The sequence below is a fragment of the Megalops cyprinoides genome, chromosome 2 (assembly GCF_013368585.1).
Source record: "Megalops cyprinoides isolate fMegCyp1 chromosome 2, fMegCyp1.pri, whole genome shotgun sequence".
In the NCBI taxonomy this organism is placed as follows: domain Eukaryota; kingdom Metazoa; phylum Chordata; class Actinopteri; order Elopiformes; family Megalopidae; genus Megalops; species Megalops cyprinoides.
In genome coordinates, this window is record NC_050584.1 from 19303835 (window position 1) to 19592192 (window position 288358).

At 40.8% G+C, this 288358-nt stretch overlaps 9 protein-coding genes across 12 annotated transcripts; 5 read left to right on the forward strand and 4 right to left on the reverse strand.

Moving 5' to 3' along the window:
• The first annotated feature begins 13454 nt into the window (after positions 1-13454).
• Positions 13455-21281, forward strand: LOC118772565 (delta-type opioid receptor-like). The gene is made up of 4 exons (XM_036521007.1): positions 13455-13616; positions 13953-14213; positions 19863-20215; positions 20650-21281. The coding sequence occupies exons 2-4, from the start codon at positions 13975-13977 to the stop codon at positions 21174-21176; spliced, it is 1119 nt and encodes a 372-aa protein (XP_036376900.1). The 5' UTR covers positions 13455-13616; positions 13953-13974; the 3' UTR covers positions 21177-21281.
• Positions 21282-31232: 9951 nt separating this feature from the next.
• On the forward strand, positions 31233-38510 carry chmp5b (charged multivesicular body protein 5b). Its single transcript, XM_036521817.1, has 8 exons — positions 31233-31449; positions 33193-33297; positions 33619-33665; positions 35289-35382; positions 35639-35710; positions 35927-36035; positions 36167-36282; positions 38128-38510. Exons 1-8 carry the CDS (start codon positions 31381-31383, stop codon positions 38176-38178), a joined length of 663 nt encoding a protein of 220 aa, XP_036377710.1. The 5' UTR covers positions 31233-31380; the 3' UTR covers positions 38179-38510.
• Positions 38511-38633: 123 nt separating this feature from the next.
• fastkd3 (FAST kinase domains 3) lies at positions 38634-42782 on the reverse strand. Its single transcript, XM_036521816.1, has 7 exons — positions 42714-42782; positions 40572-42065; positions 40370-40455; positions 40033-40207; positions 39606-39675; positions 39304-39418; positions 38634-39087 (listed from the first exon to the last, which is right to left on the reverse strand). Exons 2-7 carry the CDS (start codon positions 42028-42030, stop codon positions 38989-38991), a joined length of 2004 nt encoding a protein of 667 aa, XP_036377709.1. The 5' UTR covers positions 42031-42065; positions 42714-42782; the 3' UTR covers positions 38634-38988.
• A 1269-nt stretch (positions 42783-44051) lies between these two features.
• On the reverse strand, positions 44052-51050 carry myl12.1 (myosin, light chain 12, genome duplicate 1). Its single transcript, XM_036520952.1, has 4 exons — positions 50957-51050; positions 48088-48293; positions 46043-46204; positions 44052-44644 (listed from the first exon to the last, which is right to left on the reverse strand). The coding sequence occupies exons 2-4, from the start codon at positions 48269-48271 to the stop codon at positions 44472-44474; spliced, it is 519 nt and encodes a 172-aa protein (XP_036376845.1). The 5' UTR covers positions 48272-48293; positions 50957-51050; the 3' UTR covers positions 44052-44471.
• Positions 51051-59250: 8200 nt separating this feature from the next.
• Positions 59251-100616, forward strand: LOC118772543 (M-protein, striated muscle-like). Its single transcript, XM_036520961.1, has 37 exons — positions 59251-59391; positions 60300-60513; positions 64733-64867; positions 65106-65280; positions 67119-67276; positions 69459-69551; positions 70488-70576; positions 71112-71156; positions 72487-72648; positions 73042-73203; positions 76499-76640; positions 77466-77665; positions 77767-77823; positions 77953-78077; positions 79057-79240; positions 79423-79597; positions 80066-80187; positions 87163-87359; positions 87599-87725; positions 88417-88601; positions 88779-88893; positions 89544-89700; positions 90069-90175; positions 90472-90516; positions 90692-90828; positions 91280-91424; positions 92325-92384; positions 92542-92609; positions 93243-93356; positions 94315-94402; positions 94951-94989; positions 95565-95670; positions 96721-96884; positions 97991-98027; positions 98472-98494; positions 98794-98849; positions 99034-100616. The coding sequence occupies exons 2-37, from the start codon at positions 60368-60370 to the stop codon at positions 99304-99306; spliced, it is 4413 nt and encodes a 1470-aa protein (XP_036376854.1). The 5' UTR covers positions 59251-59391; positions 60300-60367; the 3' UTR covers positions 99307-100616.
• A 6030-nt stretch (positions 100617-106646) lies between these two features.
• On the forward strand, positions 106647-138995 carry lpin2 (lipin 2). Of its 3 annotated transcripts, none has more exons than XM_036520659.1 (20): positions 106647-106895; positions 122628-122828; positions 126134-126229; positions 127250-127539; positions 127631-127738; positions 128000-128126; positions 128316-128664; positions 129346-129445; positions 129703-129890; positions 130019-130112; positions 130220-130289; positions 130413-130505; positions 131231-131307; positions 132044-132173; positions 132809-132957; positions 133909-133995; positions 136682-136834; positions 137049-137163; positions 138048-138151; positions 138794-138995. In XM_036520659.1, the coding sequence occupies exons 2-20, from the start codon at positions 122637-122639 to the stop codon at positions 138936-138938; spliced, it is 2667 nt and encodes an 888-aa protein (XP_036376552.1). In that variant the 5' UTR covers positions 106647-106895; positions 122628-122636; the 3' UTR covers positions 138939-138995. The 3 variants fall into 3 exon arrangements, with proteins under 3 accessions (XP_036376552.1, XP_036376551.1, XP_036376553.1); XM_036520658.1 differs by lacking the exon at positions 106647-106895 and adding an exon at positions 113139-113378; XM_036520660.1 differs by lacking the exon at positions 106647-106895 and adding an exon at positions 117449-117516.
• Positions 138996-142343: 3348 nt separating this feature from the next.
• Positions 142344-157624, reverse strand: LOC118772985 (EMILIN-2-like). Of its 2 annotated transcripts, none has more exons than XM_036521698.1 (9): positions 157356-157624; positions 156804-156929; positions 153764-153951; positions 150962-152902; positions 144342-144662; positions 143900-143947; positions 143707-143757; positions 143296-143430; positions 142344-142743 (listed from the first exon to the last, which is right to left on the reverse strand). In XM_036521698.1, exons 1-9 carry the CDS (start codon positions 157505-157507, stop codon positions 142406-142408), a joined length of 3300 nt encoding a protein of 1099 aa, XP_036377591.1. In that variant the 5' UTR covers positions 157508-157624; the 3' UTR covers positions 142344-142405. The 2 variants fall into 2 exon arrangements, with proteins under 2 accessions (XP_036377591.1, XP_036377590.1); XM_036521697.1 differs by having other exon boundaries at positions 143296-143433.
• Positions 157625-160147: 2523 nt separating this feature from the next.
• Positions 160148-192701, reverse strand: smchd1 (structural maintenance of chromosomes flexible hinge domain containing 1). Its single transcript, XM_036521197.1, has 48 exons — positions 192275-192701; positions 189959-190034; positions 188850-189008; positions 188641-188723; positions 188421-188554; positions 187893-188007; positions 186882-187001; positions 186236-186402; positions 185594-185684; positions 184575-184785; positions 184364-184481; positions 184097-184280; positions 183477-183674; positions 183179-183292; positions 182422-182528; positions 181746-181828; positions 181229-181342; positions 180676-180753; positions 180346-180465; positions 179879-180023; positions 179046-179145; positions 178527-178599; positions 177034-177173; positions 175068-175202; positions 174559-174786; positions 174158-174306; positions 173734-173822; positions 173373-173491; positions 172793-172954; positions 172344-172472; positions 171383-171462; positions 171021-171178; positions 170273-170388; positions 169909-169970; positions 168643-168730; positions 168215-168346; positions 167744-167896; positions 167512-167644; positions 167213-167332; positions 166937-167022; positions 166622-166744; positions 164864-165045; positions 164337-164446; positions 163799-163869; positions 162735-162909; positions 160875-161033; positions 160441-160555; positions 160148-160246 (listed from the first exon to the last, which is right to left on the reverse strand). The coding sequence occupies exons 1-48, from the start codon at positions 192476-192478 to the stop codon at positions 160195-160197; spliced, it is 6060 nt and encodes a 2019-aa protein (XP_036377090.1). The 5' UTR covers positions 192479-192701; the 3' UTR covers positions 160148-160194.
• A 1509-nt stretch (positions 192702-194210) lies between these two features.
• mettl4 (methyltransferase like 4) lies at positions 194211-205115 on the forward strand. Its single transcript, XM_036522191.1, has 8 exons — positions 194211-194921; positions 196620-196685; positions 196797-197160; positions 197980-198049; positions 198608-198782; positions 199276-199382; positions 199496-199587; positions 204439-205115. Exons 1-8 carry the CDS (start codon positions 194622-194624, stop codon positions 204645-204647), a joined length of 1383 nt encoding a protein of 460 aa, XP_036378084.1. The 5' UTR covers positions 194211-194621; the 3' UTR covers positions 204648-205115.
• Positions 205116-288358: the final 83243 nt, after the last annotated feature.

Below are 288358 nucleotides of genomic sequence, written 5' to 3' on the forward strand. Positions count from 1 at the left end.
GCCTCTGTTTATGGAATATTCACAAGATATTAAAAGGTTACCCCAGAGTCATGGTATCCATTTTCTACATTATTTTTGTTATTTTACACCAATCCTATCCTTGCAATATAAGTCATGATCACTGCTCAGTAAACCAGTAATTGTAATAAATTTGGGTGAAACTACATGCCTTCTGTGCATACTTTTCCTGTATCATTATCCCAGTCTGCTGGTCTCCCACTCGGGGTGTGCACTGAGACTGTGACAAAAGGAGTCAATGGGGATTTACGTAGGGATTACAACCTGCCAGTGCTGGCAAGCGATCACCTCGCAAGTCCAGAGCAACATAGAGTCATAAATTAGTTTTTTTTTTTCAATGTGACAGATTAGCGTCCTCTCGAGACACCTGGCTTCTCTTCTCAGATCAGTCTGTCTACAGTTTTTCATGCTATACAGGACAGAAAATGACTCTTTCTGATTCATTCTCAATGTGAAATTCAAGCACGTTTCTGACTCAATAAATTATACTTCATAATTCGTCTCATGTATGTGTCCATTATTTCATTCATACATGTATGCGTACATATATTCACATGAATTCATAAGGGGGACAAACACTAGATACTTTATTTCTAGCCATAAACATAAACCAACTTAACATATATGAAAATTATGAGAACACAGTGGTGGTAACAGTGGATGAATGAACCGGACATTCTTCACTGTTTCTGCTGTCATTGCTGCAGTCAGTGACTTCTTGCAATGAAAGCCAGAGCAGCCAGGGGTGCATAATGATCATATTTATGAAATTATTATGAAGGGCAACCAGCTGGATTTCTACCACTCATACTAATGAAAGACTCCAATTCTGAAAATGTTTAACTTCACACCCCATGATAAGTCCTAAATAGACATCGGGTGAAAGCTACACGTGCTGTTCTTTTATGGTTGTCTTGAAATAAGAATGCATGGCTATTTTTAAAGGTATTTCTCAGTAAAGGAAACAAAATTTTTACCTGACCCTTGCTTTGTTTCTTAATATTTTTCTTCTTATTTCAAGGTTATTCTTTTCCAATGAAGTCATTTTTCTTAAAAGGGGAAAAAAAATGGATTTGTGATTGTTTTCGCTAATGGATGTTACGTTCTAAAAGAATCTTAAAACACCTTTTAAAAATTGTTTCATTATTTACTGATTGATTTATTTTGCAGTGCAGTGGTAGCAGAGCTCTTAGGTCTTGAATGTTTATTCTAAATATTGTGTTGCAAACTAAGGTATTTTAGAAGTATTCGTTATTTTGTCTAACCATGTTTATTGAAAGGTACGTTTTATAATGTCATTGTTAAATTATTAAATTTAAGTAATTATTTTTCATCTTTTCTGCCTAATTCTTGAACTTCAACTTTCTTTAGCTTCAGTTCTTCAACTTTTTTGTTATTTTAATAGATTACCAAATGGGTGTGTAAGTTTAAAAAATGTATAATAAAATTTCCCAATATATGACAGAACTTAGAGTACATGCCCACTTTGTTCCCCTGTATAATTGTGTTTATCGGTTTGCACAAATGACAAAACAAGCTACACCATGCGAGTAGTGCTGATAACCTTTAAGCTAAATAGATAAATTTCATTTTTATACGTGTTGCATTCATACATGTTTGCCACAAAAAAAAAAAAAAACCCGATCATGCCCCTTGTACTGGTCACTCTTTCCCTCCGTTAGCATAAATCTGTCAAACCACCAGAAGAACCAAATACCAAATATTCCAGGACTCGGGTCGAGTAACGATTCTGTTCCAAAACAGTTCTGAGAGTAAAAAGCCTGCAATGTTTGCACAATATATTTCTTAACCATAATACCATACTGCTGCACCACAGATGCAAACAGCATGTCCCAAAGGAATTGAAGATGGCTTACCTTTTTGCAAATTATTGCTTTGTAAAGTTTGATTTTTACATCAGCAATTCCAATTTAAAAACCGTGCTTGGGGGCATGACAACACGACCCTGTCCAGGATTCAAATTTTGAAGTCCCACATGTAGAACATACACACAGGTAGCACAGGAGACCTATTAGAAGAAGCAGAGAGGAGAGGAGAGCAGAGAAAGAGCTTTGGAGTAGCAGGGGGATAATATGGAAACATGCCAAGATGGTATGTGGGTACCCAGCATTATACAGGAGAGCTGGAAAGAGTTAATGGACCTGACAACCTCAGTACACAAACAAATTAGACTGAAGCAGCTGATCTATCATGTGAGATTTGGATCTCTTTGATGAAAATGGCGTCTTAGAAATGGTGGTGGTGCTTGTAATGAGATCATGACGAAGGTGGAAGTTCTTCAATTTCTTAATGACAAAATAACGATGTATGATCATTCCAAATAAAGTTGGAGATTCTGCACCAAATTTCTGTATATGTGATTATATTCTTTGTTAGATTCAGTTTTCACAGTTGTAATAAGAAATGGATACATTATCCAGGAGGACTGAAACGTGGGGCTCGACAGAATAAAGATCTTGAACTGTATTATATGTGCCGTTTCATCTCTTTAGCTCACTCAATATTTATATTCTTAAACTTAGTGAGAACCATGTGCAACAGACTAGTATGAGCAGTTCTGGAATGCTCTAAGTGTTGTCTGATGTGATTTGTTTGTTTTGATGGTTATTTTTGCAAAACGTATGGATTTTGTTGTTCCTCATACCTATCATATCTAAAATGTGGAATGTGGAATGTGCAGTAAAATGCTGTTTGGATAAAAGCACTCATATAACACAGGTCTGGCAGTGTGGTGTAGCTGTAAGGAGCAGAACTCGTAACTGAAAGGTTGCTGGTTCAGTTCCCTGGTGGGGCACTGCTGTTCCACCTTTGGGCAAAGTACTTCACTCAGAATGGCCTCAGTAAAATATCCAGCTGTGTAAATTGGTAACATGTAAAAAAAAAATTGTGACCTGCATAAGTCACTTTGGATAAGAGCATCTGCTAAATGCCAATAATGTAATATAACACATGGAGGAGCTGTAGAACAGGTCAAATGAAGACACAAACAACAGACCTTCACCTTCTGTTGTGTCACTGCCACATTCTCAACTTGTAACTTGATTTGGTTTTGAGTAAAAAAAAGCTGTAAGGGTAGTCAGTGGCTATAAACAATGATTTATTCACAGCAGCTCAAAACACAGTTTAACACAAAGTCAGACAAGCTTGAGAAAACAAAAGCAAAATGCAAGTACATGAATTCTTCACTCGCTGTTCTGTCTGAAATGGAAACATGATCTTTTTTTATTTTGTACCATTTGATTTTGTTTAGTTTTCTCATCTGTTTTTCTAAGGGAGTGGTAAAGGCACAGAAGATTTATGTGAATACATAGGAAGGCTGCAGAATAAGTTCTGAACTCATAACTGTAAGGAATTGACAAATGTGTTTTCACACAGTATGTTTAGTTCATTTCAATGACCACCAAAATTATGATTTATAACTATAAATGTGATGATAAAATAAAACACACTTGTTTAACTTTATTGCTTGAAGGTTATTACAAAGTGCCTGAGTCCTCATTTGCATTTTTTTTCTCCAGCTGTGAATGGGTTTTGTGATATTTGTGAAGAGCAGACAGAGATTATTTCAATTTTATACGTCTAATATACTCATGTTATTCATGTTCTTTGCAGGGAACAAGACTTGACTGCTTTCAGTCAAGCAATTGGCAAAGAGCAAATTCTAACAGAGGGGAATGAGTCATGAGGCCTTGACACAAAATGTCATTTCTCCTTCACTAAGTTTGCTCAGTGTTAACTAAAGCCTCAACACTATGTTCTTCTTATTAAGACCTGCACTGACATATATATTACTGGACCAGGCATCAGGGCTATTGCAGCTGGTCCAGCCCACAGTTAGTTAGTTTGAGCAGCATTTCCCCAGCATCACTGTACTACCCTGCATCAATGGAAGCAAAGCCCAGTCCATTGATAGATTGGAAAACCACTGACATTCCCTGCCTTGCTATTGTTGAATGGAAAGCCACCGCCCATAGCCTACCAAAGCCCAGCAATGGCCAATCCCACTGGACTGACGGACATTTTCATTTATCAACCTTCAGGTGTTTCTGTTGGTTTGTTAGCTTCCTTTTCTATTGTTATCCAGGACTGTCATTCTATCATATCCTGCTTTTTTCTGAAGCCAGATCACTTCATATATCCTACAAACCAGTCAACAGTATTTTCTCTTAATTCAACAGAAGAGTATGCATTCATCAGGAATGTCCTGAATGAATATTCTTATATGACATAAGCAAACATACAATAACCAAGACTGTAAATGAGGCTGTACACTGCTTAGTGTCCAAGCCCCGTTTTCTCAGCTTGCCTGTCCAATCACGTTAAACTGGATTATTCTGCCATCAAATGCAATTTCCACTACATGTTTGCAAGGGATCCATTTCATCACTCCGCTCAAGCATTGTGGTTTCTTTGAGCGATGAAATCAATGCAGCAGGGCAAGACGCTGTTTCTCGAGCGCAAAAAGCAACCAGGAGGCTATTTTGGAGAGGATTACTTGGAAAGCAGACTGGAATTGGGGGGTTTGTATTACCAATGTTTAAAAGAATTTAATGGATCTCAGTGGATGAGCACTCTTAACACAGGACAGCAAATGTCAGTGCTGAACTGTTGCGGCTTATCACATCATACCTCTTGCTGTTCAGATTTTGTTCATACTACAAACATCTTTAACATTCAAATAAGCATATAATTCTCGAGCCATTAAAATGAGAACATTATCCACTGGTACCAATTCCATTTTAAGAGTGGTAACAATATTTATATTGGTTATGTGTAATCATTGAATATTTATTGCCACTTACTTTACATAATGGACAGTGGATATATACCGTTATAACTGGATGAATTAGAACAGGGTGCATAGCATAATCAAATGACCAGCAATCGGCTCTCAGAAGACAACACTTTTTTTCCAGAGGGTGAACTAGCCATTGTGCTGAAGTTCTTAGTGAATCACAGCAATAATGTTTCTGTGTTACAGTCAATTTACAATGATGAATTCAGTGTTATATTGGTTTCTGTCTATAGTGCCTTGAATAGGCCTCCGTGGACTTCATAGCACACAAAACAGTGGATTTCAGCAAAGACCTTGAACACATGTTTTGGAAGGATGTGGTTGATTATCTGATTATGTAATCAGGGGATTTAATTGAGAGAAAGAGCTAGCAATTACCTCACAGTCAGCAGCTAGTTTCTTGTGGGAGTCATCAAAAAGCTCTAAACTAAAATGATATGTTTAGGGATTACACATATTGTTGTCTTGTGTTTCTGTTTTACACTGTCTGGTCTCTCTGTTCTCTCTTTTTTTGTTGCTCAGCGCGCCAGGTCTTTATGGAACCCAGGGATCTCGAATCAACAGCTTTGCTTTCTATTCTTGCCATAGTTGCTAGGAGACTGCAACTCAATCGAACACGTTTCAAGTCATGGCAATGACCAACAAATCTGTCAGGTAAGGCCACCATCATGCCCTAACACTGTCCTATTTTAACTCCATGATAAATTAACATGATTATGCTCGGCATCAACACTGATATAACAGAACATCAGACTGAAGATTATATATAAAAAAAACATTACAGGTTATGTTTTTGTGTAGGTTACATGGCTATTCTCTTTGAGTAAATATAATTAGCTTCCATCTAGCTAAAACTAGTAAATGTATTCATATGACATGTAATTACACATTGTTCCAAATGAACTGCTGGCGAATGTAAAAAAAATCCCTGATAAAATCAGGAATAACATGATATCTACAGCAGAGATGATTCACATACAGTACTCTAATGAAATATTTTAGGTCTTGTTGTTTTATTGTGATCTGACAGAATATAAATACTGTTGTCAAAAATTTGTTCATTTGCAGCAAAAATCATAAATACATGAAACACATTTTGTTACATTGTGTTTTTGATTTTTAGCAGAAAGAGAAAAGCTAAAGCCTCGTGAAAAATATAGCACAAGGTCTTCGTCCTTATCATATGTGAGCAAAATATCCATCTTAGAATGGTCACTGTCCTAAGCCTTTCATCTGTGAGTGTATGTGGATGCATTTACAACCATTTATAGGCCTTCCTAATTATACCACTCACGAAAATAGACAGGTATGGTGCTTATTTGTACCCATTAGCTTCCAGGGTGAAAGAGCTATGATTAGAGCAAAATCCTCTAGGGAGGTATGACCAGTAATAGGATGCAAGCATTTGGCCGGGGTGGGTCTGAGAACTGAAAAACCCCAGAAGAATATCTCATGGCTTCTGAAACCAGGAGAGTATGAGCCATTTGTAACTGCAGCAGCTTTAAAGCCAGATGGAATTTGAACACCATAATACACATCATAAATCCATTCCTAATAGTAGGTTCACGCTGGGGTTAAACCAATAATGTTATTGTCAGTTGCTGCTGTTGTTACCAGTCAGACAGCTTTTGTTTGACGTAATATTTTGGGTTATGGGAGCTCTGTGTATGAAAGGCGTAATAACACTTTCCACTAAACCATTAAAACATATTTACACTTCCAGATAAGGGAAATGGTAGTACCATATGGCAAAAAATCCTGAGAAAAATGTGACATTTATTTAGATTGAGTAAACAGGTCATACAGCCATACCACTTTGTAGGCAGCAGCAGCTAAGCTTGGTCTGGCCTGGTCAATATTTTGATAGGGGATTTCTTAAGAAAATAAGGTTGCTGTGGGAAAAAGTATAGGTCAGGCAGCAGGGGGAGCTCTTCCTTCTGGAACCAATACTGAAAATAAACACAGTCCAAGCAATGGAGACTTAGAGGTGTTAGCTTTTGGATGAGACATTAGTCCAAGGATGAGATCCCTAACAGCTGTTAAAATCCAAGAGGATTCAGAGTAAAAGACATCAGTGTAATGCCATCCTGGCCACGTTCCACTTTGGCTTTATCAAATCACCCCCACAGCTGACTTGGCAGTATAATTCTTGCCCCTTTTCCCCCTAGCGGGTTGTTACATAATGGTGGGGGACGGCTGGGTTATGCCCATGTGTGAAGTGCTTTCATATCCTCCAATTCAAGTTGTAATATTAATCCATTTGTATCATTCATAACATGCAACTACACAGGGGCCGGTGAATCTAAAGTGAGATCTGCTGTTTACTGTGGAAATCACACTGGAGTCCATCTGGCGTGGATTGCTGCCACTCCATCCTCAATCATTCATGCATCGCCGCAATGAGCTGGATATGTTTACTCTGGTCCAATATTGAAGTCTATGATATCACATCAAGCACGACGACGGCCTCTTCCTTTTTGAGTTAATACGAAAAATATCTGTGCTTACTGTATGACTATCCAGTATGAGTACTCAGCGTGATGTCCGTGTTACTGCTTGTTGACAAGAACAGATCATTCAATCAGCACACAGGACACTTCACAGCTAGAGCCTTATTGACATCTAAATCACAATTTATATACAGATTGATTTTCTCAGTATATAATTATACTGTTATTTGAGGGTCAATGAATCATTGTAAATATAATTCCAACAATTTCTGCAACACTCATGATCTGTCTTGAACCCCCTTAGGAGATATGAGATACTGAAAATTATTTGAAGGAATTAGTTTAATCTAAAATCAAATTTGAAGTGGATAAGTGAGATCAGTTCGCCAGACAACTAGTCTGGAACCTTCAAAAATAAATGAATATAAAAATAATTTTAAAAAGTTTTCAGTGAAGTTTTCACTGCTGATAAAATCATCGCTAAATATGATTCAAATACAAATCCATTTGGGATAAATGTGGATTGGGAATATAGATCTTTCTTCTGAATTAGTGAGTGTTCAATTTGTTTGCCAGGGTTTTCCCAGTCTGTTGTCTCTTTTGTTTGTTCAATCTATAAACAAAAAAAAAAATGGGTGTGACACAAAGACATGTTTCTTTTGTGTTCCCTGTACTTACAGCAAATGTCAATCCTCCATGCAATTCTTAGCACACATTACAATGTAATTTTAAACATTCTGGTATGAAGATGCCATAATAGGCCACCCTGAGTCATCAGTACCTTGAAGTGAAAAAAAAAACATATCCTTTCATAAAATGTACCCCTAAATTATTACTATGTAGTCATTAGTAAATTGAATCTGTAATTTACTGTAGTAAATCTTCAAAGTAGTAAAAACTTTGAAAACACAGGTAGTGATTTGAAAATAGCAGGTTTTGTGACTAATACTTAATATATGCATCAGAAATTTGTAAACATCAGAAAATGCTCTATATTATCTTGGCTCCTCATTTAATCTGATACCATAGGGGGCTTAAAACACATTATTCTATTGTTGTCTTCTGGAGTTCTCCTGACAAAATGTGATCAATCCATTCTGCTGTGGTTGAGCAGAATGCACTGTATGGTCAATAAAGATGAGATCCCTACAATTTGTGCAGCCCTTCCAAATATCGACCGCATATTAAAAGATATGAATGACCTTGTTTGAAAGACCTCTAGTAACAAGTAATGTATATTCTGAGAGACAAACCAGTCCTGTTCAATGTCAGCAGGAATTTGTTTGGCATTTTAGGATCCCATTATCAAATATCTGTCGCAATACATAAATCAACATAAATATAGTTGGCACTATCATTCGTTTCCATATTTCACATCCACATTGGGATTGACAGAATTTGTGATGGCGGAGACAAGATAAGGTTTTTCAGAAGACTGAAAACTTGTCATTGGTCTCAAACCTTCCCATGAGGTTCATTTTTTTCACAGTCATCCCCAGAGATTTCTGAAGCAAATGATTACATGAAAAGTTGTCCAACTGGGAAACAGAGAAACCACAAAAAACTAATAACCACAGTGACCATTAGTTAGAGTGTAAAAAAGACCAACATATCATCCTAGAACTGTATGCTGATTTGTTCAATTTCACATTATTCTGTGATGAGCCTTTTTGTCCCCCTTGTGATTTTACCTCAGATGAAATAGCTTGATGTTACAAGGTAGAAAATCTATTTTATCCCCTTCAAAATCCGGGAAATAGGAGCTTCACCAACACTAAAACAGATACGACATGCCTTTTTATGCTTCTGCAGTGAAAATAGTGTACTGAAATAATGGTGCAGGGCAGCTACGTTTTCAACATAGAGATGGTTTTTGTTCACCCCTGGGCTGATTACGTCCAGCTGGGGAGTCAAAATTGTCATTAGCTCGAAGGGTAGCACCACGTTATTGAAATCTAGACTGCTGAAACTAACCGTGCTTGTGCTACGTCTTGCTTCTATCAGCACTTAAGTTACCACTCCTTAACTAAGACAGTGCTTGCAAAGGGTTTTGTACATGCATTTTTCCCTTCAGTAAATATAAACAGAGCCGTGACCTGTAAACAGTGATACTGTTTGCCCACTTCCTGGATAAACACACCACTACTGTGGAGGACCTGTGACGACACAAGTGCACTACACTGATTTAGCAGATGCTTTTATACAGAGCAACTTACATAGGTTACAGTTTTCATGTTATCTATTTATACAGCTGGATATTTACTGAGATAACTCTGGGTTAAGTACCTTGCCCAAGTGTACAACGGCAGTTCCCTAGCAGAGAACTGAACCAGAAACCTTTCAGTTATGAGCCCAGTTCCTGGCCACTATGCTACACTGCCACCCAAGTAGTGAGTGGAGGTATCTGGGCTGAACTGCCCATCACTGTTAATAAATAATGAACAATGAAAATATGTTCTGAGAATATGTTCTGATCATATGGTCTTCTTTTCCATTCACTTTTCCTTTTTACTTCTCATGTTCATTTTTGTTTAAAATCACAAGCCATTCATATTAAATCCACCTCCAAACACTGTGTACTCAGTGAAAAGACATCATATATAACAAATACATCAGTTATTGCTCTAGACATACATTGTGTATGTTGTTTATATAGCATGTGCAAGTGTATTCAATGATGCATGGAGTACAAGTGACAATTATTAATCAACCTGTAATATATTAGTTATATATTTTAAGACCTCATTTTATAATCATGTTTTATTCATGATATATTAATCAATAAACAATATTAATCACCCAAGTTTTTCAGTTAATCAGCGCCTGTGTGTTACAGGTTACTTTGTAAATGCCTCTGGACTTTGAAAAAATGGCTATAATTAACTAAACTGAGTATCCGGTAATCAAAGTTTTAAAGAGAGTAAATGAGGCAGTTTAATTACAGTATTCAGTAAGACTTCTGTGACATAATGTCCCATCATTTATTCAGGACCTGTTAAAAGTATTGAAACTTTGCATCAGTCATATGGCATGGAATTTCAAATCCACAATATCCTCAAAAAGTATGTTCAAAAGATATAGTTGTATATTTTATAAATACAATGCAAAAGTATACAAATGTCATATTTGCATTAAAAGAGCCATCCTGATTTGAAAGGAGTAGTTTTCAGCCATAAAAAAACATTATTGTACATGGTTATGTAAATGTTTCCCATGTGGCTCTGACTTCAGATGCAGAATTGCAGAATTTCACAATATTAATCTGTACCACTCAAAATACAATTACAAATATGCAATTAAAAAGTAGAGTGTTGTAAATGTCACTCTACTAGCTCTGGGATATGGGATATATTCTCTGGAAAAGATATCCCATATCAGCTATTAATAATATCCCATTTAAGCAGCTGATAATTGTCTCATCCGAATAATTCAATCATTTAAATGCGCCATCTGTCTGAGGTTCACTTGTACATGAGGGGAAAAGCATAGTTGTAAGAATATCAGAGTAGTTCAAATATTTTCAGCATCAAAAGAACACATAATCACATGACAGCTTGAAGTGAACATGACCTCCATTAGATATTCCTCCAAATGGTATGTTGAGAATAAACATTTTCATCGTAATATTACATCAATCAATGCATGTCCCAAAAATGACAAAAACAGGCGACTTTCTATTCAACTACTACGGATCCCTATTGTTGTTCCGAAGAACTACAACATGTACGGTCTCACCATCTCACCATTGATGGGCTACAGAATGACTGCTACATGTCCTCTAACACACCACCCACCATTACCAATAACACCCCCCCTCCCCCAACACACACTCACACACACACACACGCACATAAATGTAAACTTGTGTGAACTGTGCGCTCGTAGAGAATTAGTCATATGTGGTTTAAACACTAATAGAGAACACTGGTTCAGAATTATTCTTATACCAATGCCTACTAAACATTCCACTTGCAAAAATCAAGCTATTTGCTACTAAGTATCAATTATACATGGTATACAGCAGTGGGTTCATTCAAAAACAAGGCACTGAGTGCAGTGGAACACAATACGTGAAAAAAAATCTTCAGAATTTAATAGTTTGTATGGTAATTACCATAGCACCTAATACATAATATATGATAAGAAGAGAGTTGTCTACTTCAGCTAATTAAAAGGATTTGATTCTTATAATCAGAGTGCACAGTATTGAATTCATGCAATTCATTACTCACACCAATATTTTATATTCCCTTATTCAATAAATCCACTTCAGTCATTGTCTCAAACATGTGGTATATTTGTCCACCATGAAGTAAATTCTACATTATTGTTGCCAGTCCTGAACTGATACCTCTCTTCAGAGGAGTGCCAGAAAAAATATCAAAGAAATACAAGGCAAAGAGTCTTAGGCATTTTCCATATAAAAGTATGTACTTTTACATGGAAAATGTCTAAGACTCATTGCTTTGTATTTCTGAGTATCATTATCAAACACATACAACTATGCTGGGAGCCGATTGTGGGACTAGTTGCAAGTTTTAATCAATACTTTATCTCTGTATGTATGTATGTGTGTATGCATGTATGTAGTAACCAATGTCAGTTCAATCCATCTCTCCCACTGTTATGTCAAATCCACTGAGGGAAAGGAAACTCTGGATCTCAGATTATAATATGCATAAGTCCTTTATATATGAAAGTCTCTTTCTCACAGCATCTTATTATCAGCTGTAAGCAATGACAGCACTGGACTCAAGAAACTTTAAAGATACATAGAAAGGATAGCAGGTGCTCGTCATAACTGGATGACTCAGGGGTTTTGTTTGATTTGATTTGGGCATTACTAGGTGATCACAACTGACTTCTGAGGAAAGCATCAGGTGTATTGGTAGCAGAGCAGTGTCAGTAAAGTCATATGTATACACATTTGGTTAACTGTGTTCAATGGGCATATCCCACTGTATCAGAAGCAGGTAGAATCTTGGCCTTGGGCTGATATCATCATACAAGAGTTAAAATATTGTAATATGTTCCCTCCCCATCTGATACAGGTTTGGTATGAGACAAGTTGAAATGAAAACCTGGTGAGAAGTGGGCAATGTTCATTTTATTCATGTCTATTTCTATTTGTAGATATCAGAGGATTGCGGAGTATACTAGCTAAGCGTCATACTATTTTTGCTTTATCAGAATTTTTACTCAAGCCATTTTGCTGCCCTTAGTTGCACCCAGATTCATGTACTAAATAATTTGCAACAGACAAAACATGAATCATATCTGATGATTTTCCCTAAATTAATTGCTTTTGACTTTTCATTAGCTCTCTGTGCCGATTACCCATAATTAGAGGAAAGAGCTCAAAGATCTTTGGCATCCTGGGGGCAGAAGGATGCCTTCAAATGCAATTCAGTGTATTCGTCGTGAAACCCACTGCATTAATAATGCCCACCTGAAATGGCAGTCTCTCTGAAGTACTGTATGCACTGGTTTATATATTAATGAGTTTTGTTCAGTGTCCCCTTGTTGTGCAGCCTCTTTCTCAATGAATGAAATTTAATCAGAGTTAGGCACCTCTTAACCTGGAATGCAATTGACATGGACAATGGAGAATCTTACTGGTTTATGCAGCCTGAACTCAAGTCAAGCTCCTCATTAACCCTTTTAAATAGTTATATTGTCCATTAATTATGCAGGAGCAACACTGGATTTCATATTGTAAGTGTGTGCATTCATTTCTGTGAGTATGTGTGTCCTCATTTACAAATTGTAATTAAATTGTCAGCATTAAATCAGTAAAAGCCTTCTCAATTATTAACCAACAAGACTGATAATTGAAAACATTGATACTTGAATGTGTAGAACACAAAAGTTTGTTTTATTCATTGTTTGTTGTCACAACCTATATATGATACATCTCTTCGTATCAAAATATGACCTCGTTTTGTGAGTTCAACAATTTATTTCAATTCATTTTTAGGTAATATAAATTAATGATTTTGACTTGGATTAGCCTATATGTTGGCCTATAGCCTAACGTTATATCCCAGGCCTTGTGTGAATGCCGGTGAGTTATTGTCACCACTCTGATGTCATATTGGCTGTGAGAGCTCGTGGGGGAGTGAGCGGTACAGCCCGTGCTGTGCCGTGGTACTGCGAGTCGCGGCGTTGCAGAGTAACCAGTCCGTTTCATACCGCGATCAACAAAGTTTGCAACTGTATTTTCTGCAAGCAAAGAACGACTGCATCAAGCATCATCATTATTTTAGAACTTGAAGGTTTTGCCTTTGAAAAGGAGAACGGAAACTAACCAGAGTGAGATACCAACTGTATCGGTAGGTAGCCAGCTGTGTTTGCATATGTTTATTTAGGATGCACAGAGTCTACACATTTAGGAAATTTAATATATAGAAAATACTGAGCGAAGAAATATTACTATGTTGATTTTCAAAAAAGCAAATCTAACATTTTGATGCAAACAAAGAAAAGCAGTGATAAAGATCTAAGATCTAAATTAAAGATCTAAAATCTTTAAATACTTGTCAGTATTGTACCATCTGTGTACTGTGGTCATTATTAAACCTCGTGTGCAGTGTAAATATTTGTGCAACTTACTTCTCAGAAAGCCGATCTGTGCTAACGTACTTTGTTTCCCCCCGTTTTGTTCTTAGTTTTTCCAAAGATTCCCGAACAATGGACAGCAATTTGGTGGAAATATTCAAGGAAGACAAGTGCCTCTCTGCCGTTTCCGAGGAGTGTTTCTCTAATTCCACTTGGCAGCCCAGTTATCCTGACATATATAATTTCACACCCAATGGAAGTTGGGCGAACGAACCCATGTCACCCATCATTCCCATCATCACTGCAGTTTATTCCGTGGTGTTTGTGGTGGGGTTAGTGGGCAACTGCCTTGTCATGTATGTTATCATCAGGTAAGAGACGTTTGTTATTCAAAGATAAAACGCTGTGTCAGTCATTTTCTAATAGGCGTGTGTTCAAGTTGCATGTCACCGCCAAAGGAGGATCAAAAGGGTTAAATAATTTGTGTTTTATCTTTAATTGTGTGAATACAGCGGTTTACATGTACAACAAAACAGTAAAAAAATAAAGCGTTTAAGTTGCCTTTTTCTAATTATATGTTTCAGGGGTATTTTCAGTGCGTGTGGGCCACCCAGTGGCTGGTCTGGAAAGCCGTAAAGTGGCAGACATTTGGGCCAGTTGTCTGAATTAACTAGCCATTCAAAATTTATACGTCTCAGTGGGTTAAGCATATCAGCATTGAACGTCTTTCTAATGGAAGTTGACCATATTGAAGGAAACATGTAAAATGTATTGCTAAATATCAAAGCAGGAGTTTGTAGAACATAGTGAAAGGAGAGTTGTATGTGTATGTCATCACAATAAACCACGATTTGGATTGTAGTTCTCTGCCTAATATGTTCTAATGTTTTTCAACTTCTGCAAGGGGTGGCTACAAGAATATATATATCATACAGGTCTTCAAGCTGTTTGTGTGATCATCTGAAACAGACATCTGAATGTGCCAGCAGAATGGGAAACATACTTGAATAAAGAAATTTTGAGAATAAGAAAAGGATGGGTATTGCTGATCTGTCTAGTGCAGGCACTGAACGCTTGAAGCTATGCTCTACTAGGTGATATATCACACTGTTACTGACACCTGATGCTCTATAGGTAGATCTATGATCTCTGATGCTGTACTACTTGGTGTGTTGTATTGTTGCTGATGTCTGAAGCTTTTTCCCCTGTTATTGACGGTAGGCGAGATACATGTATCACGTGTCTTCCATTGCACCAAATGTGTGCATAATGATCATTTCCATGCAAAATGACTACTACTACCCCTCATGCTATTTATAATACCTCATAATTATAAATATTTTTAATAGAGCCCTAGGCACCATTTTATGGTACACTGTACAAGTTGGATTTATTGCTACCATCTTTTTATGTACTGGTAGTGTTTTTCAGGTTTTTTTTTCAGCTTTTGGTTGACATGGAACTCTGGTCTGCTTTGAATGCACATTAACTGCCAATCGTAAAGGAGCTTGGATATGTGCATTTTATATATGCGCTGTGATTTATGATTCATTACCTGTTCTCACTGATTGATTAATCCATACAAACTAACCATGTACTGCTTACAGCTATTGATTATCCATACCTACATTCCAATTGACTATAGAGAAGCCTGCATCTCCATCTACATCAACCTGAAATGTATGATGCAGTGTCCTAGCCCATGAGCCTGCAAGTCCATTTGCCAAGTTCGCCAGTCCTGCAGATTGTGTTTCCACAAATCATCAATGACTGGGTGGCCAGAAATTTTACTGGCCAGAAGAATTTTACTGAAAGAATCTTTTTGCCTGAGAAATTTCAGTGAACAAATGCCTAGATAGATGTAATTTGTAGGCATAGAATCTCATGCTGTTTGAAAGTCTTACATTTTTACATATGCTACAATCGAACAATTCTTTATGATGATCTACAAATCTGAGCACTAGAAGTTACTCAGTTCACATTAAGCATGAACTTTCTCATGAATGAATTGTCACTTGAGGACATGCATTATAATCAGATGGTCTTGTATAGTTTTGAAAACCTTTGCTCCATGAGACCAGAGATTCCCTATCAAGGCGACTGCATATGACACAGTGGAAAGGTACTCTAGGATAATCCACCTTGACTTCATCTTATCTTCTCATAAGGGTCAAGTCTGTAAACTGAAATTATACACGCAGAAAAGAACAGGTTTAATAATAAACACCCTGCCCGGTGCATTTAATTATACTTGTGGGAAATTATCGAGATGTTGGCTTCACCACAGTAGCTGAGTGACTTTGCTCTTAAGAAATTCTTCAATTCTTGAGTGCTGTGAAAAAATGTGTGATTTTCAGATAATTAAGATGTGCTTGTGTTGAATCATATTATGAATCATATGGTACCTCGGTTTATATACCAGTATGATGTCACGTTCAGTAAACATGGATACTGTTTCAGTATCTTGATGTTGAAAGGATTACACAGTGTAATTGGTAACATTTTACTAGCCTGGTTTTGGGTGTTGTCTAAATATGACCATGGCACAAAAGTTGTGATGTGTATTAGGAAATCGTGATTGGCCTCATGTTTACTCATATGTGTAGGCTACTGTTATTGTTCTGCTCATTTATTCATCATTCAGTGTGATGGCTGTAGCCAATTGAGTAATGTTTTTATAAAAGCCTATGTACCCAGCCTCAATATCACTGAAATGCACTCTCCATTTTTTTGTTTGTGTTGAGCAGCAGATAAGCACTTTGTAAATTGATAGTGTCAGAATAGGGCCTGTAGAGCAGTAGTCTTCCTATTCCACCATAACAGCACATGGAGTCCATTCCAAAAACATTTACAACTTCAAGTGGTTCCACTCGGGCAAAAATGACAGTGCATAAAAGCCTTTTTAAAGGAAGATTGTGGAGTACAGGGAATAGGAGCATCATGCAGAAGGATGAAAATATCATAAGATTAGAACGACAGGTATCTGCAGGAAGTGTCATTTCCACATATCAGGCTTTAAAGCTTTCAAAACCCGTGTCTCATGGTATGGTTCCGTATAATATTTATACAAGTGTTAACATTACAACTTTACCAGGGGTAGTAAGTAATCTATCTGTACAGTGATGTCAGTCATACGTTATAATTAAGACCCTGTCTGCATATTGCCACAACCCATAATTTGGATGAATGGGTAAAACTTAATGTTTAAGTATTTAATTGGAACAATTTACCTTAATTTCGAAATTTAATCAACTTACCCAGGCATAAAAATTCAGACATTAAAAAAAATGGATTGCCAGCTGAATAGCTAGTAACTTTCTATTTGTTTTTTTTAGCTAGCTACGTAGAGTTACTGAACAAAGTGAATATTGCTAATTATTTATATGATGAAGCTGTCTGATAACCCCCTCAATACAAATTCCACTGTAATTTTTTTCTTATTCTTTGAATAAATGTATAATCCTATTCATCTTGATGATTTACACTGTCCTATGTTGCAAACCTCCCTATATTTACATCCAGCTGAGATGTGAAAAAATATAAAGTGAATTTTAAAAAAAGATGTTTTTGGTGCAATTAAGGACTGTTACTGCAGTCTTCCTTTGCCACTTGCACCTCAAATTGTATGTACTTTCTTGACAATCAAGGAGGTGTGCTAGGAACATCAGTTGCGTTGGAACTATTACATAAAATAACATTGGGCCTGAAGTAAATTGAGCTGGTTTGGAGAACTAGTTTATGATCACAGCAGTGGCTTATTATGTATGTTCCTAATTTGGAAGGGTACCAAATTTTCCATCCATTCCATAAATTTCCATAAACAGATGTCATCATTTTCAAAATGTGTTTAACCCATTAAATCCCAATGAGAAAACAGTTTAACGTGCAAATTCTGTTGGCCTCAAATCAAAATGACTCTACCTGTGTGAATCCTCTAAACACATACACAATAGTTTACATGCATTTTGTTTCCATGAAATTCATTACTTTGAATGTCTGTTGCAAATTAATATTTACTCAATGCATTTCCAAGATTTAATGTGAAGAAACATTGACATTAAATATAACAAAGGAAGGTCATTCTAGAGTAATCTACAGTGAGCAACGTTTCTCCATAAGTTTTGTACGGACATTTGAATACAAGGCATCATTACTGAACGTTAATAGGGAGTTCTAGGTTTAGTCTAAAGTATCACACCTTCTCTGGCAAAAAAATAAGTTGTAGGGTTACACCCAGCATTTAAGAAATGGAAGCTCTCAGTTGAATGTGCTATTAGAGTCTGGTTCAACACCTGGAAATGAACATACCAGTTATGTATATTTAATTTGGTCTGACTCATGAGCAGCCTGTCAAGGAGACATTAAACTAGAAGTGATCATCATAATGAAGGCTAGGGTTGAGTACAAATGAAGGATTGGCTATGGTGATATCAATGTTGTGTCATCTGTGTAACCATACAGTTAGAAAGTAGATGCTGGAATTACACATGTATGTAACCTAGATCAGTGGTCATCCACCAAGCTTCTAACCTTTTCTGAATGATATCATAATGTGTCCTACAGGAGGATATTGCTTGCAAATCAGAGATTTACGACGGCACTTGTATACCTTCCAAAGCTATGCTGTGAGTGCTACAAGGTGGTCAATTGTTATTTTTTGTGCAAGCGTTATGATCTAATAAGGTTCTAAAACCATTGTAGCAAATTCATTTTTTAAATTTATACACAGGATCTCAATGTTCTTGGATATGTAGAAATGGTTATTTAAAGAAACAACTGAAAATAAAGCAGGAGTCACATTATATGAGATCATAAACCAGGGGAAAATGATAAAAGCATCATTGTGCCTATACCAATTACAGGAGGGGGTTTAAGCTCTCACATATCAAACCCTAGGCGGCTCATTTGTCAAGACTCAGGACTCAGTCTACATGCCTGTCCCTGCTGAACAGAATTTCAACACTTGTGAATATCCATGAGCAGGCAGGTACTGAATATAGTTTGATCCTGAACAATTGCCAGTTAGTTAGGACATTTCTATACATCTCAGTAATGATGTGACTGAAGACCAAACATGTAGCAGACTCACTGCTCATCAATATTCATGAACACCTGCTTTCTCTGGAATTTGTTAGGGGGAACAATGCATGCAGGATTAAAACTTTCAAAGTACTGAGTCAGATGTCTGGTTATGTTGTAAACGGCCTCTTATTAGGTTTTGTGATGAATTGTCATATTTTGTCTAGATCCAAGACAGGTAGAAAAACTGCCTCATCTGTTATTTTATATTTTGTCATTTTTGGTTGTAAAAACCCAGTAACTTTACATTATCAAACCCTGCGGTATTACAAGGAGAGCAATGTTGTACATAGTGTATTGTTCTTGTGGTACCTAGTTAGGAAAGGTGTATTTTAATCTTTCTTTCCATTTTAGGGGTCCCGTTGCACTTAATCAATGATGACCATAAGTGATGACAGTTCCCTTGTATATAGAGAAACACCTTGTTAGGACAAATACCAAGGTTATGAGGTCTTTCAGAAGACAGGATTCACTGGAGTGACCAACTTACTTTGTTTTATATCTGAACTGTTTTCTTCGATTTTGTCAGTTATGTGCTGAAAACATCTTTCTTTACAATGTGTCTGTAGTGGCCTAATGTCCTCTTACTTCAATACCAGCCTGAAGAACTTCACTAATTTACTGATCATTAAAATCTCCGTTACAAACCATTAGTGTGCAATTTCAATAGCTAAGACTGTATTCCTGTTTATGTGGCCTATGAAAGAACACTATGTTTAATGCTCCCATTAAATGTTAGCTGTGGTAATTCTATCATGTCGACAAATCCAATTATGAATGAATGGTCACGTGAGAGAGCTACAATTTCTAATCCAGTAAACATGCTCATCACCAATTTCAGAACAATGACTTAATCACATTTGTATGTGTTCACAGTGTTCACTAAGGCAGCTGTCTTATGTGTGTACATTTTTTAATCTATGGGATTGTTGCCCCTCTAGATACACAAAGATGAAGACTGCCACCAATATCTACATCTTCAATCTTGCTTTGGCAGATGCTCTGGTCACCACCACCATGCCTTTCCAGAGCACAGATTACTTGCTCAATTCATGGCCTTTCGGAGAGGTGGTTTGCAAGGTGTTCATCTCCATCGATTACTACAACATGTTTACCAGCATCTTCACGCTGACCATGATGAGTGTCGACCGCTACATTGCAGTCTGCCACCCCGTCAAGGCTCTCGATTTCCGCACTCCTATAAAAGCCAAGATTATTAATGTCTGTATCTGGATTCTATCTTCTGCCGCTGGTATACCAGCTTTGATCCTTGGAAGCACTCAGACTAACAATGGTGAGTGGCTAACTGACACAGATCCTTTCTCATGTCATCTTGTATTCCTCTGAAATTGGATTGTGTGACCATTAAGTGATCTTTTGTCATGATGACTGGTATTAGCTCCAGGTAAAACCAGATAAATTGCAGGAAATCACATTTTCAGTTCTGTTTGAAGATAGATCCCTTGATTGGATGTGAATTGCAAGAAGATTGCTCAGGCAATATATCAGTATTCAGGAGAATAACGAAACTGCAGCATGGCCTATAATTTTGAGTGAGGGAGAGCATGTTAGAGTTAGAATCTGTTCAGGATTCCTTTTATGACTGTTCTAAATACACAGTTCATGAGACTGCTTCAGATTCACACAAGGTAAAGGGGTTTTTGCATCACATTTTCTCTGTGAAGGAACGAGGCATCATCATTCGTGATTTATCACTTCTTTTCACAGGCACCACAGAATGTGCCTTGCAGTTCCCAGACCCCTACATCTACTGGGACACCCTGATGAAGATCTGTGTGTTCATTTTCGCCTTCATCGTGCCCGTCCTCATCATCACGGTGTGCTACACTCTGATGATCTTGCGACTGAAGAGTGTCCGGCTGCTCTCGGGCTCCAGGGAGAAGGACCGCAACCTGCGCCGTATCACCAAGCTGGTCCTGGTGGTGGTGGCCGTCTTCGTGGTGTGCTGGACCCCCATACATATTTTCATTCTGGTCAAGGCCCTCACGGATGTCCCTGAGACCACCGCCGTCATGGGAGCCTACTTCTTCTGTGTGGCCCTGGGCTACACCAACAGCAGCCTCAACCCCATCCTCTACGCTTTCCTGGATGAGAACTTTAAAAGGTGCTTCAAGGACTTTTGCCTCCCTTCAAAGCTAAAGGCAGACAGACAGGGCACCAGCAGAGCCAGGAGTACCATTCGTGAGCCTGCCCATCCACAAGGGAATCCCGACGGAACTAGCAAGCCAGTATGACTAGCAGTGGAGCTCTCCTCCTTTTCCCCCCAAGGAAGAGAGGATTCAAATGACCTTGGCTTAACCCAAGTCACATCAGCAGTCTGAACATGACAAGATGTTGAAACGCCACACAGTGCACTCTACTCATTGAATCACCAGTAACAGAATCTATGGTTTTTATGTTTACAATCATCAAAAGGTATTGGGACAAACCAATGCAAACCATTTTTCGCATGTTCTGTTTTCATAAATCATCCAGTTGTGATAATCAAACGACATTAAACAAATGTGATTCTTATAAAGGGATGGTATTGTATATAAAGTCTGAATCCATGAAGGTTCAAATGATGAAAATATCATATGCGTGAATCAAAATCACTTCTGGTGAGAGATTATTTTCTGCATTAATTTAGCATTATAGAACTGGAGAATTCACTTGATTTTCAAGTTTACAAACTTGTATGAGGATTTTTAATTTGAATGACACCAGTTAAATTTGATATTCTTTTTAATTATTAACTTGTAATATAATACTTAAACGTTATTCTGGCAAAATGTTTCATTTTATTTTGGCATCAAACTGCTAAAAATTGAGTATGCCTTTTCTAAACTATCCTTTCATTTTCAAAAAAAAAAAAAAAAAAGTCGGCTTTATAGAGTTTTTACAGGATACCTCTTACCTTGCCCAATAAACATCTAACCAGACATAGGACAAAAATCTTGCATTGCAGCAGTAATTTAAGTTAAATCTTTCTTTCAGTATGCACTGTATAGAAGGAGTTCCCCAAATGACTTTTATCAACATGTATATGTACTTCCCTGTGATATTTGAAATAGTGAACACTGTAACACCGTCTGTTTAGGGTTAAACAGGAGAAGACTAGCTACCAGCATGTTGTTGTTCATGCCTTATAGTATACTAAATATTGCAATTCATGCACCTCTGAAGGAATAATTATTTAGATGTACGAATGTACATCTAAGATAATGTTCTTTACATTTTAAAATATGCTTTAGAAAATCAGACACCATAGAAAGGGCTTATTTGGTCAGCAGGTAGTGTGATATAACTCTTGTAATTGATATACAGTGTTTTGAGGCATTGTTAAATGGAAGGGCATATATTTTGATGCAAGTCGGTCTTAAATAGCAGCACTGGTTTCTCATCAGTTTAGTTCATATGCATTTTATTACCTTTAAAAGCAGTAGTGGCACATGGCTTCATTGTCTCAAAACTTCATAACGTCAGTAGTGTTCTCATCCACAATCACACCTTCAGGCATTATACTGCTGTAAAAATAACATGATCTTAAAGGTTTATTGAATCTTGACCAAAGTTGTAGGTGTAGATTAATGGATTCTTTTGTTTATTTGTCATTTTTTACTGTAAATATCGTGGATAATATCACACCTCTGATGTGGCATTCTTCAACGTAAAATGCTGCTCTGTCATTATTTAAAAAAGAAAGTGTCTGCAATTTTTTTTTTGTTTAATGTGAATCTACTACATTTATGAATTAGATCTATGGAGACACTATAGGACGCTATATGGACCATACCATATTGCCAGTAACATCATGACAAGTGAGCAATTTACACATGAAATTGTAAATATTATATATAATTACATGACTGCTTATAGGTATGAACAAGTAATTTCAGATCATGAGGACAATGTAATTAATCGTGATTGTTGTAATTATTACATTTCATTACAGTCAAACATTTTTCTGAAATTCTTTTCTTTCTCTAACTCGAAGCCTATCCCGTGTTTCTTCCCAACCCTAACCCAATGTTCAACATATCCAATGACAACTATTAACGCAATTACAAATTACAAGCCTTATTACAAGGTGTTCAATCTGTAATTGCAGAGCAGATGCAAAGAACCTACTTATTTAATGAATGTGTAGGTATACACAGTAAGTAAACTGGTTACTTAATATTAAGCCATACAGTATCAGTCAAATATTTGGACACTTTTATTCTTTATTTTTACTATTTCACCCATTTTAGAATAAAGTAAAGACATCAAAACTATGAAATAACACAAAAGGAATTATGCAGTGACCAAAAAAGTGTTAAACAAATTAAAACTATTTTATATTTTAGATTCTTCAAAGTAGCCTAAAAATATTTAAATTAATATAGTACTAAAGAAATTCATGTATAGGTATCAATTTCACTATTTAAAGATGTCTAAGAAACAAATTTCAAACATTTAAGCATCTTTAGATTAAAATGTCTTTGAATGCATGTTTCTCATCTTAATCTTAATTAGGTGTCCAAACTTTTGACTGGAGCAGTATGTGTTGATGCAGGGACACCAGTGGCATGATTTTCTATTTGAAGATATAGGTAAAATTCTTCTCCAGGTCTCCAGTGGGGAAATTTTCATACTTTTACCCAATACATAAGTGTTAATGTCATACCAGCTATGTGTACAGTATGTCAACATCTGTGTTCCTACAATGAAAGTATGTCTGTATTCTTAAATTATGAAAACACAGTTTCATTACTATAACTAAATGTTCATTTTAAATTGCTGGTGCTAAACATATTTGTCTGATAGCTCATACTTCAAAAGTTGCCATAGTAGCCTCAAATATATTTATCTTTAGATTCAGCCTGGTTTGTGTGTTGATAGCTTTGCAACTGACACAATCTGCTCATTGACATGGTTTCATGATCTATGGAACATCTAACATCTCTGATATTAAGAGCATTTTCTTTTGAATACTGATGTTCAAAATACTCAGGGATCATACTATATACTTGGGCATACATAAATAAACATTTCACCTTTTAGAAAACATCACACCTTCGGCTGACACTTCAATGGGAGAACATTAATAAAAGATCTAATTTTACTTTTGTTAAGGTGAGCAACTTTGCAATGTTTTTCATTTCCTATTCTTCAAAGGCCATAAGTGCCCTTTAATGTCCAGGATTCAGTGCATCTCTAGCTGGTGTTTATAAATGAATAGCTCAGTCAAAATGAATTGCCAGTGGGAACAGGAGTCCTTCTAGAATATAAGTGAACCAGACTGTTAGGCAAAGTCATCTAAGATCACGACTGAGTTTGACTCCCAAGTGAAATAGCTGGTTGGTGTCACTGCACTGCGCTAGGACAGGTTTCAGTTCAGTTATTAAAGATGTAAATGTGATAAGGGCACAAAAACAGGTCAGCAGCCTCTCTAATCAGAAAGTGCACTTGCCTGTGCTGTGTATAGTGCGTGTATGCGAATCCTGGACTTGAATGTTTAATTGAAATTTGGCAGAGGGCTTAAGATCAGCTCTGACTGGAATTGTTTTATAGTCCAGTCAGGCTGATAATTATAATATCATTATTTTTGAAAGTTGTGGTGTGTTTTAGATCCTCACAGCTCACATTTAGATATATCGTTATTCAAATAAATCAATAACAGAAAAACACATGAGGTTATAGGTCATCTGAGACTGTTTTTCATGAATTGATCTTGCATGTTAACAGGTGTATATGATATCCATGCTACAGGAAAAAAAGTATACAAAACATTATACATTTATAATAGTACAAACATATGTTAGTAGTACCAACGCTGCAACTGAAATGTTCATTATTTTACAATGAGGAAACGTGGTCCAAGAAACAAAAGCTTTGTTCAACCAAGAAACAAAATTTAAAAAAGGGGGTTTGATCACAGCTCACGTTTTCATTAACAATTTTGTTAATAAACAAAATCTTTAATGTCAAGTGTGTAATGACTGCTGCTCAAAATATGTTAGAATGTTATTGTATATAGCATGTACATTGCAGTAAAACAACTTATATAGAGTTCATGAACAAATAATATTATCCAGGTCACATGACCTTGACTGTAAACTGAAAGAAATGTGACAAAACTATTTGTAAATGCTTAAATTTCCACTGCTTATACATATGAATGTAAATGATTAAACCAATGATAGTATTTTTTCCTCACACCACAGAAAAAAGATGCTTTGAAATCTTATACATTCTTCTCATGGTTACCAGTATGGCCACTTTCTGTGAGATCGTTTTATATTCTGCCCATCAGAGAGTGCACAAAGACAGTGAAGATGTCTTGCCTTTTGATTATTTATAGTAGAGAAAACTCATACAAGAGACTTTATTTTGCCTAATGGGTGGAGACTTAGATACTCTTGTGTCAGAAACAGACATATGGTATGTTAAAGAATGACATATTGATCATTTTAATTATGAGATTTTAAAATGTTCTGCATTGTGTCATATCATCATATTTTACTTTAGGATACCTTTTTTCAAATCCATCTTTTTTCTGTTGGAGAGTTGCATTTTCTTTATAAAGCATTTTCAACAATTTCATCTGATAAAAATCAGATAAACATGTAGACTACACATTAAAATGTTTTAACATGACTTTAAAAATGAAAATGTGTATATTTGTTTATAGTGGGCATCAGTATGTACTGTTCAATCTTTGGAATAATATACTCTGGCTTTGTATGAAATGTGAAAGAATTCGGTGACCTGCAGTAGAACAGCAGTCTAATTTCTACTCATTGTACATAACAGTATCCTGTGATGTGAACTATATTTTGTTGTGAAATCTGCTGTGTAATTTATTATTAAAGTAAGTGTGCAGTGATAGAAGTGTGGATAGAAATTCTCAGTGTTTTACAGCTCAGAAAATATCTACATATCAAAATGTAGCTAGGTTGTTGTGAAAATACAGACAGTCCCTGGTTCAACTGAAGAATGCAATTCAGGTTACCCTTGTCTGAACCAGATGATCCAGAAATAAATATGCCCTGAAGGATAAAATAAATATCTTTTTTCCAGCTCCCCATCATGGGTTCTCTGAATGAAAGCAAGCTAAAATAAGGCAGAAAGAAATGAAAGAAATGAAAAGAAAAACTTTGTCGCCTTTTCAAAAATTTGCTTTTAATTTTCAACCCTCTCACTGGCTTTTTTATTTTTATATTTTTGCAAATGCTGTGTACATGGATCAATGTAAACTGGGCTGTTCTGAGACGGGGACTGTCTGCATTTTATAGAGATTATGATTTATATCAAACTGCACAAGAGAATTTACCTAAAATTATGACTACATAATTCTATTCAATTAATGGTTTGTTTAGAGAAGTAATAAAAGAAGAAAATGTGGTAAGAATTACGTTTTATTTGAAAACTATAGCACTTTTTATCTAATATTCATGGGTAAATAAATTGCACATGACCAAGGACAGTGTTGGTAGTAAGGACATTGACACACAATTTCTTCTACAACCAGAATGAAACTAAATTTTCAATAGCTGCATTGGTTACATAGCTAGAAGCATAAATAATATAAATCTCAGCTGAGTACTTACCAGCCAGCAAAATGGCATGCACAATATTAAGCTATTGCTTCAAATGTCAATACCTGATGAAAATTTCAAAACAAACTGGAGGATTAAAAGAAAATTGTTTTGCTTGTATTGCCCATAATAAACATCATTTCAATAGCAGTTATGTTCTGTGTTTTTATCCCTATTGCTGTTAACATAATTTGGCCACATTGTACAGTGTTAAATAAAAAGGTAGATACCTGGAGTTTACATTTAGACTCAAATTAGCATTTGAATTTTGGTGCAAGAAGACATACATCAAGGTAAACATCAGATGCACTTGTGCTTTTTTAAGATCAAGGAACCGTAAGTCATCCATTATGGTGATGTCTGAATCTTCCATTTAGGAATGAAAATGCAATTCTCAAAATTGTATGTAAGTTCTAAGATTCATTTAAGTGCCCCGCTTACACATGCCTATCTCCACATCATTGTTTGAAAAAAAAATTACTCCCATCTCTTGCTGTTCAAAGATGCATGTCTGTTTGTGATTTTGCTAGTGCTTTTATGTGATATCCTAGGCCAATCAGAGATAAGTACCATTTTAAAAAAAGAGAAAAGCAACTTGTTTGTGCATTCATGCATCCATGTATGACATTCATGTCAATATATCAAATAGAAGGTCATAAAAGGAAGAGAGGTCCCATGGTTTTGAGAGTGCATATGGTATATGCCGCTAAATGAACTGTTTAACTTTCTGATTTCTTTTATTGTGTTCATGATATGCAAATTCTGTGCTCTGCTTACACATATCCTCTCAGACCTTGTGGACAAAATTGCATTTTAATGGAAGTCATTTTAATGGAAGTTCCATAACTTAGGAATTCAGGAGGACAGGAAATTCCTATACCTACCCTCCCAAAAACAATCCAGACCAGCAAATTGATGTACATGTTGCTGAGATGACAGTAATAGCTTCTGTCAGTTATGTGAGAAACCGGTAACATTAGGGTAGCAGAATGCTTTCAGTGGTGACACCACCCCATAAGACTAGGGACGAATTGTCTTTAGCTCAGCTGGTAACTACGTTGGCCATTAGTGTCAATCATGCACTGAAAAAAGGGTTTCCGATATCACTTGCAGAGTGCTGCACCTCTTTCATGTGCACTACACATATAAACCACCTACGAACCTCACCTTCCCAATGCATCAGTCGTCTGCGTGATCCCATCTCCTGCCCTCTCTCTGCTTTTTCTTCCTCTCCTCCTACCTGCAGGTCACTGCAGTATTACCTGGCTTTGCCCCTCTTCAGGTTTCCGCTGTCTTCACCCTATGGCCAGAACCCGCCCTTTCTCCTCCAGAATGTCCAAAGGGGGGTCTCTCAACACCATCCTGGAGCCATGATGAGCTGCTTGCCTCCCTGGAGGACTGGACTCCACATCAAGCCAAAGATCCCAGGAGACCTGCTTCCCACTCATTTTATGCTGTACCTTTTTCTAATAAATACCCTTAAATGGACTAACGCTGATGTACAACAACCTAAGAAATGCAATTTACAATTACCAAGAGTCGTTACCCATAGTGCATTAGCTTTTTTCTAGGCTTTTCTATGATTGTCTTAGTTGAAAAATGGCATTATAAATGTATAAGCATGCATTTCATGCGCTAATGTTTTGCAAATTGAATGATTTGCTGTAACAACAATTATACTGATTCAAATTATATTTGAAATATATAACCAACCACAAATCAGGGTATACATTCAGTGACCACTTTATTAGGTACACCTGTACACCTGCTCATTGATGCAAATATCAAATCAGCCAATCATCTGGCAGCAACTCAATGCATAAAATCACAAAGAAATAGTCAAGAGGTTCAGTTGCTGTTATACCAAACATCAGAATGGGTAGGAAATCTGATTCAACTGAGTCTGACCGTGAGATGATTGTTGGTGCCAGACGGGGTGGTTTGAGTATCTCAGAAACTGCTGATCTCCTGGGATTTTCACGCATAACAGTCTCTAGAGTGTATAGAGAATGGTGTGAAAAACAAAAAACATCCAGCGAGCGGCAGTTCTGTTAGCGAAAACACCTTGTTAATGACAGAGGTCAGAGGAGAATGGCCAGACTGATCCAAGCTGATAGGAAGGCGACAGTGACCCAAATAACCACACGTTACAACAGTGCTTTGCAGAAAAGCATTTCTGAACATACAACACATCGAACATTGAGGTGGATGGGCTACGGCAGCAGAAGACCCCTTCGGGTACCACTCCTGTCAGCTAAGAACAGGAAACTGAGGCTACAGTGGGCACAGGCTCACCAAAACTGGACGGTAGACGATTGGAAAAACATTGCCGAAATCGACAAATCTCGATTTCTGCTGTGACGTGCAGATGCTAGGGTCAGAATTTGGCGTAAACAACATGAATCCATGGATCCATCCTGCCTTGTGTCAATGGTTCAGGCCGGAGGTGATGGTGTAATGGTGTGGGGAACATTTTCTTAGGGCACATTAGGCACCTTAATACCAATTGAGCATCATTTAAATGCCACAGCCTACCTGGGTATTGTTGCTGACCATGTGCATCCCTTTATGATCATGGTCTACACATCTTCTAATGGCTACTTCCAGCAGGATAACACGCCATGCCACAAAGCACACATCATCTCAACTGGTTCCAGAAACATGACAATGAGTTCAGTGTACTCCAATTGCCTCCACAGTCACCAGATCTTAATCCAATAGAGCACGCTTTGGATGTGGAGGAACGGGACATTCACAGCATGAATGTGCAGCCGACAAATCTGCAGCAACTGCGTGAAGCTATCATGTCAGCATGGAGCAGAATCTCTAAGGAATGTTGCCAGCACCTTGTTGAATCCATGCCATGAAGAATTCAGGCTGTTCTGGGGACAAAGGGGGGTCCCGGAGTGGTCATTGAGTGTATATTGCGATAACAACATTAAACATTGGCTTGTTTTTCTGCAATAAAGTGTTTCATTATGTGTGTGGTGTGTGAGTAAGCATGTCCATATGTGGAGTTTTGCATGGGTGTGCATTTTTAGACGCATTTATACTTGTATTTGAGTAATCAATTTGAGGGTCTTCTTGAAGAGTTTTTGTAACCATAGCAACAATTAAGTGCAGAAGGAAATTGTACAAGGTCACTTGCAGTATGTGGTAAATGCACTTAAAAGTACTTGTGAAGGCACTTGTGAAGTGGAAATAAGCAAAATTGGGGGAAAGCTGTGCATAATACTATGCACAGATGTAGAATAATGTCAAACACAGTATCTTCATTAATTTTTTTAACATATACAAATACAAATTTGTCATTGAATTGAAAGCTTATAACATGCAATATGATCTTAACAGACTGAAGATGAAATAAATATGTGTGCCTGAACTGTTATACTCTGTGTGAACATAAACCATGCATGAACATACATGTTAGATTCATGCTTAGTATTTTCTTTCATGTGCATGGATGGCTTAAATTACTTGCATGCTTTCTTCACATTACAAATATTATGTCTACACATTTAAATATTTATTCAGCTCAAATTTTCTTCTTAAATTAACATCAATACTGATATGTATATTCACATAACATATGTATGTATTTTGTGAAGCACGCTTACAGACAGTGGCACATTCACAGCTAAAACACAAAGAAATATTACTCCCCCTTCAGGAGAAAGATGTGCTACTGCTATTACTTTTTCAGTATTACTTTCTGCCATGTTGGACCAACATATCAAGGACCAACAGCACTTTATAATGGTTGAATTAATTGAATTGTTGAATTATTTGAACAACTTCCAAATACTGTCCTACAAATTACAACATCCCAACATGTTCAGGAAAGCTTCAGTCAAATACAGTTTTGGCATACAGTTTCTGTCCTGTACTATAATTCATATATGGTATACATGCTACATGAGTGTTCTTCTCTGGTCTTGGAATGTCCATACATTTCATTTATACAGGTGGGTACATAATATATAATATACATAATATCTAGCTTTTGAAAACTCACATTCTAGTGGGACACTTCTTGAATATATCCCAACTGGCCTGTAGCAAGAAACATCTTTCAGTGAATTTCACCTGAATCTTATGAATAGTTTGAATGCAAGCCCCCTCCCCCAACATCCACCCAATCTCTCTCTCAATCTCTCTCTCTCACACACACACACACACACACACACGTGCACATGCACAGGCACGTTTCATTACATTCAACTATCTACTTATTCACTTACGTTTTAGTGTTTTACTTGTTGATTTGTTTGTCTTGAATTTCATATGATGTGTCTTGGCAATGAAAATGTTAATATTCCGCACAGAGAATGAAGTTCAGTAAGTTCCATTGAAAGAGTGGGGTGTGGCGGACAATACAGCTGGTGACTCAGGATGTACCTGCATAGCTCATTGTTAGAAAATACGTTGCTTCAGCCGATTTGGAACTTCCATGTACTAACGTCCATGGATAGTACAACATCAGGGCTGTTTTGTCAGGCTGGGAGGTGATCAGCGGACATGGGTTTTATGATGTGACCACGAAAGTGACAAAACCATACTTATGATTTGGTTGCCCTATCAAGCTGTAATAAAAAGTGATCAAAACTGTAGCGCACGCTTCATGTCAGACTGGCCTCACTCGGAAAAGACGGCTCAGGTTTTGACTAGTTGCCATTTAAACCACGTGATCAAATAATGTACCAATAGTATCATTCTTGACGTCATTCTTGTTGTTCCGGGTGCTTTCACAGCTAGCTGGGTACAGCTGCTAACCTAGTGGGCCTTTGAGCCAGAAAAAGTTATTTATCCATCGTTACTTACCACAGAGGAATAAAATTAATCGATACTTTTGTGATTTTCAGTGTGTAGAGACAGAATGAATCGCATTTTTGGTCGGGGTAAACCTAAAGCGCCACCACCAAACCTCACGGACTGCATAGGCAATGTAAGTGTCGAAGGAATCGCTTTGAAACATTGTTTAGCTAAGCAAACTATAAAGTATCAAAATATACGGGTCAGACTAGGTATTTGTACGGAAAAGTCCAGTGTGACGGTGACTTAAGACTGACTGGACAGGTTGTTGTTTTATTCTTTTCTGTGGGTGGTCTAGTTAGCTAAGTTAGTTAGCTAGCTACATTTTACGACAGACGAACTGCAGTAGCTTGGATTAGCTAGATGCATAGCAATGCATGTCATGTGAGCAGATTTGATCATGACTACGGTGTTATTTGAATAGCTGTTTTGTTCCCTTTGTGGTAAGGTAGCCTGAAGACAAAGATATATCAGTAGCTAGACTAACTAATTAGCTCGCTGTCAGGATTTTTTGTTCTCTGTAAGTTACGACACCCTGCCAACAGGGATATTTTTAGACTTATTAGCTAGCCAGTGTTAGCTATCACGTCACATCTCTCTGCGAGCGGTGATGTGTGAAGCATGGTGCAGAGAATTTCTGTCATAACGGAGTAATATGGCGAGGAACTGGTTTTATTTGTCAGCTGCCTCCCTAAGGCAGGGAGTTGGTTCATTTTTAGAGTTAGCTAGCTGTTGCCGAGCGTCCAAATAGTACTACTCGTCTGCTTCTCCTTACTTGACGTTAAGTTTCATAGTGCTTCTGAGTTCTGGATACACTACCAGTCACAGTAAAAGAATGGGAATATACGTATCTACGGAGCATTTAATTGAAACATAGGTAGACACAGAAGCACAGAACTGAGTTTTGTAAACGTTTTTGAGATAAAGGAAATTCTGCTTGATCCTATTACGCTTCAGACGTACTCCCTCTGTTTTATTCCGTCCATGGTGAACATTTACATTTACATTTATTTATTTAGCAGACGCTTTTATCCAAAGCGACTTACAAAAGTGCATACAGTAGGTACAGCAACAGTACGGGGACAGGATGTGTACAGTTCCACAATGAGACAGTTCTCAGCTGAGAGCAAGGTCTGTTTGAGGACGCAGTACTATCAGATTTGTACAATTACAGCCTAAAGGGCAACTAATACGATACACTTTCAAACGGCAAACTTCAACAACTTCAAACGGCACAATGAGCGTCAGGGTAAAGGCGGCAACAAGAGAAATTTAAAAGCACAATTTAAAAAGCACAGCAATTTACGACAGCACTGATGGGCGGGGGGGGGGGGGGGGGGGGGGGGGGGGGGGCAGCAATTGTGTGCTGGGTCAGTCCAGGTAGAGTCTGAAGAGGTGCGTCTTCAGGCCCGATCTGAAGGACTGGGGTGAAGAAGCTGTCCGTAGCGAGACCGGGAGTTCGTTCCACCACTGGGGAGCGATGTAGGCGAAACGCCGATGTCTGGCAGAACGAGCACCTCCTGCCTTGACCATGCAGGGAGCAAGGCGTCCAGTTGCTGCTGAGCGCAGGGGTCGGGCTGGTGTGTAGGGCTGGATGAGTTCTTGGAGGTAGGCAGGGTCTGTCCTGTTGACTGCAGAGAAGGCGAGGGTCAGGGTCTTGAATCTGATCCTGGCAGCGACAGGAAGCCAGTGGAGGGATTTCAGCAGGGGAGTAACATGGGAGAATTTGGGGAGGTTGAAGATCAGTCGGGCAGCTGCATTCTGGATGAGCTGGAGAGGGTGGGTGGGTGAACGCAGGCAAGAGGGAGGGTGGGTGAACGCAGGCAACAGCGTTGGGCTGCTCTGACTTTCCTTCTCCCTCTGTTCATCTTCCAAGGTTGACTCAAGGGCGGAATCTATTGATAAAAAGATTGCCAGACTGGATGCAGAACTGATGAAATACAAGGATCAGATGAAAAAGATGAGAGAAGGCCCTTCAAAAGTAAGTGTCTGGCTGTGAGGTGACAGCCATTAAAACAGAAAGCCACAACCTACAACCTTGTGTTTTTTTTCCTAACTGGCATCTTAAACTTATGTCACACATATTTTAAATCTAGGCAGTACTTCATTTAAAGCAACACATACATGCCTCTATTTCCTTACCCACTGAGTGCTTGCACAGACATTATTCATATGAATTATTAATTCATCAATTCATAATTGGTTGGTTGGTTGGTTGTTTTATCAGCAAAGTGCATGTGATAATAAGGGCCAAGTTCTTCATGTCAGTAAAGATGCTGATGTTGACTTTCTTGTTCACCAGAACATGGTTAAACAGAAGGCAATGAGGGTGCTGAAGCAAAAGAGAATGTAAGTAATTTGTACAGTTATCAGTTTGCCTCCGAGGTATGCCAAACACAACGAACACACTCAACAGGCCGCTTTATAGAATAAATCATTTTTTATAGTTGAATTTAAGGCTAAGTCAAATTTTTTCTGCCTCTCTGTATCAGACATATCCACTTAACAGAGATGATCAGGTCATGTATATTGAAGTCCTGAAAATGAGCCATTTATATATAGATTTAGAAGCCGAAGATGTCTGGACTAGCAGTTCTATTAATTAATGTGAAGTAGCTAAGGAAGATCCATGGGCAGTGTATAAAGTAGATCACTAATTCTAATTTTCAGCTCTTTTGTAATGATGTATCTACCGTTAGCTTTGAATGAATACAACTGCAACTCCAGGTATCTATGAAAATTAGTACAGCTTGGTTCAGTATGGATGGATGAATCAACATTTTAGTTATTTTGTCCTAACTAGGTAATATGCAGACCATGAATTTTCCAGTTCCAGAAGAGTTTTTTGTATGTTTTTTATACATCTCAATAGGGCTGCAACTAACGACTTTTTTGATATTCAAATAATGTATTGATTATTGAAACAAATAATCGACTATTTGGATTATTAATCGCAGTTACTCAGTGGCTCTTATTTATCTACTGGCTTTTAAATTTAGCTTGATGTTGTTTTAGGCATATGGTAACTAACAGTAAAGTCAATAAAGATGAGAACTTCATTCAAAAATACTTCTTTTAATGAATGGTTACTAGGACTAATTCAGTGAGGGCAGTTGTTTGCTGGGGAGTACAAGTCTGCTTCCTTTGAAGAAGGCCATCCATGGTAGCATTACGAGATCCAACAAACCCATAACTCGTTCGAATTAATTCGAATGCAACCCACATTGGGCACACACGCATAGACAGGAGTTGTAGAAATCTTTCGCGATTTAGAAAGTATCAAATTCTCCGGTGTTCTCTAAACTTGTGCACTCGGCAGCAACACTATCTCCAGCCGTAAACGTCGCCATGACAACTCTGCAACATTTAAGCAGAGAATTTCTTTGAAGGTCTTTGGCCGTGAAGGTGTTGCCATCTCTGTTCACTCCAGTAAAGCAACGTAGCTTAGGCTACATGTCTGAGCATTCCGAGTCAGCACGAAAAACACACGCGATGACGTCACCAACTAATCGACAATTAAATTCATTGGCAGCTAATTTGGTCATTGGTTTTAGTCGACTGCATCGATTATTCATTGCACCCCTACATGTCAAATTGCCTTACTGCCTCTCGAATAGAAGTTTGTCTTTCTGGAAAGCGCAGGTCATTACAGTTTGCTTCACATGATTGTGGAATTCAACTTGAGCCAAGGGGAATTTTTCTAGTGTGTATTTTGCTTGGTTGATTTTTTTTTCTGGGTCTTTTTTCTGGGAAAATACATGACTGATTTCTGTGCTCAGTGTGTCCAAACCGCCTAATATTATTGGAGACAGAAAGGCTGCTAACATCATCCACTTGGCATGCAGTGACCCATAAGTAACATAAATAACATTAGAGAAAACATATCTGTGAACAGCGATACACTATTTGTACATGAGTATACAAATTTAGCATAAAGTGGTTATCCAACTGTGTATATGTTTTGGTTTGCAGGTATGAGGGCCAGAGAGATAACCTTGCACAGCAGTCTTTTAACATGGAACAAGCAAACTACACAATCCAGACGCTGAAGGACACAAAGACAACAGTAAGGACTGCCCTGTGTTGTATTGTGTAACAAACGTATCTATGAAGTTATTTTCGTGTCTTTTTAACGCAAGCATAAAAGACAGTTTTGAGAGCAAATTTCTCAAATTTCTCTCATTTCCTGCTGATATACAGATGAATTTGTTGATTTGCTGTTGTGGTCATGTGGGGAACCATCAAATGGTGCTTTCTTCACTTATCTTTGGTATTTAGCTGTAGGTATCCCTCCCTAATGTGTGTGGTGTATTTGTTTTCAGGTTGAAGCTATGAAAATTGGAGCCAAGGAAATGAAAAAGGCCTACAAAAATGTGAAAATAGATCAGATTGAGGTAATTTTTTTTCTTAACAACATCCAAATTATGTCATCACTTGCAAATGCATTAACCCTCATGTATCTGGAGGGATGGTGTGCTTCAAGCTTGATGCTGCTAAGATGTTTGCCTTCCTTATGTGTGTAATTGTCTGTTTTTGGGGGACGGGGGATAATGAATTGAGTTATAGTGATGATGAGGAGACTTGAGCTGTGTGTTGTCTGACTGCCCCAGGACTTGCAAGATCAGCTGGAGGACATGATGGAGGATGCCAATGAGGTACAGGAGGCCCTGAGCCGCAGCTATGGAACTCCTGACATCGATGAGGACGACTTGGAAGCTGGTGAGTACAATGTCACAGTTTATGTGGTCATAGCTGTGATGCTGTGTGTGTGTGATTATGTCCCTGTCTCAGAACGTGTGTGAAATTATCCTGGCTCTGACTGTTTGTTTGTCCTGTGGCTGCGGACTCAGAGCTGGATGCCCTTGGAGATGAGCTGCTGTTGGACGATGACAGCTCCTACCTGGATGAGGCTTCTTCTGCACCTGCCATTCCAGAAGGACTCCCTGGCGAAAGCAAGACAAACAAGGTACAGACCGTACCTGCCAGTATTTATATTAATTTACCTGTGACCACTGTGTTATCTGTCGTCATAGCCTATTTTTGTATTTTGCTGAGGGGTGTTTGTAATTAAATGTAATTTTTAATGGATTAAAGTATACAGTATACATACAGTGACAAATTACTTATTAATAGCATTGTATGCTCAGAAACAAATAGGTTGGGAATATAATCACACACACACACACACACACACACAGGGGGCAGACAAAATAAAGGAAACACCAAATGAAAGAGTTTTGCATGAACTCAATCACAATTAAAAAAAGAAAGTACCCATTTCATATTAATGTCAGCACTAATTACCAATATATTTCTGCTACAAAACAGATTTTACAGCAGCGTGAGTTTCTAAAGCAACATGAGAGATCTGACAGATTTTGAAAGATATCGGCCGGCATATACTAAGCAAGGAAAAACTATCGGGAGGGAGGAAAAGTGGTCACAAGCTCACCTACATGGATAGATAGTTGCTAAAAAAAAAAAAACACAAAACGTTTGCCTCAAAAATTACCACAGAACTAAATGCATACCTCTGTGACACAGCATCAACAAAAAGTGTATGTTGTCAGCTGCACAAAGCTGATATTTATGGTAGGGCTACCATTTATAAATAGCTTGTAACCAAGAGCAACGTGTAACAGTGCACAACCAAGTACAACGAGCAAATACCTGGACTTCTGAATAGTGGATGAAACTAATATGGTTAAGTGAGTCATCTTTTGCTCTTTTTTAAACATCTGGACAGGTTTACATTTAGCTAAAGCTAAAGAAACTGTTGAAGCTGTTAAACATGGTAGTGGATCTGATTTGGTATGGGCAGCCATCTTGTGAGAATCACACGATTATTACTCTGCTAGGTAGAATGACATCCAAGGAATATAAAGTCATTTTAGGCGACCAGGCACCCTGTAGTATAAACGTTTCCTTATGATGTTCTTGTATTCCCTGCCCCCTTATGAAACCGCTGATGAATGGATTCAACAGTGGTTTCAAAAACACCAGGTTGATGTAAAACACTCTCTATGGTCTCTCCAATCACAATATCTAAACGTCATTGAACCTTTATAAAAATATTTCCACACCCTCCATTTCTCAAAGAACTGGAGGCTTTCTGTCTTGAAGAATGGCCCCACTAGAAACAATTTAAAACTTGTATAGCAGCATTCCAATACGGCTGAAGTTGTTCTGAAGGCAAAGGGTGGCCAAGCTCCTTATTAGTTAACAAATATTCATATGTGAGTTGGTGTTTCCATTATTTTCTCTACCTTCTGTGTGAAAATAATATAAATAATTATTTTTAATTATAAGAGTACAACAAGAGGTGGTGCTGTTGATCCTTGCAAGTGAACTGAAAAAATGCAGACACCTTATGGCACTCCCTGTGCTGGCTGAAGGACTGGGTTACACTGTTTGCAGTTTCTACATAATTATTTTTTACACATTGGTAGAATATTCCTTTCTGCATCTGCAGACTTATTGGAGACATACTTCTGCCCAAAGAGTAAACACTCAAAAAATGAGTGGGCTGCTCATATTTTTTGAATTCATATGCATATGCGAATGGGCAAAATATGGTTATCATATATATAGTGATCATTAGACACTCCCCCAATATCAAAAATCATATCACATATCTGAATAAGGAGTTGGGACCCACCCAAATCCAGGTACTCCTGTTTTTAAATTCAGAATGAGAGCAAGTTGAATAATTAAAGTACTTCTGAATAAGAAATTTTGTGTGTAAACTCTCTCAGGACCAAGTTGCATATATATTTTTTTTTTTACATTTACACATTATTTTGTTTTTCAGGACGGTGTTCTTGTGGATGAGTTTGGCCTGCCTCAGATTCCTGCTACATGAGAAGCAAGACAAAAATCAAAAAGCAGCACTCCAAAAACACTTTTCTATGTAATATAGCATTTATATAATCCATTTAGAAATTTTGCCTGTAAATTCAATCATGTCAATCCATCTGAAACTGTATGGCAGCATATCAGAGTAGTCTCAGTTCACACTTTGATTGCTACTACCGTGCAACCATGTGGTTTTGTAACTTATTTTGTTACTGCTGTTCTGTTGAACTTGAACAGAACAAACCTCTTGAGCTAGATGATGAAGCTACAGATAATTTCTTTAACTGGTTGATTTAATTCAGTGAGATGTTTAGCCCGTTTGAATTTAATTAAAATGTAAAGAAAGCACGTTGATACTTATGATTTTAGATATCATACTCCTTTAATGTACTCATTTTCCAGAATCATACTCAAAGACTATGTATCGAAGACATGTACCCAAAGCACTTTATAATAGTTCAGATATTTGTAATGACCTATCATAAAGATGCCATAAGAGGGTGTATCCTGTCATTTCATTAACTCAAATATGCAATAACTTACAGTTGTGCAAACAGCAAAATAGATACTTATTCTGTAAAGCTGCTATTGCATTCTGTGAACTGCACTGGAAGACTGAATCTCAAGTAAAAATATCCAAATTGAGACACCAGCCTCCGAATGTTATTATATGTTAAAATTATATATACACTTAAGACTGCAAATATGACAAATACAAGTCTAAGTGCAAGCCAAGCCGCTGTTCAAAGCAAATGTTGCTCAAAGGGGGCTTTGCTGTTTTACTGAGCACACTGTTACAGCTCTCCATTGTGGGTAGTCACCAGCTGAGCCTGTAACTGTGTGGGAAGATCTTCTTGTGCAAGTATTCCACCGTCTCTGCTTGACTCTGCAGCTTCTCAAACTCATAAAATGGAATCTGCAGAACAAATGACAACTTTCTTAGTACAGAGATTAAAACGGCAGAATTAATGGTTTCGCCCCCCAGAGACCGACCAACCAACCACCAGACTAAATACTACGAATACTTAGAATGAGAGCCAGTGTTTCGCTACCAGCAGAAGGAATGCCCAGTATCCAGCGGCTAAAGCACCTGCCAGCTGATGGGACTAACGCTGCAGCATTCAGCACTTACCTGCACAACTTCGTAACCCAGCAACCGGAGGTGCCTCTGCTTGATTGACTCTTTGCCCAGCAGCTGTCTTGTGTTCACAGAGAATCTCTTTGGACCATCAATGCACAGAGCTATCCTGCAAATCGCATTAAGTCCACTTCAGTGCAGTTTCCGTTACTCATGACAGCCATGAATTTATGTTTGCATTGTCAGTTTTTTATATTGCCCATTTGATGAATGTTCTAAGATAGTCTAAATGATCATTGCAAAGAAATGGGTTCATTGACTGGGTACACTGAATCTGTCTCTCGATTGAACTTTACCTCCTGTAGACATCATCAACATGGCTGGCAGGCAATACATATCCCTCTTCATCAAGCTTTATTTCCACATCTGTAAGAAAAACATCCAGACAACAATACAGCTGTCAATCACACTACAACCAATAAACATCTAGCTCATCCAACTTGTACGTTGAATCATTAATGACTGGTCTAGCTGCAGAAGGTACTGTATGTTCATTCAGAGCTTTCACAATTGTGGTAGCAGCAATGCAAAATTCTCCACACAAATGTATTTTCTAGACAATGCAATCCATGACAATGCAAAATGCATTAATATGACGGATGATCAGGATTTTGTAGAAGGGTCAGCTTTCACAGAGACAGCAGTGATTTTCTAACCGCATTACCCTCAGCTATTTGTGATTTAATGACCATCCACACGTGCGGCCCCAGTTGGTGTTTTTACCCAGAGTGTAGCAGTATGGAGTTAGGACACGGGACGCAAAGTATGCACGGGCCCCTAGAAGGTCAACCAGGCCTGTTTTCACAAAGTTGTAGAGGTGTTCATCTACTGGGGTCTCTAGGGATCGTCCAGGTCCGAGGAAGGATTTTACACGGTACTTGGGAAGGAGGCTGGGGCCCTGAAAAGAAACATTACTGCTGTTTAACTGAGATTGCGTTAAATGTAGTTTTAAAAAAAAAAAAATTCTAATTCAGAGGAGGAATAGCAACGAGCCCTGAAAATCCCACTGAACTTTTGAATTTAAAGAGGTCTTCGGGAAATAAAAATCTTGGAGACTTACCTCATAAAAGGGACACTCGAGCTTCACAGTCATGTAAAGTTGTGTTAATTGTGCCAGTATGATCTTGTCAATGCCTGTGCCTTTTGCTGAAACAAAGCCCAAAAGAGTTGTGAAACATTTATATTCTCAACAAATATGGCATTTCGATCACACAATCCAAGAAAGGGTTCTTCATACAGGAAATGATGCAAGATCATCTTACCTTGAAGCTGCTGGAGGAAATACGGACTGAAGACTTTGGCCACAAAATTAACAGGGAACCTCTCGACGAGGGTGCAGGAGTGGAGCAGGTTGAGCAGCGTGCGGGGCTGAAACTGGGAGAAACGGGTGTGCAAGATGATCTCCACCTTGCGGAACACTTCCCCAGCATTAGGCGGCAAGTATCCCAGTTTCCCAAAAGGCATGATCTGCCTGGCAATCTGGCTGGTGCTGTAGTCGTCAGCCCTATAGACAAAGCTCTCGGCCACCGCATCGAAAACAGGCGGAGAAAGAATGTTCCGCCGGCCTAGGTACTGCATCACCTTGGTGACAGTTTCTGGGTGTGTAGTGAAAGCCACCTTGGGGACGTGCCTTTCCATTGCCTCGACGAAGTATTGGTCACTGTGACCAAAGTGCATGAGCGCCCCCAGTACGAGCGTCAGTTCGTCATCCGAGAAGTGGGGCACATGCCTGACTGCCTGCTTGCTAAGGCTGATAACCAGTGGCATAGCCTGGGTCTGGTTCAGGATCACCAGGGCATTCAGCACGCTGCTGACAGAGGTCGGATCCAGACGGGAGGTGACGGAGACGGCGTGGGTGTTCATGGAGTTCAAGAGGTCCTGGTATCGTCCGTCCTCCCCGACCCCAGCCTGCAGCATGCCATATACGCGGGTCAGCTCCTGCAGACTCCACTCCCTGGGCTCACATGCCTGAACCTGCTCCATCACCTGTTGCAGCATACCGCAGCCAGGGCCTTCTAGGGCAAGGAGTGCCTCTGCCAGGATACACAGGTTCCCCAAGGTCATGTGCCCCCTGTCCAGCCGCTCCTGGCTCTCAGAGACCAGCCGCACCATCAGCGTGCTCCAGGGGTCCACGTACAGCCGCGTGCAGGCCAGCAGAGCCGACACCAGCCCTGCATCCGTCAGCCTCGTGGAGTCGTGCTCTAGCTGGAAACAGACGGCCTTAATGATGTCCTTATCTAGAACCCCCGGGTCTTTCAGCCCGCTCACCGCCTGCTCCAGATCCGCCACGCGGTGGAGCGCCGCGGCCGCCATCGTGTCAGACATCGCGTCCGCTGACCGCAGCAGCCGGAGCACCTGCTTTGAAGCGGTGCATCCGCGGAGGCGTTCCTCGAACGCCCGCTCGTCCGACGCGGCGGGCCGGTCAAGCAGGCTGAGCTGGAACGTGTGTGTGGCGTCCCTGTGGACCCAGACGGACCCCGGACTGAAATTCAGAGGATCCCTGACTATGGTAGTCAGGCTCATCCTGCTGCAGCTGTACGGGAGTCGGCGGCAGCCCTGGCGCACTGTGCAGCGTCTGGAGCCGGTCCAGAGGCACGAAAGGCACACCGGCTCACATCTTTGCGTGCTGAGCTGCGAGAGACATGCAGCCCCGTGAAGAGAACCCAGCCGCTGCCCAGTGAGGGCCAGGCTCTGAATCCTCCTCATAACTCTGAAAGCCATATCTCCACCGGCAGCCTCATTGGAATATAAAGAGCCTGTTACGGAGACAAGACAGAAGTTAACGCATAGCTCTTAAAGCAAGTGAGTGAGTTCTCCTGCCATGAAAATCCGGTAGACTTGAGGAATTTGTGGTGGATCACAGAAACAGCTCGGTTTTCAGCAATTTCAGGAGACTAAAAGCCTGTTTCAAACATTTAATCTGTCTATCAACGCTGTTCTGTTAACGTACAACGTTAGTGAAGCTCAAACTGTGATGATAAAAATTACTGACCACTTTACGCAAATATATGCATTCACTTCTTTCTACCATACTACTTGAACTACAAGTTATGGATACAAGACTAGATTCTTAATTATGATAATAAAAAACAATTAAACTGAGCTAAGCTTTTAACTAGCCACCCAGCTTGCCTGCACTACTGCAGTCCGCACAACGCAGTTTGTATAATTACATGAGTGACTTTGCCCTTGTGTAGCTAGCTACCCTGATAAACGGAAGTTAATGTTACATATGCAACTGGCTCGCTAACTTGACAGCAACACGCACATAAACCGAAGTGAAACAAAACGTGTATCCTTTGGTTTCGGAATTTTACAATCGTACATATTGCCACGCTGCCTGTACAAAAGAAAACAGCACAATACGTCACGAATGAAAGCAAAAATTATCAGAAGCGCCTCACCTTTTCAGAAGCTCACTGGATGCCGACATGCTTGAACGATGCCGGTCTGATGTGTGATTCCATAACCAGTCCAATGACAAATATTACCACTTCCGAGTTCATGCTGACGCAGAGGTCGATGACGTATAGAGAGGAAGAGGAGGCGGTATTTTTCAGTCAACGAACACTCAACGCTGTGTACTTCTATTGGCTGGATTTCCTGTAATGCTTTTGAAGTATGGGTTTAACCGCTGGGTTTAAACACCGATTAAGTGTATACTTACTGTAAAAGTAGTGGCTCAGATAGATTAGTGGTTAAATCAAGGGTTTAACAACTGATATATTTGTTAGAGTACTTTTTCAGTAAGTACACTTGCCTGTGATTTGTAAGTTGAGGTATGCTTCAGGCATGCTGTCCCACACTAAAATTTGGCGGATAGCATGCCATAATAAACAACTTTAAAATAACATATTTTCATTTCCTGATTAGGACTGGGTGTATTTGATTCGTTGCTGATGTAGTTAGCGTGCTAACTACACTTGGCTGCTTTGCGATGTTTTTTTGCGCTCGACAAAACGGCGTTCATGACCGTTCTCGTTATAGGTATTTTTATATTCGCGTTTAACATTTTTTTCCTTTTGGTGGGTTGAAGGAGGCACATGTAGCGTCCTGTGACAACCACATGAGACGCCAAGCCTCTACCCTGTGAGAAGATGTAAATGTGTGAGTGATTTCTGAGTGATGATCTCAGCTCTGATCTGACAGCTGAGACTACTTGCATTCGGCTTCTTTCGATCTGAGCCTTGGACCAAGTGTGACTTCAGCAACTGATCACTACGGGAAATCGTTACCGCGTACTGTATAAAACCTGCGCTTTTAACATCATCAGCGTTGTGTTACTAATCACTTCACCTACATTTTAAGGTCTTTAGTTACGCATTGTCTTAGGGTGGTTACATGCAATACATGTTACACGCGCGCTGAGCTCATTTAATTACCGTTTCAACAATGGCATATTACGACAAACTCTTGTATCATGTTAATCATTGTATGTATGCCCTTCATACATGTTTGCCGTTCACGTCGTTATTTACTTATTTTTAGAAGGATCCCACCATTTGCCTTGCAAAAGTCCTGCCGCTGTTCCTGAAGATCCAGTCACGACATGCCTACATGAGCCGAAAAGAATGCGGCAAGCCTGTGAAAGCTCCATGTTGTGACATGACAGCATACCAGTCTTTTCAGAGCTAAATACAGATCACAGCTTCAGTCAGTCTGCAGTCTAGATTATGCATACGGGTGCTACTGTTGTGTGTACTCTTCAACCATTAAAAAAAAAAGACAGAGGAGAAAAACAATCAGGAGTTGATAAAGAACTTTAATTCAAAAGTTTAAATTTATTACAAAATGTAAAAATCCAGCTAAGTCAGGCCATTAGTTTAACAAAGGCTTCTTTTCCAGAGTCATATTTCTCTCTCTTCCACATTTTGAACATTTTTGTTTTATAACAGAGAAACCACACCCCTCTTTGTTATTGCAGTTTAACCTGCAGTTTGTGACTGATGTGCAAATCTTCCACAGGTGAAATGTAGAAGTTTTAAAAATATGGTGAAACAACCTTTAGTTGTTTTGTTCTGCCTTATTTTGAGTGGCCCTGTGCTTAAGCTAAAGCATACAACAAGATGTCCTAACCTGGTAAAAAGACAAACAGGATGTATGATATGAACAAAGATATTTGCATATATGGTTGTTGTTGGTTTTTTTTTTACAGTAGGTGTCTAATCGTCTTTGTCCTTGGCTCCGTGCTTCAGGATGCGTGTGAACTCCACGTAGTTGAAGTTGCTCTTTTTGTCTATGGGAGCCTCTCTGAAGAGCTCGTCCACTTCCTCATCTGTGAATCTGTCACCCATGGTGGTAAGGAGCTCCCTCAGGTAGTCCTCGTGGATGAATCCTGCAGAATGTTAAATGATTCCTGCATGTTACACAGAGTCCCTGAATTGCAATACACACGGCACATCAGAAAATTATTTGCTTTACTGGTGCCAAGTCAATTCAAAGAGGCACAGCACCTTTGTTTTAAGTAAACCTGTTACTTCATACACAATTGTAAAGTGAACAAGGACCAGATACTCATTTATTTTCCCTACAACTGAACAGAATTTAACCACATAGCTAAAGGCAAAAAGCAGAAGCACTGTAAATTAGGAATATTCAGGTTTAAGTAAAATTTTGCTCTAATATTTTTCTTAACAGTGATCACAGTTCCGCAGCAAGTAATATAGACTGTCCAGCCACAAATTAGTTTGTTGTAGTAATATCATCTATTTAGTTTATGAAATTACATTTTATTGCCATTATCAGACCAAGGTTAACAGAAAAGCAGGACATTGGAGCACCCATTTATAACTGCCCAGCACTGTCAACAGCAATCGCAGCAGCAACTCACATTGTAGCCAGTAAGCAGGATTTGGTAGTTTATTTTGGTATTTGGTAAATGTGAATGATATGGCTTCACAGACATACTGGAACTCACATCTGAACCTGTGGTTTCACATCTCCAAACCATGTCGTATGTTTTGTCTGTAAAGAGTACTGGGCTGCAGAAAGGATCAGCAAAACACTTAAGGGCCAACTCCCCAGGCATCAACAATCTCACTCCTACAATCCTCTGAGCAACAACCATGCAGTGTCAGGTAGCACTCTCCTACAGCCCTTACCACATGAAGAATCTTGACAGGCATATTGCTGACTGCCTGTTACCGAACAATGTGGTTCATGTGAATCTGCACTTGATTGATGTCTTCTGAGCACGACAACTTAGCATGCTTCTGGGTATATGACAACAGTTCATAGTTTCATAATTTTGTTCAAAATGTCTGACAAATATTTGGTATGATGGTGCAAATGCAGACACATGATCGCTCCACTGCAACAGCTGCAACTTGACAGCAGTTGACACAACACTACAAATATAATATATATTTAACAGAAATATAATATGTAATATAAATACAATATATATTAACTAACCTTCCTTCTGTGTAGAACTTTTTTTTTTTTGCTGTTTCAATGAGACAACTTAAATAAGATTTGCCTGTCTACAGCAGATTACCTTTTTAACTTACATTTTACTTGCTTTTTACTTTGACTTTACATTGCATGTAATGCTTCATTTCATATAATTTAATTACAGCAAAAAGATTAAATAACTGTCGTTCTAAGAAAGGGACGGGAGATTTTAGGACTCATATCCAATATTTTTGTTTAGACTGTGTGTGAAACGCGCAAAGATCATTATTGCAATTACCAGTATAAAGGTATTTAGAACATGGTCGACTGGTGGACATACCTGTTCCTTCTTCATCAAAGCAAGCGAAGGCATTTCTGATGACGTCCTCCGGATCTGTGCCATTGAGTTTCTCTCCGAACATGGTGAGGAACATGGTGAAGTTGATGGGGCCGGGGGCCTCTGTCATCATGGCCTCCAGGTATTCATCTGTGGGGTTCTTCCCTGGGAACCGCATTCAGATAGAGAGACTCATGTAAACACACACTGACAAAAAACTGGTATTTACCACTTCACATATATTTACTGTTACTGGGTACATAGGTGAACTTCATTTTTAATTTCATGTCTTTTTCCTTTTGTACCAGAGAAAGGTATTCAACACACCCATTTCAAATGTTCACCATCATCCAGTTAATATTAGACAGTAAAACCAATTCAAACAATTCACTTACAACATGATAAATAAAATAATTCATATTATCTTGTCTCTTAAAATGTAGCAAGTTTACCTTATCAACAGCATGACACATAGTAACTATCACTGCAGGCTCAACAGAAATAAGGAACAGATCACAAAATTAGGTTTCTCCCCTCTCTTGAAAGTCTAAGAGCCCTCTCAACCTGCAGCCTTGGCTCACTGCAAAAGCAAGAACAGTGCTAATATCTTAGAGGTGACTTTTTTTTTTTCACACAGGCTATCTTGCCTCTCCCTTTCCGTGTCTACCAAGTGCATGCTCTTCATACCAGAAATGCTGCCAACTCCCCTCTAAAATAACTTGTCCCAAATACTTGAATGGAATGAATATTAACCAGGTAGGCATTGTCCTACCTCACCTGAAATAAGGAGGGAGGGGTCCACAGACTGGCACAATTCCACATAGCACTACGCTTAGTTCTGGACACATCATTGGAAAACATTATTACCAAACTTCTTCACCTGCTTATTTTGTTTCTGAGGAGAACACACTGATCCCAAATGTGTCACCAGTTACTTTTGGGACTGATTCCATTTTTAGCTTGTGAAGCCCGTAATGAAAAATGCATACTTGCCTATTTTTCAATTGTGTTGTTAAATCATTAATCCTGATTGGGTATCCTAACATCTGTTATTATACCTAAATTATAATAGGCATTTTATATCCTAAGTTTAACACATTATGACATCACAAAAATGTTTGACCAGGCTTCATGTTACAAAAAAGCACATAATGTTATCAGTAACAGTACAGTAGCAGATAAGTACAGTTATGAATAAATCAAAAGAAAACTAAACAAATTCTGTGTGGCCCACTTATTTTCCTGATTGAACAGAATAATAAAATAAAAAGAACTGTATCTTTAAGAGAAAACGTTAATAACACCCCTGCATGGGTGCCACGCCTTTATGAAGCAGATGCATGAAGCAAACACCTTACATAACATAGTCTTCCCTGTCTGCAGGCTGGACTGTACCCTCTGCAGAAAGCACACAAGGCGGAGTACTCTTAGTCATGACCTAGCAAGAAATGGAAGGCACCCGAGCCCCGCTGCCTCCAGCTGCAAACCAGACCAGCCTAGATCTGTTTACAACACTGAGCTGCTTTTCACAAACTTGCCCCTACAAAAGAATGCTTCAAATGTGACACAAGGCTTTCATCAACTGTTTTCCACATTCGCAGTAAACTGCCATGGGTATTAATGGGAGCAAGACTTTTCTTACATTCACTTCTATCTTAATGATTTGCTTTTACTTAAAACTACATTTCACAATGCCCGGAGCGAGTTCACAGGTTGTCAAGGCGAGTTGAATATAATATGCAACTGGTAATCTCAAAAACCCAGGGTAACAAGGGGGCATGAAAAAAGAGGCATGAAAAAAACTTATCTGAATCCTGAATCAGTCTTGCATGTAGTAATGTGAAGGCATCAGAAGAAAATTCCCCCCGAGGGGCTGGTGACTCCCAAGTTTCATTCCAGCCCAGGTACTAATGACATTACTGAAATCCTTATTTGGAAGTCCTCTAGGCTCTAAAGCAGATGCTAATTAGAATTTGAAACCTGTACAACTCCTGTCCCTGCAGAGATTTTTTTCCCTGCCCTTGCCCCAGTTTGAGTCCTTGACTTACCCAGTGAGGCCAGCATGTCGTGTAGGTCCTCTTTGTCGACAAAGCCATCCCGATTCTGGTCAATCATGTTGAAGGCCTCCTTGAACTCCTGAATCTGAGACTGGTCGAACATGGCGAAGACATTTGAGGTGGCGCGCTGGGGGCGCTTTTTGGTGGTCTTTCCCTTAGCCCTTTTGCTTGACATTTTGATGGCTTGTTTTTTTAACCTGATTGAGAGAGAAAAATAGGTTTATTGAAGAAACTATACCCGAGCATGAACATTAATGTTATCTGTTATACTCAAGGTAATGCAACACGTAACATGAGTGATCATAAAAAGAGAGATTCAATGTCACATTCTTTTCTGGGTTTCTAGTGTCTCTCAGCTACGGCTCTGTATGGTGACAATTTTTATTTTAATCGGCTGACACAACAGCCTACGTGTTTGGCTCATGCCCACCTCCCAGAAAACCCCACGAAACTGAGGTATCACCCTCAGCAAACACTAGAACCTCTTCCTTTACCACAGACACCAGCCTTAACTGCTATCTAAAACTGTTCTCTGAAAAATAATAACTTCTTTACTGAACACACATCTAACTGGAGCTTGAAATTAGTTGAAAATTAAACCAACATATCCAGGTACTTAAATAATCCCAGGAAAACATAAGCGAGATCTACCAAGGACAGATCAAGTGGGCCAATATGGCCGATTTATAAATACACCATTTTCAGGCCTCCTTGGCTTTATTTCCTCAAACAGCCACCACCATTGTCTTTTCATCTTTATTTGACCTGAGTTTACAGACAGTGCCAGTCCTATATAAATGTTGTGTTTTACTAACAATTTCTACAAGAAAAGCTAGCTACTACACAGTCAAAATCCTGCTGTATTATTTACTAATAGCAAGACATATGGCTGTGTCGTAGCTAGTTTTTCTTTATTCCAAGTACTGTGGCTTTACACCTTTTTTTTTTACAATAGTATTCAAAGAAGACAGCTGCTGCAGAAAGTGGCATAAGTTGAGTGGATCATGCCATGAATAAAAATAGTATTTGACCAGTCAAGACTGGCTAGCCTTGGCAACTGCAAATCCAATGTGGCAATAATACCCAAGAGAGGTGTCACCCATATCACTATAAAAGGCAATCTTAGCACGCTTTATAGGTCGTTCGAGCTGCTTCTTTCACTCAGTATAGGAAAAATTACTGATGTGAGAACAGTGCTTTTTCCAGGGATGACAGTCTGACAATGCTTGATCACTGTGGCAAGATAGCATGTCACATTCCCCCCCCCCGTTTTGTGACCATGCACAAAGCCACCAGTGGTGAAGATCTGCTGTGTTTTGGCAACTTCAGAATAAGAACCTTTGAAGGCAACTAGACATTATGCCTTTGTTCCAGCCACACTCATTTCTATTCTTTATGTGGTCTCTACATGCCTACTGCCACCACAACCTCATTGTTGCGATTTGCTGGAAAGATATTACTGCTGTTTATAATAGAGTGCTTTCATTGTGATCTGTAATTGAAATATGACTAAATAATATTTATTATTCTATAGAAAAATTACACAATTCACTCAGAAACAGTAGCACAGTAACAAAGTAAAGAAGAAATTAACCTTATTGTACATGTAAGTATTCTACTACCCATGGAGATTTGTATACAATATGGAAAAAAATTCCAATCTATTGCTACCCCAGATATCTGGCTGAAACACAACAAAACTCCTCCCTTTACGAAATCAAAAGAAAAGAGAAAACAGTCTTGTTAGAAATCTACTCAAAGAAAACGCGTTAGCTAGCTGGCTGTGTAATGTGTAAAAACGGAGCCATACTCGGTTTGTGGGATAGCTTTGACTCTGATAAACTCATATGTCATTTAAAGGAACACTAATTATTTTATTAGCTAAGACTATTTCCAAACTGCAAGACAAAACGTATTCTACAGTACTAGGTTAATTAACTACGCATTCATGTATGATTGCTCCAACATACGGAATGGGTCGTATCTGATGTAGCTAACTTAGGCTGCAATTTAACTTTCGCATATTAGTTATCTGATCAGCAACTGTACCAATTAGCTAAAACATCGAGACCAAAACAGCCAGCTCCCGCGATGAAAAAATGAATAACCAGACAATTACCGTGACACCCCAAAACATGGTGTCACTGCAAAACTGACACAATTATTAACTATCTAACCTGCTGACAGCTGACTGCACAACAGCCCAGGATAGCCAGTTCATAGCTGGTTTCAATAAGGATGCAGCCGCCAAATGGCGTTAACTATGATGACATGTAGATCCTAAGCTACACTGCAAGCTACCACAAAATTATCAGTACAAGCAGGCCTACATGATACTAAATTACTTCATAAGCACCTTTTATTAGCCGCCAGAAAGACAGATGAACTCGGGAAAAAGCTGAGGAAAATCTAAAAATCTAGTTAAGCTGCTTGTATATATTCTTTGACCTTATTCTTTTGGTTAGCTATGTGCAAACGTTAGGTAATGTGGCAAACTGGCTAAAGCTATCTAGCCAGCTTGCTAACTAGAACATAAACGACAGTTCGTTAATTAAAATTAATGTTAAATGCAACCTCCACCTACAATAAACCAAGACCAACACTAATCGTGGTCAAACACTAAACAAATACGATTATATATGTGGTTAAACCTCACAGATTTTCCGTACCCTTCTGGACCTTATTAGCCAACGTCTGATACTATCTAGTAGGTTGACTAGCTATCAAACTGAATGAAGCCATGCGCCTGCGACGTTTTTTGCAATGTTCATACAACTGCGCGCATGCCGGCTGAAGACCATGTGCTAGTTAGCTATATTTTGAGAATAAAGGAAGAATTTTATAAATAAGAAAATCGTACCTTTCACCCCAACAGACGACTGCCTTAGTGAAACACTGATGATCTTTGACGCTTCACCACCGCCCAAACTTCCTGATAATCACAGGGGTTCCGCACAGGAAATCTGGACTGTACCATATTTAGAACTTTGGGGGATGTCTTACAATGACAGTCGGGTGTATAGATGTGAATAATACGTTATGATCCCAGTCTATAAGTGCATTCCATCTATTTTAAATCATGTATTAATATGTTTAAATATAAATTACACTGGGTTTATAAATATTCGTTATTAAGCAAAAGTATGCATTGTTTTATTGCATTTTGAAAAATAACACCCCTTGCAGTGTCTACATAGTTTAATCTTGCATTTTCTAACTTGCCCACACTTACGTATTGTGAAAAATATCCTTTTAGGGTAGTAATGTTCTTACTTCCTGTTTTATCGGGGAAAGTGTGTGATGACTAGTAGTAACTGTGAGTAGTATTAATATCCGACTGGCAATCCCATTCCCAGTAAGTGGGAAATAGAGATGGACTATGTCCGTTTTTATATGTTTTTTTTTTTTTTTGAGTCGACTTCAGAAGCTATTGATGATAATATTTTTTTTATTCGTATAAAATAAGCCAACCAAACAACCAAAGAGTTTATTATCAGAGAAGTTAAAAATTACACCACGACTCTTAGTAAAAATGTTATACTGCGAAAGCTTGTAGAATCAGGTGGCCCCTGTAGGTATGTGGCTTTATTAGATTGCATCGCAAATTGGTTTGTTGTTGATGTTTACCCACCCGCCGCATAAACTAGGGATGGGCATGAGTGTTCGAGGAGGCCGCTTGAAGTCATAATTGCTCGGCACTAACATACTACACCTAGGCACGAAATATGCTTATTAAGTGGGTCAGCTAATAAAAGTTGTTAGCGAGATTAAAAAAAAAAAAGTAGCAACGTTAAAGTAACTGAACAGAAAGATACAAAGAAGATGTGTCAGCTAAGGTCGGCAAGTTAATTCACTGAAGCCTGTGTACTGATCACAACAATATAACCTGACTATGCAACTGTCATCATCTAAATGTTCTAATTCTCTCATATGAGCAGCTGTTACTTTGTCATGTGTGTCATTTCCAGGGAGTGGAGTGAATACTGGGGCATATAATTAGATGGTGAAGGAAGGTTGTGTTTGGTCTATGGTAACCCCCTTTGGGGCATGGGGAGAACAGTTGGTACCCTCTGGAAAGGAAGGGAAGCATTACACTGGCAATTCTAAGCAAGAGGCCTGTGCGGAATACATGACTCATTGACTAAAATGGGCCATAGCAATACCCCTATGTGTTAGCAGTGGCTCCACTGCATCCAATGAAAACTAGAGAAGAGTGTCTTTATTGTGTACAGTGAGATGAATTTGACAAATGCATCCTGTGTGTTTTAACCAGTAGACCACTGTCATTTGTAATTAACTGGTGTCTCAGGAGTTGAAAGAAATGTTGACTTAATCTATGTCAAGTCGGTCTTATGGCTCCCTCAAACTGGATGAAGGAGCCATACGAACAACAGTTTGTTCGTATGTAAATGTAGACCAGCGAGTAAACAATTACAGCAACATAATATCTACCTTTGCATTTTGTCATTTAGCAGATACTCATTTCCAGAGCAACTTCCAATGTGAATTTCAATGAGAAAATCTATCCATTTGAATTTCCACATTTTTAATGTAATTATGACATGCCATTTACAATGCGGCAAATATAATTTACTTCAATTAAGATATTTATTTATTTTTATTTAACCTTTATTTAACCAGGAAAAAACCCATTGAGATATAACGTCTCTTTTGCAAGGGTAACCTGGCCAAGAGGACAGCAGGGAACATTAAAACAATTACATGACATTACATTACAAGTAAGACATTACAGCAACATAACATCAACTAACCGGTCCAGACTATAGGAAACATTTACACTCCTCCTGCACAGCATTGTGAAGCAAATATTTAAACTCACCGAGGGGCACTAATACGTCTAAATGTAGCATACTTTGTAGACTATTCCATGATACACTATATGGACAAAAGTATTCGGACACCTGACTATTACACCAGCAGGGACTGTAATGACATTGTATTCAAATACATATACTTTAATATGGAGTTGGTCCCCCTTTTGCAGTTATAACAGCTTCCACTCTTCTTGGAAGGCTTTCCACAAGATTTTGGAGTGTTTCTGTGGGAATTTGTGCCCATCCATTCTGTAGAGCATTTATGAGGTCAGGCACTGATGTTGGACGAGAAGGCCTGGCTCGCAATCTCCATTCCAGTTCATCCCAAAGGTGCTCGATGGGGTTGAGGTCAGGGCTCTGTGTGGGCCAGTCAAGTTCTTCCACACCGAACTCATCAAACCAGGTCTTTATAGTCCTTGCTTTGTGCACTGGGGCACAGTGGAATAGAAAAGGGCCTTCCCCAAACTGTTGCCACAAAGTTGGAAGCATAGCATTGTCCAAAATGTCTTGGTATGCTGAAGCATTAAGATTGCCCTTCACTGGAGATAAGGGGCCTAGCCCAAACCCTGAAAAACAGCCCCATACCATTATCCCTCCTCCACCAAACTTCACAGGTGGCACAATGCAGTCAGGCAGGTAATGTTCGCCTGGCATCCGCCAAACCCAGACTCGCCCATCTGACTGCCAAACAGAGAAGCGTGATTCGTCACTCCACAGAACACGTTTCCACTGCTCCACAGTCCAGTGCTTTACACCACTCCATCTGACGCTTGGCATTGGACTTGGTGATGTGAGGCTTGCATGCAGCTGCTCGGCCATGGAAACCCATTCCATGAAGCTCCCACCGCACAGTTTTTGTGCTTACATTAATGCCAGTGGAAGTTCGGAACTCTTCAGCTATGGAATCAGCAGAGCGTTGGTGACTTTTATGCACCATAGCAGTCGTTGACCCCGCTCTGTGATTTTACGTGGTCTTCCGCTTTGTGGCTGAGTTGCTGTTGTTCCTAAATGCTTCCACTTTCTAATAATATCACTTACAGTTGACCGTGGAATATCCAGCAGGGATGAAATTTCACTAACCCTCTTATTGCAAAGGTGGCATCCTATCACAGTACCACGCTTGAAATCACTGAGCTCTTCAGAACGACCCATTTTGTATCACAAATGTTTGCAAACGGAGACTGTATGGCTAGGTGCTTGATTTTATACACCTGTGGCAACGGGTCTGATTGAAACACTTGAATTCAATAATTAACAGGTGTGGCCAAATACTTTTGTCCATATAGTGTATGCTCTGGGGCTAGCTGTGTGATTTCTAAGGTTTGGAATAGTAAACCAATGAGGGTAAGTAGTTATGCCAGGGACCAGAGGGAGGGCACAGTCATAGCATGCAAAAGAAAATGAGTTATGCCCCAAATGTAAGGGCTATGTAATGTAAGGGCTGTAATCTGCTAATTTAGGTTACAGGAGGAGGGGGAGGACTTATGGGTATGGGAGATCTAAACTGGCCCCACTTTGCATTGGTCATAATGCCTTTTACATCTTATAGTGAAGCACAATATTCATGAGGTGGAGAATACTGAGTGCAAGCCTTGCTTGATGGGTGAGGCATTTTCCAGCAATGTGGTTTTGCTGCATGTCTTCTTCCATTTCCAGTTTAACATAGTGGAGTGTGTTTTCCAGCCAGACATAACTCAATACTAATGTTTACATGCATACATCTTATTGATATATTTACATACATACACATACCATATCTTAAAGGTATATTGTGCACTACTTTAAAGATATCTATGAGAGGAATATTCTAAAAAGTTTTTCATGCTGGAACTAACAATTATGAACTAAAGCTGCTTTACAATTCAGTATGGTTGTATAGTGAATACAAAACTGAGAGATTATACTCCACATTCTCCAAGGTTGATTATGCTATAAGTTTCACAGCATCTTGTTCAAACCAGTTGAAAACTGAATGGTAAAAGCAACTAATTGGTTTGTTGTTAATAAATGAATCTTATAATAATTGTATACTTTATTGATCCCCCATGGGGAAATTCATCCTCTGCATTTGATCCATCCTACACACACCAGGAGCCCACCAGGGGCATACACACACCAGCAGGGATCACACACACATACCAGGAGCTAGGAGCAGTGGGCAGCCACAGTGCAGTGCCCGGGGACCAACTCCAGTTCTTTTGCCAGTGCCTTGGTCAAGGGCACTGCCAGGTGTATTAACCCTAAACGTCATTCTCAATCTATATGCATAGCCTGTCTGCATGTTACTATCTGATTCTGGACATTTTCAGTCTTTGCATGTATATGTGTATTTTTCAGCCTTCCTTACAAATGATGTTTGCCATTTCAGGACAAACTTTAAAAGATGCAGTATTAATGATAGAACTGCTGTTCTACTTTGAAATAACACATATTTATCTGACCACCAGGGGATGCTAGAGACCACAGTTCCTGCAGTAGATATATTTTTTTTACAGCAACAGCTGTTGATTGGTATCCATATGTCTGTATTTTTGAACGGTCAATGTCTTGTTGCAAGATAAACTGTTAATTTCTTTCCATGTTTGCGCTATCGGGAGAGAGGTATTTCATTACACATACAGATTTAATCGTTCTCTGGTGTACTGACCTCTGTATATTTTCACCTCAGGGCAAAGACATGAAGCATGATGTCTGACACACAGCTCCTCTCCCTACATCCCCTTCTTTTATTACCCAAGTAAGTGTGTTGGCCAGCATGTAGGCAACAATCAAGGGTGAACACCTCAAGAGAATGATAGCACACCATGTCGCTTTATATTTGCAAATTTACTATTGTAGTATTTCCTTTCTTTCTCATTGTAGTGTCTCCTTCAGTGGCCAAGATTACAAAAAAAAAAATCTTTAATAGCTAACACCATTCATATTGAGCCAGGCCTTCTCTAGCCTAGATTTTGGATGGACATTTGTAACCACAAAGAAATTTATTTACAAAATATATACATACCTACCCAAAAATATCTCACAATTTTATGTATTTTTATTTCCTTTTCTGTTCCCTTTTTCGTAGACTGAATGGGTGGAACAGCTGCAGTGTTCAATTTAGCCACTAGAGGGTGGTCCAGAACAATCACAGATGATGGAATGTGATAGTAGTCTTATCATAGGCATAAATGAGCCACTCACAAAAAGGCTATGTTTCATTAAAGAAAAGCGTTTGGTTTCAACTGCAGGCAGTCAAATATTTGTTGTCTTGTAGTTATTAATTATTGATGAAGAGTAGTCTTAAGAGAACATGTTAACAATCAAGATTGTTGACATGTTTATCAATAATGCTGTGAAGTCTATGGATAGCAATAACTTCCATCCACTTTCAAATGCAAATGAGAAATATATCTTATACATATCCAGCATCTGTCCTTTCCCCCCCTGTGTGATACTTAAAAATGTAACTGCGTCATTTTCATCAAATGGCAACAATCTCTCTCACATAGGGCAGCTTTAGTCAGCACTGAGCCTTCAATGTCACTGTAATTGCTGGAAGACATTCCTTCAAATCTAGGCAAGATCCTTAAGGAGTATTGGCTTACAGCAGCCTCTCAGAGGAGGAGCACGATAGATTTCAGTAGTTGGCCCTCCGCAGCCTGGCTGCTGTGTTCCCTGTGATGGACAGAAGACAGATGTGCCTGAAATCTGGGGTCTGGACCACCTGAGCCGCCCCAACCAGACTGTTGTTCTGTGACGCAAGTGTCCCACACGGGTGATCATTTCATGAAAGGCACCGGAAACATGCCCAACCTGCAGCCTCTCCCTGTACGAGCCAGGAGCGTGGCAGCTTCATAGCAGTTTGACAGGGAAGGGTTTTATGGCTTGCTGTTGCTCATGCCCATCAACTGCTATGGAAACTATTCTCCTCTGTCCATCCACTCGTTAAGGACAGACTAGAAAAGCGAAAGAGGGAAACAGTAGCTCTATACTTCCAAACACGTTTCTCACTCATACAAGCTCATTCGATCTTACTTCATCTCAGGTCCTCAAAGAAGTACTAGCTCTGTGAGAGAGTCTCAGCTTAGCAGAGTGTGAAACGTAATTGATTGTCTGCGCCACTGCTGAACAGCTCCGCTGCTAGGTGTATTCTGCTAAAGATAGGATAAGGTGTTCACAGTTACAATGACACTAGGAGGGCGAACTAGGCCCTACCCTCTTCCAAATGGTGACGTAACATACTCTAATGTAATTTCTTAAATAGTTCCCATCAGGTTTGTGTAGTGCTTGGTGAGCAGAGTTTGGTCAAGACTTGTTGTTGAGTGTTGTATTGAGGGTGTGCAGGTCAACAGCAAGACTCGGGGGAAACAGGCATGACAGGCTGGATATTGGCGACAAAGGATGGGAGCAATTGTGAGTGTTAAAATAGAACCCGGTGGCATTCACCCGCCCCTCTAATTTATTGTGGAGTGTGATGGGATGAAGTCATTAGCCCTTCATGTTATCACATTCCCAGCTTGAGGGGCACTTGTACACAGTGCTGAAGTGGCGCCGACGACTTTTCGAGGAAATCGGAATTCACAGGAGGGCTGATTGACAGACTGTTTGGTAATTGAAGATTATCCCGAGATTAATGAGATCCCTAGACCTTTATGATTAAACCCATTGACTAACTAAACAATTTTCTTTGATGTTCAGTCAAGCACAGAAAATGCCATTTCTATTGAATGCATCAGACTGTAAGCCCTTTGTTGTTGTTATCCAGCGCACCATGTTAAGCTAAATGTATTTTTAAAAGAAAGAAGTTATGGCAGAAATTTTGTAAAATTGTATTATAAAAATAATAAAAGAGTAAGCATAACATCCCACTGAAAAAGTGGACTACTGTTTAAAATAGATGTTAAATCCCAAAATCATTAAAGTTAGCCTTTTCATCATCAATTTAATAATTACTGTGCTGAATGAAGATCAGAAATGGACTGTTGCTTGACAGCCAGTAATGAAAGGCTGAATTTTCAGTGTTTCCAAGGTGCCTCTCGCTCCACACTACACCTTGTCCCTGTGGCACTACTTCAGTTATGTCTGCACTGTTATAGCTATACCTTGAAACTAAGCAACTTTCATGACCACACTGCTTAAATAGATACATGCTACTGAATGTCACGTGCGAGGCCTCAAGGGCTGCAGTACGTTGTGTATGTCTCAAACCCAGCTGCCAATGCAGTAAAATGACAATAAAGTGACTCACGTGTAGGCCTAGTGCTTCCCTCTGCATTGAGAGGTGTTTTTTGTATGTGACACAAGTAACAATAGCATTGCTAAAGTTAGTGACAGGCACAGCTGAAGCCCAAGGCTCACGAATACCTTGTACAGGCAACAATAGCCTAATGGCACAGATAGCCTAAACCACAGGAACTGTAACATGGGTCTAGGTCCAGTAGGCTACATTAGTAAGGTCTCTACAGCCATCTGAAGTGTATGCTGTATTAATATATGTGTTAAAATCCAGATCCCTATGATTCATGAATGTAGTTAATGAATGTATTTATGGACTGGCCAGATACATACCCCTGTGGTTAAACTCTGTTCTGATAATAAAGTCTGTAGGGTCATCTGGGACAAAAAGAATTGCTCTCAGGTTAAAGCCATGGATGGAAAAACCCAGGGGGGTTTTGCAGCTGGACTGCCATTGTACATCAGAGAAGCATCCTATATCATAATTTGTTTGAGCGTAATCTGAATATATTCTCATAAATTGCAATATATTCTCCCCAATACCTTAGCTGGAGATTTTATAAAACTATGACACTGTTGATTAGAGTAAAATCAAGAAATGAAGAATTTTCGTTCACACCAAATACGTAATACCTGATAATGATGTGTGTGTGTGTGTGTGTGTGTGTGTGTGTGTGTGTGTGTGTGTGTTTGTGCACGCCTGTGATTGCATTGCATTAGGTTCCAGTTACAGCACATAGTATTCCCAGATGAATCCCACGAGCATGTTCCTAATTGAAATTCTCCTAACGAACCTGTTTAAACGAAGATTTATAAACCAATGGATATCTTAAAGCTTCCGCTTCCAAAATCGTTGATAGTCATCTCTTTACCCAGATTAACACAATTAGCATAACAAACTATTTGCTGCACGTGAAATAACTATAATTAAGATGTCTCTGGGATAGTGTGCAGTACATCGGCATGGTAGGCTACCCTGTAGGTGGTTGAAGTGGAGGGCTAAGATAGCGTTCCCCCTGCTCGTTGGCTATATTTAACGGGCTCCGTGGCCATAAAAGGTCGTGCCTGTGGCTTCGACATTCCGCTCAGTGCCAACATTATTTTTGTTCTGTAGACGGCAGCCCTAGACCACTGCTCCCGCACGAACTTGCGGCTTTGCGTGGATTTCATCGTTTGCCTCTCTTCTTTTGGAGTAGTATTCCTCGCTTCCGTGTTTTCACCAGTTGGTGGCATTTTGACGTAGGTAAGAAAGTTTTTGTCCCACGACATTCCTTGAGTTCTTGATCATGGAAAAAAAGAACAAAACTAATTAATGAAGATTAATTTCATTTTAAATCAATTTAACTTGTTTCGCCATCTGCATGTATACCAAATTGAATCTTCTGTTTGGGTATTATTTTGTTTGGTGCACTTTGATACTTGTTATGTTGATTGCATGATTTGTGGCTCAGTTCTGTTGTTTCCAGTCCAGAGGAGATAGGTTACAGGTCCTAGGTTTACAGGCTGGCCCTGTGAAATTGCGATAGAGCCCAATTAACTTTGCATGTTGTTCGCGTGCAGACTAATACTTGAAATGTTCAAGGTGTGGTTCTTCCATTCAATGTTAACGGTAATGAAAGGAAAAAAATACCAAGATACATACATCATGTCTTATAGATGTTTTTACTGTACGTCAGTACATAAACTGTTGATAGTGACCACTGCATTGATATTAAATTTAGACCCTTTAGACCCTCAAATTTAATTCAAAATCAGTATTAAAAAACTCTCCTTCAAGGCTTCAATTTTTTTTTTCTCAAATTTAATAAATTATTTGAAGTAGCATTATGTATGTAATATATGTCCCCAAAACAGAACAAGCTGATGAAATGCACAGTATCTATTGTGATTGTTGTGAGCTAAAAACATCCAGATTCCAAGGTCATGATCTCATCATGACCTCAAGGTCAAAACTGTAATCATATCTGAAGTTTGTTGTAGCTTACATTAACTAATAACTACTAACTTATTTAAAAAAAAAAACAAAGAAAAATGACAAACAGTAATTGCTATTGTCAGAAACCACAACTAATAGCTAACATTGGCTAAGTTAAATTTAAATTATAAAAAAAACTGTAAAATGTAACTAATGAAAACATTCTTAACCGGTAGCGAAATAAAGACAGTTTACAGGCCACTCAGACTCAAAGGTCACAGGTCGCGATCAGAACAGGAGCAGGATGTCGGGGTCCCTACCTTTCTACCAGAAACACCATCGCCACTATGACCGTGCATACCGCAGCAAGGAGGTGGAATCGGCTGTTAGCCAGTACCACCAGTCCAGCAGTTATGCTGCTCGCAGCAGCAGCAGCAGCAGAAGCAGAGGGTAAGAGGATCCAGGCCTGATGTGCTGTGCTGCAACATCTCTTCCCATCCTCCCCTCATCGCTTGGGAAACTACGAAAGAATGCCGTGGTCTCTTTAACATGTTCACGCATCCTTATACACCTTGCTGAACCCCAGCCGCACCCCTGCACCCCACCCCACCCCATTCCCCGGCCATTCCATTCACCAATCCTAATCGCTAAGGTTGTTTTTATTCTTAAGGTCTTTTGACAATTGCAGCTACTAAATCCTGTGATCATTCATACTAATGGAACCTTTTTACCACCGCACCTTATATCCAAAGGAACATTTCTGTTTATTCATGCTTGCTGCCAGTTAAATCTGTTTAAATGGTGGTTTTGACAGTTTTAATAAGGTGCATGTTATAAATCCATCCCTGTTGTTGAATGTCATTTCATTTTCTTTTCAGTGCCTATACTTCTGTCTTGGTCTTCTGCTGTTTTGTTACCAATGCTTACCTTTATGCTTACTGTAGTGTAGGTTGATTTAAGGACCCCATGATTACACTGGGATTAGCCTGTAGGTCTGTTCTTATCTGTGCTATGCACTGGGTAACTCATTTTGGAATGCAGTACATGCAGAATATGTATTGCCGTATTGTGATATACAGCACGTATAATGAAACAGTATCCAGATGAATGCATGAAGAATTTCTGAGCTCTCAGGGATTGTGGATTTCATGCCAGAATGTCAAACGAAGGTTTTGGTTCCACTCAAGGGATTTGAAACATCTACGCTCATGCTAAAACAAACGTTGGTTTCAGAAAGGGGAATGAATTTCAATCTGCTATTGTTTGAGGAGTCATTACTTATTTTACACAACATTTTCTTTTTAATCCATTCTGATTTAAATGACACCTTTCTTAAGACAGGAATCAGAGTTTAGGGGGTAGAACTGATTCCATCCTTGCTTGCTTTTGTTAAGGATTCTTCTGGTGTGAAAGGGCTATGCTGAATTTGTACTGTATGGGAAGCATTTGTGAGAAGGTCCTCAGGTATATTTGTTCAGTGTTTCTATTTTTAGGAGATGATAACACTTTAGGAATCATGGAGAGATAGAAGATACAGCAAATGACTAGAGCCTGAGTATAATCAGGAAACCACAGTAGGCAGGGAAGTTATGCTAATGTCTTTGTCTGACTCTGTTGGTATGACATGGACAAGTCACTAGCATGGTAATGTGTGCCATCCTATTGATTTTATGTTTCCTTCCACAACAAAGTATCTCTTTATAGCAATGTATTTATAATTTAATGAGAGTATGTAATTGTCAATTGCACAGCTTTAGATGAATATAAGTCTATATATTGGTTCAGACATTAATTCTCTTCTGGAATAATACCAAGATAACCACTGGCCCATGCAAATTGACCAGCACCTGAAAGTGACATAGGCAACTAGTAAATGAAAGTTCAGGGTATAATAGATACAAAGAGATGTTTTCTTTTGCACTCAGAGTAAATTCAGTGCTTGGATCTTTTGGATCAACCTTCCCTGGAGGTGGCTTATTTACTGAGATAGAGACAAAGTTGGTAGTCATATGGTTTTAATTGTGCTACTGCTGCACATGCAGTCCTCTTCTTGTGTAGTATGTAACCTGTCTGAATTCTTTACCACATCGAACATGAGTGTTCTGTCAGGACTGTTTGGATCTGGCATTGACTGGTCCCTCCTGTGGGGAGATCTGGCAAATGGCACTGAACTATAGCTGAGCTCCATCTGACACTGGGCCAGTGGTTCTGTTCTTTCAATCCTTTTTCAAAATGTTTTCCCCTCACCTTGGAATTGACCTCCCAATTGAATCTGATGCCACCCTCTTAGCATCTTGGGGGGCCTCTCACCTCTCTAATGCCTCTCCTGGCGATAAGGGAGGTAACATGAAACCGTCGTCGTTTATCATATCCACAGAGCTATACATTTCATCATCTTTCCATCATCCACCCTCTTCTATCACCATCTCATATAATGTAGAACTAAAAATAGAATATCAGACTTTTTTTGGATTGAAGGAAGTGTATTTTGGTTACTGCTCTTATACCTTTGAGACTTCCATTGTAAACTATTGTAGGCATCCTATTCACTTGCAGTCACATGATGTTTGCCACTAACGGACATAGTAAGGGAATGGGACTAATTAATTTAATTAGTCCCAATGTCAACATGTGCTTTCAAAGACAAGTTTCTGTCCATCACTGAAGTTTTTTTTTTTTTCAAAGATAATTTTTGATGCAGTGCATCATCTCTGGAGGGCACTTGATTTCAGCAACAGCATTTTTTAATTACTTTGGCCTTGACAGTGTCCCCGTGAGGTCAGGTGCCCCTGAAACCTGTGTGCTGGTCACTACTTTGGCTGGCGCTTGGAGAAGGAATTTGCTAAGTGCTTTGTTGATGACTGCCCATAATTCTGTTGGGTAACTGGACAGTTCTGGTTGGGTCAGGCATCTCTACATAACTTAGCAGGAGTGGCACCTTTACAGAGGTCATTGTGGATTGTGACTGGCTGATTGATGAGGGGAAATGATGCAGTAGTATAAAATTTTACTCTTTGTTTAGTGAGGATGTACCGAGATGCTTAGTGAATATTCAGAGTTTGTGTATTCTTAATAAACATCAGGCCAGCAACTATCAGATGTCTTGCTCAGTGTTACATCTTCGTTTAGTTCAAAATCAGTAAAACAAACTCTCCTTCAAGGCTAACGGCTCTTCAGCAAGTAAGCTCAGAGGATTTCTGAATGTGTAAAGTGAAGTGTGGGGCTTTGTGTACTGGACTCTGATCTCATTTATGGTTCTCGCTTTTAGTCCTTTAGGCCTTTGTGGCAGAGGGTTATTCTTGGCACTAAAACAAACTCACTCTGTTGAGATTGCATGCATAGTATTCCTCCGCATATGCGTAGGGCAATGGAAACCTCACTTGTTAAAAACCATTTGCAGGATCTCCTTTACCCCCCTGTTTACCATGGTGCCTTGTCTACATGGAGGTTTTGTCCATACCGCCAGCTGGCCTCTTGGGTATTGGTGGGGAGATTATGTAGATTATTTGAATATGAAATACCTAGGGCTCAGCACGTAGAGAGCAGACTATATAGAGTTAGAAGATGAGATGGCTAAGGACAGAGAGATATACATTCATCCCTTCCTTACGTCACTTTTACCAACTGGTCACAATGAGCTGTGCAGGCTTTTGAACAAAAATATAATGAGCACTTTCATTATGGTATGCAGTATTCCTGTCCTGAGCATCTTTGTTTTAACAATGGAATGAGCCTTTCTTTTCTGTCGTGTGCCCTTGTCACCATTCCTATTTTATCTTCCTTAGTTCATCTCCCTCTTCTCGCACACTTTCCTTTTTAATCTATCTCTCGGTTTCTCTCTCGCTCACCTCCATCTTCCATCTCGCAGTCTTATTTTTAGAGTGAGCTGACAAAAGCGTGCCTGGGAAATAATTGTGGGTTCAAATTGGATGCCAGGGTCTTTGGGTGATAGATCATTCTGTATCCAGGATTATCTCTTTTCCTACTCGATTCATGAATGCATGTGTTATTTCTGTGAGAGACTAAGGATGTTGGGTATTGCTATCTGAGAGCCTGCCATTTACAGTTGGAACTCTTGTGTATCAGGTGTATAATTACTATATTTGGTCATTTACAACTTTGTGAGGATGGAAGTTTATTATTGAGAAGAAAAGGTCTGTGATTGAGATTGCTGAGGGTGTAATATTAATGATACATTTATGTCAAGTCTCAATGGGAAATGTTTGATTTTGAGTATTGCCTTCTTGGGTCCTTGAGAGTTATAGTTGCAGCTCTTATTGGTAGATTCGTGTTTAAAGGTTAAAAGGTGAATACCTTTCAATGCTTCACATTTTCTGACTCTTCCTTTTATGTTTCACAGAAACAGTCCATTGTTCTCAAACAAGGTCCAGTTGATATGGGTTTTTTTTTCCAGGTCCATCAACAGCGATGGACTATTTTTAAGATACCATGCCAGCCAATAACCAATAAACCCGCTGATCTGTCTTTTTTTTAAATCAGCTGATCTGTCTCTTTTGTCCATCAGCACAGCATACTGAAATATCAATAGCTTGAAAAGAAAAAACTCATAAAAAAGTAATGGACAGAGAAATAAATGCTTACCATAGCAAGCTGCAGGCTGAGGTTATGACTGCTCTAATGTCTGTCTCTTTTGATCTTGCTGCGTCAGACTCAAAGCCTCTGCATATTCGGGGCTGGAGGAGAGCAGTCTGAGCCCTCTACCCAAAAGAGCCAAGCCAACCTTCCTGGCAGTGGACAAAGAGAACCAAATCATCGGCTACGTTGTGCCCCTCTTCAGAGGCAGGTATGCACAACTGCCCAAGCCTGAGATTCTGAATGTCTAAGTCTCATTAGAGACAATGATGATGATGATGATGGTGACGATGGTAATGGTTACAGCAATGGTATTGGTGATGATGATGAAGATGACACTGCTGCTCTTGATGATGATGATGATGACGATGATGATGATAAACATGATGATGGTGAAGATAATACTGGTGATTATAAAAATGATGATGATGGTGATGTTCTTTCTACAGTCAGGAGTTTGCCAGTGGACTATCAGACACAGAGGAGACAAGGCTGAAAGAGACTGCGGGATACCTGGCCAGGAGAGACCTCTTCTCCAGTGAACTGAAACAAGAGAAAGTCCAGCAGACATCCAGGAGAGTAGCCATGAGGGAGACAGCAGAGCGCATCGCTTTAAGCAAGACGGTCAGTGCAGAAAGTGCCTGTGCCCTGTGGTGTAATACCTGTGTGTATTCTTTCAAGCGTTGCACTTGGTCACACTCTATGATGTTAACTGTAGTTAACACTTGTTTGAGCAAACAGGGCCGAATTATGACGACCCTTCCGTCACCTGGTCCAGTGGGAGTCGTGGTTTGGTTGATGCAGTGAAAAATGTCACCATATAGAGAGGTGATGATGGTCAGAGATTGACCGACAGCTAGCATACATCAGTGAAATGACACAGCTAAATGTTTAAACTGCTTTGTCACTTTATTGGTTTCCCCTTAATGCTTACAGTATTGTGTTCACTCTACTCTACACTCTAACCCATCGTCATGGACAAATATACTGTGCACTGAAGGCCCTGAGCAATTCCCAACACGATCAAATCATTTGAAAAAGAGAAATCTGTAATGATACAATCTAAGAGACTCATAACAGTATAAGAGAGCTAAGAGTGGATTTATGCCATTAAGTATAACACTTAGTCTAGAGAGTTACCCATCTATATATGTAAATGCATCAACAGATGTTCAATGATCTGCCCACATTTAGGTGCCTGTATACAGATTTCACATTTGTCAATATGTCATAATTCAGTGTACAGGATTTAAAAAATTTTTTCAACAGATGTTCATAAAAGTTTCAGCAACTCATCGACTGCATATTCTATCGTCATGCAAATAGCAGTATATCTGTATCAACTGCCAAAAGATCTTGTTATGTCATGGCTCAGTTTACAGAGTGTCTCTATATGTTGAACAGATGCACATGCATATCTCAGTAACTTATATTTAATCTGTCAACAAACTATCAGTAATGTGTATCTTCTTCCTAAACATCTTTTCAATATGCCATGTTCTGAATTTTGCAACGTTTTATACATTTGCAAATGATCCATAGATTTCACTGCACAATTCTGCTAATTGTCTAGCTGTTAAATAGCACTCTCAACAGCACTCTCAACAGCCAATGAATGCGCTTAGGGTATATTCAATGCATGCAGCTAAACAGCTCCCTCTATACTATAAGATGTTTAGCTAAGTAATTGGTATACATTCAAAAATTCTTGAATGAACTATCTGTTACATTTTCCACATAGCTAACTGGTACATTCATCGTGAAGTGAAATGTCTAAATAACACTTTGCCCTTGAATCCAGCAAAGAAAGGAGGGAAAAGCTGAAACAGAGAAACAAAAACTAAATACAAATTATGTAACATCAGCATAACTCCAGTGATGCTTGTATGAGATCTACTGTGTATGGACTGGGTTCCCTTGGAAAAAGGACAGCTGCCAAGTGTCCATGCCACTCTTGGTGATAAATTCCACAGAGCTGATCTTGTTTCTTGAGATACTGTCAACTGGTGTTTTAAAGATGTTGTCAGATTATGTGTTAATGCATATTGGCTGAAGAGGTAGCTTCTTATTCAGTCTACTGTTTAAACCAATAAATTATTCAGCTTGCTAGCTAATGTCACATCTAGTTATTGTTGCTAAATGTCTAAATTAGTAAAGCTTGTTTAAAAAAACACTGACACATGAACAGACACTGAACAGTCTTGCAGAGAAGATGGTAGCTCCCCTGTTAAATTCATGTAGTCTCTTTTCTCCTTTTTGTTAATTTTCGAACAGCCAGGATTGCAAGATATTGCTTACTGGCTAACGTTATGCACAAGGAAGGTATAGACTTAACCTTTTATCAGTAAAGTTACCTTTTAACCACTCTAGAAAGAAAACAATTGCATATATGAGCAGAGAATGTGATTGTCAGTGTTGTGAGGGAACCTCTTGAATGTTTTGTGCATGTACCTCCCTGACAGATCCATGAAAGCGAGGAATTCCACAAGAAGATGAATGAGGACAACCTGTTGCACGCCCCGGAGTTTGTGATCAAGCCGCGCTCCCACACGGTGTGGGAGAAGCAGTCCGTGAGGCTGCACTGCACAGTGTCGGGATGGCCGGAGCCCCGGGTGGTGTGGTGCGTAGCTCGCTCTAAGCACAGCGCTGGACACACCCCTGTAGCGTCACGTCCCAGATAGGCAGATACTGAACATTTCTGTAGCAGGAACCTCATTGTGACTCATTGTCCTCTCTGTTTTGTATGACACGTTACTGACCGATGGGTTGAATTTGGTTGCTGCTGACGCAATTTGTTGGTCCAGTGACTGTGTGATTATAGCACGCACCTTGACCCCAAGTTCCTATCTGAATTAAAAAACTAACTGCCTTTCTGCTTGGTGCTCAGCATTAAAAGAGATGAATTATGGGTGGTGGCCCGTTGATAGAGAAGTGGTCCTTCCAATTGGTCTACTTGGACAGCAGCCATTTCACTCCACAGAAGCGAGGATGGCGCAGAAACCACCTCCCTCACAGGGATCTGTATACCATTATGGAGTTCTGTTTTAAACCTTTAAATTGCTTCTGTGATGGCGACATTAGGGAGGCTAGCACTTCAGTGCTATCAGTACCACAGTATTTGGGAAGGACTTTCATCATGGGCCGTGGTGTTTAAATTTAACTTGAATGAGTGGATCTGGACTGATGTGCTGCAAAATCACTGTCTTTTCCTTAGAAGTTTATCGGCTGCTATCAAGTATCCAGACAAAGAATGGCCAAGACTTGCCCTCTATTGCAAAACGAAATATCTGATAGCAAGTTGCATGCAGTAAAGTAAACTGGTCATCTCATTTTGTCAAGAAAACATGATGTCACATGGCATCTGTGAGTTATCAGTGCAACAAAGATTTAAGGAGGAGAAAAACTCATCGTCAAACAGGTATGAAATGACTGGAACTGATATACTGTGATGGCATTGAAACTGCGTCAGCAGTCTGATGATGCTGCCATGAGACATCTATCTGTAAATATTAAATGACAGGATTATAAGGGAGCAACCTTGTTGTGTGGATGTAGCTTTGTCATGCCAAAATGAGCAGATTAAGTATATATTTCATTACTTTTATACCTTGTGCAATGCTATTTGTAGATAGCTTACATCACAAGTACATTGTCCGTCATATTTGTTACGCAACATTATGTGGCTCCTACTTGCTGTAGTAGCTTGAATCTTCTGTAGTTCGGAGAAGTTCTACAGCTCTGTAGCATTATTAGCCAGTGCTTTGTTTGCACTGCATACTCATTCTGCAATCCAGAGATCAAGGACTTCTTTAAGCAGAGTGAAGTCAAAACAGACAAGTGGTGCTTGACTTGGGCTAAAACGCTCACAGCTCTTAAAGAGGAAGCTGTAAGTTATAATGTTAGCTGTAGGTCAGCAGCGGACATCTTGTCTGTAGTGATTGTCAGCCATGGTGAAAGATCTTTTAATATTAGGGCTATTGTGTAAATTATCAAATCAGTAACATTATTTTAAGCTTGATGGGTAAATAGCCACAGTAATTATTCAATTTTAAATGGTTGTGTGTTCGGTATAATACAGCTTTATTAAAGCAGGAATCAATGCATTTATGGATTACATTACATTGTTGCCATTTAGCAGATGCTGTTATCCAGAACAACTTACATTGGTTACAATTTTATCCATTTATACAGCTGGATATTTACTGCGGCAGTTGTGGGTTAAGTACCTTGCCCAAGGTTACAGCAGCGCCTCAGCTGGGAATTGAACTAGCAACCTTTTGGTTACAGGCCCTCCCCCTTTCCACTTCACCACACTGCTGCTCATGTGGATCATAGATACTTTCAACATGCATATTTCCTTATTCATTGAGCAGGTTAGCTATATATTGTACAAGCTTGATGTCCATGCTTGTCCATGTTTATTTTACATGTTTAGTACTGAACCATAATTTCATGTGCAATATTGAATTTTGCAGGAAGTATTTCACCATTTTATGCAAAATCTGCATGTAAACAATTGAAAAGGTCCCTAATTAGGAGACAGATGATGACAAGAAACATGAACAACTAAAGGAAAACACATGCACACTATTTTAAGAAAAATACAGCATGAGTGGCTTTTGTCTTGCATGCTGACCTGTTTATTCAAGTCTTTAGGTCTTTCTGTGTTTTTTTTTCCCAGAAAGCTTTGCTCTCTGGCATGCAGTCTTTAGACCACCTCCTGTGCTGTTTTCCTGTTTTCCATCTTATTTTTCTCCCTTTTCCTTGCTTTCTTCTCTCCCCTGTTTTCATCACACACCCAGGTACAAAAACAATGTGACTATTGACCCTCTGGCCCACCCTGGCAAATATAAGATAGAGAGCAGTTACAGCGTGCACTCACTGGAGGTCAACAGGTATGCCAGCCGTTACATTCAGTGCCCCCCAACAACAGTGAATCATTTGCAGCAGGTCTTTTCTGTGGTGCAAATGGAATGGTATTACATGAAGAAAACACCATTTTCATCGCAAGCATCTCATCATGTGTTGTACATCACTTCATACTGCATTACAGGCATAAGGAAAAAGGTAAAGGGGACAGCAGCATACAGTACAAGCACACTGTTATTGTTGACAGAACAGCTGACTACCACTCGCTTACAGTTAAACTAATCTGCATTTAGCACTGTGGGAGATGATTTGTTGTCCTTTGTGGTGCCAGGAACCTGTCTCTGTGGTGTCTGTCAGCGATCCTGGCTCACGCAGGTACCCCACAGCAGTTGCTGATCTCTTTGGTCGTCCAGGGCGTCATGCGATCCCCGGCCCAGTTTCCCCGCTTGACTTTTGATAACAAAGAGGTCGTCTAAAAATATCAGACAGATACTAAGAAAGAATTTACTCAAGATAAAGGGCATTTGCTTTTGCTCTTGTGAACTATTTTTGGACACATCAGTAAGGAGTAAATACCTCCTTTCTGCCAAGGCTTTCATAGACAGAATTGATCATTCATTACAGCGTGGGACACTATCCAACACTAAGAGCACAAAAAAAAAATGCAATGGAACATAGATCATTCAGTTTGAAAAATAGCAAAGCAACAGTATTTTGTGAATTCACAAAAAAGTGGACGTGAAATCAGATATGAAATGAGCAGTGAAATTGTGTCATTTTATATCAGTGACATCATGCTTCTATTTTTTTCCCGACATATTCATTCCTGTAGTTTTGGAATACATAACCGCAGTTCTTTTGGTTCAAAACGATTTACCCGTGGGCAGGAATGTGTAGATGAAGCCTACACGGAGAGTCAGTGTTCGGGATGCAGGCGTTCATGTGGTGCTCTCCCATTTCAGATGTGATTTTGATGACACAGCACAGTATCGTGTGTCTGCCATGAACACGAAGGGGGAGCTGTCTGCCTTTGCTTCCATCGTGGTGAAAAGTGAGTTCGCAGCATCTCAGGAATTCTTCCTTTGGGCATAAACTATACTGCAGTGCAACCAGTGTATTTTTACATTGTAAGGCTCTAGTTTCAAGCTCCATGGACAGATCTGAAAGTTATATTTCTCTTAGGTCCACTGTGACGCTAGGCTTCTCAGTTAGTTCTCACTTAGACCTTCCTTGCTTATATGCATGGACCCTCTGTGTGCTACCTTTTGGGAAAGGGTGGTTTATTTCAGGTATATATGGTATTTTATTGAGCATTTTCCCACTGTCACAGCTCACTGACCATTTACATATATGAGTTGGATGTTTTGTTATCAAGCTATGTACAATATTCATAAGTTTATTCAGCTCTTGGGTGTTATTACTGTGTCCAGTTGTAATACAATAATGAATATTCCATATGCTGCTAGTTAAGTCAGTCTGGTTTGCTTGAGCCTGTTTGGTTTGCCAAGCTGTGGTTTGAGTTATTCCTTTTTCAAGCATTTTCTTGAATATGAATGTTGTTTTGTTTTATTTTTTCCCTATGTAAGGATTCAAAGGAGAAGTGGACGAGTACCTTCCTTCTCCAAGACAGCGTAAGTTACACTACAGACTGTCTCCTGTGACTTTAGTTTGTAACATTGGCATTTCTTGTTGTTAATTTTCTGAAAAGGGGACAGTGTGACTTCATTGTGGAGTCACTGTATGGGAGAACAGCATTTTATTTATCTGTTTTATTTATCTTGAGGCTAACAGCCTTTTTGTTTTCCAATACTGGTTGCAGAAACACCAGTGGAGAACTCCACTGCAGGTAAAGGGGTGTGTGGGTGTGGATGGTGATTCTGGGCCTATGACCTCCGTGTGGACATTGATGTATTCAGTGGATCATGGTCTACTGCATGCGATTGTGCCTTTTAAATGTCTCCGTGGTGCTTAACTGATCACATTATGTGGGTCATTTATTTTATAATCATTGGTTTTTATCTATGGGATTTTTTTACATTGGTAATGCCAATGTCTTGAATTTTGATGCAAGTGTGGCAAGTATGTGGTGAACCTAATGAGCAAAGCTGTTAAAATAGCAAAGGTTTAGGGGTGACTGGAGATGAGAGTTCATTATATGAAAGTTAATGGCAGCCATTGGTCAGTTTATGGTCAGTTTTGTTAATGGAATATCACTGCTGCTTGAGATATGTAGACCAGATGGCATATCTGTCATGATGAATGTTGGAGGAGAGTTCATGTTTTGTAAAATTTCAAACAGAGGCATGAAAAGGATTTTTTTCCATGTAGATCACTGACTGTGAAGGTTTTAAAAGAAAGAAAAAATGAATGAGAGGGACATCTTATTATGGGGATGTCAGACAAAGGTTAAAGGTTAAGGTTTGAATAATGAATATGTCCAGGGGTTCATTATGATGTGAGGTGACAGGACTGAAGGATCTGAAATAATTGCTCTGATTTTACTACAACTCTTGAAAATGCAAGGTGTGCATTGTTGTCACATGCATGGAAGTGTGCCGTTTAAATATTCCCCGTGTTTCACTGCGGGTGGCACTCTCTGATGTTTTTGCTTTACACCAGTTGTCTTTATGATGTCCGTGTAACCTGTGTATCCTGTGTCTGGAAACAGTTGCTGTCAGTCAGTCTTCTTGTTATTTCTGTGCCCTTTTCTCTTCCTCAATGTTGGTGGGGTGGCCGGTGAGGACCGGTGGAATGCTGCCTGTCTCAACTTAGTCTGTCTCACAGAAAACGTTGCTGACATTTCTTTTAAAGCGTTTCCTGCCAGTGGGATGTTTTACACGTATACGTCTGCACGAGATGAAAACACTGGATGAGTCACGTGATTAGATTTTTGGCCTCTTTTTGAACTTTGACCCGGATGAGATTTCGCTCATTTTGCCGCCTGTGCTGTGGGCTCCCCAGATGGCTTCTGCTCCGAGTACGGAATCACGTTCGAGACCCACATCGTGGACACGTTCAACGTGTCCTTCGGCCAGGAGGGGGAGACGCTGAGCCTGGGCTGCACTGTGATCATCTACCCCCCGCTGCAGCGCTACCAGCCGGAGGTGCAGTGGTACAGAGACGGTGAGCGGGAACGGAGCGTGTGCGCTCCCGGTGTCACGAGCTGCGTGATGCATTGGGTCACTGATATGCTTTCTATTTGCCAGCGTCACCTTCAGCGCTGACAGGCCTGTTATAAAGAAATATGATATGAGCATGTGGGAAGCATAAGAGATACGTTTATACTATGGTGTTTGTGAGTAATATTTCATGACCAGTTGGTTTATTTATAACTGCTTTTGAAGAAGACACTAATTATACTTTATATTTTAATCAGGAAGATGAAAAGTAGAAGTTTATCGTGTTACTTTTTGTGTTGCAGTAGGACTTGTTTTTCTTTTGGAATGTTGCATCTATGGCATGTAGCTCTAACAATGAGAGAGTGATTCCATTTCTTGCATGTACGGTGCTCTCCAGATGTTCTCCTGACCCCATCTAAGTGGATGCACATGCACTGGAGCGGAGACCGGGCTACTCTGACCCTCACTCACCTCAACAAGGAGGATGAGGGCCTCTACACACTGCGCATTGCCACTAAGTCCGGCTACGAGACCTACTCCGCCTACGTCTTTGTCAGAGGTGAGTGGACCACCACGAAAGCCTCTGTAATAACACACACATACACAGAGCACTAAGGTCATTTCACTTTCAAGGACACTCCCACAGGCAAGAGCCTACAAAAGAGAAGGCCACTCCCACACCCGAGACCACTCACACAAACAGTGCCACTCCCCCACACATGATCACCACCACACACAAGGTCACAACTTCTTCTCTTGTCTGTATCTCCACGTCATGTATGTTGCATAAGGTCAAACATTTCATATATGCATCTCTGCTTGTGGTGAAGGTTCTCCTTCACACCGCATGAGTTTTATTGCTCACGTGTTCAGTGGCATCTGCTTCATTTTAAAAGGCTTTATAGGTTCCTTCTAAAAATTCGGCATTATTGCATCTTGTACAATTCAGTCAATGACTCATAATATTATAAATATTATAACATTTTCGTATGTTTTTGCAATGGAATATTTTTCTAGTTCTATCCAAGATTTTTATTGCCCCCCCTCCACCACCAAATTCTGTAGTTTATTATTGGTGCAGTGTGGAAGGGGTCAGAGCCTTGTTCAGGGCCAATCTATTGGAGGTTGGTTGTGGGCGGGGCTCTCTCCCTGTCACAGTTTCCATGTGGCTCATGTTATTCAGACAGTGAACAGTTGCTTCAGGTCAAGGTCAGACAGCAGCCACAGCTGACTCTAGCAGACCCGTAGCCTAGCGGTGCGTGTATGTGTGTGGGTGTGTTTGGCATTCCTTTCTTAACGGCCACTGGACCCTAGTTAATGCTGTCTATTGCAAAATGCCATTCCCATACACAATGAGGAGCCCTCATTAAGGAGATATTGAGTCATTCTGTCACATTCCCATTTAGTTTGGAGTGACATGGAAACAAATGATGGACTAGGAGGACCACCACTGATAAATACATGTTTCACATTCCCAGAAATGTGAACATACTCTCAACTGACCTTCTTATCTTAGAAGCGTAAGACTGGACAAAGTTATAAGCATTGATCAGAAGTTTCCTCAAGGTGGTATGAATATGAAAACCCACATGAATACGTAATGATCAAGCTATGCACAAGGTGCTTTTATAAAACATACCTGAATGATATGTCTTCATGATGTGGTTTTGTTAGTCATACAGATTTGGACATTCCAAATGGCATTGCTGTAGTCCAGAATGATTAGAAAGACACAGGTCCTAATCTGTTGAAGTAGCTGGTTGAGTTAGCTCTGTGGAGTTAGCTAAGTGCAGTGACAACATGATGCTGTTTTTCCTTTTATGGTAAACCTGTGTAGGTACCTAGACTGCTAGTTTTATACAATGTCATATTGATGCTTTATGACAAGTTTGCAACTTGCGAATGATATACTCAATCTTTAGCTGGATAGTTTTAGCTAGTTAGCTGTTGGCTTCTCTTAATATATTGGAATAGAGATCCAGATGGCAATTCTGTTGAAAGTTTTATTTCTGGCCATTCACAGGCTAACCCTTGAGTTAGGGACAAGTAGGTAACTACATTAGCTATCACAGCTTGAACCTGGCCATGTCGATGTCAACTGTGGAGAGTGATACATACACTGTGAAACACTCCAGTACAAATAAACAAGTAAATGATCAGGAGCTATTCCAGCCCATACACACACCCTTACAATAATCTTGTACATTAAATCAGATGAATTTTAATAAAAAAAATTTGTTTCAGCTGAAATTTAGTTGATTCATTGCCCCATCCACATTACATTGCGTTATTATTGTTATTGTCACATTGTTACATCATTATTGTCCCTCTTATCCAGATGGATTTACATAGGTTACAATTTTTACATGTTCTCCATTTATACAGCTAGGTATTTACTGAGGCAATTTTGTGTTAAGAACCTTGCTCAAGGGTACAGCAGCAGTGCCCCATCAGGGAATCAAACCAGGAAACTTTTGCTTTCAAGCCCTGCTCCTTACCAGTATACTACACTGCTGCCTGTAACCACTTACTAGTGACTACCTGTTATTGTTTTATCATATGCATCCAAGTGTGCCGGGGAATACTTTTTTGCAGTGAGTGAGCTTTAAAGAATAATAATTTTAGCTCACTGCATCGTCCTGAGTGTTGTGTGAGGTCAGAGTCAGCATAACTCTTAAGCGTAATGGGGAATCAGGGGCCCAGTTAGAACTGCTGACTGCAGCATGACCAGGATATCATCCATGTCCAACTGACCATCCAACTGTCCAGTCTGTTCTCAGAGAGATCAGGTACCATTTGTTTTTGGCTGTGAACAATACGTATAATTTAAGATGCCCTGAGACTGATAGGGTTCCCTGTATCTAGACAAGAAGGACAGTGACCTTTTTAATGCTTCCTTATAAGCGCCTGTGGATGATGCAGTTGCTGACGCACAGGATGCTAGATGGACAGCTGTTATAAACATTGATATGACACCATTAACAGTTAATTCATTTCATTTTTTATATTTAGCACAAGGCACTTTACATATGTAGGTACAAACAAACTAAAACAATTACATCAAATGCATTTGGCAGACGCTCTTATCCAGAGCAACTTCCAGCACAATAGAACATAAGTGTATCCATTGAAGTTAAATGAGCAACAGTGTCAGACCAAGCTAAGAACACTCCCAGACCAGTGAATGTGAGCATAAAACCATTCAAGCCCTACCACAAGTTAACTTGTGTAACCTGACTAGGTAATGGAAGCCAAGCACACTACGATACATCAGTCACTAGAACATAAATCCAAACTACATCACAATACTACGTGTAAATTTAACGTCAAAACAGGAAATAAGAGAAATAAGCACAGGAAATATTATCGTTACCATTGTCAGCATTATCATCTCTGCAATGTGTCTTTAAGAGGCACTCCTCTTATCAGGTTTCACTCAGATGGGGAGTTGCCGGTTCTAATTCTGTCTGCCATTACTGAGGGCCGCGCTGGGGGAGTTAGGTTAACCTTAAAGACCGGTGTCATTCTTGGCCAAGACGCGCATCTCTCTTGGGGGGCAAGGGCTCTTATACCGCAGGCCTGCCTACATACACCAAGCTGATGAAAAAAGGGGCGGTAGGGTTAAGCAGAATGAGAAGATAAGACAAATGCGCCCTCTGTCTGTCTATCTCAAACCACAACTGGCTTCTTGACATGAGTGTGGTAAATCTCAGTTTGGCACCTGACTCTGTGTCTGCTTTATAAGACTACTGGGGTAAATATTCACTGTAATGTCAGTGGTTTTGTATCATTATCAGACCTACCTATTTCTGTGTGTGTGTGTGTGTGTGTGTGTGTGTGTGTGTGTGTGTCAGATGCTGAGGCGGAGGTGGAAGGGGCTCCTGCTGCTCCTCTTGACGTGTTCTGCCAGGATGCGAACAAGGATTATGTCATCGTGACCTGGAAACAGCCAGCAGTTGATGGCGGTAGCCCCATCTTGGGTTACTTTGTGGACAGGTCAGCCTTGTCCCCCTTCTCTTTCTGTCTTCTTGTATTTCTGTCTATCCATCTATCTGTCTATCTGTCTATCTGTCTGTCTCATCCTCTCTGTCTAGCTATCTCTACCTATTTCCTCTCTCCCTCTCCCTTTCTCTCAGTTTTCCCTTCTTTCTTTCCAACCCTTGACTTTGGAATCAATGCACACGGCTCTCCTCAGGGTCTCCAGGATGAGCCTGTGCTGAATGTGTCAATACGAGTTACCCAGGAGTCCGCTGGGTAACCCCAGGCAGTGACAGCATGGTCTCTCCCAGCGGAGCACTGATTTCCACCCTCGCAGGCAGAGGGGATCCGGTGAGGGAGTCAGTAGGGGAAATCCTCAGCTTATCACGTCACAGCTGAACAGACTGTTCCTCTCCAGCAGTACCCTGTGACAGTGACGCTGGCTGGTTAGGACTGCAGAATACAAGCTAGCCCCTCTGGATTTGCTGACACGGAGGGGAAGTCACATCACACACATCACACCCACACCCGCCCACACACTTCATGTTGGATCTGTGTTAGATTTGTATGTAGCTAATTTAAAATGGGTTAACTGGGTTAAAGCTGTATGTGTTTGGTGCAGAGGTCATGTCTCCCCAGTGTGACGTTATGTCAGGAGTTATGACCTCTGTGGGTTACATTATCTGGATATAAGGATATTTGTATTGATAATGATACACAAGGTGGCATTTTTAGTGTGTTTAATAACAGTAGCTGACAAAAGAGGAGGTGGTATTTCACCTAAACTGACCATGATGAATGCCTCAGTTTGCACTGATAATCGTGTTATAATTTTATGCACAGATGTGAAGTGGGCACCAACCACTGGAGCCAATGCAACGACACCCCGGTGAAGTTCGCTCGCTTCCCCGTGACGGGGCTGGTGGAAGGGCGCTCCTACATGTTCCGCGTGCGCGCCGTCAACAAGTCCGGCATCAGCAGGCCTTCCCGCGCCTCTGAACCCGTGGCCGCCATGGACCCCGCCGACCGCGCCCGAATGAGAGGTCGGTCACTGTCTTTCCCCATGGTGTAATGTGATGTAATGTAATGTGTCTGGCACAAGCTGGCAGTTTGACCTCACCTTTCACTTTCTCCTCTGTCACAGGTCACCCCTCAGCACCCTGGACCGGACAGATTATTGTTACAGAGGAGGAGCCTGCAGGTAGGAAGCAGGTTGCTCACGCAAGCATGATAGATTTATTTGGGCCAAATTGAACAAGCAAAGGGGTGTGTGGAGATGTGAATTTTACTACTCGTCTGATGTGTTTTTTGTCACATGTTGTCCCTTCAGAGGGTGTGGTCCCTGGAAAGCCCTGTGATCTGGCTGTCACCGAGGCGACCAAGAACTACGTGGTGCTGAGCTGGAAGCCTCCTGGCCAGAGGGGCCATGAGGGCATCATGTATTACGTGGAAAAGGTGAGCTGCCACTCCTACATATTCTGCTGAGTTCATATTGGAAGGGCATCTATAAAATATTGTGCACGGTATTTAAAATTCATCTATCCATGGACATAGAGACACTTTATTTGGGCCATATTGTGTGTTTGAAACAGAGGAGGGATATAAAGCTACTGCAGGCCCTTTTGGCAGCAAGTAAAAAATCAATCACCAGAAGGTGGCGAACTACAACTCCGCCTACCGTGGAAGATTGGTATGGGGTAACCTTAGAAATATTTAAGATGGAAAAATTGACTTACTCTTTGAGGGCTCAAAAAGATAAATTTTATCAAATCTGGCAAAAATGGATTGATTTTGTAACCCCAATGAGAACAGACTTTGTATAACTTTGTATAACATTTGTTTTAAACTACTTTCCTCCTATAGTTGAGAAAAACGTAAAAATGTAAACTCCCTTCAGTTCAATTGTACATAGTTAATGTTTTCCGAAATAAGAATGTGGCATATGTGTAAAAGGGAAGCGCCCAGTGGCTGACTAAATAATGAGGAAGTTCATAGGACTTTAAAGATACTTGATGTCTGGTGGGTGAATACGGATGAGTAGCTTCATCAAAGTTATATGGACTGTAAGGCATTTAAGGACTGAGTCTTAACACTTAAAACTGCGACACCCAGATGTTCTTTTTTTTTTTTTTTTCTCTCTTTTTTCTGTTACATATGCATAAGACTATAAAAAAAAAACGGGAAGAGTGTGCTATGAAAATTGTTGAAAAGCTGTATGTTAAATTGTTGCCTTTTCCAAATAAAAAGATAATTACAAAAAAAAAGGAAAAGGTGAGCTGAAATCTGATCTGGATAACATGGTGTTAGGAGTGGGATATTTCATGGACCCACCTCCTTGTGCAAGGCATTAATCTTGATCGTGAACAACCCAGTAGTCCCATCCTTCAGTTTTCTCAGCTCTGACTGTTCTCTGTCATGTCTTGGTGTGTCTAAGTGTGTGTCGGGCACAGACAGCTGGCAGAGGGTCAACACTGAGATCCCGGTGAAGTCTCCACGCTTTGCACTGTTTGACCTCGCCGAGGGCAAGTCCTACAGCTTCCGCGTGCGCTGCTGCAACTCGGCCGGGGTCGGGGAGCCCTCCGATCCCACAGAAGCCACCACTGTCGGGGACAAGCTGGGTGAGTCTGCCACAGAGATCTGTGATGATTGCTGCAGGGACCAAACGCATCTACTCGCGTGACTAAACTGTAAAACGTGTGCATACAGATGTCATCTAAGATAATTTACTTCATTTACAGTTTTAAACTCTGATATCAACAACATAAGGAGTACCTCAGTTTTTCTACCCTCCCCATCGCAGACATCCCCTCTCCTCCTGGCCGCGTGATTCCTACCAGGAACACAGATACATCGGTGGTGGTGTCCTGGGAGTCATCTAAGGAGGCCAAGGAACTGGTGGGGTACTACATCGAGAGCAGCCTGGTGGGCAGCAAAGTCTGGGAGCCCTGTAACAACAAGCCTGTGAAAGGCACCAGGTACAGCGGCATCTTTGGAGGGAGTATCATTGATTGCAACATTTTAAGAGTGAGGACCCTAGCATCAAAGGGTTTATGTTGGCACAGTTTACTCATATTATATTATGTTTATTCATATTAAACTCTCCTAGAGACCAGAAATGAGACGAGATTACATTACATTATGGAACACACCTCTTTATCCACATATTTCTATGTGTAATACAGACACATTACATTACATTGATCTAGCAGATGCTGTTATCCAAACTGACTTCCATCACAATAGAACAAAAGTGTATCCGTTCAAGTTGAATGAGCAACAGTGTCAGGCTAACAACACTCCCAGACCAGTGAGTGTGAGCATAACACTATTCAGGCCCTGCTGCAATTTCAGATGCATGTGAAATGAAGCTCACCTTGTTGCTTTAATCTGCTGTGAGAGTTGGATATCAGGTGTTAAACCATGTACTGTGGTGTTTGTTGCAGGTTTGTGTGCCATGGCCTCAACACAGGAGACAGCTACACGTTCAGGGTGAGAGCTCTGAATGCTGCCGGGCTCAGTGAATGCTCGCAAGAGTCAGAACCCATTGAGGTCAAGGCCGCCATTGGTGAGTGAGCATGGGATGGTTCTAAAACATAGAAAATCATTAGATTGACTGGATGATAGGTTGGATGAAGTACACAGATGACAGCTTCAGAGGTGAATAGGGGATGAACAGGTGAATATGGGGTCAGGCTGTGATATTTGTACGATTTGTGCAATGTCTTTACAAGGTAGTGCAAGGTTTCCTGTAAACTCTCGGGAATCTACACACAGCTTCCTGTTCCTGTTTGTCTCTTGGAGCTGCATAATGTATTAAGGGCTAGATAATTATGGTCTAAAACAGACCATCTGCATTATTTTATTCTAGTTTCTTGAAATGAAATTGCATAATTCTGAAGCACTGTTACAGTTCCTGCATTCCTGTCACTTTTATTGTCAAATATTTTGAGGATTGGGAAAAATGACCAAGAAAGTTTGACAGCACTATTAGGCTGGATTCAGATATACTATGTTGTTGTCATTGTCCTTGCATTCACCAAGACGTGTCCTCAGATCTGTGTACCATCAGCATTTCGACTTCCACCCTCTGTGTACCATGGGTCCACTGTGTAACCGCCCTCGTTGTTCTGCACTTTAGTAACTGAACCAAGCCCCTTCCACCACCCCCACCCCCAGCACTCCTGTACCCAGAACCATGCACACTCTCACTCATGTAAGGGACTTGTAGACTTCCTCTACTTTGGGTCACTGTGATCCAACATAGTGGTGGTTACAAACCGGCATACACTCTGTTCACACCCTTCCACTCCCCCATCGTCACGGGAACGTCACCAGCCAGCCACGTCCCCGGTTTAAAAGGTACCCCCTCCTCACCAGCACCCCTGATCTAGAGCAGTGTGTATGTTACCATTACTCTTGCTCACCTTTCCTACTGTTCCATTTGGAAATTTTAACCCAGTGGTGTTGCTAACGTGTACGTGAGCAGAAATGAGGCTTTTATTGTGGATTGCTACAGAAATTTCAAGTCATCACAGAGACATTCCACTGCTATCAGCAACAGCGTGGTTTTAAGCGAATATTGTTTAAAATATAAAGATGCAAGAAAAGAGGGCATAAATCTCATATGTTAATACTGTTTCAAGAAAACAATTAACAATTTATAACTGACCCAACAAAACATGCATTCATAGATAAATTAAATGTTACAATTGCTTGCAGCAAGCTTCCCATTGCTGCGTTTTACAAGAAAATTATTATATTTAATCCATTGTGATAAGATAATTCATTTCAATTTGTAGTTGTATACAACATGTACATTACGATATTATCATATCACACATTTTATTTAATTATTTCAACAGCTTGGGGTTTATTGCTAGTGCCCTATAATCAGCTGCAATACAATGGCCCAATGGTAGCAATCCCACTGCTATAACGTCGTTTTCCTGTGATGTCAGCATGCCATTTGACCACTCACCCCATTCATTGCTTAACTCAGGTCCATATCTGTCTTTATTGCGGTTAGGGGAGCTTTGTGCTGAGCAGCATGCTTTGTTCTCCCTTATGAAACACACTTGGTAAAGATGGTGAGGGTTTCTCTCCTCTTTTTTCTCTTTTAGAAAAACAGTTAGCAGTTAAGCAGCAGAACTAAAATTTTCATCATTTTAAAAATGTAGTTATATAAGGAGTACTGTTGAGGTCTGGCAGGAAAATAATACCACTGAAGTTGGGAGAACAGTTGCGTAGTCTACAGTAACCTGAAAGAAGACAGTTACAGAGCAGCGTATGATTTTCTATTTGTATGTAACTAATGATAAATAATTTGTCGTTTAGATCTGAAACCTTCGTTTTTGATACATGATATCCCAGGTAGTGAAGACTCATTTGGAGTTACATTACAAATAGTTCTGTAGGGCAAATATTGTAAGATATCATTTGGCAAGCTTGCATTGTACAACTTTTGATATGCCCAAATCATGTGCAGTGCAGTCATCTAACGGGGAAGTTAAATACATGGAGCTATTAAGACTTTCACACTGCACAATGGCAGCTGTCTCTTTCGCTGACTCAGAGAGACCATGGAAATGAGAGAATAGGATTTTTAAACTGTGTGAATATACTTTTATCATGGGTGCATTTTAAATACACATCAGATACAGGCACATTTCAAAACAAAAAGCAAAAAATGATTCAATATACATTTTATGGCAGTTGTATATATTGTTTAAGGAAATGGCAAAAAATGCCAGTGTAAGACTGTCTTGTTAAAATTGCTCACCATAAATAAACACTTTCCTCCAAGGTAGTAGAAGGACAAAGCCTGCATGAGACCTGACTGTTAATGTATTTATGTTTTCTCCCCCACTTACTGTCACACTGGCACACACAGGCAATCTGTTTAATATGACAGACAGTTCAAAATTATATAAATGGTAGTATGTTTGCAGTTGTAAGATTTATTTTAATTTTATTTTTTTAAACAGGTTTTTGATTTTGATTTTAATCCACAGTTACTACTGACTATGACAATATGCTCATAGGGTGATACAGTATGACACTTATGACAATTATGCAACAACTAGGGCATTTCCAGAAACATTTCTAATGTCAAATAATTTTGCTGGGATATCCTAAAACAGTATCGGTAACCTTTCACACTGGCTTAGTTGATATGTTCCAAACGCGAGCTATGAAGTCTGCATTTCATTCCCACTTGTAAAGCATATGAGGTCATACGATGATGTACAAACACAGCCAAATCGTACAAGCTTGGCATAGCTGGCAGGGTAGGGGAGTCCCTCAGGCTTCTTTATCAATTTACAGTGTGCCATTTTCATTAAGTGGTGGCGCAAAGCCAGAATGGTGCTCGCTCACTAACCTTCCGCATGCATCTCCACCCAGATGTCATTCTTTGATCATCTTGTCTTCATTTTTACATACGTGCCAAAAAGAGAATGAGAAAAAAAAATGAAGACTGTCAAATAACTTTGTTCTGACGTATCCTAATCTTGTTTCTCTAGCTCTCTTTTACTGAATTTTTTTTTTGCAATGGTGTTTTTCTGAACCTGTGCCTGAATAAATTGCTTTTTCTTTTACTTCTTTTTTTCGCTGTTCTCTGCTAACTCCTGTAGGGGGCGGAATACCTCATGGTGTGTGGCCAGAGTCGGGGGGTAAAACTGGCGGACTAACAGAGCACACGCCACGCTGGGCTGGCGAGCATGACGCCTCCCAGCCAGGCCCTGACACTTTGCTAAAGCGGCACACTAAGGTCGGCCGTGAAGCCGCGGCCTCTAGCTCAGACTCTGTAGCGCCAGGGCCCGCAGTAAGTAAAGGGGAGGAGGCCGAGACGGGTGGTTTGCCCGCGGCCGCAGCTCCGGCCACCGCGCCGGCAAAGACCCCCGCCGCCGAGCAGACACGTAAGTCCTCTGACGCCGCCGAGCAGACGCGTAAGTCCTCTGACGCCGCCGAGCAGACGCGTAAGTCCTCTGGCGGCACCTCGGCCAAGCGGGGGAGAGAAAAGCAGAGGAGAGACTCAGGTGAGAACACACGAGCTTGGACCTGATATGTTTTCAGACGCTGATAAAGCAAATTGCTTCCATCTGTTTCCAAAGAAGTGCTTTTAACATGTTTTCTTTTGCGTTTACTCTTCTCTTATACCATGTCCTCATGTTAAAGCAGACTTCGACCTTTTTAGGAGACCGTTTTCTCAGTGCTTTCTGGTCTAGGAACGTTTTGATCAGTGATCATTGTAGGCATTTGGTTGTTCTCCTGGCACTGTAATACAGGAGTTATTGAAGTTGACAAATTGAAATCTGAAATATTTCACATTTACTCACACTGTACCAGTCCAGGCACTCTCAGACATTTTTTCAGTGCCATTCAGCAATAAAGCTGCTGATTTCTGTTGGTATCGAAGAGAAAATAGACTCTAGCAGTTAGAAATAACACTATAATAGTCCACTCAGACACAAGGTGACTGTGATTGTGGTGGCCATTAGTTGTTTCCTCTGTCCTTGCACTCTGTCAGTCAGCGCTCTGTATGAGAATGTGTTGAGACAGTAAGTGAAAGCCTTCACTGCTGTCATCCCTCAGGATCTGCAGCTTATTGAATGTGGCTGGTAGCCAGCACAATGAGGAATTAAAAAGGTGCTAATGCCTTTCTTACTCTGCTGTGAAACTGCCTGCCCATTTAAATAAAGGGCTTTTGAGACGGGCAAGGCCTTGTCATGCCATTAATTGACCAGCAGCCAAAGCAAACACTGCATTAGTCCTGCTGTTTCGTTAAAGGTGGTGACTGATGACTGACAGAAATGACCATCCACAGTGTCGTTTCTCTAAGCTCAGGCTGTCCCACTAGTGCAGTGCAGTGACCCAAATTACTCTGAATGAAATGACCCTGGACAGGGAAGGGGACCTTCACCAATCCAGAGACCATTCTTATGCCAATGATAAGTAATTTTGCACTGCTGTAGCCCTGTTGTAGATAATTTAAAATGAAAAAATGCAATATGTTATTTGTCAAGTTTCCTACTGCACAGAACACATATCCCCTTGTACATTCAAGTGAGGAAGTTGTATTTCTGTGTTCAGATTATCATGGTTACTACTGTCTGGCCCTGTGGATTAGAGATCAGTGTGTTCACTTGTTTACTAGTTTACTAAAGGACCCCTAGCCTTTACCTCAGTTGCTCCAATAATGAGATCAGTCGTATCGAAGGGTAAGAGTATGTGTTGGTTCTAGAAGTGAAAGCATTGTCACTCAGGAAAGCAAATTTAAGAAGTGACCGTAACGTGTTAACCTGGGAGGGCACTGATTCAGATGAAGTAGAGTGCTACCCTCAGTGCAGAGTCCTCTTGCAGCTAGTGAGGATGGAATGCCCCAGGTTCCAGTCTTGGCTCTACCTTCATAGTGCAGCTCGTTCTCCCGTGGAGTGGTTTGCTATTCTGAGATTAGGTCACGTTTCCCTGTCCTGACTACCTGACACACAGCACACATCACAGACGTAAATCAAAACTGCTAGTTCCCCCTGTCCAACCTTGAATTCTTCGGATCCTGTTCCTTAGTGCCTGTCCAAGGAACTGACCCTACAAGCACGACAAGATCTGTTTCAGGCTGGGAACTGTGTGTGACCCATGACCTACTCTAAACTTGGTTGTTGTACATTAAAGTAATGAACAGCGTAGAAAGTAAAGCATAGAAAATAAAGAACAGAGTTCGCCTGCACGTTTTGTGTTGAGCATTTTCCATGTTATTCAATTAAAGACAGTGTAGTCTTTGATTGAATTTGTATGTAACTCTGAGGGGAGTTACATCATTGCATGAGGTCACAGTAATGTTTTAGCGCTGTTAGGGGTCACGTTTTAGAACGCGCTTCTTAAGTCTGCATGGAGTTGTAAATACAGTATAATTCAGGAGGTGAAATGTTAATTTACTCTGTACTCCTGAGCACTAAATGCACCACGCTTTACACAGATTTGATCTTGCCAGGAAATTACATATCAGTCAGTTTTTAAAATGTGGGGGAAAATTATATTGGTTTTAATAGAAAAGAGGAGTTGTGAGAGTTTGGGACCGAAAACCACACAACACTACTCTGACCTACTATCAGAGTGCTGTCAGCTTTCCTCTGCGTACCATAATGTACTGAACCTGATGGGGATTATTCACAGGTAAGGCAACAACCGCTGCTCCCTCCGTCACAGGTGAAATCACATGTTACAAACCCCAGAGTAAGTAAAATGAGTGACAGTGAGAGGACATCAAAATCTAACCTCACTTTGATTTGAAGGTAAGTCGGTCCAGGTATATTCCGGAAAAACTGAATAATAGAGGGTGCGATGATACCAAATGAAAAACAGTGCCTTGACATTACGTTAATGCGGTCAATCAGAATAAATAAATGTCAGCAAGCAATATTTGTAACTTAAATATGTTCTGGGAGCAGGCAGAAGGAAATTCAGTTCAGTAGAGAAGTTGAATATCAATCCTATAATATAAGTCACTTAGTATAAATCCTTCACATATGATGTACATAGCGTAAGAGTCTACATGCTGACAACATTGCACCTCTATTTTCTTACTCCGCTGGAGATCCTGGAGGTTTGGGGATAACCCTTTCATTCCTTTTAATACACGCCGGTCACTCCTCAAGCTGCGCGCTGGCCACCTCTCCAATGCGGCTGCCTCACCCCACAGCCTAGCGGGGCCTCTGTCACATTGGGACAACCGAGCGCACATTCACAGCCGTCACACGGCGGGTTGCTGCGGAGGGGGTGGCGTGTCGATCGCAGGCAGCCTGGGAAATGGATACCTGTGACCTTTTCAGAGTGTACCGCCCCAACCGCCACCCACTGTCCTCTCAGTCCAGAAACCCCACTCCCCCTGCACATGTGACCGCTGATATGTGTCTGGTCAACCTACACTTGTGGATGTTAAAGGCACCCGTTTTAATCAGTGTCCTGTTTCTCAAAGATGCCACTAAAGAGCACCTGCTGTGTGGTGGTATGCTCTGCTGGAGGAAAGGGGTAGTCAGTTAGTGGTAGTCAATATCCAATCCAGTCCTGGCTCAGGATGATTGCCCTACGTGATTATTAAATTGTTGTTGTTTGGATGAGCTGATTGATCGATTCGTAACACAATTTAGCAGTATGGTAAAGCCACAGTAATATACAGTAGCTGGTAATGTATAGTAATTGACTCCTTTATTGGCATAACCCTCAAAAGCCAGACTGAGCAACTCTAAATCAGGAACCTCCCCCTAGTCCATTTGAATCTGCTTTATTTATGTAGTATCTCTTAGCTGCAACCACATGAGACAAACCCAAGAGAAACAGATGCATTACTAAAGTTCTCGAAATATGTCACTGCTCTAAGACTAAATTGTACTTCAACAGAGGCAGACGTGAAATCCAGGACTTCCTGCAGCAGGTTCAAGGGCGGGGGGGACTATGAGTTGGCCCATTCCTCCATTGAGAGAAGTGGTTTAACACTTGCCAGCAGGAATGGCAGAGTGCTAACTTGAGTGTCTGCCACCCCCAGCGTCACCCGCTCCCCCCTATGGCATCACCGTTCTGGAGAGCGTGCGCGACTCCATGGTGCTGGGCTGGAAGCAGCCCACGTTCATCGGCGGGGCGGACATCACCGGCTACTTCGTGGACTACCGGGAGGTCATCGACGGGGTCCCGGGGAAATGGCACGAGGCCAACATCAAGTCAGTCAGCGAAAGGGCGTACAGAGTGAGTCCGCCCTCTGTTTTCAGGAGCGTGCGTGTGTCTTTTTCTTTGCTGTACATCTCTCAGAGGAGAAAGCAAAGTGTGAGATAAGCACACCGATCACCTCTCCTCTCTGCTTTGCACAGAAAGTCTCTGTATCAAATCTTTTTTCTCTTTCATCTCTTCTGTTAATGTGCCCATTACCATACTTGGCTGACATTTTTTCACCTGTCCCTGTCCAACCGTCTCGGTGTCTCCCACAGGTGGAGGAACTGAAGGAGAACATGCTGTACCAGTTCCAGGTGCGCGCTGCCAACATGGCGGGTGTGGGCATCCCCTCCATGCCCAGTGACACGTTCAAGTGTGAAGAATGGACCATTGCAGTGCCAGGTGCTGTGTCTCTGCACAGGCCAAGGGCCTTTCAGAGCAACTTACAGAGCTTACACTTTTTAAATGTCATCAGTTTATACTGATAGGTATTTACTCAGGAAATTTAAGTTATGTGCCTTTCCCAAGGGTACAGCTCGATGAATTAAAGTGTCTCTTGCAAGAGTCTTCCAGTATTCATGCAGATGAATCCTTTCTCTCTTCTGTGCTTTGGGAATGACCATTGGTACTGTGTGTTGTGGTCATGATGCCAAGACTGTAGTGTAGTATCAGTGCAATATTCTACCATTGATCTAAAGCAGGGTTTTATTCCAGTTCCTGGAGATCACCCACTCAAAACTGCACAGGGATCCCTTAATGATGAGGCTTTATTTTTACCGTCACAGTCAGCTACAGACACCCAACTGATATGCGACACCAGGACCATCCTTACCTACAGCACGAACTTCCCTACCAGAGTACTTCCCTGCTGTGGGACGTGTGTGTGTGTGCGTGTGTGTGTGTGTGTATGTGTGTGCATATGTTTCGCTCTCAGTTCACACATTATATTCGCCATACAGGTTAATCTGTAGGCGTCATCTCGGTTTTGCATATGACAGTGATGCTATATCTACATAGGTAAAGCATCGCTACTACAGTCATCAGTGTAGTGAGCCATAGTGACATATTGTTTCTCCCCTGCTTCTGGGTGCAGGACCTCCCCACGATCTCCAGGTGTCTGAGGTGCGGAAGGACTCACTGGTGTTGCTGTGGAAGCCTCCAGTGTACCAGGGGCGTGACCCAGTCAATGGCTTCTACATCGACATCAAGGAGGCGGAGGCCGAGGAGGAGGCCTGGAGGAGTGTCAACGAGAAGGCTACTGACAAGAAGTACATGAAGGTACGGAGGCCTGTTGGTGACATAATACCGAGCCTGTCAGCAGCGCTGAAGCTGGCTGAAATGAACTGCACAGCCTTTAGAATGAATATGTCCCGCAGTGATTCCTGTAGATGAGCATATATGTCTTTTATGTCTATGTGTCTTGCCATCTATGTGTTTGCCCTTCCTCCTCCACAGATCAAGGGGTTGAAGGAAGGTGTCAACTACGTGTTCCGTGTGCGTGCCCAGAACAAGGCTGGTGTTGGGAAGGCTTCTGAAGCTACTGAGCCCGTCCTGGCCGTGACTCGTCCTGGTATGCCCTCCAGCCCCCCACCCCCAACAGACAAAGGGACACATTAGGCACTCTACTGCACCAAAAGCCTCAGCCGACCTGTATAAATGTAGGCGTCTGAAAGGCCGGGGTGCTTAGCAAGAAGCTGAACCCGAGGGTTACTTTTATATTCCCTTGTTGGCAAAGTGTCAGAGTTACTCGGAGGTTGAGCGGAGGGTGTCTCTGGTAAAACAGCACAGAGACTGCAGAGACTATGAGGGCCAAGGAAAGGTCAGATGACTTCATGTTGCCACGCTGGCAAGATGTGTGAAAGACGAGTCCTTTCAAAGAGTGAGAGAACAGGGAGAGGGGAGAGTAAGTGGTCCAAGGTTATTTTAAAAAATGAGTGTGACATGGTACATAAATGAAAGCCTAGCTATGAAGGTCCTTGTGGGACTTGGATGACGGCTGTATTGTATGTTGGCGGAAAGTACTGTTTAGCGGTATTTTAAGGTCAGAGCTTTGTTTTGTGTTTCTTCTTGGCGGTGCCCCAAAGGAAACGACGTACGAACAGTCCTCTGACACTGAAATATTTTTACGCTCATTTATTCATGGATGAATTCATTTCATACTATTTATGGCCATACTTGTTCTTAATCAGTTATGAATAGGATTGTCTTGTTCTCTCTTAGGCACGCACGAGATTGTTGTGGATGTTGATGACGATGGTGTTATCTCAATGATCTTCGAGTGTTCCGAAATGACTAAAGACTCACAATTTGTGTGGTCCAAAAATTACGAGGAAATAACTGATTCTTCTCGCCTTACTATGGAGACCAAAGGGGGCAAGTAAGTTTTGTGTATCTGTGCATCAATAAGCAGTGAACGCACATACAAAAAATGGCATAAAAAGAATGTCTAATGACATCTTCATACAAAGCATGTACAAAATATGGGAATTATATTCATGCCATCACCAATTAAAGTTGCAGTCCATGGAACCAACTATTGTAGCCAGTATGTTCTCATTCAGAGTCATGATCTGCCAAAAGTTTTAAACACATGATGTAATTTTGTGGCAAAGGATAGAGAAACAGTACTATCACAACATAACAAACAAAACTTTATGTGGCCTATTTGTTATGCTGTTAAGGTCTGAGAAATGACAGATACCCTGCCCTTATGTTGTGAAAGTTGATGTATTGTGCTGTTCTCAGTTCAAGAGCCATCTTTAACTCACCATCCGAGGATGACCTGGGCATTTATTCTTGCATTGTCACCCACACTGAAGGTGCTTCTGCCAGCTATACCCTAAATGAAGATGGTGAGTCACACAGCACATCCATGTCTGTGCCATTGCACACGCTCTGTATAGAGTTTCTCAGGGTAACAAATTAAATTCACAGAGCTCATTAAATGCCAGGGAATGTTTTCCAGTGCCGTTGCTCAATTTTATCCCAGCTGAACCTGTCTTGTCTACTTTTACAGATTCCTTTTACTTTGTAAGTTGCTCTTGACAAAGTGTGTACAATGTGTGAAAGTTCTGTTAGGAGAGAGTACTGTGCAAGGCTGTGGAGGAAGGACTGAGACAGTTATTCACTCTTACTGCTTTTCCAACAGAACTGAAGAAACTGCTACAGCTCAGCCATGACCACAAGTTCCCCAGTGAGTACATGAGCTATCAGCACGATGGCCATGATGCTGCACTCCTCCCTCTTTCTGTCCCTTCACTTTGTGAAACCTTCTTTGGCCTTTGCCGGTGCATGTACTGTGGTAGTGAGAGCTGGTGGAAAAGATACTGCCCTCATTTCCTGTACTAAGTGGGATCCCTGCTCTCCAGTTATCCCTCTCAAGTCGGAGCTGGCTGTGGAACTGCTGGAGAAGGGCAGGGTGCGATTCTGGCTGCAGGCCGAGAAGATGTCCGCCAATGGCAAAGTGGATTATGTTTTCAATGATAATATTATCTCCCAGGGAGAGGTGAGTAAATTAGGAACATTTACACACACACACACACACACACACACGCATGCTCTCACCCCCACATGCTGTCAGTCAGTAGAAGGTGTGTTTTTGGTTCACCTCCTCTCTTTCTACTACTTAATTACAGTTATTGTGGAAATGAGGGGTGTATCTCACTCACTTTTCCAGGTTTAAACCAGACACTAATTGGAAGGAAGAGAACCTGTAAAACCTGCAGGAACGCAGTTTTATGGGATACATTTATCCCTGTCCAAGGGCATTCCTGCTTTAATGTCTCAGTTACCCCTCTGCACACATAATGTCCTCCCCACATCCTCTCTCTCCAGAATGAACTGGAAAAGTCACAGATGAAGAATATTGTGTAGGCGTACAGTACCTAAACATTATTCTGCTGCCATTGAAACAAATGAAATCATCTTTTGACTGTGATTCTGGTCGTGCCTTTCAGAAATACAAGATGAACTTTGACAGAAACACCGGCATCATTGAGATGTTCATGGAGTCGCTGACAGTAACGGACGAGGGCACTTACACCTTCCAGCTGCAGGATGGGAAAGCCACCAACCAGTCCAGCCTGGTGCTGATTGGAGAGGGTACGTTAAACCCCTGCCTTTCCTGGGGGGGGGGTCTCTTGTCACAGCTAGGGTGATGGGAGAGTGGGAGGGGCTTCGTGAACCTAATAATGAGAAGCACTACCATGTGTTGTCATTCACTGACTACTGGGAGTCAATGAGTTACAGTTTTTTTTACAGTGTTAACCATTTATACAGCTGGATATTTACAGAGACAATTTTAGGTTAAGTAGAATGCTGGGGGTTTAGAAAAAGCTGGACAGCTCAAAATAGGGCTAGTCCCTGAATTCGACAGAGAACATCCATTTCATCAGTTTTAACAGCTGTGCATGGTATTGTCCACCAGGGGGCAGTGTAAGACCTTCTGGAGCAGAGCTGTTGGGTTTTTGTTTCTCGTTTTGCCATCTGACTCATCTGAGAAACAATTCTGTCCTACATCCACAAGCGAAGCACTTGCTGGTGGGCACAGAAGCTCCTAATGCTCAAGTGCCGCATAATACATCTAAACACACCAGGCAATATGATGAAAAATGTTAAAATCCACATACAAACACAATTATTAAACACATTTTTACTGCTATTTCTTCACCTGGTTTGGTGTGGTTTAATTTGCATGAATTTAAATCATGATGGTTATGCAAACTTTAACCTTTGATACAAAGTATAACAAGAGTTCTTTCAGATGAACAACAAATTTGATCCGACAGAGGAGCTGGAGTATGATAACTGAAGTGAAATTTTAGCTAGCAGTCAGACGCAAAGCTTCATTTGGATCAAGCCCAGGAGACATTTCTCTTCGTCTTAACTGGCCAACGAGAGGTTTTGGAGCCTAGAGCATTCCTATGAGATACACTTACCTCTGAAAGGAAATGTTCCCAGAATGGAAATATTTTTATTGATGCAAGTATTTCTTTTCTGCAGTGTTCAAGGACCTACAGAAGCAGTCTGAGTTCCAGAGAAAAGAATGGTTCAGAAAACAAGGTGTGTAAGCCCCTAGAAGCTGTGCATCAGTGGTTGGTTTCATTGTGGTAATGAACAGCTGCAGTTGAAGACGCTGTGAATGCTGTTTGCTGATGCATTGGTGTTGTGTATGATGGTTGATATCTTCTCATGTCTCTAATGCTGCTTTCTCACATAGGTCCCCACTTTGTGGAATACCTCAGTTATGAGGTTACCACAGATTGCATTGTGCAGTTAAAATGCAAGGTAAGGCTACCCCTGTGCTTGGGATGGAGGTAGACACTTGTAAATGACTATTCCTATTATGTGAGATTACAGCATTTGTAATCTAACAATCTATGCCACATAATTAACATACTGCTTTTGACCATAATGAATGCGTACTGTAATGGAAGTTACATTACATTGCATTACTGTCATTTAGCACATGCTCTTATGCAGGGCAACATACATATGTTATATTTTTTTACATGTTACATATTTATACAGCTGGATATTTACTGAGGCAATTGTGGGTTAAGTACCTTGCCTGAGGGGACAGCACCAGTGCCCCAGCAGAGAATCGAATGGGGCAACCTTTTTGGTTACTAGCCCTGCCCCTTTCTGCTACCGTAACACTACGTTACACTGTGGCCCACCCTTGCATAAAGGACTTTTGGCAATACAGGATGCATTGTACCTACATAAAGAGATGGAGTGAGAATTCATTGAGCTCGCAGAGTACACCAGTAAATATAACAGACAAACACACAAAGGAGGTCCCTTCACTACAGTGTCATTGGATGCTATGCGAAAATCACGAGGAGAATATGGATTTGTCAGAATGGGAAGGGAGGGTTGGGCCAGGGTGGCATGCATCTCATCATTTGCTCCCTGCAGGTGGGAAATATCAAGAAGGAGACCATGGCATTGTGGTACAAGGATGGGCGGGAAATCAAAGTGGACGAGAAGCTCTCCTTCACAGAGGGCGTGCTAACGCTGGAGATCTCCCAGGTGAGGACACACCTTGGAATGTGTCCCTGAAACAGCTAAGCAAGCGGCTGTGCTTCATTCAGTCTGTTTGGATGGGGAATGTAATTTGGCAGCAATCCAGAAGGAAGGATGTACTTATAAAAGTTATAAAAAAAAAAACCTAAAAAGTTATAAAACTTCTAAAACTATGATATACCCCTTCAAGACTGAATTGCAATTCATGTGTAGCATATAAATGGCGCCTGTTCATGTGAATACATGCCACCGCATTTTGCAATGACTGTTGACTTTTGCGTAATATATATCACAAATACAGAATGATGGGTTTCATTAATTATTCCTTCAACACTGGTTTACTTTCGCTTTCATGTCCGTACTGTATGAAATAAACACACGGTTCAACCACGTGTAGTGTCTGAAAACACAGAGCCTTCTGTGTCATGGATTGCCACCTCTCACCTGGAAGTGTGCAGAAGGCCGTGTCATTGTAGAGTTGGAGAGGATAAGCGGAGTGGTGTCACCACATGCGCTGTCCACCTCCGGATAAGTCGAACCCGAGGCCAGGTTCACATGTCGCTCCATCACACGGTTCTGGCCGTTGATGGACATGTCTATCAAATGGGAGACATATGTGAACATAACATGTGTGTCTAATTGCAGCGGCGTGTTCCTAAATGCACAGAGGGATCAGACATTTGCGGCGAAGAAGGATACGGAAGAGAAGTGAAAGTCTGGCGCTAATGCCATAATCTATGTGGTCCTGTCTATGTGTTGGTTGTGCTTGCGAATGCTTTTTTACCTTTCCATCATATCCTGCAGCACTCAAGGCAGGGCGAAAAGCTTGTCTTTTCGGTTGTTGTTTTTTGGGTTTTTTTTTCTGTGACAAATCAAGAGTCTTGCTCTTTTCAAAAGAGGCTACGTTCGCGCGGTCTCAAAATATGTTTTGGTTTGCATAAACCTCCTCATCTTTTTTTTTTAGATTTCAAAGAAAGATTCTGGTGTTTATGAAGTCGTGCTGAAGGATGACAGAGGAAAGGACACGTCTAAGCTGGATCTGACAAGCGAAGGTAACATATCATCACAATGGCTCTCTGAACTCTCACTCCTGGAGACTATTTCTCTAGGGGAACAAAAATGTCAAGTGCACTAATTAACAACTTAAAATCAAAGGGAAAGAGAAAGTATGAGGTGAAAGTGACCGCAAACATTTGCAAATGCAGTGAATTTATAGCCATGCTGTCTGTTTTTATGCCCCCTTTCTGTGGTGAATATCCCCTCATTCAGGCAAACACATGCCTTAGCCTCACAGCCTGCTCAGATAAACGACATGTTGAAGGATTTCACAGAGCAGCTTGTGTCATACCATATCCATGCTGGTAAACAACCAATATGTTTGTGCATACAATCCAAACGCCAAGTTTTCTGTACATTTTGTGCAAAAGCTCTCAGAAATCTGAGGATTTAGGCCCTAATTGGATTTAGCGCCTGTTGGACTGAAAGTACATAAATGCAGACAGCTCTAGGAAGATTTGAAGATCATTTGATTTGTGTAGAATTGTCATTACAGCAAATTCCAATGCTGATTAATTAATTACATTTGATTTATGTATTCTAGGGTTCAAGGAATTGATGAATAAAGTATTCAGTGTCATTGGTAAGTCATCTTGTGTTTATACCCCGAGGTCTCTTATTTTTGCTTTAAGAAACATGCAGATTAAATTATTACTCCATACCTCAATGACAGATGCTGATTTATGATTTTATGATATGTGTTCCTTAAGCGTTGTTAATGCATGGCTGTTTAATATTCCATGCTTTGAAGAAAATATTTCATGACAACATAATTTTGTTAAAGCATCTCCAACAACTTTTTTTTTTGCAACTTCATGCATTTTGTTCATTTTTATTAAGCACAAGTAAAGTAATCACTTTAGATTAAATAAAAATTATTCATTATTTAATAGTGTATGTGTCATACCAACTCCACTAATGGTCTTAGTCATAGAGCAGTTCTGCTATTTCATTCAGTATTTTACATATTCACATCTGCTACTTTCTACAATGGTTAAATGAGAGTCAAGCACACAAAATTACAGTGATTCTGGGGATATGATTATTGATATTGAATAGCATTTAATAGTTTCAAAGGCACTGGAAAGCACACAGACTGTGGATCTCCGAGCAGGTCGTCTAGTGTGCAGTCTCACATTTCCTTCTGTCTCTCAACAGCAAACTCCTCCACACCACTGAAGATCCAAAGCACAGACGAGGGCATCAGAATCTACACCTTCGTCAACTACTACAATGATGAACTCCTTGTAACCTGGCAATACAAGTATGTGCGTGTGTGTGTGTGTGTGTGTGTGTGTGTGTGTGTGTGTGTCTCAGCTCTTCCTCCAAAGCAGCTCACCTATCACTCCCCTTATCTAACAGTCTGGCACTATGCACAGCTCATAAACGCTTTTATCACTGTGTGAGGTCTTTACACTCTACCGTTATAAATACTGTCACAATGTTTAGTTTGAGTTTTTGTCTAATGTTACACTTTGTTGGTAAGTGTAATGATTTATTGAAGGTGGTTGGATACAGTGCATAGACAGTCAGTGCCTTGTGAATTCATCTGTTTGCAAGAGATATCGCTTCCTCTCAGCGTCCGTTACTAACAGAATGCTTGCGGGTGTAATTGGTTATGCTTCCCTCGTATAAGTATGCTTCACCTGCATATATCTTAGCCATTCCTGCACATACAGACATCAGTGACAGAACATTTGACAATCAACAATGACACAAACCTGATTTTGTCTACCTCAGATCTACAACATGGCTCGGTGCATTAGTGAGGAAATGGATATTCTACCTTTAAATTACAGTTGAATGACGTTCGATGAACAGGCCTTACTTTCGTATTCCATAAGGAAATCGACAAAACAAATTAAAAGATAAGACTATCACAATTTAATTAACACTGTATCAGTTTATCTGAGCCATATGTGAAAATCTAATTTTTCATCTTTTTTCTTGAACTTTTCTTGCCTCATCTAAATTAAATGAAGATGGGTCTAAGCCCGTAGCATAGCCATGCCTCTGTTACGGAGCACATTTCTTTAATTCACGTATTTCTAAGTGTAATACAAACACGTTACATTACATTACAATACATTCATTTAGCAGATGCTCTTATGCAGAGAGACTTCCAGTACAAAAGTGTATCCATTCAAGTTGAATGAGTAAAAGTGTCAGATCAGGCTAACAGCACTCTCAGACCAGTAAGTTTGAGCATAGCACTATTCAGGCCCTCAAGTCATTCAAGTCAAACATGACATGTTTTCCTCTGAAAGGCCCTGAAAGTGTACTACATGCATTTGTTTCCTGTCTCCTCCATCAGAGATGCAGCAATCATTTTCACGGATAGGATTAAGAGTGGTGTTGTAGGGGAGCAGCTGTGGCTTCAGATCAACGAACCCACAGAGAAGGACAAGGGCAAATACTCCATCGAGTTCTTCGATGGGAAGGGCGGGCTGAAGAGAACCATAGAACTGTCTGGACACGGTGAGACACTTGGGAACAAGATTCCTGCACCCTTCACCCTGTTCCATCTATATATGTATGCTTACACATGTCTCTACTTGTGACCAGTGCTTCTGACAAGGCGTGGAGAGTTGCTCGCTATGGTTTTCATAGTTAGAAGGTCATATGCGGCCAGAGGGGGAGCGCATTACATATATAGAGGGTTTTTTCCCAGAAGAGGGAAAGCTGGTATAGACAAAAAGAGATGGGGAGATCGTCTGTGTGGCTAACTGCTTGGGCATTGGAACTCCCCGCAAAGAGCTCACCCTCACTCTCAGTGAACCTGCTGGACAGCGCTGTGAAGGGCAGCTGAGGGGTATGCAGACAGCAGCCCTGCTCCAGGCTCTCTCCCCACTCACAGGCTCCACTCCTCAGCACATCCACACAGCCAGTGGTTTCCCTCCAAAAGAATAAGCTTGACATGACTGCAACATGTCTCCCAGGTGGTCGAATAAGTATTTAAGGGTGGTCAGTCTTCCAGAGGTCTGTGAGCTGTGAATAGCGGAGGCACAGAACTTACTTCTAAACTTTAAATGGTCCTGGGCCTGTTTGTTTTTGTGATCGACAAGCTTGACAACATTTATTAAGATCACCCACCAGTGGCTGATTCCTAATAACATTTTTTTTTTTTACAATATGGTGGTATAACCTGTGCATACTTCATATGAAATCATTTTCATCATAAAGATGATATCAGATTGCAGTAAATAATTGTTAAAATGAAGATATGAACTTTAAACTTTTCATTATAAATAAACCCCTTAATGTGAGCCGTGGAAGGGAAGAGGTACTGCATCAGATGCGCTCAAATAAAAAGGAACTGGGTACTCATAGGTGGACCTTATTTAAATTGCCATTCTTGTTAATCATGGAAAAGAAAAAAAAATATAATAAGAAAAAAAAACTGGTTCAGAATAAAGACCTGTTTTGTTTGTGTTTTATCAGTAGCCACTGGCACGTAGTTTGGTAGGGTTCATACATTTGGGATATAGTCACTTTGTTTCAGTTTTTGTTTATGTTCACAATAAAAGAATGATGCTGATATTCTGCCATTTCTAACACCCACTCATGTTTCCTTTTTGCTGCAGCTTTTGATGACGCTTACGCAGAATTCCAGAGGCTTAAGTAAGTTAATGAACATGGCAGATTTGTGGGATAGTTGAGAGGCAGTGGGATTGTTTTATTTAACAGTCTGGACTTAAATCTTCCCTTTACTGCTACAGGAGAACAATGGAATGTGAGGTCAGAGGGGCCCCCATTAGGTTTTCTTGAATTAGTCCCTTGTTCAAAATGTCATCTGAAAAAAGCATGAGAATGTCTTAAAACAGCATTTTCACACAATATATACATTCCCACACAATAATTTTATGCCCATCCAATATGAATAGAGCAGTTCATGTTAGAAAAATGGTAGACAAAAACAGTTATTTACACTGAAAATAGCAACCACAAACAATCCCTTGGGATTGTGCAAGGAAACCTCAACTAAGACATGTTTCCTGCCTCTAAACAAAGTGTGTGCATTTTCCCTGCACTGACTCTATGTTTGTCTCTCTCTTCCTTCCTCAGAGCGGCTGCGATCGCAGAAAGAAGTAAGTTCTTGCCTGTGGAAATTCCAGTATCTCTCAGAGTAGACCCACTGCCAAAAAGATACAGCGTATGAGTCTTGGATCTTAATGCAGAAACGCCCTTGGTGGCCAGTTTCTCAGACCCAGAAGAAAGGCAGTTTTTTCCATTATTAACGTTGCCCAATTAAGATGCGCTAAGCACAGTTGAGGTCTGTGGGAAGCGGTGGGTGTTTTTTAGCACTTCAGCTCGCGGTCTGACTCATGTGCTGTGAAATAAGCATGCGAACTGCATGGCGCTAACCCCCTGTGAATGTCATTTGCAGACCGTGCTCGTGTGGCAGGAGGCCTGCCCGACGTTGTCACAATCCAGGAGGGCAAGGTAACCCATCCGTCACCACTGAATAAGCTGAATAAACCGAAACAGAAGCAAATTCATTCATTCATAAAACTAAGCAGTGACTGTTCCCCCTTACTCTTACCTGTAATACAGTAATATATGACCTATAGTGGCAGTGGTTTGTGGTAGCAACGGAAGCCTACTCCGTGCTGTTTTGCTGCCCTAGTCCCTGAACCTCACCTGCAACATCTCGGGTGACCCCGTGCCCGAGGTGACCTGGCTGAAGAATGAGAGGGAGATGGTGTCGGACGACCACTACGTCCTCAAGTTTGAGCAGGGCAAGTTCGCCAGCTTCACCATCACCACCGTCAGCACAGCCGACTCTGGCAAGTACAGCATCCTGGTGAAGAACAAGTACGGCACAGAGAGTGGAGACTTCACCGTAAGTGTCTTCATCCCAGACGAGGAGCAGGTGAAGGCTGACAAAAAGAAAAAATAAGGGCAACTTTACATATTTAATAGCTATAGAAATTATAATGCAAAAACAATTTGAAGTTCTGATTTGAAATATTGCCAGGGTGGTTTGCAAAATGTTTTACTCTAGTCCCCAGACTGAGTGACCTTTCTCTGGGAGCAAAAAGAATTTTTTTTGGAATATTTGCTGTTGTTCAGAAATTTTTGGGGAAGGACCCAAGATCTTATACTGGGGTAAAAAGCTTTGAGCTCTCCTGCTCTAAAACATAACTGACCCTAACGGTAATACAAATACAACGTACCCCTGCGTTTTACCCTTTTTGTTCCCTAATGTTCCCTAATCAGTAATATGGTGTAGTCTCTTTGGCAAGTAGTGCAGAGTAATCTTTAAGTGCTTCAGCGTTAGTCGTGTCCTCAGCTGTGGTTTTCTATTGACTCAGATGACAAAATGAAACAGAGATACCACAGGTCTAACAACACCTTTATGACAATGTTATAAGTTACACCAGTCTGTGAATTACTTGCCAATGTACAGTAGGTTCCTGCTATAACTAGAGGAATATTGATGCTTTTGGTCCTTCATCATGCAAACATTTACCTTTTAGTGTGTTTTGTGTTCAGTGCTAGGAAAAAAAAATACTTCAGGAAAACCTATAGTAACGATAATATGATTAAACATTAAGTTTTAAGTATACCAAAATTTATCAAGATGTATGTCCATACAGCATTATTTTTAATTCGTGATTCACATTTTCCCCAAAGGACTTTTCATTTTTAGCTACAGAAATGGTACTGTAGGATCTTGTGACAGAGTCCCTTTGACCCATTCACAATGCAGCATATTTCAACCTGGTGCTTGTCTCCAAAAATACCTCTGCAGTATTTTACATAGTGCAGCATATGCAGTGTCACCCGGTACCCCAATATGCTCCATAACCTACAGAGACCTTCATTTTAATCACCTGAGAAAAAGCTATACAATACAATGTGGGCAACACGCAAAGGGGTGAATCAAGAGTGTAGATGAGGAGCAAGTCTTTCAATGTTGTGAATTTCTTTTTTTGGTTAAGGTGAACCCTTGATTTGCTTATTGCTCATTGAAAAATCAAGCTTTGTCCTCTGTAATAGCTGAAAAGCTGGAAGCCAAGTGCCAACTGGGAAGATAAGAGAATGTACATTGTGGTCCTTGTTTCCTGTAGAGTGGAATTAAATGAACCCATTGTCTTGTATGTGTGCCTCACTTCATTCCCGGTCAAACAGTAATGCACTTCCTTTGTCACTGTCCCTCTGGTGCCCCTTGTCAATTGACTAATAAACAGTGCACACGTTCCTTCATCTCCTCCTCTCCCTTGCCTCGCTCTGTCCTTTTTCAGTTGTATATCCACATCCCCCTCCACGTCACCCCCAGCTCACTCCTCGCAGTTCTCTCACAGTTGCACGTCTGACACCAACCGAGTCAACCGGTCTGCTGGGTTTCTGGTCGACTGGTTTGGCTGTCTGTGCATGAATGCACAATCACCCCCCCTCTTTCCCACACCTCTCCTCTCTGCGCACCCTGTCACCGCCTCCTGGAAAAGGCATCACGCCCCCCCCCCCCCCCCCCATTCACCACTACACTCTTCCTCGGTGTTGTAATAGCAGGTGAGTATACATCCACAAGCCCCATATCCCATATAATCCTCAAAACCCATTTTTTCAGTCCTTTGTTCACTTTTGTCCTGTTTGGTTACCCTTGTCACCTCAGTGAATACTGTCACGTCAATGACTCCTGACCAGACCTCCGGACCCTATGTGCAGACCAATAGTACAAGAGAATGACATCATAGCACAGCAATATTTACACCCCTTCAACTCAGGCAAAGAAAAAGCTGCCACAGCATGCCATTAAAATATCCCAAGGGGCAAAAGAGAATGTCATTTTGCTAACCAAAGACTGTCACGTTTATTGACAGAGCCCAAAGCTGTATTGGCAGCATCTCACAGGGTTCCTGTTGTATTCCCTTATATCAGCAGGTGGCACAAAGGCAGCAGGGATGATGGCTGTTTGCATACATTCTTCCACCGCACTGTGTGATCAATAAAGCAGAAACACAAAGAGGCATTGCTACAAAGTACTGCAGGAGAATGAAAGAGAATTTCACTTCCACACTCTTGATCTGTTAGACCCAGAATATTCTGTTCCACCTCTGTGTGTGATCAGCTTCATTTGAAGGCATGTATCACCGCACAGATTAAAGGAATTAACTCTGGCCTACTTTATTAAATTTGGTGGTGGTAGATTATTGAGCATTACTCATTCCCTTGCCACAGAAATTTGATCAATCTCAATAGCATTAACTGTAATCAAGAATCCATGAAAAATACGGATTGCATGCATAAATGTCATTTGTCCTTTCATGGTGGAAAGATGTGTTCTGAGGACTATGTAAGACTGCATCAAAAAAAATTCCCACAGAAACATTATACACACACCCACACTGAGTCAATCTTAGATTTCAATTGCTAAGATGTAATAAACCGCACAGGAGAAACAAAATCTCATACAGTCACTCTGTAGTACTCATTTTAAATTGCATTGATCGACAGCAACATTTAATGTCCTTGGATTCAGATGTGCTTGATACTGTTACTGTTATTTACCCCACATGTAAAAGCCAAAAACTTTCAATAAACAGTAGGGCTGTCAAAGATAGCTATTCTCTACTTTTACATTTACTTGCACTAACACCTACAAACTTGTCATAGTTCTGCGTATCACAGACATCTTGTCCTGCAAAAAACAGCACCCTTATCAGGTTCGTAAACAACGCTGTGCAATCAGCAAAATAGACAGACAAAATGAAAATGATTTTTTTTCTGTGAAAATATAATTTCCCAAAGCTTAACTTGCATAAATAGAATTAAAACATGTTATGGAGGGAAGCTGAGGGGGTATTTTTCCAAAGTGGGCAGACAACCCTCCATGAAGAGTATTTTACAGATTAAATTAGAGATGTTTATTCCCATGTTCAGTTCAGAATTAAAATCCATGAAAGACATGAAAAACTCATTAACCTTCCTTTCCAAAAAGGTAAGTCACTGTGACAGTTCAGTAGCCCTCTTTGTGGTCTTCTGCACTCCTGGACGTGTATTCACAGCCCTTGCTTGGTATTTAAAACCTGGTTGACACATTACTGCCAATGCCCTCTCTGTCCTTTGGGATTCTTTACTTGTGATGAACTCAGAAAGGTTCTACAGTAATTATTTCCACATTAACTATTTTACAATATTTATTGCAATCCAGTTGCTGCAATCACAGACTCATGCAATACATTGCAGGTAGCCTTTCCTTACCACAGCTTCTCCCACCAACCTTGTGGCCTCAACTATAGTCTTAACTTGTTTTGGGGATTTGCTGAAGTTGATTGAAGGTGGTCTTGGATGGGGATGAAATGTGTGTCCACACCTGCTCTGAGAAATGAGGATTGGTGAGACTTTTAAGAACATATTCAAAAAGCCTCATGATAAGCATGAGGCTGAATAATATATCATCATAGTTGATAATGCCACACACACATCAATGACCTGCATCTCTCATTCTGACAAATGTACATCTGATACAGAGAAGGCACATACATAATTACCCCTACTGCAAATATAGCTGTGGTGAGGTGCACTAGTTCAGTTGGCACATTGGTACAGTTAAAGTTACATTTCTGGATAGCCTTGTCACTCCTTATATAATTCCCTTGGGATTCCCTTCCATGCTATTTTCCATTGTATGCATAACATGCAGCAACCTATTTTCCAGTTAATTGTCACTGAGGCCCTTGGTGACCTTGGTGGGACCACGTACCTGACTGACGCTTCTGGGAACGTGATTGTGAGGGCCTTCGACAGCCCCCCTCAGGGGAAGACCAAGAAGACCGTCACAGGCAAGAAAGTGGAAAGGAGAAAAGGTAAAAGGACTCTCCTGACGGTGCAAGTAGGACTCTGTGACATACTTAATCCCCAAGATGTACGATACAGCAGGCTTTAAGTTCCATATGTGGTGAACAAGAGAAATACACCAATGCTTTTTTTTTTTTTTTGTGAACAACTTTTTATTTAACCAATGTTTGTTTTTTAAAATGTGGGTTGTGATCCACAGAGGGTCCCAGGCATTTCTGAACTGTGCGTAAAGAGGTGAACCAAAGTGGGTGTCAATAATCATTGTGCAGGTATTATTAATATCATTGTTCACCACCAAATTATATTTGCCCTCAAAATACAGTTTTGCCTCTCAAAGAAGCTCATGTTAATTTAACTTTTACAGTCAAATTATGATTCCTTTAACTAGAAAAAAATTAAAAAAAACAGCAAATAAGTAACATTCAATACAGCCAATAATATTAGTAATAGTACTGATAATAGATAATAGCATTGACAATAATAGTACATAAGTAGGTATCCAGGCAGTCTGAAGATTAACTTTAAAAGTCTCCTTTTCATTTTTGTGATGGGCTTATTTTAGATTCCTAGGTAAAAAAAAACTTTAAGAGCTACTGATATTGACATAGCCAGTACTAATCTGCTGTCTCTGGCAAGTAATATTACATCTGACCCCTCCCATATTTTGTCTGAAGAATATCAGCTTCTGCCATCAAATAGAAGATTCAGACTGCCACAGGTTCTACTCAACAGACTGAGCAACTCTTTTGTTCCTCAGTCTGTTAAATTATTAAATCAGCATCTGGGCTATAAGTAAGCTGTAAGGTTCATGGATGGGCTGAGCATGGGGTATTAAAGGTGAAATTTCATGAAATTGACCAAGTGATGCACTACAGCCACTTTAGGATGTTTAATGTGGCAATATTTGTTGTCATGTTTAAATGTTATGTTTTTGTTATATATGTCTGTTATCTACGTGAAACTTTTGATGCCACATCTTGTGCCTATTTGGGTTCAGATATGGTGTCTGTTCAGATACGCTATATGACCAATGTGTTTGGAAACATCAAAGAATATGTCAATTGATATTATTGCTCAGCTGAAATTGTGATCTAGTTCCGTTTTCAGAGTGAATGGTGTAACTACACGGGCGGTCACTCTGTCACCAGTCAAGCTCTAGCGCAACCATTTACTCTCAGAACACTATTACACAATGATGTTTGTCCAGTTACTGTGTATTACTCATCACTTATCTGTGTTGAAAGTGGTGATGTGGTTGTTACTCAATGTCATGTGAAATACTTCTATACATTGGGCAAAGCTTATTCCTATAGTGACTTCATGTTAGTTTAAGTATAGTGCAGAAAACTCCTTATGTGAAATGGACCATGAACAATTGTACTGGTCATGATCAAAAAATGCAATCTGTTTCTTACAACAGTGATTACACGCATCTTTTTGTATTTAAGACATGCAAAAAAGTTAACAATCATATTTTTTACATCCAGACAAACCAGAGTAATTATAATAACAATGGAGCCTTTCTGCCCCTTCGCACGACAGTCTATTTCCTGTGTTTCTGCCACATACCTGTGCATCATGTCTTTCATCCTCAGAATTAAAATGTGTTTATTTTCATGCAGACTCTGTTATTCTGAAGCCCCCTGTGCTGAAGGCTGAGACAGAAGACAAGAGTCTTGATGACAAAGCAGAGCCTTTGATTGCACTAGAGACTAAGATGGCAGACCTGATTGCGGAAGAGAAAGAAGTGCCCCCTACGGGCGAGGGTGTAGCAACCCCACCGGGGTACTCAGTGACAGAAGAGGATGTAAAGCAAGACAATGTTACCACCCACGATTTGCAGGAAGAGAAGGCAACAGCAGCCAAAGCAAAGGTATCAGCAACAAAGAAGTAAAGTTAGTTAGAGGGAGCTTTGGAATTTCTATTTTTGCATGATTAGGGTGCAATCTAGTGGCATGTTAGTGAGAGTTCAGTGATTGGAGGGCTCACAAGAAGCATAGGGCTGTGTTTTTTTTTTTTTTTTTTTTTTACCATACAAAAAGTTATGTTTCAGTAAAGAATTGGAATGACTGTGTGGCACCATCTTAAATAGCAATAGGAAATATTTTATATTATATGCTACAATGTAATGCCATTAGCTACATGGAACTGGAGTATCCTTTACATGTTTGTATCACATTTTTTTTTGCCATTGCAATGTTTTATAATTAATGATCAACTTCTACATTTTGATTTCAACACAATCATGCTGTTTCTGTGTGTGAGTGTGTGTGCACAACATATAAGCTCAGATGCAGTGTAATTTTGGTTGAAATAAAATGGTAAAAAAAAAGAAACCCGGGAATGTGACTAATGTGTGTCGGTATTCCAAACAACATGCAATAAAAATATCATAGCTAGTTCTCATAGCAAATGCTATCCAAACGCAGCATGAAGGTTGCACCAAACATGAGCGTGAACAACACACATCACTACTCTAAAAAAGTCATGTCCTTCAAACAGCTGAAGACACAAAACATAAACCATGGACTGTTTTATCTCTAACAGACTTGCTCTATCAATATTTCCATTACTACCAGCTGTTTCTTCAGTTCATGCAATCAGCCCTCCAGGACGAACACGAAACATTCCAACCAATAAACGTAGCATATAATGTCAGAACAAAGATAATAGCTACAACTGATACTCTTTACGCCAAACAGACCGGAATAACTGTATAGTCAGGTCAGACATCAAGGCACATCAGACACATAACATCACAGGCAGAATGAGGGAACATTTTGCGACTGTTCACCTCCGCTCCCCAGATCATACAGTTTTGTGTTATCGTTTTCATAGACAACCGTCATATTGACGCTAAATCTTTTAACTGAATACGTCTGAAAACAAATGACCTGTAGTGTCTATTCACGTGTCTGAGTTCTCTCATCTGTTAAAAATTGCTTTAATTGGTTGAGAACCCTGCAGGAATAAAGGACCAAATGACTAGTGCAAATTTGAAGGAACAGCACATAACCTAGTGCTAACCTAAATGCTAATCTGATACTAGCTACTACTCGAGCGGTTACCATAACAGCAATTCCCTTGGACGGTCTACCGTTCCAGCACTCCTTAGAAATATATTGTAAAGCTAAAGGTGGTTAAACTGTAAATATATAGCCTACATTTTGTCTCAGTTTTACCATGCCATGTCGTATAGAGTTTTAGTGGTCAGATCATTGGAAATTAATACGAAATAAAGATTTTTTTAACGTTTAGAAGATGAGGTTCATTCATTTGGGGCGCACGGTTGTGGTTTTATGCACTCAGTGGCAACCTGACTTGCCTGACAGCTATAGCGGAATATAGCGTGCGACTGGTGATTCTTGTGTCAACCTCCGCCGGTAGGTTTCTTTGTAATCACGTGAGATCTCATTTTGCCGGGTCACATGTTCGAGTCACAGCGCCACGAGCCGCAAGCGACCGGAGCTGGAAACCGGAGAATTTGCCAGTTAAACCAGCGCCGGTGAACGGTGTAGGTTTGGCCAGCTACACATTCGCCGTTAATGAGGCTTTCCTGTGTTGTTGATATAGCTAAAGGGTGGAGAATGGTGAGCCGCTGATGGAAAAGAGACAACCAGCCAAGACACAGACATCGCGCATCAGTCTCTCTGTCCACATTCAGCTAGCCGGCTAAACGCAGAGGTAAGAGATTTTTTTTATCAGCCCTGTTTCTGCGGCTGCTGGCTGCTCTGGGTGTCTGATCGTTGTCAGATGGCTTGCTGTTAAGAACTACATAGATGGTCAACTACAGATAATTAGCTGTCCAATGTTGAAAGCTAGCAGGTTATACTAGCTAATATTTTATAAACTGTAGCTAGCCGGCCGACCCTATTCATTCACTTATTGGAACTGCTTGAAAACATTCAGGCAGAGCGCTAGTCTAAGCGCCTCTAGCGCCATAGTCCATGAAATGTCATTTAGCTAGCTGCATGGCTTGCAAAACAGATTAAAGTCATTTTTTTGGCTAAATAGTCGAGCTGGCCACGATAACCAGAGGCTATAGCTAACTCGTTGGCGTTGTAGAATAATCTAATTTTGTGTTTTATTTTGTGATATTTGGCCTGCTGATGTTAGCTAACTTATCTGTAAGGTGTAAATTTAGCCTATGCCAGCGAAACACTTGACTAACATTACAATTATTAGGTAGCTGGCTAGCAGGCTAAACCATGAATACAAATGTAACCTCTGTGGTCTTGTTGCTATCTTACTAGCTACAATAAACTAACGCTCATAGTAACCCACTGCTCTTGGTCACGTTTGACATTTGGCTTGCTATATTGTGGTGCTACCTGGTTAACTAAATTATGCTGCTACAGTGCTAACCAGCTAGCCATGTTAATGCGAAACTAATTTGCCAGTTGGTTGACTGGTTATCTAACCAACTGATATGATAGCGATCATTTGAATTCCGTTCAGCCGTCGAGCCGATGGCTCGCTAGTTAGGCAACGTTAATTCCGCTAGACTACACTGCCACCTCATCACATACGACGGTTTTCTTATAAACGCTTGCAAGTTTAGCTAGACCACTACAGAATGATAGCCAGAACGAATGAGCCAAACGGGGGTACAGTCTAGCTGAATAATTCAAAAGTGGGGAGCGGGGTGACTTCGCCGTCGATGTGAATCGCCGGTGTTTTTGTAGCTGCCGCTCGGACTGTGACATCTTTGCCTGTAAAAGCCTCATTTTGTGTCAGCATCCTTTGAAGCATTCGCCATGTAACACGCAACCGGGTCTGGATGGCCTTCGCTGTTTTTAGTTGGTGGAGAGTGAACGGATGGGTATCTAGCTAGCGGCCGAGCGAAGTGCTGGGACTGGAAAGCCAGATTTGCGTTGTAATCTCACATAAAACCCCAAAGCCTTTCAAGGTGCTCTATAATCTCGCATGGAGGTACACACAAGGGCGGGAGAAATCGCCCTCTTGCTGGTAAATGAGCTCACTAGACTGCGTGGTACTTACAGAAAGGCCTCCATACTAAACGTCACAGCGTTGATAAGTGAAAGATTCACATATTAAAAGTGAAACAAAATACTGGAATAGCCGGTGTGTCCTAAAGTGCCCCGCAGGCGGTGATCTGTCGTACTTTCATGCTGCGTGGAGAAGGCCACAAATGATGCCAACACAGAATAGCTTTACGTGCAAAAATCTTTATAGCTGGATGGGATTTTCTCACCAATAAGGTGAACTTCTACATTATGAGGTATACTTATATGACAGCAATAAATGGTCTTTCTTTTTTTTCAGCCTCTCACAGTAAATTATGGTAAATGATTAAAATTAGTAGTTCAGTTGGACAAAAGGAGTGCATCTTTCACCTTACCCTATTTTGATTTGAACAAAATTTACACAAAATATTCCCTGTGGAAATGGGCCAGTGGTTTTTTTGGGGGGCCCATAAGAAACCATCAAAAGTAGGCTTGTGAGTTGTTAAAGCTTTTCAATGGAAACGTTTACTATATCGAAGAGAATGTGTAAAAGTGTCAATTGTGTGATGAAATTAATATCCAGGGAATTACAAGGCTGGGGGGGGGGGGGGGTTCAGGTTCTCACAGTTACCATTTCCCCCCTTGGGCAAACTTAAGGCATTTTCTTTAAAAAGGTTAGAGTTTCTTTTGATTAATTGTGTCTGGAATAACCTAGCACTTTGTTTAATAGAAACAGCTAGGCTGTGTCTACATGTCATTACCCTTAATTCTACATAAAGCTTTGTTGAACTGGTACTGCACTGGTAGACTACAGCATACAACTTTGTATTAGACATGTGATCAGTGCAAATCAATATTTTAATTTCTACATCATTGTTATATCAGAATGGGCTTAAGGGCTAATTGTTGAGGTTTTATAGTTGCACCTGTGTGTGAGTTACCAAGATAATACCTTTTCTGTCTTGTGTTCTTCCCTGGTTTCCCTTTTTTTTGGGAAGGCATTCAAGCATTAATTAAGACATCATTAATGCATGAATAAGGCTCAATAAGAGGTGATGATTCAGTTTAGTCTCACCATGACACACACAGTTTGAGCAGTAAGTGAGTCCTTGCAAGCTGCTGTGGACAAGTGCCTGCCAAATGAATGAAAAATGAAAATGAAGTCAGGAAGATAAACAAACTCAGTGTTTCAGATACCGCCCACACCCAGTACGCTTCTGTTAAGATACAACTGCTGGTAGGGCTAAACCACGAGAAACTGGGCCTGTCTTTGTCTGTTAATGAGGGCTTTGCAGTATCCTAGCATGGGTGAAGTCTGACCAGAATTTAGAGAATAATTCTAAATTAACTGCACAAAAAGATGTTACTGTTGGTCTGTTTTATGCAAGAATGTATAATTTGAGAATAATTTAAATATGAAAGTTCAGTGCAGTTGTTTTCACAGTAAAGAATAAATATGAAGAGTCAGCACCTTTATGCTTACCTGTAGTGTGTGGCAAATTAAAGCCATAATGTTCCTAACCTGATTCTGGCTATTAAAAATAGGGTTTGCTCACCAGATATGAGACTTGGGCCATGCGTTTCAGTTACACTGATGAGAATGCAACCCATGGGGAGTTCGGACATGGTAGCACATTTTTTGTCTGACTCATTTTTCCTCTTTGTAATTGCATGCAGACCATTTGCGTAGCACAGGCCTGTGTGTTTATAGAGCAGGGCTGTGCATTTGAGTGGGCTGGTTTCAGTTCCTCTCCAAAAGGCCCGCAGTGGAGTGCAGCAGCGGCTTCTTGCCCTCAGAGCGGAGAGACACGGCCTTCAGGAATGTGGCACTGCAGTGATAAGCCATGTCACAAATACTGATGCGGCGCACACTTTTTTTTTTTTTTTTTTTGTCCGGCTGAAGTGAAAAACAAACAGTGTCCTCATTTTCCTGAAATGGTAAGTCATCTCTAAAGCAAAACGTGCAGTAGAGGAAAATGAATTGGGGCCTGTACTAGAAGTTTCAGGTCAAAGAAAGAAAGAAAGAGTAGATCTCGCACCGGATGGCTATGACATCACAGTGCAGTTGGTAAAAGGTCACGGTGCTTTGCTTCTCTTCGCTTTGCAGCAGCTCCATTTGTTCAAGGAGTTTGAACAGGAAGCGTCCGTTAGTGTTTTGACATTGGAGGATGCCTTTGCCTCTCTGCTTTTAATTGAGTTTGATGCTGTTTCTCTGACTATGCTGTGACCCTAAGAGGAAAATAAGGGGTTCTTAGACAGCTGATGGAGAAGAAACAGAAGCTGAACTATTTCCTGTCTGTGGAATAAATAATTTGCTGGGTAATTATTCACAGCTAGTGGTCAGTAGGCCGCTTACTTCATGGGCTGCATCTGATAATCTGCATATTTCTGGTTGGTAATAGACCGAAACACTTTTTTTTTTACACTTTGTTCAGTATCTTGTAGAAGTTTTAAATTTTCCTCCCTGGATGCTTCCCTGATTTATTTTGTTTTGCTGAAGGTCGTCTACAGTGGTAGCTGGTGAACAGCCGCTTGGGTTAGAGATCAACTGTTGAATCAGCAGGGTGGTGTGTGGTCAAAATGAAGTGAAAGCAGATTTCAGTTCCATCTCTTCCTCTTTGATGCAAATTCTGTTGTGTGCGCAGTCCTTTGGCCCGGGCTGTTCTGTGCTGTGAGAGGACCATCACGGACAGAATGAACTAGAAGTGTACGGGGGGGTAAAAGCTTCTGATAAGACGCTAATGTCGAATCGTGGTTTATGGAGCACATGGCGTTACAGTTCATGAATACCTGCCCTATCACCACAGTCACTGATAGGACTGTCTGCAGCATTTAAAAAATGACAACCTTTTATTGCCTGAGAAAAATGAGTCCCTATCATTCTTAGAAGAAGAGAAAAAGAAAGAAGAAAACAAAAATGACCTAACGCTAGCAGAAAACATAATTAGCTATAGCGACCCAGGGCTTTTTCAGTTTAAAAGGCATTGTGGTTTACATTTGTGTTTACAGGGCGTTTGTACGCTTCTTACAGCTATTAAAAGGTAATATTCTGGTTTAATGGATCTGTCGATGGCACAAATAAATGTTGTGTGAAAGAAAGAGATTCAGGGATACTGCACTGTACGTCTTCAAGTTTAAGTTACTGCAAATGTCTGCTGCAGCCAGGCCAGTGTTTCACACAGAGGGTTTTTTTTCGTTACTAAATTAGGAACTGCAAATGCAGAAGAAGGCTGAGCTGGATCTTTGAACCAGACAACACATGGCTGAAGTGATCTGAATCCCTCCACTCCTGGCCGTTCACTGCAGTGCCTCTCATTTTCCGTATTAGTTGTGTGGCTGGATTTCAGAAACCGCTGCTGTTTCAATGAAAAGGCTTACTGAGATTTTCGGCTGCGATAGAGACAGGATTGTGTGTCTGTGTGTGTGCGCGGGCTGCCGGGTTGGGTTGGTGTGTAATTTGAGCCAAGCGAAGTCTAGTCAGAAAAGACGTTAGCAAGGCTAGAGGTGCATATTGCTGATTACTTGACAAAGGAAAAAGGATAGCATTGAGAGACTCTTTGAAGAAGTAATCCCATCGCTAAATTATGCAAAAGGAAGTTTTGCAGGTCAATGGTGGTCTGCAACTTCTTGTTGTTGTTGCAAGCTGTGCGGCGGGGTTACTGAGGTTTAATGGTTATTAAATGTTTGTTACGTATGTTTCGTTAACAGTCATTCCATTGAAACAAGCTTTTAAAATGAATTTTCAAAGTATAATTCCCTGTCAGATCATGGCGTCAGTTCAGGCAGTGTGGACCATTTGCGATGAAAAGAGTGAAGGCCATATATATAGTTAAAAACAGTTTCTTTCTTTGTGCAAACTGTGTGAAATGACTCATCAGTCACAAGTCCTCTTTCTCAAGCAGACACTGGGATATGCAAATGATGGTGCAGATTGAGAAAATCATAGTGATGAGTTCATTGCAAGCTGTAAGCGATTTAAATAAAGGTAACTTAAGGACACACTAATTTTCAGTCACCCTTCACTAAATGTCACAAAGACAAAACAGCTTGTTCAGGTCTGTAAACTGTCCCCTTTGTCAGATTGGAGAGTTTGAAACGAAGTGTTCCGCAATGCCGGTCAGCTGAGGACATTGCTGTTTGACTGCAATCAACCATGCACATGATAGTATTTAATGGCATGTGATAGACGGATGGTGGTGATTAGTGCTACAGGTGAGTGTTGCCTTTATCAGAGAGAACCTTCTGGATATGATTTAGAGCAAGGAGCTGAAAGACTGTGTGCGGGCCCATGCTAACCAAGTCTGGACAGCCAGACCCTGCATCTCCCCTTACAGAGTGATATGGCAGCCGTTGTTGGCTACCACTTTTTCTGTGAAGTTTGTGCCTTTTCAACAGCTCACTGTATCTGCTTGAGAATTCCGGAATGACTATTGAGTTGATCTAAAATATCCTGATATGTGTTTTTATTAATGGATAGATCCCACCAGCAAATTCATGTGCTTACTCAGTCAACATTGTAAAAGTTAATGGGGGTGTAGATGGTACTAAAAAAGAATGGTAGGACCAGTCATTTTTGTATTTATTTGCACCAAACTGATTTCACACGTTTGCTCCTTTTATCCATATGATCTTAACTCATGACCACACGCTGGCACACCCAAGAAAGTTGGTTCCTAGGCAGCGTAGCCAGTGGAGGCGTTGCTTTGGTGGCTGCAGATGGCCCCAGCGCCCTGCCTGATGCGTCCCGGACCTTATCAGAGAAGCGTGTAAAGGCCCTTCTCAGGAGCCCCTTATCAGCCTCGGTACTGTCGTCTTAGGGCCCGTCCCATTGGCTGGCCCGAGATATGTTTTCTCAGCAAATGAAAGTGAAGAGGAGAGGTGGAAGGGAACGAGTTGCCATTACATAACCGACTCGGGCGTCAGCAGCGCGGGTAGCTCCACGCAGCGGGGTTTTGTTTGGACTGCCAGGGAGGCAAAGGCCAGAGGAGTGCTGGACTGTGGCGCAGTCCGTGCTGGGAATGGCAGAGGGTGAGTCTCTCCGAACGCGGAGGGACTTTGACTGGGCGCCAGGCGGGCTCCCCGGTCTGCTGAGATGAAGAGACTGCGGCCCTGGGGGGACGCGGACCCCCCGGGGAGCAACGCCGAGGAGGAGGCCAGCGAGCAGGACGACGCCTCGTCCCTGAAGTCCTCCTGGACGCTGGTGAGTCGGGAGCAGGCGTCGTGTTGTCCCAGCCTGCACCGCTGCGTTATGGTGGGATCCTTGGAGTTGTGGAGCGTGTAGCGCTCATTAGCGAGGGACCAGCTTTGAGCGCGCGATCCAGTCTAGGTCCTCAGTGCTCTGCTTTGAAGCCGTGCCTCGTGATTGTATAGGTTCTCTTACGCAATGTTGGATCGTTCATCAAAAGCTTCCGATTTACCTGATTTTACCCTCTTTCTGTGTCACCAGGCTTAGTGTAACTGATTCAAATGACAGTATTACCAGATAATTAGTTTTTCCTGTGCATTTTTTCATGAAGACTTTCCCACAGCTCTTTGACTATCTGCATTTTGAATGCTGTTGGGAATAATGTTTACTTGGAAATGAAGTTCCACTGCATTCATAGGATGCTGAGAAGGCCTTTAAATTTTTGTACATTGACACTTAAACTCTGTTTAAATGCTCCTCTCCCCTCCTAATAAAGGAGGCTTTTTTATTTCCAAGGAAGGAAAACAAAACTGCACTCATAGCGCAAATTATTTCTCTCCCGCATAGACATTTTTCAGTTTCATAAGTTTGTGGTGTCAAAATGCTTGCTTGGGAACTGAAGCTTGCTCATCTCTGCTTTATTTCTTAAGAACAATAAACTAATTAATTGTGGATGGTTTAACATAAACATGAACTGGAATTGCGAAATACTGTATTTTGGTACTGTATATTGGATTCCTTTGTTTGGAAGGCAGCAGCAATTATGTTACTGTAGTGAACATGGTAGCAGCCCAAAGCCCGAAGGTCAGCAGAATGTCTGAACAAAGACCTTTAAGTGGAAGGCCTATTTATGAGGGTGCTTCATGCTCGGCTGTACAGTACAGCTGTAACGCTGCACTGCTAATCTTTTGTTTGCTAAATTGCACAGCACAGCAGATAAATCTAAATATATGCCCAGCTTTGTTGTCATGACAGGAGTGTACTCAGGTTGTTGAAGTTGCAGATGGCCAACAGCTCAGGGACTGAGGCCATGCTGGTGGAGTTTGATAGCTGAAGAAAAATAAATGTTTCAGTGCCTTTCTGTAGCCTCTATTACTTTGATCCTGAGAAAAAGTTAGTTTAGTTGGTGTGTGGTTCAGACTTTCATGTTTACTTTCATTTTACTAAAGACTAATACCACATTGACTTTTTGTAGAAAGTTTTGCACTAATTTCAAGAACCGATTGGATATTCCTGGATGGTCCTGTTAGACAATATTTATTGAATGAACTACTGATGAATTCTCAGAGAACAACCGTAGTTGCCCTTTAAGACAAACACGCTAATCAGAAATTCCATGTCCCTTGACACCGGGAGCCTCTGGGAACTGATAAAGCTGTTTGTAGTAGTAGTAGATGCACAGTGTGTCCTGAAGGGAGGTCAACACTCGGTCTCGTTTTCAGGTGCGATTGTGGCAAGAAAACAGCCCTACATCTCATGCAGTATGCAGTACTATCTGATGGAGCACAGGGCCAGAGCAGTACTTGAGTGTTATCTGAGCTATCTGATTGGAACATGAGGTGTAAGGTGCCATTGCGCTGCAGCGAGTTGTAGCCACATCTGTACCGAGATTACACTGTGCCATCTTGCAACACCACGAGATACATTTAGGTTTGTGATCAGGTGAAGCTGAGAGGGAGATGAGCAACATGCATCTCGTTATTCACAGTTTGTGCTGCATCGTTTTCAGATGTTTTCCCTGCAAACCGCAGTAGAATTATTTGTTAATCCTGTGTCATATCTCTCTTAATCTAGTCACAATACTTGTCCTTTGATCTGTGCAGCTATTCTGTTGATTGTGCTCTTTTATGCCGTGAGTGGCAACTGGGCCGATGAGAGCCCGGTCACATGTTGAATCGGTATAAATCCTTGTCTTTTTTTGTCAGACCTGCGTGGGGTCTGTGTTACTGGCAGTCATATGTTGATGGCGCATAAACCACGTTGATTATTATACAAACAGGAAACGCGTGTTTTCGAACACTGGGGCCGCGGCACGGAGCAGCGAGCCCTCTGTTATGGGGCCCGCTGAAGGGGCTTCTTGATTGCGTTTCGGTGATGAAATGATGAAATGAAAGGCTAATTCGGTTGTGGAAAATGTCTGGAGGGTTTACCCCCCCTATAACGCAGCTGTCAGGGCGGCGGCACCGCTCGTTATTTTAGATGGAAGTAGGAGGAGTGGGCAGAACTAAGCCTGGGCCCCATTCATTTACCTCAGCCTGCTCGTCACAAAGGGTCCTGCTTAAAATAGCGTGGTATAGGCTTACGTTGTTTTCTCTCTCCGCTGTAAGTGGCAGAATGGAGCCTGCTGTCTCGTCATCCCCATTGTTGCCTTACCCTTACGGCTGAGGCCCAGCGTGCACAGCCTCAACCCCAGTGTCAGGCCAGGGGGCCATCTCTCTCTCCACTTCCTCACTTGTTGTTTTCAACGTCATGGCTTACTGCTGGAATCTGGAGTCATCTCCTGTTACCGGAGGGAGTGCTCTGAGCTCTGAGGCCACGCCAACCTTGGCCTCTGACCTCCACTGACACATTTCCTCTCCATCTGACAACAGTCTGGTAGAACTGTTTCGCAGAGGGTCTTTTATTTATTTACTTATTTTTTACGTTGGGACAATTCATGAGAAAAGGGTTGACCTTTATCTTTTAGCAAAACAGGAAGAAAGCAAGGTGATATGGAGCATGACCTGCAGCAGGGTTCAGAAGTGTGACTGAGGGAAAAACTCAGACAGAAGAAAAAACTCAGGGAAATTAGAAACCATAGAAACAGGATCACTGGAATGGGCCCATTTGTTAAAAGCTGTAATTGGAGCTGGGTGGCTGTTTTAGAAATGATCAAATGAGGATTTTCATTCAAATTAAGATGCAAGGCCTTATATCTTCTAGAAGATACTTTGAGTAAATCTAATGCCTTTTATCGAACAGATCAGACAGACTGTCTGCACTGTGTACTGCTTCGTAGTGAGCCAGCCACATCAGTGGTCAATAATCCACCCATTCACATCCCAGAAAGGTGGCCACCTGTCACCTGTGTTGACCAAGCCACCTAATTACACCTTCCCTTACACAGCAGTATTGAGGCTCTGAGCTCAGTCATTCATAAAGGAGGCGTGTAAGGAAATGCAGCTCCCATCTGGCTGCTGCCTCTAGCTAATTATTACGAATCTTTCAGACCCTCATATGAACAAGTAAATCGCATAAGTAGTCACTACTAAGCATGAGAGGGCAATAATCCCTGCGTTAATGCATAATTTTATAAACCGGCAGCACTGATAACATGAGAGAAAAAATGGCTTACCTATTGTTGGGTGGTCTGCTGATGTGTGGGGAGGGACCTCTCACCTTAGTAACACAGCACTGTGTGTGCACAAGCTGTCTTTGTATGTGATCATTAACCTTGAATTCATTTGAAATGGACAGATCAGCAATGGGGGGAAAGCGGTTCTGCCCGCATTTGGGCAGTTACTGACATCGGCAGCACTTTGACCCCACTTTAAACCGGCTCACGTGGTTTCAGGTGAGTGAGTGCCAAAATGAACCTGTTTACTTTAGATATGTAGTAGAGTTCCGGCCATGCATGACACTGAGTAACCATATCTGTGTCATCGGTCTGTAACAGAGGTGAAATTGTCTGTGCTCAGGCAGTAGCCTGCTTGCTTTCCAAGATAAGGCAAGTTTTGTCACTGGTGTCCAATTTGTCAGCGTTTGCGCTCGTATTGGTGGCAGTCAGCGGTCATCTGCTCGATAACTCAGAGTTATGTGACCCCGTTTCTTCTCTCTCAGTTTGTCTCTCTTTCTCTTTCTCTGTCTCTGTCTCTCCCTCTCGTTGCGGTTCCTTGACTGAGATGTGTGGTGTGATGGCGGCGCAGTGCAGGAGGCTGACAGACCACACCTCTCTCCCCAGCCGGTCTCGGCTCACAGAGCACCTTGAGTGTTTTCTGGTTTCCTCTCAGCCTTCCAGGAAGGCCCGGCGGCCGTCGCCTGGCTCGTGTCTTGGCTCTTAAGCCCTTGCGTGTGACTCGGTGCTTAGTAAACAGCGGCCGCGTAGCGTGGAAACCTGTGAGCAGCCCGGGCGTTGTGCTGTGTAGGTGGCTTCGGCACGGCTCTGTCCTGAGAGGTGGGTAGTGTGGCTTTCTGTCTCTTTTGCTTTTGCTTTCTGATAGATTAGAAACGAAAACGCTAACAGGAGTGACAACGCTAAGGAGAATGACAAGGGTTATGTTACGAATACTGATGCACACTAGTTTGTATTAGGTGAAACTAGAGACTGACAAAACTTGTAGAGTATTCCTTTCAGAACAAATGTACAGTTAGTGAAGCAAGAAACCAGATATTGCATTATCAAGGGTACCTTTAATAAACAATGATCTTAAGGTCTTTTGCCTTTTCTGGAAGGGGTCACTGAAATAGAGCCATGTCGAGATTGACTGAAATGGAGCTTTCAACTGTTGCAGTTTTCAGGTTGTCAAAATGTCACATGCTGATTTTTATATCGTTTTTGCAGAATGACTTTATGGTTATGTGGTAGGCAGATAACTTGGCACTGCTCAGATTGTTTAGATCTTAAGTTTGCCTGACTCCGAAACAATACAATCCCTCTGTGAAGTTCTTTGTTTAGCCTTCTCAACCTCTGTTGTTGACAGACTAATCAAATCAAAGCACTAATCCAGGCAAAACATGGGTTGCAGCCAGCTCATCCACGTAGCCTATAATACCATGGATCAAAATGGCACACGAAATGACAAATGAAGTGCATTTCATGTAGAATTTTATTTGGTCTCATGATCAAAAGATCCTAGGCATCAGAGCCCCCCCCCCCCCCCCCCCCCCCGCTGTGTAGTGATCACTGTAGTCGATTGACTGTGCATTCACACATTCATCTGCGAGAACTCCGTCCTAAGGTGAAACGAAAGTATAGCAGAAATCAGTTTCACTTTGTTATAGTGTGGTCTGAATCTTAGACCCCTTTCATCTCTCACGATTTTATTCAGTTTACTTGCCTGTCTAGCGGCATTGCAAAATAACAAGTGCTCATTTGCAGTGTAAAAGTGTATTTTCACCATTGCATGTCAGCTTCAGTGTGCAATGGTATTCAATGCACCACAGTGGATATTTCTCTGTTTTCCAAGCCATTAAGCAGTGCGTTGGCTTGGTCTCTTCTCAGCTGTCAAAGCATTGCCAGTGACACATTCCAGTGGGGGACTGTGCTGGCTGTGCATCTGAATGCCAAGTTCATCTGAATCGGGAAATGAAGCTTCAGAGTTTTCACCATTTAAAGGCAAATCAATAACGTGGTACCTAGAGATATTGACCAATATCTTGGTATTTCTTCAGCCATTATTTATTTAACTGTCAGATATTTAACCAGTAATGTCCTTGCCTAGAAAATAAAGCACATTCTGAAAAGATATTTAGGAAAGATATGTAGATATTTAATATCAAATGTCTAGATTTTAAAGTTTTCATTCCAGGTTTCACTAGCTAAATTACCACCTGCAAGCTCTACAACAGAGGTGTAAGCTTTCCATTCATGAAAGCAGAACATTTTGCTAAAGTGAAGACAGTGAGTATGCTGTAGCAACTAGCAACTAGTGGATTTGGCATCCATCATCTTCATACTGGGTTTGTAGTATTCCAGCTACTTTTGCTTCAACTAAGAATGTACACCCACTATGTAGGGATCACAGTCCTGCCATGTAGCAGGGCGGGGCAGTGTAACATACTGGTAAGGAGCAGAGCTCGTAACCAAAAGCTTGCTGGTGTGATTCCCTGCTGGGGCACTGCTGCTCTACCCTCGGGCAAGGTACTTAACCCAGAATATCTTTTGTATATATCCAGTTGTATAAATGGATAAAATTGTAACATATGTAAGTTGCCTCTGCTAAATGGTAGTACTGTATGTAATGTAATGTAATGCATTTTTATGCATGGTATTCCTGCAAAAATGAAGAGGAAGGAAGATGCAATGATCACTTGTCTCCTGTGAAACAAGTAAAACAGCCCACTCTTGCACATTGCAGGGTTTTGGTTACCAGTTTTGGTTGCCATGGGGTCAGTACTTTTTTTTTTTTTTTACAGACACACAATGGACAATGGAAGCAAGGTAGCAGGTCAACAGTGTAGCAGAAACTTTTCTTACCACAGACGGAGCATGATTGCTGCTAGTTAGCATGCAGTGTTCTTAGCGCAGCTTTTCTAGAGTCACGCACTGGTGCGAGTCAGTGAGTCTCTCCCTCCCTCTCTCCGGAGAGTCTGTATTTAGCTCATTTGCATCAGATTTGCTTTTGTGATGTGATCCGTGAGACAGTTCAGGCCTCTGGTTAGAGGAACTGGTAGGGTGAGGGCTGTGTTGCTTTATTTTGGAGCATGTATTTGGTATACATTATGTGAGGGAGCCACAGAGTTGAGACATCGTCAAAGAAAGTGTAAGTGATGTTGAAACTAATGGTGCTCGTCCTTCGTCATTTTTGAAACAGGTCGTGGCACAGTCTGGGTCATATAAAGGTCCTCTTCTGTTGGCATGCTTATTTCCAGCACTGCAGTATTTTCAGTTGTCATGCTGTTGATAAAATAAACTGTTGATATATTTGCAAGGACAGGATGGGTCAAATTATGCTTGAGGTATTGAACTCAGCATTTAAGTTTTACTTAAAAATTCTGTGGATAATCTTACTATTTGAAATGAGCTAACTAAATACTGTTATAATCTGTAGTCAGCTGTTTGTTCATGAGGACATCAGCTGTGTGGTTTTAGCCTACCAGTCTCCCAGTTACAGTGGAAAAGTCACAGTGCTGGGCTGAAGTATCCCAGAATCCCAGGCGCTGTTTCATTTGTCCACAGCTTTGCACCATAAACAGCGGCTTTCCAGGAACATGGCGCAGAGTCGTTTTCCTCAGATGTTAACAGTGGCAACACAGAAAGCAAATCACATGGATATTTTTACATGCATTAGACTACCACTTAGATGAAGCAACAGTTTCTGTGCCATCTTATGCCTGTATTTGTAGGCGCATTTAGTTTTTTTTTTTTTCACGTTCTACTGTTATGATTGGCCAGAGAAATGAAAGTGTGCATCCCTTGCTGAGGGGTCTTTGGACTGCACTCTGCAGCCAGGAGTGAGGTCACAGTGCAGGAGGTGGGTGGCACTGTGGCTCGGTGGTGAGATCAGGCCTCATAATGCAATTTCCAACTGGGATACTGCTGTTGTACCCTTGGGCAAGGTGCTTGACCCGAATTGCCTCAATAAATATTCCACTGTATAAATATATAACGTGTAAAAATGTACGCTATGCAAGTCTTTCTGGAGAAGGGTGTCTGCTATGCAAACGTAATGTAATGTAATGTCTAGGGAGAGGTGTCCTGTTTCAGATGGATGGTCTACTTCCATTCTCATTGGCATCTCACACCACAGTTCTTTGGGCTCCAGTGACAGTTTGAAATGGAAAGTTAGCTGATGTTTAACTAATGGTTTTGCTAAAGTTTTTCCTAATGGCAAGGTTTCTCTGTCAGAGAAACACCGTACATTAGAATTTCCTCACAAATTTCACCAGAATATGGCTCCTCATAGTTTGAGACCAAAAGAGGTAACAGTCTGCTGCTTGTCTCATCAAAAAGTACAAAAATATTCACTTAAGCAAAGTCAAGCTTCCAGCCCTTTGTAGGTCTTTAACATAAAAGTCCTTGTAGATTTTTTTCCTTGCATCTCTGCTCTAGGACAGGTAGGACAGTCAGCACTAGCATTCCTTTTTTACTGAAATTTTGTCAGAGAGAGCGGGGGGAAAAAGTCTTTTGAGGGGAAACTAAATTGTACACAAGCAGGTCGTCTTCTCTCAAGGCGGGGATGTGGAGGGCACGCGAGGATGTTGGCTGTCACCAGCCTGTGACATGCCTAGAAGGTCACCTGAACGTCTCGAGCCGGTTCTGTAAACACCGGGCTCTCACGACACGGAACAGACAGCGGATCGGGAGCCCCCACCTCGGCCCCCAGTGACAACCGTGCGACACGTCTGTGGGCGGGGAGATAAGCGCCGGGGCGCGCTGCCAGAGACCAGTGGGAAAACATCATGTGACTCTGAGGTCCCCCCTTCAGCCCCCCCCCCCCCGGTCCCCCATTCCTGGCGTGGCCAGAGAGCCCTTTCTGTTTGGTGGTTAGCCAGCTTTTGCACGCCTGTTGATTTTAATTCGCTGGAAAAAGATCAGTGGAGACATTAACTTTGACAGGCTTGTTCTGTTCTCCTTTGAAATGTCGAGCGGTGACATTAATGGCTTTTCTCCTTGTAGGGCATTTTGAACCGAAAGCTCTCGGTTCCTCGGCCGGAGTACTGGATGAGCACAGGCGACTGAGGTCCTGAGCATATTTGCTCAGCACTTTCTGCAGACCTGTGGGCGTTCGTCCGAGCCCTGCCAACAGGCCCAAAGTGTTTTAAAACAGCAAACATTATGAAAGGTGCCTGGGGTTGTTTTCACCAACCAGTGTAATATACGAAAATATACATGGACCTGTATGTTAAGTAGGCTGATTGTAAAGGATTGGTTTCTAGAGAGCAGGCTTTGGTAGATTATGGTGAGCTTGTTCAGTCCAGCTAAAGTAGGGCGGGGTGTGATGTCACTGGAAGCGGAGTGCAGCGTTGCACGCACCTGCAGTGTCCTCTTTCAGTCACAACCACTTCCCCCCCAGCCCACCCCACCCCCAGCAGCACAAGCAGGAGTGTGACTGACACAGCAGCGTCGTGCCTGAATTAAAAATGAGATTGTCACCGTGGACCGCAGTGCCAAACCCTGCGAGAGGCAGTGGCCTGGCTGTAATGACAGTGACTAATGCGAGTGCGACCGATGTCCACGGGGCCTGGCAGTGCAGCCCGGTGCGTCCTGCAAAGGGTGTTGTAATTACGTTGGGAGGAACGGTGGCGAGAAAATAGGACAAGCCTGTGGTGTTGAGGGAGAAGATAATTTTAAAAATGCAGAATCTCTGTCGCACAACGAAAAGTTAGTCAGCGGTTCTGCTGCAGCCAAATTGAACACAAGGGTCCAAAGAATGCTTACAACAATCGGCCTCAGTGTTTCGCAAAGGTTGGTGATGAGAGACTTGATGAAACGCAAAGCTGTTTCCGAATGTTTCAGCGCGTTCCGGTCCGCCTCCGCGCGGGTCCGGCCGTCGCCCTCGACGCCGCGGAGGTTCCCTCCCGGCCCCGGTCACTGCTGACGGCCTGTCCCTCTTCCGTTCGCAGGTGGACACCATGAACTACGTGGGCCAGCTGGCGGGCCAGGTGCTGGTGACGGTGAAGGAGCTCTACAAGGGCATCAACCAGGCCACGCTGTCGGGCTGCATCGACGTGGTGGTGGTGCGGCAGCAGGACGGCAGCTACCAGTGCTCGCCCTTCCACGTGCGCTTCGGCAAGCTGGGTGTGCTGCGCTCCAAGGAGAAAGTGGTAGGTGGAGAGGAGGAGGAGGAGGAGGAGGGCCGCTTCGGGTTCTCTGTCTCGGTGTCTCTGCATCTCCCAGCCAGGAACGTGACCTAGATTACGTCTGTGGAAAACTGAACTCGGCACACAGGGCCCAGAGTTTCCTCTGCACTGTACTGTACACTTAAATAAGATAGCGTGACCCACATTAAGCACCGCTGCCACATCCTGGGGACCGATATTTTTGCTTATTGAATATTGCACTATTTGTTAGAAATCTGGGGCTGATCCAATTTGAGCCAATTTGGGTTCAGCTGAATCCCCTTAGTCTGCGCAAAGAGTTCAATTAGATGGCGCCCTCCCAGTGTGTGAGGGTGCAGCAGTAATGGCTTGTGAGACCCCTCAGGATGACATAAACATAGACAATGTGGAGTTCCCGTATAGTGCGTAGGAACTGACCATTCAAGGAACTGAACTGGAATGTAAACAGCCCCCCCACCCCTAAACATGTTTTCCATACCAGTTAATAAGCCCAGGACTAACTTAATAGCTTAATCAGCTTGGTTAGTAGGAGTACACAGTGCACTTTACATGCACCCACAGGAAGCACTGTGTGCTTGTCCCATTTCAGATTTCCTGTTTTTATCGCACTTTTCAGTCTCCCTTCGACCTGCCATTGTGCGATGCTTTATTTTTTTTTATATAGGGTACAGTATGGCATTTTTCTGATGACACTAATACCACCAGTCAGAAGTGACATCTTTTTCCTTTTTTATAAGGCTTATGAGGTTTAAAAAGATATTGCAGTGTGACAGTGCACAAAGCCTATAATCTATTTTCACATTTTAACTTTGATTGCTCTTTTAAATTTCCACATGCTATCTGAAATAAAATGTTACAGACCAAGATCATACGGAGTGCAATTTTGCGAGTGTCACTGTATTACATCACATGTTTGCATATTATTTGATCCCGGATTTAGCAAATTCATTTTCCTATGCATCCTGTGAACTTACCTCTTGTACAATTTGAGGAAAGGGTAAAAAGTATGCCATTGAAAAAATAGATGGCAGTTCAGATGCTTCAGTACGCAGAGCACAGCCTCTGAGGATTTTTAATCACAGGTGCCAAGGACCTCTCTATATTTAGCACTCTGAGGATGCTGCATGTCTTGCCTCCATCACCTCTGCATGAGAGTAATTATTAGGAAATGAGCATAAACTATATTTGTGCCATTGTAGTGTCAGCACCATCGCTGCACATCCTTATAAAGGTCTCTGAGGGGGCCGGGGGTGGGGGGGCGCATCTCGTCATCCTCGAGAACGGCGGGTCTCCATGGCAACGGATCGCTCCATTTGCCTTCACATAAAAAAAGGTAGAAAAGCTGTCTCCCAACAAGGTTAGGTAAGGGAGGATTGACGTAGGAAGGCCCATTTTTACTCAAGAACGGCTTTTCATATGCTCCAGAGAGGATTGCGTTGAGTTGTAAAGCAGGCGGTTTCGTCTCTCTTGTGAATAAACTGGGGAGGCGTTGTCGCTCTGCTGCCTGAGCGGTCAGAGCATCCTGCCCTGCTATTAATAGAGATACTCAAAAGCCAGGGATGGGAAATGGACACTTGCAAGACTGAACATTTCCTTATCGGGCTGGAGATCTTGGTCTTGGTTGGCCTGGATTGTTCAGATCTGAAGTGCATCCTGTGTAGACAACTTCGGGTGGGGACATATCAGGCAGTTACCAACCAATAAGCTGTCAGAGTTCTCAGAGTGTGAAGAATCTGTTTTATAAATCTGTTCCTGGTGCTGTTGGTTTTATGGTCACATAAAATGGTCATGCAATTTTGAAGAATTTAAAAGAAAGTTTAAATTTTGGCTGAAATGACACCAGATTTCTGATGTGTGAAATTTAACTTTAATTGCACCTGTGTGTGAATGATAATATGAATAATTGATCAACTTGGGATATTTTTTATTCTTTACATTAAATGAACTTTGGGCTTGTGTTGGAAACTGCCCTTGGCTAACAGATAGTTTGGTATTATGCATCTGATAAGTGATTGCAGAATGTCTCAAAATGAAATCGTATTGGCCCCTTTCAAATAAAAACGGTAGCGCCAGTAAGTAGGTAGGCAGGAGCATCCCATTTTGAAAAGGGGAAAGGGTCCGTTTTCAGCAACTGAAGCATCCATGCCTTGTATGGACTGCTTTTGGCACGGGCAGGCTGGTCCGTTGGTGCTGATTTATTTGATTAGTAAAAGTCTGTGGGGTGAGCCGTCTGAGTGAGCTATGTGTGGCGGGTCATTTAACTTCCATGCGGCTCTTGTGATGATAAATGGCTCAGTGGCAAGGAAATAAAAGTATCTGAGTGATGCAAAGCTTGCAAGACAAAAGAAAAAAAGAAAGGCATGCCTTGTAAATTGTAAAGAGAAGCATTCGGTTCTGAGATTTGTTAGATGTAGCTATTTGCTGTAGCTGTATAAATGTATAAGGATGGAGCAAAAAGTTCACCGCCTTAGCCAGATAGCTAGATTGTTCTGTCATGGTGGCTTACGTGATGAAAAAGTAGAGGCCTAATGTGAAACGTGGGAGGAAAATGATAAAGGAACAGAGATGGAATACCTGTATAAAAACTCCTCCTACACCCCTTGCTCTCCTGATCTGGCATGACCAGAATTTTTATTCTTCCCTGGTTTTAAGTGTCGCGTAAGTGGGAGCTATTTTGCCAGCGAGAATGAAGCGATCAGCGCAGGTAAGGTGCCACAGTGAGAGGATTTGGACGCTTTAACATTTCTGGAATAGCTGCACTGAGATCAGGGAAGATTATGTTAACTGATGTGCGAACATCAATGCTTCTGGAAGACTGTGGGTGAGGGAACAAACTTTGTGATGCACTCCGGTATCAGAAGGGGAATATGCATCAGTATTAACTTTTCCTGGACGGTATGGGACGCACCCATAAACGCACTGAGAGGAAAGCCTTGGGTCAGGTCACAGTTATGATGCATGACTTGGCACTACAGCCGCATCAATGATCTGCGGTGTTCACATTGGCACACGGTTTTTCCGTGTCTTCTAGATGTAAGCATTACCTAATGGCAAGCTGTAGGGAAGGCCATGAATCATGTTAACTGATTGGGCTAGCTGGCAGGAGGATTGAAAGTAAGACCGCAGCTTGCAGAATGTTCTTGGAGAAAACACTTGAATAAGGTCATTAAGCACATTGACAGAAATCAGTGGGTTGCGGTGTTGTGTTTTTGACTTGTGTTTGTGTTTGTGGTTACGACTGTGGGTTGCTGTGCGTTGTCTCAGTGCCGTCCCCTTGGCCGTCCCCACAGATCGACATCGAGATCAATGGAGAGCCAGTGGACCTGCACATGAAGCTGGGTGACAACGGAGAGGCCTTCTTCGTCCAGGAAACCGGGGAGCAAAATGTGAGTATCTGTGCAGCCTTTCCAAACCTGCTGTTTCTGTTCATCAAACGTGCAAATGACAGGCCAGTGCATATTGCTTTGTGATGCGCTCAGAAATGGTTCCCATTTTGTATTTGTTCATATTAGTTTATGCAGCACAATAAGCAAAGAAGCCAGAAAACAACAGTACCCAAGCCTGGCAGCAGTACCTGAGAGGGATAGTCTTATGACACATTATGAGTTCTATGACACATTACATTTACATTTCGTCACTTTTCGGATGCTCTTATGCTGCGATAACTAGTGCTAACAAATACATTAGCGCTATGGTAAATTCACAAGCACAGAAGCTGATAAAAACACGATAGAAAACGGCTTTGAATTAACAAGGAATCGTCAGCTTCTGGAGGTCAGGCATGAGCTCATCCATTCAGAAACAATTACAGGAGAGGAACTTTAAATATAAATCGGCCCAAAACAAGTAGCTGCCCAAGCTATGTGCCAGAACGTTCCAGATATAGCTACAGCAGCAGCCTACACACTGGTCAACCTGGCGCATGCAGTGTGTTGTCAAGCAAAATGTCTGCGTTCCCGGCCCACACTGACTGTTCCTCTGCTGCGCTCTGCCTGTTCTCAAATAGCTGAGAGGAGCTTTATGTGCAGTAGTGCACAACATTTACATAAACAACTACAGGCAATCAGAAGGCAGCCCACTCCTTATATAATACACTATGTGTTAATGTTTCTTAACAAAGATTTTAATGATGGCTGACATCTGTACAACATCTCTATAGTATCCAGGTCTTAATAAGTGCTTTTTCTTTTAATTGCCCATCTTATTTCTGCTAGGCATCCTCCTAATTAAAATGAACCCACAATAACCTTGATTTAATATCCTTCCTACATATCACAGAGTGATTTGTTTAGTTTCTTGTGTAAATGAATGCGTCTAAAGCAATAAAACGAGGTCCGAGTACTGTGCCGTGGGGATGGAAGGTGCAGGGAGTGACCAAAGCCTCCTTGTTTTCCCGGGTTGCTCAGGAGATTGTCCCAGCCCACCTCGCCACCTCGCCCATCCCCACCGAGGAGCAGATGTTCTGGAGCCGAGACCCGCGGCATGCGGGCCCCGGGGCGGAGCACGGGCAGGCCCAGGCCCCGGAGGAGCCGGCTGGCCCGCCCGCGGCCACGGCGTCGGTGAAGAAGAAGAAGCGGAGGAGGAAGAAGCACAAGGCGGACCCCCGCAGGGAAGAGCAGACCCCCACTGCAGGCAGTGAGGAGATCTTCGAAATGGACCTCAGCTCCGACGAGGAGCACGCCGCGCACAATGCAAGGTGGGTGGGCGGGCTTTTCGCCCCGACCGCGGGGAAACGGGGGCAGGCCGAGGTCGTCTCGTTGATCGCATCTTCTGTTGTCTCGTTGCAGGGCATCGTCATTCACTGCGGTGAAGGATGCCGAATACAAACAGCACTCAGTTCTTCACGCTCGAGACAGCTACCCTTTATCTGATGGAGACTGGTCACCTTCAGACAGGTGTGGCTCTATTTGTTACTACATGACACAGCAAAAATATGCTATATGCTATAATATTATGTACTGCATATGGTAATATGCAGTTGTTTGAACCTGTTAGGTACTGGTGCTATACTATCTGTAGTGGTTTCTTGCAAACAAGCAGAGGCTTTGAATTTTGGTTCCTAAAAGTCAGAACAATGAATATGAATACATCCTCTGTGTGTTTGAGTGGCAGTTGTATATACTGTCTGGTGCTCATACACTGTATTGTGTCTCCAGTCGGACCCTATCAGAGCCCCTCTCCCCGAAGAGTGACTCAGAGCTGGTGTTGAAGCCCTCAGAGAACCTCCTCAGGAACGAGTCTCACATGCAGTGGACGTGGGGCGAGTTCCCAGAATCCACTAGGGTAAGGGCCTCTTCATTATTTCATATTTAAAATAACAAAGTTGTGTGATATCATGGGCTATCACAAAATGAATGTGGCAGAAGCAGTGTGAAAAATGCAGTGTGACAGAGCTGTGTTACAGTAAAAGTTTTTGAAAGTGTCAGCGCTACTTCCCTTTTCCACCCTTAAAACCAACACGACTGTCTCCAGGTCACCAAGAAGGAGAAGCCGGAGCTGCCGAAGACGGTGACCATCACGCCGTCGGAGAACACGCACTTCCGCGTCATCCTGAGCTCGGAGGCCATGGAGACGGGTGCCGAGACGCAGCAGGCCGTGGTGGACCCCGTCTGCGCCATCGTCAAGCCGCAGCCCCGCACCCCCGTGTCCCCCGCCACCCCCGTGACCCCCGCGGCCGGCCTGCCGCCCGGCGTCACCACCTCCACCCCCACCGACACGGCCGCCCCCTCCGCCGCCGCCGCCCACATAGCCGGGGACATGGGTGACGCCGGCGCGGACGTGAAGCCCCTCTCCAAGACCGACTCGCCCTCCAAGAAGAAAGGTGCGGCACAGGCCCCAGAACGCCACCCATTTCTGTTCAGATTCAATCTCCCACAGTGCGGTTTTGGAGCCTGCCTCATTCACATTGTCTTTGCATTTCTGTCTCAGAGAAATGATAACGAGGAAGGATGAGGTTAAAACGCAGCTGAAACCCTGGAGATAATGGCTTATTGCAATCGTGGTATAGACAGTGGCTTGTGTTCCTTATCAGACAGTTACCGTCTACGAAAAAGCTTGTAATATGCATATGCTCACAGAATGGGTTTAAGTTGATGTTTCTCTGTTTTATTAATATAGATTTATCTCTGTCTGTCCTAGCTTAAGCTTGACTGCTAATGATACACAGCTAATGAAATGCATCATGACAAAGCAGTCTTTGAGTAACACTGAGTATACCTTAAGAGAGAGTGTGTGTGTGTTTGTGAGAGAGAGAGAGAGAGAGAGAGGCGGTTGGTTGAGGACGTTGACAGGAAGGAAATGGGTTGATGGCCAGGGAAATTCTCACTCGCTTCAGAATACCACATTCAGCTTTCTTTTCAGTTGTGTGTCTGCACATTTGCATTTCCTTTGCCCTTTCAGTTCCTTTTGTGTTTATGGTCACATACAGAATGGCAGCGAGTCTTGCACAAACAAACATGGCATCATAGTTTCATCACATCATAGTTTTGCCCTGTTGTTTCAGGTGTTCAGAAGAGAAGTCAGCACCAGGGCCCTGAAGATATCTACCTTGATGATCTGAAAGAACTTGAACCTGAAGTTGTTGCACGCTACTTTCCTAAGAGGTACCCATCATGCCTTGCACCTCAGCAAGGACTTACAGATTAGAATTGTGAAAGAAGGCTCAACCTCCTCTCTGTCACTACAGACAAAAGCTACCAATTGTTAATGTCATTGTAGATTTAACATAGTTTGTTATTAACGGTATGCACTGCATTGCTTTGGAAGGTACTAATACCAAAACATAACAGAGACAATGGAATTATCTTTATGGAAGCGCACACATCCACCACAAGCACTCAGACGCAGTTCTGTGTTGCAGTGAGTCGGACCCCGTGCCTAAGCACTGGATGGAGGGAGAACTGCACTCCGGGTCCCAGTCCCCTCAGTCTGTGGGCAGCGCGGCGGCCGACAGCGGAACCGAGTGTCTGTCCGACTCCGCCAGTGACCTACCCGATGTCACCCTGTCACTCTGCGGTGGCCTCAGTGAGAACTCGGACATCTCCAAAGGTACAGCGTGTGGTGTCAGGCAGGAGCGAGGCTGTCCAACTTGAACCTGCTTTCAGCATCCTTCTCTTTGCGTTAAGAAAGACATTGCTGACAATTTTTTTTTTTTTTTTTTTTTTTTTACATTGCAGAAAAGTTTGAGCAGCATATCATCACATATCATGAATTTGCTGAAAATCCAGCCATTATTGACAATCCCAATTTGGTGGTAAAAATAGCAAACAGGTGAGTTGATGTCACTTCTAAGATGTTTCCATTTTTTTAAATCATATCTGTATTTTCATAAATACTGTAATGTGGTGTTTGATCATCGATATGTGCTTATTTTACAGGTATTACAACTGGACACTGGCAGCACCGTTGATATTAAGCTTGCAAGCTTTTCAGAAGAACTTGCCTAAAGTAGGTCCCAGCCTTCTCGTACATTTAAATGCTGTGTGATATGTGTTAGGTATGTGTACATTTTGTGTGCTTTTTTACTTTGCATCCCCACATTACTCACTCCTCCTCTTCTGGCTGCCTCAGACCACAGAGGAAGCCTGGGTCAAGGAGAAGATGCCAAAGAAATCTGGTCGCTGGTGGTTTTGGCGCAAGAGGGCCGACAGCACTGTCAAGCAGGTACACTATCCACAGTTGGGCCAGCACACTAGTGTCTGTGTGGAGTTTCAGTCCCCAAAATTCACTACTTTGTAATGCAGCACCACAACGTAGCTAGTCCCTGAAGCTAGTTCCCTCCTGTATCCTCTGTGATTTGTGTGTATTTGTTGTTAATCAATCAGGCATAATGTAGATACTATGCTAAAGAAAAGAAATACACAAAGTTAATGAGTCATCTTTTATGTGCTGTGGTTATGGGCTCATTTATCAAAATTTGGCCAAGACCAAACCTGGGATTTTTGTTTGGCGATGACATGGCAGTGTGTTATTCTGGATGTACACTGTTATTGTCTTTTTTTGCACCCTCCATTAGAAATATTTATTTTTATTTGATTGTTGGATTAGCACACTGACAAGAACGTAACAAAATGCATACTTTGTTTGAAATGTTTATTCCATACCCAAAAAATTATGTACATTTTGACATACACACACGTAACTTCCAGTGAAAAAATAGCTACTAAGTGTGAATGAAAATGTTGATTTAAAAATATATTATGTGACAGATCAAATTCCCTTTATTTTTTGTGTCTGGGGGGGCTGGTATGGTACAGGGATGTGCGCATTTGGTTAATTTATGTATGAATGATAAACTGATTTATTTGTACTGTGTTGTGCAGTTAGTAGCCTTAGAGTCACTGGGCTCATCTCCTTTCTCTGTGCCCCTCTCTGTTTCCTGAGTGCAGTCAGAGACCAAGCTGGAGAGACAGGAGTCGCACAATGGAGGAGGCCCCACCCTCCCCCAGGAAAGCCCCATCCTACAGTGAGTCAGCATCACAGGGCTGTCTGAGGCCCCTCCCAGCATTGCTCCTGAACAGCCCATTATGTGTCCATGTCAGAAACACTTTCACACTCCTGTCTCAAGGAGCTTTAGTCACACCATGATGTCACTGGTCTCCATGACCACACAGGACTCTCCCATGTTCTCAGTATGTCTGAGAGGTAGACATTGTGTATGGACACTGGATAACATTGGAATAAGTTTACTTTGTATAAATGGCTCACCTGTAAATACTGTGGGAGATTCTTACAAAAGGCTGTCCATGTCTTTGATTAAAAAAATTAACTAAATTTGTCAAGTCAAACATTTAGCTGACACGGTAGTCTGTAATACTAATTTCAAAAATAAATTTAACAAAAAATATTATTTTGCCACTGAGATAGCTATTTATTGCAACATGAGTAAATGGCTTCAACTGAATGCATTTTTAAAGTAAATGGTTTTAAACCCATGTCATTGGATTTGGAAGTAGTCTTGTTGCTGTTTTATCCCTATCTTGTAGCGATATTGCCCCCTGCTGGTCAGAAGTGAAAGTTTTACTTTGTTAGTACTGCTGAAACACACATAGAGCCAGCCACAAGAACCTCAATTTGTTGGTCTGTGTGCAATTATTCCACCCAGACATTGCTCTTGCCAATCTGTCATAAGACATGTGGCATTCCTTTTAAATATGGAAATTTAGGAATAAATGTGACTTTTGGATTTCCATGTCTTTCAGGTCTAAGGGTGGGGATACGTCCAGCGATGAGGAGTCCAAGGAGATCAATGCCGCAGCGCTGTCAGAGGGCCTGGGTCAAGCCAGCACCCATTCCTATAAGAAGTCACTGCGACTGTCCTCAGACCAGATTGTAAGTATCTGACTCTTCACACATGCATGCATACAATCTTCAAAAACTACCCCAGCTCTTTAAAACTGCCATGCTGGAGGAAGAGAAAGAATGTATGACTCTGCCTGTGCTCTCATAATGACTGACTAGTTTGAAGTGGCAATCCGTGTGTTTGCCCAGGGATGAACCGAATTGCATCATTGTTTTGTTGTGGGGGCGTATTTCTTCCTAATAATCACAATGAATCCCTGCTGCAGGCCTGTGAAACTACAGTTCTTCCAGATGGGCATCATAGTGTATCATAGTGGTAGGGAGCAGGGCTCGTAACTGAAAGGTTGCTGGCTCGATTCCCCACTGGGGCACTGCTGTTGTACCCTTGGGCCGGGTAATTAACCCAGCTTTGCCTCAGTAAATAGTAGTAAACAGTAATGAACACAGATCACATGGCACTGCTGGTCCAGACAGTGTGGAAAGTGGCTCAGAGGCAAGGGAAAGACACAGAGGTCACAGAGGGCACCTGCTACCCGTCAGACAGTCTGACGATAGTGGCTGTTTTTGGTAAGGTTGTGAAACTAAGGTCTGTAGAGTGGAGACTGGAAAGACCACATCCTGCTGTCTGAAGCATGCGGTCGCTCCGCCTGTCTGTCTGCATACAGGCCAGCCTGAAGCTGAAGGAGGGGCCCAACGACGTCACCTTCAGCATCACCACACAGTACCAGGGAACCTGCCGCTGCGAGGGCACCATCTACCTGTGGAACTGGGATGACAAAGTCATCATCTCTGACATCGACGGGACCATCACCAAGTACGGGGCACTACGACACTCTGCAGTTCTGCCACTGATCACTAGTTACGACTGACATGTGACAGCATTTTATGACCGAGATGGGAAATTAGGTTGATGTTACAAATGCACCACTGTGCTTTTAGCCAAATTTTCACGTCTATGTTTCCTGCATGTGGCATGCAGAGGTGCGCCCAACCCAATAAGACACCAAACAGTACTCCTTCTGTTGCACTGAAGAAGATGCTCTGAGTGCAAAGTGACAACACGTCTGGGATCAGATGATAATGGATATTAAGCAGATGTGATAATATTAATGTCTTACAACTGCAAACGTTAATTCAAGCAAGTAAGGAGAGCATTTCAAACATTGTTCATTTTGTTTGTTTTATGCCAGTTTCAGTTTAGTGCTGGTTTTCATGGTTCATCCTTCAAATGCAGACCATTTCATACCCTGTGCAACAGTGACAGCAAATGTTTCTATTGATGAAAATGGCAGATACTACGTTGCGATGATCTCATTTTGTGATTTTCACTTCTCTCTCTGTAACTAAAACATCATTGTACTAGATCATTCTGGCTGTAGCTAAAGCCTCTCTTAACTGCTGCTCATGTGGATAAACAGTAAATTCAAATTATGTCTCACTGTTGATTTTTTTTTTTTTTTTAACCCATTAGCCTTTTGATATAGTGGAAACTGATTAATTGGCCAAGCAGGTCTCGCTCTCTCTCTCCATCTTTCTCTCTATCTCTCTCTGTACATATATATAATCAAGGAAGGGACGATCAGGCTGATACTCCCATTGCAAGTCTAGTCTCTCTGTTGTAGATTGAGCACTGTTTCATATAGCTGTTTTTTGTAATCACAGATACATAGATACATCACATTGTGCACTGTGCTTTTGTAACATCAAACAAATTAAACCGGGAATAGAATCAACTAAGTCGGTACTCTATCCTCTGCTCTCCCAGGTCTGATGTCTTTGGGCAGATCCTTCCCCAGCTTGGCAAGGACTGGACCCACCAAGGCATAGCGAAGCTCTACCACTCAGTACATGAGTAAGTCTCACACACACTCACTTCCCTTTTTCACTTCCTGTTCCTGTGACAGTGTGAAGGCTTTCCCATGCTGCAGGCTGTCTGACTTACAGGAGGTACTGCCTGCCAGCGACCAGCAGGGTCCCCTCAAGACATGTCCTCGTGTGATCCTGAGATAGATGTTTGTTCGCTTGGTGGTTTGCGGGGCAGGAAGTAGATGGCGTGGCTGTGATACAGAAGGCAGGATATAGGTAGACCTCAGTCAGTGAGTGTTGTGTATGCTCTGCTCTCATTGTTGAGTGCCAGACTGAGGGTGCATTATCGGATGATATTGTCATCGTCTTATCTCGTGGAGACTGCGTATTCATAGCCATTGTTCACGCTTGCATTGCGCAGTTCAGAAAAGTTAAGTTAAATAGTTGCGGGTGGGTAAGATAACAAGGGTTGAGGTTTCAAAGCCTCTTTGTGTATTTGCGTGCCTCAGTCTTTTGCAACCTTTTTATTTCTAATAAATGAATTATCTCACCCATTAATAGGGCAAGCAGGGTGGAGGAGAAGTGTCTTTGAGAATTAAACTTGCTCTAATAGCAGTGCATGTAATTGCTATTGCTTTGAAGCACAGCAGGGCTGTTTTTAATTTAAAAGGCTACAGTGGGTATTGGATTTTGCTGTTGGAACAAGCAATTTCCGGTACCAAGGTAATTTCAGACCAAGAGGGCTTCCGCCATTTTTCAGCCCAGCAGTGAATGTAAATGACTGCACAAGACTAGACTGGTTTTCAAACCGTAAGCCAATCAGAATCAGCCTGATATAGTTATTGCCTTGATAGAGCAATGCTTCTAGATATAGAAAAGAAAATCCAACAAACCAGTTACTGCAGCCTTATTTTATAAAAATGCCAGATGTAGGTGTGACCACCAGCTGTCTTTGTTAGAACGTACCGTATAGTCAGCCTCCTAACTTGCAGAAAATGCAATTTGCAAATGGTTATATTGCCAGAGGTAGAGAAGGTCATAAGCTCACGGGCGTGGGAGTCTTGCAGTAAAATAATGTTTTACTTCTTCAGATGTGGAGATGTCGTGATGTTGAGGCTCTGCACCCACCAGCTCTGACTCACCCCCTTGTTGTTGAAGAGTGATTTTCAACAGGAGAGGTTTCTGTATGAGGCAGTTCTTTTTTAAATATACAATACAAAAAATAGTTTTTTGATTTCTTCTTGTTCATAGCCAGTTGTTAAAGGTCAAAAACATTGCTCAATTTTCAACTTCAGACCCACGCATGGAAATATAAAAATTATCTAAACATTGCGTTTTATGAGGGAAGTTCCAGAACAACTAGAGCAATTAATAAAAGGGATGATGCAACTAGCCAGATGGCTGGCATCAACATACCAGCATCTATGTAGCCAAGAAAAGCAAGCAATGCCAAAGTCAAAATGCTGAAAATGTTGTTGCCAGAAGCATATGAGATATTTTTAGCAAGCCAAATAAAACTAAAAGTACTCTGATTTGTGGTGAAACACACACATCTGTTTAGCATGGTAGATATGATCAACGAGGGAAATGGTTTAAGGGCAAGGACTCAACAGCAATACTAAAACATCAATGAATGAGTACTTTGTATAAATTAGTGTCATTTTCACAATATTATGAGTAAAAGAGCTAAAGGGGTCTTCACAAGCCAAGCCAAGGAGGAGCTGTGATTGGCTAGGTGGAGCTACTGGCATTTCTGGTTCACTATCGACAGCCGTACTGGGAATAGTTTGAATGAAGGAGAGTCTCTATAGACAGTCAACCCACTGATTGGTTGACTTGGGAAGGTTTTTACCAGCATGCTATGTAGTTCACATTGTTTTCTGTTTTCAGGGTGCTTTCTGGAGAGCAAAATGTGATGTTGAGGGCCTTGGGGTGTGGACGTTGTCATGGCCGTGGCTAGGTGTTCTGTGTCTACCTGCTGTTGTCTGCCTTGTCCTTTCACAGACTGTGCGTCTGCATTCCTCGCCATGTACATGGCAGTTGGTGCCGATGTTTGGGTCCCACCCGTGCACCATTATGGTTAATTAACCCCGAAATGCTGTTGTCGTCTGAACAGGGCTATTAAATCTAAAGAAAGTTGAAAGGCCTCTTTATCCAGTCACAGTCAAAGTACATTGGTGTGCTGTCACTGCAATGTATTAAGTCTTGTCAGTAGTGGCTGCGTGCAGGTCATGAACCAACCTGTCCCTGCTCTACAACATCTACCACATCTCTTCATCTTAGGTTCTGTTCTCTTTGGTGCATAACATGGATTACGGCAAAACCTTTGCCCCACTAGAGACAAAATCTAAAATGCGTTGACATGGATTTTTTTTTTCCTTACTGAGACTTTATATGTATACAACTTGTTTTTACATTGCATTACATTATTGTCATTTAGCAGACGCCCCTTATCCAGAGCGACTTTTTACATGCTATCCATTCATACAGTTAGATGTTTACTGAGGCAATTCTGAGTTAAATACCTTGCCCAGGGGTACAGCAGCAGTGCCCCAGTGGGGAATCGAAACAGCAACCTTTCGGTGTGACGCCCTTCTCCTTACAGCTATGATACACTGCCACCCCATTGCTTTACGTCTTTAGTGATCCCCTCAGTCGTGTACTTCATGTAGTTAGTATATTAATGATGGTGAGTGCTCATCTGTGTCTCTGTCGTTTCTCCTCCACTGCAGGAATGGGTACAAGTTCCTGTACTGCTCTGCGCGTGCCATCGGCATGGCTGACATGACCAGGGGATACCTGCACTGGGTGAACGACAGGGGCACCATCCTGCCCCGAGGGCCCCTCATGCTGTCCCCCAGCAGCCTCTTCTCCGCCTTTCACAGGTACGCCATGAACCCGCCGCCTTCCCCCTCTCTTAGACTGAGCTGGGAAACAAGCCACCAGCACTCCCCTGAATGTCCAAGTTTGAAGAGATTAATGCCTCGGCTTTAGGGTTATGAGCGTGGCTTAGTAAGGTCAAATTTAAGCTGCCGCCGTTATACGTGGAGTCGTGCCTAAGCCTTTGATCTCCTTTGTCTCTCACCCAAACACTCGCAGGGAGGTCATCGAGAAAAAGCCGGAGAACTTCAAAATCGAATGCCTTACTGACATCAAGAACTTATTCCATCCGAACCAACAGCCCTTCTACGCCGCCTTTGGAAACCGACCTAATGTAAGGGCAGCCTTTTCTCAGCGCGCTCTGTGGCCCATGGCTGTCTGAGCTACTTTACTACAGCAACTGCATCTTAAAGCAATGTGGAAATGAGCAGGTACCATATTGTTAGCCATGGGTTTGAACAATAAGGATTGGGAACTCGACTTCGTGGTTACACTTCTTGGGAGCAGATTGGATCAAACAAACAATCAGAAGGTTATTACCCTCAAGGATGTTAACATCTTTCCTTGAGCCTTTCTCATTTGTGCTTCACACCAGCACAAAGAGCATGGACCTTCTATCCCTTAGAAACAGGGTGGACAGAAATCTCTAATTGTCTTTAGCTTTCAACTCAGAAGAAGCCTTATGTATTTGCTACCACCCTGCCGCAAGTAAAAATGAGGACAGAGCACATCAGCGTCCTTGAGCGTCACGATCGCACTGCACGATCGCTCATAGCCCAAATCCAGCCTCCCACTTTTGGGAATAAATTAACAGTGTTATACCCCACGTGCTGCAAGTTTATACAGGGGGCTCTGACTGCAATTTCCTCTGCATATCTCTGTGTGCCATGGGGCTGTCCTTAGACCGGGCATCATCAGCCGTATAAACAAATCGGCTGGGTGGAATCAAAACATAACCAAAAATGGTCCCATATGCAGCTCACCAAGGTAGCCTTTCTCAGGATCAAATCAACAGAGACTCAAATTAAAGGGACCGAAAAAGCATATTGGTGGTACGGAAATAAACTAAAAGCCACGAACAGATGAAATTCCCGCATATGCGTTTTTATGTTTATAAAATGGAGATGAAGGGATCCTTTTCATTCTTTTTGCTTTGCTTTCACCCCCCCCCCCCCCTGTATGCATTGCAGACTGACCTTGAACCTCTCTCTTGTGCAGGACGTGTTTGCCTACAAGCAAGTGGGTGTGCCAGACTGTAGAATATTTACAGTCAACCCTAAGGGTGAACTAATACAAGAGCAGACGAAAGGAAACAAGTCCTCGTAAGTCCACAGCGCCGCATTGCCAGTGTGATCCTGTCATTTTCGATTCATAACTCCATAGATGTATGCCAGAGCTCATTCTCATTAAAGATGAGAATGAATGAGGTGAATGAGGCAGTGTTTATGACCTCAGTGCTTGTGGGTCTCATTTGGCTTCGGACTCTTGCGGTTTTTGATGTGATGTGTTTCAGGTCGTCAGGCAATATAGTGCTGACCGCAGATATTTGATATTTAAAAACTGGATTCATTGGTAGTGATCTGATAAAGTTTGAGTAAAGAATTCAAACAGGAGTTCATAATGTTAGTGACAACCAAACTCGTGATGTGTGTCTTGAAAAGCAGTAACATTTGCTTTATAGGGGCTACGTAAAACATCCATCGGTGACTATCAGATCTACACCTTGATTGCATGTGTGGGTGTTTATGGGTATGTGTGGGCATGTGCAAATGAAATTAAGACATTTTAAACAAAAAAGACCCAACTGCTAAAAGCCACATGATTTAAGCACGTGCCTCACTCAATCACTTCGGAGGACTCAGCTAGTGATTTTGACGAACGCCATTTAAAGGGTTAAATCCGTTAGCTGTGCATTGCAGTTAGACTGAGTTAGACTGTGTGTCTCTCCGTCTTGCCATGGCCAGGTACAGCCGGCTGAGCGAGCTGGTGGAGCATGTGTTCCCCCTGCTGAACAAGGAGCAGAGCTCCGCCTTCAGCTTCCCAGAGTTCAGCTCCTTCTGCTTCTGGAGGCAGCCCATCCCCGAAATCAGCCCCGAGGACCTCCTGTGAGGACCTCCCGAGGACCTCCTGCGCCACGCCCTGGACCCACCCACCGGAGGGAGGGGGGGGAGGGGGGCGGAGGAAGGGGGGTGAAACCTGTCTGGAATTGCACTTTCGGAGGGCAGCGGGCCCGCACTGTCCGAGCCGTTATCAGGGTGGTGAGGACGTCTGCGCTTTCCCTGAACCCTGCACTCACGGCCCATGAAGAAAGCTGTGGTGATGTTTTGCAATGATAATAACCAGTTTCTGGTTTGGAGTTCCTGTGTTTCTTTGTATTTTGGAAGAGTAAAAAAAAAGAGCACTTGAGTTAGAATACCATTTATTTTAGTCAACAAGAATAAGCATTGCCATTATGTTGATGAATTTCTGAATCTGTTCTATTATTTGCACTGCCTTTGGAACTGCTGTTAGTGACAAGTTTTTTTACAGTGCGTATTCCTAGTGACACCGGAAGGTATTCCCCACTGTTGTCCATCCTTTCAGCAGATGTAATATAATAGAATATGGTGGATGCTGGTGTAAAACTCAAGTGTCTGTCCTGCACAACTGAGTTAATGAGTTTATTGAGGCGAAATACGCTCGCGTACCATCGTCCTGATGTATTCTACGCACTGTATTCTAAGCAGGATCAAAATGCCATTGTAGCGGGAGTACACAAGAGCACCGACAAAAAGAAGCAGGAAAATGCGGCTTTACAGTAATTCAGATCATGCAGAGGCTAACTCTGCTCAGTGATTTAGCACAGAGTGAGTATTTCTGCTTCAGTTGTTAATTATTAGAAATGTCTGTTTGAGGACTCGAGTCTATGTAAGTGGCGTACTGGTATTATTTTGCCGTGCATGAGAAAATTGATATTTATTTTGCCGGTGTTAGAACACCCAGCTGCTTTTTTAATGCCTTACTGTACTTTTTTGCTTTAACTAAGAAACATGTAATTTTGCACTTGGGTGAAGGCCAGTCTCATTCACAGTGAGAGGATAAAGTAGCGCATACTTTACCGGAGGGTTGCCGTCACCTTGAAGCTGAGGTAGCTTTTTGCGAGAGAGAGCGAGAGCGAGAGAGAGAGACGGGGAGCTGGTCGCATGGTATGTGCGTATGTATGAAGAGGATGCGGTGTTTGGCGTGGGTAGTTAGCGCTCGGCGGATTCAGGAAGCTGCTACAAGACCTGTTGGCTCTTTCGGCATCCCCTGCTGGAGGGTTCACCGCGATCCAGCAGCGGTGTGTGCGAAGCGACGCCCCCCCCCCCCCCCCCCCAACCTCACGTGCGCTCGCACGCCCCGACAGCAAAACGACAAAGCACAATCATGTTTCTCACTGACTGACATCCTTAGTATTAATCCTTAGGTTTGAAAATGTGTGTGTGTGCGTTCCACGTGAACCGTAGCTCCATGTGAAGTGTTTCTACCGTCACTGTTTGTATTTGTAGTGTTTGTTTATCAGTTCTTTTGGGGCATCCCTCTCAGTATTTTACAAAAAAAAAAAAAAAAAATCAGAGCTGACAAAAGTGTATCACAGCATTTCTTACTAATGAGTGATTTCATTCTTTCTATGAAAGTAATATATTTGTGTGAGAAAATAAAACACACTTGTCTTAAAAACCTGGTATTTGTAGTTTAGGTATTAATATTATTTTGAGACTACGGTCGTAATTCTTAAATGCTGTAGGCTTTAATTGGTTCTTTCTTTTCCCCCTTAAATCTTAAATGCCTTTTTGTTTTACGTGGTTTATTTCTTAAGTATGGTTTATTATGCTGAAGTATGTTTCTGTTAAAATGTTCTTTTCAACATAAAGCTTACTAGTTGATCGCATTGTACCAGCGCAACTGTATTTAAATGTATATTTGCAGTATCAATATGTATATTGACAGTGCTGTTTATGAGGAATATGTTTACACAAAGAAAAATCTATAATAAAAATTATAAATGATGAAGCTACCAAAACCATGGTTTTATTCTCCTTTGTCTCATGATTGTCTCTCACAACCAATCAGTGAAAGATTGTATTTTCTGTGGGGTTTTATTACAGTTTTATGATCATTTTAATTGACCCTACCCACAAAGGATTATAAGCTATGAGCTCTGTTTGTGTAACAGATAGGCATGTGGTCAAGATAAGGTTTAGGATTGGGGTCAAGACTGCAATTTAGGGCACTGTCAGGATTAACCGTCTTAGTTATGTTAATACAGCTTGTTGGTAGACAATTTTGGAATGCAACTCTCATGGTACAACTGAATTCAAACATCTCAAAAATAACAGCCTGCATATATGTATGCATATATATGTAGAAAATACAATAGTAAGCTTAAAGCCATACTATCTTAAGAAGTTAATGTTTACAAGAAAGGACCTGGTTGCTTTTTGAATGAGAAATTACATTTCACCACTTCAGTCTAAAGAAGCATTGGTCTTTCTACAGCTGGCCAGAAGAAAGACCAATGCTTCTTTGCAATACCAGAGTCAATAAATTTCAGCATACTCCATAATGCAATTGTTCATTTTAAGTATCAATCTTGAGGTATCCAGTGTCACTCAATGTGCGAGTACAGTTATTCTGTTGAAGATTAATGTGTCCATATGCCCACGCCAAGCCAGATGTATTGGTTCCTTCATAGAGTGTTAAGAGAGGGAGTGTGTATGAACTTCTTTGTTACTGTCATCAACTGCAGTTTTCCCACTGCAGACATCCATCATTATTTTAGATGACAATTGAGAGATGTAGTATTGGATGAGAATTTTATTTCCTGTTATGTTACACACAGCCAAGGTTGAGGTGGAAGGAGAAGGTTATGTTCCACTCTTCCTGCCTTGGAAGCCTACTTTCCTGGATGAGATTGTTGTCTCGACATCCTCAAAGTGGTTAAGTCTTTCAGTGTAATGGACTGGGAGATGTTAAATATTCTACTGAAATGTTTTAACGGACATTCTTTTAAAAAACAAAAAGGTTAATTCCTTATAAGCTTAGAAGACTGGCACATACATAAATGGTTAGGATAGTGGTTAGTGCACTGAAAATTTAAGTTAAAAAAATGGGAGGGGGGGAAACAAGTGTATTGAGTTGGTGCATGGCATGAAAAGGAGTTTACTAGACACTTTTATTATTAAAATCTCATTTAAAAGAATCTGTCCTGTACTTGGGAAGCAGTTAGCACCACATATAGTTTGCCTTCATGTGTTCCTTTCGGGAAAGTGTACAGCATTTCTTATTACAGTAGATCCTCCGAAATGAGGCCGTTACAATCTATTGTCTCGAAGACGGCACAAAACAAAATATAAACAAAATATTTATACATATACTTTCATATATGAAACACAAACAAATGTAAACAAAGTACTTTTTACGTTTGAAAAATTTAAAAAATCAAAAAGCAAATTCTTTCAAATATATATTGTGACCAAATATATTAAAGCTCCATATCACAAAATTGTATAGTGTATTTGTGCACCCATCTTTTTTTGCACACTTGTGCCTGTGGGCTATCGGCTGAAGTGGGGCGGGTAGAGGAAGACGGCGCTGAAGGTGGAAGCGACCTCGCTGGACTCGGAGGTGGCCAGCTTGCCAGCCGTCATGACCAGCGCGACCCTGTCCCCTCTCTTCAGGTTGAGGACCAGGTTGAAGGAGGCGGAGCCACCACAGCCGCAGGCGTCCTGGGCGGGGCGGCTGAGTTTTAGGGGGTCGCGCTGGTAGCCCCAGGTATCCAGCCTCTGCACACTGCGGTTGGAGACGGAGAGCACCGCCTGCACCCGCTCGCCCCTCTGCGGCGTCAGGACCGCGCTGACCAGGTAGCGCCCCTCCGTGGGCACGGTGAAGACCCCTGCCGAGGGACAGAGGACAGTCGCTGACATTACAATGAACCCCTAACCAAATATCAACAGCAAATGTTTAAACAATCATTCATTACATTACATGCATTTAGCAGACGCTCTTATCCAGAGTGACTTCCATCACAATAGAACATACGTGTATCCATTGGAGTTAAATGAGCAACGGTGTCAGACTAGGCTAACAATACACACAGACCAGTGAGTGTGAGCATAACACCATTCAAGCCCTACCACGAGTTAACTTGTGCAAACTGACTAGGCAATGGAAGCCAAGTACACTACGATACATCAGTAACAGAGAGTCCAAAATACAGTACATCACAATACTACACATCAAATAAACATCAAATACTAGAAGTAGCAGGTGTTAGGTGGCAGGGATTGAGGAGGAACTGAGATGCAGTCTGAAGAGGTGGGTCTTCAGTCTGTGATGGAAGATGCCCAGTGATTCCGCTGTCCTAACCACTCCTGTGGTGATTTCTCACTGTAGTGTGCTACACTGATGAGGCTGCTTGGGGGAGTAGTGAGTGCGGGGTGCACACCTGTGTTGGGGTCATAGTGTCCTCCATCATTAACCAGCACCTTGTTGAAGCGGATTACGCCAGTCTCCCCTGTGAAGGGCAGGACGGTGAGGCCGGCGGAGAAGGAGAAGGGCTCGGATGCTGCACTGTCTCCAACTGCTGTGGGGTGGACACACGTCACACAAGTCGGTCACTCAGATTCACTTCATCAGGTTTTGTTCAAAGAAAGAGATATTGTACCGTAACAGTTATTACCCCACTAGCTGAGAGGGTAAATATCAATTTTATCTGTTCATCTGGAATTCTGATTTTTAGAAACAGCCCACTTATAAATATGATATCACCCTGGACCTTATATTGTAAACAGAGTGCATTGTGCTGTTGCGCTGTTCTGATCCTTTTATTGTCACACTGAGATGTTTCAGGTTTTACCTATGGCCACAACTGGCTTGTGTAACACTGGCTTCTGTGGTGTGTGGGCAGCTATCAAGAGGGGGAAGGAGAAAGGTAATTAGTTTAGAGACACTTTTTCATTTTGTTTTACTGATATGATGTCAATTTTTTGTTTCTACATTTGTAAAAAAAATACAATAAAATAACAGGGAAAGGAAAAAAAAACACTTACCTGGAATGACATTAGGCTTAAAAGACACAGGAGAAAGAGGAGGGTAACCTGTGGGAGTAAGGTAAAAAATAATCCAAAATCAATTTAAAGCTACATTGAGCATATGTAACTGAAGGGCTTCAGATTCCACTTTATTATTCCAAAAAGGAAATTACTTTTTGCCAACATGAATCAATAGAACAATAAAAAATACAGGTGCCATTTATTCATACATGTAAGAGTAAACTAAAGTAATGCACCTATAAAATAAAAACCTATAAAATAACATACTGAAATAATTACACTAAGTGAGCTTATTGCACTTATATTATTACTGTGACATAAAAAACTGAACCAAGATGAACTGGCATGGCCACAGTCATATTTCATGCTAGACAGTGTGAGTTTGTGTGTGTGATAGATTACGTAAATGTTGGTGTCACGTGCTATTGCCCTGTCTCACCTGGTGCCCCAGCGACCCCGGTGAAGTCCATCGTGCCGCTGTCGCTCTGGGGCAGCTTGAGGAGGGTCTTGCGCATGGTGCCAGGGGGCCCGGCCTCACCCGTCTCCATCACGGGCTGCAGCGGGCTGGTCGTCGTCTGCCGCAGTTTGGAGGTGTGGCGGTGGGTGACCCGGTGGCGGGGACGGTTCGTCACGGGGATGGTCACCTGCGAGATGACCAGCGGGACACGGGCTTGGGAAACGGTGGACTCGCGGAGTTTGGGGCCAGACGGGGTTTTGGTCTCGGCGGGAGGGGAGGGCTTCTCCTGCTTTACCTGAACAACTACAAACAGAAGGAGGAGTGAAAGAGACAGGTGGGTTAGAACGATGCTGTGTAAAACACATTCTCGATTCTTGTCTTATCCTGGCACTACAGAGCCCACAGATATTAGCAGTTAGATGGGAGACATAACAACATGTGGGCGGCAGTGTAGCATAGTGGTTGAGAAGCAGGACTTGTAACCGAATGGTTGCCCCCTTGATTCCCAATGGGGCACTGCTGCTGTACCCTTGTTCAAGGTACTTAACCCACAATTGCCTCAGTAAATATCCAGCTGTATAAATGGATAGCACTGTATAAATAAAAAAAACTGTAACTGATGTATGTCACTCTGGATAAGAGTGTCAGCTAAATGCAAATAATGCTATGTAATATAACATAATTAATTCAGTTTAACAGTCTGCGTAGAGCTGGCAATATAGGTGGGTAGGTAATTCTCTCTGCTTGTCTTGATGCGGTGGGGAGGAGAAGGGGAGTAACTTCCTTGAAAAATGAGAGCAAACTGCCCATTATCCTGATGACTGACCCCTCCCTCCCCACCAGTCCAGATGAAAACCCCTCCCCCCCACCACAGAGCAGGAACCCAGCCGCGCCAGCCCATCTGCAAAGTCAGATCCACTGATTACGGTTGCCAGGTTCAAAAGGGGTCACCCACTCCATGGAAAAACCTACTTGCTGCCTTCGCTTGGGAACACAGGAACTTCAAATTTGAACATTATCAGTCAGAGGATGGGGCTGGGACTCAGAATCCTCAAAGCACAAGGAAACTATGAAACATCCCAAGTAAACAACATCACTGCTCCACAGCATGGGCAAAAAGTTATGAGTGGTGGAAGGGGACAGAAATCATACCCTTCGGCATTTATACATCAACCACAAACTTTGTTTTTCATCCACTGTCTCACCTATACAGTAATTCAGTTAGGATATTTATCAGATGATATTCATCCATACTAATCCTGGAAAATATTGCAGTGGAAATGATACTGCTCTGTAATCTTCTTGCAGAGTATCGCTGTGGAAATGGGTGGTGTCCAATTACATCATAAAGCAGTAGCAACCCCGGAGACCTCTTTGAACTCGGTGACATGCCGGTGCTCTCTTCACAGGGTTTGGGGCGAGGGGGCCAACAGGGTCTGCTCTTCCTTGTAAAAGCTATCATCTTGATTACTGACACACTTAGTCACAGTTTGTTTGCCCGCAGCAGGTGTGCCGTGGTCAGCCTTGATATCCCCAATCCTGAACACCAAACATCTGTTTCCACACAGTCTGCCCAGGCCCTCGTTGCATGGTGGGGTTTCCATGCAGGGATTATCAGATAATCCCCCCCTTTTTCCATGTCTAGACTTAGCCCTGGTCTAACAGAGGAGTTACTCATTGACAAATTCTGCTGCCTTGACAAGAAGTCCCACCACCGACAGATGTTGGGGGGGGGTAACCGAGACTGAGTCACTTTGAGGGGGGTTGGATAAAAGAATTAGTCCATCTGGCATTGAAGGGACCACAAGCAATGGGACTCATTATGAGTCAGTTTACTGTGTGAGCTCATGGTGGTTTTGCTTCTGCACATTACCATGGAAAATGCCCATTTCAAAGTGAAGAATCACCAACCCAACTGCTCCGCTGCTGAGTCCCAAATCTGCCCTGGACGAAGAGCAGGAACGTGCCACTTCTGCGGGAGCCCTGGACTCACTGTGGTGTGTGAGGAGTTGAAGTGTGTGTGTGAGAGTGTGTGTGAGTGTGTGTGTTGGGGGGGGGACATGCCATGTCAACGTCGTTCACGAAGGGAAAGGAACCGCCTGCCTGCTGCCAGAGCGCTGGGAGGGAATTCCCATGATTCCCTGTGTGAGCTGAGAACTTCCAGATGAGTTCCAGGGTCCTGATGGGAACACCTATACATTCCTGTGCAATAAACGTCCCCGTGGCGTTTAAGGGTCCGCATCCCAGGGTTTAATGGGGTTTTCGTCATCGCGTCACTGTAATTACTTATGCTTTTCACTTTGGCATGTTTCCTGCTTCTTGATTATGAGGTTATCTTTCACTTTATTTCATTTTTACTTGCGAGTCATTGCTGCCTTAGCCTATATACATTTTGATGTGCACCTATTAAGAACCTGCCAACAGCGGTTATTACTACTACAATAAACCTGACAGGGATTCTCTGTCATTTAAGTGAAATGTAGTTAGTTATTATCAGGCCCTGTCATTAGGAAGCTAAAAGACAAAATGAAAAAAAAGCCCGTGCTTTAAAGTTGATTGCTGGACCACACTTTTCATCCATGGTTAAAACTGTGTGGATGAAGGCGTGTCTCGGCTTCTTCTTATCCCTCTCTTTCTCAGCTCCAGCTCACCCCAGACAATGATTTAGGAAGTATGAATAAGGTTAGAGGGTGCCCCCGCTGGGAGAGAGAGGTGTAATGAAAAGCACATGGGCACGGCCACACAAGCAACAAAACCCCAGGCAGCTTCCCTCCGCAGGTCAGAGGCACATAGGGTCACTGACAATAAAGCACAGCGCTGTGGCTGTAAAACCTCTGCACACAGGGCTCTGGTAGGAAACGCAAATATAAATATTGTGCCCCTGCCCCGAAGCCTCCATCAATTACACAGCAATCTCAGTCCTGGCTTCTATGGCCATGATTAAAGAGGCAGCTTCTAAACAACTGCTTCCAGTGGCCCCCTTGTGCCTGTGGCTAACATTATGCCACAGAGCCCTGGGACCACAAAATAAGGAAAATCCGGACTCTTTCAAGTAAATTCTTATTTCCTCCCAGCTACTTAGTAGATCTGTGCAATTTCAGAGGAACCCTTCCTGTTCCCTCCGTCTAGGGCCCAAAGAGCAATTGGATTTTCACCACTGAGAGACACTGGATTTACCTCAGCGCCAGCTTCATCCTATTGAGGCAAGAGGAACAAGTCTGTTTCAACAAACAGCGGGTTTAGCACCAGGCAGGGGAAATGCAGCTTTGCAGGAAGCGGGATTTTAATGGCTGTTGTCAACACCAGAGGAGTCCTGCAGAAATGAACATACAGCCCAGCACCTTTCATTAAATTACAATTCTCTAATTTCATTTCTCACAACACCCACTCTTGCCTCTCTGTTTATCAGGATGTGAAACACAGGGTAGGATAAGATGTTGTCATAGAACATACAACACATCATGTGGCGAGCAGCTCCACAAACACAAATTATAATAGTTATAAACTTAAAAGTTATAAACTCAAAACCATGCCAGCAGAAGTTTTCAGCACAGCCATCAATACAGCAAAGCTCTGAAGCCTTATTAGCTTTACACATAGCTCTGGTCCCCTGTGACATACATTAAGTGCTGTGAGGTTGTTTCAACGCCACGCCTGACCATAATGTAAGTCTACAATGTGACAGAGCTGTTCTGTTATGGGCCATTGAGATAGGCAGGGGGCCAGCAATGGTAGCCATACCGGGGGGTAGACAGGCGTCATTATCTCTCTCTGTGCTACACTTAATTCTCCCAGTGGCTCTCTAGGGGTGTCTGCAGTATGTTACCAAAGCCCCTGGCCCCCAGAATGCACACCGTACTGGGGACGTGCCGCTCCACACACCCTGAGGAAGATGTATCTTGGCGTCACAACCAACCCCCCCCCGGGTGCCTGCTGGGTAACAAGATACTATCTTCAGGAAACTCTGCTGGAGAATGAAGAGGTGATAAGGAGCTAGAGGAGGGTGAACTGTATTTGAAACTGCACACAGGCGCAGATCATTAGCCACTAGTGAACTGTTGCTTTGATGTAAAAGTCCACGTTACAAACAGCAATGGAAAACCATTAAAAAGGTCCCCCCAAAGACCACGGGAGATCTCATTAGGTTGGATGGTTGGATGAAAATATGTGGCGAAACGTGAAGATGAAACTGTTTCAGCTACTTGTTTGATTCATAAAACCTTTTTTCCCCCCACCAGAGGCCAGCAAGATAAATTAGTTCCATAATGCAAAAGTTGTATTAGATGAAACTGTCAGGCAGATGAATGAACACCACCACAGCTATTTCTTAGAGTCTGTTTGTAGTTTCGTACTAGCGCTGCTCCCAGCAATTTTTCCACGCTATGAGAGCGATGACACAGCTTAAACACAGGCTCATTTGTGCTACTGCCCCCCAGGAAGGTTTCCTGTTAAGAACAAAGGGGGGGTGGAGAGGCTGGAGGGCCCTAGAGGGGGTCAGTTATGGTTTGAAAGAAAAAACAATCAGCAGTGCAGATAGAGATGACGCTGTCAGTCTGAAATAATGACCTACTCACAGGGCAGGGAGAGGGGGAAACCGAAGGTGCTCGGTCTCCAGGCCTTCCTATCTCAGCCTGCTCTCGTGGGAGGCTCTGTGGGGGAAAGGGTGCTCTCATGACATCATTGTATACAGCAGCGCATCTGCGGAGAGGTTCCCTGCTGCGCTACCACACCGCCCGGGGGGTGGGGGTTCTCCTCCAACCGCCGACTGCGCCAGCACTATAATGAAGTCCAGAGCCCGAGTGCAACCCGGAGACACCGTGTGTGTTTATCCAAGGCATTTGCGGAACCGGGGCAGTGCGCGAAACTAGGGGCATGACGAGTGAGGGACGCCAGCCGGAGACCACACAGCTCAGGCTCTCCTTGGTCTGCTACACGCGCTCAGCCGGAGCAGTGTCTAACCCCTGGGTTCAACCTGGATTTAACCCCCCCTCCCCCCCCAGGTTTACTTTGGCTCAGAATTAATTACGCGTCACTGTTTTCTTCAAAAACACAGTTCAGTGAGTTCAAGAACCAAAATGCATTTGAAAATGTGTGCGTGTACAAAAACTAGCTATGTAAATACTGATTGAGCAAAAGATAATTTGTGATAGAGAGACACTTAATCAATCTGAGGCATTTACAGAGCGTGATAAGTGGTGGAAGAAGTGAGTTAATGTAAGAGATAAACTTCATAATGTGCTCTCTTGTTAAACACGTTAAGAGCTGTTATCCAGAAGGGATGTGTTGATTGGTTTTGACTTTGATGTTTATGTTCAGCAATAGTTGAATGCTGTCTAGAGAGTAGTCTAAGGTGAGGGTTCTGTAATGGTGGTTCTGTACTTTCCCTGTGCTTAAAGCAAGTAAACAACTGAACAACAGTCTCCCTGAAGGTTTATTTGGTGTAGCACCATCTCACCTACAACATAACCTACCTACAACCACAAATATCATATTACGCTCTCCCTGTATAGATTTTGGAGGTCTGGCTTTAAGAGCCTTGCCTGAAAGGCACTATATAAAGGACTTATATCACAAAAGATCACAGATTTATAGGGGAACTACATCACAACAGAACACAGGTAGGATGTTCTCATAGTACATGTTTCTGAAACAGTAGTACACAAGTTCTACGTGCACAGCAGAGCTTGTAAGTTATTACATACTACACAAAAGCATGTGAAACACAGTGACCCACAGCCAGAACTCTCCCTCGGCTACCCTCTTGATTTAATAGCAAGACAACTCTAATGCCTTTTGCTGTCATGTGAGTCATATAAAGTTGGACCCAAAAGAGGGGGTCACATTCATAAACATTATGAGCTTCCTTCTAGTTTTTATTCCCTCAGGATGATAACCAAAAGCACATTGCTAACTTTATATCGATATTGCTTCACCCACTCCATCATGGTATACGGTCATAATGGGACGTGTGTGTAAAGACAGCGGGCATCTTAACAACATGAAAAAATACAGTAACAGCTGATTGATGCACAAAACAATATCCATCTGTGTCCACATGCTCCCTGTAAAGCTCCTTCAAAGGCCAAGAATTGCACAATACAAATGTAGTTGTGGTGGTTTAAAAAAGGCATGTGTGTTCAATCAGCCAGGTCTCCATGGTGTCTGAAATCTATGAAATGAAAACCAAATTTCTTTTTTGTTTAAAGTGTGACACATAAATGATTCTATTAATTCATGTGTCAGATGATATTTTTGAAAAGGCATTCGGTTACACCAGTGATGGCTTAACTCTGCTACTTAGCTGATTTGCTGATAATATTTTCCTTTTACAGCTACTTCACAACAGCTCTCATTTCACTCTACATAAAGCACCCAGGAAAGATGAAACAACTACTGGAGCACATTATTTCTGTGTTATCTCTACAATGACATTTTAAGCACACAACTACAGCTGTACCTAGACAGCGCTTGAAATGTATTCTTCAACAAAGGTATACGAAAGGCTTCAGATTTACTGACTGACCATGAATGACCATCTCTTGAAATCCCAGTACGCAGGCAGTTCATATCTCAAGCTTCAGTGGTCCCCACCAGTGACTTACCTGGGTTGCTGGGAGCGCTCGCTGCCAGGTCGTGAATATCCTTGGTGATTCCTGTGAGCGTGGTCTGGAAGCTCTGGACAGAGCCCTTGAGCCCGCTAATGTCTTTGGAATGAGCTCTCAGGGTCCCGTTGATGTAGCTGATGCAGTTCCACAGGCTGGTCACGTGCTTGTTGAGGCCCTCCTTGATCCTCTGCAGGGTGCCTGATATGGTGTCCAGCTTGCCACACATGTTCTCCACGTTGGCCACCCGCCCGTCCACGCTGGAGACCTCCTTCACAATCCCCTCTGTGCTCTCCCGGCACTGGACGAGCTCCGACCTGACCTGGCTGCCCAGCTGAACCAGGCCCCTCTTCAGCTCTTCCACCTGGCTGTTGTTAACAGCCATCCCGGAGAGACGATGATCCAGCAAATTGCGTGTCTCCTTGACTTCTTTCCGACAGGCTGCATTCGTTTCGCTGCAGGTGGAGTTGAGATGGTGGAGATCTTGAGCATATTTGCTCAGAGACCTGCTTAAGCCAGTGACGGTACCTCCCAAGCCCCCAACATTATCATTTAGAGAGCTAAGGCTGCTCTGCAAATTGGCAAAGTCTTCGCTGTTTTGCTGGCCAATCAGCAGCTGTCTCTGGAGAAGGTCCTCAAGTGCTTTGAGTTTTTCAGAGTTGCCGCTCACACCTGAATTCATTACGTCCAGCTCATCCCTGCAAATCTTGAGATCCTGCTTTATGTTGTCCAGACCCTCTTGGTCAGATCTGCACTCTGTAGCACATAATTCACCCAGAGCATTCAGCTTTTCTTCCATACCTTGGATGAGGTACTTGTTAGATTTAACTTCATTCTCCAAAGCATCCACTGTGTCACTGTATATCCCGGGGAGAGAGTTGTTGTTGATCTCCACCAGCATGGCAGTGAACTGGTCCTCCATGGTGTTCACCCTCTCTTCTAGCTGCTTCCTCAGCTTAGCCACTTCATCTGCGATCTGTCTGCTCATCTTGTCCTCCATGTAGATGCAGTGCACTTCACAGTTCTTCTCTGTCACATTGAGGCGGGCCTCCACGTCCTCCAGCCGCTGCCCAAGAGTGTCCTCGACCTGCGGCCCGGAGAGATGCTCCAGCTCACTGTCCAGCCTGGCATTGAGGGCCTGGTGGGCTTCTGCAATGCGTTCAAGCTCCCTCTGAAGGCCGCCCACCTCCACCCGCAGCTGCTCTGACCCCCCGTCCTCGCCGATCTGGAGGCTCAAGTTGAGCCGGAGGTCATGGATCTCCTTCCTGAGGTCGGCCTCCTTGGTGTCCAGGAGCTCGGCCAGGCTGAGGTAGCTGGTCTCGTGCCCCTCGCACTGCTCGGCGATCGATGTAATCTGGTACTCGCAGGAGTTCTTCAGGTCAGCCATCTTGATCTCGATCCCCTCCATCATCTCCTGCCTCAGGTCCTTGATTTTGTCATCAACGTAGGCCTGGAGGGCGTCGAGGGAGACCGGGACAGGGGCTGTGGCCAGGGGACCCTGGGTGGCCTCCATCAGGAGCCGGAGCTGGCCGTCGTGGCCGGTCACCGTGCCCTGCAGCTCCTCCAGGATGTCACTCTTGCTCTTGAGGGTGTCGGTGACATCGTTCAGCCTCGCCATCACCTCTTCCATCGCCCGGTGCTCCTGGCCCAGCCCGTGCTCCTGCAGCCGGATGCTGTCGGTGGCCCCAGCCAGCGCGCTGTCGGGAGGCCGCATGTTGTTGAGCAGCGTCACCAGCATCTTGCTGGTGTCCTCCTGGATGTTCACGCGCAGGTTCTCGTTCATGCCGGTCATGGCTGCCTGCAGGTCCAGCACCGTCTGGGAGAGCCGCTGGACCTCTTCCTCCAACGCGCGCACCTTGTCTCCATCCTGCTGCTGCTGCTGCTGCTGCTGTGGCCGTTGCTGCGGCTGGCTTGGGAGATTATTCTGCACAGTCTTTGGTCCTGCAGAAGCAACCAGAGTTTATGTTACTCTCCTCTCCTTAAAGGTTATTCCTACTGAGTAGCACTTGTACACATGCATTTGTGCACTGCCAGCACATCTCAGTTTTTCTCTGCGACCCCTATGCCTTATTTATAAATGTGCTCTGTCTGAGAGCTCTGCCACTTCTAAATCATGTGAGTCCTGATCCATCTGAATTTAGCAACACACCCTCATAACGAATCTACCTGTTACAAACCCGATTAACCTGAGAGTGGTTGTGCTTAGTTGTGAGTGACACAACACTTTCCCAAAAGCTAGAAGTTACTTTTCACAGCAGGTTACAAGACTACAGCTTCCTGGATAAACACTCCTGCAGATATGTATTGTAAAACAGTGGTAGGATTTAAAGAAGATGCATTGTAATGCTGAAGACATCACGTGATGATCCTTCTCACAATTTCACAGGATTGCAATGACTAGATTAAAGCTTCCAGTACTAAAAGAAAATATGTAAGTGTTTTAAGTTATTAAACAAGACTGCATATATTAACTGTACAGAGATCAGAGAAAACTAGACTTGGAGAGAACCAGCAGTGGAATACGACTTCAAAGACAGAGAGACACCATACAAACACAGACACTGGAACATAGAGAATCAGCGTGTCACAAATAGACACAGCAGAGAAAAGACAAAGGAAAGGCCAAAGAAACAGAGGGACAGTGGAACACATGAGAGGTGGGGAGAGAACTGTGCTGCAAGCACTGACCATCAACATTTTTCAAATATGACCCATATCTATGCGTTTGTATTAAAATCATCATGATACCAAGTTGCTCAGATAACTCTGTGAAAGAAAAAAAATGAAGTCTGAATGCTTTACCCTGTGCAGAGGGGATCTGAGCTGGACCTGCACGGGGATGGGTGTGGGGTCCCAGCGCGGCCTGTTTTGGAGGGGTGTCTTTCAGCTCTTGGCAGTCCGGACCCTGGAACGCCGGGCAGCACCTCCACTCCAGCTCCGTCACCAGCTTGTAACCGATTTTGTAAGTGGGCCGGAACTGGGTCCGATACCTGCAGAAATGTGAAGCTAAAGTGTATCCGCAACAAAATGAGAAATGCAATATGCTTCCCTACTTTGTACTAGCATCGGATGCATGCAGAGCGGAACATAATAGGACCACATTGTTCACTTTATGTCCACTGAGGGGGTGTTCAGTGCACAGTTTATGAACAGCTGTTGATTCGCTTATATGGGAACAGCAAGAAAACAAGAACGTACTGCACTGCATTTCCAATGATATGCTTTTTTTCCCCGAGAGGAATGAAACTTCTGCTTCCAATTCTGTGAGAAAAGTCAAGAAATAATTCTACAGTAAAAGAGGTGGGCTCACTGTGTAGTATACATGGAGAAGGAGAGCACAATGCAGCATTACAGAAAGTTGTGCAGAAAAGCTTTTTCATTAAAGGTGACGTAAAATACCTCAAAATAAATCTATATTATTTCCACACACAAATCTATGTCAAATAAAAATGTTTACGAGTCTGAGCAAAAAACTGTGAGTGGCTCTACTGAAGCCTATTTTCTCTGTCTGTGGATGAACGTGGCTGTCCAAACTTTCACAATTTTGCAACACAGAATAGAAGGTTTGGATTTCATAAAACATATTTCCAATGGAAAGCAAAGCTGTGCTTGATGACGCGATCACCACTATGATCTCTTTGTCTCTGACCTGACACCTTAATCACCAGGAAGACATGAGTAAAAGCCTGAAAACATTTTCGCCAGATGTAACAAACTTTGTGGTGTCACGTTGCAGTTAAATCTCAGGTTAAGCGGCCTTGTTATTTCCTTTAGACTCTTCAGATTTACAGCCAACAGACAAAAAACCCCAAGGGTTTATAAAGTCATTACTAATCATTATTGAAGTAATAAGACGCTTATGGCATAAGAATTTAATGTACACAATTATATTAAATCAAAGCATAAATAATCTAAAAGGCAAAAAGAGCGAGAGGAAAGATACATATGTCTTGGATCACTACAGGCTGCAGAAAATGCCTGCAAAAATACACTTTCCTGTAGCAGTCATTCTGACAAGTCAAATATTCCTTTTTAAGCTACAGTAATCAAAGGCCCTTTATTTTCCTTAAATCTCAGAAAAAATATAAACGTTGGTTACAGCCTAGACAATGGCCCCTCTCAGAGCAGCAATTAAATTCTGTTTATGGCAACAAAATCCAGGTGGGGGTCCTTGTCACGAGTCTATTAATTATATCCACTTTCAACTCCTTCACAACTTCCACCCAGTCAAGACAGCCAGCCAAACTTCCAGCATAGGATGAAACCAGTCATCCCTGTGAGCATGGTTTCCCTGTTAGTTATCCAAAGTGCCGTACTCTGCACGCACAAACACACATAAAACAACGCTGAAAGAAAATGCCACAAACGCTCTCCGGATTGCCATGGGGCTGACTAATCCTGTCATGCAAATTCAAATCGTATGCATATTTACAGATGCTAATCTAATGTGACAGCTGGAGGGACACTTAAAAGTGTGAACAGTACAATGTTTTGTGAGTGGAAGGTATGGAGGGAAACAGCACACAGTTCACACGCCATTTGCACACGATTCACCAGTGCTGTGAAATATAGGTTAGGATGGTATGCTTGAGACAGAGGGTTCAAAGTTTGGGTGAGCAGGAAACTCCCTTCTACCCATTGTATGTGGGATTTGGCAAACATTTCACTGGAATAATTTGAATAGGCTAGATTGAAACCTTCGGGATAAATCCATATATCTTGCTCTGGAAAGGGAATCTTTTTGATCAAAATGCTGAATTATAAGGCATGTACACTCAGCAAATACCCAGGAGAGATGAAACGGAAGACACAAAAAGGACTTAATCTAGTATATCTACACAATGACCCGAGGTAACCTTTCTCCGGCCCCATGCCTGGTTAGGTAAAAGGACAAAAATTTGTCTCTTTTCAGGCATTGACAAAAGATAGGAAATGGGTGATCCATTAGCTCTGCAGGGCCATTAAGTTCTAAGGCAGGACATTCCCTCAAGACATACTTTAAATAGTCTACCATCAATGTACTTACACAGTATATATGTGCAGATTTGTGAGAAGAGATTTAAGAGAATATAGCACTATAGTGTACACATGCACCAAGCTCATAGCCCCATTTGGTACTCTCTAGCAAACTGCATACACAGACTGTCTTGCCAAAGACTATAAAAGCTTGTTCAGTAGATGTGAATTTTCAACGCAAGACCGGATGTTGCTGTGAGGGTATAGGGGTATTGGTCTTTGGCTTGGAGTCCGAGGAAACAGCCACACCTTGCCATGGGCCAAGGTTGTGGATGTCCCTCTTAGGACATCAAACATAGAAGTGGAACAAAAGGAGGACATGGGATGGAGGAGGGATGCTGTGAACAACTGTCATGAAAAGGAAGTGGTGAGTGGACTTTTTTTGTGTTAGGATTTTTGTTTTGCGACAGGATTGTTAATTGCATAGGGATTGTGTACAAATTCTCCCCCTCAATCTTTGTTTGGAACTTCACTTACATTTCGCCCACTCATTAGTTTCCCCAAAAGAACAACAGCTAAACCCCATCCAGGGTCTGGCAACATTTGTTAACACGTGCAGTACCTCAAAAAGAGCTGCATGAACATTTCAAGCAATCTGTGTCATAAAAGGCTGCAATCTTAGAAACGTTCAGAGGCATGATATGGGAAAATGTATAACGGCACCACTTCTGAGCGCTTCAGGATTTTTATTATAGATGATGACCACGTGGTGTTTTTTCCCTTTATATTTAGTGAGCCATTGCGATGATGAGGAAACGGCATCACTATTCTACGGACCAATAAAAATACGCGCTCTCCACCCACCCTCATCTCCCGGGACACTTACATCACTTGTTGCGGGCAGTCAGGCAAATGCATCGGGCACGGCGCGACTTCTGGCTCAACAAAACTTTCCGTAGCTCCCAGGACAGCGCAAGTTACGTTCTTGTGCACCACATACGCACACCAGTTTCTGAAATTTCATCGTTTTCATGGAAGAGACGAGAGAAACAATTAGTCCATGTGAAAGGACGGAACATTTAAGAACAGGATATGCAATAGTATTACACTTTCTAAATGTGTTTAACTGGTTGAAATGAACTCCATCTTTAGTGTAGATTTACCAGTGTGTCGGCGATGTTTGTCTTTACCATTTCTGCACCACTAAGTCATATAATCATTATGGTCTTACGTTACTAGTACCCTTACTATGTTTCTCAGTGTGAAGGAAGATAATAATAAGACCTTCATACAATAATACATCACCAATGAATGATGCATTTACTTTACCTGACTGGAAGTGCTCCATATGTAGTCGCTTTATTTTATATGCTACACTGTATAATGTTTAAAACTGATGTTTAAAACACAACCGATAAACGAAGAAAATAATACTCACTTATTCCTCGGTCTTTGTCCTGTCCCAGAGTAAGCGGTACCCTGAAACAGGTTAGCACTGAATCTCGATGGAGTTCCAGAAATCAGTGAAAAGGTGAGCAGTAGAGAAAAGATAATTAATTCCAGCCTAGAGTCAGCGATAACGCATTTCATTTTTGCAAGTCAAAGTAGATGCATATGCATTTAAGAAGGAAAAAAGTAAGAAGTAGTAGTTTGCGTCAAGTTAAATTGATTTAGCCCTCTCCGTCCCACTTGTAAAGCTGACTAACTTCGGGCAGTTCCAGAGCAGTGTTGCCTATTCAATTGTGACGTTTTTGGTCCATAGGGGGCTCAACCCCCCCTACCACTGACTGCAAAGGAAAAGCGCCCTTTGCTCACGAGCAATTTTGGCTAGTTTTCCGTTTCCTCGAATCATTTATGTGCAGTTGTTTCTCCGTAGCTCACGTTTCGGGGAAAAGTAAACCGAAGCAGTTCTTTTTTTTGCGCAAAAAGTGCTATAACATATTGATCAACCATAAATGCACATTTACACTTCTTTAGTATTTGCATTACATTACAGTCATTTTACAGACGCTCTTTAAAAAAATCACCCCAGCAGCCGACGGAATATGAAATCTTACAGGTTTGAAATTCCGTAATGCGTGAAAACACGAGCATGCCCACAATTATGAACATACAGATACGCACACTTCTCTCTTCGAACAGCCAGCAGTTGAGAAATAAATGTAAGGAAACGGAATGTTGTATAATGTTTCAGGTAAGATGCGTAGTAGCTGAGGCTGTGCCATGAAAATTAATGCTTCTGGAAAAATCAAGTGAGCTATTTAAGCTCTGCAAGGTTTTTACAGCAATTAATAGCGCGCAACACTATCTCGAGTGATCTCTTGACATCACAGTTTTCAAAAAGTAATTAGGACAGTCAGGTAAGAATTACAACGCTCTTCTAGCAGCATGATTATTCTGCCTTTCTTTTGAAGGTACGGACCCACTATTATGGAACCGCCTCTCGAACCAACCCGAGGGTCTACACAGAATTACAGGTATGCGCAGGGGTTAAGACGCCCCAGGCAACTTCACCCGGCAGTATCTGAACTGAGGATGAACTCGTACATTTCTACAGAACTAACAGCTGTTAGTCAGAGGTCACCTCACAAGTAAATTAGACGGCAACAATAGACTTACTCACAATTTGCCACTGATTTGAGCCGTCATTAAACCCCACCTCAAGTCATCATTCACAGTAATGTACAAATGGCTATAGAAGAGATACCAGGAAACACGCCTAAGTTCCAACATCTCCATTAAGAGCAAAATTCGTTGAGATTAACTTTCGCAATAACTTCATGTTTAACTAACCCATTGAAATTAACTTTCTGGGCAGCAGGTTACATTATTGACAAAATGAAAAAGACGAGTGGACTCCTTGTTTAAACTCTCATGACTTTTATTAGTTCTCATTAAACAAAAACCTGAACCATACGCAGTTCTGTAGTTCTGTCTTATTAACCTTTGTGTCTTGAACACAGGTTTTTCCACGTTATTATATTCAGCCTTTGAAACACTCTAAGCAAACATTGAACAGTGTTCACCTGACCTCCATTATATGCATATGATTTCATTTTAAAGAACTTTTTCCAGTTGTCAGTGGTGACACAGACATTATTTTCTATCAGTACGTTTGTGTTCTCATGTCACTTTCTAAAAATACATTTGTATTTCATCAAAGCATTTTAAGGGAGTATACATTTATTGAAACGCTTAAGTCATACATTACGATTATGACACAAGGTTATGGGTGTCCAGTTATGTAGACCCACCCACTGGCCTCCCAGTTACAATAGTCAGAGTGCGAAGAGATAGTCGGCGCCAGGCAGACTTGTAAAGCTGGACTCTGGAAGTGGAAGTGATGAGCTAAGTTTCCAAGTGTGGATTTTACATGGGCACAGAGTGACAAGTCTTGAGGAAAACTCCACTATCAAATAACAATTGGTATTATGTGGAAACAGTAGGACAACGGCATCTACAGCAAGTATTAAACTATTTGTTTCTCAACCTCTTGATAATTACCCTCAGTGACTGGGGCAGCAAAACGTAGAAACAATTCCTATAAACCAAGCTGAAGGCCATATGGGGTCCTGTGTTCTGCACATATGATATAGATTTACGCTGGAGGAAGATTAAATGAATTAAAAAAAAAAAAAACAAATTTGGAACTCTACCAAGTGACTATGGCTTAAGTACACCAGATGTAATCTGTTTTAATATTATGCTATCCCTGGAGCATGTGAATACTAGCTCACACAGAAAGAACATCCCTGGCAAGTCAAAATATCAGACAAGTTTATTTATTAAGATGTGATCATTCAAATAAAGTTTGACAAAATAAACCTTTCTGCAGTGGACACAACTGCTGTATTCCTTGATTGGATTTCCCTCATGTTTAATTCAGCAGTCCTGCTTGTCACCAGTGAAGCTCCTTTGACTCCCACTGGGATTGGCGGTGGCTTAAAACACAATGGCTTAAAAAGAAAGATCTTGTAGCTTCATGTTGTTTGAAAGAATTCTCCTGTTAAAGGAACTGAGGAGGTTAAAAATAATTTCACTGACTCAAGAGATAAAAGCCTCAAAAAGATTTTAATTGAGGATGGTACAAAAATTTCCAGAAAACGCTCCTTCTTGTAAACAAAACAGAGAATGACAGACAAACTAAACAAAGACCCTTTTTTTGCTTTTTTTTAATATATACAAAGTAAAAAATTAAAACCGAATGACAAAAAATGTTGAGGTCTTCAGATAGCAGGAACACAGAAGAAGAAAAAACAAAGTTCATGCAGGTGCTATCAAGACACCCGTTTCCTTGTCATTCTTCCAGGAGATGCTATGTCATCCATGCTGGAAAACAGAAGAAGGAAGAAGTGGTTTTTAATCTGTACCATATGAAATAGGTATGCCACTGCCACCAATGACATTTCACTGCTTTAGGATGCCATATCCAATTCCTTGAAAGATATATTATATATTATATATAAAATGTGTCTGTATATCAAAAAACCTTATGAGCTTTATGTAAGGTTTGAGGCACGTACGGAGGAGCCTTGTCCCCCCGACGTGTTCTTTTTGAGGCTATTTCAGAATGTTCCCCAGACTCCTGCATCACACGCTTCATTCCAGAATGATCCCTCCTACTGGTTGGAGTCATACCTAAATTTAAAATAGAAGAAAAAAAAAACAAAAACAAAACAACGTATTTTCAAAAGAGACTACTTGACACAGTAAAAAATGAAACAGGAATTGTATTCATGAACAGCTGAAACAGGGGAAAAAACGATGAATTCATTGTGCACTGTGTATTGTTTATTGGGAGAAAAATAAACATTCCCACTCTCCCACTGTCTGACCATTCCCACCCCTTTCAAATTCTGGCTAATTGCTGACATATTCTTTTAATACACACTACTGCACCTGATTAAATCACAAACACATCAGTTAAAACCTTGACCGAGAGGGGCTGAAGTCCTACCGAGTTTGAGCTCTATGTCTTTGAGCTGGTCCTCCTGTTCCTTCATCTCCTTCTCCTTTTGAACCATATCTGGAGACTTCATGTATTGCATGTGAATCTCGTAGTCTTCCTTCACTTGTCTGTACTTCATCTTGGCAATGCAATACTGCTGAAGGAGCTCTGTAGCAAACAGCATGGATAAAGGCATTAGAAACAGAGGCCAATTAATTGTGAAGTAAAATCCTACAAAGCATAAACAAAATAAAATTGTGTACAATGCTGAAAGCCAAGTGACACTAAACAGACCATGGCATACACTGGTTGATAAATCTCAGATATTAATTTCAAATATACAGAATTTACTCTGGAAAGACTGTACTGGAAAAGACATGTATGTTGAAAGCAGTGAGCCACAGAGCCTTTGTGGGGCAGAGATAGTTTGCTAGATGTGTGGACTGTAAAAAGCTAGCTAAGCGGGTTCTGCATCAGCTGCCTCAGTTTTGCTGCTGTCAGTGCTGTCATGCCATTCTTAATCTATGAAACAGGGCTGCGCCAAAGAGCAGACAGCGTATTCAGTGACACTGTCTCCTAAATCCTTAGGCTGAGGATATTTACTCAGACTTGTCTTGACCCCTCCCTCTGCTAAACTGCAAGTACAACTAAGTACAACAGTGCACTCTGCTTGTAGGAATCACATCTGTCCAGGATGACTTCATTTCTTCAAACTTGATTCTTAAAAGAAACGTTTCAAGTGAAGTCGTAAAATAGACACCGTTTTAAATATTTTCTTTTACTTGAGAAATGTCCATACTTAAGTTATTCAAACACAGGACAAAACATATTGTTCCGTTTTCAGCATTTTCATATAATCCCTTATTAAATAAAACAAAAAGAAGGACTTTCGCTAATTATACAAATGAGTGATGTGAATTCCAGGCACTGTTCAAGCTACAGTGCTATATTCCAGTTAATGCCTTTAATTAAATTAAAACATAAAATCATAGTTGGACTCAGGTGAATTATTTGGGTGTTTCCACTTTTAACTGGTGTTGTGGTGTCTTGCCTGTTCACATTCAATTTCATGATATGATGTCTCCTTAGGTCCTCATGGAATCTTAAACAGTGTAGGCTGTGGAATGCCAAAATTCTCAGCTGCATTTCCTTCATTGGTCTTGAGACTATCGTAAAAAAAATTTTTTCCCTCTTTAGAATTAATCTTTCTATTTCCGGTCATGTTGACTGGCGTCCAGGCACTTGGCCAAGTTGCACATTATTTTTCTAAAAATATTTTAGCTGCCAGATACACTGATTAATACAAATTCTTACCCAATCCCGTATTAGATGACATAAGTAAACCCAAGCAGAAGCGGAACATTTGATTCTTACACATTTTTAAACTGCGTTAGTATATCAGCGATTCTGTCCAAATGTTTTTAATCACTATACGTGGATGTGCTTACATCAGTATTTCTTATAAGTGGAGTGGGAATTTGTGCCCATTCATTCTGTAGAGCATTTATGAGGTCAGGCACTGATGTTGGATGAGAAGGCCTGGCTCGCAATCTCCATTCCAGTTCATCCCAAAGGTGCTCGATGGGGTTGAGGTCAGGGCTCTGTGCGGGCCAGTCAAGTTCTTCCACATCGAACTCATCAAACCACGTCTTTATAGTCCTTGCTTTGTGCACTGGGGCACAGTCATGTTGGAAGAGAAAAGGGCCTTCCCCAAACTGTTGCCACAAAGTTGGAAGCATAGCATTGTCCAAAGTGTCTTGGTATGCTGAAGCATTGAGATTGCCCTTCACTGGAGATAAGGGGCCTAGCCCAAACCCTGAAAAACAGGTGTGGCCAAATACTTTTGTCCATATATATATATATACTCACCGATTTGCGTGCAGAGTGTGTAATACTGTTTTGGAAGGGGTGCTCCAAACACTTGCCCTCGTAGTTTTTCAATGGACGGAGCCTTGTTCTGCAAGCCGCCAAACTTCCCGTTACTGCGTATTCGCTCGCCTTGTCTCGTCAGCAGAGTAGGGCACTGCATTTTATTTTGGACAACCTACAAAATAAGTTTCACATGCGGAAAGAATGAATAAACTGATACAAGTCATAGTTTGGTGGTGTTGCTGAAGAGGCAAAACCATACTGACAATATCGCCATATTGTCTGTATTTGGCCTTTATGTATGATTGCTAACAGACAGTAGGGTAAGATGACATTTCTTCAACGTAACATTTCTAACTTTGCTTTGGTGTAGTTCATTAACACACTGAAACAGCCAGTACATAAATTTACAGAGTCAACATGTATAGCCAATCACATTGTGAAGAGTGATCACTCCATAGTGAAGAAACCAAATACTTCATTCCCATAGCTGATACACAATAGAGGATTTTTTTTTCTGTACCTGCATGCAAAATTAATTATAAAAATCAAACTACCCAGCAGGCAGATTTCAAAAACACAAAAATGGTTAATGTTAAATTATGAATGTAAATTTTGATTTGACAAACTTCCATACCTATGAGTCTATGGCTGATTTTCAATTAATATTTAATCCTTCTCTACATATTGTGGCTAGGGCCATTAATAGCTAAACAGTGTGGTCAACCCTCAACTCATCTTATTATAGCAAACCTTGCAAAGACACATTGAAAGCTTGTTGGCTGGTGACCAAGGTATCAAGATGACCATGATAGTTATGCATCTGAAAAATGTTTTGCCAACTGATTTACAAAAACAACAGAAAAGAAAAGACATTTCACTGATTAAAACAGCTGGGTGATTCACAATGAAAATCCCTGAGGTTCTGAGTGTCTAGTTTTAGATGGAACCACAATACTGAAGTGATGTACAATGAAAGGGGCCCTTTGTGCTAAATGTATCGCAGACACTGCACATTCTTCAGATGAGAGTTTAATAAAGGACCAAAAAAATGTGCCACTCACCCCCTTCCGATAGTGGTTAGCTGAATCCAGGTCGTCAATCAAAATGGTATCTCCCAGAAGATTTCCAAATACTAAAAGGAATGCCAAGAAGCATACAGCCATTAAAGAATAAAGGAACTACATAGAGCACCAGAATGCTGTATGGACCCTTAGCCTGGAATTAGCGAAAGCTGACCCTTTCATTATAAAGGAGAGGACAAAACAGAAAAAGAATGTGACACGAACAAGAATACTTATGCTCAAAACAATAGAATACCATGTAAATTTTCAAGGACACAAATGACAACAGCAATGGCTCCAGAGTACTAGTAGAGCCCTCATGGGAATCAGCTCATTACTGACCTTGGAGAGACACAAAGAATCTCATCTGGAACCATTTACTCTAAAGCCCTACCACACAGCCAAAAAGAGGCTCCACAACCACCACAACAGCAAACAGACAAGAGGATATGGGCCCAAAGTAGTTAGTAGATTTAGGCTAAAGTCAAATGACTAAAACTCATTTCTGAAGTAAACATGATTTGTGATGTGAACTCACCAATCTGACAGCGCTCTGCGTGATTCGGGAAAATCAGGAGATCACGAACAAACACAGGATTTCCAACAGGTGGAAAGGTGCTCAATCCATTCCTTATATGAGGCAGGGGCCTATCGGATGAAAGGAAACTCGCATGCCTTAGGACAATGCCATCAGTACCAAACAGGTACCACTGTTGAGCAAGTACAACCTCTGACAACAGAGCCTGAACTGATCACACAAATAGAAAAGTGGACCATAATGGTGTTTGAGTCAGTACTACACATATCTAGATTGAGCTGCAGGTTCTGAATGCTGTGACACACGACAAATGACTGCAGCACAACACTGAAGCAGGTCATAGCATCTCACAAAGAGAGGTTTTCCCTCGCCATGGGCACGTAATTATTGTTTTCTCATGGTGAGATATTAAAACCAGCCAATCGAATCAAGCCAAGATTGCATCACAATTAAAAAAATATGATGATGATCTTCTGTGACCAGAGAAGCAGTCCCAATACGACGTCAACCCAAACTTCATCACGTACCTGTTGGTGCTCCTCCAGAAGATAGTCTCCAAGGGCATCACCTGCTGTCTGCCCTGGGTGTCGTTATAGATTTGTCGAGCTGCTTCCGTTGTCACGGTTACCACACAGTCCATATCACCGGACAGGTGCCAGGAGATGACCCTCGCCGCATCGTTATCCTCGACCTGCGCTAGGTGAGCGACCTGAACAGAGAAGGCATTTACGTTAACAAGCAGAAGGACAAACCTAACTACCAGTATGAACAGTGAGGCTGGGGCAGAAGTGTGGAGTACTGGCAAGGGAAATGGGCTTCTAACCACATGGTACCAAGCTGAAATTCCCAGTGGGACACTGCCGTTGTACCCTTGAGCGAGCTACTTAACCTGAATTGCTTCAGCTGGGATCCAGCTGTATAAATGAAAAGCATACAAAAATGTCAGCTATGCCAGTCACCCTACATGGAGACATCTGCAAAGTATACAATAACAACAACAAAATAAAGGAGGAACGAGGGCCATCAATAAGCGTCTGTGGGAAAACACTGCAATACAGTAACACTGTATGAAGGGTTATAGTGGTAGCGCATGTTATATGACTGTTAGCATTCCTCTTGTTTCTAAAACACCAATGCTAAATGACTTTAATAGCTGTGCACCATTTTTTAGGTTGTGCTGAATGAAAATAAAAATAACCCAGAGAGTCTCCTGATCTGCATTTCCTAAACAGTTCTTGGTCTCCCTTTGGCCCTTTCTCTTTTTTAGTTGCTTGTAATCAATCTTCTGTCCAAGCCAGGGGGGGGGGGGGCAGGCATGTAAGTCTCCAGGTCACTTAAAGCAGATTATTTTCTATTCAAGACCGAAACACAGCTCATATGGTAGCATTTAAAAGAAACAAGAAACAAACACTTTGGCTAATTTCAACAAGATGCACACTGCCGATCAGTTCATAACTACTCTGACTTCTTAAACCATGCAGAGTCACAGTTCCTGGTTTACTTATATTTCCATTTTATAGAGTGGCAACAACTCCAGATTCTGTTTGCAGAACATGCTGGATTAATTAAACAGCTTAACATTGATTATAAATCACATACAGTAACTACAGTCAACTACGCTGCTTCAACGTGTTGTTAAAAGCCAGCAAAAAACAGATTTTTTCCCCTCTGTGATTTGTGAGAAAGTCCACATTTGATTCATTTTTCCATCCGTGCCCTTTTCCCTCCTTGTAGAGAACGACACCCTGAAGCCCCAAAGACGAGGCACGGAGCAAGATGGGGCCGCTGTCACGGAATGATCTGTGACCCGCTGAGGGAAACAGATGTTGCACAACTGAGAAGTGGCTGCTGTTCCTTGACCTTGGGGTTGCCATTCTGAATATGTATTATGAGCCTTTATGAGCCTTTGGCTCGGGACACCCTCCTCGGGTCAGGCTGACGTCTAGTGTGCGGCCTAAGCTGTAATCTAAATGACTGATTTGTGGTGCGGGTGTGGACATTAATCAAAATAACATGTCATGTTGTTACTCCCCCTGTGCAATTATGTCCTGAAGAGACAACACAATGATGGCCCAGGACAGCTTTGTCAAACCTGAGACTGAGGAGGAGCAAGAATTTCCCATCTTACGCTGTCAAACACCCGTAGATGCAATACGCCTGCCTCTCATTTCTGGTGCAGACAATTAACTTTTGCCATTTGTCTTCTTGTCTTGGGAGTCTGAGCTATCCATATTCATAGCCTAAGCATGATCTGAGAGAGATAAGGCACACTATGCTGGAATTACCTTTCCAAGGACATCTGGGTTGCCCTTGAAAACATCGGGGATGGTGCACGTCCTTCGAGGCTGTTGCGAAATTCTCTCCTGTTCAGCCATCTTCTCTTTGATGAGGGCTTCAACTGATTCCATCTACAACAGAAAAAAATTGTTTCAAATATGCAACTGCCATAAATATGATAGGCTGTGATGTGTCATCCATGAAAATAGTCAAAACAAGCATCAAAGACCACAACTAATGCAGCTACCAATTTAACTGCATATGCAAGATGCTTTATTTCAGATGTATGAAACTACAAGGAAAAAATGTCATGAAATACTCACAGTTCCAAGCCCTGTGATATTTATCTGAATTTTCCTGATTTCAGATTTCAGAAGCACCTCCCTGTTGACTGCATCTTGAAGCTGACCTGGATGAGAGAAAATGATAAAAATGGCACTGAACTAGCAACCTGGGCTATACACACACACACATACAGTGTGTGTGTATATATATACATATATAAATATATACATACACAGACACACACACACACGCACACATATACATACATTATATTATATATATACACACATTCCCTGTTCCCAATTTAAAGCTACCTTTTAACTCTGAGATCAGTTGATTGTTTGTGTCAAACAAACTTCTGTAAGCAACAATAGATAAAGACAGCCGGTCCTTTTCTTTAGTCAAAGTGGCCATTTGCTGCTGATTCTTGGAATCTGTGGGTCAGAAAGCGATTAAGACAAATTATAACATGGTAATAGCAGACAGACCACGGCGATCACCTCCTCTGCTAATATTATTATTGGGCACGCACAAGAAACAATAATCTCACTTAAATACCCACTTATGAGATAATCTTTTCCCTTGACTCATGCTAAATGATTCCATTGCTCACCATTGTAAAACATGAAGGGAAGCTCAAACGGTCGCAAAGCTTTCCCTTGCTTGAAACCAGGGACAATTGGTTTGAAGTGCAAGATATACTCTGTTCCGTCGGTGCCTGGGCAGTTTTCCATGATTGCAAGATTCTGGAGAAGAGGTAAGAGAAAAGCAAAAGATTAACGCACCTATCTGCACACATTTAAGACTAAGGATTCTGGTGAGGTGGAGGACAGGGAGTCACTAACCGTGATCAAAGCCACGCCCTTAGAGAGGGTGAACTGCATGGTTTTGGTCTTCCCCTGAAAGAGTGGAAGCTCCTTCTGGCTGCTGTTGGAGCTCTTGATGGAGACCACCACCTTCCCATTCATGTCCGTGCCAGCTGGGTTGTCATACTCATCCTGCAGGGATTGTCAATCTGTAATGCTGCTTGACTACATATACTCAAGAGCAAATATATTCAGTTAAAGGGTAATCATTTTGTTTAGTACAAGTACATTAAAGACTTTTATCAAGGGACAATGTCAAAGATTCGAGAAGCTTCAGAGATTTAAAGATTATTCAATGGTGCTGGGGGGATCAGATGGGGTAATGTGGTTTGCTGTGATGATCACATACACCAGCACACTGGTGTCAGCTGTGGTATTTTGCACAAACAGTGGATGAAAGCCCAAAACAATGTTGAGATAGGATGTATACCAGAGAACGGATCTGCTTACCATTATCATAAGAGGCAAGCTCCGTATCAGGAACCGACTCTCGATGGCGTTGATATTGGAAACAACTGGGGTTGCTGGCTGGATATCTGGCATCAATTTCACTGGATCGTTTGGCACCACATTTATAATATACTGAGAGCAAAGGAGTATAAGGGTCACTACATACTCTAACCAAGGAACAGAGCAAATAAGCTACTACTTCTGTATTTGTTTGAATATACAAAATGTCACAAAACCCATGGCTAGTAAATGGATTGCCACAGATAATACGTTTATGTTCAAGACAGGTGTATTCATTACTGCACATGCAGTTAACCAATGGAAATAGTACGGTATGAAAAATGCTAAGCAAGAGCAGAATATCTCTTTTGGCCAATCAACAGCATAAGGCTATTTCAGACAAAAAACAGGTTCTAAGGGAAACAAACCTGATTGCTCCATAGACATTGATTTTTCTCCACACAAAATACGAACTGAATTGTGTACTTTCCAACACGATCTGGGATTATTTTGTCTCTGATTGGTGAAGAAACAGAGAAAAAGAAAACCATGCAATTAATTGATAAAAATAATAATAAACAATCCTCTAAAATGAATGCATGTTTTTAGGATAAAACATCCATGCTCATAAGTACAGCAGTTAATATCAAAAGTACATATATAGACAGCTATGTGAACTGCTTGAACAAGATGCACTGTGCAGCATGTATCATGATGCCCTTCAGACTGTAAATAAGGCAGATATTAACCAGTCCTTCATGGATAGGTAGCCACCCATCTGCAAAACAGGAGGTAGGACTTTTGGAAATTTAGAAAAAAATATACAGGCATCCAATTAGTGTATTACGGAAGCAGTAAATAGGTCACCTACACATGTCCTTGCACTGAGATGGTAGACAAATTAAATAGTCAACTATTCTTAAAAAGTTGACTAAGAAAGTGTACAGGTAAGGGCATCAGAAAAGGAAAAAAAAATATATTGAGATCCCCTATAACATTACAGTTTGACCTTTTAGCAAGTTTAACAAGTTCTGGAGGACAGTGAGAAGAGGATCTGTGTGAAGTTTCACCAAAGGCCATAGATAATTGGTTGAGGTAAACTCTCTTAGTTGGTTTGTGATTTCTGGTTTCTGTGACCTTGCCCTTTGACCTGGTGACCTGAAATTTGATAGGGTTTGGGGGTACAGGGTAGCCAGTGTTTCTAACAAGTCCCCCCACCATCCACCTATAGTAGTGTATATTAAACACTAAGAAAACATGTCTGATCAATAATTATGGTAAGGACGGACACATAGCAGGAAACCCAAAATCATAATGTTCATTTTCATTTCATAAGCAAGGGCTTCAAAGAGGTAAGCTAAGGCATGCAGAAATGTTGGTGTATCAACTGAAATATACAGTTGATGACTGAAAATGGAATCTGAGAGCAAATATTTGATTGGTAAGGGGAAAAATAAAAGGCAGGAGGGCAGTTAGGAGAACTGTAAAAGACTGGGATGCTTTTCTCTCATCACGTTTCCGTCAGTCATGATTTACGACCTCCTCAGCCAGGGAACTGCATGAAAGCATGGTTTTCCTGTGTGGGAAGGCTTCCCCCCCTTGGAGGAACTACATAAATGAGGGGTGTGGGGGAATGCTGCATACAAGCCAAACTGGCAGCCACAGTGCTAAGTAGCTCTGGCCCGAAAATGCACCTGAAGTAAAAACAGTCGACCTTCTCTGTGTCCTTGGGTTTACTGCACTTGAGTGTTGAAGCCTAAAAATAACAAAGAAAAAGAACAATGACACAGAAAGAAAAATCCAGATTTTCCAGAGGTACAGAAAAGAGATGCACTTCTGATTTTATTGTCGACACTTTAAAACCATATTAAACGCAATAAGCTACGGCACTCCAAAATGGATAAACACTAGAGATGCTCAAATGTCTTCTGTGCATTTGGCCAAAGAGCCAAAGCAGATTTTACACATCCCCAGAACCATTTCCCTCTTTCCCAACCTGGCAACCCTGAAAAGTACATCAGCATTTCTCCATGAATCATCCCCCTGAAGGGTACTCACACCCGGTGGCGGCCTGGGCCCAAATGACTCGCCCTTCCACATGAGCATTGATATGGAGGCTGGGCTTAGATTCTTTACCGCACCACCATCTTCCGACTCCACCATCACGGAAAACACTGGACGTTTCATCCAATAAATGCATGTTAGAAAACTATTAGATTTGCATCCATTTACAGCATTAAACATTACAGCATTACTTACAGTCTGAGTCAAAAGTCTGGAGACACCCCATTAAGCTAATGGGAAACATGCATTCAAAGACATTTTGATCTGAAGACTTAAATGCTTGAAATTTGTTTCTTAGACAAATATAAATACTGAAGCTGATGCCTATGTATGAATTTCTTTCCCAAAAATGTACTAAAAATGTATATATTAGATTCTTCAAAGAAAAAGATTTAATTTGATAAGTTTTGATTTGTTTAACACTTCTTTGGTCACCACGTAATTCCATTTGTGTTATTTCATAGTTGTGATGTCTTTATTATTATTCTAAAATTTAGAAATAGTAAAAAATAAAGAAAAACCCTTCCATGAGTAGGTGTGTCCAAACTTTTAACTGGTACTGCATTCAAAACAGAAATTACAATCAATTCCTTATCACAGGTTCTAGCCATTACAAATAAGAAGAAACGGTACATTCAGAATGAAGTTCACACTCTTCAAATAACATAAGTAGGGAAATGTGGGCTGCAAGTACATGTTTACCAAGGCAATGATGTTAACAGAATCTGAAAGTGAGACACACCTGTTAAGAAACCTCCGGCAGGGAATGCTGCATCTGCATTGTAGCTTACCACAAGTTTGACAGGTTTGTTAGGATCTGGGAGTACTTTTAGTTTCACCACAGGTCCCGGGATGGATTGCTTATTTAATGAGCCTTTAAACTCCAGGCCGTACTCTCCCCTACAACATAAAGTGAGGATTATTATGAAAAATACTGTCAATACATCAACTGATATTGGGAAAACTGTCAGCATTCAACTGTCATGCTTCTATTTAAAATATTATACTGTTCTGTTAAAAAAGGGGATGAATCTGACAGTTTTCAAAAGCCTTAAGTATAACGGGTAGTTCTCATTTTAATATGTTCTGTAGGATGATACTCACTTGGGTGCTGTCACTTGGCACACAGTGAAGCTGGCTCTTCCATCTCTGTCTACTGACTGTGAAGTCGGAGAGGGTTTAATCTGAAAACGTACATACAATGCATATTTATTATCTTAAATAGAAGGAACAACACAAATGTTGTTATTACGTAACACTAGTTACACTGAACAAGTCCGGTTTTACACAGATGTAAGGCCCTTTTTCGGTCTTCACTCATCTCAGACTAAATTAATTACATTTTAAGACAATAGACTTATTACGGCACATGTCTGAGAGGTATTTCTACCCAGTAAAATAGTCTCTGCACTTGTTCTTATGTTATGAACTAATCCTCTAAACTGACAGTTGTTGAGAGTGTAAAATCCAGCAGCTGTGAGAGTTAACTATGTCAATGAAAGATGTAACTTTCTTACTTCAGGGAAACAAGGATACACAGGGAGAATGCAGACTGCTGTGTAGAGTGCAATTATTAATTCATTAAAGAGTACCATATCTAGAAGAAACATCCGCATGCAGTGCAAGTGTTTTACTAACTGCACTAAATCACTAACTCGCTTCCTGTGGAATCTATAGCGATTGCTTAATGCCAATTCACTCACATGCTGTGAACCCATGCAATGTGAACACTCAAGTCATCTGGAGTGCACCCTGGCTGCCACTGAGAAGTGGCATATCAAATTATATGGGCGCATCTGGAGTGCCCATTTAAAAGAAGTCATATAAAATAAACTACAGTTGTCTCCTGATCACTGCATGTGCTCGGACTATTTTGACATAACGCACTTATCCAGAGTATACCCACAGCAGTTGTAAATGAAGTCAGCCAGTTAAAATGGGACCAGCTGCATAGTATGTAATTTGCAATACAATTTCAGGGAGTTCACTGGAGTACTGTTTGGACTTTGCCCTTATTTGTCCAAACAGTTTCTCCATGTTAAATGACTTAAAAACACTGTTCCACCTTTAAGGCGGTTGCTGAGGGCTTTAGAGAGATGATGACTCGTGGATCGGGCGAGGGGTTTTTCCATGCATCACACAGTTGAACAATGAAAGGCTTCTCGAGGTCCTTCCCATTGAAGACCTGCAGAGGCTGTGATCAAACACAAAAGCAATTTATTCACTTCTTCACTCCATATTCTCGGCAAAACAGCCAAAGGTTTGAAATCTCACTTCAGACAAATATTTTTCTTTACATAGATTAGCGTCTGAAGCTGAACTGCGGTACACGGTAAGGGTCAGCGTTTCCTCACGTGAAACATTTCATCGCCAAAACCCAGAACTAAAAACTGCCTGGAGGTGAACACACTAAGGATCAGATGAAGAAAATGACCCACACCTACAAATAATTAATTTTTCTGCTAAGCAAATTTAATGCAATGTAGATTAAAAGAAAAAAAAGGCAAAGGCTACCTCCTCAGGGCCGTCAACAAGCTGGAGCTGCGCTGGCGGTCCAGCAATCACATTTACGCGCACATACTCTGCGAAGTCTCTCCAGGCGAAGCACAGCTCTCTGGATCCTGGCTTGCCAGGATGAAACTTCACCCCTTCCACCATTATCACTTGGATACTTTCCTGAGGTAGTGATGCAGAGAAGTGAACAGAATCAGTGATCTGTTTTGATTACACGAGCAGATGGCTGACACTGATGAAACCATGATTACAATCCACATGATAATTCAACGCTGATGCGTATCCTACAATTACTGTAAGGACAGATCCATCAAAGTGGCGTTCAGTGTTTATTTGAAAATTAATGACAAGCACCAACAATGATATGTGTTGGCGAGTACAGTTAGTAACCCGTACTGGCCACCTTGAATGTCATTCTGGGATGTTCTTGAACATGATGCACTGTGTGAATATGTCTACTATGAGTCTGGGAAACACACGTTACTCCACTGCGTTAAAAAGACTGAAGGAGGCCACTGGTGGGAGCACAGCATGGGGAGAAAGAACTGCAATATGACAGACTCGGTAAACCAGGCTGTACCTGCCATGAGATTTTCAACTGTGATTTATCGAGACCTTCTGCAGACACCCCAAAGGAGTTCACACAAGCCGAAGTCAAGGCCTGGGTTTTATTTCCATACTGGTCCACAACCTCCAAATCTAAAGGGGAAATGGGTTCAGAATTTTAACAAACCCTGTTAACACACTGAAATAAAGCATATTTACCTGTTATGTATCTATATCTATGTATACTTTATATATCAAGTAATTTAAAATTACCGCTGATAATAGCAGCACAATGATAGAATGAAGTGGTAATTAAGACCCATACGCTAGGGTTTTTGAATTGGTTAGTGAGAGAGCTGTGGTAGACAGCGTAATGGGTCTGAGTGCTGACTCACGGATCTGCCCAGGCAACACCTCTCCCATCCTTACAGAGGTCTCACACTTCAGCGTGGCCTTCATGCGTTTCGGCTCGTCTGCACGAGGCCTGGGGGGAAATTTTTTTTTTTAAAACCAGCTTCATGCTGGTCACTCCAGCCATAAGAGGGGGCACCATTACAAACTGCTTGACCATTTCTACTGAATTAATGCAATTCTTAAAGGCACATGACAAATAATAATCCAAACAGACACTCTTTTAGTTTATTCTTTACAAACATGTACCGTTTTGAACTAAAAATACTAAAACCTCCCACACAACAAAATGTAAATTAACTTTTGGACCAAGAAAGCATGACAAATGCTCGTTTCCACACAATGGAGACCGGTAAACAGTATTTTATACAAAAGACAGGTAAAATGGTCTAATGTTCTTCAACTTACGTTATAGTGAAAGAACACTCCACAGACTTGTTTTCATCCTGGAATGAAACTTGATAGAAATGATCATCTTTCACCAAATTGGCAATTTGAACATTGGGTAGTTTTCCTTTTTGTAGATCTTCAATATACAGATCTGCCCTCCAATTCACCTGAAATGTGTCAACATGTACAAAACAGTCATTCAACTTCAACATTCAATTTATAACTTAAACTTTCAGAAACTGTAGTGCTGAGTAGTGGTCCGTTACATTGAATCTGGGGTATAAATATAATCTTTTCCCTGTCGTTATCTTACAATCTGTATTTTCTGTTTAACACTTCCACATGTTTCCATGACTATGACAGATAGCAATTAAATAGCATTAAGGAGCAAGCAAAATTATAAAAGACTCTTTTCCTACCTTGATCTTCTTTGCTAGACTGGCCGTAATGGGCACATTTCGGTTTCCTTCATCAAACAATCGAAAGTGGAGGTGTTCCAGTGTATCTCCAGCAGTCCAGCCGATCTTCTCCTTGTCTTCAAGAACCATGACATTTTCTCCCTCTTGACTGAATATCTCCAACCTGGCCACCCGGCTGCTAGGAGTGATCCTCAAAGTCCTTTCCACCACTTCGATGTTCTTGAGACTCTAAACACGGATGTTGGATGAAGAACACAATTATCCCATGAAGTCTTGAAAACCCTCCGCAATTTTATTAATGTGTTAAGATTAACCACGATTTACATAACAATTGTATTATCCATTCAAGCAGGTTAAATTCAAGGTATTAGCAGGTGAGAGGAAGTCTGTAATTTGGTTTTGGATTGAGGCAGTAATAAGTTTCACTTTAAACAAAACCATCATGTCCAAACTTCAAAATTACAAATTTTAAGTCATTCCATACTGAACATAGCAAAAACATAACTTACCGGGATGTCAAATTTCGCCGTTATGGTCTGTTCTGTCTGGATGTTCTTAATATACAATGGCTTATCCATTAAGGATCCAGTTCCAGTATTGCAGCAGTCCACTGCTTCCACGGGCAGGTTCGATGCGCCCAGCAACTGCAAAAGCAGAAATAGCCGCTCATTATTTGCGAGCTCACAGAACCCAGCCAAAGAGACAGTGCTGAGCATACAGCAGAATAAATGTTTTACTGTGTGCTCATTTTAAAAACAAGCACATCTAGCTGCTTTTGTCTCTGACTGGACAGCCCTGACCTTCCAGACTTTATTCAGCTCAAAGAAAGGGGTAGCGTTAGCAGCTGGATTAGTCTCCAGAGGTGCTCTGAGCCAGTGCAGATATGATTACTGTGAGTGCTTTTGTATTTCACAGGGGAAGGAAAATGCTGGAAACCTTCCAGCCATGCAATCAGATTCCATAAGTGTGGCGACTACCTCGTGGAGAGAGAGAGAGCGCGAGAGAAAGAGAACATGTAAGTCAAGAAGCTGACGTCACTCATGGCCTTTTAACACGGCTGTGTCACTAAAACTATTTCAAAGACCAAATTCAGTACTTTGAGGAGCAATTTCTGGGAGACCCATTTTTTTTTTCTTTGGTAAACTGGCCAACGCACAGATGCTCGGAAGAAAGCAGTGGATCATTTGCTCGTACGGTACTTGTTGAGGGTTTGAGCGGAACTGACATTAGTTGAATGACAAAAAAAAAAAAAAAAAAAAAAACACTCATGGGATATGCTTATGAAACATCAGCTCTGGACGGGAGGTCCGGCTCTTAAATCTAGCATTGCTTCATATTCAGCTTCCAGCTTTATTACAGCCAGACATTTTGCTGGGATGATGAAATCAAGTCACTCTAAAAGACTAATCTCCATGTTTGTGCAGTTGACAAATATTTGCACGCTACTGAAAAGTAAACAAGGAATTACAGACTGTTTATTTCAGACAACAAAGGGCCAAGGCAATTATAACAGCGTTTGTGGGTGTGTGCATTTAAACGCACACACACGCACACGCACACACACACACACACACACACACACACACACACACACAAATACATATAAAATATGAAAACCTTGGCTGTTTTCAAGAGCCATGTTTTCTGAGGCCCTGCTGCTTGTTGGATTTTCTGCAGGGGGCCCCCAGGACAGCAGTGAGTGAGGTCTGAGAGCCAGCCAGCGTGCACACGGCACACGTGCCGGTCTGCTCCCAGCCTGGAGCTGCGCTGCGTAGCGCACTGCTGTGTAGCGCGCTGCTGTGTGAGGGGAGAGCTCAGCTTGCACTCCCCGAGGTGCTGCGTGCCACTGGAACAGCCAGCTTCCAAAAGACTGCCCTGCAAATCTGTCACAGCGCTCATACTCCAATACTTCTGCCGTTCGGCGCTGGAAAATTCTTAATATTTCACACATGACGGGTGTGCCTGTTGCACAGAGAAACGCCCTGCACGAGTTTAAAATACTGCTCTGGCAATCCTAATGACGCTCCCTGCCTCGCCATCATTCTTCTATGACGAGGGCTTGAGGCTTTGATTGAGCTGATGTTTTCCATTAACTGCCGAAAACAACTTGGAAACACATCTACGCCTCCTCCGTTGCTGCTGGGCCAAGTATGACAGCATTCTGGAGGGACGTTTAATATGAGCATGTTACCGTTCAAGCGTTTTCTCTCCCCAAAGTAATTAAATATCTTTATTCACTTTCAGATTGTTTTGAAGTCAGAACTGAAGGAAATTAACAAAATTGAATCGAACATTTTTCATGTGGATATTGTGCATTCTGCCAATCATAAAGTCAATTAGGGCACTATATGCATTCAGAATCGAATTTAATAATCACTGCCTCAACTGAACAAACATCAAGGGACTGCTATATAAATAGCTCTGAGGGTCTGTGCAGCTGCATGTAAATGAATACCCTGTTGTTACTGCGCTTACCCGACACCGTACTATGAGCTTCGGATGAGTTGTAATGTTTCCTGCTTCGTCTTGCACCTCCACTTGGAACATGATGGCCGTTCCATTTTCAACTGATATTTCGCCGGAGTCAGGCTTAACTCTGAGAATATGCGGCTGACCTGAAAAATTGGGGGTGGGGGGAAGGCAATAGGTCTGACAGTTCAAAACGCAACAGATACACAACATAGCTGCTCATGCATTCCACTTAAATCAAGCAGTCTGTAGTCTCGTAGCCTCTACAGGCAGCCCTTCACTCTGCTGAACCATAATAATAATCACACAGACAGCTGGACAGCATCTGGGGGTTCAGTCTTAACTGAAACGGCTGATTTAAAAATCCCCCAACAGCGCCAGCTCCCTGAAAATTCCAAATAAATTTCTTTCCAAATAAATAGGGCCCGCTGGATCACCTTGCTAATTCTGCAAGGACATGGTACATTTCAGGAAAAGTTAGTAGTTATTATTGAATGTACTTTGCTTACATTATAAGAAAATAATAAGTGGTTACTGGAGCTAATGGGCACAAATCTATCAGAGAAAACCTACTAATATACTTCATTAATCTGTATATTATTGATAGAATAATCTGATATCAGCATACAGGTAGCAGAAACAAAGTTTCATTTCTAACAAAGTCCACTACAATCATTTTATGCATCGTCTTTTATCTAAAGCAAAAGGACCCCGTGACTATGTTCCATGCAAAATAAATCTTAACACTAAGACCTTTGTATGTGTACTGTGTGTATGTATGTGTGTGTTTAAGAAAGAGAGACTGTGTGCTCTCTCTCTCTGTATGCGTGTGTGTGTGTGTGTGCGCGCGTTGGTCTGAGACCGTCCGACTGTGTGCTCTCTCTCTCTCTCTGTATGTGTGTGTGTGCATGTGTGTGTGTGCGTTGGTCTGAGACCATCCGACTGTGTGCTCTCTCTCTCTCTCTCTGTATGTGTGTGTGTGCGTGCGTGCGTGCGTGCGTATGTGTGTGCTGGTCTGAGACTGTCCGACTGTGTGCTCTCTCTCTCTCTGTGTGTGTGTGTGTGTGTGTGTGTGTGTGTGTGTGTGTGTGTGTGTGTGTGTGTATGTGTATGTGTATGTGTGTGTGTGTGTGTGCGTGCGTTGGTCTGAGACCGTCCGACTGTGTGCTCTGTTTGTGTGGGGAATGTTTCTTGGAGCGACAGAATGGCCCAAACTGCACACCTGGGAGGAGGTTCAGACGAGCGAGGTCTTAGCACAACACACCGCTGTGCAGGGTCCACCATTCATGTAAATCAACTGCACCCCGCACACAGGGACAGACTAATGCACTGTTCTAAAAATCATCACGGCTTTCCTGGACTCATTCAGTAATTCAACAAAAACCCTCCATCATGATAAATTAATTAGGTCAGAAAACAGCAAATTTGAACCAAACAAAAGATAAGAGTGGAATTATTTAAAGTGGAATAAGTATCTAAAGAATTAACACAGATCTTACCAGGAAGAAGAATTATTTTCAGTGTCTGAGAATTCTGTTTCAGGCCAGGCAAGATAACCTTCACATTATAGGTCTGCCAGAGGGGAAAGAGGCAAAGGTGCACTAAAATACACAATTCAGAAATTCTGAATATTAAAGAATTTATGGAACCCCCCCCACATAAAACCTTGCTTCAAATTTTTCATCTTAATGCACAACAAAAATCAAAAATTCCCTTTAATTAAATGCCATTCTAAAGAACAATTACTGATCAAAAAATCTTGACTTGATATATTTTCATTTTGTTGCAATCACTTTTCCTAGCAGTATTGTTCTTAAAAGCAAATATTATGTATATGAAACAAATTCAATTTAGTTTTTTGCCAAGTCATTTTTAAAATGTAAAATGTGTTTACCTAATGTTGCCATGTCACCGGTATGTTATGAAGAATGAGGGTTAAAAGAAACACACTGACACTTTCACACCAATCATTAAGGTCTGCGATATCTCTGATACCTGACCTTTGAAGTGTGACTGACCTTCCCCTGAAAGCTCTTCACAGGGCCTTTGGCTTTGACACCTTTAATGATAAAAGTGGTTCCTTTTGCTGCAGTGTCCTCATAACTGATGTCTAATGCACTGGAAAAAAAAAAAAAAGATTGCCAGATATATTATTTGATGGGTGAGGAAAAACATGCATTTGCAAATCCTCAAACTGTTAGCGATAACAAATGAGAATATTCAGAAACTGCTCCATCTTCCTAACAACACTTATTTCTGTGAGTCCTACTCTTAACGAGTTGTGACCTTGTCTTGGCTAAAAGCTACCCTGGAAAAAAATAACATGCACAAGATTTTAAAAGCAATCTGTATAGACTACACACCAAACTGATGGAAATAATAGCTATGTTCAAATTTATGACCGTCACAGTCTGGCTTGAGAAAAACAAGTATTTTTCCTTGTTTAACACAGATGACATCTGTAGGGAGAATATACATTCTCCAAGACAGTGTGACAGACAGCCCATATTACAGATGCCTTTGTAAAATATTGCCTTGTGTAGCCTTAATTACATGTATGATGATCATCTCTGTGTTGAATATATGGATATGGATAGGCATCTGTGGAAGTGTGCTTGCATAAGTATGCTTATATGTTTATCTATATTTGTCGTTACTTAGTAAGCAAAGTTGAAAGCCATAAAGCAATCGTATCACATATCAAACATGTATCAAAAATACAGAATATATCAATTCTATATTTATTACTAAATATGAAGCTCTAATAAGACAATCAGCATAAATAATTTAAGGTGCTGTGGAGCTGCACCTACACTGAGACAGTTGGTTGAGGCCCTTGTCTCTTACCCACCTACACTCTAGAACTGGCTTAAGGTCAGGAGGCGGCCGTGCAGGGTTCCCAAATTCGTCAAAAAGCTCCATCGAAATGCTGAACGGCTCGCCCACGTGGAAAGGGGTGCAAATTGCTGCCACCATAAACCTCTCAGGACACCCCTCTGAAGGGGAAGAGGAGGGACATCATTACTGCTCGCATCCATTTGCCTCTTACACTCCTCCTCATGAATATGACTCAAAATCTAATAAATTATTTCAGAGAGAAGGACATTAAAATTCTTTGTCCAGATGGTAAAACGAGCCTTTGGAAGACCTTGTGGTCCCTGTGAAGACCTCAATATCAAATGAAGAACACATAAAATTGACACAACACAAATTCAGACTAAAACTTATGAATTATGAGTCTAAATGCACCAGATGTAGCAGGCCTTTTTAACACATGATAAAGCAGCATAATTGTTTGAAGGTTGTCATAAAATTTACCACGTATGGAGAACTCTAATTTCCAAGATGGCAGCGGCTCTCCAGCACAGACACTGGCATTATTCTCATTCATCACTGTCTGCAGGTGCAGCGTGTATTTTCCCAATTTGTTTAGATTCTCTGTATGGGAGAACAGCAAATCAACCTTAAGCATATGTGTTTATCTGCAAAGCAGGTGTTCCAAAAACTACTATCAAAGACACAAATTGGTAAAATGACAGGAGACGTTCATGTTGTGTGTGTTGGTGTATGTCATGTTATGTGACATGTGACGTGTGATGTTACGTAATGTCACATTATGTTATATTCCCCTAAGAGGAGTAAAGGTACCCATCGTTTTAAACCAATAGGCCCATTTCCCGCCGTGTTGACAGACGTGAGAGTTTGTTTCAACGTCACCAGTAGGGGCTGTGTAAAAACAGACAGAAGAAAGACTTAGATTTATCTTCAGAGAAACACACTAAACCTAAGCCATTGTTTAACACTCCTATAACTTGCTTTGTTAAATCATTTATTCACACTGTTAACGACCCCATAAAGTCCCTGGAGCATACCCACCAATATGCACAGCTAAGTATGTAAAATTGACACAACGTAGAACTGAACTATTATTTCTATCGCTATTTTACAGCATTATTATTACTTTCCTTAACAAGCACATCCCTCTTTGTTATAATTCAAATGGTATTTCCGATTGGACTTTTTTTTTTTGGAAAACAGTCGTCACAAACTTAAAGTATGGTGCAGTAAACCTATTAACAGGCTGGGTAAGAGTAAGTCAAAGTAAACAGAGCCAAGGTCAGATTTCCTCCTATTACTTCCTTATCAGGCTCCTGCTTCCTTATTGCTGGTAGGTCTGTCGTTTCCTACAACACATACTTACAATGCCAAATAACCTTTAATTCAATGAGAAGTTTCTTTGATGCAGTGTGATTGGGTCCTGGCATCCTTGTCATCGATTCCCCTTTCTTGTTTAGGATCTCCACTTGGATTGGACCTTCATGCAAAGGGGGAAAGGTAAAGAATCTTACAGGTTCACACACAGACAAGCACGGTCTCTGATGCAATCAATTTCAGGACAATACAGTGCAGACGCATTCCTTTGTCTCACTAATCATCCTTCCACGTTCCTGCAGGCTAGACTGACATGTGGTAGCGTACTTAGGTTTCACAAGCTAACTTTTAGTTAATTTAGGGTAGGGCTTGAATAGTGTTCAGCTCACACTCACTGGTGTGGCAGTGTTGTTAGCCTGGTCTGACTTCGTTGCTCACTCAACTTGAATGGATACACTTACGTTCTCTTGTGCTGGAAGTCGCTTTGGATAAGAGCGTCTCCTAAGTGCATATAATGTAACGTACACAGGACTGCACTGAAGACAGGTGGTTGGAGCTGCATTTACCAAATGGCGTCCCTGCCTGCCGTGTTTCCATCTGGGCCCACTCATTTCCCTCTGGCCATGTTACCTTCAGCCTGTCTGGAAGCCTGTGGTAGAAGCACAGGAAATAACTAACAGGGCTCACATTCAAATAAGGTTTGTACCATCCATGGCTGCTCAAGGATGTTTAAAAGGTTACATGATTCTGAAGGATTTTCGCTCCACAAGAGACACATTCCCCTGAAACTAGGCTACTTTAGAGGTCGATTTACATGTAGATCTGGATTTTTCTTTCTTGAATGTTTTAAATCTGTGTGGATATACACATTTGACACGCAGTAGACACTTATGTTGAGTGACTTACAATGCCAGGGTACAAAAGTACGTCTAATAAAGTCACGACAACAGCGGACCCCATTTCAGCGTGCGTCAATGCATCACAGAATGCTGTAATCATTTTTGCAGGGGTCTTGGCACTGCATATCACTCACCAGCAACTTTTGTTTGTGACCATACAGTGAAGTATTTTTTTTTTTGATTTGCTGGATTTGCTTTCATTTTTATGGGACACTGGGATATTTCACTCCTTTCCAGGATGGAGGCACTTCCACAGATTTTTCAAGGACCATGGAAATCCTGATTAAGCTGCCCCTCTTAAACATGAAAATCAAATCGAAATGCAGCACAGAAGAAATCTCACTTTGCCAGTTCGTCATCCATGTACTTCCTGATGGCTGCGAGGGTAGCCCCTCTGTCAATCTTTGAGATTGGAATCGTCCGCACCTCATCATAAACTGCCTTAGGCTCCTGCAAAGACAAAGCCCAAACAAGTGTTGAAAAAAATCTAATACCTAGCGTGGAGGTCGAATTATTACACAACAATTATACAGTCCGTTTTTACAAATATTTTCCAACGGTTTCCTACTGTTCCAGACCCAAGCCTAACTAGTGGCACTATTCACAGCAACAGCAGAATAAATCAGGAAAAAAAAATGGGAAACTTGGCACACCATGTGTACACTTTCTAAAATTCAATCAAATCAATTCATGAAAATGAATGGAACTAGCAGTGCATCAAAGCACCAATTAACATGAAAATACTCAATAATAACCAGCATGAGTGAAATTATTATGTTTTAATTTACTTAAAGACATTGACTGTTACGGTATTGTACTTAGCACAGTGCCAAGATTTACCTGGGTGATACACAAATAATTAGCATTAGTCATATTATTTTTATTTTAATAAATAAAGGATTGTATGAGGATGACTTCAAATATATTTTGTTCCATATCTGAAAAATTTAACTATGGACATTTCTCAACTGATTAGAAGAACTCATGTGGAACTCATTCTGGATGAACCGCTTATAAGAATCAAATTGTCTTGGATGGATATGAGTCTTATAAGTGGACTGTGCTGTTTTTTTTTTCCTTTTTGACTAACAGTGTCATACCATGGCAATTTGGACCTGACCTCCAGTTGAATGCACATCTCCATCATGATCACCATAGAGAAGAAACTGGACAATTGTTCCAAATAAAATAGGATGGGTTTTTTGGGATTTCACCTGGGGGGGAAAACAACAAAAACTTAAAATATTAATACCGAATCCATAACACAATATTACAGCAATCTCAGCATTGTAGTAAAGCACTCCAGTGCATTAAAATATGCTGTACCATATTTTCAGTTTTATTTTCAGTTTTGAAACTAAAACTTTTACGTAAGAGGATAAAACACGAGATACTCACATATTGACCGGCTTTGTAGGTTTTTCCATCCCACTCGATGGCGTTAAACCTTGCCCACGGAGACTGCAACTTTTTTGTTGCAACGTCAGTCCTTGTCATGATGCCTTTAAACCCTGAAAACTTCACCTGCTTGTCCCACTTCTCATGACATCCTTTAAGCCACTGTGTGAATTCTTTCTGAATCTTCACTCTTTGTTCCTAAAGCAGAGAGGGGTAAACCAGCAATGTACAGGGCAAGCATGGGAAAAGTTAAATAACTAAAAAAGTAATAAGTATACATGTAATACATTATATTAATCAAAGTAAAATGCACATGTATATGCCTGTGAGTAGAAGAGCAAAATGACCTTTATTTATAACCAGCAAGGTAGGTTGCTTCCTGAAAGGGGAGGAACTTTCAGAAACACCATGACAACAGTGACTGACTTAAAACCTAACCTAACACCTGCCTAACCAAAGCTGATCATTAGCCAGGGGAAAAGGGGCCAGGAGTGTAGCACACCTGGGACAGGCTACCCCAATAATAATATGGCTCAGCGTGCAGTAAAAATAAAGACCATACATGCTTGACTATTCCAGAGAAGTGAAAAGGTGTTAACAGGTGTTGCTCCTTGATGTACCTGCCCATTGACGATCCGTGTGAAGATGGTCTGTTTGCCTCTGAGCTGCAGCTCCAGGTCCATGAAGGTCAGCTTGTTGGTGCTGACCTGGAACTTATCGTTGGTGAACAGAACGCCCGAGATCCTGCTGTAACACTCTGCGGGTACGGGCCCTGACTTTTTGGGCCGAGCGCACCAGTCAAATCTGAAACAATACATTCTGTGAGTCAGAGTACAAGGAACAACTTCTCCACTCAAGCCAATTCTAGCGGCCATGGGGCCTCTTACTCTGCCACAGTTGTGTAAGGTATCAGTCGGCCATTCCAGAAGCACTCGAAAATAGGTCTCTTGCCCCTTCCATCCTGGTTAATAATGACACAGTCCTCATCCTCTTCTTCTGGTGAAACTTATGAAACAAGAAGAAAAAAAAAGAAGTTTATTTATGGCAATCGATGCAGCAACATGAGACCAAACAAAGAGTTTAACATAGAGGCATTACTTGGTATGGCGTATGGATCCTTTGGGTAGGTTTCCTTATCATAAAGGAAGGGGTGGTATCTAATGATCCCTTCCACACTGCCCTCCCCCTCCACTTGCACCTTGAACTCGAAAGAGTCGACAGAGGACGTGATGTACAGTGTCTGCATATCATTATTGATCTCTCTGAGATTTATGGTCCTTGGTATCTTCAGCTTCTCCAGCAAGGATATCTGGCAGAGAAACGGATGTGGGTTAACACTTAGACACATATGGACAAATGGATGTGAAGCATCTGTCATTTTTGTGCCTTTTTTTCCAAATTAAATACCTTAACCCTTTAATCATAAATGTTTTTTTTTCAGTAAACGTCAGATGTGCAGATCATCTAAAATTTATTTTTATGAAGCAGGAACAGCATATATGTTTATGCTACTCTTTACTAAAATATATGTCCATGTCACAGGATCTTTTTTGCATTATTCATGGAGAATTCTGGCTGTAACATTGGCCAAACCCAGAATTGTCATCTGTGAAACTGACTGGCTCCATTTCAGTGATCACGGGATCATCAGCATATAATAAACTGGTGAGCAGTTTCCAGTATTTACAAAAAGAGAAAAAAAGGAGACAACACAATAACAACACACTGGTGCACTGATTTGGAAGATCAGTGATTCAAGACTGACCTGTTGATTCCTATTAATCATCAAGTCAATCTAAACTACAAGTCTGGGATTAAGATTAAAATGATGGCGTGTGTGTCTATTTAACAATTAAATGACTGCATTTTGCATGCATTACAGATGCATTTATTTTCCAAATAGTCTTTCTGCTTTCAGTTGGTTGCAGGTGCTGGCCGAAAAACTAATGGCTAATCATATCCATTCACAAAACCCATTTTACAAATAAAGTAAATGGCCAATAAGCTCCCACACAACCAAAGAAAACAGTATCTTGGTCTGAGATGTGAAATCCTCCCTAAAGCTCATTGAAAGCAGCTCTTTAAAGCAAACCCCTCATGTCAAAACGGACTGTTACCTGAATATCAATGTTCACAGTATCAGCATTTCTGTCTGAGGAGTTCAAGTCATTTCCTTGTAGTCCATGTACATAATAATGATACACATGCCTGAAACAAAGAAGGCTACATTTATTGCTGACGCAAACACAGTTTTTCAGGGAAAATACCAAAAGCTGACATTCACCCAAGCATATTTTACCCTGTTTATTTTTTTGTACCAGCTCTGTGAAAACCAGAATTCTGTCGTAGCAGTGTCTGTGTTCTTTACAGTCAATTTTACAATCACCTAAGTTCAATTCAAGTCAATTCAATTTTATTTTTATAACGCTTTTTACAACAAGTTGTCACAAAGCAGCTTTACATTGTTCCCAGGTCTGAGACCCCCTGAGAGCAAGCCTAAGGCAAGGAAAAACTCCCCAATTAACAGGAAGAAACCTTGAGCAGAACACGGCTCAGAGGGGGAGCCCATCTGCTTCTGGCTGGCACTGGGCAGATAGAATTAGAGAGAGACTTAAAGTTGTACAATGTACTTTAAGACATTTGAGACTTTAACATTTGAGACATTAAGACTAAATAAGGTAAACTCAATGCAAAGATCATTTTATGAAGGGCAGGGAGGGCTACAAAGCTGCGGATAGCCCTTATCCAGGTGAACTCACGCTAGCTCTCTCGTCCACAGGTGAAAGTCTGCCCTCAGGAATGCTATGTGCTCTGGCTGGATTCCAGTCACCACCACAGCGGTGAAGTGGTCTTTACCAATCTCTTCTGAAATGAGGCTGTGAAGAAAGCGCTCATCCTCACTGGAAATGTGGGAAGAGTCACCTGGCTGGAAAGGTCACATTTAGCCCTTTAGTACATGCACATTTAAATGAGTTTCACAACAAAAAAAAAAAAAACCCATTCATGTCTGAGACTCACAGATGGATGCAGAGTTACCAAAGCACACTGATACGGAAATACAGTATGACTAGTAATGAAAACATCAGCCACCCTCTGCTTTAAAGTCTAAATGTTAATACATTGTTGAACCCCACATTCTATCAATGTGGAGTTCAACAATTCAACCTTAAATTCAACTACTTCGATACCCTCCAAAACCCAGTTTCTGCTGCCTCCCTCATAAGATATTATTGCTCACTTACACTATGTATTGCTATTGACTAAAATGTCACCCATGCACAAAAATGAAATCTACTGCCTAACTATGCACAGCTCTAACAACCTGCCTTCACAAATAAATCATCAGCATTACAAAGGTTAATATGGGAAATATTTCTCCTGAGACATTCTGAAACAAACATTCACCTTTCTGTTCAGAATGAAACCTTCATAAATCTCCTGTTTATTCTTCTCCTTTTTTTCAAACTCCTCTTTTGACAGAAGAAGCTCATGAACATCCATGGATCCCACAGGTTTGGTGATCATCTTACCAAAAACAGATGAATGAAAAAGTTAAGTAAAAAACAAAATCAGAACAGCTTTCAAAATGTACAATGCATAATTACAAAATTCACTAAGGTCATTCCATGCCAAACGTAAGGATAACAGCTCTCCTGTTTCATCTTTCGTATATAAATAAGTAGACAAATAAATAAATAAATAAGATAACAACTGGTGTATTAGTTGGGTTTTTGGACATACTGAGTTTAGAAATCACCCATTTATTATTTTTCCAATTTCCCCTTTGAGTTGTGACCTTGTATAAATCAACCAATGGTCAAATATTAACTAGAAAAATCACTCAGTGGTCAATTTTAACCCTACTATCAACCCAACTCTCAATAACGTCTTCCTTTCTACAAAAAATACATATATGGAGCCCCTATCTGACACTGGTGAGGTTGCCAGACCATAGATTAAGTGGCAGGTTGTATTTCAATTTCAGCTTCACTCTTAACCCCATGTGGGTGCTGATCCAGTATTTCAGTATTGCTAAATGTACATTAGGGATCCCTCTTCTAAATGCTAAAAAACAGTTTTGGTTTCAGGCTGCAATTTTTCATTCAATCCCTCTGACACAGGAAATTATGCATTTTTACCAAATTTAGGACAAACGGAGTAAAATGGGGGACCTTGTAAAAATCCCAACAAAATTCTTTGTTAGATGCTGAAAAGCTGAACAAATAAACTGTGGCAGACATGGATATGATAATCTTCCAGTAATGTATGTCAGTGAATGATGAGTATGTAGGAATAATAAGCAACCAAATGGTTATGACAACTTTATGAAAGAGGGAACATCTTTTTTGTTAGGTTGTAATTAGACACAAAAAGGATTCTGCTTTCCTGAGCAGATACCAACTGTTCTGTACTCACTCTGGTTGACTGTCCTATGTAGAATACAGCCTGCTTTCCTCCAACTCCAAAGTAAGATATATCACTGTTCAGACTACGAGGAACTGGGGCAGGTCGAACATAGTCTATAGAATTGCTGTATTAAAAAAGGAGAAAGAGCACAGAACAGTATCCAGAGGTGAATAAAGCATTTACTTTGACGTATCCATACACTGCCGAATCTGATATGTCAATATCCATACACTGTTAATGGCCACATTTTTTTCATCACATTTCAGGAAGCACCATATAAAGCAGTAAAGAAATATTTCTGTGCTTTAGCACAAACACCTTCCTGTTTCCGATGACATCCACACAATTCTTCTCAGATAGCTTTTGGGGGGGGACTCAGAGTAAAGGGATCTCAAGAGTGGAGGCTACTTCCACCAAACTGAAAGAAAGTAGTGCTGGTCTTCTTACCAGACATGGGAAAACCAGTGCATTGTTCTAACCCATTTTCATTCCAATTCACCCATAATCACCCAACTGTAAACACGAAGCCAAACAAACCTTTCAAACTCACTGCTCTCTCTGGTGAACTTGGACAGCCTGTAAACAGCCCAGTTGTTGAGTTGCTTGGATGTCATTCCACAACCATTGTCTACCACAACTACCGCAGGCTTGCCCTGAGATTCATCAAACAACTGGGAGAAAAAAAGAATCCAAGATTGAAATCCCACAAAACATTTTTTCTCATTTAATGCAAAAAAAACAAATCAGAATTACTTACCAGTCTAATGTCTATTGTCCTGACACCATCATTTTTTGCAGTTGCTGACAACGCATTATCAATGAGTTCCGCAAAGGCATAAGCTGTAAACACAAATATGTTTTTTTTTTTTTTTTTTTTAAGAAACAGCTCAGGCGAAATACTAATACAGATGTTTCATGAGTGCAGTGCAAATTCAGCTGAATGAGACCTGACAATTCTGTACTTACGTAATGATTTCTGCCCTTCGCTTGCATAGTACTCATACATGCCACTTTGGATGAGTGTGTCATAATGTGGCAGAAAGAGGATGCGTTCCTTTGTGGACCCTGGCAGGACTTGATCGACAGAATGAAGCATGTGCAAAGTACTTCCATCTTTTAGCTTTGCTGCAAATGGTGAAATGAAAAAAAAATGTTTACTGGGATTCTTTTTTTCTGTTTTTTTTTTTAACCTATAGGGTATTAACTGCCATGGGTTCCGGTCCTGTACGACTAATGGTGTCAGATTTTAAAGGAAAAATTCCTTCCTTGTGTTTGGTCTGGTCAAAATAAATACCAGTTTTCATTCATTTGTAAATGCTGTGACATCTGACACAGGACAACGGAAAATAAAAAGGTGACCTGTACCAATCATGCAAGTTGTAATGACTACAATTTTCAAAAGACTACTAAATAAGTAATTGCTTGAACATACAAACCTGAAATCTCCAATGTATTTTTAGGAGGATACCAACAAAGGGTTATTTCATGAAACTCAGTATCACACTTTGCCCAGAATGGCACACCTCAAATGCAGGTACTGTTAAACACACTTTGGTTTCACGGACACCCTCAGCTCACTACTCAGTTTCCCCGAGTCTGGAAAATGAGCTCATTTTTATCTTGTTTTGGACAAACCAACTCATATAGCAGGGACGTCAGAAAACATGGCTGCATATGAGCTTTATTACAATGAAAATCTGCAGTTGTTGCCCATTAAAGCACTTGTGCAGGCCACACCGATGGCATAAAATGACAGACTTCTCATTAAACCAGCATTTTTATCCCATGTTGCATGGTCTGGGCTAGGATTAGGAGCAAAAAAGTAAGACAGAATACTCAGAGTACAAGCAGCTGGACCTAGGACATCAGGACCTACCAAACCAACACTTTGTTGCATTTATGAAGCTAAGAAAAATGCGAAAACATAACCTCAGCAAAGATTACATGTTAAGGAGAACCTGAAGAAGACACAAAAATGCGACAAGTGAACCCACATGGTAAAGAATACAGAACATCAGTACAGCAGATGCTACAGTAGATGCCTGCCCTTGAAACTTGTGGAAATTAAGACTTACCAAATTTCCCTGCATTGATTTCCTTCCTGTCTGTTGTTGTCAACACAAACCTTTCATCTGAGGAAATGGAAAACTCCTGAAACAAGCATCAGAACAGAATCAAACCAAAAACATCCAAGTACTGCTTTGTCTTCATAAACAAACATCATACTCATCCTTTCACTTGCCTGACCATCAAGAAAATGATTCAAATGTACTTTTGTGTACCACTGTATGTCCAGGTTGCTGACCAAATTCTTTGTCCATTTGTTTTGAATGCCACCATGGAGATGAAGAGCAAGAAGAAGAACAGGAAGAAGTATGAAGAAGAAATGAGGAGCTGGAAAGGTGTGAGTTTGGCATTTATTGTGTGGACCTCTGTCCATCCTTCATACAAACGACAGCATGTTGCCAACCACTAACTTGGCTGGCTGTCACACCTACCATCCCAATTACCTACAACAGCTGCCATCACAATCATTGCCATAAATATCTAATTGCTTGGGATGACACATGAATAAACATGTACATGTTCACCCAACAAGAACACAAATATCCTGTTAGTACCACAACCGAGACTAACTGAACCTTCTATGGGCTCAGTAGAATTGATAACATAAATGCATAGTTATCACAGCTAAAAATAATAGTCTAAATACATTTTGTTATGAACAATGAGCCCACATTAAGCTAGCTATGCCTGCCAAGTCTTTCAATGTTGTCAACAGTTTTAACTCAGGGGGTGTCATTACTCCTTTGCCTCAGTAATGGGACTGACTCTTAATTAAATCAGTTACAAACACAAACCATGTCAAATTTAATTGGAATCTTATTAAGCAATAGCCACCGCTGCCCTCACACACATTCTTCAGTTAATGAAAATTACAAGTTTGATGCAGTTCATGACCTGCAGCAGAAATTCTCTTACAACTCTCAGCTCTCTGAACCAGTTGCCAAGCCCTGTACAGTCCTCACCTTTTTACAGCTCTCAACTTTTCACAGCTTTATGAGCAATAAACACAATTATATGTAACATTTAAAAGGCTTTATGAAAAACTCCACAACTGACTCTAACACTCAACTAGAGGCTAGTGTAAAAATTTAGATTTTTTTTTAAATAAACACAGGGGAACTTGTTTTCCTTAATACTTAATAGATGTGGTGCAAAAAGGTAGTACTAACATATTAAATGCTCTCAAGGCATAAAAAAAAATCACCTGTTAACAGGTGAGCCTTATTTAAGGCAACATCTTTGCCCTCTTCTTTGTCTACAGGCCATGAATCATCCAAATAATGTGTCAGCCATCATTTCTTTGCACAGGTGAAATAGCAAATTGCAATATAATAGCAAATATCCATCTTACCAACTGGGCTAGTCATGTCAACTACATTGCTTGTGTTTAGAGAGGAGGTGTCAAACCAGTGGTGCGTTACTGAATACAAAATTGGGTAGTCTAACAACAGAAACAGGAAACTTGGGCTGCTTTCTGAACTGATATCTAGCTTCCTGCCTAGCAGAGGAAGTATCTGGTTAATCAACATGAAGAGGCCATCAGAACCTTCTCTAACTGTAGTGAGATTTCACAGAGACAATGCACATCCATAATACCCAGTCACTACTGTCTTTTTAACACCAACAGACAGGTGCATCTCACTGTTGGGGCCTTTAAATGGCTGAATCAGTGCTTGTTCATTTACTGTTCCATCACTTAAAATGAGAGTTGCGTTGTAATTTCGCAACAGAATATGGTCACAGAGACAACAACCATTAAGTCTGCATTATATTTGTAATGACACAAGTGAACTCCTGTCACCTACCCCTTCGCCATGTCAGCAAAATTAAAAGTAGTGCCAGACCGAAATAACGGACAGCCTAAAATAGTTATCTGTCAAAGGAGATGGTGACAACAGTCATGCTGTTCTGAATATAACTGAACTGCTGGATGCTAAAGTTACTTCGATTTGAAGCATCAACCTACCACTGTATTGAGCGCAGTTCCTGGTGGCATGTGTAGAGTTTTTTAATAATTGTATTATTATAGAAAGCTCCCCATAATTCAATAATTCCACCAGCGATTAGTCAATTAACTTTATTTAGTGAGTTAGCTAGCTTAGTAGTAGCCAGCTACGCAGCTAGATGTTTAGCTACATCTATGCATTTCACAAAACAAACCGCAGTTTACTTCAAAATAAGAGCAACAGTCCTGACGATGTCTTCGTATTATTTAAAAAGCAAAATAACACGAGGGGGTGAATAATAGGCAGACTGAAACGCAAAGCAGCGTTTCCATGGCCCACACCTCCCTCGATGCTCTATCACCATCAACGTTACGTTACCTTTGAGAGAGCTCTCAGAAAATCAGTGAAACCCATGCCCTGGATGTCCAAGACCTTCTGAGAGACGACACTGTTTTCTCGACGACAGTCAAACACCACCACTTTTCCCGCTGTCTTGGCTGATGCCTTAGCATCATTTGTCCCGCACGGTTCTGCTTGTACCATGTCCAGGCTAGAGGTGATAAAGCAGTCGGAGTCGGCCATGTTCCTCCCAGCGTGGAAGCGAGAGCAGCACTTCAGAAACAACAAGAAACGCCCATATTATAATCTGCAAAACCCTCTCCACTGTGTATTTTCTACGTCGTTCGAGTGAAAAATTCAACCCTTGCACTTGGGTACTGTGTCACAGCTAGTGCATCAATTTCCGGCTATGCTACGCAGACCGTATTTTCAGCATGCACGGCTCTTTAACCGCCGCTTCACTCAACCCAGGACGCAGACGTCACACATACCAAACCACGTGCATTTATATTGTTTTGGTTAGAGGCGCTTGGTTGCAGCGTGTAAGGTTGCCAGCGCGAAATCGCAGTGCATCAAAATGCTAAGACTTTATGAAATGCGCAAAAAGAGAAAGGATATCCACAAGCATAAAGCATACATTACCTATGCCATTAAATAAAATTGTAAAAGTTAAGTCTCCCATTAAAATTGTAGATATTGAAATGAAAAGTACAAAGAACAAGCTAGCCACATTACTATTACACAAGCTAAACCACTATTCAAAGCTATACAACCCAATGTTTCCACAATTGTCTCATAATTTCTTTGTGTTAGAGAGATAATGTAAATTTTCAAGATTGTTGTTTTATATTTATTTATTTTTGTGCAGTGTATGGGGTTTGAATGATAATCATGCAGATTCATTATTTCTGATACACAAGACAGAGAAGCACTGGACATCATGGAACCAAAACCCTGAGAAGTCATGGAATTAAGGGACAGCTAACAAAAGGAGTGTGTTTGGAAATGCAAAATTGACAAAGAACTTAAGTATGAACAGCATCTGAAATCATGGTGAGCGCTGACTGTTAGTGCTGGATGGACATGCATTGCACACGCTGTGAAGTGCCAATGAGTGAAGATCAATGAAGTGGTAGTTATGTTTTGAGGAATCCAGACATGCTGAAGTCTTCCAGGTCAGTTCAAATAGCCAATAAGTTACTTTCACGCCCAACGAGCAATCAGTGTGCAAGCTACATGAACAGTCACTACAAAGTTGGAATAAGGGGCATCGCAACTTCCCACTACTTTGGAATTCAGATGCCAATAGGGTGTTACTATTAAGAACAAACATCTCACAGTTGATATGCACAAGTCATAGAATATGTGTAACCATATCATTACAAAAAGCAAGGGTGGATGCATATGTTTTCAAAATAGCAATTAATAGAGATATCATTCACTCAGATGTACAAAGGCTTAAATTCTATACATTTAAATTGTTGGATGAAGTTTTGCTACGCTATGCTATACAGGATAACCAGTGCCTGTAATATTTTTTCGTAATATCGAATGAGGCAGCTCATTTTCAAGTGGTTACAAATAACATATGATGCTATATGCTGAATATGATAAAATTGTCATAATGATATCCAGACTCGACAGACCTAGAAGTATTAAGGATTTGTTGTGATGCAGTGGTTGGACAAATTAAGAAGGTCATAGTAAAGATTCTGAAAATTGTCCACGTTTTAAGAATATATTATTCAAATGTATCCAATTATATCCACATTATATGTGTTCAAATATGGTTATATGATACAGGATTTTTTTCTGAAGGATTCAGACCTCATGATCTTCGCAATTATTTACGCGGGAGAGCCAGAAAAGAGCCTGTCTTATTTAATACGCTTTTGAGAAGTTTGTTAGCACATTATGGCAACCCTTACCGGTTTGCGTGATTGCGCATGCGTATAGTGAAAAGCACCATGGCTGCGTCCGGTCTCAATGCGCGCCAGTCTGGAGTAGCAGAGGAACTAGCTGAATGGAAGGCATATCCATGTGGTTACATTCAACGTTTCAGGCAAAGTGTCTTTAAAACGCAGTAGAAGACAGACATTAATAAACGACTATTGTGGCTTGCAGTTAGATAGCCGTCAAATGCTTTTAATGCTACCTACACAATCTTTTAACTCTAGTTAACTAGTTAGCTAACTAGCTCGCCAGTCACTGTAACGTTACCCATGTAGATTTACACGTTGGTAACGTTAACTTTTCAATCTAACGTTAATTAACGAGGGTCATGCTGCGACACAAAAGGTTAATGTTTGTCTTCGCTTATTGGTATTCAGCAAGCTAGTTATTTGAAGTTAGCAAAACAGACGACACAACTCAGTAGTCGTGTAAAATGTCTATATTGCTCAAAAATACCGAAGGGTGGCTTCTCGATCAGTGTTCTTTTCTCAGTAACAGTTTTCAGTGTTGCCTCGAGGTAGGGGAAAACGACCAAAAGCAGTACTTAAAGTGTAGCTTCAAAAGGCACTATTTTGATATTTTTAAGCCTCACATCACTCTAAAACCCGACCCAACTGACACCAGTGTCACTGACAGCAGCGCACAGACTGCTGTTGGGTGCAAGGACAGCGAGGCTGATTCTATATTGCCAACAGAAGAAAAACGGCAGACAACACTAACTACGGACAGAAAGGTAAAGACAGTCAGCATTGTGACTCCAAAGCTTAGTAGTTATTCAACCTTATCAGCTTAGACTGTTACGTTCAGATGACCATAACTAGAATGCATGCCTAGGCTACAGGACTTCTTTGAGATTTCTACCAGATGCAATTTTACGGCTAGCCTCTTTCTGTAAGGCTGGGGATTCCGTATGACAGCTGGGATAAGACTCACTTCACAAGGGTAGCTAGCGCTACAGGAAAATATGTCCATATTCAAACGAGTGTAAACATATTGTGGTGGAAAATTTTGGACTAAAATGTATACCCCATATGTAAATTCTAAGCATTGCCAGTATATGTTAGGTTTTGATTTTAACCACTTTGTTTTTACTATGCACAGATAATTTAATATGTTAGCCTTAATAAACAATATGTGTCCTATTATACTTTGTATCCATGTGAGCAGAAACTAAAACGGGATGGGAGGGGTAAGCAGGTGTGAGATACCTGTATGCCAGGTAAGGCTTGTTATTGGGGCCTTGGTAGACGCTGCCCGAGTGCTACTCGGAAGGTGGACCTTGAGTGTAAGATAAAAGAGTTGGACTCTGTTAAGGGGGGGGGGGGGGGGGGATGCTGAACAGGGATTCTTCATGGAATATAGTCAAGGCAGAACAGGTTAAGCAAGGACATTTATTTTTATACACATAATAGGGTATGTGTGCCTTGGCAATATTGGAGGGCAGCCGAAGCAGGATTAATATGAATATGAAAATCTTGAATTATTTTTTAGTTTTATATACTAGATATGTGTGGCCTTGGAGATAATGGTGTACAGCCGAAGCAGAATAACTGGGCTTGGCAACAGGAAAAGCCAAATATGGAATGAAAATGATGACAGTATGAAAAACAATGTTGTACAGAAAATGTGTTATGAAGCTGAGGGGGGGGGGGGGGGGGGGGGGCAAAAAAGAAAGATGCATTTGGGGGTTTTTCAGATTGCCCGGGGTTATGTTAGTTCATAAGAACACATATGCAGGGTTACTTTAGGTAAGAAAAACAAGGAGTTGGTATCAGTAAGGATGACCCTGGTAAATTGGCCAGACACTTAAGTTTAAAAAATTGTAACAGGTGCGGCCTGGAGAATAATGGGGAAATTCAGGTTGTTTTTAGGGCTAAAACTAAAAGATATGAAGAGCGGTTTGGAGAAAAATGGGGAACTTAAGTCTGCTTGAAAAAAATAAAATAAAGGTGTACAGAAAGCGTGAAAATAATGGTGTATTGAAAAAGGATGCTAGAAAACAGGAGAAGGAGGCCTGATGCTACAGGAGGGGCTAAGGTAAAGACTTAAAAGAAAAATGTATTTTGGGGTCTTTCAGACTGCTTGGGGAATTGACTAACAGACAGACTGCTCCACGGACCATCCCAGTTTACTGTATGTGATTTGCGCATATATACAATAAACCTATTGCATCAGACTCTTAAGATTATTTTCTGTACAAATTTCCTGTGATTATTTTCAGCAGACTGTTGAGAGTTGTATTTGTTCTTTATTGGGCACTGGAATTTACTTCCTGAAATTATTACAAAAAGGTATATATAAATTACATAACTTAAATTATTGTACAAGTGTGGAGGGAGACCCCGGTCTAACAGGTCTAGACTGGAAGGGGTTTTTTCCTACCACAATATGATAAAGAGTGACATTTTTGTCTATCTGATTCTAGAAACAGAAACGGAAACGGAAACACAAGGAGCTGAACCAAGGAGAAATTGATTCACAGTTTTACCATGATAAGGTGACAGTGTCTTCCATGGCTAACATTCTTCACGTTTATTAAACATATCTGTTAATTTCAGTATCATTGACTTGTCCTGATAATATGTATGTATTCGTCTCCTCAATGTAGGTGAGAAGAGTCATTTTGGAGGGAACCCCAATCTTTGTTGAAGAGGGGTTTTCTTGTGGATATCTGAGTACAGCCGAAAAAGACAAATTATCGCTGCCCATTTCCCCTGACGATGGCCGATTGGCAGATTTATGCGATATGGCCAAACAGCTCCCCCTGGTGGACGACAGTGAACAAAAACCCGTGCAGGTTATTGAGGACAATGACAAGCACCAAGTGGAGCAGTTGGATTTGTTCACGCGGGTTACGTGTAACCCTCTAAACTGTGCTAGAGTGGTGACCCTGATGGGGAAGCAATATCTACTTCCCCCACACTGCAGCTTCTTGCTTTCCGACATTACCCGAATGCAGCCCCTGGTGAATTGTGAGTCATACTTATTGTTTGAGTCTCCAAGATGTGCTTAATACACTGCTAACATGAACTTTAATAGAAAATTGTCATATTAATTGCTTTAAACTAGACTGTGCAATGGTACATAGACTATGATCTATGGACAACCCATTATTTATAAGCCAGTTCAGGGGTCTATGGAAAGGTGACATTAGGAGTTGTTTTAACTGTTCTGGTACCATACATATCAGAGCTAGTGTAAGTGAATGGGATGCATGTGCTGATGTAACTTCAAAAGTTAATTTAATGATCTTATGTTTAGTGGTCCAGCAAGGTGTGATAAAAGAATTTGAGAATCACTGGTCTAGGAAGTTACAGCCTCTCCAGTCCATTATCTGTTTGAGACATGGTTATATGGTTTATTTGTTTAGCACTGGACACCCTTGTCCAGAATGACTTAGACAGCTTAGATTTTTTTTCTTCTGATTCATGTGTACAGCTGGAATGTTGAAGAAATTGACGTTTAAGTCAGTGACTTGAATAGAAAATTGATTTGCTCATTGCCGATTCATTTCCTTGATAGTGCTGCCATCTAGCGGCGGCCATGTTTCTTTCTTCTCAGTGGGAAGGCTGGGGTTTTCGTGACAGTTTGTGATGAGGGAATGCACATGGGCAGCCTTGGAAGTGTAATGAGCATACTTTCATTCCCTCATTTACAACGGCAACCCACGCACCCACCTCACATGAACAGCGACGTCTAAAGTAGCTGTACATCACATACTGCACGATCTGCTTGTTGTCTTTGGATGGGTGATCTGTCACGGCACACTGCTCTGACGTTATTTTTCACAGACGGGAAGAAGTTTGACGCCATTGTCCTGGATCCGCCGTGGGAGAACAAGTCTGTCAAAAGAAGCAGAAGGTTAGCTGACTCATCTGCCACATTCTCATAATCACGTGCAGGAAGTCAATAGAATTCTAGGTAGTAGTGTAGGTATTAATAAAGAAGTGATCCAGTGCTGGAAGACTATATCTTGTAGATGTGTTAAATCACAGTGATGTGGTTATTTTAGATGAATCGTTCAGTGTAGACTTTTATATATGTCTGGTGTTTTTATGTGACATATAGCACACAGTAGTATCAAACAAATCATATGGAGAGAGGTATAGCATATCCCAGTACAATTTCAAATAAGATATGTCAGTAATCCATCATTCAGTCCGCACTGTGCAACATTAAAGATGTCATTATAATCCCTGGATATAAATGTTTTTGTTGTTAAATTGAATCAAGTTCAATCATTTTCCTCACCAAGTCAGGTTTAGGCCAATGCATAATTGGTTGTAGAGGATGAACGCTGACGTGTGTGTGTTGCTCCGTGGTGAAATACAGCTGCTTAGAAGGCTGGGACGGAAGCAGCGCAGTGTGTGTTAACTAGAGCGCTCCTTCCCCGCGCGTCCGTCCCGGTGCGATCTGCAGGTATAGCTTCCTGCCGTCGTCCCAGCTCAGACGGCTTCCCGTCCCCCTGCTGAGCGCTCCGGGCTGCGTGGTCGCCACCTGGGTGACCAACAGACAGAAGCACCTGCGCTTCGTGAAGGAGGACCTGTACCCTCACTGGGGCGTGGAGGTGCTGGCGGAGTGGCTGTGGGTCAAGGTGAAGCACGGTCGTCACGGCCAGCGTGCGGGAGTGGGTGGAGTCCTGGGGGTGGCAGGTTTAGCTTAGTCAGAACGCATGCGGCACATTTAATGTTGGTGTTACAAACAAAAATGCCCTTGACCCAATTTGATAACAGGCGCACTTTCAAGCCTAATGCTGGGAAGAGACAGTCATTTGGTTGAACTCATATACACTGTGTTTGTCACCAATGCACAGTATCATTATGGTAACACCCCATAACATCTGCTACCTCTAGTAATTAATGTTAATTTTATGTGTAGTGTTGTGATGTAATTTGGATTGGGTTCTAGTGACTGATGTATCGTAGTATACTTGGCTTCTGTTGCCTAGTTAGATTGCGCAAGTTAACTTGTTTAACTTCAATGGATACACTTATACACTTATGGATGATTGTGCTGGATGTCACTCTGGATAAGAGTGTCTGCTAAAAGTGTGTAAGGTAATGTGTGTTTTTCTTCTGTGCCCTTAGATCACCAGGTCGGGAGAGTTTGTGTTCCCTCTGGACTCTCCGCACAAGAAGCCATATGAAGTGCTGGTGCTGGGGAGATATCGTGGGAGCAAAGACCATTCAGTGAGGTACAGCTGACTGTAGGCTGTAGCAGAGGCTCAAAACGGATGAAGCATGTGTGTGTTTCCACGGGACGATTTGAGCCACTCAGCTGCTCATCCTCTCCTCCTGTTGTTGCCAGTGATTGGACGAAGTCAGAACCCGCTCTCCCTGACAAGAGGCTGTTGGTCAGCATTCCCTCACTTCTTCACTCCCAAAAGCCCTCCCTCTCAGGTAAACATTTTTCTAGAAGTCCTGTACACACTAACAATCAATTGTATCATGTAGCTTCATGAATATGGTTATAGAAATCCTACTGAGGTGAGTGAATTTTATGGGTCTCCTTAAAGTGGTGTATAAAATGTGCATTGGGCCAGACCTAGGTTCATTTTAGCATTTGAATGTTTGAATGGGTTTTCATTTTTATATAAATGCAATATAGCATTGGAGAGAAGGAAGAAAACAAAAAAAAATGTGAAAGGAAGACTGCTTACTAAGGGTGGAGTACCCTTTATGTTATCCATGACTGAACACCATTAACAACAATGGGATGCAGTGAGGTGTGTGTAGCTCATACCCACTATACCCCTATCAGTTCTGTTGTGTTCATTACTACCTAAATGTAAAAACACCCTGCTGTCAGCACTTGCATACAGTAGGCATAGGGCAATAGTGTAATGTACTGGTAAAGGCACTGTTTACCAGTACATGTTTACTGCCTTCAATTAGTCAGTTGTTACTACAAAATAAATCCTGTAATTTTATACAAAATATATTAATATTCTCAGATTAAAGGATGGATTCTCGGCACAGAATAGTGTAAACTATGATACCCACCCACAATATGAAAACCTCATTTGAATTAAGCAGCAATTTTAGAAGTGTCTGATATGATAAACCACGCTGAATGATTGATGCATCATGACGGATGTCATAGTAAAGGCAGAAACAGTCTGAGCTGATCTCCATGAAAGCGTTTTGGAAGGTTTTTTTATAAATACCACAGACACTGCATACAGCTTGATACTGTCAGTAGAGGGCAGTGCAGCACTGTGAAAGTTAGCATAACTCTCATTGTGGCCATCTCTGGCCATTTTCAGTTTCTGTCCTGTGGCAAGCACAAGAGAAAGCATTTTATTATTCAAATGTAGACCATGAACAACAGATTGCCTCTGTTCCCTCGTCTCGTCTGGCTGCATTACTGTAAATAACTACAATCTGTCCATAGACACTGCATCAAAGCTCATCTTCATGTTATTAAACCCACACATTGTTACGCACTCAAAACATCAGATTAAGACCTTAAAGACTCATATTGCATTCATCAAAATGCAACTTTGAGATGCACTATAACTGATGTTCATAAAAAAATAATAAATGAATGAAATCCTCCATAACACCTAAGCAGCAAAAAAGTTCAATTGTTCAGCTGATGTCAGTGTCTTAGAGTGAGCAAGATTGTGCTCCATTCATTTTCAGGATGCAGTTATTTCATACTCTATATTTTAATGTTTTTTCCGGAATTGTGGCCTTAAATCGAAAACTGTCCTGTATATATCTGGATTTCTCCCTGCCGTTTATTTGCCATCAGTTGCTGTTTTGCCAGGCTTTGCGGCCTCATTGAAACTGTTGTCGATATCAACATTTACCCAGTGGATCAGTCCTTACTAATTTTGTCTAAACTTGGAGGGTCAACCTGAATTCTTGTAGGGCAGCTTATTGAGCCTTCCAATTTGTGTTCTAACCAATTGCCTTGGCTTAATTGCTCCAGTCAGCTAATCAGCCACATCATTTATACCTTTGATTTTCCCAAAATACCCTGCAGGAAAATGTCTAGAGTATGAGGCATAGCCTTAGTAGTCTCAGGCCGTGATTAATACTTTGTAAATGTGACAGTTTAAACGTTTTGGCTGTTTAAGCAAATAAGAGGAGATTGTTAGAGCTGAAAGCAACATCATCCTCCAGAAACAGTCTGACAACCCCAGCCTGAACAACTGCAAGTCCATGTGTCATGATTCACACATGGCACTTTTAAACTGTTTGTTATTTAGAACCGTGCGAGTGATGCCCCATAAAGCTAATTGCGCTCACTCATAAGTCTGCGGGCTCTGAAAGAGGAGAGCGTGAAGGCTGAGCAGCCGAGAGCAAGGCTGCAAGCACCTCATTTACATTTGTGGCAGCTTGTAAGCACCTGCATTCAGCAAGTGCTGACAGCATCACTGACTTTCTGGCCATTTAGGCGACGCCACCGATGGCACATTGCAACCTCCCAGTGTCGGGTCCCCAAGACAGATATGACAGGCTTTGTTGTGAGAGCACATAAGTCTAGGGCAGTGGTTTAACCCTGATGGAGTGACTTGCTGTGTAGCACTGCTCATCTTCAGCTTGGGACTTGTCACAGCACGCCCAATGCCCGGAACGCTCTCCACAAACGGCCCACGAGCCGGGACGCTCGAGTGCCATCAAAACGTGACCCGAATTTAAACAGCCACGCTCTTCTCATCGGCGCATCGGCGGGCATCATCTCCGGATCCCCCGGTTGGTATTGCTAACCCTTTGCAGCCGAGATGCCTCGTGAGCGGACAGGCTCAGAAATGTAGCCTCGGAGCTTAAATGTCAGAAGGATTTGTCCAGACCTCCTGCAGGATGACCCAGGAGAGGTGCCAGCACGTATTACCCGCTAAAGAACAGGCAGTGGGGAGCTGCCAGCTCTGTCTGTCCTGCGCAGCCGAAAGGAGGATCGCCCAGAATCCACGCAGAGGACGGGTGGAAGCTGAACGCGTCCAGATCGCGGATGTGAGACCTGTTGAAAGGTCAGCCATTGGCACAGTGCGAGACAGGCTGGTTGTGCAGGCCTGCATCATCAAAAGCACAAGCGCAGAGACTTTTTTCTTCTTCTTTTTTTTTTTTTTTCCTCCCCTTCAGTCAGGGCTCTGCATCGCTTCCATTACAGGCAGCGTGCAGTCAAGACCCGCAGCGCTCCACTGTCAGGGCCCTGTAAGCGAGAGGCCCGGGGCCCGGCGGCGCCTCCCGTGTCAAAGCCGCTGTGAGTGGTGACGCTGCGCTGCGTCCGGCCTCACCGATCCGCCCCCCCCCCCCCCCCCCCCCCCCCCCCCCCCCGGGCCCTCGCCTTGCATCCGGAATGAGTCTGCTCGCCCGCGCAGCGGAGAAGGGGGAGCGTACAAGACGGTGACTCCTGCACCCTGGCTGTCAATCATTCCGACAGCAGCGTCAGGCGCCGGCCTCACCGGCAGAACCAAGGGACGTGCGCTTTCATGTGTTTGTTGCTTTTTTTTTTAGTAATCAGTTGGCTGAACATTGAGAAATATAGATGACCCTAAGGGTCTCTGTTGAATGCATTAATAGGGGCATCACAAGGGCTTCTGTAATTAGACAGAATTAGACTATTCAGTATTCCACTGTAATAAGTCACTAATTGGCGTAACCCTCCCTTTGACCTTCTGGTGCTCTTCTGTTCAAGCTGGGGTTTTTTTAGGTAGTCTCACAGATGGAAGAGATAAACACTTGGCACTGCAGTATTTGATATGACCAATGTGTGCTGTTTGCTGAGGAGTACATGTATTGTAGCATTTGAAAAAAATGCCTAAAAACCTGTTTTCACAGCAGGAATTCTTGACTACACGCACACATGCAGTACAGTGTTATTTAGTGAATGCAAATGTTACATGCTCATAATAACCCTCACTCATGAAATCTTAATTGGGCCATGGCGGGCTCCTCACCCTACATGCTAACGAGGTGAGCCCAAATTGAGCGTGGGGGTTGTTGTCCACAGGTGAGTAATTCCCTTGAGGGATTGGCCTATGAGGTTCTCGCACGTCTTTCTGTAATGAAAAGGAGGTCAGGAACGAGACAATTCTGGAGGTGGCTTCATCTCAGCAGGATGTAATGGCTTTAAATATTAAGTGATACAAATAATTAGATGGGTTATGGACAGATGCACCTGTAGAGCAGTGATTTGTCTCAGTCAACAATCTCTCATTATCAGGGATTGACGAAGTATGGGACCATGCTGTGGAGTGCTTGTGGTCGTCACAACGCTAACTTTTTTTTTCATTGTTACTAAGAGTGGAAAAGTATTATATCCTTTGCACTATCTGTGTCTGAACACCAGTCCATTGTAAGTAAGCATTGTAAGCATTCTGTTGTAAGTTTTTCCTTTGTTTTATGGGAAGCTGTGTCCCTGGAATATTTCTGAATCCATATTCAATGTACGGTTTAAAAACTTCTGAACCCCTGAGACAGAGTGAAGACAGTATCTGATCTTGTACACAAGAAAAGCCATGACCTTCAGACTAACTCCTGCATTATGATATAAAATAGCCTACAATTGTGATCAATTTCTTCTCTCGTCTCCCTCATGAAATCTCTCCTGTTCCTTTTGCATTAATGTGAACGGCTGAGTCCTCAGGGAGCGTGCGCGGTCCCTCTCCCGGCAGTTTGATTTAGCAGGTGATTAGGCTCTCTTTTTTTTTTTCCTTGATCCTTTCATTCAAACTCGGAAAGTTGAGTCACCCCCGAGCGCTCTGCGTTCCCGGCTGAGGTCGATGCCTGGCCTTTCCCTCTCTTTTTCCCATGGCCCTGCGGAAAGTGTGCGGGGAAGGGAGGGAAGGGAGGAGCGGAGCGTGTGGCAGGGGCGGGGGCGTGCTCATTAAAGCACAAGGCAGCGCCAGATATTTAGAAAGTTAAGTGCGAGCGGGATATGTGCGTGCATGGGAAAGCGGTGAAAAAAGGCAGGCGAGTCACCTGTGTGGGCGGCGAGGTCTTCGCTCCCAGCCTCTAAATGAAACCGATCCGTCAGGGCCGCTGTGGCCGGCGGAGCTATTGTTCCCGGCCTCAAGGACAACCAGTCCTCCTCCTCCTCCTCCTCCTCCTCCTCCTCCTCCTCCTCATCCCTCTCCGCTGATTAGAATGAAACAAAAAAACACTTCTCAATTTTTTGCTGTTCGTTTTCCCCTGCTGAATTCTCCATTAATGACACCTTTTCTCTCCCTCTTCTTCCTCCCCCTACGCCCGCGCACCGCTGGGTTGACGTGCCTTCCCTCTCTCCCCATTTCGCTGCAGAGGTGTTGAAGGAGTACCTCGGCCCCGGCACCGAGCGTCTGGAGCTCTTCGCCCGCAACCTTCAGCCCGGGTGGACCAGCTGGGGGAACGAAGTAATCAAGTTCCAGCACGTCCACTTCTTCGACGTGGAGCCCGCAAGCTCTCCCACCGGCGCCTCTTCGAGCCCGCGCTCGCCCCTCCACCCCGGTGACGGCCCTGGCAATGGCTAATGAAGGGAGTTCAGTGGGTTTAACCATGTGGGATCAAGGTGGTGGAGGATGAAAATCCCAATTTGTTTTATAAAGTTTAAAAGAGCCTGTTAAATCCCCTTCTCCTTTGATCCCTATGTGCAACTGTTTCTTTTTTTTTTTAAATCTGTGGTAGTGTACAGCGAGTGGGTGACTCAGAGCACTGGTGATGAGATGAAAGATGAAAGCATGAAGAGCTGTTTGGTCAGAGATCTTGTTTCATATCAGTAGGAGGGCCAAAGTTACCAAGCTATGTTTAGACTTCACACTTACCCAGTTTGAATACACAGGTCTGCGCAGTGTAATCATGTTATGCTTTTTAGATGATGAAGTCAGGCAGGCTGTCATCTGCTCTGATTTCATCAGCCATAAGCAGTGGGAAAGAACATATTATTTTAAATACGTGTATTACATTCTGCTTTTATCAGCCATTCCTTTTAACTAACTAACATTTTGTAGGGTCAGATAATAAATATGTCTTGATGATCAGTCGTGATGTGTGATGCATGAGTAAGAATCTGAGACAATGTGCCAAGTTACACAAAAGTTGTGACACTTGTAAAGAGTTTAACGGAGTTCAGTCTGTGAAAATGGGCAACCTAATATTGTTAAAAAAATGTTATAAGGCATCACGGCATTTTTGAATCCTTGAATCTTTGACCAAATTATACTTTAATATTGTTGCACACACTAAGATAAGATGTTCAATTAGATCAAAAGGCACTTTATTTTCTGCAATTGACTTCCTTTCAGGTGCTCAAAGTTTTGAGAAGTTCCTAACAATCAGGCATCTGTGAAATACAGTAAAAATGAGTATTTGAAGGTGAATCATATTATAACAATGAAATAAAATGAATGTCATGTGTTACATGTGAAACAGATAACACATGAACACACAAAAAACCACCACTGGCTCGAATTGTTGTGCAACAGTTTGCTGTCAGCGCCAGGCAATGGCAGCCTCGTCTGCTTGATGACTGGTGGCTGCCGGGGCACTGCCGCCTCAGCCTCCTGTTTCTCCCCAGCCGGTGGGGGACCCTGCGTCTCCGCGCGGCCCGAAAGGGATGATGATGGATATGAAAAGCCGTGCGTCACACTGCGCTGTCACAGGGACGCGTCCTGAAGGGAGAGAGAGAGAGACACCACGGAGCGATCGGAGGCGGCTCCGGGTCACGGGAGAGAGCGGGCGCCTGCCACTTAACGGACCGGTGTTCCCGGGCGACGGCGGGAACGGTGCGTGTCACCTCGCCTTGCACGGATGAGTGTTCCTGGCAGCGCCGCTCACCTCATCTCCTCCAGAACATTTCAAATGCCACCGATCACAGGTAGGCTAGCAGTTTTGGCGGGTTTTAAATGCCCCTGATAAAGCAGATGAACACAGTTCTGCCGCCCCCCCCCGCCCCCCCTCCCAAACCTTCAAATCTCCCACCTCCATCCCACCCAACCCCCCTTCTCCATGCCTGCTTATTCTGATCTAATGAGAATTTCATGAGTCTCTGAGGAAAGATGTCACAAAGCTCTATGAGAATGAATTACATTCACTGCAGAGCAATCTCAGATTAATGAATCCAGGACAGGGTGGCAGCCGGGTAATTCAGCGTTAAACGTTGCAGGCGTTCCTCGCCACTCCAGCCTTGCCAGCTTTCAGATTTTAGATCAAGGAACACAAAAATTAAAACGGGAATAAAGGGAGGAAAAAGAGAGACTTCATTTATTGTAATATGTTTTCATGTTTGTGTAAGGAAGCATAAGTCTTTGAGGTATTGAACACTTACGCTGATCTCATTAAAAATCATAGACCAATTCTGATTAGACTGCTCTCCAGGTGGAACATAATTGATTTATCCCGTGTTACTGGAGAGGAGTCTAATTTGAATGTTTGTGAATGTTAGATCCTCTGGAAGTCCACTGGGAGCGAACAGAAAATAAATGCAATATATCTGAAAACCAAAACCCCCTTTCAACAAAATTACCTTCCCCACTGTCGGAGCACAAAGAGGAAGTGAGTGTAAAGAATTGAATATGCAATGGATGGTCCTTGGAACTATCTGAGCAAATTCCAATTCGGTAGTACCCAGGTGAATATGGAAAGGTATGATGATAGGTAATGAAATAACTTCAGCCTTCAGATTGGAACGCACAAGGTAAAAGTATACTGTTACTGAATGGTAAAGTATGTCCTTTTAAAAGACTCACCATCCTGTGTTCCTTTCTGTCAAACCCAGGATCCCAGGGAGTTAGTTATGATTCAAGTTGCAGGCAGAAAAAAAAACTGTCTTAGATCCTAAAATGTGGATGCACACTAAAATTTTGATTTTAGACAGTGTGTTAGAAAAAAAAAAGTTCATGTAAATTCACCTCAAAAAGATAAATCAAACGGCGAACAGCTTAAAACCACAAATCAGTTTTCAAGGTTACTTGCCTATATTGTTCTAGGAAACGGACCTGCTGAAACATGGTAGGGAATGATGCCTTCATCAAAGTGTGTGGTCAGTGTCTTGGAAAGCAGATATACACATTGCACAGTTTTAATGTGACATGTGAATTCAATTTCTTGCATGGAAAAAAAAGGTGAAATGAGGTTGTTCTGATGAAATGAGGACTGGCCGATGTGTTGTAGAGTAATATGTCTGAATGCACAGAGCAGTCAAAACTGAGGCTGCCATCTCCCTCTATCTTATACCAGAAGAGTACCTTTGTGATTTCTTGTGATTTCATTTTGCTTGCATAGATGCTTCAAGGCCTGACATGCAACTTGTCTGTGCATTCATGATGGGAATAGTGAAATGTGTCTATGTTTTGATTTAAAAAGATACTTTTCTCCAAAAAAAAAAATGGGATAGAGGAGTGAAGGGGACAAACTTTCAGTCTTGTCGGTAGTAAGAACAAACCCATGGAAATCCTTCAGAATACTTCATTTCAGGCAGGAGCTCATAATGACAAGTTATTCATGCCTTGAACGAGCAGTTGAAAGTAAGACATTTAGAACTGGGATTATTCTATACTTAACAGGGAAGGAGCTGTTAGACTTGTGCTAGATCCAGTGTGCTGCTTTGCATTATAACATGCAGGCAGTAAGCATCATCTTTGTAAAAATACAAGCTTGGAATTCAACGTCTTCTCTTGTGTGATAGTGTGGTTGTGACTTTTAACTCCAGGATTCATAGAATTGGTTTGGATGAAGCCTTTATAATTGACAGGGTTTATTTAGATTTATAGGGCTTGATGTCTATTGTATATAATCAACAAAGCTTAGCTGTTCAGTAATCATTTTGATCTGTCAGAATAAGAGCCACTGTTCTGGTGGAAGAAAATGTTTGGCTTTTCTTTTACAAAGGTGTGGAGCTGCTCTCTGATGTGGTTTTCATCCACATCAAAGGGTCATTTGTAATCTCGGCGACACTGATTAGAAAGGCAGCATCAATAATAGATATTAAGAGCTAATTTATTATGGAGACCATATTAACCATTTGATTTTCCCCTTACAGTTTGTGCAGTTTACTTGCTGAAAAAACAATGAACAAGGAAGAAAAAGAATAGCAAAGAGAAAAAGGAAAAAATTGCTTTGTCATTCCTGTGATGAGGACATGGATGGAGATGGAATTCTGCTTTTTAGTACTGGTAATATCACCTCTGTCAGTAGGCAATGGGTTTTAAAAATATACTAAAATATTGCCATAGAAAATGGTGAACGGATACCCACCCTTGTTTACAGATTGCCTAAAGACTGGGGAATGAAATTAGTTGCTTGCTAAAATGCAGTGTGGGTAGAACCCATCTCACACACAGCTCTGACATCTGATGTTTGGGCATCACGCTAAGGAAGCTTATGCAAAAACAAACTATTAAAAGATTAGAGCAGCTCTCCTTTTTCAATATTTTTTTTTTTCATTAAGGAGCCACACAACAAGAAGTTTATCCTGTGACCTACTGGGAAATGTCGGAATTTATTTCACTGCCATTAAAAGCCACAGAAGAAAAGAACACAAGAAGGAAGAGGCAAACAAACCCATTACAGCCCTCACACACTAAGAACATCATTCTGATGTTGCCGTAATGCTTCAAAAATCAATATAGACTGTGAACGGCCCAAATACAATAAGCGTTGAGTTATTCCGGAAACAGTGGCAGACAGCAGTGACAGTGCCCTGTGGGACTATTCATCTTTCTGCTGGAGAGCGCATGGTTAATGTGCTCCCTGCATTACTGTAAGCAGAGCTCGGGTTCCACAATAATGTAGAAAGAAAATGTCTGATGATCCAATTAAATGGCGAGTGAAGCAATTGTCTGTTTCCTCCATTTATTCATTCCCAGAACAGGTCATTATTGTGCATTTCCATAGATAATTACGAGTAATCAGTACAGCAAGGGTACAGGCTGTGAAACACAGTGGCTATGTGTACAAAAAGCGCATCATCTCATAACCTTTAGCTGGAGATGCACCTATACGAATAGATGGCTGTTAATAGTTGCCTGTTAGTGTCAGTTCACTTTTCTGTTTTTGTAGATTTTTCACTGAAAGGATTTTCAAGGAATGACAAAGAATGACTTGCCTGTCCCATGACAGCAAAAGAAGAAAGTGGTGCTAGTCCAACACAGGCAGGAAAACTGAGCAGAGCAGCCAACATGAGTTGTTTGTCACAAGTTTCAGGAAATAACCTGGAGTGCGTTATACCTCTCACGACAGTTAAAAGGGGACGAAGGTGTGCCAGTCAGTGACTAATTGATCAGCCAGCCATTAAAAGGTTTCCATGCTGCGGCTGCAATCAGCTCATTGCCCCAAGAAAAGACGGAGTGCAATGCGCGTCGGCTCTGTCACACGACACTTAATGGCCCTATAAACCATTCCGGCTTTTCCTTAATAATTCCACTGAGCCTGTGCCCCAGACACGTTGAGTGCATGCAATATTCATGTAAACTCTAAACTGCCAGGCATTCTTTGCTGATGTGCCTGGCCTGTATGCATCTTTCAAAGTGTCAGTTCTTTCTGTTAACGACATTCCCGTCTTTTGTGTCCTGAATGTCATGCTCGTTACTAGACCCTTCATGAAATATCTTGTTTTCCTAAGTCACCGTCAGGAGCAAAGCCATGACTCTTTAAGGGTAATGTATGATTCTGATTGAACGATGTATCGAGCTGCGATGTTGGAATGTACGCCTTCCTTTGTGTCAAGAAGCAGCAGATGTGCACAGCACAGTAAGTGTTCAGCTATGCGACAAAAGAAAGCCACACAACCAATGATTTCTCGACATTTGCAGAGTCAGGCATTGTACTTGTTGAATGAAAAAAAAGTGTTCCCAAGGAAACGCAGTAAGAGCCATTGAAGTGTTCCTTCCTCAGCCTTGACTTTTTCAAATGTCTTCCAATTGAAATTGTTTACTAACTCAATGTTGTCCAGCAAAAGCTTGTGACAAACCAATGGGTTATATCTCAACATCTAATTGAGATGCACTCCTGCAATTCATGTATTTTCTGAAGATATTCGGTGCACACACACACACATACAGACTGCCTCACAAGATGGGGGGGAATCAACTGCATATTGAATTTAAGGTCAGCCTGTCAAATTACCCTACATTAAATATGCAGGTTATTTATTATTTCTGTTTTTGCTCAGACAGACTGCAGTTTTTGTACCAAAGATTATAAACCTAAAGCTATATTGTAAAGATCTGGTAAAAAGTAACTTCTCAGGGTTAACAAAGCTGATGTAACTGTCTTCCTAATTCCATTTTCTCTCTCTCCTCTTTGCTTTATCAGCTTATTGTAGGTGGCACAAAATTATAACATATGTACTGCTATTCAACAACAGTCGCAACCAGAGTCTTTTCCTCAAGCCAGCAGCAATGCTTGGGCTATCACTAAAGCTTTGAGAATGGAGCTTGACAAATCTCATACTAGTTTCTGAGGTACGGCTCAACTGTTCACTCTCTCTCTCCTTCTCCCTCACACTCACACACACAAACACAAACACAAACTTAGAGGGACTTAATGCTGAGCATTCAGAGTAAAGTCAAATATGACATTTTTGTTTCTTCAGCAATAGATTCATTAATTTCAGCATTTCATTAATTTCAATGACAACTGGACTTGTGATACTAACTATTAATGTATGGGCAGCATGGTACAAAGTAGTACATATCACCATGCAATTATTTAAAAGTGTACAGTTGGTGGGGCGAAATAACAGTCTGATCCTGTTTTTTTTTCTGTTGTTTTTGTTTTCAATGATTCAACGGAATGCAATGAAATTCTCCACGTCTGCTATAAGTTTCAACACCACAAATAACTTTGAGCCAAGCAATCTGTTGGAATGGCTAAACTACACCTACGAGTAGAATAGAGGACATGGACGAGTACACCACCCACAGTTAACTGCTATTTCTAGAAACTTCTATATCTAGCAGTGTTTCCTGCCCTGAAGGGGAAAAAAGAGAGTCCATGGATACTGGAGTTATGGTTGAAAATACAGCATATCCTTTTAATTACATGTAATATTATGAGATCACCTATACATTTACTACAGCAACACAGAACACTGAAAGTTTTTTCACCTCATTTGTTCATTGTCCAAGGAAAATAAAATGAATACAGCATAACAAGAAGATACAAATGTTATCACTCCATATTAACTTTGACAAATATTGCATTTGGTGAAAAACAAGTGCCTATTGCCTCAGCAAAAACATTACAATAAAATATGAAGCAATATGAGCCTTAGGTAAGATTAAAATCAATGTACAGTTGTTTAGATTTACAGCTGAGGTGCTGACCTAATGCCTGAATTCAGATGCTTGACAGGGCTGTAGGGAGATGCTATAATGAAATGCTGGCCAGATGGAACACATGAGTACAGACACTTTCAGATGTGGAAGAAGCTGGACAGATGGGTGCAGGTGTATTTGTGAGACGGGCTTACAGCAGGTTTCTGAGTTCTCCCTTGAAAGAATTAAAAAAAGGATAGAGAAAAAGAAAAAAATGAAAGAAAAAGAAGATTACTCATCCCCCCCCCCCCCCTTCTGAGGCTGCTCATTAACTGGAGTAAAGAGCTGGAGACTGTCTCCCGTCCCCTGTCATGTGTGTGTGTCATTCCCTTGCCTCCCGACTCCCAGCCCACCCCTTCACTCTGACGGCATGCTCTCCAAAGCTCAGCACCCAATTTACTGCCTTCCCTGATGTCACCGCCACAATTAAGCCCTTCTCCGGCATGCTGTGTGGCTCAAATGGATGGTCAGCACTGTCACCGTTCCGCCGTGTCCGCCGTGCCCCCTGGATGGAGCTTCAGGACGGGGACTCCTGCTGGCAGTCTCTCCCTTCCGTCACATCCTCCACAGAGCGCCAGTCTGCCTACTGAGGAAGAGGAACGCTGTGACACATCACCTCTGAGGCCATGGTGTCTCACTCACAATTAATGGTGGCAGTCAGAGCGTGTATTTTATATATATATATATATATATATATATATATATATGTGTGTGTGTGTGTGTGTGTGTGTGTGTGTGAATGTATGCACCCATATGCAAGATCCAGTACATACAATATGCATTTTATATACTGTGCATTTGAAATTCCTGTTTTTTGCAGCTCATTCTTCACTGAAGGAAGAACACTGCAAGGGTTAATTTGCTGTCATGGTTTATTAAAGTAGAAAAAGGACTTTCCATGACAGTTGCCTCACTACGGAGACCGGTGGACCTTGGAGAGTGCTGGTGTTTTCTCAGGTGGGTATGGCCTTGGCAGGAGAACCTACGCAAGGCAGCTTGACCTTTGATTTTTCACAGCATTGCAGCATGGAGGGGAACATTACTGATAAAAAGTCAGATGCAGATATGCTGAAGCAAATGAGACTCACTGACATGAAATGACATTAAAAATAATGTCTCTAAAATTAGGTAGTACTTCATGGAGGTGCTCTTCGTGATTTTGACAAAATAGGATTTCTTTTGACATGTGTCAACAAGTGGTAAGAGCGTATACAACCCAAAAGGTACACATTAAGTGAATTCAGATTCAAATTCTGACATCAAGCATGCACCCCAAAAGAACATTTGTTGTTAATTTTTGAAATGGGTAGTTATTCCATTTACCACACTGCTTTGTTAGTTTCATGAACCAAGAGAGAGAATCCCTTGAAACACCAAAGGGTTTGATTTCTGTCATGTTTTTTTTCTCTTCGCTTACCAACGCAGTGCTATATGATCTGCATTTTAAACTTCATACTGGTAAAAGTACGGCTTCAACACATCAGAAAATGATTGGTTATGAATCCTGGAAGAGATCGTTTGCACTGGAGATAGGCAAAAGAGTGAATCTTCAATTACCAGTCTTAATTCCAGTAACACTTTACAATATGTCATTTGTCACAGTCACTTTATGTAATTCAAGTGAATGCATCTGCCATAGTAGTGCAGTCTGCTACTGGACAGCACTGTAAGTTGTATATCAGAAAGTGTCACCCCACAGTGTTGTGTGTAGCACACAACCAGTGAGATCCCATTTATATGCATTATTCATTCAATATTAAGAAAAAATCATAGTAGCATATGTAGCTAGATGGCTGCGATTTAGTTCAGTTTTGTTCTTTATTCTGGCTTCTCCTTGAACTGGATCCCATTGTCTGTTTGGCCTGACTTGCAAAAGGACATTGTAACAGGAAAGCTAGCGAGTTAGCAAATTAGTAAACGTGGCATACACAGTGTCATAATAGAGTCACAATCTGCTTTCAATAGATGGCAGCTAGCTGTACAAGCTTGTGGTAACTCAAAATGTTCCAGAAAGCCAGATTATTATTGACAAGAGACTATATATATTTTTTCATCATTGCCAGTAATAATATAGCTAGTGTGGTGCACGCCTTCACAGGCAGGCAGCTGTGGTCTAAGAGGTATGAAATACAGCTACCTGTGTACAGCCTAACATATGTAGCCCCCTCTGGTAGTAAGCAGCCCAGGAAAAAAGCCATGGATCACAACTCCAGGGATGCTATTCTCTTGGATACTCAGAAGGTAGCCTCATTTTATAACTCATTTATAATACAAATATATTTACTGTATAGTTTCAAATAATATGGCCATCATTTAATCCTGAAAATAATTCACTATAATTTGCTGGATGGTTTCATCTTCAAAATATCTTTTAATAAGTCCTACAATAAAGAGCATTTAAAGAAACAGTGTGCGCAGGTCAATCACCTTTTTCTCACCTTACAGTAAGTTTTTATTATCTTAGTATGTATCAGCTCGGCAGCAGGTTCAGCATCTGTGATAGCACCACTGCACTGAAGAGCTCTGTCTTCAGTGCACTCAGCTGTGCCTGCTCTATGCTGTTTATATTAAATATTAGAAAGAGCAAAGATGGAATATCACAGTTCTCAGTGCTGGCATTTACGCGTTGGAGTGGTATTAGTTTGGGTTTAATTGCACTTATTAGCAGTGGGCACAGCCTTGTTCACAGTTCACTAGATGCTCATTCTGAAATGCAGCCATGCTACATCATTAAACAGAGAAATGGTACAATAAAGGTGCGAGAAAGATTAATGAAAAATTGTCTGTCAACAGACAAAAAGTTTAGAAAATATTGTTCTCCATTGCCTGTGACCTCCATTTCTGGAGCTGACTGCCTGCATCATTTTTGACAAACACTGCATTTCCTTAAGACATAACAGATTCCACTGTGCTTTTAAATGTGAGTAAAATTGCCTTCTGAAAACATTACTCCCTGGTGTCAAGATACAAAACCAAATAACTGTAATGACATCTTCAGCGATTTTCTTTAAAGCACTTCAACATCTCTAACTTTAAATGCCACTTACTTTGTTTGTAATAAAGGAATTGTGGGAAAATCCATTAAAGGGCTTAATGGTCATCACATTTATAAGTTTTCTTTTAATGCCTGAGGAAAAAAAATCAATTTGATTACGACTTAGAAACAAAGCACAATTGAAAGAATATTTCCCACGAGAGCGTGAGAAAATTCAGAGATGCAATTTACTTTTTAGAAACTTTTTTTAAGCTGACAAAAGTAATCTCGATAACTCTCAGCCAGTACAGTAGATTGTCCCCTTTAAAATACAAGGAAGCCGACCGCATGAGAGCAGTAGCTGTAGCTGAAGAAGTGGATCAAACCGTGGCTCTGACGCTGCCAGCGGCATGCTGAGAGCAAGAAAGCTGACGTCTTTTTCTTTTCTTCAGAGAAACTGTCGATAAGGAGCTCCTGGCTTCTGCAGACAATGAGCTTGTAAGGGCGGTGCGGCTGAGGTCTTCATTGAGTTTTGACATCTGCGGGTCCACACGTATTCCGGTGGGAGTGCGCACAATCAAATTGGGGCCTTGGAAATTAGAGAGTAGCTTCGAGCATTATTAATGTCTTGTCACAGAAAGTTATGGAGGACCTGTTTAACACCGAGCCCTGGGAGACAGGGGTGGCCTCAGGTCCCTCTACAAGTTGATTACCACGGAGCAGTCACCACATTCAGTATATTAGAGGAATGAGCTCCACCATTGTTTGTGAAACTCAATTACTAGGACTGTAATGATTAATAGATTCATTCTGTAGATGAATCAACAACAGCCTTCATCAGAGATCTGTGTTTTCGACATTAACCATCCCTGAATATGATTTATTTCACATTATAATTCAATTAATTGAAAAGTTAGACACATAACATTGTTATTTAAGTTTTAATAAGCAATTCTGTTTACATGAATGGTGTGGGGATAACCTTGATATTGGCACAGGTCAAGTCAGCACAGTATAAACTGCTGAAATGTTATCACTGATCTGATCAGAGGACTGATCAGATAAAAAGGATCAAACCAAACAACTAATTTAAAAGGGCAACTTAGATGGTCCTTTGAGTATGAAAGAAAACAACAAACTAACAAACAAAACAAATTGGCAAAATGCTTGGTTCATTGAACAAAACACTATTCAGTTTTGTTAGTGTAGATTTCTTGTTGTGTGTGTGTTTGAATGTTTTTCAGTATAGTACTGAAACATGGACTATACTGTCAAGTATGAACTGACTTTAATGTAAAAGTTAATAGTCAATATCAAGGTCCAGTTAAACATGATAACAATTTAAAAGGCTATGTATGTATAGGGGTGAAAAGTAAGGCTGGAATCTTACTAGGTGTGTGAAGGGAACGTTTGAGATCTGTTACAATACCAAGGGAAAGAGGCACTTATAGTGCGTTTCCACCAAGCAGTACAGTACAGTTCGGTACAGTACGGTACGCAATTATTTGTGTTTCCATCATCAAAAGTTGCGAAACGTACCAAAATAAGTGTACCGTACTGGTTTTTGGTTACCCTTTTGTTGGGGTACCAAGCACGGTGGTACGGTTTGTAAAGGATGGGGCTACACCCACTGCCGTCCGTTGATTGGTCTACAGAGAGTCGTCACTTCCGTGCGACAACCTGAATACACTAGGGCTGTCAACGCTAATGCGTTAACGCTCGTTCGCGGTTAATCTGGAAACTTGAACGCATTAATGTTTTAACGCAAATTAATCATATTATCAAATTTGACCGCAACTCCCTTCCGTAATTCCAGCGCGAATATTTACCTGGCTGATTTACTGAAAGGCGTGGCAAACGCAGATGTACTGAACGGCACATTTCGTTTCAGTAGGCTAATTCAGACAGGTAAATATCCGCGCTGGAATTACGGAAGGAAGTTGCTGTCAAACTTGATAATATGATTAATTTGCGTTAAAACATTAACACGTTAAAGTTTCCAGATTAACCGCGAACGAGCGTTAACGCGCTAACGTTGACAGCCCTAATACAAACACAAAAGTTCATCAACCGTCTCTGCTGTGTTGCGTTCTTCGCGAGCTTTTATGACGTCACGCTACTTACCTAGCAAACGCAGCAATCGCCATCCAGCATATGCCCCGCCTATTAAGTAGCGTACGGTTGGCAGTGGAGACACAAGCCGTTCCAGGGTTTACCGTACTAAACCGTTACGTAACGAACCGAACTGTACTGTACTGCTTGGTGGAAACGCACCATTAGTTGTTCTTTCCCTTCGGCTTTGAGGTCAAGTCACTCTCACCGTAATTATTACTCTTTGTCATCAGCTTAACCACTGTTATTATAAGGAATGTTTGTTGTACATTTTTATTGTGAAATAATCCATTCAAAATGTATTGTGACTTTCAGGAGCTCTGTTTTTTTTCAGGAAAAATAATAACAGAGGTATAATAATTTTCCAGCTTACTATAGGAGTTATTTTACAATATAACACAGCATAAAAGCATAATAAATATGAATATCTTGATAAACAACATAGTGTATGATACATAAGTACCCTGTGCAGAGATGTCAGTATGAAATAGTTGTTTTATCAAAGTCAATCAATTTGTTTCAGAGTTTTTTCCACAGATACGGACACAACAATGATCGACAGGCAACCAGCTGTTAAAGAGAAATGCTACTGAAAATAGCTTTGAACTGATAACAGATGGCCAAATTTAATTACCAGATTTACCAGTATTTTATTCCTAACAACCCTTAAAATAGCAGTATTTGCAAACAGCATCCTAGTGATGCCACTATCTGCTTGTGATCCCCTTCGAGGCTTGTTGAACTTATTTTTTTTTTTATTTGAAGTGATCTGGACTTTATAAATAATGAAATATGATGGGAAACAAAACCCTCATGGCTCAGCAACCTGAATGTAAATGTAGACTAAGAATAGAATTGCCAAAATGATCATTGCAGCCTCACTTTTTGGAAGAAAGATTTTTCAAGAATAGGTTTCAATTAATTATGTTACTGTGCATGTTAATGATCCCAGTTTAGCTCACGGGCAGTTGGGCCAAGGTTAGCCTGTCATAGCTCATCCTTTTGAAATTCAAAGTATGTCCTTTTTTTGCAGAACCGGTGACAGAAGTTAGGTTCCGCTTGGGATGATGTCAAAATTTGAGTGAGTTGTTAATTACACAATAAGCAATCACCAGTTTATGAAATATCTGTCCGTAGCATTTGGGCCTAATTAAATCGTACCATAGCGTCTTTTGTCTTTAACTACGAGCAACATATATAAGGAGGTGTTTGCTTGATATCAAACATCATACAACTCAACTGATCAAACAGTGCAGTGTAGGACCTGAAAAATTACAACAGCTGCTCAGATTTGTCTCTAAAAGTTGGACCTGTCAGACTTATACTTTCAGATACCCTTACTTAGTACAGACTGGCTGATGATTCAATAGAATCTTCTTCCCAGGAGTTCAGAATAAGACAGCAGGGGGTATCTCCTAGATCCACACAGACGGCTACAACTGGGGTTCACTTAGATGGTTAAAGGATATTTCTATTTCAGGTATTTCTTCTAGAAGAAGATGGCATGGGAGTTAGGGCAGCACTAGGCATGTCTTGTGTGTTGAGCAAGGGGAATAATAGCACAACCTGCAGATTGAGAGCTTACTTGATTTCCTGTTGCCAAGGAGACAGTTTTAGTCGGCAATCTAATCACGTGGAATAAAGTCTTATGCATTTAATGAAAAGATCTTATGGAAGACAATGGAATGATGTTGTCTCAAACTATTGAGAAAGCACACTTGAATATGAAGAAGATTCAAATTAATGAGAAATTGTGACAGTGAGAAGGATCTGGGAAGTATTTGTGGGAAAAACATGATAACTGTGAGACATTCACCTTCTGTCACTACAAAAGACCATAGCAGTCTCTTCCCACATGTCCCTGCTGATTCTGAAATTCAATTACTGGAATCCAGAAAAAAATTGCACTTTAGGACGGTGAAAGGGAATGACGTCTGTTTCCCGAAATGCACCATGTAATAAGCTTTGCAGGTATACTCGACAGTCTAGTACATTCATATATGAAAGTATGGATAGTTTAGTGTGCTTGAAAGTACTTTGAATGTCATACTACAATTGCTGAAAAAGGATGTACAGTTTTTCATGTTTCCCATCCCAGAAGGCATTGCAAAACACAAGGGCCAGAGTTCATGGCAGATTTCAAAACGGGAAAGGGGTTGACAATTTGAATGGTTGTGCGTAGTCAGAATACAAGCAGGTAGGCAGTGAACAAACAATAGTATTTATCAAACATGACAATTGTTTTCAAGTGGTATTCCACTAACATTGACCCTTTGATGTACTGTTGTGTAAGTTAATATGCCAGTTATAGTATTTCTTACAAGAGGAAACCACCAGCTAGCAAGCTAGCTAGCCTCTCTACTGCAAGTACAATCAAGGTTCATCCATGTAGAATTCTGACAAGGAAGTGCATTCACAACTGATGCCTACTGTGCACTTGTGTACTTGCATAATGAAAGAAAGATGTGTCAGTGGGAAAGGAAATAGAAGGGTGAGACCACCACAGTTTGCAGATGGGAACTGAAAGCCTTTATCTTGAATTCTGGAGGACATCAAGTGGGCAATCATCAAGGGTCTAGGCTTTTTTGTCTGAGAACAAAATTGAGGCAAGATAATTATTTCCTTTTTTCCACAGGACTCTACCCTGTACTCTTGGATTCTTTGCAAGGCAGTTTGTCCTTAAAGGCAATTCAAGTCTTGACCAGCCATCCTGTCCAAAAAGTAAATAACTGTATGTAATGCTAGGCTTGATACTAGCCTCTCAGATTAAGTTAATAAACTTCATATTCTTTTATTGTATTGGTAAAGATTAATTTTCATTGTTTGAGTGGAAGAACAGAACATTTCAAGTTTAGAAGAAGCAGTCACTGTTGCACAAAATGGGAATATACAGTACTATACAGTAACGGTATAGTGGTGAAAGTTATGATGACCCGAGGTATTTCAGTGTACCCATAGTCCTTGGCTGGATTTTTAGCAATTGTGAATGTGCAGGGGCACGAGCACCCTGTGACTCTAATTGGCATGAGGAGATAGCGAGGGGAGTTGCATCACGGGTGATCCTGCTAGAGGATGATGAATAACCTGACACTTCCCTGCAAAGCCTGTCACACTTGGCATCAATATTGGAGTGCATATTGTCAGCTGCCGGGACCTTCGCGGAGCAGCTTCCGTGACCTTTTCCTGAAAAAGCAGCTTCAAAACAAAGCATGAAAAAAGATTACACTTAGGAGAGATGTATCATTTGAGCTGAGATCATGACATTCTTGGGAGATGGTCTCTGCTGGGATTGGTGGAGGGATGATTTGCCGATCTCCTTTGACCGGATCTCAGAGCCTCGGCAGGACCTCTTTAATTCGGCATGATAAAAACAGAAAGCAGAGCACAAATGCAACAATCACTGTATATCAGAAATAAATCTATTTATGCTTATTTTTTAGATTTCCTTTATTGTCATTTTATCATGCACTTGCGTACAATCAAGAATGAAATACCGTTTCTCCTATACCAACAATGTACATAAGTTAAGAAAGAGAATTAAAAGAGAATTAAAACAACATGTACAATACACACAAACAATCTATGTACAATACATACAGTACACATACACAATGTAGCTCAATGCACATGGTGTACCAAGAAAAGCGGAAAATTAGCAGTATATTTGACAATAAAGAAGTGTACTGTAAATTGTCTTTATAAACATTTGGAGGGGAATAGCAGCATGTCTTTATAGTATATTTGGAGGGGAATAGCAGCATGTACTGTCAATACAAAAAGTGCCATGTGCAGTGTTAAAAGGATTGCGCTAGTGGAGAGAAGTGTCTGTCTGGTCCTGTGGAGGGGTTGATGGTTCAGTGGGGGGGGGTGTTCATGATCCTCACAGCCTAGTGGTCCTGGTATGGATACTTCTGTATCTCTTCCCCGATAGCAGGAGGGAAAACAGGCTGTGGGAGGGGTGGTTGGGGTCCATGATGATGCTGGAGGTTCTGCGGGCGCAGCGCTGGTTGAAGATCTCCAGCAGGGATGGGAGAGGGGCACCAACAATCTTCCCTGCTGTTCTCACTATCCTGTTCAGCTGTTTCTGTTCAGAAGTTGTGTAGTTTCCGAACCAGGCAGTGATACAGTAGGTCAGAACACTTTCAGTGGTGCCCCTGTAAACGATTGACGATGGCCATGGTGTTAGTGGTTGAGGACAGATCATCCGCCAGTTGCACTCCCTGGAACTTGATGCTACTCAACTTCTCCACGGCCGTGCCATCTATGGTCAGCAGGGGGTGGTGCACTGTGCAGGCCTTTCTGAAGTTGATGACCATTTCCTTGGTCTTGTCAACATTCAGGGAGAGGTTGTGTCTGTTGCCCCACGCTGTCAGCTGCTCCACCTCCATCCTGTATGCTGACTCATCACCTTTGCTGATGAGACCCACAACTGTAGTATCATCAGCGAACCTGATGATGTGGTTGTTGCTGAATCAGGCTGAACAGTTGTGGGTCAGCAGGGTGAACAGCAGGGGGCTCAGGACACAGCCCTGGGGTGAGCCTGTGCTCACTGAGATGGTGCTTGATGTGTAGCTGCCAACTCTGACTGACTGCTGCCTTTGTGTCAGGAAGTCCAAGATCCAATTACAGGTGCCAGTATCCACCTCCAGCGACCTCAGCTTTTCCACCAGTTGCTGTGGTATGATAGTGTTGAAGGCTGAGCTGAAGTCGATGAAGAGGAGTTTGGTGTAGGCATCCCGGTTTTCCAGATGGAACAGGGTGAGGTGGAGGGTGATGGATATTGCGTTGTCTGTGGACCGGTTCGTTCTATAAGTGAACTGTAGGGGGTCCGGATTTGTGGGGAGGTGGGCCTTAATGTGTTGCAAGACCACTCACTTGAAACACTTTATCACTATCGGAGTGAGAGCCACAGGACGGAAGTCGTTCATGCAGACTGGGTTGGGTTTCTTGGGCACAGGTATGACGGTTGCGCTCTTGAGGCAGGTGGGCACTACTGCTTGGCTGAGGGAGATGTTAAAGATACAGCATCTGTGAAGACATCCTTCAGCTGTTCTGCACAGCCCTTGAAAACGCATCCAGGTATGTTGTCTGGACCAGCAGCCTTTCGGGGATTAACATTAGAGAAGGCTCTCTTCACCCTAGCTGGAGAGTAATACCTGTTCGCTGGGTGCTGGTGTCAATTTCTATGCTGTGGTGTTATTAGAGGCCTTGAAACATGTGTAAAAATTATTGAGTCTCTCTGGAAGGTAGGGGTCACTGTGGCATGTTTGAGGGGTGGGCTTGCAGTGTGTTATGGTCCGGAAACTTTGCCACAAGCAGTGTGTGTCCTTATTGACTATAAAGTTACTGTTGAGGTTCTGCCCATACTTCCTCTTTGCCTCTCTGATACCCCGGGACAGATTATTTTTGGCCAGTCTGTACACTGCAGTGTCTCCGGATCTGAAAACAACATTTCGGATCTTCAGCAGCGAGTGGACTTCCCCAGTCAGCCAGGGTTTCTGGTTGGCGCGCGTCTTGATGGTTTTCACAGCAGTCACATCCGCGATACACTTGTTAATGTAACCAATGACAGACTCTGTATATTCCTCCAGGTCAATGCTGTTGTTGTATGTGGCAGCCCTATGTTCATTATGCTCATGCTTGGGATTATGCTTGTGGTCACTCCAGTATTATGTCTGAAGCACTAGCTCCTTGTTCATGAGAGTCTTATTGTTTCTCATAATTTAGGGTTATCTACAGTTGGGTGGCTTTTGAAGTGTTAAAGTTTGAATTGGAAAGTAAGTTTAAGTTATACAATGGAGAAAAATAGCGGTTTAGAACACTTCCAGCATCTTGAGGCATTGTGATGGGCTCTCTGTAAAGCAGAATCCTATTTAAAGTGTAACCTCCTGTTCAAGAGGGTACCTGGTCTGTGCGCTGGGCCATGGATAATACCTGAGGCCCGGATTGAATCAAAACTTTGACCCCTGCATGAACAGCGTATAGTAGCCCCAGTGCCCGTGGCAAGATCCCTGTGGGAGAGGAACAAAGTTCCAGACAAGTGGAAAAACCAATATCAGCATCTGGTTTGTGGCTCGCTGCCAGGTCACAGTTCTGATTTCAGTGTATAAGTGTGATTTATAAGGTGTTAAGTGACTTTCTAAACTGCATAAATATAGTAGTTTGTGGCCCATGGGAAGGAAAAAAAAACATGTGAGTGAGAGTTGACCATGTGGGGTTGAATTAAAAACAAAGAGAGAAGAGAAGAAATAGGAGAAAAATAAAGTAAGTAAGTAAGGTATTGTGGTGCAGTGGTAAGGAGAAGGGATTGAAACTAAAAGCTTGCTGGTTCAATTCCCTGCTGGGGCACTGCTGTTGTACCCTTAGGCAAGGTACTTAAACACAATTTCTTCAGTAAGTGTCCAGCAGTATAAATGGATAAAACTGTAACTTCTATAAGTCACTCTGGATAAGAGCATCCTCTAAATGGCAGTGATATATATATGTATGTATGTATATGTGTGTATATATATATATATATATATATATATATATATATATATATAATTCTCACCTGAGGAATACCTTCGAGTCAAAATACCACAGCCATGCTGCACAGCTGAGCAATGATATTTGCCCTCAAGATTACAGTGCAATAAAGGAAGACAGATATACCGGAAAACTGAAATAAGATTTGGCCATGGATTTACTGGAAATCAATCAGTTTGGTCAACCATTGAGGCTGAAGCAGGAGGGACTAAATGCCAATTTAAAGTAATGCACTGGATGAAATTTGCAAAGATGCCTCTTGCCTTTCTGGCCCTTAGATGCATCACAGTAAGATAACCATCATTTTAAAAGAATGCCTTTCAGCTGATTTCCATTGGGTTTTCTTTTCCTTTTTACTTTTTAGTGGCTAATGTTTACAGTTTCCTCAGACAAGCTGGGCTATTTGGACCAGCAGATTTCAAAAATGAAATGATGCATTGGCTGACACTGTTGTGTGTGGGGCTGGCGAAGATGTTTACAAAGTTCTTTATGAAACATGCAGATACAGACGACACTAACTTATGATGACAATTATGTGAAAGAGCAAAATGCAGCAAAGCATCACTAGCCATCTAGTTACTTCCAAAATGAAGAAACTTTTGTCTATAGCAGTGAAAATAATGTTACTTCTGCAGCTTTTGCCCTTTGCTAATTACAAGGAAAGACAGTGACTGTCAGATTTGTCTCTTGTCAATAGATAACTAAACAATAATACATATAATGTTTCCTTTTTCCACAATTAAACACAACTAGGGAAGCTGGGGAGACATATGTGCTTGATGCCAAAATGACCTGATCAACTTGCTGGTCTTTTAGTGTGTACCTCAAACCACAGAAACAACAGGGCCATCACAATGCGAAAATAACTGATTTACTAATAAAAATTTCCCATGTATTTACACTACTCTGTAGTCTACTCTGAGTCTCTCCAGGTAGACACTTAGAATGTCATGTTTCAGTGGATAGTAATTTGTATCTGGCATGTCACATATTAATTCAGAGAAACTCTCAAAGAGGAAAGTTTTCTGTCATACAGGATATGTCAAGGAGAATGATACTTTAGCCTCATCATCCGCAGATGAGAACGAAAAAAAGACAGAAACAGGAATAAGAAATAGGTGGGGTAATCCAGATTTTAGGATAAAGGTCCACATGAGGGTGATTAAAACAAGGAAATCACTCATCTAATTTAAAGGGTGACTTGGAGCTCAGGTTAGTGCAGACAATATTGCCATTTAATTTTTCGCTCCTTTCCTCCATGGAATCTTAAGCACAGATCTTTAATCTCCAAGGCCTTTAAAAAGATCTATCACAATATTATTTGTGAGCAACAGAATGGCTGTTTTGTGAATATATTACCTTAATGAGAGATTTTCACTTGAACAATTACTTCCTGTTGTGTGAATCGACTCTTCGTTGGCTTTTTGAAATTAAACTGAAAACTTAATAACCTAAAAGCAACCTTGCTTTTTATAATGTTTTATTTGATTAAGAGTACTAGCAAACATCAGTTAATTTGATTCAAAATGCAAAAATGTATTTCTTATATCATGCAATATTTACAATACATTGTGTTCCAGATTGTGAATTAAATTAGCATAATCAGGCTTTCTTCGCATGATCTGAATGCACTGAATCAGCTGTTTTTGCACATACAGTGATCTTTTAACAAGAATGCAATTTTGAGAAACAGCATTGCTGAGACAAATGAGAACATCTGATATTTTTACTTTTTGTTTATCTGTGCAGGGATGTCTTTATCAGTTCCTTTGGGGATGTTGGGGTGCAATAATTATTGTGAAGGTGCTCTTTCAGTTGTTTAACCCCCGCTGATCTGCAATATGCCACACTTGACACAGTAATCACCATTGCCTGGTTGGTCAAGTTCATATTTCAAGTGCATTTTTCTTCCGATACCATCCTGTGCTCTGTCCCCTGGTGTTTTGAAGGAGAAAAGCCAGAAGGATATTGCTCTGTTCTTCAGGGTTTGGATTTACAGATGTCTGTTGAAAGATCAATATTGTTAATATTTGTTGAGGTGGGTTCTCTTTGGGAAGAAATGGTCTAATCTCTATGGCAACAACCTGTCCTACTTATGGCACTTTTAATGACTGAAGTAATACAATCTCAGCTTTATTCAAAATCCCTTAATCGCTTGAAGCATACATGGAAGGTGAACAATAACAGTACTTGATAAATGTGTGAATTGATAAATGTATGCAAATGCACAAAAGCCAGAGGATGTTGTTTAATACTGTTGTCATATAAATTGCCGACATGTCATTAAAACTTCATCTATTCAGCATCAAAGAGTGTCTTCATGCTACACGTTTGATCATCGGATATGGTCTCCCTTGAAAATCACAGTCAATTGAGAAATGAACTAAATGCGATGTATCTTTTCCTTCTCATAATATAAAAAAGAGCCGTGTGCATGTTCTGTGACCTTGCACAGTGCCCCATCCACAACCCCATCACCATCCCCTTGTGGTCCTTAATGCTATGAAGCCAGCAGGGCAGCAGGAGTGCTTCATTGCATTGTGAACATGAGCAGACTGAGCTCTGAGAAAACAAGGAGGTGAACCTTGAAAAGGAACCAGAGTATTTCCAAACACACTTGGAAATGAATCAATATATATTTTTTTAATGAAACAAACTGAGCTGGGCTGCCATAAAATGGATCTGCTCTGAAAAGGCCCTGAGAGTGAAAGGCACTCGCTGGATTCTCCGCTGGCAGGACACAGCACGATGGCTTTACAAGAAAACCTTGGTGTAAATTATGCAGCGGCCCATCACTGCACACCACCCAACCTCTGCCTGCTCCCTCCTGACAGTGTCAGCTGCACGGATCTAACTGAAGGCCTCCTAGTTGTTGAACTCAGTGTGTACGTTGCTCTTGATTTACAGATTTGCTAATTCTTGCAATGACGGAAGAGTCCTAAGTGCTAGGCCACCCCAAGACAATGGGAGACATGGACCAGTCAGTTTACAGCCACTCCCATTCCATGTGATATCTCCCAACCCACCACCATGAAAGTATTTTTTTATATTGCCAAAGTATGTGGGAAGGGAACAGCTGTGGAGGCAGTGATGCTACACCAGCACCGGAGAGTCATGTCATTGCAAGGCACCCGAATGAGATGTGGCACAGTAGAGTTCTTGTAAAGCAGCTGTGGGAGAGCTGTTTAATGGGAATTTTGACAGGATGACAAATATTTCCTTGTCATAAGCAAAATGTAGACGGGAAAAACAAAAGAAACAAAATTCAAGAAGCTAAGCGGTAACAAGTGTTAAAAGACCTTGTCCGTCGTGAAAGAAGTCGTTCGTCAAACACTGACCCGTGCAGTGTAGAAATATCCAGTGGAGCAACAGACTTCACTGTTTTTAACTATTCAAATGCTGTGCAGCAAAAACTAATATACATGAGCTGCGCCTTCAGTTAGGAAAATCTGCTAAGAAACTTGAAATGGTAGGGGTTGACACTATTCTGACTGTCATTCATTTCCATTGTTTATTTGCTCATCAGATGTTCTATATTTTTTAAATACGTTCTGCTATGATGGCAATTTTAATTGCTGTCTTTCCATTTTCAGTACATCTGGCTTGCAAAAGTCGTTAAGCTAATGAATCTCTATAAAATTTACAACCTCAGTGGATTGTGCTCAAGCGCTAACTTAGTGGTCATGTCTTTAAAATGTTTGTCTTTATGATGATCTTGATGACTGAAAATGAAACCATTAATGCCTTTCTTAAGCGCTGTGTAATTTAGTCCGGTGTTGCCTTTCAAATACAAGGCTCTATTATTTTGGCATGTAACTAACTGGTCTTAGAAACAGTAGTGTGCCTAACACTGACACCTATCTCTCCGAAAGTAACAGCAGTACTTTGATCTGTCCACTAGATGGCGAAAATACACAGTTGCCACCGTTGACCAGTGCCTGCAGTTACCCTGTTTACCTCTTTTTACATCATTTTAATTGTATGTTTGCAGTACTGCAGTACTGCAAACATTTACTGCAGTCTGCAGTAAATGGCAAATGTTTAGTACACTGCAAGGACACACACAACGTAACACTACAAATTCAATTAGTTGTGCTTGGCGGGGAATTATGTAAAATAAGGAAAAAAGAACATTGAATTTCATAAGTGTAACAATTATCACAGTGGACAATTCCAAGAACAAGCTGTTGCCCTTGGCTGTAGGTATGCCGAGCTCTGCCGAATTACTGATTAAAATACGATTTGCCCACCAATAGAAGCAGTGGAATTCAAATGGTTGATGAGTGCGCTTTCCATAGAAATATTCAACAATTGTGCTCTGTGGAGACTGGGAGGATGACCTTCACCGAGAGGAGTTTCATTCAGTCACAATTCAAAAGCTTCCATTCAGATGCCACAAAGTCACAGAAGAAACCACTGAGGTAAACAGCATATATTTTATGTGCTTAAACAAAGGGTGGATAAGTTCCAACAAAAACCTGTGAAGAACATCCACCAGTATGTTGTACTCTTCCACAGCAACAAATGATTTAACTAAATTATTAATTAACAAGCACAATATTGAAACATAGTTTTTCAGAAATATATCTCTAGCATATTGCGCAGTGCAGTTAATCACAGTCTGCCAGGCTACAAACATTTATCAACAGGGAAATATACTCTAAAATAACTGACAATTTCCTCCTCTGTGCCAGTCTGGCTGTCAAGACCCCATCATCTCCACCAACAATACCTGGCTATTTAGAGCCACTGTTATTTAGTCTGTAGTATTCTGACAGGTTACGTTCAGTGCACACAGCTTGCAGAGTGTGCAGATTTCTGTTTACTGAACACCACCAAATTGACACTGAAGACCTTCAAAGAAATAAAAATCTGGTCATTTTGTGTTAAAGTTTAATGGTTTCCACGGTTTTACATAATGCCTTATTAAGCTCTTTGTCAGGCTACACTGTGACAATCGTAACTATTGTATATTCAAAAACTACTGATCATAAACTGTCATAGCTGTTTAGTACAGCTGATTTAGATTGTCTTAGAACATGATGTTCTGTTTGCCCTATGACCTTTGATGTAATTGACAATAAGGTGTTGTAAATGGATGGTTGGGCATAACATTAACATAACATAAACCAAATAAGCACAAAATATTTCCCTAACCCATTTCATATAATTTGACGTTGCATTTTTTCATCTTTTACTTCTTATATGTTGCTTAGAGACTGTTACACAGTTATGAAATCAGAATTGATGGAAGATCTCTTTTAGAAAATTATTTTGAGATTACATTGATATATTAACAATATTTGTAGTTTTTTTTTACTGTTTAGATGTTTTGATATATGTTTAGAGTACTTAATAATATAATCATTTAGTAAGTGGCTTAGGCAGGAAAAGCGGCTGCGGCCTGTGGTCTGGATGTGAAATGATGACGGACAGGTACATTGGCAGAAGGAATTGGCTTTGTTATATCAGGGATAGGGGTGGGTAGGTCAGCTAGTGTTCCCTCATCGCTCCACTGTCAGCACCCTGGGACTCACTTAGGTGCCTGTGAGTAACTCAGATGTGTCAAGAGGATGTACCTATTCTCAGGCGGCATTTGCCTCCTGGTGCACTGTGGGATTTGTAGTGTGAAAAATAGTCCCAGTAGGCATGTGTGTGTTACAGGATTGCATGTGCCTTGCCCCATATTCCTATGTGGGTTCAGCGGTCGTCCTTGCAGTGGTGAGGAGATTAAATGCATAATTGGTGACAACAAAAATTATATATATATTTATACAGTCAAATTAACATTGTCATTAACTTGCTAACAATGAACAGATGTGGCTACTGGCTTAATATGAGGAAGGACTAACACTGGGAAGTGTCATCTGGGGTGGGGAATATTCTTGATGAGAACTGGAAAAATCAGATGGAAAAGAAAATGAAGGAGCAGAAGATAAGGAACAAAGTGAAAATGTGGGAATTTATTGTGTGGCCATGAAACTGTATTCAGATTCTGTTGAACAGAGATTAAATGGCACAGACGTAAATATCTGTATCTATGACTCAGACCTCAGGATCATCGTGGCCTATGGGGCATATCTATCCTACTTGCCTGTGTGTGTGTGTGTGTGTGTGTACATACATAAACTAGTGTGGCCATTTTAAGGAAAATGAAATCTATGATATAAAAGAAGAATCTACAAATCCCCTTACCCTTGACCAATTTCTATTAATCTATTTTCTCCAATGGCTACATTCAGGAATCTGACTATGTATTCTGCTCATAGGTATATAATATCTCTGAAAGCTTGAGCTCAGGCAGCTTAATGCACAGACAAAAGGTGAACAGATCAATGCAGTTTATGTAAAGCCCATGGATTTATTAAATTATGAAAGAGCAGCGAATGCATCCTCATTCCCCAGAATGTTAATGGCACATTCTTCATTTTTGATTTGTAAGCATGCATATTTCTTACCACTAGAAAAAGTCCATTGTCCATTGAATGAAACACATCAAAAAAAAAAAAAAAAACCACACACACACACACACCAGATCGATTTGGATTCATTTTATGCAGTATAGCTCTACAAATACTTAAAAATGCATTTCAGATAAAGCAAAATCATGAAAAAATGCATGTTAATCTTCAATTATTGCAACGCACACATAGATATTATAACTAACGTATAATGATGTTCATTATGAGATGCTCTAGGTATCCGTGCACAGAAACAGGGGTGGCTCGCTGAGGACTTGCCCGTTATACGGTATGAATTCTCTTTTTATATCCTCTTCAGTTCAGCCGAGCTGAGAGGACAAAGGGCTTTTCAGCAGCAGGGCTTGTGGATTTGAATACCGCTGTGATCAAGTCTCGATTCTTCAGACAGTTTCAACAGGACCCTTGCAGGATGCCATTAAATTGCACAAGGATTGGTTAGCAGGATTCTTACTGGTTTCTTGAATGAGGTACTGACTAAGGACAACCTCCGTACATCAAGATCAGGAGGATCTCACACTTTAAATCCACCTTTGATTGTGAAAACCCCAATATAAGATGCTTATTTATAACAACAGCGAATGCATAGACCAATCGCAAATTTCATGGATTAAAATATCACCTTTCCTTCTTTGAACTTTGTTTTCCACTAATGGTCTTTTTTCATTTGGTTAAATTATTAGCACAATATTAATTATTATGCAACTCTCAAAACCACATTAGACATCAGTATGTCAATCAATGTCATTCAAATGTCCTAAATATATTTATTCGTGAACACACAATTAACTGTTTTAAGGTTGGTTCTTTGATGATTAAATTATTATCAATGTTATTGTTACTGTTGTTTAATATATAGTTTTGTAATACCACAAGAAATTAATTACCAGTCAAACTACATATAGACCTTCATGTAGATTCTATTCAAATGAAATTTGAGTTGGTAACAGGTTAACTCAATAAATGCTGAATGCAAAGAACAGTCATATTCTCATGTAACTCAGTTTATCTATACTAATGCCCTTTAGTAGCTAGTGTATTAGATCACTTGTGACTGCACTAAAGTTGGCGAGTTTGTACTTCAAAAATTATGACGATGACCACAATTATTTGTAGCTGTAATAATCAAAGTGCTCTGGCAGGCTAGTGATATCATATTAAATGACGTGATAGCACTGGATACCATAAACAACAAATGCACTTTAAATACTTGCTGTCACAATAACTGTGAGTTGGACAGTTACAATGATGAGTGCACCTGCAATTTGGTGCACAGATTAAAGCATGACTCCCTGGTTGCAAAGCAATGATTTTATTTAGAGTTTTCTTGATGCAGCTCTATGCTTTTGAAGAGAAATACAGTCACGTCTTGACATTCGCTTGTTGGAGTCAGACCTGTCTGCAACAATGTTTTATCAGTGTAGAGAAAACCAGCCTCTTCTTTTCAGTCATTTCCTGGTGTGTTTTTTCTTGTCTGATTAGAAACAGTGTAGAATTCACCAGAGGTCAACACTGGCGTCACTCCAGAAAACACGCACCGACACCACTTCCCCACTTAATGCAATCAATGCGGACAAATTGAACACTTGAAATGTGTCAGCAGTAATGGCCTTGCTTGGCAAGGGCTGAATTTCATGTTGCAAAATCTTCAGGTCCAGCCCAGGTCTGAGTCACCGGTGTCGGTCGAGCGTTGCACCACACAGCAAGAGGGCAGCACAAGAATACAAATTCCCAATACCCAGCAGGCAAAGGTCAGCGGTGTTACTGCTGCGGCATAGTCGAACCAAAGTAATAAGATCACTCCAGCCCCTCCGTCTCTTTTCTTTGCAGAGTCCACCACCAGTGACCCCATGTAGATTTTAACAAATGCATGAATGGCTAAGAAGAGGATAAGACAGTTTTTTCTTATTCCTGTTTCATCCCATTCTTTTTTTCAAATAATCACAGACATTCCAATTGCATTTAAAAAAAGAACTAGGAAGGAAATATTTCATTTGACGTGTAAATACCCATAGGCTGTGTCTTTTGGGCTGTGAGAGCTGACAGTGTGTTGGTGAAATCTGCACGGGTCGAGCTGCACAAGGGCTGTGCTGCCCCAAACAGAGCAGGTCGAGTTCCCCAGACAGAAGGCTTGTCTCACCAGCCAGCTTGGGGAATTCCATCAATCATAATTGCGGCGACATGTCACCACTCCCCACAACACACACACACACACGCACACGCACGCGCACGCGCACGCGCACGCGCACGCGCACGCGCACGCACACACACACACACACACACACACACACACAGGCACACACACACACACACACACACACACACACACACACCTCACCTGTGCAAGGGGAGAGATCTCCATCTTGTACCATGACCTTTCAAAACCCACACCGACTGAGAATACATTGCCGGAAATGTGCAGGGTGCCGAGGTGGATAAATAGAAAGGAATAAATGTTACTCAAGCATTACCATTTCTGAGATATAAATGAGACTCGCAACACTTTGTGATCCTCAGTGTCCTGATCCTTTCTGTGCCCTCGTGTATTGGTTTTTCCGTACCCTTTGTGCCGACTGCCGCTCGCTGTGGCTCAGCCTCCCAGCGAGCTTTGGCGGTGTTAATGTTCATTTATTCTTTTCAGAGCATGTTTAAAAGCAACTCCACTCTCCTTAAAGGCCCCTGTTATAATACACTCATCCATAATGATCTAAAATAGCATTCTGTCATTTGCACTCACACAATCGGAGCGTCAGTCGGTAATGGCAAAATGACCGAGATCAGCGCCATGGCGCCTGCTCTGACACCCTCTCGCAAAGCAATCAGAATGAGGTCATAAGAACAGTTTCCATAGTTCACTTTTGTGTAGATGGACTATGGTTTATGCTTCATGAACCCTATCTACTGTTCTGTTGATAAGAATCAAATGCATCCTTCATCAATACTTATGAAATGGAGCTCTCTCTCGCTCTCTTACAATACTATATGCATTAGCTTTCCTCATGCAAGACTGAAAAAAAGTTTTATGCCTCATGGTATGTTTTGCTCTGCAGGATAACGTTCTCTAATTAAAACATAGAAAAGACATGAACCCCTTCATGAAATCTTGACTGTTCTGTTACATCAGAATTGTGAAATTGTATTCATATTAATGTGTACACCATGATATATGTCAAGGAGACATTGTTATTAAGCCAGAAGCTCAGTCATGGTGCTACCAGTTGTACTGTGCCTATGCCCCTATTGTTCTTATTGCTCATGTTGTATGTATTTTGCCTTGAAAGTTACTCTGTTCAAAAGCATATGCTATACATGCTAATATGCACACATGATATATGCATAAGTGCAGGAAATTGCAACGCTTAATATATAATGTATAATTCTGATTGCATTTCACATGGAGAGATGCATTTCCTTTCTCAGTTTGTTCACATCTGAATGAAAATAAAGTTTTTCTTTTAAAGACTGAAAAGACAAAGAATGTGCTGATGGTACAACTAGTTCATGACTTGACTCCTCTTTCTTATAGTCAGTTCAGGGAATGAATTCATTAAAATTCAGCAGACTGTGTCTAAGATGTGGAAACAAGATTTACAATATTATTACTGCCAGTGGTTTCAGCTCTTACCCTCCAAAAATAACAGAAATATTTTTCTCACAGTTAAAGAATAAAGGAGTTTTACAAATCAAAAAAAGAAGACATTATTCGGACCACTAACATAACTGTAACTTCTGATTATGATTCCAGAGCAGGTCTTATTCAAGGATGTTGATAATATTTAAGGCATTTTGCCAAAATCTGGTTGGGTTTTTGCCATTGTGTCCTCGTGACACATTTCGGCTGGAGAACAATCAGTTAAGACAAAATGAAGAAATTGAGGTTTCCTGAGGGATTTTAAAACAATTTGTTAGCTGAGGCACCGTCAGAAACAGAGCATTTTATTTTTGAGAATTTTATTCTCCTGCAACAGTACTCTTACATTCATCCATCGAGCAGATGCTCTTATCCAGAGTGACTAACATGACTTGCATTCAATAGGTTTAAGCATGTAGACACTTACACAATGAATCATTATTGCCACACTTGTACGCTACTGCCATTGTAGAAATAATTGCTGCAGTAAAAGCTGTCATAATGCATACGACCATATAGCACTGTCATAATTTTCAGCCACTGAGAGCTTACTCATAAGCTTTAACCACATTGTTAGGAAGGGGAGAGGCCAGAGTTTGGGGAGCCAAGATGTAGTCTGAATAGATGGGTTTTCAGGCTGCATCAGCAAAAGCACAGTAACCATGTTGCAATTCTTTACACTTGCTATCCCCATCTATAACAAAGAATCTGTTTAGTTTGAATGTCTCTGTGGTGAAGAGATGCTGTTCTCTATCACTGCAAAAAAAAAAAAACAACAACAAAAAAAAACCTTACAGTACACAAAACTAGTGGAAGTGTTGAACCTTTAACTGCAGAAGTGCTAAACACACACCTTTAATTGTATTATATCAGAAATACCGTAACTATTTGGATGCACAATTACATTCAGGTCTGTTAAAAGTGTGATTTAAACCATTGTTTGTGCCTGGATCCCGTTAGTACAGTGTGGATTTATGCTGTCTGACATGTTTTGCATACCTGATATCAATGAGGTGCAGCAGCCCAAAGGATTGACTTCCATGTAATAAAGAGAAGTTAACTATAGTTTTTTTTTTCTGTAATTTTACTCTAGCCGTGTATGGTGTTGGTGTTCCATCTTTCGCTACAAAAATGGGGTAGGCCAGTGAGGGGCTACATTTGCAGTACATGCATATTTAGTCATTTGGCAGACCCATTTAACCCAATCAAAAGGACATACGTGTAAATAAAAGGCCACATGAACAACAGTCCATGCAGCTAGCCCTGTGGGTGTTAAAATACCTGGTGTCAGAACTTCGGCCTGAGATGCTTGGTTTCTGGTCTCGGTCTGTCTGTGTGAGTGTGTCTTTTGTTTTTGTTTACAGTTCCTTGCGTTTCCTTGTCAATCGGCCACGCCCATCACCTGCAGCCTATTCCGCACACCTGTGTCTCGTCCCCTCATCACCTGCCTGCCTACATATACCCTGCTGTTTCCTTTGTACTTTGCCTGATCGTTTCAGTGTTGTTTGCTTGCAAACCTTTTTTTGGATGTTGTCTGTTTTCCATTGGAGTTTTGGCTACTGACTCAGACTGTTTCTTTCTAACTGCTCTTTAGCTTGTGATTTTTGGACTTGTCATTAAAGATTAGCCTTTTCGTACTGCCTGCAAACCCTGACAACCTGGTGAAAACTTCACATTATTACCATTGCTACCAAAAGTAGGTGTCCTTTACAAAAATGATAATGTTAGTTGTAATGTAGCATTGTTATGTTTCAATTTAAAATAAACCTGTACTTGAAATCCCCAACTCATCATATAAATTGTATCCATTTTACCCACTGCAAATAAATATGGACACCTTTCAGAATCACATTGATCATGTCTGTGTTACAGAGGATTTCATATTCATGGGTTAACTTAACCAGGTTAGTGTCAAGAAAGCCTAGTACAATTTTAGAATGCTGTTTCACCATTCCAGTGTGTACTTTTCTAAGTGTTATGTGTGTGCATGTGCATGCATGCACATGTGTGTGTGTGTGTGTGTGTGCGTATGTAAGTGTGCCTGTGCATGTATGTGTGAGGGTGTGTGAATGTGCCTGTGCATGCATATGTGTGTGTGTGTCTGTGTGGGTCTGTAATATTAATCTTGAGATGGCTTCTCAGAGCACAGACAGGAGGACATTGGTATTTATGCAGCATCCACCCCTCTGCGGCCCTACACTATGACTCACCCACTGTCTACTGTATATGTCATCCACTTTCAGGAAAGCTGCGTAAAGAAAGCTTGGTTAATCTAAAACACAAATGAAAATGATAGGCGGAATAAGAGGTGCATATATCACTTTATCTGGAAGGAAAGGACAAGATCTAATGGGCCCGATGACCTTTCCCTCATATGATTTTCCACTTTTTTTCTGAAAAATAAAAAAGGTTACGAGGACATAAATGGGCATATGGAGAAATAGACAGAGGACCATGGAAGGTAATGGCTTTGACTCATAATTATTTCCCCCACACAGTCCTTTTCCTGATCCATTTTGTGTGTGTGATCCTTGTTCCTTCTTACTGGCCTGTGCTCTCTGTGTAGATGCTTGATCCCTGTGTTGTGTAGAATCAAATGAAAGGTTTGACAGATTGGCTTCACCGGCCGTCACACCCTAACGCATTGCTCCTTTTCTTGTCCTAAGACACACGCTGAATGACACTGTAACCTGCTGTTTTCTGTCTTGTGCTCTGTTGCACGCATTAAACCGCACCCTAACCTGCTGCTCCCTGTGACATAGACTGAACCACACCCTAACCTGCTGCTCCCTGTGACATAGACTGAACCACACCCTAACCTGCTGCTCCCTGTGACATAGACTGAACCACACTATAATCTGCTGGCCTCTGTTTTGTGCTCACTGGAGGCAGATATTGCAATTAGTGCAAGGTCACCGCAGTTCTAACCTTAACCATTGTAAGCTACAGTAAACAGAAAACTGATCCTAGATCAGCACTTATGGGCAAAACACCACATCCTAACCAGCTGCTCCCTGTCTTGACCCAAGTTGCACACTGTACCGCACCCTAACCTGCTGCCCCGTTATACAGATAAAACCACAGCCTAATGTGCTGCTCTGTCTTTTTTCCCTATTCAATCACTATTCTTTGCATTGTGTTTACTGGACATTTTACTATCCCTGATTCAGCTAAGTTGCAGGTGGTGTTGTATACTCATACATTAATTGTTACAGCAATTACCCAAAACTTTGTCATAACAGCACTGTGTACACCTCATCTGAATTGCAGATTTTGCACTCATACAATAATAGGCACAGCAATTACCCCAACATTTGTCCTATTAGTGCTTTGTATGCCTCATCTGTCCCTTCCTGCAGCTTTAGAACATGTGGATTTGGTCAATCCACCACATCTGAATTCCAATTGAATATAAAGAAGAGATATTTATTGATATTTCCTGTGTTATATTTGACTTGTTTGTATTATGTCTACAGTGAGAAAGATTGTGTTGAAAGATAATTCAATCCTTGTCGCTTCAACCAGTTCCACCGTCCACAAACACACACACACACATGAAAGTAAGAAAAAGAGAATAGATGAAATGGGAAATCAGTTCCTCCTCCCTTCATCATGAATAATGACTCATAATTGAGGAAAGAGCTCCTCTATTTTCACCCTCCGTGAAGCTAATATTACTCAACTCATTTAAACCAAACTTCACAGGCACTAATTCAGTCACTCATGCTGCTAATGCCGCTGTGCTCAACTTTTTTTTTTTTCTTCTCCTTTTCGATTTTCTCCCCAGTTTGGAATGTCCAATTCCCCAAATTCCGAAATGTCCCATTCGTCATCATTGATGTTCAGTCCCATTGCACAACCCCCACTGTCAATCCAGGAGAGCGTGGACAAGCAGACACAGGATATCAGCTGCTGCTTCTTTTTGCACTGCGGTCCACAAGCTAAGCTAGCACAGAGATGAGTCGGAGGAAGACATTTCATATGCAGCTTTGGCACGTGGACCACAGGCACCCGATCGACCAGCAGGGGTTGCTGTGGCTAATGGGACCAAAGCCCCTGCCGACCTACCCGCCTCTATCCCCGGCGGAACGAAGCCAATGTGTTACACCTGTGATTGTGACACGGTCGGGTTCAAACTTGGACCGTAGCGTTCAGTCTACACTCAGAATGAGTGCTTTTACCGACTGAGCCACTCGGGATCCCAATGCTCAACTTTTGATACAGGTGAAAATCAATGTTATGGGGCTTTGCCAGGAGATATAACATGACCCGGCTTACTTCAGATAAATCCTCTCCCAATACATTGTGTGCTTAAATAAGAAAAGTAGGTTCAATCTAGGTACTCACAAATCAAAATGGCCCTCCCTCAAGTTATAACATTTGTTTTAGTTTTGGTGCATGACCTTGACAGAACAGACATTATCTGGGAACTGTAGAAAATCACCTTATATGGACCATGCAGAGGTAAATCCATAAACATCAGTTTGGAATTTAAGAAGATAACATTAAATTGTTATTGTCATTTAGCAGACACTTTTATCCAGAGAAACATACATAGGTTACAGTTTGTACATGTTACCCATTTATACAGTTGGATATTACTAAGGCAATTGTGGGGTAAGTACCTAGCCCAAGGGTACAACAGCAGGGCCCCTGCAGGGAATCGAACTGGCAACCTTTTGGTACAAGCCCTCCTCCCTGCCACTATGCTACACTGCCACCTGTGAAAATGTACATTGGATTATGATGTGACTGTGTTGGTACAAAGTAAGGTATTATGTGAGTTGTAGACATTTTTCAAGTTGATCTGCAGGTTATCCTACTGAGAAGAAATGCTCCTCTTCTTGGGATGAAAAATATAACACATTACTGAATAAAACACCAACAGAGTAGGTTATTGTTCACACCAAATACACTGCTGTTTTAAAATTTTGATTTGTATTTCTATTAGCTCCAGATCTAAATACATCTCCATATTTGGAGAAGAATCATTTATGATGATGACTATGTAGAATGATGAATACAAGAATGTAGCACCATGGGTCCCACGGAAACGTTATTTCAACCCTACTGTATACTACATATGGACGGGCCGACGATGAAATCTCTCTGACTCTGACTCTGAAAAAGAATCTTACTCTTAAACAATAACATTTTTATGCTTTTCTCAGAATATAATACATTTAGAATGAAAGATAAGCAAGAGTACATTTTAGATTTGGTTTGAAGACAGAAAAATGCACCAAATAACATTACCTGAAAAATACATTAAATAGCAAGCAGTATAAGTAATTTGAATTATTCAGAATAATAAACCATTCTTGCAAGATATTAGTGAAAACATCACAGCACACTGTGTGACACTCAACAAATCACAGTATTGTTGCAGCATGAAGCCAACCAAATTAAAACAGCATCAGCAGACAAATTGGAAAACCCTGTGACAGTTATGTTAATCTCTAACCAACTAGGATGATTTCCACTTTCAGTTATGTTCTCTGAAGGCAAACAAAAGGGGAAAAAAGATGTAACCATTTTGTATTCATTCATATGTGCTTCTGGCAGCTATATCCTGCACTTTCATACTTTAATACAAAAACTAAACTTAGTGAACTTTTAACAATGAAACAATTGCAATTGTAGTTGTTAGTTATTGCAGCTGAGTACTACTTGCTTCCATCAATCCATAACTTCTGGACAAGGGGGAAAGACAAATTTGAAGTATTTTCAAATATTTCAATCCTGCCTTATCTTTTAAGGTTCCAACTAATTTAGCACAACATAAAATAATATTGCAATGGCAACATGGAGACAACTTTCTAGTTTTAAAATTAAGTTTTTGGAGGAAAAATAATTTTGTCAGTTACATGAGATGGTTTTGGTGCTATATATGTATGTTGATATACTGTAACTATGGATAAGACAACATATTGAGCACTTAATATGTACTTAGTATGTACTGCAAAATGTTCACAATACTATCACAACACGATATTGCGCCAAGAAATAATGCTGATATGAAAAGAAAAATATAACATGATTTATATATCAAACCCCATGCTGTGGCAGTAATGTACCATGGGTTTCAATACCATATTGCATTTATAAAATGAATCTGAACTCTACTTAGCTGCATAAAGTAAGAAGAGGGACTGAAATCAACTTCTACTGATTACATGAAACTGCCAATGGCATTACTACCAACCTTATTACAACACTGTTGCTGCAACAATGTCAATTTGTGACCCCCTTCCAACGTTGCTTTTTCTATTTACTTCACCCCATCCCTGCAATGTTAAATTAGCACATAGATAATGGGATAATTGCTCCTTTTGCCTTATACCTATAACTAAAAAAAAAACAGCCAGTGTTTTTAAAATATGTCTTATATCTTTCTGCAATGTTTTTGCACTTTAAAATAGAGTCTTTAAATGGCATTACCAATCATTCTATATAAATGACATTAGTGACACCAAATTAATGCCCAAAGTCAACCCAACACTGACATGCAGTACAGTGAGAGAGGAGGCTTCTGAAAAGTGCTGGTGACGCTCATGAAATTGGTTCAGAAGCATCACTTCCAGACTTTAACAAGGCAGAGAGAGTGATTACGAACACTTTCATGCCTGCCTAGTGCACTAAAATAAGATGAATCTCTTGCTGAATCTAATGAGATCCATCATGCATTTTCAATAGTTGCAGATACCAGAGGGCATTCTTTCCAGAACACAACCATCTGCTGTGCATTTTTTTTTGTATCCCTAACTTTTTTTTGGTTCCCTGGTGAGAGAAGCAATGACAAGATCCAGCATAAAAGAATGTTAGAAGGCAAACAACTTTACTTAGCAAGGCCAAGCAAACAAGACTGTAATCACTTAAAAAGCTGGTATGAGCAGCAGCAGTGTGACATAATGATTAAGAGATTTGGTGTAAAACCTGGATGGGACCATACAGACATAGCTGTTTATGAGGTACTTTTCAAGGCAGCTGAATTGCTTGAGCAAATATCCAGTTGTATTTATAGATATAAAATGATAGGATATAAGACAAAGAACACAATGACTGCATACCAATCACATTTGAAAAATGGTGCTAGAGGAATCATAATAGAACATTTCAGGGCACCTGTAAATTATAATGTGTATAATGACTGGAATGTGAAATTCATTTGAAATCTCTTGAAAAACTCGGGTGTGTTTTGACAACCCTAGTGAAACCAAACGCATAAAAAAGGCCTTACAAGACAGCTGTATATACTAGGTCCTGTATGTCCAACCCTGCACTTTCCCTGGGTTTCATATTTTCACAGAAGATCTTGCATTAAATTACATAGTCTCTTATTCAGTTGTGTTATTAGGGCTGCAAAACTATACTAGAGAGAAATGAGGGAGTGCTTTATCCCCTCAGCCTTAATTGAACTAACTAATTAACTAACTAATTAAAGAAGTTATGTGCTTGATTTGATAACTTACCCTCTAAGTAATGTAACGTGAAATCGGTGAATACCTTATGCAATTCCTACGGCCCGGTGTATGATTAAGTACATGGAATACAGCCTAGTAATGCATGACATGTGGCAGAATGGCACGCTTACTGTTCCAGCACTCCTCTGATGTTGGTAATGCTACACTGTGAAGGCTCTGCAGGGGATAGGTTCTTCCAAAAGCCTATCTAAGAGAATGTCAGTCTCCACCGTAGCAAATTAATCTTATGTGTAATACAGAGTCTGCACAAAACCTGCAAGTCATATTTTATCATCCATGTTAAGTCACTATTTTCTGTCAATGCTGTTGCTGTCAATACACCATTTGGGCTAACTGAGTGTCTGCAGAACATATCCAGTTTAGGCCTTTATCCTTTAGTACTCTCAAGGATTCTGATAAAGGCTTGGACTGTTTCCATCTACTTTTGAAACCGAGACTTAAAAACACATGAGCATCTTTTTTCAGACAGAATGTCTCCCCTATTAATTTAAAGAAACTGAGAATATCTGTGAAAAACTTGGCTGCCTTCCAAGCAAATGCTAGGCAGTTTGAGAGCTGGCTGCCTGCTGCACTCTTGTGAGTGGCGGAAATACAAGCCTAACACTGCGACGGCTCCTGAGCAACTGACGGGAAGAATAGAGGTGAGACTAATTAGCATTGCGCTAAGCCTTCATATCTGGAAGAGAAAGTGAACAGCCTTAAAGGTCATGTTGGAAAGAGGTACAGAACATCCACAGGATCCAGGTGTAGTTCAGTGTATCCCTGTTTTGGATCATTATGTTTGTGCAGCAATATGGCAGACTTCACATCAGAAAAAAAATCTGGACAGACAATTAAAGACCAATTATGGAGGGGTAGGGGTGTGCAATATGACGATATTAGATCGTGAACGATTAAAATGTCTCCACAGTCTGCCTTTACAGAGAGATTGTTAGTATAGTGCTACAGTGCACTTTCTATCAGTTGCAGTTCTAGTTCTCATACATGCATCCAAAGTTGTTTTGTCAGCCAAATCCGTTTCGACATACCAATAAGCAATCATAGCAAACAGTAGGTAGTGTCTTGGATTTCTTCTCCTCCCCCTTTGGCGCCCCCGTCCCAACATGCAATGCCGCGTGACGTACCTTCACATTCCCTATTTGGCAACGTAGCAGCATGGATGACAACGCGGAGGAGTTGGTCCCTAAAAAGAACCGGACATCGGTAATATGGAACTGGTTCAGATTTTTGAAAACTGACATGGCGCAAACAACAGTTATAAGCAAATATTGCAAAAATAAGGTTCGCACGTCGGATGGCAACACAATGAACCTTTTTAACCACCTCAAAAGAAAGCACCCGAAAGAGTATGCTGACAGTCCAACAGTGAGGGAATCCCACATGAGTGCATCAGCTACAACCACGCATTCAGAGGCCACAAGGCCAAAACAAACAACTCTAACAAAGGCATTTGAGAAAGGCACTCCATATGACAGGACAAGTAACTGCTGGAAAGAGGTAACTGATGCAGTGACATTTTACCTGGCCAAGGATATGATTCCCATAAAAACTGTGTAAAATGAGGGTTACAAAAGACTTCTCAATATAGTTGATCTGTGGTACGAAATACCCACCCGCAAATATTTTTCCAACACGGCCATTCCACGGATGTACTCCGAATGCCGCGACAAGATTCAACACAAAATTCAAATTGTCCAGTTTTTTGCAACAACAGCTGATTTATGGTCTAGCCACACTTCAGAAACTTATTTGAGTCTGACCATTCATTTCATTAACGACTGGAAGCTGTGCAGTGCGAAAACAGTCTTAAAAACCAACATGAAAAAGAATCATGATAAGATCGTGGATCATGATCCTGCCTGAAAAAAATCGTGATATGATATTTTTGCCATATCGCCCATCCCTATGGAGAGGGATTTATTATGCAAGATTATGTAAGATAATGCTAACTGAATTCAGCTCAACCTAAGCTCTCAGCTCTCACTGATCACTTCTCCTAGGCCTCATTAGCCATTTGAAGCTGCCTGCCACCCACTTAAAATAGTCTCTTTCACCTTGCTCTGTAAAGAGAACTCAAATAGATATCAGCAGCTTTGAAGCAGAACTGTGGAAATCAGCCATTAAAGCAACACTTGACCGCAAAACAAGTATTGCTCCTTACCTTATGGTTTAGTTTGGATCCAAATATATTTCACAAAAGGTCAGTATTTTATGATCTCAGTTTGAGCCCCTGAAGCATGTTCAGGAGGCTATCCAAGACCAATGGGCCCATTTGTGTTTTTATGGGGATGTTAACATTTCCGTTTAAACAGATCACCTCAACGTGCTCCTTTGCCTCCAGTCCCCAGCATGCACCATGTTATTTGCACTCCTTCTTTCTATTGGAATGCAAAATACAATCTGGGGCCTGTTTGATTAATATGGAGTCAGTCACCAAACCACAAAATAATTTCCAATTAGCTTGTTTTATGTAGATCCGCTATAGTGAAAGTATGGAATAATGCATATATTTATTCAATATGGAATTGAATTATATTTTAACAAACTGATTACATGTCTCAGTTTTAGATGAATAGCTGGCACACATTTATCATATTTGATAAACGTTTAGAAATATTTCACCTTACCTATAACATCATAATTTTAAAGGTAAAATTAGCTATACAATAAATTTGTAATGTCAATAATATCATGTCACTAATATAATATAGCAATATAAAATCTAAACATTTAGTATTTTTAAATGGTATTTAGACAGTATTTAATTAAGTGAAGTATAAATGTAAAATTTGAAGAAATGTAAGATTTACCAATGTCTGTTCATGAGTGAAATAAAGGTGCTCTTTTTTACCTGAAGAAACTGTCTTCAGTATGGGATAGACAGTCAATCAAAATTCTCATGGAAGATTAATTAGTTTCACCTTTTGTTGAGGGTGGTCATGATAGAAATAGCCTATCTATAATCTGTTTCGGGCTGAAACAGGACATCCTTACCATGAGCCACTCAAGGGTTCAATTTCCTGGCAACTTGGAAATGTTAATTCATTACTCAAGTTTAATTGCTTGCTGCAGGTCAGATCCTTGTTGTACCCCTGTGTCTCACAGGGCCCATATTCATTATTATTTTAATGGTATTATGGACTACCATGACAGTCTCAATGCACATGTTTTGATCAGCAGGACAACAACACCAGCCACGTGGAAGAGCACAAGAGAAATAAAGGACATCATTTATTAATGGGGCAGTTCATTCAGGACAGTGAACACCTGTACTTTTTTAGTAACAATTTAAACAATGAACAATCAATGAGCGGGTTATGCTCTGGCGATTGGTCATACTAGCTCTTCCAAGTCCAAGAGTGCAAGAAGACCAAAGCTTTAGCTTGAATGAAGTAAAAATAATGCTCAATAACACATTTAATGCAGTGCTGATCCCCCTCTTTTCTTTCACAAACTTGGTCAACGTCTGTTTTTAAAAGTCAGTGCACAAAGAACCAGCTGAATGAGTTCCCCACTGCAGAGATACCCCCTGCCTGATTCAGTTTTGCATCATTTTTGTCTGTGTATGGGAATACAATGCAATTGTAACCCCTAATAATCTGAATAATTTGAAGGAATAAAAGGTCACTGTGATCTTTGCTCTCATTTGAATGGGAATGGGATGCCTGCTGAGGAGTGTATCAGAATGTTGCAAAGTAGTGAACTCACAGTTTGCTAACAAAATATCTCACACAGCATACCACTGTCAAATCCGCTGACACAATGACACAAATTAAAATGCATTAAGAGCAAAAAAGGCAAGATGCTACCACAAGGAAAAAAATCTGTTATGGGTATAACAAAAACACAACAACTCTATTCCCCATTATCATTTATACAGAAATGTTGCTGGTGATTTGCCTTATGGCTTATTTTCCTTGAAACTGAGAGTGACAGAATTACTGGGTCTGCAAGTTCCAGTCCAGTAATTAGCGAACTACCAGTTCTTCATGCTGTGTTGAGTAAGTGAGCTTGACTCGAATGAATAAAAAAGCTCCTCTCTCTGTAATATTTCCTGTCACCAGAGGGCTACATTAGGTCATTTTCTTATAAATTGGAACATAAAAATAATAAGAAGAAATAGATTTTAAAGACCTCTGGCTCACTCAACAGGATAAAGTGGAAAGGTAAGCCAAAGACACTCATATCTGAATTGAACGTGGAAGTTGGGGGGCGGGGGGCAGGGGGAGTTATATTAAAGATGGTCATGTTGATCTGATGGTTGATCAATCAAGATCTAATTAAGAATCTTTTGAGATGATCTATTTACATACATTTCAGTTTTGTGATGCTATTGTGACACTATTTGTGACACTATAAAGGCATCAGTTTCATAGCATGATGGCATGAGTCTACTTTAATATTTTGATAACAGATATTTTTTTAGGTAGAATATGGTTGTTTTCAGATATGTGTTATGAGGGAATCACAGGACAGAGAGGGGTCACAATATGAGTTATCACTTGACAATCTAAGATGGGACTGATATCACCAGCAGTAGTGATGTTTTGACAGCATGGAAATGAATTCTAAGATGCCTAATATTATGGTCAAACAGAACTGGTACCAGCATGGACCCTTGTGGAACACCACAAGCTAAAGTAGACACCACAGATCTGGTCTATCCTACAGTGACATATTGCTTTTTTATTTGAAAGATAGCAGGTGAGAGGTTCTAGAGAGTGCAGTGTTGAGACATTGCTGAAGGATGGTATGACTGACAATATGAAAAGTGGCACCAGAGTCATGGAGGATTAAGACAGCAGGGGAACCAAAGTCTGTATCCATCAGCAGGTCAACTGACAATTTCTGCCAGATCTATCTCAATGTTGTCATGGGTTTAAAACCTGACTGGCGAACCTCATATAGCTGGTTACAATACAAGCATGACTGAAGCTACTGCCTTATCCAGGAATTTTGACACAAAGAGATGAGGTTAGCGAGAAGAGAAGAGGAAGGAGGTCAGAGAGAAGGCCATAGCCAGGAGAGGAGTAATAGCCGTGAGTTAAAAATACATTAAAAATGTACAGACGCCAGTGTGGACCTATAGGCTACTTGTTAATCATAACAGTGATCAATGGTCTGAATGTAGAAGAGCACGATTTCAGTAGTGATGTGGAAACAGGGTCCAGAGAACAGCTTCTTGTTTTCACCTTAGGCAAGACTGTCCATACAATCAACGTCTATTAACGATTAAAGGCAAGGTAGTGGGCTACAGAGTTAAATGGCAGTTAGGTGGCATTACCTCACTCCACCATCACCTCCAAATTGTAGTGCATATTTCCCGCCATGCTCTGTTTTTATGCAGCCTCCTTCACGTCCATGTGTGCTTCCTTTTGTTTAATAGGAGGCACTTACATTCACACCCAATTTTAACTCCAGACCCCTTGAGCACGACAGCTCACAAAGCTTTTAATAAGTGGGATAAGTAGTGGCCGACGGACTTTTCCTGAGAGGGAGCATATTTAAGGCAGTTGAAAGAGGCCCCACTTTAATTACTCTAACCGCTTGACAGCAGCACAAAATGGTGCCATAAAAAATGACACACCAGTCTTGTGAATTAATCTTCAATAACAGAATGGAGACATCACAGTAATACATGCAGACCTAACCAGGATCGCATAGGCAGTTTGACAGTGAAAATATGGATGAAATGTTAGTGTTGGGCTATGGTACAATTCATCACCTTGGGCTATGAATTTCAAAAACAGTAAAAATGGCTGGATTTAGTACTGAGATGGAACAAAGCTACACTGAGGTAATCCATCTATATTATTTGACCGCAGCAAATAAGGCGTACTATGCAGTAATTAGCCATTCTTGTTTATGGATGAAATTTTTAAATTGGTATATGTGCCTTGTCTGTGCACGCAGGCATACTGCCCAGCATTTTCATAAAAAGGCATTAGTTGGTTTGCAAGGTCATCCAACAGTTCTGGGGCACGGCCACCGCTGGTTGCTTTGCAGTCTCACACTCTCCAGAGAGAAAATGCCAAAGGAAATCACACATTGCATCAGCATGTAAAATTCTGGGAACACTAAGTACCAGTAATGTTACAACATAAAAAAATAAACCTTTGGGACTATACAATCATATAACATATTCCACTGAGCACAAGGAAAGCCTCACGCAAAAAACAATGGCAGCTCAAAGCAGCAATCCAATTAATATATCCTGCCATAACAAATCCTGGGCTTGACACCCTGCATTGATTTTTTTTTGAATTTGCTATGGGCCATGATTACTGAGAAGAGTAATCTATGTTTCATATTGCTTATTTTTCTCACGTGTGTAGCTCATTGCACTCAAACTGAGGACATGAGTTTACATGGACTTTTGGTAATGAGGCCAGGCTCTAACAAAGTGCAAGAAGGAAAAAAATGCTGTAGTCACTATTGCATCAGCAATATTAAGGTAAAATAATGTATATAAATAAATCACCAAGGACAGGCACTGCAGTCTTGACATAGCAGGATTGAACTGTGCAGTGTTCATTCTTCAGCCAATAAAGCGACATTTCTGAAATATTGCATTTTGATCATATAATCTGAACCTTTTTAAAAACATTTTGAGTTAATGTAATGAAGATGCACAAAGCCTCTCCCTCTATTGTTTTTCAAACATAATTGTAACATGTTTTAACAAGTTTTTCCTGCATTTGTGTCTGCCTTGCAAGAACAGTGTAGAAACAAGGAAAAATGTCATTGACAGTTACAGGGTTTTCTCGCCTATACAATGATTCATTGATATGTCAAGCTGGTGAAAGGGTGCTGACTGTATTAATGCGAGGATACAGCATATCATTTCCAGGCAGTTTATTGCAAATTCCTTAAAATACAGAAAGAGCCAGTGTAGGAGATAGTGAGCTAGACACACGTATATTAAGTCAAACCCCCTCGCGTCATTTTTTTTAGATGAATGAGTCCAGGCAAACCATTCAGCTGGCAAAAGATTGGTGAATCAGGGTAGCATTGACCGAGAAATTTTTTTTTCAGTATTCCAAACCATTTTTCTGTTCGCTATGACAGGAGTTCATTCATATGTGTATGTTGTGCAGTGTCAGATTGCAACACAATCCAAGTTTTCAAAATGTATGTTTAAAAAAAAGACCTCCACATGATGCAAGGAGCATAGTGGGGCATTTTTTTAGAAACCGATTTTATTGTTCATGACCCTGCTTACTGTAATAAACTGAAGTTTGTGTGTGTAACTTGTAAATTGACCACTGATTGGAGGTCAATTTGTGCACCTCTACACATACAATAACAATTCATTACACCTCAGTTCAGTTCACAGTTTGTTCATCAATTACCAACTCATTGAACATCCGATTGTACCTCCTGAAATGAGATCTCTAAAAACAAAAACGTCTTTGAGGAAATGAGCCCTCGGTTAAAATTCCCATGGCGTATTTGCACTCACACTGTATTTAATAGATAATTACCAAAGGACTGCCAACTGCTTTTCTGGGCTTACGGCATAGCCTTTAGGAAAGTGACAGGTCTGTGACTGTTACTGAAACTCAGGGGGCTCAGTGAGTCACTGATATGGGCCAAGGATGGCATGTATACTTCATCTGCTACCCTCCGGGGCTCAAGTGCTCAAAGCTCACTGAAGAGGACACTGTTGCTGGAATAGAGAGCAGTATAAATTTCCTAAAAGCAATTAAGTCAAGTCAAAACTGAGCAAGCTTTATTCCCTAAATCTACTGGATTAAGGTGACTTTTACTTTCAATATGAATAATCAACTTCTCTGAGAAATGAATTTGAATAAATTTCACGCTTCCGACAGGCGTTCACGATACACTTCTCATACAAATGCTCATAAAAGATTTCTGGACTTGTTCAACTAAATTAAGACCAAACAAAACAAAACAAAGGCTAGTTCAGACTGGAAATATATTCAGCCTCATATTTTCTCATTTAAAGTTGAAGGCAACCTCATTTTCAGAATTTCATTTATCCTTTACCCCTTCCGGATATTGATCCCTTTGGAGTTTAGTTTATTGTTTTGTGTAGAGAGCCATATTCTAACAGTGGGTGTTTTTATGAATGGAATCAAAGTTTTGCCAGTAAGCTTGCCTCTAAAGGATAAATTATTCTGAAAGTAACGATTAAACTGTTCCTCTGAGCTGGCATCTATATTTCCACATATAAATCATTGCCTCTGACAGGGACTTTGTTGACACCAGGTTGCAAACCTAATTGCCATCAATCACCACAATGCCAGCAGGAAGTAAGAAATTGAACACATCAGCAGTCAGCAGCTGTAGTGAATTTGTATTCCCAGGTTTATTAGTGCATATTGTGAGAATAATTTCCACTAATTCATCGCACAACCATAAGAAAGGATGTCACTGTCCATTAAAGTAGAGCAAATTTATATACTTTTGATTGATGCTATAGAAAGGTCATTATGTCCCCATTCAAGACAGCAAGTTTAATCATGCAAAACTTTGCATATGTTAATGGAGGAGAATATAGTACTCTAATAAAGAATCTTGACCATGACCATTTATTTAACTGATTATTTTGCAATGGAAAATTTTGCAAAGAAGAAACTTTGTATTTGAAGTTTGCAGTGCGTGTGACAGTTTTAAAGTGCTTCCAGTGCACAAAATGAAATGTAAATGGCATATTGATAAATGTCGTTTTTCAGAAAAAAATAGAAAGCTGGAATGTAATTACAGTGAAACTTAATTAACACTGAAACATAACATATTCTGCTGTTATAATAAAAGTTGCCTAGAAGTAGTTTCGTACGATAACCAGCCAACTTTATGTTTATGGATGAGATGTTACAGCTGCAGTGGGCACTATGTGGCCCTGAGGCCAGATCTACCTTGTCATAGGTTACATTTGGCCCCTGAATTTTACGCTCAGACTTATTGCAGAACCAGCTACAACGAGGCCATGTTTAACTTTTGATACAACATAATCAAGTTTTTATCTGTCTTGTCTGTATCATTCATAATTATGGAAGGTTATTCAATTTGTAGTGATGACAAGTGATGCACTTGTCACTCAACAATAAACAGAATTATTAAAAAAAAAAAAAAACTTTCCTGCCAAAAACTATAATGCCATCTGTGAGCAGGCAGCCTTTTATCATCAGAGTTCTGCACTTGTGGATTGGATCCTACAGTGGCAAATAAAGTGGGAGGAAAATAGTGGCCTGTACTATTAATGGGAGAGTTCACAGAAATATTGGTAAAGTGCAAAAAGTCTGTAAAACTAAAGCTTTGTTTATTGATGTACATAACAAGCAACCAGACATTTGAATTAAGAAGACCAACATTTTAAGGGGAACTAAAGTCAAAAATCAAAGCAAGTCTGCAGTTCAAACAGCAGACCCTGGTACCATCTCATATGAATGCTCGTTGAAAGTGAAAAATCAAAGAAAGTCACTTTCATGAGAGAAAGTGAAAAGTGCCTACTGGATTCTTGAAAGTGTTGTCTGCTCTGTAGAGCATTAAACCTCTGTCTTTGTGCTTCCCTGAGGGGAATGCCACAGGCCTCCATTTTAACTCTTGTTTACAGTTTTTTACAATTGCTAACAAGTGTTTACCTATACTTAAGATACTTTTTCTAAACTCTTAACACAGCAACGCACCTACATTACACAATTAGCCAAATATTAATTTTCTGCTCAAAACCACATTTTGTTCATTAAATGCCAACTCTACATTTCAAAATGCAAAAAAACTTTCTCTACATACACTAACTCTATCAAAACATGGCAAACCCGACTCAATATCAAATCATTCTTTCAAAACACTAGCACATGTTTTCTATCCAAGAGGAACATATAGTCAATCATAGCACAATGACTTTCAAAATACTAACAGTTGATGGCATTATAAAAACTGTGTTACTTTTTATGTTTCAGTTCTACCTGCATACAACAGACAATGTGACACCGTTTTTTATAATTCAGTTTCCTTTTACTGTAAACCACTCTCCATTTGGTTGAGTGTTGAATGTGTGCGTTTTTGCCAACATACTATCCAAAACTTAATGAGTCATCTTTACTTTATAGAATGCACAGTAGAAAAAAATAGTAAGTGACAGAATTGCTGCAGTAAAAGCTTTATTAGCAACATAAAATTGCTGCCAGTGATCAACAAAAAATCCAAAATACATGGCCTTTGGTTCCAAATGTGTAAAAATAAAACACACAAATACAGTAAAAAGGTACAGAAGGGGAGGGGGGGAACACAAAAATGCACAGTCCTGTTCTAATCTATATGATCTTCAGCATTTCGCTGCATGTTCTCATCCACATCACATTGTATGTCGTCACTCGCTATGCACCTTGGATAGAAACGCTTGGCATGCCTTATCCACCCCTGGCAGTCTTCAGCGGAGATGTCTCTGCAGCTGGCATCCATTGCATCCAAGAGGGACATTTGGTCATGTGATGCACGCATTCTTACTCATCTCCCCCTACCTCTCCTTCTCCCTTGTCCTGGTCCAACTACTCCTCTGCCTGGTCCAGCTACTCCTCTCCCTTGTCCTCTTCCTCTCCCTTGTCCAGACATTATTTTTGCTCTCTCTGCTCCTCTGTGTTGTTCTGTATCCACATTGAACAAAATCAATCCAAAAAGTCTCCTTTTTTCTGTACAGAATATGTCCATGTAATTGAAAGAACTTCAACACCTGCCTATGTCTCCAATTGAGATTGGAATCAGCTGTGGTTGGTCTATTTTCCACATTTCTCAAACTTTCAATGATCTGTTCATTCAAAAATGCTTATCAGCTGTTTCAATATAGCTATTGAGTTGCTGTTGCAGAAGTAGAGGCTTTATACTATATTTAAAGTTTTGAACATTAGGTTTTCATTTCTGGCATGCTGTGTGCAAGCATTTGTAAACAAGACAAGAAAGATCCATAATTTTGGTATTGGGTAAGCTTGTATGTAAAGAAAATTTAAGCATTTTAGAAACGTGTTAATTGACTGCATATTCTGTGAAAACAGTTTTGAAAATGTGACTACAGATTGGACAAAAGGATGTTATCGATTGTAAAAAACTGTAACATCTTCAAGGTTTTTTTTTCTTTCATGAAATGTGGAATTCATACTGCCAGAAGCTTAACTGTACTTCATTATAGAGTTTTTATAAAGCCATAAACATCCTATCTGCACATGAAATATGCCATACTCATTTCCAGCCCTCCAAAAGGAAATTGGCTGTATATGGATTTTTCTATCTTTAAACTGAATTCCAAGGTTTGATTAGACTAAAAATCTTTAACAATAAAGTACAATTATTATCAAGGACATAAAAAGGACAGGATGCACAACTCAGAAAATTTTAAAGCCTTATGTAGCAAAGGGCAAGAGCAGTCACCCCACCTGGCCTCGAACCCAGGTCTACAGGGTACTAAACATGTGACATTGACCACGATGCCAAAGAGCCAGGCTTGTTAGTATGGCAGTCAGAACGCATACTCAACCGTAGTGACAGCACTCCGCCACACTGCCCTCCCCTTCAGGAAGCATGCCCATGTGCTTGACGCACCATGGTGTCCCTCACCGTACTTTTCCCATCCCAGAGTTCCCCACTCACTCATGCTTCACCCATCTCTGGGGTCCTTCACACACCGAGGTCAACCAAACCAAGGGTTCCCTTGTACAGCTCACATACTGGGCACGCCTCCAATGACCTCGCGACAAGCCATCCCACTTCTCACACCATTTGTAGCGGTAGCAATTGCCCCACCCAGCCTCAAATCCAGGTCTACGGGGTACCAAACTTGCAACTTTGACTGCGATGCCAAAGAGCCAGGCTCATTGGAATGGCAGTCAGAGCGCATACTCAACCGTAGTGACAGCACTCTGTCACACTTAGGATAAACAGTCGCTTTTTTTAGCAAACAGCAGTCTCTGGCTCTTCTACATGTCTGTCCTGGTTCTGTCCTGGAAACGTGTGTAATCAAGAACAAGCACATGCAGTACATAAACACACTGTACCCATAAGCCACTGCATACCAATATCCACTGACTCCCATGCCAGTCCCCACACATGTAATTATTTAATTTCCCCAATTACCCGTGTTGCTGGGGTATAGGTACTCTAAACCCACCTCCTGCTGGTTCCCACCAATAGAAGATGAGACAGGCTCCCTCTGAAACCTCTGCACTTCTAAGCTCCAGGCATTCATTGACATTCCTCTGCTACTCTCCTCCTGTGAGCTCCATCATAAACATGTTTTTTTAGTTGCTCAACTAATGAATCACAGACCTCAGTCATAGATGGATGTATACAATATCACACTGCCTTGTAGCCATTGAAAGATTTAATTGACTGCATTGCAGGTTGCCATCTCTGAATGTTGCCAGCTGGCTAACAGACCGTCCCCATGTGACAAGTAGAGAGATGTGAAGACTTAAAAAAAAAAAAACAATGGCTTAGCTTACAGAAAAGATATTTTATGTTACTTGCATAGTAAACCCTTATTTATAAGCTGTTGCAGTTACTGCTATTCTCACGCAAAAAGAAAACACTTGACATATAAGTATTGGGTGATAAGTGGGGGAAGGGCGTATTTAAAATAAACACTATATTCTGTTCTATTTCAATAATGGCTTGCTAGTTATTCATGCTTTCAGGTGACTAAACCCCAGTTTTTTATGATCTTTTGCATTGGAACATATTTTAGAGTAACATGTACAGTGTCCTCCATATTGAATCATATCCCTGATAAACCAAAATTGGTTTATGATGGTTGCATTTATTCATGTATTTAAGTAATCTTTCAAACAAAATCATCTCTCTCAATTTTGGAAGTTCAACAGAAATTGTATAGAGGCATCCATTGGCTTGCTTTTTCCTTCAAGTATGAAATAAAGTAACCAACAGCGGAAATTTATCAGCAGCAGCATGCAATATCAAGGTTAATGTAAGAGAGCTCTCCAAAAAATGACAAACAAATGATCAATGACCTCCAGAAATTGTGAGATGGCTATAGAAGAGTTCACTGAAAAAGCTGCATACTATTTTCTCTGTGGAGTTCATTATTAAGAAAATAAAGCCTAGTAGTACAGTGGCAACCCTGCCAGGGTGTGAACATGTGAACACAAGTGTATGCTGCTTTAACAATCTGTGAGACAAATGGTTTGGGAGGCAAACTGTAACCCCAATGGCAGCAGTATAAATCTCCAAAACAAACTGGCATTTTCAGAACAGAAAGTGACAAAAATTGCCATTGAAAGTTGCTCGAGTGAACATACCATTAATGGCCAGGTTGCAAGGAAGAAGCCTCTTCTTTGATTTCACAAAAAGAGGTATTACATCTGAGTGACAATTAAAATAATTTTTTATCTTCAGATGAAATGAAAAATAAGCTTTATGGACCTGCTGAGCAGTGTTGGGTTTGATGTAAAAAGGTTTTGCTGAGAAGGAACTCATACCCACCATGAAATTTAATACCATGTTTATTATGTTTTTGGGTTGTTTTTTTAACCTTCAATGCATTCTAGAGCCCTTTGCAAAGTAGAAGGAGTTATGATATCCAATACATACTAGGATATTTTGGCCAAAATCCTGGTGCAAGGAAGCTGGCCAATTTCATGCTGATTACCTGTCCCAGCCGCCCGATATGATTGACTCTGGAGAGTGGGGGTGAGGCCCGAGAGGAGAGGGGTATCAGTGTGTCATAGTTTTCATTTGCAGAGCTTGCAACTGAAAGGTCGCTGGCTCGATTCCCCAGTGGGACACTGCTATTGAACCCTTGGGCAAAGTACTTAACCCGCAATTGCCTCAGTAAAATATATACATGGATAAAATTGTAACCTACATAAGTCACTCTGAATCAGAGCATCTGCTGAATAACAATAATTTAATCAAAGGCTAAGAGAGCTATCACTAATGAACCTGAATATGCAGCATGTTTTGTTGCATATGTGAATAGTTCATGTTGCCACACTGTAAATAAATACCCCATGGCTGTGACAAAAGCTTTCTTTCATCTGCACGTGTTTACCCTACACTGCCCATGGCTAATTTAACCTCAGCCAGGCCAGGGCGTACTGGGTTATCTCCCAAGAAGCTCAAATTTGACTGAAAATGGACATTTAATCATGCCAGTGATCCCAAGTATTTATCCAAATCTAGCATCAGGTAATTTTGTAGAAATCAAATCAGTGTCTGCATCTGGCAATTTCAATTTCCAGACCTCTGTCCAATCTAATAGTTGTGGTTTGAACCCAAGTAAGAAGTCAACAAAAAATCTCAAGAACATGGGGCAATTTTGCCAGGGGCAAATGATCAAAACTCCAAACACGGAAGCCAAAGCCAAAATGTTATAAACCTCTACAAGAAGCATCTATGTAGATATAAACCATGCCAGAAGAGGATATACAAAATACTAACTACAGGGGTGTAAATAAATGTGACCCTCATATTTTTGGAAATAAAACATATTATTTGCAAATTTGCAAATAATTATTTTTCGCCCTGTGCTGTGATATTAATATTAAAACATTTTAATTTTTAAGATGGAAAAAATGATGCAGTTTTCTTATATGAGGTGTGTGTTACAGTTTAATCAGGGGTGTGAATAATAGGTATAGAATAATAATAGTACTTTATTCTGCATCTTTTTGTGTTCTGTTGTTCCTAGGAAGTCCCTCTATCACATTCATTCTGCACCGATAATAATAGAACTCAAACCTGTGTGCAAAATCCAGCTGCAAGACATTGAGGTCGTTGAAGATTCTTCTGTAACCATAGTTACAACAACTAGACTGTAATTATTACAAAAAGGTGCAGTACACCTGCATGTGCTTGTTTGACACTCTATTTTGTCTTTTTACTGAGTGCAGGTGGTGTGTGCAAAATATTTTCCATTGTCAAGAAGCATGTGATATTGACTAATCTTTGTGCTATCATGCATACATGCCATGAACTGTTTAGGCACATGGTGCCAACTCTTACTCCGGGGTGATTCTTATGGGTTTTTTGGGTCTGAGTATGGCCAAGATAAAATACATTTTTTCTTCTAGAGCTAAATGACAATATGCAGCTGCTAAACATGTAGTCAGATTTATTAAATTCTTCAGAGTTATCTGAAAGTGTTTCTCCCATAATATGCAGTGATTCTAGGCAGAATATGATATAATGACAGATTACTAGCTCAACCTAAAGTCAGATAATTGTGTTCATTTCAGCCTTGACATAAATCAGGATTCAACAGGAATGTCTTAGCTTTACAATGTTAATGGCAATTTGGATTATAGCTGTAGGTGACTGGTTGTAGCTATTCTTAGAGTGTCATGGGAAATCAATTTGGCAGCATAATGTGTCATTCTCACTGATTCATTCATTTGAGATTCATTGAGGAAATAAATCTATTTGCAGAAGGGAGGTTGTTGTGAATACTGGAAAGAAAAGCATTTTAACACACTGCAGTCTGTGACTGTTATGTAAAATCACATAAAAATCCAAAACTCAAAAGTGTCAAGACTGTGTCAGACTGGAAAAGCAGTCATAAATACAAAATTCTCCACGTCCAGTATTCCCCTTCTGGTTAAAGAGCAGATGGCATTTGAAAGATTGGGTTGCTGAAAAAAAAAGATTTTAAAATGATAAACTTCAATAAAAGCCAAAGTGCCCTTTGGCTTCTTTGTTTCAAGGTTCTCAAATGGTTCCTAATGAATAATTATACTGTCTGCCTCACAGCCCACATCTCTTGAGCTCATTGCCTATAGATTTTGCATAGCTGCATTTCACCCCTCCAGAATGCCACAAGTATAAAGGTATTCACCAGAGAGACATAGATCATCATACATTATTTTCTCTCAGCCACTGTTGACTTCATCCACACTCACTGCTTATATTAGTTCCAGTATCTGAAGTCAGATTTGATTTGTGCATATTCCATTATCGTAAATATTCATTGGGATGACAGTTGTTTAAATCCCTAAGGTCACCATATGGGTTTCTTGTGTGTGGATAGAGGGCCACATTTTGTTTGAGGGGGCGGGGGACATAAGGCAAAGGGCAACTACATTGAAATATCCAACAAACTGATAAAAAATATTAGGCTCTGTGGAAGTTTAAGCAACACAGACAACAGCAAATTAATAATAATGATAAACAGTAAATAAACAAATACAATTCCACAGGCAACTAATAAGTGTTTTCCATTCCAAGTCAGAACAAACAGCATTGTGATAAGAAGCTGTGTTTCCAAGTTATCCGTTTTGATTAGGTCTTGTTGATTTGTAAGCACGCAACTAGAATGACAAATTATCTGGACTGCTGTTTGAGAAATGTGTGTGGGGAATCAGATGGAAATAAAATGTACATCTGCACAAAACCGGTTGGATTTCATTTGCAGCTACTAATCAAACAAATTGTATTTAATGTAGTGCTCAGAAGGGTGCTATTGCACAGCACCTTGCGGGATGTAATACAGAAAAATAATGCAAAAACAGATGCAAAAACATGAAATTACACAGAAAAGAACCATGACAAACAGAACAAAGTCAGATAGTGATGGTAGATATGTGGTGATAGATCAAGTTATATTAGAGCTACAGTGTTTTGATTGAAAGGAACATTCTCAATAGGATATCTTACCATTATACATGATTTGCGCTTGAGAAGATGAAGACTCACAAAAAAGTAACGCTAGGGTCAATTAGTGGACTTATTTGCTCATCATGAATTAAAAAGTGGACCCCCTCCCCCAATAAACCCCTCAGGTCCCTAATGATATACAGTGCTGGCCAAAAGTATTGGCACCCCTGCAATTCTGTCAGATAATGCTCAATTTCTCCCAGAAAATGATTGCAATTACAAATGTTTTGGTAGTAATATCTTCATTTATTTTGCTTGCAATGAAAAAACACAAAAGACAATGAAAAAAAAAATTAAATCAATTATCATTTTACACATAACTCCAAAAATGGACCGGACAAAAGTATTGGCACCCTCAGCCTAATACTTGGTAGCACAACCTTTGGACAAAATAACTGCGAACAACCGCTTCCGGTATCCATCAATGAGTTTCTTACAATGCTCTGCTGGAATTTTAGACCATTCTTCTTTGGCAAACTGCTCCAGCTCCCTGAGATTTGAAGGGTGCCTTCTCCAAACTGCCATTTTCAGATCTCTCCACAAGTGTTCTATGGGATTCAGGTCTGGACTCATTGCTGGCCACTTTAGAAGTCTCCAGTGCTTTCCCTCAAACCATTTTCTAGTGCTTTTTGAAGTGTGCTTTGGGTCATTGTCCTGCTGGAAGACCCATGACCTCTGAGGGAGACCCAGCTTTCTCACACTGGGCCCTACATTACGCTGCAAAATTTGTTGGTAGTCTTCAGACTTCATAATGCCATGCACACGGTCAAGCAGTCCAGTGCCAGAGGCAGCAAAGCAACCCCAAAACATCAGGGAACCTCCGCCATGTTTGACTGTGGGGACCGTGTTCTTTTCTTTGAAGGCCTCGTTTTTTTTCCTGTAAACTCTATGTTGATGCCTTTTCCCAAAAAGCTCTACTTTTGTCTCATCTGACCAGAGAACATTCTTCCAAAATGTTTTTGGCTTTCTCAGGTAAGTTTTAGCAAACTCCAGCCTGGCTTTTTTATGTCTCTGGGTCAGAAGTGGAGTCTTCCTGGGTATCCTACCATAGAGTCCCTTTTCATTCAGACACCAACGGATAGTACGGGTTGACACTGTTGTACCCTCGGACTGCAGGACAGCTTGAACTTGTCTGGATGTTAGTCGAGGTTCTTTATCCACCATCCGCACAATCTTTCGTTGAAATCTCTCGTCAATTTTTCTTTTCCGTCCACATCTAGGGAGGTTAGCCACAGTGCCATGGGCTTTAAACCTATTGATGACACTGCGCACGATAGACACAGGAACATTCAGGTCTTTGGAGATGGACTTGTAGCCTTGAGATTGCCCATGCTTCCTCACAATTTTGCTTCTCAAGTCCTCAGACAGTTCTTTGGTCTTCTTTCTTTTCTCCATACTCAATGTGGTACACACAAGGACACAGGACAGAGGTTGAGTCAACTTTAATCCATTTTAACTGGCTGCAAGTGTGATTTAGTGATTGCCACCACCTGTTATGTGTCACAGGTAAGTAACAGGTGCTGTTAATTACACAAATTAGAGAAGCATCACATGATTTTTCAAAGGGTGCCAATACTTTTGTCCGGCCCATTTTTGGAGTTTTGTGTAAATTGATACTTGATTTGACTTTTTTTTCTTTCTCTTTTGTGTTTTTTTATTGCAAGCAAAATAAATGAAGATATTACTACCAAAACATTTGTAATTGCAATCATTTTCTGGGAGAAATTGAGCATTATCTGACAGAATTGCAGGGGTGCCAATACTTTTGGCCAGCACTGTACAAACTTGGCTAACATTTAAGGCCAAATGTGTTTGTCCTAGTGGACGTATGAGTGAATACTAAAGCTTACAATATTTATCGCTGGAATGGTTATGGAACATGTGTGTCTCAAGATTTAGACATACAAATGACACTGTCATAAATCATACCTACCCTGAATGTCCACTGTAGACACACCTGTAGACGAAGGCTTTGTACAATACTTTACCTACAGACTTAATTATGCATATCGTGTTTTGTCCATGTATGTGTCTTTATATTGCTGGTAGAATTCATTTCATTTAATGAAGTAATTACTTGAGATTAAAGAGTGAATGTGATGCTACTCATGCTTTCAAGATGGCTAACATTCCAAACAGAGTAAGTAGTAGGCAGCATACTATTTTAGGGCAGTGAAAGACATCAATAGCTACTACTGCTCACTGTTTGTTAGACCTGAGAACAGGCATAGCATCACACACACAAATACAGGTAAATGCGCACAGATACACACGCACACACACACACACACACGCACACAAACTATGAATCCTTTTCAAGTCTTCTTTAAGTTCCACGCAGAGTAGGTGTGTGCTGCACCCACATTAATTTGGTATTCAGCTCTTGACTAGTTCATTTGCTAAGCGCCAGCTCAAAGGAGAATTAATTGCCCACCACCATTTTGTAAACCTCATTATATTCCTTTTGATGTGGTAGTGAGTACATGGAAGGATCCAGCCACTCTGACTCTGCCTTGTCCTCTGGAAGATGTAAGGAGCCAAGTAAACAGAGGAGACATGATTGCAAGCAGTATTCATTTGAGGAGAGGGGTAACCAAAGCCGCAAGAAAGGATTACGGAACATTCCCCGTGGAATTACCCATTTCATCCCCTACGAAGCCTGGCCTTGAGCAGCCTTCTTTTTGCATGTAAATCTGCACACTCTAGACGGAGCCTCCACGGCTCATCTGCGACTGGATACCAGCCTGCATCTGTCCGTGAGGTGCGGACTGCCAAAAAAAGACCTGCAACCAGATGGTGCCGAGCAGGTGTTAATGACAAACTAACAATAACACCCCCGCGTCCAGAACCACCACTGCTGCCCTCCATTCTGCCTCCACAGGACACCGTTCTTGACCTTTATTTACTTCAAAAGCTTTTTGCTATTGATGTGAAAACATCTATAGGTATTGAGAGAGCCGCCGTGGGATCAGGGCAAAGTCATTCCACAGTTCGACATTATTGCCAGGAGAAACACTCCTGGGATCCACTAGTACGTTAACTTTGGCTTTGAAAAATGTGATTAGCTGGCCGAGCCACTGCCCTTTACATTTTGTGGCTGATATTTCTTTCTGTAGTTCATCTCTTTCAGCGTTGTCACATCTTTTGAGAATTTACTCCTGCTTATCTGGTTCTTTCAGTTTTTGAAAGATGGATGATTCTCGGTGTAGGTGTTAACTGACCACCCAGATAGGAGTATGTCACATTGCTAGTTTTGGTGCAAAGCTGGGGTCTATTTTCAAGGCTTCGGGTGGATAAAAGCTGTATCTGGGCATCCTCCCAAGCCCCTCAGAGGCTGTCTGAGTTTTGGGCCACTTAATAGACATGTGATCTGCCTCCAAACTGCAATAGAGCTGTGGCTGTGTTACTGTCCCAGATGCTTTTCTGGGCTTCGTTTTGCAGGCCACAGGCTGTGGCTCTCCAAGCAATTACACATATAGGCATATGAGTTCATGATTACCATTCACTATTTCAATGACCTTTTTAACATGCTGCCACAAACCCCTTCTGGTTGCAAGTGGGGGAATACATTTCCAAATTCCTGAAGGCATTAATAACCCAGTCATAACTAGAAATTGTTTTGAAATTGGTCTAAAAAGTCCACAGGGGAATCATAAAAATGAATTTACAATCTGTTATTCAACAGCAAGTCACATTACAATTCCAGGCCTTAACACATATTTCCACCCCCATAAACATACAAAAGTACGCACAACAATGGAATAAGTGCAAACATGTACTGGCATGCAGGCCAGTTTAAGGGTTGATGTGTGTTAATTGTGGAACATTTTCATGAGACTCTTTGCAGGTTAGGGTTAGGTTGTAAAATTGGTCCTCAGCATGAAGAAGGAATGACTTCTTCATAAAACTACACATAAATTATGACTCATGGTGATAAGAAACAATTGTTGGGGATTCATTGCTGATGTCCTTCCACCTCCATTTCCCTTCACCCTGAATTTCCCTCTGATGTCAGGCCTCAAATGTGTATAATTTTGCACAGTGCTCAAAAGAGCAATGCCAGGTCATATACTGGTACCAAGCTCGGAACACAAACAGGATGCAGACTACACATGACTGCAAAAGAGACAACGCTCATTTGTAAACCACCAAAGAGATCTGAAGCTTTTCTTTTTGTTCAAACAACCATATTTTATGGACAACTGTCAGTACTTCGCCCCCCAAGCTGTTGTTTTTGTGTTCTCCCTGTCTGTCAGTGTCGTCCATGTGCTTTTGTTTACAGTTCCCTTGTGTTCCGGCCCTGCCCTGCTCTCCACCCTGTCCCTGCTCACCTGATTTCCTGATCGCCTCCACCTGCCTGCCTGCCCATCTGCATCCCATCTCCTCGTCAGCCCAGCCCTTTATCTACCCTGCTTGTCTCTGTCTTGTTGCCAGTTTGTCTCAGTGTTTCCTCTGTTACCTTCCTGCTTTGTTACTCATGTTGCTGATCCTGTACCGACTTCTGCCTGACTTGCTACCTCGTCCCTGCCTGCCGTCCTGCCTTGGTTGCCTGATCTGCCTGCCTACCCGGTTCTGACCCAGCCTGTTCCTGTTTCAATCCCCGCTCCCTGTTTGTTCTGCCTTGGACTGCCTTCCTGGTTTTTTGACCCTGCCTGTACTGCCACCACGAACTTGCCCTGTGAATCCAATAAAGCTGCTTGGAACCTGAATACACCTGGTCTGCATTTGAGTCTGTGCCTGTGTCCTGACAGAAAACACTTTCTTTTAAAAAAGATTATCCCTGTTTTACTTTCTGACTTTGATACGGCTTCGTCATTTCTGCATGTATTTAATTAGACAGACTAGAACACTGTGATGTCTATGTAAACATGTGATAAAGTTAAGATTGCCCAAGTCAAAGAACAAAATATTGAGCTGCGAAACTGTTGAGGGGAAACTGTCCAAGAAACATATGCAATACCTCATAATGGGTAACAAGCTCTTACCTGTGTGTTTGTGTTCATTAAATTTTTACCCAAACTGAACACATCCCAATTGACAATGAACTAGTATTATCATATGCAATGTATTGCCTCCTGACCCTACAAATCATTTGTGTGTGTTTGGGCAGGCATGTGTGTTTTGCATTTCATATAAAGACATTCTGCAGTCAGTGCCATCCCTAGCATCTTTGGTGCCCTAAGCAGGACTGAGACACACACACACACACAAGGTGGGCAAAGCAGAGAGAGGCTAACTCATGCAGGGTGCAATTGGCTTACCAAAACAAACAAAAAACTATATTACAAATAAATATATACCTGACGAATGACCACAGGAGACTGTTTATATGGCCAGGTAAGGGGTCACTCAAGGTCACAGGGTAAGGAGCTGAGGCGTTTTCAAACATTATCAGCTGTGTCCTATTTGATGTGTTGTCTTTCATCCATCTTTATGGATCGTGTAGGTAGGATCATGCCCACAGATTTAAGATTTAAGTATTTCTGCTTAACCATGGATATGATTTTAAAGGGAAAATATCGAATGCATCTTTGGGTATGTAAGGATTCAGTTTTAGCTGTGATGGAATCCTCATCTTTTAACCTTTTTAATTTTCTGACACAACCTTGATTGGTATTCACAGCTTGTTCTGGGCAACACATAACCTTTGAACATGACAGATTGATCGCAAGATTATGATTGATGTAATGAAGAAACTTGTGTACAGTGTAATATAACCTGTCCTTTTCAAAATCGATATTAAACTTAATTATTAAACTTTACTATTATATTATTATTCATTAATCTTAAAAACAGCCTGACAAATAATGCAAACATCATGCAACATGCATATATCATTCAAGAATCCAAAGAGAAATTATACAATTATTAAGGGAAAAAAAGCAAAATTTGGATCATTGTGGATCATTTGGATCCATAAAGATCCTTTTGTAAAACCGTATGCAATGTGTTCTTAAATTTACCCCAAAGTCTAAATTTCATTAATGGCATCATGAAAATGCTAATTATTTACAAATGTACATTCTCTGCACAATGTAAACAAGTTAATCAACAAGAGACTTAATTTGTACCAATTAAAAAGAAATATGATAAATAAAGATTATTTATGGGATCCAGTGCAAATCGCATTCTGTATATTTAGAACACTTTATAGAAGTGTTTTGATTCTCTCCACCTGTTATTTTAAGCCTGATCAGTTCTGGAACTGCCTTTCTACAAATCACAGATTGATGATTAGATTAGTCCTCTCTTTGAATTACTACATGAATGCAGTAGTCATGTAGTCTATGCACTATGCACTATGGTCCTCAGTGCCAAAGTGCAGTCAAAAACAAGCAAGCAAGTACAATTTAAACATGGAAGAAGCAGACATGTTACATCTGCATTCAATTTCTGCACAATCCCATTCCACCTCATGGATAGGTCTAAACTTTGACTCATCTAAGATAAATCTAAACTTTCACTCATTTTCCAAATAAAACCAAGTCGTTTTGTTACCCATGAATTCTGCCTATGATGATGCAGGAACTGCGGAAATGATTGTTTATAGGGTACAGTATCAGTCAAAAGTTTGGACACACCTGATCAAGATAGTGGGAAACATGCACTGAAAGGCATTTAAAGACTCTAAAGACTTATGCTTAAATGTTTGCAATTTGTTTCTTAGACAAATATAAATAGTGAAGCTGATAGCTATGCATGACTTTCTTTCCAAAAAAATGTTAATTTAAACAAAATTGTTTGGCTACTTTGAAGAATCTAACATATAAGATTCAATTTGTTTATAACACTTTTTTGACCACTGCACAATTCCATTTGCGTTATTTCATAGTTTTGAAGGCTTTACCATTATTCTTAAATATGGAAAATGGTAAAAAGTGTGTTCAAACTTTTGACTGGTACTGTAGTCATTAGTGACTGGCTTGAACTTCTGATTAAGTTTTGCATCTACTTTTGTCAAAATAATAACACTCAGTTACTGTAAATTTATTTGTATATATCTTTTATTTGTGTGTAGCTGAACTTACAAATAGCAATCATACACATGTTGAGAACAGAAAATGACCTTAAAATGAGCAGGTGACTTAGGTAGGGCCTCAACATTAAGTCAGACTTATTGTCTCATGGCTTATCTTAAGGTCATCTTATGACGATTATAGTCTGTGTGAAAATGACAAGTCAAATCCAGGAATCATAAAATTCAAAACCACCTCTACTTCTTTCATTTCTTTTAGCGGTAGTATTTGTTCCCTTTTGATCCATACAGTCCACTGTGGAAATGTCCTGTCAAATAAATTAGAGAGGCCTCCACAAAGGAATTCATTATATTTCTCAATTATCTTTTGAAAATTATTTCTTGGTTGCAATCTTGATAGTCCTCCAACAGCCTCATCAATATGCCTCGCAGGATACTAAATAGGTCAACTTTAATATTTTCCATGGAATGCTCTTCCTTGCTCATCAAACACAAGTATTAAATGATACATTTAAAATGGGAACAACGTGAGTGGACAGTGAACATATAAATATGTATTTAACAATGGCATAACTTTGCAGTCTATATACATATCCGGTCCTGTGTCCAATTCAACAGTTGTACAAAAGGCACTTGCACAAGGCAATTTTACAAAAGGCACTTTTGCTTGCACAGGTTGCTTTGTAACAGGTCAAATGTGGAATTACAGTATGTGCTGTATAGACACATATGATACTCTGCTTCAGTATATATGGCATTTAATTGAACAGAGCGTTGTGAACCATGTACAAGCATGTCACTGATTTGCTTAGGCATTACCTTAAAAGTTGTTTTAGTGATGGGTGGATATAGAGGTGTGAGTGATGGAGCTTATTATTTATAAGGCAACAGTGTTGTTTAAAAACTACAGCATACATTTCATTCAGGTGTCTACAGGGAAAATTCAGGTGATTACATGCTTCATGGGAAAGCCCCATGTTAATAAAAACCCAATCCCGTTTTAGTGGGAATTGGCAGCTGACATCCACCCCCCCCCCCCCCCCCCGCCCCCCTTTAATTTACAGGCCCATAAAAGACATGGAGGCAAACAAAACTTGACATGGTGGTGCCAGTGCTTACTGTTTTTGACTGGCCTGCTGTCAGTGGAGGGTGGATTTGTTTCCTCTTGGGTTCGTCATTAATTAACATGGTTAAGAAGACCGGAACCTGGTGTCAAACAAAGAGATTATTTCAAGCAAATTAACAGTGCCATTGAAAATAAATTACAGGGCTGTCATATTGCTATAGGAAACACCCATTATAAAGGAGACCTTAATTGCTTTAATGTCCAAGAATAATACAGTCTTTTGTCTGTGTTTTAATTGGGGCTTTCTCTTCACCTAGTTGAAGGTGGGTTGTGCATGTATGCAGTGCTACACAGTCCTGATGATTATCTTAGACCTTTTTTTGCTTTTTTATGTGTCTTATAAGCATCAGAAGAGCAAAGATGACAAGCGCGCTGTTGTGATCAACCTGGAACAACAAATACTGTCAACCTTAATACTTTATGGAAGCTTATTAAGAAACTATACCAAAGTCTTCATGCCAGCTGTGAGACTTTTCCCCCTTTGTCTACTGGAAGTCAGCAGGCCCAATGCCATTTGAAGTTGCTGGTTAACAGAGGAGTGTGACTTATGCAGTAACTCAACCAAAAGCTGAAAATGTAAATAATGTCAACGTGCTGATCCTCTGCATTAAATGAGGAGAAAGAAGATCCAAGGAGCCTTTTTTACCTTAAAAAAAAGAATCATCTGAGTCTACCACACACACACACGCACGCACGCACGCACGCGCACACACACACACACACACACACACACACACACACACACACACACACTCACACTCACACTCACACTCACACTCACACTCACTCACTCTTATCAAATCTTGATTCTGCAAACAATTGTAAGGCTATTCCCCATAACCAGGTCTCATTTCATGTCTTAAGTGTGGTTGTTTGTCACTTTGATTTGTCACTTTATTCTCCTTATCATGGAAACTGTGAAGGGTGGTATTTACAAAAGAATGATATTGAGCCCAAAGGCATAAACCAAATTATTTCTCATTGTTTGTTATGGCAGTTATAGAGAGTTAGGAATGGCCTAACTGAGTGGAGGTTGTTTAAAATTTCATCTCTCAATGCATTTTTAAATGAGGAAGAGGCTGGCAAAAATAAATAAAGAAAAAAAATCACTGAGAATAAAAGAGTACAAAGTGCGCAAATGCTAATTTGCTTCATGTATATATTGATTCTTCCTCTCTCCTTCTCAAAGGAGAATAAATCAGGTGACATTACAATCATTTATAGTTTGCTGAGACCCGCTGGGTATTCCATGAGTCTTTTTCCATGGGAGTTCCACTTTAATCCTGGTCTGTACGGCTTTTCAAGAACAAGTGCAACAAGACTGGTTACAAGGCCAGATGCATTTAAGAAACTGATTTATAATCAGAGCAGGTATTCTCAACAACCATGTAATGAATAAATACTTGCTGTCTTGTTCATTCATAGAATAATGTAGTAAAATAGCAGGTTTGTGCATGCAGCGAGCACACTTATGTATCTATCTATCTATCTATCTATCTATCTGTATAAAACTTGTCTGTGTAATTCCAAATGTAAATAGATGTGGTTGAGTATCTGTATTGAACTGATAGATCACATTTTGTGAAGAGTTAATCAGCAAAATCATATTGTTGGTATAGAGCAAATTATGTAAAAAAGAGGGTCTTTACTTCTATCATGAAACAAAATATCAGTTAGATTTCCAGTTACTCAATAAATAGAGAAACAGTGGCACCATATATGGTTTCAAACACTTTTGAAAATATAGAAGGCCCACCATACGAATGAATCATTTTCTCCAGTAATGTTAGAAAAATATGTAAGAGAAAGTTTGCACTTGTATTTGGCCACTGCATCATTACTGTAAGATAGAATATTATATATATATGTTAAGTGCCAAATGACCTTAAGGTATTCCCTGGGACTAATCCATGCAGTGCATTAGGATATCTGTAAAAATAGCCTTGAATTTGAATTAGGTGTATGACATTTACATATATGTTAGATAATTTCAGTTCATGTCTGACTGCAATGACAGACAGGAAACTATGAGAGAGGAGAGACAACACAATTTGTATTTATATGTGGTGAAACTGGATGAAGGCCTGCAATACGTCTTGGGAAAACAACAAGGAAAGATAGGATACTCTATTTTTCAGCCCACAATCCCATCCCCCTGGGACGTGTGAGCAAATTGTCTGGATTTAGGACAACTGAAGAAATTTGCAGAGGCTCTGAGTTATAGAGTGCCATAAATGTATGCTCCTGCATGTGCACAAATGGAGGCATATTTCTGCACCCCCGTATGAAGTCAAATATGCAGCTGCATGAATATACTGCATCTTTATTAGTCAGCTGTAGGCATAAGATTTATTTTCCATTTTGTAAGACCAGCGCATTAGCACATTGTGTTGGGAGTCAGACTCAGCAAGTACATACCAATAATCATGCTTCTTTAAAGCTGAAAGAAACATATTCATAAAGGAACAGACAAATAAATCAATTAATATGGCATATGAAATATTTGACATGAACTACACCCAGAGGATTGTAATTGGTCCTGCAAATTCTTTTCCTTATAAATGTATTACTCCCATTGTGCTGGTCTGAGCTTAGATCTCTAATAATGTATGAGAACAAAGAATGAGTTTGAATACAAAAACCCACACATGCATAATCTCTCTCTCTCTCTCACACAGACACACACACACACACACACACACAAACAAACTTCATACCTTTCCATCCACAAGCAGACAGACAGAATCGATTCATTGCTTGCAGAAATAATGCTCTCTTTGATTAGACCACAGTGATGATTTCCCTGGTGATCTCATCAATTACCTCCCCTAATGATCCTGGGTTGTCTCTCCTTCTCTGTATGATAGTAAGGGGGTGACTGGATAGTTCTCACCAATTTCTCAAACGATTCTTTGCCTTGATCTCTCACACATAAACACACACACACACACACACACACACACACATCTATAAACATATCTATCTATATATAATACCACTACATATAATACCACTATATATATATATATATATATAGTGGTATTATAACCTATGTGGAAAAGGCTAAACTTGGTTCCAGAATTGCTTTATTTTCTCAGAAGTATCTGTTCAGCTTTCATAACCCACGTGAGTGTCCTGCGAGAATGTTCTGTAATGAGGACTAAAAACACCATGAGAACATTTATCAGACTCCAGCCTCTGGGCAGGAAACAACAAGTGAGTATAAATCAAGCTTTACTGTTCTGAACTTGACAATGGTGATGTCCAGGTGTTCCATTGGCAGCATACATATAACATTTACAGAATACATAATAATAAATATAAAGCTAAACTGATCTGAAGAGTTTTATTGTAGGCCTCCACTATAGATACTATGGGTCTTGTCCATATAGTGTTCTTCTGTCAAGGCTACCAGGAGAGAATATTGATTTGTGTTCTCATCTGAGAAGCCTGAGTGTCTGTTACTATAGATGAGCTGACCACTTCTCTATCATTTTGCTGTGTTGATAGAGGTTAGTAGTTTTCTAATGTGCACACTTTGTACTAAATTTTTCAATGAGAACTCCATATTCCTGTGGACACTGTAACTGAACAAAGGTGATGTTTCAACAAAACCCTTTCCTACATACAACATGTTGTCCCAGATAATTTCTCATGGTCAATTTGCCTGTCTCTTGATTTAGAATAGATGTGTCTGTAAAGTAAGTAGGGTTTGCTGTATTTGGTGAATATTTATTCACTGGAAAATGAGAAACTCTCAGCTGTTCCCCTATTTCCTTTCCTGTTGCCCTGCTTGAACACTGCCCTTTTATTTAAAGCTTATTTACACCAATTCTCTCTGTTCATATCAGCCTCCTCCAGCTTCACCTAGACACCGAGTGATTGGAGCTGGGATTGATGGATGATTCGGACTCTAAATCGGGCTAATGTCAGAGCCTCAGTTGCCAAGGATTAGGTGGATCTCACCCCTTCTAAGGGGGCCAGACTGTGCTTGGAATGCCAAGTGCAGCAAATATTAATGTGTGTCTAATTGGTGAATTCATCAGCGTGCACTTGTCTGCAAAGAGCAGTGCTGCCAGACCTTGAAACGTCCATCATTACTACTAATTGTCACGGCCATGTAACTTATTGACCTTTTTACGTGTGCTGTAATAAAAACGTCTTTCCCGTTCCCGGTCGACCAGTGCACATCTAGTGCATTAGGACTTGCCGGAGCTTGGATTACAGCCGAGCTGCTTGTCATTGGTGTTTTCGGATGCCTGCCACACAGGCTGAAAGTTCTGTGACCCATAAGAAATTGGAAAACATGCTGGACACATTTTTTTATTAGGTGCATGTTGCTGTAAAGGAATCATTTTACAGAAGAGATGAGAGGACCGAATCTATGGTCACTGTGACAGTATGATTGCAATGGAGAATATACACTTGTATGGCATGACATGCTGGTTGGATGTATGGCTTTGTTGCAAAGGTCACCAGGAGTAAACTTCAATAACCCACTGGAATGTTAGATTGGTAAATTTTGATGATGTTGGGAGTAATCAAAGTCTCTTAAAAATACAATGCATCCTTATTACAGTGTTTTGATATACTGAACTATTTGGTAAGGATATCATCTTTCATAGGGCCATAAAGAATTGGTCATATTTACAGTCTTACAGGATATGAAATATTATAAGTTTTTATGCAATCGTTTACATAATTAAGGATTAAATTATTCCTTGACAAACACAAATGAGATGGTAATAACTGTGTAAACTGGCAATCTATGTGGGAAATCATCTGTGACAACCAGTACATAAATACATATTTTTCACTGCCTTTTTTCCCTGCATAGAAATCATTTAGCATAATTTATGTTCAGTGACTAGTATTCGTATGGAAATGGCAGCGTTCACACATAGACATTGCCAATTGGAGGCAAACTGTAACTTGAAGGTAATGTGTGGAATAAAATCTACATTAGAAATAGGACAGTCTTTTGTATTCTGTCATGCAGTTGAAGTGTGAGACAAATAACTCTGTTTTGACTCTGTTTTGCTTTCATATGAACCATATCCAGTAAACATAATTTTGGGAGATTCCAGTTCATATGCAACTTCTTACCTACACGTAATCATATCTTAAATTACATATGCAAAAAAGCATGATTAGAATATTTCAGGTGGAACATGGTGCCAAAACTGTTTATCAAATCACTTGCTACAGTTTATTTTATGCACATGTCAAAGGGTGTATATTAAGAAGCTAAAAATATACATGCCATAGCTATTTTAAACAAGAGAGTCTTCTTTTCATTAATGTGCAAAACCTGGTCATTAGAAAATGACAACAAAGAAAGTAGAACAGATGTTTTGGTTAATGAGAGCAGACATGGGGCAGTGTCCTTTACAGAAAACCTTCTTGTGCTCCTCTTAGTGTGTCACTATGAGTTCAAAAACTGCTCAATCAGACCTCTGTGTGAAGAAAACAGATTCAGGTGACTGAATGCTATGGGGTTTGAAGAGCAGCAAATGCGTTTTTCACAAAACATCTGAAACCATCGTCTGCCTTCATTGCCTGAGATTGGGCCTTTTCTTCTTATGACCGGGGGGAGAAAAATCACCCATAAGATATTCCTCCTCCCTGCCACACAAAGAGAATAATGCCATTACTGGGAACCAAATTTCATATGAAATGCCGTGCGTTGTGAATGATCTGAAGGCAGAGGAAGAGCTTCCCAGAATAGATGTTCCACTGGGACATGTGTATGTGGGTGAGGTTCATGCCTGTGTGCGGTTATTTATGGAAGCCGTTTCATAATATATCGAGGATATCCCTTTGATAAGCAAGAATCACTCTCAAACAGAATAACTAGTACACCAACAGCAGCAGCCAAAATGGACATATACAAAAACTGAAGACGTGACTGTCAAAAAGAGATATTCCTTTTTATTTACTGTGCCTAGAAAGACAAGAAAAAAAGTGGAAACTGTGAGCCTTTCACACCAATTAAGGACTGATCGATCATTAGGAAAAGGCTGCATTTGGAAAGGTGTACTGAAAATACACCGGATGGTCTTTTTAGAACTGCAGCATGGTAAACACACACATATGTTTCCCCAGCATTGCCCTCACATTTGTAGTCCCCAGTCTATATACAAATATTGCATATTCAATATTGCATTCACCACTCTGTGGTAACTGAAATGTGCACAACATAAAAAAACAACAGCAACAGCAACAGCACTAGATTGGTTCATCTTTTAAATACTGTCCACTAATGGGCTTCCAAAACGTAGGTATGGGCAGCCAAAAGAAAACACAGACCACAGCCAGAGCAGATACACAAATGGTATGAAATCCCAGATTGCCTTTTGGGGCTTTGTATCAATTAAGCACGGTTACAGCTGGGCCTGCAGACAGTGCTATCTTTTATCTTGACAGAATTTAATAAACATGCATAGTAACTCTTTTTTAATAACTGTAAATTATGACTGCAATAAACTGGTAATAAAACTGCCTTTTCCACTATGCTCATAGGTGCAATCTAAATGTTTTCATGATTTTGTCCGCCAGAGTGGTTTGCAATGTTTCTACTGAAATATTGAAGCTTTTCACAATAAAACGTATTACTGTGCATGCTTTGCCAGCAGTTTGCTTTACCAGCATCTCCTTGTTCCTCATGGATATGCCTTGAACTGGTACATCTGTGACAGTTCAGCCATAAAATAAGAGCTCTGTCTTTATTGCACCTTTTTCCTACACCGTTGGTCAAAATCCGTTGTGATGTTAATAGTGTTCAACAATCTATACCGCACCATCTACATTCTTTTTAAAACAGAAGTCTGTATCTGCGCTCCTTCTTAATACAAAGATTGTGTACACTAGGGCAATCTTAGATGACATTTTATTTCTAAATCATTTATAACCTCACATGTGGGTGACCTCTACTGTTGTGCATTTGCATTTCAGGGCATTGCCACTAGAGCCCACTCTAGATCAGAAATACATTCAGCAAGAATACATTTAAAATAAGTTACATTCTTTTGATAAATGGTTTGAAATAATATTTCAAACTCATAATTTCAGTGTACAATCTCTCCACTTTCCCAAAATGAATAAAACATCTTGAACATTTTCAGACAGGCTAGTGTTTGTTCCCCCATCATCACGTAATTGGCTATGTCCTTCTAAGAAATGGGTCTTCTCATCGTGATTTAAAAGTGCAGACATCCAATTAGTACTAGCCTTGCAATGGATAAGGATTTATTGACAATGACTTCATTCTTCTTTGTCTAACTGATAGTGGATTTCATCATCCCAAAAATGGTATTAGCCAGTCAGATTGCACTATGAAATAATTACTCAGTTGAAGCAATCGTTTTCTCACACTGTGCTTTATTCAGCCTTTAAATCCACAGTTACAGATGTGAGTAACATAAATAAATAAATAAACACATATTTAAAAATAAATCACAGTATGACCTTTGGACATTTGCAACCTCACCATCCCTGGGTTGCTGTTACGTGTACATTTCTCTTGCAATGCAGGTTGTCATTTTATTGGCATTTCATACTGTAGATTGCTAATGTGTGGCTGAGACGTGCAAAACCAAAGCAATGCTTCATTTATAATAGCAGTCAGCCTTGGCAGTTAATTACTATATTTTACACTATCTGAGAGTATCTCCCACCAAAACGACACAGATCTGTTATAAACAATTTTCCTACTTGTATGTTTCTACAGCAGTCTCAAATCTCTAGAAGCTCTTCTTTGCAATTTCATCGCAATTTTCAGATAGGAGACTATTAAAGTGTTCTGAGTTTAGGAGTATGTATGTATAGTGAACCTGTGTGATGTCATGTCTTGCAGTGAGATGCAATTGTGAAATTTACAGTACCGGCAGTCAATCATAGATAAACTGGAAAAAATGATAAGTGATACATCCCTGTAAGTGTTAATTAGTTGTCATCATTATGAAGTGGAAAATTTAGAAGACGAGAAAAAGAAGCTGAAACTAATGTCATTGATGTTTTTCCTTCTTTGCTAGATATCACAGTAGTTCTCATGATAATGATCCCCCAGGATGATAAAAGGACCTAGACCTTTTCATGGGAGCAGAAAATTGATGGGCATTCACGCTGTTTTAACTACAGATGATTCAGTTATTAAAGGATACTGTATTTGGCTTGCTTTAAGAAGTTTCACGGCATGCGCTTTCAACATTTAATTTTAAGCTTTGACAGAGACAATTCTACATCTTGAGCCTGCTGTCTGTGCAAATCAATGGCACAGACATAGATCACATCCTCTTACCTTGTGATTTAAGATATTTTCCGACCTCTCTGGACAAATGGCCATCGACACAGAGCAACAGATTGCTTCTCTCGGGGGAGACAGGTATACGGGAGCCCTGGACAACAATGACAGTTTGTCCATGTGCCACAAATCTCAAGCATCTCAAGCCTGAAACCGCATGATGACAGTCACAATTCTGTCACACTCCAGTCAGCAGCCAGAGGGAAAACCCAGCAGCCAATGGATAGACTGTCCTACTTTCATCTCTCTGAGCAGCCCCAAGGGCAGAGGCCTCCCAGAACCCAACCAACAGGTGAGGATACTATGCTCCCATTGGCAAAAATAAACACAGACAAATTAGCACAGCATCATTAATGAGATTGCCAATATAATTAATATGCTGTGGGCAATATCTAAAACATAAATAAATCATTGAGTTCAATAATACATGGTAAGCTGTATGCACATCTCATAGCAATATTGACATTTTGTTTTACAGAAAGAGGTTCACCTTTGACCCTTATGTAAACTCAGGTATGGGTTTTTGACAGAAATGGGTGTGTAGAGGAAAGAGAAAAAGCACAAATAAAATTGATTTCAGCATTCATTTCTCACAGGGAAAAGTGTCAAATTACTAACCTTAGTGCCTTATCATGATTTGACCACCTGACATACAAACAAAAGGCCAGCTGAAACAATACAGAAAGGCAAGAGAAGCCAGGAAGAAGATGTTCTTACGACTAAAAAATAACTCGGTGACAATAAAAAAGTAATTGGTACACTTACATATGACATTGATATCAATAATATAACACTATACCTTCACTGTAATATACACTAGATTACCTCCAGCATGTCGTAGGGGGGTAAAAATAACTCCAGTGGTTGGCTTGGTGACATTTAATAAACACCATCTTGACGTAGTGGTGGGCTCGGATAGTACAAGGCTTGTCAGAAGTAGTTCTGGCCGCGGGTATGACAGCCAGTGCCAGGGGAAATAAAAACAGGGAGAGAGGTGTCACCTCAGAGCTGGGGAGAGCACTCAATTACAGATGGAGTTCAAACCGTTTGGTTCACTTATCAAAGGACAGGGTAAAACTCCAATTCCATGGAGGGTGGGGAATTCAGAGGCTCTGTGGCAACTGTGCCAGTGAAGCAATTGGGGATCTCGGCACAGAGGGCCAAAGCCACAAAAGGATGCACAAAGGAAGGGGGAGAGAGAAAAAAAAATAGTTGAGCCATCTCTGTTTATTTATTTATTTATTTATTTTTTTACACTGTGTCAATTAAGACGCGACCTTGCCAAAGGAATCAAATTTTATTAAAATGCTCTGTATGAAGATGCCAATAACCAACTGACAAATTAATTGAATCTTTAATGGACACATTGAGCACAAAACGAATAGATTCCATCTGGAAATTCTGATGGAAAGGCAGAAAAAACAGTTTACTCATCTTCACAATCTACCACTATCCAAACAATCAATCATCTAGATTCTTAAGAAGATTAAAGGTGAAGGGGAATAAAATGAAACGCAGATTCTAAGACATGAAATTGATTGGAAAAAAATAACACCTGAGGAAAAATTGACCAAGGCATGAATATAAAAGGAGTCTTGATTCTGTGAAAAAAGTGTGTTGAAATTTAATATACCACAGAATTAGCCTGTGTTACCACCAATGTATGTTCAGCAACCTACAGATGTGAAAATGGATCACAGAGTAAAGAGTAATCTTTCATGGAAACCATGCTCCCCTCTATCCTAACAATCATAAATGAGTGATAAAATATCTGTGGTGATAACTGTGGGCTTTAGCTTTGGAGTGCATTATCACCTACTATTCTTTATTATACAATTAAGCTGTGTGGTAGATATTGCACAAGGTTGTCTCACATTTGAACGTTGCATCACAACGGTTAAGTAAATTCAGCAAAGTACTTTGTGGCCTCTGTACATTGTGCAATTCTGGGATTTTCTCTGGGGGTTTAGTCCGATTCTGCTTACACGGCAGAATCAGATCTGGTCTAGTGTACCAAGTGTAAGTTAGGCCTCCATGTTGACCACAGCGACTTCTTGTAGTTACAGAGGAGGGAATACATGCCTCCATGCAACACATAGTTTTTAACAGCATTGATTTCCTGTGTAAAACTAACTGTATGACAGTTCCTGGTTTGACAGCCCCCTCCCTACTGATGTTACATTATCAGGGTTCAAACAATGGGGCAGGAGATGATACTCACTGAGATGTCAGTCAAAATAGAAATATGCAGCTCTGTGTGATATGCCACCACTTGGCGTCCTTGGGATCAGAGGGGAGGAAGTTCTCGATAGACTTTTAAGCCACTGGCACCAGATCTATAGGTATCCAGGTGATTACTGAAGGAAACTATGAAAAAAAACAAGGTCAGCCATTATCACATGATCCTTTGTGTTTTTAACTCAAATACTTAATGTGCAACATATGAACACAGGGGAACATAAATCTATTGTATAATTTATTACATTATAGTGCATCATCACTGAAATAGTATTCAACAGCAATGCCTATTGAAATATCTTTTCCCCCTTTTTCCCCTCAAAAGTACACCAGTATTCTTGTGGATGGTGTTTGAGGCTGTATATGTGAGATATATTCCCTAGGTCTCATTTTTAGTGGTTTTATTCTCTCTCTAATCCTTTGTCTCAAACCTCAGACTCACAGACTCTAACATCTCAGACTTCCAGGGTATCTTTCTTTATCTTGACAAAATTTTCTGCTGTATGTCTCAAAGCCAGGCACATATACTGTGGGGACTTTAAAAATCAGGATGGCTGCATAGTGGCATGACACAACTACGTCAGAAATCAAAGTCACTGAATGGTCATACATCATTATGCTCCACCAGAGAACATGTCAAAAAACTTCATCCATGGAGGTCCATTAATCAACAAGTAGCTTATAATTTGTGTTTCACAATTATCACTGGGAGTACCTTTGCATAATTCACACCTCCAGATAAGATGAAGGAAGCACAGACAATCTGACTGCTTAACTGTAGATACCTCTATCCATCAATCACAGCTTCTTAGCCACAAATACTAGCTCTGTGTCTTTTGGAAGCCACTGTATAAGGTCAGCCAGCCCAGGTATGACAGATTCTAGACCTGTGATTTTTAACTGATTTGCCTGTTGCACATAGTACAAGTACCATGTTATGTTGGTCTGGCACATATTGCATTGTGCTACCTTTGACCTGGACTGTGCCTTTCTTTCATGTAGAAATGTGTATATATGTTTTAAGGCATTCAATATCATAATACAATAACAGGAAATCATTGCTTCAATCTGAAGCAGAAACATTGTTTTTCACTCAGTCATGGGTTTTCCCGCACCTTTTTTTCCTCACTTGCATTTTCATGCTCCATCCATGTGATGTTGACACCTTTTTAATCCACAAATTGGTCATTTGCATCTCAGTTGGTTAAATTGGATTCAGATATCCTTGCAGCATGTTTTTGGGTTGACAGCAATGTATGACTGCGTGATGTACATGATGGTGCATCCGAGAACTCTCATCACCTCTCTTATTTTATATATTATAACACATGAAGAATGTGGTGGTTGGTTATTGGAATTATACTCTTTGTACTCATTGAGATATGCAAATTCATTTATTGCCACCTGCCAATATTAACACACTTTTCTGACTTTACTTTTAATGAAAAGGTGTTTGCCAATGACAGTAAAAAACCTCTAAAACAATTTCTCTTTTACAGTATCCCCACAAATTAAAATGATGTTTATACTGAAAGAATAAAAAGACCCAAAAGACCCAATCAGTTAGGAACTAAAGAAGTGCTAGAAAAAGCATTCTACCAATTTGGACCACATTTCTGAAATTAAATTGAGTTTTTGAGCCCTAGTTATTGGTGCTGTAAAATACATTGCATAAAATGCAAAATGGAAATTTATTACCTATCCTATTGTATCTATCAAAGTGTCACACAGGAACAGTAATTGGCATCACAGAGTGAAGTGTTCCCTAAGAAGCCTAATTGGTATTTAAAGTCACAATTTTGCAAGTTAAATTGGAGATGATGTCAATACAAGAAATAGGAGGATGTGCGCTTAGGAAAATGTACAATGGCAATTCTGTACAGAGGAGTAAAATGAAAGGTGAGTCAGAGCAAAGCAGGGATATGCCTCCAAAAGACTATCATACAGTAGCAAAGAAACGGATCATATTGACTACATACAGACTGAGTGGCTGGTGTGTATGTCTAATAGTTGTTGTAACCAACATGGAGAGTGACCAGTACTCTCCAAATAAAAATAAAACTCAGTTGGCATACAGGTGAATGCCAATAACCCTGTAACCGTCAATCAGAGTGGACAAATCCAGACAGGTATTCTTGACTACATGCAAATAGCGTTTTATGTTTTTATTTGAAAAGGGATTGGTTTCCAATTATTTTTAACTGAGACATAATTAACACTTGATGAATTGTGAACATAATTGGATATGACTTTAACAGGAAACACGTTTTCACATTAGCTCAGTAAACCCATTATAATTTAATCAGATTTTTTAAAAAATAAATTCATTCTGTGTCTTATCCAATTAGAACTATGCTTATTGGTTTCATAATGGTAGCCAAGATTCTTGCTATCATCCAGTTTTCATTTGAATATTCAGTCTGATTATTATCTTGCCCACTTGGGCCTATGAATTTGTAGCAATCCTACCTCTTTCCTGAATGGTTTATACTGTCAACAACAAATTATTTCCCATAAAGCATACTGCATGTGTTTTAAATGAAAACAACCTAGTAGTACAGCACTGAGAAATGCTGCTTGCTTCCCTGCCAAACAGGAACATGACATTGTTATAAATCCGATTTTACACATTAAATTCTTCTGATTAAGGAAAACATATATTCTTATTAATAAAGTATATACTGTATACATCAGATGATCTATGCAATAATGTTTTTATTATTAATAAAGTGATTTCAAATGAATATCATATTCACTAAATAAACATCTACTTTCCATGGTTGTCTTGCCTGCGGGTATCAAATGAATACAGATTTACATATAGAAAGACACTGTTCTCTTGGTGATACACACTGGCATGTCATGTTTTGAAATTTCTGGCTTGTTTTATTTGTCAGTCATTGCTTTATTGCTTTTAATGAAGGGGTTGGCCATGATCTCTTCTGTTATGAGATACACTGGGGAATCTTGCTCCCTGGTTCATTGCAATAGATGTAAATGAAAGGTATGGGAGGAAATGAGACCAAATGGTAAAGTAAGTGTGCAACATGATTCTCTATTGGTCCTCCACTCAGTTAGTTCTCCCTTCTGTCTCAAGCATCAAAATCCAACTTGCTCATCATGACAAGACAACAGCTGAACACCCTTTACATAAACATATGTACACATACAGTATTCCATGCATAAAGTGAAGTGTTACATAAGGCCACTTGGTGTAGCTTTGGGCTCAAACATGTGTCCTTAACTGTGACAAAGAAATGTACGTGATACTTTTCAGTACAAATATTTGAGTGTTTCAATGCAATGATTTCATTAATTTTAGTAAATACAACTCACTAAGTACTTGTGTAGACCAAATGGAATCAAAGTGAAGCCAAAATGTTCATCACATCCAGAGGACAAAAGGATAGGATAGGTAGGATAAAAATATATACAGTATTATGAGGTTTATCAGATTGGTGGTATATTGTTTCTGGCCTTTTTGTGTAAGTTTTTTTATTTTTTTTTTAATTTTAAACACTAAATGACACACTTACCCCTGCTGAATTGCAATGCTATTAAGACATAATTAATTCAAATCTACATCTAAATCTGTTATGGAAAATGATTCCAGCAGGTTTAATTTCTGAAGATCTATTAGTCATCAAATGTGCCAGCCATAGCTAAAGTGTGCTAGTTGTCCAGCTGTTCTAGTAATTAATTTGATTAGGTAATTAAAGTTTGATCTAGAGACTGTGACCACGGGCCCATGGCGCTTTTGAGGAAGAGAGCTTTGCAGTCTTGCCATGACTGAAATGCCAGCCTAGACTTTATATCTGAAGCCATTTCTCATTTATTCAAATGCAATGAATAATCCTAGTTCATACAGTATATAGCTCCCCATTTAAATTCTTAACTTTGGTAATGTGATTCTAACACATAGTCTACACTGGGACCAAATTCCTAAAACAGGTACTACAAATTGATGTTGTTTCCTTTTTTCATGAAACAAAAGACATAGCCTTGTGTTTGATAAATGCACATTGCAAGAAATGGCACAAAGATATTATTGACACATTATAATCAATAATTGGACATATCATTTAATAACATTCTTGAAAAGTCTATATATGTGTAGTTTAATGTAATAGACAATAAAATTAAGCTGGATCACTGATCTCCACACAGTTATGAAGGCCTCAAGAGTCATTAGCTAAGCATGTACAATAAAAATACTTCAGTGCTGTGGCCAAATTATTTATGATATTTCACTGACAAATCAGAAAACAGATGTCAGGAAAGTGAGGGAAAACAGTAAAAACATGATAAATATTTTTAAATCCACACTACAGCATTAAAATAAACTAAAGGAAAGTGGCAGTGACTTTCATCTAATCTTAAGACAAAATCAGAACATCTTAGCTCCCTGGGAAGACTGGAATACTCTCTCAGTTGAAAAAAAAAAACACTCTAATAAAATACTACACACACACACACACACACAAACGCACACCACACACACACACAGCACACACACTAAAATCTCAACTAATGTAGAAGACCGTATTTCATTAATATTCCAGAGATTGTGTCACACAAAGAAAATATTTTTTCCTGGGAGACAAGATCTGCTGGCATTAACATGGAATACTGAAGGGACATTGAAAAGCAATGAAATGTGAGTCCTTTTGCATTTTCAATGTGAAAAAGATTTGAATGGTTTTATATGAAATGCACAACAGTGGGCCCATATGTGGCTGACCAAAGAAAATGAAGTCATCAGTTCGCTTCACTGAATTTTAAATGTATACTACTTCCATTCCACACTTTTTTTTACTGCAAGCCATATACTACAAATAAATAAATGAAAAAACATGGAGTTCTAGCTACATACTTTTCTGTGTGTGTGTGTGTGTGTGTGTGTGTAAGTAAATTGTTTCTGAAAACCTTTGGTGTATGAGTTTATCCAGACCCAATTCAAGCTCTCTGACATCAGAATGTAATGAAATCTTACATGAAAGTCATCAGATTAAGTCCATTTTAGATATGTCCTTCCATTTAATATGACTAGGATTTGGTACATCAACTGCCATGCACTGTAGGAACACAAGCAAATCGTAAACAAGTAATCTATTCTAATTTATTCATAAGCAGTTTTGGACTTCATCTTAGCAGCTGACAAGAATTTATTCAGGTTTTCACAAGCAATAAAATAAGTAAGCTGTTGATCCAACAAGTGATCAAATAATATATTCAAGCATCAAACACAGGACTGAACTGAATCATTTAATGGATAGAAAACGTTATTTTGAAATATCTGCAAAATGATTATCTGTGTACTGTACATTTCAGTTTCCATTTAATTTATTGCTCATAATAATGCAACTATCTTAATGCATATCTGTTTTTTTCTCCCACAAAACTCAAAACCTAAGAGCCATTTGTTTCACACATGCACATTCCTTGGACCTCTGGTAGATTTAGCAATACAGTCAGATAAACTTTAATCATCACCTTTACAGGTGAATAGCACACCTTTGTGTCATCTCATTCGGAGCTGTGTATTCCTCTGTTCAGACTTGCAAGGTGAATCTGCAAGGTCTGGGAGAAAGTACCAAGGGAGGAGACAGCACACATTTCTCTGTCCAGTAAATATGTACTGGATGACAGCACATTGATATTGTATCATTCATTATTAAGAACCAATTTGAACTCTCAGCACATATTGATGTTAAAAGGGTGCTGCTTCTTTTATTTGGTTGCAAATCAGGGTATTATAATTACAGCCAATAATAGCACCGATATGAATTCTCTGCAGTGTCATGGTGGCAGTGGGGGGGGGGGCTCAATACACGAGTATAATCATTTTATTCCATAAGAAAGTTGTTGTTGCCAATGTTTAGCTTATGGGACATATTTTATTGGTGGCTAGTTTTCCAATCATGTGAGACAATGCAAACTTTGGCACCTGAAGTCACGTGAGGTCCTGCCAAAGTCCTGGAAAGGTCCAGACTTTCCATATGTTCATAATCCTCACCTTCTTAACGCAGCTTTGCTAACTAGCTACTGAACTCCCTTTAGTCTAGGAAAAAAGCTGCTGCATTTAGCAATTCTGTTTTAAAAACATTAATAACATTGTATTACATAGTCTGGTAACTCTACCCTTTCCTTTTCTGTCTTTTTTGAATTCACTGCCATGAGTGAGACTACATGTAAGACCTATATCCCTGATTAATCCTCACTCATCCCAAAGACATTCGGAGAAAATAGGTAGGCCGCTAGTCCTAGGTCCTCGAAGCTCGAGTTCTGACAGTGGATGAAGGGGTAATGAGGTGCAGCTGCTTTAGCTGGAGAGAACGCTGATCTGTACTGATGCAATTTGAGCTTTCTGGTGAGTGGGAACCATGAGGGACAGGAACCATGCAATATCAAACAGAGAAAAAACAAGAGAAAGCCCTAAGCTTTCAAAACATTAGACCTATGGTCCCACACTATCCAGGACTGATAATTCCTTCTGATAATTACCATTTTTTTTAAAGTATAAGGTGTACCAACTATGGTGCTTCAGTGAACTCCCTGTGAATTTGCACAGGGGAAACAAATTGAACATACTGCAAGGCAGATAAGCACCTTTTTTGCATTTGACAGTACAGGCTAAATACAAAAGTTTAGGCCAAACTTCATCCACACTCTGCTCTGCTCTGACAAGGCAGAGAAGGCAAAAAAGAAAAAATTGCAAGAAATCTCTCGGAATTTATCTGAAATAAGTGTAATTATATGATTTAGGTTTGTGTTTAATCAACAACAAATAATGTTATAAATCAATTATAAGTCCATCAAGTTTAATTTGATTTTGAAAATAGCTTATTCGCTTCACCTCATTTTTGGGCAGTGGAAGGAAAGCTTTGCCTGTGTCTACCTTTTCTGCTACACTCTTCACAGCAGCCTCGACAGTTAACTAAAATTCTCCACTGTAGAATCAGGGGAAATGGCTCCAAAATATGTCCATCAGGACCAACCTGCACAACATACTGGGAAGATTTTCTGAAATTACCAATGAATTTACATCATTACATTCCATACAAGAATTACAACCCATACCCAATTTTGATTTGGATCCATGGGTTGATCTCCAAAGACACTGATAGTCTCCTACTTTGGTAGGGTAGGTATGGACAAGCAACACAACAGAAATCAAACCAAGTTATCACAGAGAGCTCACAAAGGTTATGCTTCGATAGCAGTATCAGTGTGGAAGACACCATTGACTATATTGACATCTATTTACTTATTAATTTCATAAACCAGCAAAAGTCACCATTTGGTGTGTAAGACATTTAAAGAGACCTCTTTGCATACATGTCTACCTTTCAGATTCCCTCCTGTATCACCCTCTGGAAACATCCATAAAATTCATAGAAAATCCTTAGGATCTATAAATCGCAACAAAATGAATTAGATATTAACACTTTATTAACAAATCAACAATGTTTCCATGTAAACTTATAAGTAGTACTACAACACTAAATAACTGACTTTACTCAGCTATTGTTTGCAGTTGTCTACTACACTAGGATCATGTCACACCATGGGCCATCTCTGCAGTCTCTAGCCTGCAGTCACTGCAGCAGTAGCTGAATGTCCTTGATTTGTCAAGATAGTTCATGGGTGCTCCTGACTGTACTTATAGGCAGCCCTGATTGTATTCATAGGCAGAAAGCCACCAGGCAGTAACCAGTACCAGGAGAAAATTGATCATTCTCGACAGTGTCTTTTATTGTGTTATCATCATGTAATCTTACATTTTATAATCTTTACATGATCTATCTGTTGTGTATTAAATAATATCTGTCTACAGTAACGATTCTGTGCACTTACAATTTAACAAAAATTGTAAAGGTAACGTGTCCGATTTGGGGAAAAGCATATGATTCTATGGGGAAACAGCTAGGTAGCAGTTTAGCCACATATCAAAGGATCCCCAGTAATAGTAATAGTGAAGAGTTGTGCTGTCAGGTGTAATATTAATAAGAAACGAAATCCCAATGTGAAGTTTTATGTTTTATCTAAGGCTAGAGACAGTCAATAAGTTAATTTACTTCGAAACTAGCCAAGACAGTCAGTGACTCTTTAAGTGCTGGCTGACACATGCATTCGGTCAGTTATCTTTATGGGGGAAAACCTGTGTTAAAATAAATCTCTAAAGTTACTCATGTGATCATGTTGGTGGGAATATATTTTGTAGTATGTGACTGCTACAATGCAAAAAAAATATATACCGACATAGAAAATGGTAAAGTTGAGAAAGTCGTGAATTTTGCATGTAAGGCTACAGCAGCCAAAACCACTTTCTGCCACCAGCCCCCTGTGTGATGACATGGAAGTATTGGTCTATTGTGCGAGACTTCAGGAAACACCAAACATCCGGTTGTTGTTCTTTGTTTACCTTAGTGTGTGTTCGTGTGTTCATGCGTTATTTTATCGTTCTCGAAACAAATAGCACACAATAAATTTTTAACCAAGTTTTTTTTTTATAATCCATATGATTTTATGTATACATCCATAAGCAATTTAAATGGGGGGAGATCCGTCTAACTCCGTATAGGTTGACATGTACATCTTTGGGTAACGTTAGACTGTTATCAGTCATGTCATACCTTGTTTAATCTTTATTCTGAATTAACAGAAGAATAAACAGAAGAAAGAAATTCAATGGTGTCCTTCATATCAAATATAAATATATGAATACATTACAGGGAGGCAAATATATCATTTCACTTGTTTGAAAAAGTGAATTGATTTTATGATTTTAACAACTTGAAGAAAATTATGTTTAACAAATTGACAGATGCCTGTCAACTTCTGCCTCTTCAATATCCTTCCTTAGATTCTGGAACATAGCTCTTAGGATGTAACTTGGGGGTGAAGTGTGATGTATCCATGTAGACTGTGTATACTTAACTCCAATTAGTTGAGGTTTGCTGTTCTCTTGGAAACTCTAGCTGTGGAGATAATGAACACTCAGTGCACAAGCTTCAGGTTATGCCAGGGTGGAATGATTATCTTTTTCTCTCATCCTAAGACAACAACAGTACTATCCCAAACTTTTCATGTGCACACAGTATGCATTCAGCTATGTATTCCAGTCCTCATACTTTTAACATCTTACAGGGTTTCATGAAAACGTACATGTTATCCTATTATTCCAGTGCTCTATATTATTTTATGGGCATAACATTTAATGTGGGTAAACATAAAGTAACCAAGAATAAAGCAGTAACACAATCTAAAGTAAATATAAAATCTAAATGTGTCTGTAAATTTTTTTCCACTGTCACATTTGGAATAAAACCCCTCTCCGTTATTTTTGTATATTGTCTCCTACCGCTTGTTTCTTTCCTTATTTATTTTCTTTGGTTAGAGATTAGAGACAATCTTTGTCATTGTTTGTACTTTTGGTTGCTTCTCTGTGAGAAAGAACAGCTCCTTAGATAGGCACAGGAGACTCTACTCATTTATGTTAATAGCTGCCAGTCAAAGCAACTCAGCATTCAAACCCTTAGATTCAGTCAGGATTAATACAAAGACAGAGCTGCTATTCTTCTCACACTTGAGACAGACTTCTGCAAATGGTAATGTGTCTATAGATTAAAGTCCTGGTGCAATTCAAACTTTGACTGTTATTGCTTGTTGTAACTTTTTAGTTCTAGCACAATGCCCGGTTACAAATATGGAGAGTAGCCAGTACAGCCTTCTGAAAAGTTAAAGGAGCTGTTAATGAAAGTTGACCCCAATACTACTACTACTACTACTAATAACAAATAATAATGATAATAATAACCCCAAGAATATTTCTTGCATTACTTCCTAACAGATATTAGATATTCCATGATGAACCTCAGGGTAACATGCAAAACACACACACACACACAAAATTATTACCATGCTAATAACATACTTGTACAATTATTACAATAACATACAATTATAACAATAAGCATGCAAGCTAATGATTCATTATGTGTCCTATATGCCATATACATTATTATACTATATACGGTATCCAGAAAGATTAGGTCATACTGGCTGGTGAGCATGCTAGATGTCTAAGTTAATAAAATAAGTGTAAAATAAAGTGATAATCCTTTCACTATATACTGCATTTCTCACAGATAAATGGCAAGCCCTCTCTGGTGCCTGAGCTAGCTAACCACACATGAGAAATATTACCAATAGTCACACATAATCAGATTGGGCTACTACTTCATTCACATCTCAGAAAACAAAACAAAAGCACAATGACAACAACAAACCTTATTACTGAGAGGCATAACAATCAAACTTTTTTATGTAACACATCCCTGAGCCGTGGCCTCTAAATTATATTGGATAAGATTACTGTCTATATTTTCCTTTCCTTCATCAATGTTCAACAATGTGTGCAGAAATAGTTTTCGGCTTCAAAGCAGTTAGTCAGACATTCCACCAAAGGTAATGTTCTAAATCTTGCCCTTCGTGTCTGGATCCCAAGATCCCACTCATCTTCACATCTGACACTTCCACATACATCTTTAATTTCTTTGCTCTCACAATGACTCTGAACTTAAGATAGACACTCTATTTATAGACATTCACATCTAATTACCACCGTCAGATCTTTGAAAAATTCCAATAATAGCTATTCTTATCATTTTTATTAATTAACATTAATAACGAGAGCTTCCTCACTGAAATGCCTAGAGGGGACATAATATCCAGTTAACACGTATGGGTGTAAGATACTTATAATAGGTGCTCAGTCTTAGGAATAAAGATAGAAGATAGAAAGATAGATATAATTTCTGCTACTTTGGAAATTACATGTTCTACAAATACAGACAGATACAGGCTGGGGTTTGTAAAGTAAATATATTGGCAAATTTTAATTTAAAAATGTTACACTGACAGTTGAAATACAATGTTATGATGTTTCAAGGTGTGTAAACTAAACATATGATAAACTATACATAGTAAAGTTTCTTAAATGATGTTGATTTTATTGAATATTTTAAGTAATATGTTGCCTTAAAAAGCCAAACAAATATATAGCATTTATTTATCAGTTACCACATCAAAACATTTCTTTTGATTTTACAATAATGCTGCCAGAAGTAATTATGGTCATTTATGACAAGCTATCAACACCACAAATAAAGTACAGCCCTATAACATAGTGTTTCTAGATTGTATTAGCATCGTGAGACCTGAAAAATGTAGAATCCATAATATGGATTTACAGTAAGACATAAGAAATTTTAACTGCATGCTATAAATCATTCAAGGGCTGTCTGGAGGTTTATTTGCTGAAATAGACTGTGGTTGCATTAGACCGAAATGTGGTTGGAACAACCGAGTCAACAACTAAAAAAAACAAACAAACAACAACAAGAAAGGGATGGGGCATCTTTTCTTGTTTTCCATTTAATCTCCATTCTCTGGGTTGCGTCTCCGCCGCAATATTCAGGTCTATTTCACTGTGTCAGAGAAAATTCACTGCTAATCATTCAGAGATCCGTTAAGGTATACAATTATGTGCTGCCAGTGGAACAAAAGGCCCGTTTCAGGTCCTTTTTTGTTTGTTTGTTTTTTTGCTAGTAGCCTAATTGAAGTACAGCATGAGCTAAAGAAGCAAGCCAAAGAAGCATTTCTAATGTAATAAGGTGTGACTTCAAAAATTAAATACAGCATGTTGCTCAATTAAAAGAGGTAAACTGTGTAGTTCTCATATTTGTAGGAAAATGGATTAGCCTATCAGCAGTGACCATGTAGGAAAAAAGTGGATCTAAAGCTGGACAAGTATCCAAGAAATTGAAGGAGTTATGATGCCAAATTTGCCAAAGATTATGGCTGTTAACAAAGCAGGAGCATGAAACAACTTCAGTGCTGAAATCATGGTGTCGCCAAAAATAACATCAGAGGATCACAGCAAAGGCGAAAAGAATGCCTTTTTGAGTGCCACCTCCCTGCACTTCACAGATCTAAATGCAGTCGGATTGAAGAGGTAGACAAGAGGGCTGTCAAATTTGTCATCCAGAAATGGAATGAGGGGATGCCAATTACCAGGGCAAAGATGTTTAGGCCTTCTTACTTGATGGTGGAAAGACGGTTGCAGAGCACGTACTGCAGGATCCAAATGTTTGGAGAGTATAAAGTGAACCAACCTTTTTTACATGCAAGAGAAGAATGCCTGTTTATGAATGACATGACTGGAAATGCTGGCACACTCTCACCCTTAAATTTAATTTCCCCTGCTTTCAGGTTGCCTGGTAGAATGTATTGGTTGTATTGAGATGTTCTAAAAATGTGATGATGTCATCTTGAAGGTTTGGGGCATCACTGGAAGTCCATACCGAGGCTTCAAACGGGACATTTTGCTGCTTTAAACAGCCCTGGATTATTCAGTAAAGTCATTTGACAGTTTGCTGACAACACAG

Bases quoted from the DNA above. Each gene is read 5' to 3' on its own strand.
- LOC118772565 (XM_036521007.1), top strand. From the start codon at position 13,975: ATGGACAGCAATTTGGTGGAAATATTCAAGGAAGACAAGTGCCTCTCT. The intron at 14,214-19,862 runs GTAAGAGACGTT...TTGCCCCTCTAG, and splicing joins GTCATGTATGTTATCATCAG to ATACACAAAGATGAAGACTG. The intron at 20,216-20,649 runs GTGAGTGGCTAA...TTCTTTTCACAG, and splicing joins AAGCACTCAGACTAACAATG to GCACCACAGAATGTGCCTTG.
- chmp5b (XM_036521817.1), top strand. From the start codon at position 31,381: ATGAATCGCATTTTTGGTCGGGGTAAACCTAAAGCGCCACCACCAAAC. The intron at 33,298-33,618 runs GTAAGTGTCTGG...CTTGTTCACCAG, and splicing joins TGAGAGAAGGCCCTTCAAAA to AACATGGTTAAACAGAAGGC. The intron at 36,283-38,127 runs GTACAGACCGTA...TTTGTTTTTCAG, and splicing joins GCGAAAGCAAGACAAACAAG to GACGGTGTTCTTGTGGATGA.
- fastkd3 (XM_036521816.1), bottom strand. From the start codon at position 42,030: ATGGCTTTCAGAGTTATGAGGAGGATTCAGAGCCTGGCCCTCACTGGG. The intron at 39,419-39,605 runs GTAAAGTTCAAT...TGCGATTTGCAG, and splicing joins GTTGATGATGTCTACAGGAG to GATAGCTCTGTGCATTGATG. The intron at 39,088-39,303 runs GTAAGTGCTGAA...TTTGTTCTGCAG, and splicing joins TGGGTTACGAAGTTGTGCAG to ATTCCATTTTATGAGTTTGA.
- myl12.1 (XM_036520952.1), bottom strand. From the start codon at position 48,271: ATGTCAAGCAAAAGGGCTAAGGGAAAGACCACCAAAAAGCGCCCCCAG. The intron at 46,205-48,087 runs GTAAGTCAAGGA...TGCGGTTCCCAG, and splicing joins CGACATGCTGGCCTCACTGG to GGAAGAACCCCACAGATGAA. The intron at 44,645-46,042 runs GTATGTCCACCA...AACATTCTGCAG, and splicing joins CTTTGATGAAGAAGGAACAG to GATTCATCCACGAGGACTAC.
- LOC118772543 (XM_036520961.1), top strand. From the start codon at position 60,368: ATGTCGGGGTCCCTACCTTTCTACCAGAAACACCATCGCCACTATGAC. The intron at 80,188-87,162 runs GTGAGTGAGCAT...TGCCACCCCCAG, and splicing joins TGAGGTCAAGGCCGCCATTG to CGTCACCCGCTCCCCCCTAT. The intron at 87,726-88,416 runs GTGCTGTGTCTC...TTCTGGGTGCAG, and splicing joins ATGGACCATTGCAGTGCCAG to GACCTCCCCACGATCTCCAG.
- lpin2 (XM_036520658.1), top strand. From the start codon at position 113,271: ATGAAGAGACTGCGGCCCTGGGGGGACGCGGACCCCCCGGGGAGCAAC. The intron at 130,290-130,412 runs GTAGGTCCCAGC...TGGCTGCCTCAG, and splicing joins TTCAGAAGAACTTGCCTAAA to ACCACAGAGGAAGCCTGGGT. The intron at 131,308-132,043 runs GTGAGTCAGCAT...CATGTCTTTCAG, and splicing joins CAGGAAAGCCCCATCCTACA to GTCTAAGGGTGGGGATACGT.
- LOC118772985 (XM_036521697.1), bottom strand. From the start codon at position 157,507: ATGAAATGCGTTATCGCTGACTCTAGGCTGGAATTAATTATCTTTTCT. The intron at 143,758-143,899 runs GTAAGTGTTTTT...CCCTCTTGATAG, and splicing joins TAAGCCTAATGTCATTCCAG to CTGCCCACACACCACAGAAG. The intron at 142,744-143,295 runs GTGTGCACCCCG...GTCCCTCGGCAG, and splicing joins ACACTATGACCCCAACACAG to GGGTCTTCACCGTGCCCACG.
- smchd1 (XM_036521197.1), bottom strand. From the start codon at position 192,478: ATGGCCGACTCCGACTGCTTTATCACCTCTAGCCTGGACATGGTACAA. The intron at 170,389-171,020 runs GTGTGTCTCACT...TGAAACGTCCAG, and splicing joins TGCCGGAGGTTTCTTAACAG to TGTTTTCCGTGATGGTGGAG. The intron at 168,731-169,908 runs GTGCATTTTCGG...TTCACCAATCAG, and splicing joins GTCGACTGTTTTTACTTCAG to AGACAAAATAATCCCAGATC.
- mettl4 (XM_036522191.1), top strand. From the start codon at position 194,622: ATGTCTATATTGCTCAAAAATACCGAAGGGTGGCTTCTCGATCAGTGT. The intron at 198,783-199,275 runs GTGAAGCACGGT...CTGTGCCCTTAG, and splicing joins CGGAGTGGCTGTGGGTCAAG to ATCACCAGGTCGGGAGAGTT. The intron at 199,588-204,438 runs GTAAACATTTTT...ATTTCGCTGCAG, and splicing joins CCAAAAGCCCTCCCTCTCAG to AGGTGTTGAAGGAGTACCTC.